Genomic DNA, 219,945 nt, shown 5'->3' on the forward strand with positions numbered 1-219,945 from the left:
AATCTCCAGAGAATTCTAATCTGTGAAAAAAGTCAATCCCAAAAGGTTACATACTGAATGATTCATTGTATATAAAATTCTTGAAATGGCAAAATTATAGAAATGGAGAATATGTTAGGGTGATTGGGGTTTATGGGTGGGGACAGAGGGAACTGATATAAGTATGAAAGGGCAACATGAGGATCTTTGTAGTGATGGAAATGTACTGCCTACTGACTATATCAATGTCAATATCATGCTTGTGATATTATATTCTTATTTTTAAAAAATGTTACCATTGGGTAAAGGGCACATGGGATCTCTCTGTGTTGTTTCTTAAAACTATTATGTAAATCTACAATGATACCAAAATTAAAAGTCTTTTTTTCAGAAAACATTTTTTTTTTTGCTTAAAGAACTAAAAGAAGGAATTTGATATCTCACTAGCCAACAAAATATATATGTTGAATAGATATCTGCATTAAATCAAAGAATGAAGAAGCAACCAGGCAATTCCTGTTGGCCTATGGTCATCTGGTAGACAGCTCTGTCTTGAACTTGTAGGCAATTAAAATTAAACTCAACATCTTGGGGATCCCTGGGTGGCTCAGCGGTTTGGCACCTGCCTTCCACCCAGGGTATGATCCTGGAGACCTGTGATCGAGTCCCATGTCAGGCTCCCTGCATGGAGCCTGCTTCTCCCTCTGCCTGTGTCTCTGCCTCTGTGTGTGTGTGTGTGTGTCTCTCATGAATAACTAAAATAAAATCTTTTTAAAAAATAAAATAAACTCAACATCTTTGTTTTGTGTCCTGATGAGCTAAAGCCTTAGAGGTTACCCAATCCAACTCTGTAATTTTATAAAAGAAGAAACCAAAGATCAAGAAAATTAATTATAAGTCAAATTTAAATATAGAATTTGTAGTGGAACCAGGCCTAGGTTCCCATTTGCCAGTATAATATTCTTTCCATCATAGATTTTGATTTACACATCTTCAAGAGTGAAGACAGTCTCCTTGATAGGTCTATATGGAGAATTATTTAAAGAATCTACGACATACAGGATGCCTGGGTGGCTCAGCAGTTGAGCCTCTGCCTTTGGCTCAGGGAGTGATCCTGGAGTCCTGCGATGGAGTCCCACATGGGGCTTCCTGCATGAAGCCTGCTTCTCCCTCTACCTATGTCTCTGCCTCTCTCTCTCTCTCTCTCTCTCTCTCTCTACCTCTCATGAATAAATAAATAAAATCTGTGTTTTAAAAAATCTACTACATACCATCTAAAACTGAATTCCCATTGCATATTCTCTGGAATAGAATGGCCTCTTTTGATCACCAACCCCTGGAAACTATTAGCAAAGAGAAAGAGCAGAAAAAAACAAAAAAAAATCAATAGCCTAGAAACTCATCATCCTTCCTGGACAAGCACAAAAAAGAACCCCACAAATAAGGAGTTCCCCTGACCCCTAGAGACCAGGAAAGGATTTTACTCGGCATCTTCCCTCCAGCTGTATTCCAGCATTCTGGGAACCTGAAAACATCAAATATTTATTGAGTAATTATTACATGCCAGGCACTATGCTAGATGCTAGGTACAGTGAACAAGAGATACACTTCCAAGCTTCATGGAGTTACCATCTGTGAGAAAACAATTACAGGTAATTACATTACAGTATGTTAAGAGTACAATCAAAATACCCTGAGAGCACAAGAGGGAGATCATTTTCTAACAGGCAGGGAGAGGGGCTAGGAAGGTGGGGAGGGGATAGGCTAGGAAGGATGGGGAGGGGTGGGGAGAGTAAGCATTTAAAGTAATCAGACAGTGGAGAAGTAAGTTAATTATTTACTCAATTTACTTAATTGAGAAAGTATCTAAATAAAACAATTGCTTTGGATCTTACATAGTTCACTTTGTGGTAAATGATTCTCTCAGCCACCTAATCACATTCTAATTTATCTGTTTTGTAAAGTCAGCTCTTTATACAGTAGATTTACTTTTGAAAGACTTTCACTACACTTGTTAAAGACTACTATATCACCTCCCCCACTCCCACTCCCTAAATCAATTCTGTCAAAAGAATTTTTTTTATTATATTTGTTTTGGTACTTAAAAACCCAATATGTAACTCAAACGACATGGTTTACATTTTTTCCATGACTGTCATGCCATATTTTGTCACACCCACTAATCAGATATTTTCCACTCATCTCTCTTGTATCTGAAGCTAGCAGAAGACAATATTCTAAATTGCTTTCCAATCACAGCACCTCAAGAGACTTAAAAACACATTAACCTCAGGCAAGATAGCATGCTTTCATTTTGCAGGAAAATAAAACACTAATTATTGTCCCAAAACCTTCCTTAAAGGTCAAAAATAAATCCATAAATGCAATAAAATCGAGAGGAAACTTAACCTAGACCTTAAAGGAATAAACTCTTGGTCTTGGAGTAAACATTTGAAAAACTCACTCTAATTTAACTTCTTCTATGCCAGAGTACCAAAACAAAGGGGGTTAATTAAGGACACAGTAATCTTTTGTCTGGTTTGGTTTTTTCTCATTCTCACAGGTATAAGTGTAAATTACTTGTCTAGCTTAAGATACTTGTTCACGTTTCAGGTCAATGGATATCCGCTTAGAAGAAGGCAAGTACTGTGAACAGTGCTCTTAATTAATAATATCTTCACTGCATTGTTATATATTCTGGTAAATTGAAATCAACAGCAAAAATGCCTCATTTATTTCAGTAGGACTAAGGAAAATTTTAAAATTTATGTAGTACAAACAATATGTGTGAGCCACCTGTTTGCTTTTTAACTAAATGGATTGGTATGGAATGACAGCTGCTGCAAAACCAACAACACTTCAAATACTATATATTACTTTGCCAAGAAGATGAAATTTTGGTATCATTTACTTTATTACCATGGGACGTGTTAATGGAGATTCCTACAGAAGAGCACTGTAATGAATATTTCTAGCCACTAAGTGTCACTCTTCAGTTAAATATTTTAAAACTGCTCTGATGGGGGGGGGACGCCTGATGACTGTAGAATCCTTTGAATGGGGTCAATTAGAAACAAACAAAAAAGACTAGATTATATAACACACTCAAAGAAAAGCACAGGCAATATACCAGTGTAAACTGCATAAAGAGGAATTCCTAGAGATAGAGGTGTTGCTCTCAGTGGAATGCCAAGTGATCAAATCAGACATTTTGCGAGCTTAAATAAGGTTTGAGCTGCACTAAGCCTTGTAATCTGTTTTTACCAATATAAATGCCAAAACTGAATTGCCACTATAAAGTCTGCCAAGTTTCTTTGTATTGTATGTCAGTATGCTGTTTTCCTTGATAGTGCCATCAATAAACATGTCTGGGGATCAACCGCTTGTGATCAGATATGCTACTTTCATTGTTTCAAGCTGAGCTGATACTGTATGAAAAGCCAGTGCCAGAAAGGTTCCATTCAGGCTTGAGCATTTGAGGGAAAGGATAGGGCATAGTTCCCTTTACCCTACATACAAAGGCCTAGGTGAGTGTTGGGAATCCCCCAATGCTCCTGAGTTATAGACCTCATTTCTGAAACATGCATGAATTTCAGACAACAGCATAGTGCTCGGCCCCTTGTAGGTGTTTTCTAAATAACTCAACAGATAAATACTTCTAGTTTAAAAGAACAATATTTTCAGCCATACCACTCATCATATGTAAGAGTCTTGTTATCTCAAGATAGCAATATTATTGTATATTTTTCTGGTTATGTCACCATACAGGATAAAAATATATGTTGTTGCTGGAGTTTCTTTGCAATTAAAGGATCCCTTCAAATGTTTTTCCTCAAAATAAAATATCTATACTCAGAGTTACTCAAATCTCTATCTTTTCTTGCAAGGCAGACTGGTTCCATTTTGAAAAAAAAAAAATTTCTAGCTTCTACTAAGTTTTGGGGGACTTGTTTGTTTCATTTGGTTTGGTTCTTGTTTTGTTTGTTCAGTCTTGGGCATTTCATGCTGGGCAATCTTATATACTTATAATACAAGTCAGAAAAATTAATGAGTACTTTAAAAGTTCAGAGCTGAGAAAAGTAAATTTGTAAGGGTAGGAGTGGGCAAGTAAAACTTTATAAAAATAGTATGTTCTTTAAAAGTACACATTACTATATGGATAGAATTTCCTTAGACCTAAAAGTGGAGACAGGACATTCATATAGCTAGAATGGTGTGAGCAAAGATGTTGAAGCAGTATATTTTGGAGACAGTGAGCAAAGCAATTTGGACTGAGTAATGATTTCACATAAGAAAGTGGTAGTTGACTAGGATTAAAAGAATTTTTGGAACCAGACTGGAATGTAAAACATGAAGTCAGTAAGTTTTAGCTTATACAAATTAAGAGACAATGGGAACCATTAAAACTTTTGAACACAAGAATGATATGAGAAAAAGATGTATCCACAAGATTAATCAGCAAAGGTGTGGAAAATTTAGAGGTGGCAAATGATGATTTTAAGAGAGAGAGAGCACGAGAGGGGGAGAAGGGCAGGGAAAAGAAGACACCCCAGTGAGCAGGGAGCCCAACACGGGTCTCAATCCCAGGACCCTGGGATCATGACCCAAGCCCCAGGTAGATGCTTAACCGACTGAGCCACCCAGGCACCCCACATCAACATTCCTAACAGGAAAAAGATACCTCAATTTCCAAAATTGGGGAAAGAATGATACATATTCTTGAAGAATTTTGTGTAGTAGATAAATAATTATGAAGACTGTAAATTACATAGAAAAATTGAAAAACTCATGATATATATATAGAATATCACTTAATCACAATTTGGAGTGCAAAAAACATCCCTAGAGTGCAATGTTTGTTTGCCTAAGACACCAGTAATAAGGCATTTGAGAATACAGTTTACCACTGACCTGAGGCTATAAAAGCTCTTCTTTGTATACCCAGAGGTCCTCAAGTTTTCTTAGGAAAAGAGTCTAGGAGGTCCATCCCAAATCAGTACACTGGCTGTGACAGAAGGGTATTACGGCTGGGTAAAAGCTGACCTTTGCAGGTGGAGACTGGAGCCAGAGTCTAAAGCAAGGGCTCCTATAGCAACCAGGGGGGATGGAATAGTCCCTGGAACTGGGGATAGGAGTTTCATTCCCTCCCTCAACCACTTTCACACAGTGCTACACATGACAATCAACTCACAGGATTGAATCAAGAGAGGTTTTTGGCTTTTATGCAACAGTGGCTTTTGTGGAGCACACCAGGCTCGGCAGCTCCAGAATGGAGAACTGCATGACCCAGATAGAATACACACAAGAAAGGGTCTTATATTTCTCCAATCACCACTTTCGGGTGTACTAGCTCAGGTCCCCCTTTCTTGTCCCTTATAAGCATTTCTGAAAATGCTTGCACAGAACTTACTGGATCACTTTTCAGGTATAAAATAGCCCAATCTGATATGAAACTTTCAACTTACAGTTCATTTCATCCTTTCCTCTGCAGTGCCGTCCAGGCCTTAAAGACTTAGAGTGACAAAGAAAACAGTGTGATCTTTCACTCTTCCTCCCCAGCCAGCCTCATTTTAGAGCTCCTTTCTCTAGGCTTATGGCAAGGAGGGAAGAGTTGGAACGAGACAAGTTGCTCTTTCTCATCTGATCCCTGTTGTTATCCTTTCTTGGCCAAAGCTGGGTATTGATGAGTTCTGTGTGGCAGGTATCCAAATGTTGGCTCTTTCGTTAAGCAAATGTGGTTCCATGAGACAGTAAATCTGCCTCCAGCTTGTCCTCTTCCAATGCCCCTTCAGTTTGCACCCCTGGAGGTCCCTTCACTTCACATCTTCTTTCTGCCAGGATATACTTGCCTGGAGGCAAGTTGTCTTGAGTAGGCTTCTGTCAAGATGGCTGAGGCCCAGCTACCTTCCCAGCTGACTCCAAAAACTCACACATCCTTGATAGGCCTAACATGGGAGTGCAGGCTGTCCACACTGCCTCTCCTCCATCAAGCATTCTCCGTTCTCTACTCTCTGTTGAATAGGCACTGGACAGATCAGCAAGTCTACAACATGAGCAGACATCAAACCAGGACTCAAAAATCTTTACAAGTAAAACCCCCCTCTCCTGGGTTTGGGGTGTTTAGCATCTCTTCTTCCCTCAGTAAAAAAAAAAAAAAAAAAAAAAAAAGGAAAAACCACATCCTTTCTCTTAGGCTAATGATGACCTTCCAGTGCTTTTTCTTACTTTCACCTTAGTCTTCTGGTCTTCTGCTTCTACAGTTAGAAGCAGGGAGAGGGGAGAGAGTGATAAGAGCGGTGCTAAGGTGATGATTAGGAGTAGCAGAGCCTGTTTACCTCTTAATTAGTACTCAGCAAATGCATGGTCTAGCCCCTAATTATTTCATCCTATTATAGCCTCCTTGTCCCCAGCTTTGAGTCCTAGTCAGTAGGAAAAGTTCAACTCAATATCTTGTTATTAAGAAAGGCTGTCAGAAGTCTCTGAACTGAGAAATACAGATTTCAAGGACACAAAATGCTGCCTAAAGTTCAGAACCTCTTCCTAAAGGACAAGAGTAAAACAAAGAAATGGAGCCTGGGTGTCCTTTCTGAATGTTAGAATGGTACCCCACTAGCTGTGCTCCACAGGCAGAGAATCATTTCTTAATAAACCCAACTGCCAAATATTTTCATTCTTAGGGTTCAGCTCTGGATTCACACACACATCCTCTTCCTGTTATTAAAACTGGTCCCCAGAGAGCTGGAATCAGTTGTAGAATCTGCTGCCTCAAAGATTCAAAACTACTACCACCACTTCTACTGTCTAGCCATGCACCCACTTCTACCTCACTCTGTCCACCAGTCCCATTCCCCCTCTCTAACCTGCCCCCTTAGAGACTCCTTCCCCATCCCCAAAAGATTTCCCTAAATTCAAACCACACAGAATGAAGTTGAGATCTTTTTTCCTTATCTTCTTCTTGAAACATCACCATAAGTCTTCAGGAGCATAACAAATGTGATCCAAGTATAAGATGTTTTCTTACATAAAACAGAATTTCTTTGGTCACCTCCCGCCCCAAACTCAGAAATGGCTATTTTTTAAAACGGCATTTTTTTGGTTTTGTTTTGTATTGTTTCATCTTGCTACATAATCATAAGATCTTCTTCTAGTTAAAAGAAAAAGTATTGGTAAGTCTCTCCAGTTTCTTTATAGAAGAAGCAGTGAATCCTTAAGCCATATATGCAAATTCACCCCAATGATAACAATTTCACACAAAAAATTACTCTCCTTTTGGAAAAATTGTCACCATAACCAATTACAACTCTATGATTTGTCCCATAAGTCATATAGGGACCACAGAATTAAAGTACATTTCAAACCTGCCATTTTTCCTTTCCCCCTCACCCCTAATTCCAATTAAATGAAAAACCAGAAAGCTATAGTTATGACATGTTTAGAATTCCTCAACTAGAAACTACTGCAGAAGACCGAATGTTGCTGTAAAGCTTAATAGTATGCATCTACTGAGAAATTGTAGTAATGGGGTCAGCTTTCATTTTCCAGGGTTGAGTAGAATAGAATTCAAGAAATGGGGAGGTTTATAGGAAGAAAAATCTTAGAAACATGGTCTCAAATAAAATAGGAAAAAGAAACAAAAACACATTTTTAGTAGACATTGCAGTATTATTTGGATAAAATCTTGAGCCCAATTCAGCTTCCATAAGACCATTACCACAGACTAATACCACACATCATTAGATTCTAACTTTAACAGCACAGCCTCATCGAACATATGTGCTGTCTGCATGGGAGGTCTGAGGGCTAAAGCTAGAGCATGCAGCAAAAAATGTGTGAAAAGCAGTGCACTTCTGAAAGATTTTACTGAATATTAACATCCATTAAAAACTTTCTTTGTGTTGCACACAACTCATAACCTTTATCCACTGCTCCTACTTCACTCTGTAGTATCTGTATATAAACAATTGAGATAACTAAATAATTCTTTGGTTACTAACTAAAAATAAACCTAAATACAATTCTTTAGTAAGATGTAGTCTAAGTGCTTATGAGCTACTGAGGCTTCTCACAAGAATCTAAAAAATTAGAGAAATAAGATCTTTCTGTGAGTGTAAAATGCTGAACGCCTAATACACAAGAGTAAAGATGCAAAGTCACCTTAAAAGACAAATGGAAAAACTTAACTGCTATTTGATTAATTATATGATGATGCCTTATTAAATATGTCAATCAAAAGGGGAACTGGCCAATCAAATACATATAGATAAAGAAGCCTCAGAAAGCTGCACTTTGGGGGATGCCCGGGTGACTCAGCGGTTGAGCATCTGCCTTTGGCTCAGGGAGTGATCCTGAGATCCAGGATAGAGTCCTGCATCAGGCTCCCTATAGGGAGCCTGCTTCTCCCTCTGCCTATATCTCTGCCTCTCTTTCTGTGTCTCTCATTAATAAATAAAATCTTTAAGAAAGAAAGAAAGCAACCTGCACTTTGGCAGCATTTGCCAAAGCACTTGTACATGGGAAAATCTGTTTGGGCCCAAAATAAAGCCCACTGAAAAGATTATTAAATTAATGTAATTCTCTTTGTCCTAATTCATGCTCAAAAAAGGGATTATGGCTTTACATCCCAGGTGCATATATATACAAGAAAAACATGGGCCAGTCACAATAAATGTGAGTATTCTGGTTCTAATAAATATTTATTTTTATAAATCAATAATATTGGCTTCCCAAGTAACCTAACTACAAGTATCCTGAGCTAATCAGGCTGACTAGTTTCTCACTACCTCTTCCAGTTAAAATTCTCAGCATTAATTAACAAATCTACTTTATGAAATTGATTATTATGAGTCAACCATGATGTATGGATTGAATTCAATGTGAAAATTAAGTTTCTAAGTCTGCTGAGCTCAGGACTCGATACCAAGATAATAAATGTCAATTTTTGAAGACTTTGAGTAGTAACTTGCCATCATTCCCATATAACAGAGATCAGCTACACTATCATCCATAGGAATGACTTACTGGAACCCATCCCATATACCTGAAGTTTTGAAATATAGGTAAGATATTTCAAACAGGCCTTTATACCACTATTTCTCTACCCTTGCCCTTGGCAGACTTCACAACACTCTTTCCTTGAAAGCCAGATATAACCTCAGAACCATTCTTAACATAATCTTCTAAGCAGCCAGTCAATTAAAAATGGCATGGGGGTTCCTGGATAGCTCAGTTTGTTAAGCATCTGACCCTTGATTTTGGCTCAGGTCATGATCTCAGGGTTCTGAGATCAAGCCACATGGCAGGTTCCTAGCTGAGTGTGGAGCCTGCTTGAGATTCTCTCTCTCCCTCTGCCCCTCCCTTTACCCATGCTCTCTCTCTCAAAATAAATAAATAAATAAATAAATAAATAAATAAATAAATAAATAAATAAATAAAATTTTAAAAATAAAACTGGCATGAGAGGAGAACTATTTTCCATCTCTGGTATAGACTTAAGTTTGTTTGGAATTGATACTTCATATTCATTTCATGTATCAAAACTACAATTTATGTTAAATATATATGGCCATAGTGCATTGTGATAAAATTTCAGGGTAAAAAAATCTTTTCTTCAGAAAAATTGATAGAGAATTTTAAAAGTTAAGTTATTCCCATTAGACTTGAAGTTAAACACTTAAAAATTAAATTAAATTTTGATCTTAAATTATTTGAGTTTCCCAAGAGTAAGAGTCATTTTCTCATTTTTCTTCAAACTTCATAGGATTTGTCCCATAACTTTGCATCCTGTTCAATCTTCTGTATCCTAAAGAAGTTCACGCCAATGATAGAGGGTGGCTACTTCAGAGATTAAAGGCATATAGCCAGCTGGCATAAAGCTTAGAACAAAACAGAAGAGAGTGAGAAAAGCTTAGCCAAGAGCTATGCATGAGAGACAGTAATCATGATTTGTCAATTGTACTGTAATTGCCCATAGAAAGCGTATCATCTTACTACATGATAGGACAGAGTGGTATCTTAATAGCAGTCTTAAAACATGAGAGAATTTTTCATACTTGGACTATTCCTTCATCTACTTCTACTAAAAAAATAACAGTAAGAATTAGGTTTAAGCTGTCCGCTGCCTTATGAAGGACTAAAACTGAATACAAGGGAATTTTTCATTTACAAAGATGCAAATCAGAAGAGGAAACAAGGCCCTCAGTAAGTGTGCCAAAGGAAAGGATGAATGGAAAGAAGACTAAGAAGTTGGGTGAGTAAGACCTGGCTGAAACAGAGGATGTCCAGGAAGGGCATCTGGTAGGGGCACCTGGATAGCTTACTCAGCTGGGCATCTGACTCTTGATCTAACTCAGGTATTGATCTCAGGGTCATGAATTCAATCCCTGTGTTGGGTTGGACTAGAGCCTACTTTAAAAAAATAAAATAAAATGATATCAAGGCCTAGTGGAGTACAGGAGTCTTGGGGAAGTTTAAAAGAAGAGTGAATATATTCTAACTACAGTCACAAATAAAGCTTCGCTACTACGTAAGTTGTATTGGAAATTTTTGTAACTCAAATAAAAAATAAAGAAATAAAAATAAGACAGGACGAGGGAAATTGGTTTCAGGTGAAATGGTGATATAACTGTCAAAACCAAGAAATATAGGCAACTGAAAAATCACTGAACTCTACATCTGAAACTAAGTATGTACTTTACATTGGCTAACTAAATTCAAATTTAAAAAAGGAAAACAATGAAAAAACTACAATAAGATGATTCAATAAAGAGAATATAAAACTAAATAAATCGATAGTTTTGATACAAATTATAACCAATTAGAAAATAATAGAAAACCCCTAAACTGGAAAAGAAAGATGCAAACCTACATCTGGAAGATATAAAACTCTCATTAAATACAAAAAAGTAGATGTGAACAACAGCAAGATAATTCATGCTCTTGAGATTATCGATTTTCCTAAAAATGAATTTAACAAAATCTAAAAAAAAAAAAAAAAAAAACACAAAATACCAAGGTCTTGGATCGAGATATGTTGACTCTAAAGTTTAAATACAAAGAAGAGTAATAAAAACACCACAAAGCCTCTATAATTTACTGACACATAAATGGATCAATGAAACAGACCATAAAGTCTAAAAATAGAACCAGTATATATCAAATTTTAGTTTATCATTCAAATGACATCTTAAGTGATTGGGGAAAAGAACTTTTTAATAAATGATGCCAGGACAATTGGATAACCATTTGGAAGAAGTTAAAACTGGATCAGTACAGAATAAATAAACTCCAAATGATTCAGAAGTCTAAATATAAAAATATTGCATAGCCATAAAAAAGATGATATAGTGCCATTTAAGACAACATGGATGGACCTAGAGGATATTATGCTAAGTGAGAGGGATTGACAAATACCATATGATTTCACTCTTAAATGGAATCTTTAAAAAATGAATAAACAAAAAGTAGAATCAGAACTATAAATACACCAAACAAACTGATGGTTGCTGGAAGAGAAAGTGGTGGGGGGGAATGGGCAAAATGGGTGAAGGGGAGGGGGAGATACAGGTCTCCAGTTATGGAATCGGTAAATGGGAATAAAAAGCAGAGCATAAGGAATACAGTCAATGATATTGTAATAATGATATAATAGGACAGATAGTAGCTAGACTTGTGGTAAACATAATATAATATGTAAACTTGTCAATTTACTAATCTGTATACCTGAAACTAATGTAACACTGTGTGTCAACTGTACTCAAATTAAAAAAAAAAAAGAAACAAACAAACAAACAAACAAACTGATAAGCACCTGGCTGGCTCAGTCCACTGAGCAACTCTTGATCTTGGGATCGTGAATTCAAGCCCCATGTTGGAGTTAGAGCTTACTTTAAAAAAAATTTAGGGGCACCTGAGTGGCTCAGTCATTTAAACGGCTGCCTTCAGCTCAGGTCATGATCTCCGGGTCCTGGGATCAAGCCCCACATCTCATCAGGCTCCCTACTCAGCAGGGGGTCTGCTTCTTCTACTTCTCCCTCCCCCTCGGCCCCCCTTACCACTCATACTCTCTCTCTCTCTCTCTCTCTCTCTCTCAAATAAAAAGAAAAAAATTTTAATAAAAACTAAAAAATTTTTAAACTATAAATACTAGAAGAAATTATGATTCAATACCTTAATAACCTGGAGATGAGAAAGCCTTTCTCATGACTTAAAATCTAGAATCCAGGGATGCCTGGGTGGTGCAGTGGTTGAGCGTCTGCCTTCAGCTCAGGGCGTGATCCCAGATTCCCAGGATCGAGTCCCATATTGGGCTCCCTTTGTAGAGCCTGCTTCTCCCTCTGCCTCTGTCTCTGCCTCTCTATCATGAATAAATAAATAAAATATTTATTTAAAAATCTGAAATTCATAAAATAAAAGACAGATAAATTTGATTTTATAAATACAAAATAAATTTGCATGGCAAAAATATATACATATAAATGTGTACATACAGATAAAGATATATACAAAAAGGGCCTAAAACAAATAAATAAAATGATCATATCCAAGAAAAAAATAGGAAAATAGCAATTCACACATATAGAAATGCTAATGACCCTAAAACAAATTAAAATCTGCTCTACCTATCTCATAAGAGAAATGCAAGTTATGCTACACTGAGATCCATTTTTTAACCTATCAGATTGGCAAAACTCCAAGTTTGACAGCATACTCTATCAAGGCTCTAGCGAAACAAGTACTCTCAAATATTTGTGGTTGGGATGCAAAATGACGTGATCTCTATTGAGAAGGAAGTTGGTATTATCAAAAAAAATTACAAAAGTGTTTACTCTTTACCCCCTCAACTCCACTTCTAGCAATCTTCCCTGAAGATACACTTCAAGAAACACAAAACAGCATAGACACAAACAGCATATATGTTATCCAACGTAGCATTATTTGTCAGACCAAACAACTGAAAACAACCCAAATGTCCTTTAAAAATGACAGGCTAACTGAACTACATTACATCCACAAAATTAATAGATACCATCCAACCATAGAAAAGAATGAGAAAAATCCCTCTCTACTACCATGGTGTGAATCTAACACTATGCAGCACCTTGACACAATTGTAAATTGAGACCTACCATAAAATCATAAAATATCCTTTCAGCTTTTATTTTGTGGTAATGCATTATCCACAGCTAATTATAAATAAAAGAGCTGGTACCATATAAAATTTGGTGGCTGCTTCTCTGAGCTATGCATCATATTATATCAACAGAATTTACACAGTTTTTATATAGTACCTACACCAGTTTTGAACATTTTTTAAATAATTCTAGGTCTGTATATTATACTAAGAAAAAAAACTTCTTCAAAATATCTTGGGATTTTATTCATATATTTTGTAAAACTACACATTTCTAAAAGATAAATCAAGTGTAAAAATCTTTAATGAAAAAAATGTACTCTCATTATTACCTCCTACATAAATTTCATTCTAAGGTACTAAATGATTAACTTTAGTTAATCTGTCTATTTAGTTTAGTATCTATTTAGTTTAGTATCTACTACATGAAATGAAATAAAATCTATACTAAATCTTATTTCAATGACTATTAAAAGATTTAAATCAGGTATGGCCTTTCAGACTAGGGGGAAAAATTGGAAATGCACATTAGGCTATCCAGGTAGAGAAACAGACTAACGTCTCCCCCCCACCCCCCCGCCCCAATGAAAGACCTACAAAAAAACAGTGTCATATCAGGGCACCTGGGTGGCTCAGTGGTTGAGCATCTGCCTTTGGCTCAGGCTGTGATCCCGGGGTCCTAGGATGGAGTCCCGCATCAGGCTCCCCACAGGGAGCCTGCTTCTCTGTGTGTCTCTCATAAATAAATAAATAAATAAAATATTTTTTTAAAATAGCACCATACCAGCTATTTAGCTATTAAACTACTTTCAACATCATAGAAAAGGAATTTAAAGGTAAGAACATTATTTTTTTATTCTTATTAGTGGATATTCATACAAAAGAATGCACTCTAGCATTTGGTAGAAATATTTCACAATCTCTTAATTTTTACTGTAGTTTTACATGATACATAACAAAACAACATATGAGTCCACCATTTATTTTAATGAGAACTTTACCCGTAGCATTAAAACTATCTCTATGTTCCTCACTGATCCTATTTCTCTGTCTCATTCAGATTAACCACTATCCTGAATGTTATCATTTCCTTGCTTTAAAAAAAAGTTTTACCCACATGTATACAAATCCCTAAACCATGTATTCTTTAGTTTTGCCTTTTTAAAAACATTATTTTAAAATGGTATCATACTGTATGTAGTCTTCTATGACTTTATTTCTTCACTCACCATCATGTTTCCAAGATCTACCCTTACTATGTGAAGCTGCATTATATTCATTCTTGCTCTGTCACTATGACAATTTCTTAATCCATTCTCCTGTCAAATAACAAGTGGCTTATTTTAGGTTTTTGCTATTACAAAAAATGTTACATAAATACTTTTGTATTTATGCTATGCTATAATGTATGATAGTATATTTGTGCAAGAATTTATCTAGATTAAATAGGTGAGATATAGGATATGCATATGTTCAATTTTGAATCTAGAAGTTTTTTTAAGGTAGCCCGGGTGGCTCAGCAGTTTAGCACTGCCTTCAGCCCAGGGCACGACCCTGGAGACCCGGGATCGAGTCCCATATCAGGCTCCCTGCAGGGAGCCTGCTTCTCCCTCTGCCTGTGTCTCTGCCTCTCTCTCTCTCTCTCTCTCTCTCTCTGTCTCTCATGAATAAATAAATAAAATATTTTTAAATAAATAAATAAATAAAGTTTTTTCCAAAGGGAGTATATCAATTTATACTCCCATCAGCTGTATATAAAAGTTCTTATTCCTTCATATACTTACCAACATTTTGGGCTGCAAGACTCAATTAATACCAAACTATTAGGTGCAAAATAAAATCTCATTGTAATAAATAACATATTGCTATGATATACATAATATATCAAATTAACATAATCTAATGAGTTTTAGCATCTTTTCCATAGGTTTGTTTGCCATTCATATCTCCTCTAAAATATTCACCATCGGGCAGCCCAGATGGCTCAGCGGTTTAGCACCACCTTCGGCCCATGGCGTGATCCTGGAGACCCGGGATCAAATCTTATGTCAGGCTCCCTGCATGGAGCCTGCTTCTCCCTTGGCCTGTGTCTCTGTCTCTGTCTCTGTCTCTCTCTCTCTCATTAATAAATAAATAAAACCTTTTTAAAAATTAATTAATTAATTAAAATAAAATGTTCACCATCTATTTTTTAAAAGTTTATCTTTTCTTATTAAATTATAAAAAGTATTTTCATACTCTGGATACTAATACCATGCCAATATTTTGTCTTGTCAATATCTTCTCCCAGGATATAGTTTGTCTTTTTATGTTCTTAATCTTTTATTTTATATATAGTGCACATTTTTAGTTATGTTTAAAAAATAATTCTTCCCTATATAAAAGTCATAAAGACACTATTTCACACTTTATTTTGAAATTTTTAAGTTATAACTTTCACATTTGTCTTTTATGCACCTGTAATTGATTTCTAGACACTACATGATACAGAGACCTCATTTCATTTTTTGTATGGTTGATCAATTGTTTCAGCACCATTAATTAGATAGATGACTTTTTCCTAATGATTTGCATTGCCATATTAGTTCTATATTGATTTTTCACATGAGCTTCAGTCTGTTTCTGGATTCTGTAATCCAGTGTATTAGTCAACCTATCTCTGTGCACACTATCTTAATATAGACTTTTCTATACACCCAAGAAAATATTTTCACAGATATAACAGAAATTCCTTAGTATCCTCTAATATTCAGTTCATAAACCATCACCTCCAACTTGTTCTCAAAGTGCCTTATGACTGTTTTCTTTTAAAACAGGATCCAACCCAGGACCTCACATTCCATCTAGCTGTCAGCCAGTAAGGCTTTCTTTTAAACACCACATTTTCATGACACCAACTGGTTGAAGTCATTAGGACAGTTGTCCTACACAATGTCTTACCTTCTAGGTTCATCTGATTGCTCCCTTTTTGGTATTATTTAATTACCTATCCCTGAATTTCCCTTAAAAAATCAACTGGAAGTTAAATCTAAAGATTTGTCTGGATTAAAATTAAACATGTCTGGCCAATATATATATATATATGAGGCCCTGTAGTTCATACTGCATCACAACTGGAGATACATAATACCTGATTCCCACCAATGACCATTGCATTAAGGTGCCACCCTTCCACTGCATAATGCCCCTCCCCTTTCTTCAAAAGAGAATTTTTATTATTATTTACCACCATTTAAATCTCCAGCTGAATTTCAACAATTCATTTAATAATTTTATTACCAATTAATACTCATTATCTGAAACAATAATTTCATTAAGGATTGTGAAATGGTAATTTTCTGAATATAGCTATTTTTCTAAGTTTATGCCATTATTTTGTAAAGATGGAGCTTTCCCTTTTAATTTGTTTACCCTAAATTATATTTGGAAAGATAATACAAATGCTTAAAATCTTTCCCTTCAAATAACAATTTTCAAAAAAATTCTTTGGTTTAGCAATATAATTTGTCCTTTTTAAAAATAGACATTTTTAGTAGTTTTAGTTTTATATAAAAAGTGTCATTCCAGTATTCTTTACTCACCTAGAATATCCATGGGGAATAAAAGAAAAATTAAGACATTCTCAAATAAAAGCAAGCAGAAAAAGTTGTCACCAGCAGACCAACTCAATAAGAATGGCTTAAAAAAAATTTTTCAAACAAAAAGGAAATTATAGAAGAAGAAAACTTTGAACATCAAGAATTAAGAAAAAATGACAAAAGAGCAAAAATATGGGTAAACATAATAGACCATCCTTCTCCTCTTAAGTTTTCTAAAGTATGTTACAATGGGTAAAGCAAAAATTTTAACACCTTTTGATGTAGTTATCCGTGTAGACAGAGGAAAATACTAAACAATAACTTTGAATTAACTGTTTTAAATATGCTTAACAGCTAAAGAAATTGGACAGAAGCCTAAAAGAAAGCAAGAGAATGATGTATGATTAAGTAGTGAATATCAATAAACGGTTACAAATTACAAAAAGGAACCAAGTAAGAATTCTGGACTTGAGAAGTAAAATAATTAAATATTACATATAATATTGTACTGAAAAATACAATAGCTTCTCTAGTGTTGAACATAAGAGATTCAACAGCAAATCTGAGCAGGCACAAGGAAGAATCAGTGAGCTTGTAGATGAGGCAATTTAAATTATACAGTCTGTGTAGTAGAAAATTCTTAAAAATGAAGACAAGTAAACAGAGCCTAAAGGACCTGTAAGGTACCATCAAATGTACCAATATACATAAAATGGGAGTGTCATAACAAGAGGAGAGAAGAAAAGACAATTTTACGAAACAATGGCTAAAATCTTCACAAATGTGATGAAAGACATGAATCTACATATCCAAGAATTCTAATAAACTCCAAATAAAATAAACTCAAAGAAATCCACACAAACACACATTATCATCTGCTATCAAATGGGAAAAACAAAGAAAGTATCTTGAAAGCATCAAGGCAGAAGCAACTTGTCATATATAAGGGAGCCTCAATAAGAACAGCCAATTCCTTCATCAAAAATCATGGAAGCCAGGAAGTAGTGGGATGACTCATTTAATAATAAAAGAAAGAATAAAAAAGCTGTTAACCAAAATTCTCTATCTGGCAAAACTCTCCTTCAAAAATAAAGAAGAAATTAAGACATTCTCTAATAAACAAGAACTGAGAAAGTCCATTACTAGTAGCCTGCCCTGGAAATGTTAAAAGGGAGTTTCTCAGGTTCAAATTAAAGAACTCTAAATAGTAACTAAAAACCATATGAAGAAACAAGAAACATGGCAAAAATAGCTGGACAGGTAAATATAAAAACCAGTATTACTATATTTTTGTTTTGTAATTCTTTTTGTTTTCTATATAATTTAAAAGATAGATTAACAAAACAATAATTATAAATCTATGTTAATAGGCACAAAATATATAAAGATGTAATCTGTGACAATGCAAACATGAAGGGGATGGAGCTGCATAAGAGCAGAGTTTTGTATACTAGTGAAAATAATGATATTTTCATTAGTTTGATATTAATTCAAACTTGATTGTTACAAATTTGAATCCCCATGGTAATCACATGGTAAACCCCATGGTAAAATGTCCGAAGTAAATCCCTCCTTATCAGTGATTATTTTAAATGTAAATGGATTAAACTCTCCAATTAATAGACAGAGAGTGGCAGAATAGATTCTAAAATCATGATCCAATTCTATGCTACTCTTGAAACTCACTTTAAACCAAATTCAACACAAATAGGTTGAAAATGAATAGAAAAAATAGAATAGAATAGAATAGAATAGAATAGAATAGAATAGAATGAATATTCCATTCAAATAGTACCAAAAGTGAGCATCATGAAGTGGCTATACTAATATCAAATAAAATAGATTTTTTTAAAGATTTTATTTACTTATTAATGAGAGACACAGAGAAAGAGGCAGAGACACAGGCAGAGGGAGAAGCAGGCTCCACATAGGGAGTCAGTGGCGGGACTTGATCCCAGGTCTCCAGGATCAAGCCCTGGGCTGAAGGTGGCGCTAAACCGCTGAGCCACCCAGGTGTCCCTAAAATAGAATTTAAGACAAAAATAATTACAAAAGACAAAGACATTATATATTGATAAAAAGAATCAATCCATAAAGAAGATATAACAATTATAAACACATACACACCTAAAAGCAGAGTCCCAAAACATTTAAAACAATAACTAAAGGAATAAATGGGTACTACTACAATAATAGTTGGAAACCAATACCCAACTTCAATAATGGATATAACACCTAGACAGAAGATCAGAACAAAGGTAGAGAGCTTGAACAACACTATAAACCAAAACTAAAAAAACATACATACATACATATTCTACTCCTCCCAAGAGTAGAATACACATTTTTCTCAAGTGCACTTAAAATATTCTCCAGGATAGACCATATGTTAGGCCATTAAAAAAGACTCAATAAATTTAAAAAGATTGAAATCATACAAAATATCTTCTCCAACCATAATAGAATGAAACTAGAAATCAACAACAGAAGGAAAACTGAAAAATCTGCAAATACATGGAAAGTAAACAACATGTACTTAAACAACCAATGAGTTAAAGAAGAACTCATTAGGGAAATTAGAAAATACTTTAAGATGAACAAAAACAAAAACTCAACATATCAAAACTTATAGATGCAGCAAAAGCAGTGCCCAGAGGGATAATTATAGCTATAAATACCTACATTTTAAAAAGAAGAAAGATCTCAAAAAGGAAAATCTAACTACAACTTAAGGAACAAGAAAAAAGAAGAGCAAACTAAAGCAAACTAAACTCCAAGCCAGCGTAAGGAAGGAAATATAAAGATTAGAGCAGAAATAAATGAAAGAGACAAGAGAAAAAAAAACAATAGAAAGAATCAATGAAACCAAAAGTTGGCTTTTCTAAAAAACCAATGAAACTGACAAACCATTAGGTAAACTAAGGGAAAAAAAGAGAGAAGACACAAATAACCAAAATCAGAAATGAAAGTGTGTGTATACTTACTACAAAATTATAAAAATTAAAAGGATCATAAGATAATTCTATGAGAAACTGTGTATCAACAAATTAAGTAATCCAGAGAAATGGATAAATTTCTATAAACACACAAACTACCAAAACTGTCTCAAGAAAAAATAGAAAATCTGAACAGATCTATAATGAGTAAACAGATTGAATCAATGACTCTTAACTATAAGAAACAAACTGAAGGTTACTGAAGGAGAAGTGGGAGGGGGGATAGGGTAATTTGGTGATGGGCATTAAGGAGAGCACTTAATGTAAGGAGCACTGGGTGTTATATGAAACTGATGAATCACTAAATTCTACCTCTGATACTAGTAATACATTATATGTTAACTAAATTGAACTTAAATTTTAAAAAAACTTTTCAAAAATTTCCAAACAAGAAAAGCCCTAAATCAGATGGCTTCTCTGATGAATTCTACCAAACATTTAAAGAAGAATTAACACCAATACTATTCAAAAATCTTTCAAAAAAAGAGAGAAAGTAGTACTTCCTAACACATTGTTCAAGGCCAGCATTACTAAAGCCAAAGATATCACAAGAAAACTACAGGACAATATCTCTTATGAATACTGATGCAAAAATCCTCAATAAAAACTAGCAAACTGGGATCCCTGGGTGGCGCAGTGGTTTGGCGCTTGCCTTTAGCCCAGGGCGCGATCCTGGAGACCCGGGATCGAATCCCACATCGGGCTCCCGGTGCATGGAGCCTGCTTCTCCCTCTGCCTGTGTCTCTGCCTCTCTCTCTGTGTCTCTCATGAATAAATGAATAGAATCTTTATTTTAAAAAAAACTAGCAAACTAAATCCAGTAGCACATTAAAGGATTATATACCATAACTAACTAGAATTTATTCCAGGGATGCAATGATGGTTCCACATAAGAAAATCAAGCAATAAAATACATCATATTAATAGAACAAGGGAAGAAAAATGTACTTGATCATCTCACTCAACAAAAAGCGTATGACAAAATCAACACACTTTCAAGACAAAAATGCTCAGAAATTAGGAATAGAGAACTTACTTAACACAATAAAAAACATTTATTAAAAATCCCATTCATCATATTGAATGGTGATAGACTGAAAGTTTTCCCCCTAAGATTAGGAACAAAAGGATGCATATTTTCACCACTGCTATTTCACATTGTACTGGAATTCTAGCCAGAGCAATCAGATTAAAGATATCCAGGGATCCCTGGGTGGCGCAGCGGTTTGGTGCCTGCCTTTGGCCCAGGGCACGATCCTGGTAGACCCGGGATCGAATCCCACGTCGGGCTCCCGGTGCAAGGAGCCTGCTTCTCCCTCTGCCTGTGTCTCTGCACCTCTCTCTCTCTCTGTGACTATCATAAATAAATAAAAAATTTTAAAAAAAATAAAATAAAATAAGGATATCCAAATAGGGGGGATAAAGAAACAAAACAATCCCTTCTGGCAAATTGTATGATCTTGTATATAGAAAATCCTGAAGAACCCACAAAAATGAGCTAATGAACTAATTCAACAAAACTGCAGACTATAAGAACACTCAAAAAACCAGTTGTATTTCCATACTAGCAATAAACAATCCAAACAGGAAATTAAACAACAAACCATTTATAATAGTAGCAAAAAGAATAAATACATAGGAATAAATATAACTAGGCAGGTACAAGACTTGTACAGTTAAAACTACAAAAAATAAAAAATAATAAAAAAAAATAAAACTACAAAAAATCACTGAAAGATAGTAGAGGATACCTAACAAATGAAAAAGGCATGGGTTGGAATACTTAATATGGTTAAAAGATGGCAATGCTTGGGATCCCTGGGTGGCTCAGCGGTTAAATGCCTGCCTTCAGCCCAGGGCATGATCCTGGAGACCCAGGATCAAGTCCCACATCAGGCTCTCTGCATGGAGCCTGCTTCTCTCTCTCTGCCTGTGTCTCTGCCTCTCTCTCTTTCTCTGTGTCTCTCATGAATAAATAAATAAAATCTTTAAAAAAAATAAAAAAAGATGTCAATGCTCTCCCAAGATGATCTACAGATTCAAAGCAATTCTTATAAAAGCTCAACAACCAATTTTGTAGAAGTGGAAAAGCTTATCCTAAAATTCATATGGAATTGCAAGGACCTCAAATAGGCTCAACAATCTTGAAAAAGAAAAACAAAGTTGGACAACTCAGGTTTCCTGATTTCAAAACTTACTACAAAGTTAACAGTAACCAAAACAGTGTAGTACCAGAATACAGATAGACATACATGAATGGAATTGAACTGATGTGTCCATATATAAGCCAATCTATCTGTGGTCAACTGATTATCAACATGGATGATTGGACCACTCAGTAGGAAAGAATACTCTCTTTAAAAAATGATGCTAGGAACATTGGATATGACAAGCAAAAGAATGAGCTAGACACTAACCTCACACTATATACAAAAATTACTCAAAGACCTAAAACTATGAACCTCTTAGAAGAAGATGAAGGGGTGAATCTTCATGGCCTTTGATTAGCAATGGATTCTTATACTTGATGCCAAAAGCACAAACAATTTAAAAAATAAAGTGAACTTTATCAAAATTAAAAATATTTGTACATTAAAGAATACTGTCAACAGAGGAAAAAGGCAACCCACAGAATGGGAAAATATATATATACAGATCATATATCTGATAAGGGTTTAATATCCAAAATATTTAAAAATGGGCACAAGACTTGGATAGACATTTCTCCAAAAAAGATATACAAATGGCCAAAAGCAAGTGTAAAGATGCTCAACACCACTAGTGATTACAGAAATGCAAATCAAAATCACAGTACATTAGGATGGCTAAAATAAAAAACAAAAACAAATCAGAAAATAAGTATTAACAAAGATTTGGAGAGAGGGAAACACTCATATATTGCTGGTAAGAATGCCAAATGGTACACCTGCTGTAGAAAACAGTATGGTAGCTCCTCAAAAATTTAAACATAACACTACCATAACAACCTGCAATTTCACTCCTAGATCTAAATCCAGATAAACTAAAAACAGACCTTCAAACAAATCTTGTTTGAACATCCACAGGAGCATTATGATAGCAAAAAAGGAGGAAACAACCCAAGTTATCATCAAAGGTGAACAGATAATAGAAAGATAAGAGGCGCCTGGGTGGCTTAGTCAGTTAACTGTCCGACTTCTGATTTCAGCTCGGGTCTAGATCTCAGTGATCTCAGGATCCAGGATCAAGCCCCAGCCACTCAGCAAGGAGTCTGCTTGTCTCCCTCCCCCTTGACTCCTCCCCCATTCACTCTCTATCTCTCTCTAAAATAAATAGATATATCTTTTTTAAAAAGATGAATGAATAAACAAAATATGTATAGTCATACAAAGCAACATTATCCAACTCTAAGAGAGAATGAAGTGCTAATACATACTACATCATGAATGAACCTTGCAAATACTGTGCTAAGTAAAAGAAGTCAGACACAAAAGGCCACATGTTGTATGGTTTCATTTATATGAAATATCCAGGATAGACAAACCTATAGAGACAGCAAATTCATGGTTGCAGAGTTTGTAGGGAGAAGAGAATCAGGAGTAACTGTTTAATGGGTATACAGTTTCCTTTTAGGGTGATGAAAACGTTCTGGAACTAAAGTGATGATTGTTGTACATTGTGAATGTACTAAATGTAACTGAATTAGACACTAAAATGGTTTAAATGCTGATTTTTATGTTTTTGTATTTTGCTGTAATAAAATATATAAAGAAAAAAGTTCAATGACCATGTTCAAGTGGTAAGTACTGACTAGCAACACCAACTTTGCAGATGAAAATATTTCTAGAAATAAGAAAATTGATAATCCATATACAAAATATTTCAAAAGTAGTACAAAGTACTAAACTTACTGCCAAGACTGAGAGAGAGGGCAAAGTATAAGCTAATCTAGACCTTCTCTTTCAAGGCAATGATGATTTTTTAAAAGAATATTTTACACTAGTAAGAGATAGCAAATACACGGAATTTATAACTCCCAAGGAAGTGCAAACTATGTAAATAACTTGAAAATTATTTAAAGTAAAATATGATAGTCATAATGACTTAAGGAAATTTGCAGTGTTTTAAACCTGACTTTTTGAGAATGATACGAAGAAGAGAAAGCCTTCTTTCCTACAACATATCCCTTGGTTCTACTAGTGGAAACTAAATACTGGGCAAGAAAAACAGTGGACAAACTCTACATAGCAGTTTTTATGTTCTTAACTCACTATACTTTTAGAAGTTCAATCTGAGTCTGCACAACCTACTTTATCCCAAGCCTGTCTACAAAACATTTCATTGACAGATGTGGCTGGTGGTAGGTTTCCATTTTTAACAAAAGTTAGTTTTTTGTCTTGAGGATTGAGTTTGTTTGAAAATCGTTCTGTATTTTTTTTCTAATTATGTTGGTGCATCCACTAAAATTCTGTTTTCATAACAACTACTATTCACGGATGTCTATTTTTATTTTATATGAAAGGAAAACTGTAATTTAGAAACACAATGGCACATTTTTAAAATATTCATTTATAAATGAGCTAGCTTTGGACCAATGAGCTAGCTTTAGGGAAAAATGTTTACATTTTTGTTTCTTTTTAAAATTATACTAAAATTATTCAAAACCATTTATTTACTGTTAGATTCAGAGAGCTTGCATCTGGTGGTGATACAGGTATCATGCCAATGATTAAGTTCTTAGATTAGCAGTGCTAATAATAATTTGTACACAGATGTTATAAAAAATAACCTCTTCTTATTCTAGTTATGCATATTTTTATGTAACACACAAAATTGGGGCTTTTTTCAAGTAAACAAATGACATCTATATTTTAAACCCAAATAAGTTTCTGGCTCATCTCCTACAAGTTGAAATCTACCCTCTGTAGTTACATATTTCCTTTTTACATCAATTACTACATTCATTGTAAAGAAGTTTTGTGCCAAAGTTATGTCTATCCCAGGGAGGAAAAGGTCACAGGTTCTATATATAAAATAAGCAGTTCTAATGAAATATTAGCATACATCCAATCATTCATTTTTAAATACAAGAGATGCTGTATATCTACTGTTTTTCCAGCACCAAGCAAGGCACTAGTGATACCGCAGAGAATAAATACAGATCCTGTTCGCAAGGAGTGTACCCTGTTGTCAGAGTGTTGACTATACAACTATTCAAGTAACTAAATAATTTTTTAAAGGTCATGGCATCCCTCTTTTCAAGTAATTTTTTTTAAATTTCAAACATTTTAAATTTTGCTTTGTAAAGCCATTATCAAGACATGAAACATTCGGCTTAAATTGAGCTACCAGAATTCTTTTAATATTAAAGTTTAATAATGTTTGATAAGTGCGGCCAAGACTTTGGATTAAGTATTATAAACATTAATAATATTTATGTGAATCTAAGAAGTGCTCAGCAAAACTATATTAGTTAGGGCCTTTCACGTTGCAGGAGATACAGATGCACCAAGGTGATACAGATTTACTGGAGCACATATGGGGAAGAAATTAATCTGAGGAAACTGACTCAGCTGCTATACAACCAGACAACAGAGAAATATAAAGATAGCTCCTTGTTGGTGAGGAAGCTACAACAGTCTTAAAGCCCAAATAGTGGCTCTAGTAACCAACTAGTGGCTCTGATGACGTGCTCATCTAATGATCGCCTCTGTCTCAACTATGTATTACCCGTCTCCTAGTAACTCCCATTTGAAGTCAGCATTCAGTCTTCTCTTTCTTGCATGTCACAATAAGACCATTAGCAAATCCTGACTACTTCAGATTCAAAATACAGCCTGAATCCAACCACATCTTATGAGTTCCACGGCTAATAGCATTTCAAGCCACCATCATCTCTCTCTTGGACTGCAATCCATTCCTAACTTACCATCTTGTTTCTGCTCTCTCTCCCTCGGTCTGTTCGCACAGCAGCCCAAGCTGTTGTTAAAATGCCCTATCACTATCACTACCATACCCTATCACTTTTCTGTTCAAAACCCTCCAGTGGCTTCCCAGCACATGTGATTTCTAAGGCTTTATATAATTTGAGTCCTGGATACTTCCCAATCTCAGTAACTACCAGCCTCATTACCTCTCACTGCTCCAACACTGGCCTTCTTCTTGTTCCTTAAAACACAACAAGCATACTCCTGTCTCCAAGCTTTTCCAAATGCTATTTTCTCCACTGATAAATTCTCTCTCACCATGTCTTCTAGATCTATCTCTCTCTCTCTTTTTTTTTAAGATTTTATTTATTTATTCATGAGAGACAGAGAGAGAGACGCAGAGGGAGAAGCAGGCTCCATGTAGGGAGCCCGACATGGAACTCAATCCTGCATCTCCAGGATCATGCCCTGGGCCAAAGTCAGCGCTAAACCACTGAGCCCCTGGGGTTGCCCTCTAGATCTCTCTCAATTCAACTATCTCCTCCTAAGAGAAGCCTTCCTTGACCACCCAATCTGAAGAAACAAAACAAAAAAATTCGGTTCCCATATCTAATTTATTTTTCTTTGTGGACTAGCCCTACCTAAAATAATATTAATTATTCTTTATTTAATGCCAGTCTCTCCAACTAGAATATAAGCTCATGAAGGCAAACTTTTGTTTCACTACTACATCTTCAGCAGCTTAGAACAGTGCCTGGCACATAGCAGATATTTAGTATTTGTTTAGTAACTAATTATTTTTTGTGACTCAATGTCCCTCTGTCTGCCTTTCTCTCTACTGCCTCTGCTTCTGTGGGTCTAGAATTCAAAACATCTAAGAAACACTCCCCTTTCCTGAGTTAATTAGCATTCAACAGTGAGTGTCTAATTAGATCAGGTCATCCAGTAGGCAGCCAGATGGGTACCTTGGCTATAGCACCAATCCCTGGTCCCCAGTTTCTTATGGCTAGAGCATCAAGTAATGTGGCATGAAACATGAATCACCTGTGGCCATTTTCCTCGTGTTTGGGAAAAATATAATAGGTACTTAGTTTATTGGACTCCCCTCTAATACAGAAATAACAAAGTAGATCTTTCTCTTTGGTTATTTTCCTTCACTCCTTCTCTTTCCATTATGGGCTACAAATTTTCATGCTGCCTATCTAAGGTAACAAATAGGGCCAAACTTCAAAGGGCATTCCTTTCTTATCCCCAGCAAAATGCTTACTCCATTTCCTCCTCTGAGCAAACCCCTAATCCCACCCTATTTCCCTTCAGTTTTTATGGGGAAAATTTTCTAATTATAAGTTTGTGAGCCATAGTGTGTCATAGGTAATTTATTAAATTTTTCTGAAGATTTTTTTTTCATTTCAAAAAGGAATCTTACAGAAAGCTGTGCTTTAACCCAGCAGCAAGAATCTTTAATATGTAATTTTGGGCAGTAGGACGATGATTATGGAGATAATGGCCTTACTAAAATCCCTCAAATGACTTCACTTTCATGACTATTGCTAGCCTATTTATGAAATTATCCTGTTGTGTGCAATTCTCAGTCATTCACATATTCATTCAGCAAACATTATTGAGTGTCTCTTTTGTTAAGGTAGTACCACACAGTGCTCTTGGGTCACAAGAGTGGGACTTCAGTATAGTTATTCTTCTTAATATTTTATTATTAAATATTTCTGAGAATAAATACACTGCTGAAGCATTTTTACCAGCAACAATCAGTGTGGATCACTTAGACTTCTTTACTATGGATTACTTGTTTGTAGGTAGTACAGATGTATTATGAAATTATTAAATGTATGGGAGAAATTTTCTGATATATAAATCCCTATGATATGGTGTCACTGCCAGTTTAGTCAAGAAAACTGCATATTCTTCTGCACTGTACTCAAGTTGCTCAACAATCTGTTTTCCTTTTTTTTTAGGCCATAGCTAGACCAAGCAATATTTACTAAAAGATAAGTACCATGCTTAGATATATACTGTTTACACAGATTTACTCACAACAAGTACAAACACTTTACTTAGGCTTCCATAAACTTTCATTACATCCATGTATTTTGTTAATATGGTCAAGATGATGTTTTATTTCATAAATGGGTCAACCATTTCTATTTTTGATAAAAAGTAATATCTATTCCTTATAAAGATTATTTTTAAAATGTTCATTTTCACCAGCTTTAAAATCGTCTCTTTAGCCAGTTTTAATGTGCCCTGCAATATAGCCACAATACATTGCATTACCATCTGCACTAAATGCTATCCTCCCACTCTGCCTTGTTATTCTTACACCTAATCCTCTTTGTAACCCTTACACCTCCCACACTATCTACCCTAACTTCATAATTGCCACAAAGGAAATGATCATTTCATCTCACACACAATCATTTTCAGCAAATTTTCTCATCCTGGCGATGTGGCCTTTAATTGCAGCCATCTGACTGTATAAGACCTTTCTTCTCATGCCATCAGTGGGATGACATTGATAAACTCTGTACCTCTACTCCTCTAAATAGATGATTGCTATATTTTGCTTTGACTCTTAGACAAATTGAATATATATATATGTAACATTCTAATAGCCTCATGTTCACAGGCTTTTTTATATCTCCACATTTTTATGTTCTCCTGCAATGCCATTTTAAGATCAAATATCTAACCCACTTAACTTAATTGGAAAATATTATGCTAATTAAGCCAACGGTGTTGGTTCAAGTGCCATAATAACCAATTAGCTGGAAAAAAAAAAGCAAATATAAAAAAGACTATATCTCAATGGTGGGTAAAGAGCTCACCATTTCATCAATATCAGAGGAGGTGACCAACATGTAGAGATTACCAAGTGGTATAGCACCATATCTGAAAAGCAATTCGTATCCTATGCTCACTAGGTCAGCAGTATCAACTCCACATGCTCTGGACAACATATTATATGCAGATAATTGCTATAGAATATTACCTATAAAAGCATAATTAATTTGTGCAAAATTCTTATCCATAGAGATATATTTAAGGTAATGGGACAGATCTAATTCCATAGAATCGGCCAGGTGGAAAGACTATTGAACTCGGAGTTAGCTATGAGACCTAAGCTGGTTCTTGACTCTTTTCAATTCCAAATGATAATAATTTAAACCAGATTAGACAAGAGGGTGAAAAAGACAAGAAAGGTGAAAATTTTTCTAAAATTCTCTGTTGATGGAATAGATAATAAATCTATTATGTCTAAATAATGAAGAGAAAGAATACTGGAAAGCCCTCACAGTTCCAAAATGAACTGACAGAAATTGAGCAGTACTCCAAGGAAGTTAGCAGTCAGTGTTAATAAAGGGAAACCCAAAGGGATATATTCCTTCATATCTACAGAGCATTTCCTGATTCAGATACGCAAGACTGAGGTGACAGAAATGAACATAACAGTGTCTCTCAAGATGGGTCAATGGCCCAGGAAGTCTGAACAGGCATTTTCTATGAGATTTTTAAAAATATTATATCTTCATTTCTATGTTTGTTTTTTAAGTTATTATCAGCATTTTACTTATCATCTGAATCCTTGCCTTCCAATTATACTACAGTGTCATTTCGGTCCCCATGTTTGGTTTTCTTTTTACATTTGCCCCATACAATCACCTAACATGAAAACATTAAACTTATAATGCACTCTCTAACAAGGAGCATTTCAAATCTGAACATTAATCAAGTTTTCAAATACATTTACCTTACACTATCATTCTTCTCCTGTTCCACCCAGTATATTCACTGCCTTAAATCTACTTTAAGGATTTCTAGTTTTTGTCATATTACTGGTACCCACCATGAAATGACTTCAATGTCTGCCAAAGGTGCTACCATCTGATAATTCTAGGGCTATCAAGTTTCAAGTTGTTGGAGAAGTATCATGTTCCCATTCTGTGCTATGATTTAACACCTGAGCCTAAGTAGTGTCACTTGTGCCCATTTACTCAGTGAGTCTCTCATGGAAGCTTCTTCAGCTACCATCTGCAGCCTTTCTCTCCCCAGAACTGGCTATGGGCCCAACCAATATCTGAGACAAACACTATTGCATTACATGGTTGCTTTGTACCAAGTCATGGTTTCTTTCCTTTGGAAAGAAAATTTAAAGCAAAATAACTTCCAGTGATGCTCTGATCCAATTCATAAGACATGCTGGAACAGATCTCAATTCTAAGGTTCCAACTGGCATATTTTGCCTCAGTCTACCCCCTACTGCCCAGAATCCCATTATAAGGTGGTAAGGACCTTCTGAATGGAGAAATGCAACCTAAGGGAGAAAAAGAGAGGCAAAAAATAACTACAAAAAAACTTGTGTTTAGGGATCCCTGGATGGCTCAGTGGTTTGGCGCCTGCCTTCGGCCCAGGGCGTGATCCTGGAGACCCGGGATCGAGTCCCACATCAGGCTCCCTGCATGGAGCCTGCTTCTCCTTTGCCTGTGTCTCTGCCTCTCTCTCTCTCTCTCTCTCTCTCCTGAATAAATAAATAAAATCTTAAAAAAAAAAAAAAAACTTTGTGTTCAAAAGAAAGGGATAATTCCCAATACACCATGTTTCCAAACTTATCCTCTATAGATCTATGATTCCTATGGTGAGTAGTAGCCTCTAAGCAAAATTTGAAAAGGCCATTTCGGTTTGCTATAAGATGCTGAGTCACAAATGGCATTCTTTGATAGTCTTGCAGTGGATTATATCAGTAAGGAAAGGGAGGGATTTTCCACCACTTCACCACAAACTACCACTCAGTTCTGGGTTATGTCAGGAATGGGTAGCTGCAAGGGCAGCAGCAAGGTCCAACAGGAGACTGAGGGATCTTGGGAAATAGTAGATTTCTCTTTTAAGAATACACATGAAAGATCATATAGAAAGCTTGAAGGTACCAAGGTCCTTCAAAGAAGGTGGGGTCAAAAGCCAAGAAATTTTGGTCATTATTCTTAATTGGCCCTTGGAGAAGTTAGGTTACAATGATAATAGCTACCATTCTTTTAGTGTCTACAAAACAATATATGGGACACACATACCAACAAAATTGTTTATCTGAAATTCAGATTTAACTGGGGATCTTCTTTTATTTGCTAAATCTGGCAGCTCTAATCCTAGAAGCGTGGGATAAACATAAGGATAGACCACCCAGATCTTCCTTCTAGGAAGGACTTGCTACACAGCAATAAGGAAAATGGTCAGTGCACTGTTGTCTCCAGCTGTCAGCCCCAGCAAGGTCTGCCACAGCTGCAGAACTACATCACAAGAAATCATGTTTTGAGGTGCTTCTGTGGCTCAGTTGGTCAAGTATCAGACTCAATTTCAGCTCAGATCATGATCTCAGGGTTGTGAGAGCAAGTCCTGTATCTGGCTTGGAGCTGAGCTCAGAGTCTGCTTAAGATTCTCTCCTTCTCCCTCTGTCTCTCTCCCTCAGTCTCACTCTCTCACTCTAAATAAATAAGTAAATAAATAAAATATTTAAAGGGAAGAAGATCTCCTAAACTATAAAATACATTCCTTTAAAAAAAAAAAAGGAAAAGAAAAGAAATCATATGTTTTCTAGGGTGACCCACATCCAGTGATTGAGTAAAGAAGCAATTTAAAGGCCAAAAATTTTGGCTTGACACAGGACAATTCTAGAGCTTCCCACTAAGTTGGTTAAGGCTTTGTCAGGCCTACTTGACAGTTCAACTTCTTCCTCTGTTCCATACTGCCTCTTCATCCATCCCTAATAAACATCTTGCATCACCAATTCAGTCTGAATGCCAACTTCCAGAGAACCCAATCTCCAGAATTTAATGCTAGAGGTAGTCTCAAAAAATGCTTAATAAAATGGGGCTTTGCAACAAACATCACTGATGGGCAGGCAGATCACAACACCAGGTGGTAATGCAGTTGTTAAAACTTTCCTAGTGGTGAATTAGGGGGATGTACCAGCGTGGAGGAAATAGGAACAATAACAGTAATGAGGTTAGCTAAATTTATAAACAAGAGATAATGGAAAAATAAGAGTAACAGGTAATTGAAAGCCAGAAGACCTCCTCAGTTGTATACAAAAAAAAGCTCTCACTTCCACAGAGAGAAGGCAAGCAAAGCAAGGACCAAGCCCAGAATTTAACTGTCGAGTAACTGAACCAAAGCAGATCTGGGTCAGGAACTTGGTTGGGAAAACCTTTGACTGGGACAGATGGAATGTGGGCATGTTGCTCAATATTCCCCAAAGATTTTGACTCCTTAGACTCCTTCTAACCTACTGAGTCTGTAGAAGTGGCCTCCTTCCTACTAAGAGCTAATACCTCTAACCTCTATTCTCCCACCAACCTCCAACCCTTTCCACTCATCCCTGCCTATCTCCAATCCAGGTGCTAGAAGACAATTCAGAGCCCTCTGCCAGGCAAAGCAACATGTACCTTCCTCAGTACGTAGTCCTATCCCCCCTCCCATCTCCTGGACCTATAATTAGGATTAAATGGCAACATAACCCAGGCAAGGGAGTGCTGGTCCTTACAAGAGAGAAATGGAACTATAGTTAAAAGAAGCTGCAAAATCTAGTCAGTATGTAACAACAGAAACCTGGCAAGTACATGTGGGACTAGGTTCTGAAGTTGCTTAATTAAGAGCACCAGGGCAGGGGTACCTGGGTGGCTTGGTTAGTTAAGCGTCCACCTTCAGCTCAGGTCATGATCCCAGGGTGCTGGGATCAAGCCCCGTGTCAAGCTCCCTGCTGAGCCTGTTTCTCCCCCTTTTCCCTTTTCTCCCTACTCGTGCTCTCTCACCATCTCTCTCTCTCTCTCTCTCAAATAAATAAAATCTTTTTTTAAAAAAAAAGCACCAAGGTATAAAATCAGTAAGAGTTTATTCACTTAGAAGCACTGTCCAAGATTAAAAATTTTTCAGCTTTATTGAGATATTATTAACATATAGTATATGTAAGTCTAAGGTACACAACATAATAATTTGATGCAGGTATATACTGTGAAATTATTACCATGATATAATTAGGGAACACCACCATGCCCTCACATAATTAACATTACTTTTTTGTGGTAATAACATTTAAGAATTTACTCTCTTCAAAATTTTCAAATGTTTAATACAGTACACTTAATTATAGTCACCATTCTGTACATTAGATCCCCAGAACGTATTCATCTTAAAGCTAGAAATGTGTACCCTTTGATCAACATTTCCTCATGTCCTCCACCCTCCTGCAGATGAAGAATTTAACACTCTGGCAGGGACTCCTAGGACGTAATGGGCACTTGTTACTATGGTGGCTCCTAGACACACAGAAAAAGTAACGGCCTTCACCGAATAAAGCTGAAATGCTAGAATGGCTGTGGCCAGTAGTGGATAGGATTAAAAGGCTCAGGGAACTAGACTGAAACATACATATAGCTAGAAGATCCACCAGTTTATTATGTTCCACTGGAAGACCAAGAGAACACACTACTTGAATTACTAAGACCATAGAGATATACTGGTAAGAGGGACACCAGTATCACCAAAAAGTTTAGTCATGGCTCTTCTCTATAGACCTGGGATGACAGTAGGAGAACTTGGTTCACAAACAGCAATGGGGATAACAGGATCCCCAAAACAGAAGCCAGGTGATCAGTTTACTGCCAAAAGCCAGGGAGTCAAATTATCATAATGACCAAAAAGGCAGGAATGGCAACCAAAGGAGTCTTGATGTGCAGAGAGTTATAGTTACAGAAGTGGTTAATAGAACATGGAAATTAGATGGAGAACCAAAAGGGGTACCACTCAGCTTATATCACAAGAAAAAATTAGGGATAGATAACTGGATGCTGAGAGTGGTTGCACACGCAAAAAAATTAACAAGCCCTAACCCTGTTTTGGGATCTGAGCCAGTTTTTCAATGACTGAAGAGGTGTCCAGATCCACAAAATAAAGATCCCTGTAATGCCATGGAAAGTTATTCATGGTAATGATTTCCCTAGTCCACCTAGGGGACCCCTGGGCATTTACTTGGGAAACTATACATTGAAAAAAAGGGGGCAATAAGACATTTTGAGGACCACTGAGCACGGAGTTTGAATTGACAATATATAGCTGCCTGAAAACATCATCATATCTTCCCTATTAGAGTAGAGACATATGAGGATAAAAGTAGTCATGAGCAAGGCCCAACTTACAGTGGATTCACTAGGTCCACAGAGTCATCCACTGGTCATTTCCCTAGTCTCCAAATGGATAATTAGAATTAATATACTTAGCAATTGGCCGAACCCCCACATTGGTCCTTGGTGTAAGAAATAGCATAGAGAGGGAAACCAAATGGAAGACTCTGAAACTGTTCCTCACCTTCACAGTCAAGATGGCAAACCAAAAACAATATTGTACCCAAAGGCAGAGTAACTTTAAGAATGTAAAAGAGGGCAGGCAGCCCGAGCGGCTCAGCGGTTTAGCGCCACCTTCAGCCCAGGGCATGATCCTGGAGACCCGGGATTGAGTCCCATGTTAGGCTTCCTGCATGGAGCCTCCTTCTCTCTCTGCCTGTGTCTCTGCCTTTCTTTCTCTCTCTTTATCTCTCTCTCTCTCTCTTCTCTCTCTTTCTCTCTCCCTGTCTCTCATGAATAAATAGATGAAATTTTAAAAAAAGAATGTAAAAGAATTTTGGCCCCATCATATCCCATCTAATCCACCAGTCTAGCCTCTTTAAAAAATGAATAGCTTCTAGATAATGACTGTAAACTACCAAAACTCAACCCACAAACAGCTCCAATCACAGCCACTATGCCAGATGTGCTATCTTTGTTGGAGGTAATACAGCCACTGTAGATATGGTGCATATCTACACCAATCAGAAAAGAAAATAAGAAGATCAAAAAGAGTTTGAATTCACATGAACCAGACAACGCCATACATTTAGTTTGTTCCAAGGCTACATTAACTCATGTTTTCTATCATAATGTGGTCCAAAGAGATTGTACCATTGGGACATCCCAAAGAATATCACACTGATCCATTACATCAATGGACATTATATTGATTGGGCCAAATGAGCAAGAGGTGGCTAGGATGCTGGAGGCCTTGCTAAGAAACACACACTCCAGAGAGTGGTAGATTACCCTTAAGATTTTGGAGTCTGCAATGCCAGTATATTTTTAGTAGGAGTCCAGTGGTTAGAAGCAGGGCCAAAGTAAAAGACAAATTGGTATATTTCACATCTTCTTCCATGAAGAAGAAGTCATAACACTTGGTGGGCTACTTCAAATTCTGGAGGTGTCATATTCCACCCCTTAGGAATACACTGGGTGGCAGTTCTGAGTGAGATCCAAAGCAGGTAAGGACTTAACAACAATACAAGCTGCAATTCAAGCAGCTCTGCTGCTTGGTGTGTGTATTCTAACACTCCCATGTTGGGAGTATCAATAGTAGGAAAAGATGCCAAATAGACTTTGTGGTAGTCTCAAAGTGGGAGAAATTGTAGTCCTTTAGAATACTGGAGGAAGTACTTATCAACTGTAGTAGAAAACTATGCCTTTGAAAATCAATACCTATAATGCTAGCAGGCCCTGGTAGAGATGAAATGCCTACTATAGGACACCAAGTGACCATGTGGCTAAATCTGCCCATCATGAGTTGAGTCCCGTCAGCAAGACAAAGTCATAAGGTCAAGTGAGATGGTTAACAATCCATCATAAGATGGAAGTGGTGCATCTAGAATAAAGTACAAGCAAGACAGAGGGCTCAAGCAAGCTTCATGAGTAAGTAGTCCAGAACCCCACAGTATCTACCACTCTTGTATCAGTGCCCCTCCCTCAACTCACAGATAGGGTCATTCAGAAGATACTGTCTGTAAGTTAAAGGAAGAGGGAAGAACCTGAGCTTAACCTATGGATGGAACAACTCAGTATGCAAAAATGGATGGCAGCTATACTGTAGCATCACTAAAGGATGGCTTACAAAGATCGTAAGGAGAAATCCTCCCAGTCAGAAGATTTAGGGAGTTCACTTCCTCATCTATTTTCTTTCAGGAAAAGAAGCCTGAGGTTAAAAATATACAGAATCATAAGCATTGGTCAATGGCCTCGCTGGCTGGTCAGGAACCTAAAAGTAAAAAGACTGGGAAATCAGGAGGCGTTGAGCACAGAAATATGGATGGATAAAAGAAAATGGGCACAAAGTGTAAAGATAATTGTATCACATGTTAACCATCAGAAAGTATCCATCACAGACGAGGCACAAAATAACCAAGTAAACAAAGTAATTCTGTCATTTGATGCCATCAAGTCTCTTATAGACTACCCCCAGTGCTGGCAGAAAAGGCACATTAACGAAGTGGCCACAGTAGGAGAATTGGAGGCTATGCATAAGCCCAACAACATGCAATTCCACTGAAGGTCTGATATAGCTAGTCCTACATACCACAGAATGTCCAGCATCCAACAACAAAGACCAATGATGAATCCTTGTTATGTATGACATCATTCCTCTAGAAGCTTAACTAGACTCTGTAGCAAGTTAACTACATTGGGCCCCTTCCATCCTTGAAAGGCCAATAGTTCGTTCTCACAGAAACAGATATCCCAGGCAGAGGTTTTCCTTTCTTGCATATGCAGGGCCTCATCCGCACACTGAGAGTTTATGGCATGTTCAATACACTGGCACAGGAGCCCATGTAATATCATATCAGTCCAGGGGAACCAATTTTCAGCAAAGGGGTGCAGGAGTATTCCTGTGATCATAGGATCAAGGAGTAATATCATATGCTATACTATCCAGAAGCTGCTAGAGTATGGAAATGGCCTAACAAGAGCACAACTAAAAACCCAGCTCACAGATGGGACTCTTCAAGAATGGAGTGTCACCCTCCAAGTACAATACTCACTGGACTGAATGAAGCCTTTTATACAGAATAATGTCCCCAACAGAAAGAATATGTGGTCTAAGAATTAAAAGGCAGACACAGGAGTGGCTCTACTTACCATTACTACTAATGGCCCACTGGAGGACCTTGTGTTTCCCATCATTGAAGCTTTGGACTCTGCAGAGCCAGAAGTCTTAATCCTCAAAGTGGGCACACTTTCACCAGGTGACAGAGCAGTAATCCCACTATATTATAAGCTATGGCTACTACCTGGGCACTTTGGGACCCTCATGTCCAAATGCCAGTAGGCAAGAAGAGAAATCACCATCTTGGTCATCAGAAGAAGGTAGGACTACTGTTACCTATTGGGGAAGGGAGAAAGAGGAGTGAAACATGGAATTCTTTCAGGCACCTCTTTGTACTCCCTTGCCAGACTGTCACTTATAAATAAATAGCCAATTACAAAATTTCCTTGAGAAGGGAATGGGATCAGGGTCACAGACCCATCAAGGTCTGCCTCATGTCACTAGATAAGCCATTGAAACCAACAGAGTAGTCAGCGACAGAAAAATTTAAACTAGATAGTGGAGGAAAAAAACTAAGTATCAATAGCAGCACAGAGACCAACTGCAGTGACAGAGACTGTAGCTTGTCCTACTAACCTTCCTCTTCTAAGGTTCCCTGCAGAAAGAAAGGACCATCAGAAACCTCATAGAGCTAGGTCCCAAACATACAGGGAGAAGTGGATCTAAACAGTGCTAAAGGTGAGTTGTGGTACATGGTCCCCACAGTTGGGCTAAGGCTTTACTGGGTTGCACAGCAGTCTGACTTCTTCCTCTGCACATTCCTGCTTCTCCCCACACCCTTCCTTTCACAGGTGTTATCCCTTAATAAATATTTTATACCCAAAACTGTCTACTGTCAGAGAACTCATCATGCAACAAAGCTCAGCCTAAAGTCTATTGTTTCTGCTCCCCAACTAATTTTGTGAAGCTGATAACTTTTCCTACTTAAGCTCCCTGGAGTGGATTCCATTGCCTGAAACTATGAACTCTGACCAATACCAGCATCACTATGTTATTCAAATACAAAGACAATAGTCAGACATCTTTAAATATTAAAGAACACAGCGATTGCAAAAAACATTATTCCACCTTGCCAGTCAGTCATTTAAGAGATTAATCAAACTAAAGAATTGAGGAATGAAGAAGCCATTGTTTTGTTTTTAAAGATTAAATTTATTTATTCATGAAAGACACAGAGAGAGAGAGAGGCAGAGACACAGGCAGAGGGAGAAGCAGGCTCCATGCAGGGAGCCCGATGTGGGACTGGATCCTGGGTCTCCAGGATCACGCCCTGGGCCAAAGGCAGGTGCTAAACCACTGAGCCACCCAGGGGTCCTAAGAAGCCATAGTTTAAAAACAAAAATAAAACACAAGATTGGTGACAGTGAATATATATATATATATATATATATATATATATATATATATATGACTAATAAAGAACAACAGAACAACTGCTGGTATTACAGTTAATAGGCCATGGATATTATAAACATAGAAAGTGTAACGATAATCATATAACTTAAAAGTTGGAGGGTGGTAAGCCAGGAGGATGTAAAAGAGAGCTAATATTCTCACTTTTCACAGCAGAGTGTCAATCAATTCTGTCTAAAATTAAAACAGTCATTTAATAAGACATAATGCTCCAGCTTCTTAGTTTTGTCATAATCTTTTTAAATCACTATTCAGAATCTTAAAAGAAATAAATCCTGTGGTAAAGAGGCATTTATTTAAAGTTCAATATTGCTTTCCTTTAACTTTGGTCTCTTTTACCTCTATTAGATTCACATACGATAAAATTTAATATTTAAAATGGAATCTACAATATGATGCCCTTTTACAAAGCTATTTTAATCTCTTCCATCCTGCATATCTCTCTTTGCCTACAGATCTGCCTGTACATACATCTAGGGGTGTGTGTGTGTGTGTGTGTGTACAGTTCTGCATACAGAAAGCAAGATACCTGCATAAAGTTTGGCATAAATGAAGATACCCAAGAATTAATAATAATATTCACCTAAGGCTAATAAAAGTAATTTCTGAATGGTAGAATTTAGGCTATTTTTTTACTTTAATTTTTGTACTTTCTCATGTTGTTTGAATTTCTTACAGTGAGCATATATAACTTTTCCCAAAAGCAATGAAAAAAAGCAAATGCCAGATATTTAAGATTTTGCGTGCTATGCTAAAACTGCAGATTTTTTATAAATTTGTGAGGGTCAAAGCTCTTGAACTATTTTAAGATGGAAATTAAAGCCATATGAATAGGTGCGATCTCCCAAGAAGATCAGAAAAAGTAAAGAAGATAACCGAATATATATAATTTTTATTCCTGAGGAGCAGGAACAAAGAGAAGAGAAATACATTAAGAAAATTCAGAAGTCAAAGCAGTAAGAAGAAAATCAGGATGTTATGCTATCATGAAAAACAAGAGAGGACACAGCGGTCAGCATTATCAAACACTACAGAGAGGTCATGTATGACATAACTGAATATCACAAGCAAGAAATTACTAGTAATCATGAAAAGAATGCTTTCAATACTGTAATTGAAAGTAGAAGCCAGATTGTGGTGGTTCATGAGTGAATGACTTATAAAGAAGCATATAGACTATTCATTTCAAGAGTCTGGATAAGGAGAAAAGAAAAGATCTCAAGCTGCTGTAGTTTAGAGAGAATAAGAAATTTTTTGTTATTTTCTAAGATGATAAAGACTTCAGAATATGCATATGATGAAAGAAAACTGTCTATACAAAAGGAGATATTAAAGATAAAGAATAAAAAAGGATGGGCCAGTATCTCAGAAAAATAAAGCAGCATGCATTCGAAGCAAAGAAGGAAAACACTGGACAGCACCTTAAGATGAAAGAATCTGAAAATAAATCCAGAAAGAAGTAAGTTTCATAGAGAAGAGGAAATTGGGAGAATCGATATGTTCACCAATTGCTTCATTTATAGTAATTGGATTCAAAGGATATCTTTTTAAGTTGATACATCACAATTAAGTATAAGCATATTTAGCAGTACAACAGTGACACTTATAAAAAGATTACATAATTGACTAAAATAAGATGGTGAAGGAGTGTGAAGGAAAACAAAGAAAACACACTAATGTTATCATTCCTAAGAGTAGGGAAACAACAGATACTGTTTAAAGTAAGAGGACTAAATATATTGCATAAAGGTGTAGTTATAAAAGGAACTATTAGGATTAAAACATAAAACTTCTATAATAAAAAAACTACACAAAAAAAGAGTAAAGACTTTTTGAAAAATTATTAAAGTGGAAAACGTAAGATGAAAATTAGTATTAATTAAAAATTAAAATTAAAACCATTTAAATTAAAGCAAAGATAAAAGCAAACATCTGTTATATTAATTAAGTGCAAATGAGTTTAATTCAATCATTAGAAGAAAAATATTTTTAGAATGGATCACAAAGCAAAACTCAATTCTATAGTACTTCAGTTCTCAAACATTTTTGGCCTCAAGACCCACACCCTCTAAACTCTTAAAATTTAGAGAGGACCCCAAAGAGTGTCTGTTTTTGTAGATTGTAGCTATAGATATCTACTGTTTTGGAAATTAAAACTGAAATTTTTATTATTTGTTATTTATTATATGAATAAATTCATTATTAATTTTTTTAATTCTTAAAAAAAATAAGCCACTAAATATCACCATAAATAACATATTTTAGGGGAAAAAACTATATTTTCCAAAACAAACAAAAATTTAGTGAAAAGAGTAGGATTATGTTACATATTTTGCAAATACTGTTACTATCTGGCTTGACATAGGACATCTGGATTGTCATAAATGCTTTTACATTCAACCTGTAAATTCCAGAAAACAGAAGTAAAACACACAACAGTGTGATCACTATGTAATAACATTGGAAATTAACAAACTCAGGAAATAGGCTTTTGCATCTGGAAATTTTAAAACTTTTTGTAAAATAACTGTCAGGCCAAAGAAAAAATATAAACCAAAATAGAAAAATGTTGAGAGAAGAACAATAATGATAACAACATGATTTAAATACAGTTAGCCTTTGAACACAGGAGCCAGGATGCTGACTCTGCACCGCCAAATATCCCTGTAGAACTGTGATTCCCCATTGACTTAACTACTAATTGCCTACCGTTGAGCCTTATCAACAACATAAACAGTCAGTTAACACGTATTTTGTATGTTATATGTATTATATATCGTAATCTTACAATAAAGTAAGCTAGGGAAGAGAAAGCGCTATTAAGAAAATCATAAGAAACGGGGCACCTGGGTGGGCATCCGACTCCTGATTTCAGCTCAGGTCATGATATCCTGATATCAAGCCTCGCACTATGCTCCCTGCTCAGTGGGAAGCCTGCTTCTCCTTCTCCCTCTGCCCCATTCCCCGCTCATGTGCGCTAAGTAAATAAATAAAATCTTAAAAATAAAAAAAGAAAAAAGAAAATCTAAGGAAGAGAATATACATTTACAGCACTACTGTATTAATTGAAAAAAATTCCCACGTAATTGGAACCACACAGTTCAGGTCCTTGTTGTTCAAGGGTCAATTGTATAATTTACCCAAACTGAACAACAACAACAACAACAACAAAAACAAACAAACAAACAAAAAAACAGAAAATATTAACAGATCAATGTCCATAGAAGCAACTGGAAAAATTGCTAAACAGTAAGCTGTCCATCCCTGCCCCCCCAAAAGAATAGTTTCCAAGAATTTATGAAAACTTTAAAGAAAGATTGTCCAGTGCTATTTTAACTGCCCAACTGCATAGAGATAGAAAGAAAATGTCCATCTATTTGCATGAAACAATAACATTAACACCAAGTCTGACAAAGACTATACAAAAAAGGGTCCCCTGGGTGGTGCAGTCTGTTAAGCCTCTGATTCTTGGTTTCAGCTCAGGTCATGATCTTGGGATCTTGAAATCAAGTCAGGGTCTCAGCTCAATGAGGAATCTGCTAGAGTTTCTCTCTCTTCTTTTCCCTCTGCCCCTGCCCATGCTCACTCACACATACTCTCTCTCTCTCAAATAAACAAACATGTCCTTAAACAAAGATTACACAAAAAAATGAAAACCACAAATCAACATCATTCAAGAAAATTTATGTGAAAGTCTTAAGTAAAATATTGTTAAACCTAAGCAAAATATTGTTAAACATAATCCAGCAATACATTAAAAGATGAATACATAAAAAACGTGGTGGGATTTGTTCCAGAAGTGCAAAGATGGTTGGAAATTATAAAGTGGGATTCATTTCATAAATGTATTAGTTTGAAGCTATTAATATAAAAACTTTATTGGTTCTAATAACAAAAAAAGTTTATCTCTGAGGTGCTGAATAGAATTTGAAAAATCTATTTTTAATTAAAGGAAAAAACTGAATGAAACAGAAATACAAAGATATTTCCTGAATATGATAAAATATTTCTATTGTGGCCCCAAATCCTGCATGTTTTATAGAAAACATTATAAGTATTGACACTTCAGTCACAAAGAAGTAACCTACTGTCACCACTATTCTTTAACGTGGACTCAATGGGCCAGTCAATGCAATCATATTAAAATGCGGATGACTTGACTGAATACTTGGGGGGGGGGGTATATGTATATATAGAGAGAGAATTGAATAGTTGGAAAACATGATAGCTAGATAGATGAGAGAGAGAGAGAGAGAGATGATATGACTAGTTCTCCCCAATGAATGTAAGCAGAAGCACTGTGTGTCACTTCCCAGAGAAGACTTTAAAATGTAGGGTTTAGGTTTTGGGGTTTTTTTGTTTTTTTTTTCAAACTGTATCCTTCTCCTGCTAAATGCAAATGACAGTAAGGCTCTATGGGATGGTGAAACCAAAAACCAAAAGAAGCCTTAGTCTCTGTAAGCTCTGAATAGAGGAAAACCATCCACTGAACAGGACTAGACTGATTAGCATCTAAGGCTAGAAGGGACAAGATGGACTATTCAATAGTCTTAGGACAGGGTGATCATCTGAAAAACAAAGATATCCATACCTCAGACTATATATGGCATAAATTCAAAGTTGATCAAAGATTTAAGACTATAAGCCATAATAGTACCATGACTCAAAATCCAAAATTCATAGGAGAAATCAAAATAAAAAATCTTCTGAATGATGCAAAAAAAAACCCATAAGCAAAGTAATTAGACAATAACAAACTGGCCAAAAAATATCTGCAAATCATATCAAAAGCAAAGGGTTAATCTCATAAATTTATAGAGTTCATAAAAATTTGATAAGAGGGGATCCCTGGTAGCTCAGTGGTTTAGCGCCTGCCTTCAGCCCAGGGTGTGATCCTGAAGTCCCAGGATTGAGTCCCACATGGGGCTCCCAATTATACAATTGACCCTTGAACAAAAGATTTAAAATCTTTTTAAATTTTTGATAAGGAAGAAACCAATACCCAATAGCAAAAGATAAAGTCAGATAAGTCCTAGGAAAGGAAATGTAAACATTTTTGTTATTGTTTTTTTAAAGATTTTATTTATTTATTCATGAGAGACTCAGAGAGAGAGGCAGAGACATAAGCAGAGGGAGAAGCAGACTCCCTGGAGGGAGCCGGATGTGGGGACTCGATCCCAGGACTCCATGATCAAGCCCTAAGCTAAAGGCAGGCACTCAATCACTGAGCCACCCAGGTGTCCCAAAATGTTTTTAAATATATGACAGATTCCCAGGCTCATTCAAGGCAAGATAAACAAATTAAATAAACTAAAACTATACTCAAATACCATTTTTACCTATCAGAATTGAAAAAATATTCAAAACTGTAACAAAACCACTGCTGAGGAGTCCATAGGAAAATAAATAGGAGACCGGTGGAAGGACAATTGGTAAAACTTAGCAATATTTATCAGAATTGCAAATGCATATATCTTACCAATTAATAATTCTGGATATAATGCCTACGTATAAACTTGCATGTGTACAAAATAATTTATATACAAGTTAATAACACATATACACAGCACGGGATATGATAGCAAAAGATAGGGAACGATCCAAATCTCCTTCAATAGAGGAGAGTTCTTTTTTTAATTATGATACATCTATATAATAAAATGTTACTCAAAAGAAAAAGGACAAGAAAGTTTTTTGCTTAGTTCTATAAAAAGATCTCCAGGGACACCTGGGTGGCTCAGTGGTTGAGTATCTGTCTTTGACTCAGACTGTGATCCTGGGGTCCTGGAATCAAGTCCCGCATCAGGCTCCCCAAAGGGAACCTGTTTCTCCCTCTGCCGGTATCTCTGCCTCTCTCATGAATAAATAAATAAAATATTTTAAATTGATTAATTAATTAATTACAAAGATCTCCAGTACCTATTATTAAGTTTCAAAACAAGAACAGAAAAGTAAAAATAGTACATTACTTTTGTGGGGTTTTTTTAAGATTTTTATTTATTCATGAGAGACACAGAGAGAGAAAGGCAGAGACATAGGCTACATGCAGGGAGCCCAACATGGGACTCGATCCTGGGTCTCGAGCTGCACCTCGGGCTGCAGGCGGCGCTAAACCACTAGGCCACCGGGGCTGCCCACTTTTGTGTTTTTAAAAAGGGGGTAAACAAGACTACATATACATACTTGTTTATGATTGCATAAATGTAACTCTGGAAGGAAAAACAAAACCAATTTAACTGGTTAACTATGTTAGAGATCACTAGATAGATGGGGTAAGAGATTTCATACTTCATACCATTTTGAACCATGTGATCTGACCATATTATCTATTCAATATAAAATTTTAACATAAAATTTTTCATACCCATATCTTTCAAAAGAAAAAATTTCATGAAAGCTTCCTCTTTTATTTATCCTGGAGTTTATTTCTCAAATATCGTCTTTTGTAAAAATATACCAATTTGTAGCAATACTCTGTAGCAATTTTCAAAGCCACGCATTCTATTCTATGCAATCTTTACTGAATTTTTTTTCATGGCTAAGGAGGCATCAATTATAAATTTCCTAAAATATGCCAAGCTAATATTATTATGGTTTTGCTACATGTAACATAAATGTTCTCTTTGTCTGTACATTAGAGCAAATCATTATCATTTTTTAAAGTGGACTCTTGGCCATGCCTGTAAGTACTCCCACAGCTTCTCTTGCACCGGGGGTGGCCTCCTAGTCAGCCGTGTGTCTATATTAGGCAACTCAATCTTCACAAGAGGATATCAATCCTACTCCCAATTCAACTGTCTGTTAAAGCATATGGGTCTTTATTTAATTGGCAACATAGACTAGCAGCACTCCAGGTAGTTGTCAGCAAATACAATCTTGAACTCATGCTGTCCAATACCGATCAAAATCTTGGCCAAGATAAACAATATTTAGGGAGGATTGCTTCAAGGATAAAGTGGACATTTGCTATTCTTGGCAGCTTAACTTCCAAATATCCTTCCTATATTGGGGAAATCCCAAGATAGAGGAGAGGCAAGGTCCTACTTCTCCCTACAAACACCAAAGAGCACTCTCTAGAAGCTTGAAGTCCACATGTGATCTAGGCTTGATCTACTTGATCTATTATCCTGGGGCTGTATTATGAGATGGTAAAGCAAGATGCAAAGACAATCAGATTATCTGCCACACTGGCAGCAGCAGGAGTGAAGTGAATTTTCAAGAAAATAAGGGTGAAAGTCTATAGTCCATCTAAGAGCAGCAGTGTGAAAGTGTCCTTTGCAGACTACGCTTATGATAGAATCTTTCCTGGGTTTGCCTCTCTTGATTCCCACCTTTTCTTCAAGCCTCTTTCTCCAAAATTTTTATGAATTCTGTGTGAAATCCTTCCAACAAAAAAAAAATATTTTTTGCTTCTAAGTTAGACAGAATTGATCTTCTCTTATTTGCAAACAAGAAGGCTGAATGATGAAAAGATTGTTCCATGAATTAAATTAGGTAAATTTACCACCCAAATGTGCTTAAATCATATTATGCAGGCCCCTTAAAATTGTCTTTATGGAGGCAAACTCTCTTGTGGTGTCACTGACTGTATACTGTATACAGCTCTAAAATACTATTTTGTTCACAGCATGTCCAATATATTATGTGTATTTTATGTGTGTACTATGTGTATTATGTATGTATATTATGTGCATGCATATTATGTATATTCTCTCTTTATGTAAACTTTGGGAGCAATTTTTGCCTTAGCATAGTATCATAAAAACTTGGGTCTCCCTAAAGAATTAGTTAGGTTTATATTATGCATAAAAATAAGTGTGTGTTATTAATGATAACAACATGCACATTTCTATTATTTTTAATGCTAATATTCATGGTTGTGATTGTTTCTTCCAGTATCCCATATGTTGGAATAGAGAAGACAGGTTCTTGGATTGTTCCTGATTTGAAGCCGTGAAGACCGGATACAGTGAAATGACAAATGGTGGGAAAGCTGAGAGCACTGACAAGAAAGTGGTTGAATTTATATACTCTGGTGCCTGGGCTGGACAAAGATACAACCAGAAGGTTGTTGATACTTTGAAAGAAAAACGAATTTCAGGCACTCTTAATTGTCCAGGAGAGCCAAGAAGAAAAAAAAAAAAGCACAGTATGTAGAGATGTATAAGAACTAGTAAGATAGAAAAGTATTATAAAAGAATAATAAGATTGGAAGCTAAAGATGTCAAGTCTGGGCAGTTCACATTTCATTTATGACCACAGGAAATGTTTTTGGATCTGGAGGGCAGATGAACATCACTGAAGTTAAGAATATTTGCATGGGTCTTTGACACTGAAGTTTCTAGAATGATGATAAGACTTGGAATGCACAGAAAACTCTGAGTCTGGTATCAAAATCATGAATTGTATGTAAGGTGGGGAACTAGACCCATGACGTGAAACTTCTGGCCTCTTCAGAAGTATTGGCCAAAATCTTCTGTCCTTTTTCTAGTTCTTACTAGCACTTATTTGGAAATATGATAAGAGAGTTATATCCCAGGGTCTGTATTTCCCTTTCAGGTATAATCTATAATGCACACATGTAGCACAGACACTATTTGGCTACCTACTTCATAATTACTGCCCAATGAGTGTTCTCTCAATCCTTCCTTACCAACGTGATCAGCCCATTAAGGCAATTCCCTATTCTCCTCGGGGTAAAAGGACTACTCAGCTGAATCTCAAAGTAGGAATAAAAAATAATATCCTGGGAATATGAAAATATTCTTCAGGTGTGAGAAACAGTTGTTACAAAAGCACAAATGCTTAAGAAACTAGGTTGTATGTAAAATTCCAAGTAGAATGTCTTGAACAAAGGATGTATTTGGGAAGATGACAAGATGAGTTAGTGAAATGACAGGGACATTAAATGCCATGCTAAAAATGTATGTTGGCAGAACGAAAGTCTGGCAGATTATCAGCTGATACATCAATAACCCACAGGAGAAAACGCTGTTGTCCCTGCTTCTACTCATGAGTTTGCTGCTACTAGTCAAGATACCCCAAAAGCTGAGAGCTCTGACAGTGAATAGGAGTAAATTTTTTAATGTATTTAAGGAACACAAATACCTCATGAAAACTCACAAAAAAATTTTAAGAGAAAGAAGCTGCTGCTGAAATAGAAATACTGCAGAAGATAAATAACAACTTTAACACAAAAATAAAAAGAATACATGAGATTCAATTACAGCATAAAGAGAACTTTTTAGAATTAAGCATGATTTTCCAATTCTAAAATTCAGCAGCTGAATTGAAAAGGATGATCACTACTGCAAATCAAATGAGAAGCCCAAGAAGAAATACCTCAAAGCACAGAGCAACGCATAAAGGGATGGACGTCTGCTTTTATCCACAAGAGTAACTGCCCTAGGACTTACCCTCCTTCTTAATGGAAGTAGAAGAAAGGACAAAATACATACAAGAATGAATTTCAGACATCAGTCTATTGACAGTGCAAGACTCTAGCCCCCTCCCTTGGAGAAGAGCAACAAGTGAAGAGACCCTTGGAGGCATTCCTGTGGTTCAGGGAGGCGGAATCAAAACTGGCCCAGCATTGCCACTGAGTAAAGGATGCAGAGATCAGAGTTAGGGAAACTGAGAGGAGTGTAAATTGTGGGATTACACCACAGAGGAGGAAGCTACACAAAGCAAGGGCACCAGAAACCTTTACAGGGTCCCTCTGAGTTCTGGCTGAATATGAATTTGTGTGCCCCAAGAGTGAAACTCCACACTATCAGGCAAAGAACAACTACCAAAAAAACAAAAACAAAAACAAACAAAAACAAAAAAACAATTCCCAAATAACTTTAAGTGAAATGATTCAGAGTTCACCCAGCGCTGAGAACTTTTCAAGTTCCCATCAACCAGATTGGAGAGATGGTGCTGAAAATATGGGCCATTCAGTAGAGATGCTGAGAAGGGTACGCCTTAGTATGTGGCTAAACTAGCCCTACAAGAAAGGCTACTCAAGATCAACCCCACAAAGATTTAAAAACAAACCCTCCAGGGACTCCTCAGCGGCTCAGTTAGTCAAGTGTCTGCCTTAGGCTCAGGTCATGATCCTGGGGTCTGGGGATAGAACCCTGTGTCGGGCTCTCTGCTCCATGGGGAGCCTGTAGTCCCTTTCTCTCCCTCTGCCTCTCCCTCTGCTTGTGCTTTCTCTCTCTCTCTCTCTCAAACAAATAATATATTTAAGAAAAAGAAAAATAAATAAACAAAACAAATAAAAACAAACTCTCCAAATTCAAGATGACCCTTAAATAATTTAACTGCCGGCCAGAACAAGGTCCAACACTTTTTCAATACAACAAAATCTGCCACTCAAAACATGAAATTTACAACTGAAAATTGTTAGGTATGGTTCTGCTATGGCATATTTAGCCCCCTAAAACTTATGTCCCCCACTGATTACAACTAAAAAAGCACTAGACAAAATATCAAAATAACTATAGTAATAATAATAATCTGTCAACTATGCAAAGTGAACAAAAATGGGCATACTGTCATTAGGGAAATGCAAAACCAAAACCACAATGAGATATCATCTCACACTCATTAGGATGGCTACTATCCAGAAACATAACAAATGTTGGTGAAAACATAGAAAAATTGTAATGCTTGTACACTGTTAGTAGGAATATAAAATGGTGCAGTCACTATGGAAAATAGCATGGTGGTTTCTCAAAAAATAAAAATAGGGACTCCTGAGTGACTCAGTGGTTAGTGTCTGCCTCCAGCTCAGGGTGTGATCCCAGGATCCAGGATCAAGTCCCACATCAGGCTCCTTGCAGGAAGCCTGCTTCTCCCTCTGCCTGTGGTTCTGGCTCGCTCTCTCTGTGTCTCTCATGACTAAATAAATAAAACATTTTTAAAATATCAAAAAATAAAAATAGAATTACTATTTGATCCGGCAATTCCACTTCTGTGTGTGTATACACATATATATGTAATATTTAACATATATGTTCAAAAAATCAAAAGCATGATCTCAAAGAGACATTTGCACACCTATATTCATAGCAGCACTATTCACAATAGCCAAGAGGTGGAAGAAACCTAGTATCCATTGGTGGACAAATAGATAAACAAAAAGTAGTATACACATACAATGGAATATTATTCAGCCTTAGAAAGTAAGGAAATTGTGACACATGCTATAACATGGATGAAACCTGAGGGCACTATGTTAAGTGAAATATGCCAGTCACGCCATGACACTGCATGATTCCACTTAGATGTACCTAGAATAGTCAAAATCATAAAACAAAAAGTAGAACGGTAGCTCACAGGGGATTGGGAGATGGCAAACGGAGAGTTGTTTCCTTTTTCCAACTGAATAAGTTCTAGAGATTGGCTACACAACAATGCGAATATATTTAACACTACTAAACGGTACATTTAGAGATAGTGTAGATAGTAACTTTGTGTTAAGTATTTTTCTATCACAGCAAAATTGTTTTTAATAGCTAAAAAGTAGGAAGATAATAAAAAGTGATAAAAACTAGGACAGGCAACCTGTGAGGTTAGCTTCCTAACCACAACTCCAAAATAAATTCCATCTGTATCACCAGAATAACAAGGAACAGGGACCCTTTGGAGCAGAGAGAGTGAGAGTGACTCCCAGAGAAGATAGAGGTAAAGAGGGTAATCCTCAAATACTGTGCATCCTCAAATACATGAACCCACAAAATCATAGGTTTACCTTTAAGGTGTGCATGTTTGGGAGAGAACCAGACGCAGCATAGCAAAGGCTTTGAGAACTGAACTACTTTAACCACTGATTTAAACTGATTTAAACCACTACCCAAATCTCCAACTAATCCATGAATGATGCATGTGCGGGACAGATAAATCAGCATATGAAAACCTTTGAAAACTGAACATAAATTGGAAAATATATCTTGCTCAGTAAAAGAAGCCAGACAGTGTCATTCTATTCACAAGAAGTTCTATTGTAGGCAAAACTAATGGAAGGGAAGGAAATCAGAAGACTGCTTGCCTGGTCCAGGGCCTGGAAATATCTAGGAAGGGATATTTCTGGGATGGTAAAGGTATTACGTATCTGGATGAGGTATGGGTTACATGGCTGTATATATTTGTCAAAACTTACAAATCTGTACACTTAAAACCCGTACATGTATGTAAATTATGTCTCAACTTATTTAAAAAATTTTAAGAGTTTATTGTTTGGCTTGGTGGGGGAGAATACAAAAAAGCAGAAATCATGAAGGAAAAGTTTAGAAACCTGGATCCAAGAGACCTAAAATATGGGTAATAGAAACTCCAAAAAAAAAAAAAAAGAAAAGAAAAGAAAAGAAACTCCAGAAGAAGAAATTGGAGCATGTAGGAGGGATAATAACTCAAGAAATAAAAGAAGGAAACTTCCCTGATATTAGGAAAGATTCAAATCTACAATTAAAAGAGTTCACTGATTAAGGAAAGATAAGAGGAAGTGAGGGAATATAGTGAGGTATATCCTTGTAAAAATCCCAAGTTTCAAGGATAAAAAGAATTATAACAAGCTTCAGAGCTAAAGAAGTTATTTAAAAAGGAAAAAATCCAGATTGGCATCAGCAACATTGGGAAATAGAAGGAATACAACATTGACAGAATACTGAGAGAGAATGCAATTCAAAAATCCTATACCTAGCCAAGATATCATTCAAAAACAAGTTATTTACAATGGAAAAAAATTATATCATTCACTTGCCAAGCATAATAAAGATGCTTGCAGATATATAAGAATACAGAGAATATATCATCAACATAAGCCATCCAAGGAAAAAATATATGCAAGATAAGTACTCTAACAAAACAACACATGCATCAGAATAACGACCTTAAGATATGAGAATATGAAGAGGAGAGGAACAGAGGTAAGCAATGAGTTCTGTAATACATACATCTCAGGGTTTCGCAACTTTGGCAAGTGGACCAGAACATTATTTGTTCAGTGGATAAGAAAGACCTGCCCATTGTGGGATGTTTAGCACAACTCTGGCTTCTACCCACTAGACGTTAGTAGCATTTCTTCTCCATAGTCCTGAAAAATCAAAAATGTCTCCAGACATTGCCAAATGTTCCCTAGGGGGCAAAACTGGTCCCAAGTTGAGAACCACCAACAGTTTTTAATCATTCATTTATAACAAATTGACACAAATTTATAATGTACGTGCAAAATAGTTTTTGAAATAGAAACCATACCACTATAAAAAATATAATAATCTGAAACTAAATTAGAAACTATCTCAGCAAAATCTCAGCATTGGGGCCAGAATGTAAATGCATTAAGAAAAAATAAATAATTGGTAGGGACAAGATAAAATAATCCTTTTGCTGTTGATATAATTATATATCTAAAAGGATAAGGGGGGGATCCCTGGGTGGTGCAGTGGTTTGGCGCCTGCCTTTGGCCCAGGGCGTGATCCTGGAGATCCGGGATCGAATCCCACGTCGGGCTCCTGGTGCATGGAGCCTGCTTCTCCCTCTGCCTGTGTCTCTGCCTCTCTCTCTCTCACTGTGTGCCTATCATAAATAAATTTAAAAAATGAAAAAAAATAAAAGCATAAGGGGGCACCTGGGTGGCTCAGTTGGTTGAGCAACTGACTCTCAGTTTCAGCTCAGGTCAGGATCTCAGGATCCTGAGATCAAGCCTCGGGCCAAGTCAGACTCCAAGCTCAAAGGAAGTCTGCTTCTCTCTCTCTCTCTTCCTCTCCCTCTGCCCCTCCCACCCTTTCACACACTCATTTTCTCTCTCTCTCTCTCTCTCTCAAATAAATAAATAAAAATTAAAAAAAAATAAAAGCATAAGAATTTTTAGTGAAAATAAAATACTAGGATAATGAAATGCGGTATGGCTTTTTAACACCACATTTAAAAAGAACATATAAAAATCAGTAATTTTTCTCAATATTATATGACCATCCAGAAATGGAAATGAAAAAAAAGCTATTTATAATTGTAACAATAAAATATAAAATATTTAAAAGCACAGTTAATAAGGACCATATAGGACCTATATGAAGAAAACTTTACAGTCTAGCTAACGGGCAGAAGCAGATTTTTTTTTTGAAAATTTTATTTATTTATTCACAAGAGACACACACAGAGAGAGGCAGAGACATAGAGGGAAAAGCAGGCTCCTTGCAGGAAGCGGGATGTGGGACTCCATCCGGGGACTCCAGGATCTCGCCCTGAGCCAAAGGCAGACACTCAACAGCTGAGCCACCCAGGCGTCTCCAGAAGCAGATTTATTATGAAACTAAACTCTACATTCACCTGTGGTAGGCTGAATAATGCTCCCCCCGCCCCGAAGATGTCCACTGCCATAATCTCCAGAACTCATGAATATGTTACTTTACATAGTAAAAGGGACTTTGTAGTTGTGATTAAATTAAGGGTCTTGAGGGATCCCTGGGTGGCGCAGCGGTTTGGCGCCTGCCTTTGGCCCAGGGCGTGATCCTGGAGACCGGGGATCGAATCCCACGTCGGGCTCCCGGTGCATGGAGCCTGCTTCTCCCTCTGCCTGTGTCTGCCTCTCTCTCTCTCTCTCTCTCTCTCTCTCTCTCTCTCTCTCTGTGACTATCAAAAATAAATTTAAAAATTAAAAAAAAATTAAGGGTCTTGAGATGGTGGATTATCTTGGGGCCTGATATAAGTACAATAACCCTTTTATAAAAGAAAGGTAAGAGGATGTGTCAGAAAGACTTGAAGAAGTTATGTTGCTGGTTTTGAAGACAGAAGAAGGGGACCAGGAGTCCCAAGAATGCAGACAGCCTCTAGAAGCCATAAAAGGAAAAGAAACAGATTCTCCCATAGAGCCTCCAAAAGAAATGCGGTCCCACTGACACCTTGATTCTAGACCACTGAAATCCATTTCAGACTTTTTTTGTTTTTCCATTTCAGACTTCTGACCTCCAGAACTGTAAAATAATAAATCTGTGTTGGTTTAAGCAACCAAATTTGTGATCATTTGGTACTATAAGGAAATTAATACAAATCCCTTCAAAACTCCTGGAAGAATTTGCGTTCATTCACATGGTAATATGATTTTGTAAAACTTGCAAAAGTAGTATGTTTTAACCACAATCCATTAAGACTACTGTCTAATGGATTCCAACTTCTTCTCCAGCACTTTCCTCACATTGGGTAGTGTTGAAGTGGTTATAGGAATATTGAGGGTTGGGATCCTGTCAAGGGTAAGTTGTGTCAAGTACACATTTACTTTTGATTTAATGGGATACATATGCAGTCATTTTCAGGGTTATTGCTAGCCACCCCCACTATAGCAATGGCTTTCAGAAATATTTCTACCCTTCACTGTTCTGACTCACTCAATAAAGGCACATAGGCAGAGGTCACACTGCATGATGAATATGGCCTACAGCATCTACATGGAAATATTTGAGGGGACAGAGGAAGAAAATGTTTAAAGCCATCTGTGAAGTCTAAGGCTAATCTGATGGAAAATCCCTCTAATTGTCAGATATATAAAACTTCAAGAGAAGAAATCAGTACCTGTTGATTACTAGTCAAAACTATCAATTTTTTAAAATGTCCAATTAACCATGTTAAAAGTGAAGAGTCATGTGCCTTCTTCTGATGAACCATCCCCCCTTGTATCAAATCCTGGAATTATAAATATGATTAGTTAAAAAAAATTGCAAATGGATCACTACACTGTATGACAAGCATAAGGCTCACATTTAAGCCTTGGGGTCATGAGTTTGAGCCACACGTTTGGTATAGAGATTACTAAAAAATAAATATATACATATAAAACTTTTAAAATTTTTAATACTTTTTTTTAAAAAAAGAGGGAAAAGAAGGCAAAAATAAAACATTACATAATCAAATAATATGTAATTCTTTCCTCATTAAACCTTTGAGACTGCTTAAAATATATATTTATTTATTTTTACCATATGAGAAAGGTTCCCATAAAGTCTCCAAAAGAAGCGCTGCCACACAGAATCAAAACAGTACACTGGTACTATATAGAGTACTGGAGCAGCTTCCCTGCCTGCCAGAAAATCACATGAGTTCAAAGAAGGACCTTTGTTTTCAGCTTTCCATTACGATTCTCATACTATATCTATCCTCAGGATCAGAAAAGAACACTGTGTATTTCAGTAGGTAAACAAGGAAATGGAGCTGATGATAGTTAAAGTAACAGAGTCAAAATGGAGGAATACTTAAAACTTTCGAGTTTCTAGCCCTTTACTATAACTAACTCAAATAAATGAGAACTAGGGTATCCAGCTCTTCGGATACAATGTCTGGACAAAAGTCGTCCTGCATCCTTAGGTTTTTGCAGTGCTGCTTTTAATTTTACAAAAAGGATAAGATGGTATAACAGAAAAGGAATGAAATAATGATGAACTCTCTAGAATTTCTTAAATACATAAGAGGTAAGCAGCTAAGATGCAATGAAAGGATATGAGTGGGAAGTCTGTGACCCATGAAGTTGATACTGCTGGAAGCTTGAATGAAAAGTTGAAAGGCTTTATGATCAGGCCAGACTAGATAGATAGTGAGGCAATTAGAATCATTCATTGCTGCCAAGGCATCAGGCCAACGTGAATTACAACTCAAACTGAATGAAGCAGAATAGAAAATAGAAAAGCCTTTAATGAAAATGTTGGAGAACTCACAAGGGATGGGGAAAGTGCCAAATAACTGGAAGATGGCTAAGTAAACTAAAAGGTCTATTCTCCCATCAATGCATAAGGGATTTACAAGTTTAACTCTCATTGCTGTTAATAGGAATTCTATGTGTGATCCAAGGGTGTACTCATGGAGAAAATGCATCTATTAGTGTCTCGATTGGCCTCTCTTGAGCCAACACTGGCAAATGCTCCAAATTGTGTGGTAGTTTGGTGACAGGGACTAACAGAGGCTAGAATGAAAACCACCAGCTTAGCTTCACCTTGTAATCCTCTGATAGTACAAGATCCCTTAGGAGCAGAGTAAAATATATCCTGTGCAATCTCTCCTAGTGTTTAATTTGGAAAATAACTTCCAGCAAATTAAAGTAAAAGAAAAAGTAAAAAGGCAGAAATTTCTATTCAATTGAAAAATCTATCTCTGAAAAAGAAAAGCACATCTTTAAACAATTTTCTACCTGAAAGGAATCCTTTTGCTAATTTATCTAGTAGTAACAGCTATCACAATCCCTAATGTGTCCAAATATTGTATCAGATGCTTTACTAAAGATTCTATTTAATCATTACAACCAGTCTATGAAGTAAATACTGTTATCTCTATTTCACAGATAAGGAAATTGAAACGGAGACATTAAAAAACTTCCCCAAGTCACCCATCTTGAAAGTGGCAGATTCAAATCCAGGTCAGTTTAGCTACAAAGCCCATGATCCTTCCTCCACACCTCACTGCTTACCCATTATAAAACAGCACACGCAGTGCCCTGCTACATCACTCTGACTTAATATCATTCACTTCCCAATCCAATTCGAATTTTCAAAAGCATCAAACCACCTCAAACATATATTTGCATCATTTCAGAGACAGTAAAATTATCTTTTCTAATAGTATTCTCCCAAAAAAAGAAAAAAAAGTGATATAATGATTTTTAAATAATTAACATTTTCATTCTAAATACATTAAAAAAAAACCTCATTGACCAAATATTTATTGACTCTTCTATATGCTAAGATCTACATTAGACTAAATACAAAAATAAATGCAGTCCCTGCTCTCAAGATCTCAAGTTAAACCTAAAAGGAGAAATAGACATAATCAACTTATTAAAATATAATCTGACACATGATACGAAAAGGTAAGTACAAAGTGCTATGGGGCACATTATGACATCTATAACTGTGGATTTGTTAATAATATTAGCAATTGTATTTACCTAATTCACTATTTTATAACACTTTTTATTATAAGATTTCAACAAAACTACTAAAGGCTCCCAGTATTTAAATTTATTTATAGCAAAATCTTCCTGCTCTAAATCCCTCGAAAGTACATATGGGGCAATCATTATTATATCCAAATTGCTCATGGAGAAACAGTGGCTAAACAAAATCAAATGGTTGACAGATCTCAGAAGTAACTCCCAGGGACACACCCTTCTTCCCCCAATATAAAATTCATTTCTCTACAAAAATCTTACTTAATCCAAAGCAATATTGACTTTAAAGACTCCTCAAATGAGCTAATTCCTCAAGAACCAGTTTGAACAAGTTCCATCAAATAGTCTGAACAGTCTTAGTTCGACCAAACAGCAGAACAATTTCCAAAACCATAGGTAGGTGCTGGATACTGCATTCATTTGAGTTAATTAAAAGTATTTGATCCACTATGGTGCATTTCAGTGTAAGATCTTTAAAAGAAAAGAATCAATTAATCTATACAAGTTTCAGATAACACCCAATCTAAATGCCAGAGCTTGTGACCAGATTTAATCAAGCTCTGGACATTATTTATTGACTTCTCCAAAAAAAACTTGTTTTTTTCTTCTACAAAGATAAGCTATCTGAATAACAGATAAGCTATCAAAACCACCATCAATTCCCATTACATAATGTATTGAAATTCTTGTGAATACTAGGTAGAAATAGACTAAGTCAGCATCATTTATTCAAAATATCAAACATTAAGAGAATTAGCAATGCAGGTTCTTGGGAGAGGGGATGGATAAATCTTACCTCCTGTTTTCCTTTTTTTTTTTTTTTTTTTTTTTTTAAGATTTATTTACTTATTTTAAAGAGAGAGTGCAGGGTAGGGGAGGAATGTAGAGAAAGAGTTCCATGCCCAGCACAGAGCCTGATGTGGGGCTCCATTTCATGACCCTGAGATCTGAGCCGAAATCAAGAGAAGGTCACTTAACCAACTGAGCCACCCAGGGGCACTCCTACCTCTTGTTTTCTTAATGCCAACTATTTGAAGATGATAAACACCAATAGAGCAAATTCTACAGGCTTTTAATAGATAAACCCATCTACTTCAGGCTCTCCTTTCTGGTTTACCAGCAATACCATGGCTAGCCTTATTAATAAGCTAAGGACGCATGATCTATGTAACGTGAGCTTAAGGATGCCAGAAAGGCTCCAGGCCCAAACTTTCTTCTTCCAACCCAGTCTGCTGATTCTTGAAGCAAGTATTTCATTCTTTAACTCAGTGGTTCACAGCCCTGGACAATCATAAGAATTATCTGGGGCACTTCTTTAAAACATTGATGCCGTAGCTTCAGCCCCAGGGATTCTTATTTTAGCCTGGGCATCTGTATATTTTCTCTTTTTTTCTTTTTTTTTCTTTCCTTTCTTTTCTTTTCGTTTTTTTAAGAAGGTGAGGGCCACCTGGGTGGCTCAGTCAGGTAAGTGGCCAACTCTTGATTTCAGGTCATGATCTCAGGGTCGTGAGATCAAAACCTATACGGGACTCCTTGCTGAGCATGAAGCCTTAAGATTCTCATTCTCTCTCTTCTCTCTCTCCCTCTCCCTCTGCCCATCATTATCGTGCTCTCTTTAAGAAAAAAAAGCAATGACAGGTGATTCTAATGGGTAGCCATTGTAGGATATTTGAGCAAATCATAATAAATATAACAGGGTGTGAGGTAACCAAAAAAGGAGAGAAGCAATATATATATATATATATATAATAGAGACACATTATGGGGAGAGTAGGCAGTCAAAAACAAGGGTTCCAATCTTGCCTTTGGCCAACCATGGAAACCTAAGGGACATTGTTAGAATGGGAGGAAAAGTAATGCTGCCGGGAAAGAAATGCATGAAGATCTAGTTTCAGATCATTTTACCATGATGGACATAGAAATGAGTTCAGCTTAGTTTAAGACCACAAAATAGGGATGCCTAGGTGGCCCAGCGGTTGAGCATCTGCCTTCAGCTCAGGGCGTGATCCTGGAATCCCGGGATCGAGTCTCACATCGGGCTCCCTGCATGGAGCCTGCTCTCCCTCCACCTGTGTCTCTGCCTCTCTCTCCATGTCTCTCATGAATAAATAAATAAAATCTTTTTAAAAAATCACAAAATAAAGGTCATTTATAAAAATACATAAATAAGCATTTTTTAAAATATGGGGAAAAGAACATTTCTCAATTTGCACACAGATATATTGAATTGAAGCTCAAAATAAGCCATATAAGTCAAAAAGAAATACTACCATTATTATTTTTCTTTTTTACATGTCCTATTTACTTTTCTTCTGTAGAAATTCCTCCATTTTAAGAAAAAGACAAGTAGACTAATATTTTGAAATTAATAATAATAGCACTTAAAATAGAGGACCTCCAACTTTAGAGCAAAAAGTTTTACAAAAAAGAAAAAAAACTTAATTTCCAAGTTTAAACACCCAATAATAAGTCCTACCGTGTGTTCTGTGAAAGCATTTTAGTAGGTCTTGTGTTTCAATAAAACATCAAAGTAGTATTGAAACTTTTCATTTTAGTAATATCATTCAAAAATCTGACCTTTACTATTGGCCAAATGAGGGACTAGATGATTCTGCATGAATTTAACAAACTTCTGATTAATTCTATAAATACTGTCTTATATTTTTTAAAATGTCCAATTTATTGGTGAAAATGCTTTTTTCTAATTCAAAATAATAAATTTGTCTTACCAGATATATTTTTATTCTGTTGTACAAGGGAAGTTCTATAATAAAAATATCACTGATAACTTTTGAACAAAAGTCAAAACCCTTTCAGTTCATGATTTATAAAACAAGCTCACATAGCTTAAACTGCTTTTAATTCTACTTATTAGAAACTATAGGGGCACCTGGCTGGCTCAGTTGGTAGAGTGTTGGTAGAGTGGGACTTTTGATCTCTGGGTCATGAGTTCGAGTCCCATGTTGGGTCTAGTAGAGAGTACTTAAAAATAAAGTCTTTTTTTTTTTTTTACTTAGTTTTATTTTTTATTTTTTGTTAAATATTTTATTTATTTATTTGACAGAAAGAGAGCACAAGCAGGGAGAGTGGTAGGCAGAGAGAGAGGGAGAAGTAGGCTCCCTGCTGAGCAGAGAGCTGGATATGGGGCTCAAATCCAGGACACTGGAATCATGACCTGAGCTAACGGCAGATGCTCAACTGACTGAGCCACCCAGCTGCCCCTTAAAAATAAAATCTTAAAAAAAAAAAAAAACAATAAAGAGCTATTAGAGACCAATAAAGAGGAAAATTTTGGCAGACTCACAAACAACATGCTCTCCTATGATTCAATTTGGAAGAAATAATGAATATTGTATACCTGAAATAAAATACTAATTCTTTTTTAAAAATGCAAATACTCCATTTGTTTTGCTCATATTTATATCTTTAAATAAACTAAAGTCCTAAAGGATCCATTGCAGATTTACAGTCTGTCATGACTTCTTAAGACTCATATTTGATTCAATGTTTTTCTTCATACTGCTTTCTGTAGTAATAGTCTTAAGGGAGATCAGTTACCATCTCATTTAACTTAATACCTTTGCTAATAATAGTCATTACTCTGAAACCAGATTGCCGGACTTCAAATCCTGATTCCACTACTATTTACTGTGTCCTTAGGCAAGTTACTTAACATTTCTATCCTTCATCTGAAAAGTGCAAATAATAGCATCTATCTTACAGTGTTGTTATGAGAATTAAATTAGTTAATATACATTTTAAAACATCTTAGAAAGATGTCATAAAGCATTCAATAAATATTTGTGATCATTATTATCAGTTTAACACTTGTGGTATTTCCAAAAAAAATCAGCTTTCCTCCAGAGTTGCCATGGTGTCTGAGATACTATTTTTGCTTGTATTTAAAAAAAAAATCTGAATATTAGTTGATTCTGAAATACTTGAATTTTTAATCTACTTTATAACAAACTAAATCCAAGTACATTAGTTTGAGGTAAGGGTTGGAGGCATATAATAATTTGAGAGAAATAGATTTTAGGGATGCCTGGGTGGCTCAGCGGTTGAGCGTCTGCCATTGGCTCAGGACATGATCCCAGAGTCCCAGGATCAAGTCCTGCATCGGGCTTCCTGCAGGGAGCCTGCTTCTCTCTCTGCCTGTGTCTCTGCCCCTCTCTGTGTGTCTCTCATGAATAAATAAATAAAATATTGTTTTAAAAAAAGAAACAGATTTTAGAACTATACAATCAAAGTGCTGAGTGAATACTGGAAAGTCATCTCCATTTCTTCCCTCTCTTCCCAGTCTCCACACCTACCATCTCATACCTGTATCCAGAAGCATCATCCTTCCAAGACTAAATGATACTATGGCAGACTTTTAATTATTTTATCAGAAGTGAATTCCATGTCCTCTTGATTAAAAATTTGAAGCAATAATGTATTAAAGAGAGCATGGGTCTCAGGCAAAGCAAATCTGTGGTTAAATTCTTGCTCTACCATTTACTAATTATACATTCATCAGAAATTTAACTTTTGTGCAATTTCTCTATCTGTAAAAGGAAGTCAGTGCCCATCTTGCAGAATTGCTGTAGAGAGTAGGTTATAAGCTTTATAAAGCAACAGGAACAATGTAACTTAACATCACAGCTGTAGATAAAGATATACACGGACAATATTTCTCAGAATCATGTTATATAATCATAACAGTAAGATATGCCTTCTGTAAAGAAACAAATAAGGACAACTAATTTAAATTTAAAATATTATTTAGAATAAATTAAAAGTAATTGTGATGTGATACATTTACCAAAATATTTCTAAGATATACCTGTACTTTGATTTCTAAATCTAATAGAAAAAAATATATGACTTTGAGATTTATTTTGCCTTCAAATTAAAGATTTTATCATGAAGACTGTATTTGTTAAATCCAATATTTGCAATTTGTTTATCAAACCTCTTCATTATAGATGGGCAGATGGCAATTAATATGTAGAGGTAGTCCATGAAATTTTATAAAGATTCTTAGATTATCACCAGCTAAGAAAGAGTGCATTAAAACAAAACTAAATAGGGAATTATCTATTTGCTTGTTTTGTGTTAAATCCCTGAGATTTATTCCAGTGAGAACAATAAGCAGAGAGAATGAAATAAAAAAGGCAGAAGGCCAAAGTGTCATAAATGCTGTTAAAGTATTCGATAAAAGCTATCCACTTGAGGTTCATTGCAACACACTGGGAAAAAAAAATGATCTTCCCATATTTAGACACATGCGAGAGCAAGCCAAACACTCTGAGAAGATGTGATACTGTTATACAACACACAGAACCATATTTATCTTATTACTGCTACCTATGTGGCCCATAGTGTTCGTAAGAAACCTGATTTGATGTACATGATATAATGTTTGGAAGCCGCTCTGATTATTCTACCCTAATTAGCAGGATGTCTGGTAAAAGTCAGCAAACAACGCAATGCCTGAGTTTGGTACTAAAAACTAAGTCTCAAATCTCCATAATATTTTTAAAACAAACAAACTAGGACATGAATGGTGGGGTTTTTTTTTTTCCTGGATTCATCTTTTTAAAAATTTTCCAAGATCCTTCCAGTCGATACATAAGATAGGGCACATATTGTCAAGGATAAGTTGTTAAAGTGAATATGAAATGTGCTTCTCAAAATATCGTTTACACATTTACCAGATGGTAAAATAAACATGTAAATTGTTATCAAGTATACACTAAGTTTGTATTAAAATTTTACGCTCTGTGGAAAGAGTGTAAAAATTATCACATATTGTATTACTTGTTCACTTAATAGTTTATTAGCATTCTATATATGTTTTCTTTAAGAAAAATGATATTTAAATGGTCAGAGGACTCATGTGATGCTAATCAGAACCAAAGAAGCCATGAACACCATTAGAAAAGGCATAATAATCAATTTTCTCTTATCCATTCATTAGTCAAAGGTGAAAAGATGTTTTATTAGGGATGCCTGGGTGGCTCAGTGGTTGAGTGCCGCCTTCAGCCCAGGGCCTGATCCTGGAGTCCTGGGATCGAGTCCCACATCAGGCTCCCTGCATGGAGCCTGCTTCTCCCTCTGCCTGTGTCTCTGCCTCTCTCTCTCTCTCTCTGTCTCTCATGAATATATAAATAAAATCTTTTTTAAAATGCTCTCTTAAAACTCCAATTAAATCCATAAGTTAATACAGCTAACTTAATACCATTAAGTAAGAAAGCTGATTTCATTGGACATGTCCACTTTTACACTGAGGATTATCCAGAACATTCCAGTTATATAGTCTTCTGTTCATCATTGTTAACTACTACAATAATTTAAAGCATTTACCAGAAAGCATCAGCAAAAAATAAAAAGAAATTTAAATCTCTGTAAAGTAACTATCTTTTCAATTCAATCTAGGTTCATACTTCATGAACAAAATTTTTGAATGCCAACAGGAGAACTTTATGGCACCTCCAATCTCCTTTTGGATTTACTCACAAATTTTAATGCACAGCACTGACAATTAGTGACTTCAGTCATTTGCCACATGTCATCGCTCTCTTGCTATGTGGCCAGATTTATATGCAGCATGTTTTGGTTTGGTTTTTTTTTTTTTTTTTTTTTTTACTTGTTTGATAACAAGTCTTTTTATTTTTTTATATGCAGCATGTTGATAAAAATGTGGTTATTATTATAACACAATATTTAAGGCAGAATTTCTAGAGTAAATCTACCTTTAAAATGAACCAATGAGGGCAGCCCAGGTGGCTCAGCGGTTTAGCACCACCTTCAGCCCAGGGCCTGATCCTGGAGACCCGGGATCAAGTCCCACGTCGGGCTCCCTACATGGAGCCTGCTTCTCCCTTTGCCTGTGTCTCTGTCTCTCTCTCTCTCTCCCTGTATCTCCGTGTGTGTCTCTAATAAATAAATAAATAATCTTTAAGAAAATAAATAAAATAAAATGAACCAATGCTCACTTAACATACCTCAGAAACACATGACTATTATAAAGGAGATTGTTATCATAAAATTTAATGAGTTATCTTTAGCTTTTCCACCAGAATAACTATCTTGGGTTAGAAGATCCTAGAAGTCAAGAGCAGACCCCAAAGCATCTAGCCCAAGTATAAACTTTGTCTGAAGACACATGTTTTAAAAGAGATCTGAGAAAGGATCAATGAATCGCAACAGGGAAGTTCTTGGAGGTCACAGAGGTAGCATAGTTTATTATTACACTTGCCAGCTAGTGGAAATCAATAAACGACATGAAAAACTGAAGTTCAAAGACCTGTTTCATCCAAAAAACCTGGAACCTAAAACTTCGGGCCCTAAGAATTTCACGTGTCAAATTCAGGACGTCATGTCTTCTAACAATAAAGTAGAATATGGAAGAACTTGTGCAATTGGGGATAATCACCCGGTGTCCTAAAAAGCAGCAGACCAAAATCGCTTAAGAGAGTGCTGTTCCTGAACTGTGTTCCCAACAACCTAGATGTCATGGGAGGTGCCTCAGGGCTCAGCAGGGGCACTGACTCTGCTTCAACAGAGCACCACCGCATCTACATGTTTGGTATTCTGCATATCAATTAGTTTTGATAGTAATTCTGTTACTAAAAATTGTTAAAGTATGAAGACCACTGTCCTTGGGAAACAAAGAGTTTGAAAAGTAATGATTTTTTTGGTAGTGCCTCTTTCTATTGGATGTGTCACCTTAAATAGGAATTCTGGTCTCTCCCCTTCAGTTCATCTACCGGTCAAGAAGGTAGTGTAGATTATGTGGTCATTAAATATATATGTATTTAATGTCTGCAATTTTTTAAAAGTTGACTTTTTTGTTAAAAGCAAAATGTATAAGAAACAAGTTAGAGTTGTTCAAGACAAGGTAATAGTTTGCTGACAACCTGAGAGAGAAAAAGAAAGAGAAGTGGGTATGAACTAAATTCTAGAGAATTCACAAAGCTTTTTGATTTGTTTATGTGACAATTCTATCAGAACATTTTAATAAGTCAATAAGTTGCCACTCCTTTTTCTCATATATTGATGGTTTTGTTGAGCAATGAAGAGAGATTTTATGTCTTGTAATAGGTTGTTAGCTAATACAGTAATAAAACTTGTATAGCACTTCCCAATATGCAAAGTGCTGTCATAAACATTATTTAATAATGAAACAGAATAAATGTTCATTTTTCTTAATAAAAAATAAATCATAAAAATTCTATATTCTACCTTCAAATGTTTCAGCTTGTTTTAAAATGAAAATAACATTCCTCCCAAATCTTAAAACTTAACAATCTAGAAAAGCATGTCACATTATTCCTGTAAGTTTTCTTATACTGTCACACCATCCCATACCCCAGGATAACATACTCTCCAAAGTTACATGTTTTCTAGTTAGTGGATACCTTCCTATTTTAGATGCCAATTTCTAATTTCATCAATACGATCAAATTTTTAATTATGTCAAGACTGACATAGTTGGAACTGGTAAGAGGGTGAGGAAACAAATTCTCATATACTTATGGAGTAACTGTAAATTGATACAGCCTTTAGCCCAGAAATTCCACTTTTAGGAACTTATCCAATAGACATCTAACACAAATATACAGAGAGAAATGTACAATGTAGCATTTTTTTTTACAATAGCAAAAACCTAGAAACATGAACACTCCTGGGACTAGTTAAATTAGGATAGTTTGTACATACAACGTTAATAGCAAAGATGTTCAGAAGAATAAGATCAGTATGTACTGAGTTAGAAATAGAGTCTAACTATATTGTTAAATAAAAAATATAAATTGTACAACAGTACACATTTCTTCTGACAGAATTCATAGTAAAATCAGTTATATTTAATCAGAGGCCCACTTTGTATCAACCTACCACTCAAAAGTGTGGCATACCTTGGCTCCCAGCCTTACTACACTTACCTTCCTATTACCTTCTCTACACACTCTATTTCTCAAACAAAAAACTATTACCCCTTTCCCAACAGACCTCTGCTGCTCTACCTCCCAGACTTGGCTTATGGCTTCCTTTTTTGTTGTTGTTGTTCAGAATGCCTCTGCAAGTCCAGGTTCAACAAGCATCACATTCATAAAGCCTTCCACGATTCCCTAACCTAGGTGTATTCACACTGCCCCCCACATTGTCCCAAAGAATTTTACCCATGCTTCTCTTCTAGAACTCATACTCACTACTTTTTATCTTGTAATACAGTCTTCCACAAATCACAAAGAATCCATATTTAGTTCATCCTATAATCTCCACGATGCCTTATATAAACCTTAATCATAGTCAGCAATCTCAACAAAGCCTTGCTAAACTAAAATATCAGATCAGCATAAAAAGTTCTTGTTATCTCAGTTTAACTTAGATAAAGAAACCCCAATCTTTCTGCAAAGAGGCGCTACTTTTCATTTCTCAAAGTTGTGAGTGCAACAGAGTAGGAGAAACAGAGAAAAGAAATTCATCTAAACTACAATAACCATAAACGGAGACATGAAATGGAGGTATGCCACTGTCCATCACCACTCTCCCCTCAACTGGGAATCCACAGGAAAAAAGAGAAGTGATCAAACAATCATTTTTGTTGATTTCCCTGAGATCTAGCAGGGAGGCTTTCAAAATAATGGCAGGGAAATCCTAAGGTTTGGTTCAGGAATTCCTATCTTAGAGTTTACCTTGCTAACTAAGGCCATACTCACTAAGAACTCTATGAAATGAACTATCACAATGTTGCTTTCAGTTGCAATAAAAAACAAAAACTAAAACCTCTCATTTAATGGTATTTTAAGACTGCAAAAAGAGCAAGGATAAATTAAATTCATTAGTCTAAAGATTTCATTTTGGAAATATTTGTATCCTCCTTCCTGCCAAATTGCATTCACTGATAAACAGATTTCATTCTTACCATACACTTCCCTTTTTTGTTATCTAGTAAAAATGAGTAAAAGTAATCAAAAGATTGGCAGATGGAAGCAAGTGAGAAGCAATTCACACAGATAATTCGGAAACAGGAAACGCCTGATTTCTTAAAAATTGACTATCATTTCTAGAAAGTATGTTAATTGGACAAACAAAAGAGGTATAATTTATACAAATAAAACTTGGAGACCTCAGAGAATTCTAACACAATCTTACTTCACTCTCTAAAAATGCTAGATACAGTATGATCAGGATAATAAAATCTAGTTTCAAAAAATATATAAAATTTAAAAGAAGGAGTAAACTAAAAACTGTGCATTTGTTCTCTATTCCCTTTACCATTTTTCAATCTGGGAACACTTCTAAATTTAGGAGTGAGCTATAATAAGCCATGGTCAGATGACTGCCTAGTTTCTTGAACATTAATAAATACTTAATTCCAGCACAGATGAAATATTGCATTTGGAGAGGTGGGTAGTAGGCAGTGTCAAAATAAGAAGAATCAATAACTTTAACTCTTCTTCTTGTTGTTTCTCTTTTACTTTTAAATCCCGAAACTTGGAGATTTCTAAAGACTGGACAAACTGAATTGTTTCTATGTAACAAATACTATATGGCTTTTCTAGTATTTTAAAATCAGGAAGTCCCCAAATACATTCAACCAAGGTTTTTCATTTTAACCTTTCACGCTTTAACCACTTTGATTCCTAGAGCTGGTGAATTTTTGTATTCTAAGTGATATTTCTCAGCAAATAAACAGATCTCATTTCATCCTATTCCTCTAGTTATGGTATAACACTTCTATATATAAATATTATGTAAAACACAAGCACAGATTAATTTATACTTATTATTCCTAGGGACAATAATAGCAAATAATAACTCTCCACATTTTAGTGGATTCTGAATCTAAATGAAGCAAAATGTTAAGTTTCTACGGTATTTCTATGGCAGTATGCTTAATACAACAAATTCTCAGATACATAAATTAATCTGTGACTCAGTTTGATGGGTGATGTTCATATCGTGACTCAAATGGATGCAACCACTTAAAAATGAATGACTTGGAAGGTTGCCATGGACTATCTGAGTAAGTAAGCTGCTTATATCTGGCCTATATTAAGGGGAAGAAATCTTTCCATCTGATACATTTTGGAGGTAATCCCTCCATAACTGAACTGAAATATGATATATGGCTGGCACTGCTATGCTGAATTCCCACCCTATATTCTGTATTTGTTCCGTAGATTAGGACTATTCTGAATACTCTGGCATTTATTGTTCTGAGAATGATATCAGATGTCAAATATGCAATACTTCCGGACAACCTTCCAATTTCAGTCTCTCTAGATAAAGGCTACCTTATGGATGACTGTAGAGTTTCCAGAGACAGTACTAATCACCATGTTTTAATCATGATTAAGCTGGAGGAGGAATACAAATGCTTCTTCTATACAGAAAGTAAGAAGACCGAGCTCTTCGGGTCGCTTTTCTCTCATAGTCAAGGGCATAAAGTGCCTGTTCTAAAACATGACCATACTGTCACAACGTTTTTTTTAAAAATAGAGATTTGAAAATAATCATTTTTAAATCTATGTGCTTATTTTTATTTTTCAGAATGTTGCTATTACCAGAGTCCCTGGGCATGAAATTATAATGAATAGTTTGCCACCATGACTAATAACTATAAAACTAAAAACAAACAAACAAACCCTCTACCTTTTCTTTCATTACAAAAACATCAACAAAAAAAAACATCAAACAAAAATCCTTGGGGAATGGTTCCAATTTTGCTGCACGTTGCAATCGCCTAGCAATCTTTAAAAACTATTAGCGCCTGGCTCTCACTACTAAACACTCACATTCTGATTTATTTGGGGTGGGGTGTAAATCTAAGCATTAAAAACTTTTAATTTTTAAAAGCTCCCTTGTTGACTCTAATGTGAAGCCACCGACCTCAAGGATATAAAAGCTGTGGCCTCTTGCCCCTTCCAGCTGTGCCTTAGTATCAAGAAAGGGAAAGAGGTAATTCATGCAAAGAACCACATCAGCAAGTATGGGCCTGCTTATTCCCAAGACAAGAAGTGACCCCAATTTCAATAAATCAGTATGCTTAGAGTAAGTATATGTGTGTGCATGAAAGAGAAAAGAATGAGGGGTGTGTGAATGGCTTAGTTGGTAGAGCATGCGACTCTTGATTTTGGAGTCATAAGTTCTAGCCCCACATTGGTTGTGAAGATTACTTAAAAATAAAATCTTTCTTAAAAAGTTTTTTTAAAAAAAAGGAAGAGAGAAAAATGTGAAATGCCTGAAGAACAAATAAGTTAGGTTAAATCTAAATAAAATCTAGCAATCTCAGAGATAGAATTTAAAGACCTTTTTTTTTTTTAATGTGCAGATCAGTCTTTCAAGCTTACACCCAAGCATCCATGCATTCAAGTGGGTGACCAAACAAGAAAAGACTCACTCTTCTTTGCTAGTATGTATAGTTGGCCATTCTAGATAGGAAAGATTAAAACACAAGAGATACAACAGGAAACTGAGGATGCTCTGCTAGTCTAATGAGCATTACCCCAGCAACAATGTTTCTCACATTGAGGCACTGTCCATCAGAGAACCATGAAATAAATTTACCAGGTCATAACCAGAAGGAAATTAAACAGAAAATAAAAAATATCAAAGTGTCTCCAAAGTGGTAAAGGTAACTATTTTGTGAAAACTGTGTGTGTGTGTGTGTGTGTGTGTGTAGTCACTGTGAGTCTCAGTTAAAACTTTGAAAGCCACTATTCTCCAGGTTGTTCCATTCTACCCTAACTCAGAACATTTGAATTCATGCTGCAGAGAAATTCAGAGGTCCACAGAAAGCAAAGTTCTTTAGAGCTGAAGAACACCTGAAACATTTGATTCATAATTTCAAATGATTACAAATTATTGTATTGAACATCATAGAAATAAAGTGTCTTATTTGTGTCCAGTGTGTTCTGCTATATCTTAGGAGTCTGGTTCCTTTGAGACTGTATTTTCAAAATAAATTTAATGCAGGTGTCTTACCTACTAAATGGCCAGGGCACTGACTGTAAGTTTTCAGTCATATTATGTGAACATTTCTTTGACATGGTGGCATTTTCACCAATTTGTTACTCGAGTAGAAATTATACCATGTGCAAATTAAGTGATAAATGTAAAAGCTCTTGATTCTAATGCTCAGAAGTAGAGAATCATTTTCATAGATAAGAGATTGCCAAAAGGGAATTTCTTCAGGCTCCAATAGGAGGTCTTCAAAAAGCACAAGATCATGACAGCGCCCAGGGCAGCACTGTGCAAGAAGTGTGAGAAATTCTCCACTTGCTTTCTTGAGTTTATTGTCCCGTCACATCACCGTGGTGTGTGTACACACACGCGCGCACACACACATGTAAATGTATATATACATTTGGTGTACAGCAGAAAGAATTGAAAATAAAAATCTGTGTAACTTTAAACTCAGTAACAAGAGCTTCCTAAAGAAATGGTAATGCAAATAGAACTGCTTCTCATGATCTATAAAATCTGAATCTCTTAAGTTTGGAGATTTATTTTTGAAGCTATATAGAGAAAGGGCTGATAATGATGTCACTAATAAAGTATAGTACACACAACTGGATAGCCATTTAAAAAAAAAACAAAACCCTTCCTTCTTAATGGTGTTGGCATACACACTTCATATTGCAATCTCCTTAAGGGGTTAAATTAATTAGTATTAACTACAAAAAATTCACGTTTTAAAAATTCATTTTAATCTTCATCATGCTAACCATAAGAGTAAGGAGAACATGAGTTGGTATCAGAAAGTTAAAGGACGGATGATAGAAAAAATCAGAACGTCAATTAAAGTGTACAGGCTACAAAAAAAAAAAAAAAAAACAAGAAACCATCAAATAGGTACAGGCTACTAAGGCAATGAGCGGTAGGTATATATCAAGAAAACTAGGAGCATATTTTTCTCCCACTCCATTCTTCCCTAACACATCTATGGCATGTTTTCTTAAGTGTATGAGGATATACCCTGCGCAAATAAATCCTATAGAAACCTATAAATCCAGAAATAAAGAAGCCAGCAAACAGAAAGAGCCATGAAAAGCGGGAAGAAGGAAGAGTAGGTGAAGGAGTTGCAGAAGCAGTTATTCTGAATCACCCCAAGGACTAATTATGATTTTAAATAGCTAAGAGCATGAAGATCAGCTTGTAATAAGGCCATTACACTCAGTCAAGAGCACACTGACAAATGTAATAAGAATGATTTTAATGTCTGTGCAAATGAGGAAGCTGAACTGAAAAGGATCAAAGAAAGCATTGAAAGATGGGTTCTAAGTACAAAAGAGAGCAGGGGTAAATGGAATGAGTGCCTCACAGAGCTAAAAATGTTGAGGGTAAAGAGGAAAACAGAAACACCAGTAAGAGTCAAAAATATTAAGTTGTCCTTTCACAAATACAAAGAAAAAAGATAATAGAAAATATTGAGAGATGAAGTGATTATAGAAGTATATGGGGGGAGGGAAGCAAAGACCCAAAAGACAATGTGGGAGAGGCTAAAAGAAGACATTGTATCTGATGTTTGTCCTGAAAACTGTACTATTGCTTTTGGGGAAAGCATAAAAATTCTGACCCGAAATAAACAAACTGATGAATCAGGCATAGATTTTATAAAGATTCAGGTTCAGTGTGGTAGCGTGAGAAAAACAAAAAAAAAAGAGGAGGTTAAAAAAAAGTTGTTGGCAAGAGAGTCAACAAGGGCAAAATGAGTGTCAGAAAGACAGCCGAGTTGGAGGAGGAAAGAACAAATTTGTTGAGGAGGAAGTCAGTATGTTTCTTTGACTTTCTCCACAGGAACAAAGCAGAATGTGAGCATAAATTAAGAGAGTGAATCCCAAAGGTGAGTGAGCTCTAAGGATTATTCAGAAAGCAGTCAGTTTTTTAAAAATATATATAGCAAATTAAGACAGAGGTATAAAAAAAGATTTTATTTGAACAAAATATATAGCATTCAATGGTAAGTAAACTGTGGAAGGAGTAAGTCCTCATAGCCTTTCAAAGGAAGGTGCTGAGTAGTAAACATTGCTATTATTTGGTAAAGTTATATCCAAAATTATAAATGTTTAATTAAAAAATACATCAGATTATAAAAGTACTAACCACCTTGGAAACCTTTTTAATTGGAAATAACGGTTTGGCCTTTAGTAAAGTTCCACTTGAGCAGGCCATTCAAAACAGAAATCACTATGATAACTGGAAAGTTCTCATAAAATGTCACCGTTGATTGCAGATGGCCTAAAGTGAATCTACATAACATGGATGTATGTTTTATTAACTGAAGTCTAAGGATGTTAAAGTTTAAAAATATAAATGTGATAGCTTAATCTTGTAAATACAAAGATGAAACTAGAAAGAAAGTTATATATAATTCCACAAAGTAGTCTATAATTTGAGGATATTACAAAAGGGGAGAGATGGCTTTGCTGTTTCATGTTTTATTTACAAAGAAACTACCTCCTGATGCAGGAGGGAGAAAAGCATCTCTGGGACTCAACAGAATAACCTTTTGTTGACAGAAGAGAGCAAATGTTTGAGTGCCTATCACTAGTCAGAGAGCATATTTCAAACACACACACAATTACAGCACACGTATCTGAGATGGTCGTGCCTTCTATCAACTTTCAAAGGCAGCCTTACTTGTGCCCACAAATGGCAGCCCAGCAGGCAGTGACATCAGACCTAGAAATGATGTGGCCTGTATAGTATGCAGTGAAGTGCAGTGCTCTACTTGTTTGCAATGGTTTTATTTTTCGACTAGTTTTTATCACACTTGGCATGAACAAGGGAACATGTGCTTTGCTAAATTTGAACTTTTAAGATGAAACTGAATTAACTGAGAACCAAAAAATTGCTTCTGAATTATCCTAAGATTGAAAAATGCCTTCCCTTTCATACTAGGAATGACAAAATAAAAGACAAATACATCTTGAAAGTTGAAATGTGAGCTAGGAAGATCCTGTGGTTCGAGAACAACACTGTTGACTTTTTCTTTTTTAGGAACCTGAAATAAGATTGTAATGAAAAAAGGCTTTTTCCCCATACAATACACTTTTGCTAACGTGAAGATGTGTACTAAACTGAAACCTAAATAAATCTAATATAAGCACTAAACCTAATACAAGCAAGATTTATTTTTCAACCAGAAAGTTTAATTAATTTGCCATTTCTTAAAAACTAGTGTGATCGTATATCATATATATATGATATACGATATATATATATATATACACGATAAAACATACGTATAACCAGTATATACAAAATCAGTATAACCCTTGCCCCCAAACTTAATCTTACAATCTTTTCCTTTTCTTGCTAGTACTGGAACAAAATAACTGTATTGGCTAAAATGACCAGAGGCACATCCCTAGAGATGCTCTGCCCTCCTAAATTCCCTCTCCCTCCTCATAAAGGATATGCCAAGATACCCATGTATAAATGCTTTGTATATAAAATGAGTGCTATCATGCAGATATTTTTAAAGAGTTGAAATCCAAAATAATTTAAATATAAAATTCAAGTTATAAATCACAGGACACGTTTTAAGGAATCTAATAGGTCAAACAACCTGAAAGAATCAGCTTGTGGTACAAGCTTCATTGCATTAATAATGTCACAGTTAGTATGTTTATTAAATTAAATAATACCAGCAAGGGTCTTCTAAATGCCATGTTCCTAACACTAGATTACATATTTATTTCAGAGTTAGCATAGTAAGAGGGGGAGCTATCACTAGAAGGTCTATTAAGCCATGTTTTTTTCTTTTTCATTGCTTTAATGGAACTATTCAAATCAAATTTTTCACGCCATGCCTTGAACACCGCTGCAAACCATACTGTGGGTGTAAAATACATGCAAGGCGGATATAATCAGCTCAGATGAGACCAGTGACTTATACACCATCAAGTTTACTTTATTGTGAAAGCAGTGGGGTTTTCTTTCAAGTGAATATATTTTTAAATATGTTGCAACCTAACTTACAAGCTGAAGACAGGAACCAGGAAGGCCCACAAATCTCAAGGCAACTGAATTAAAACAAGTATAATGCGATGCCTGAAATCTTGCCTGGTTTGTCTTATCTTGTTGTTCTGGCAAGAGAAAATCTGATTGTCCAAATGTAAATCTTGCACTCAGATTGTAACTTCAATAAATCGTATAGAATCAACTTGCTTAAAAAGTCTCAGCTGACCTTTTTTTTTCCGCAGCTGACCTTTCTTTAAAAGCCAGATGTTACTGACACCGCACTAAAAATTCATTCTTTCAAACATTAAAATTAGCCAATTAGCTTACATACCAGAGTAAATTCAATGTTTTTTAAATTGAATGCTCATCTCCGGTCTTTAAAGAGGCTGATTTCTGGGGCCACTGGCTGGCTGGCTTATGGCTCCATGGAGTATGCAACTCTTAATCTCTGGCTTCTAAGATTGAGCTCCATCATGGGTGTAGAAGCTGCTTAAAAATAAAATCTAAAAAAAAAAAAAAAAAAAAAAAAAAAAAGGAAAGATGCTGACTTCTTCCTAAGTAAGTTTGAATAATAGTTGCTTTTCCTTTGGGGAATCTAGATTGTTTTCACACAGGATCAGGAGTTCTACTTTTTTCCTATGCCCGGGGGGTAAAATGCCTAATGATAAAATAACTAATATACACAAGAGAGGCGCTGCACCTGAGTACAGGCCGAACATTTTATGAAATCAATTACGAACATAAACACGTTGCCCCAATATTGCTATAGAGCATTTTGGGTTCTCCAGGAATGTAAATGGCCTCTGGGCAACAAGGCTTTTGTCCCTTCAACAGAAACGAAAACAGGCCTGAAAGCTTCGGTGCTAAGAGAGAGATCCGGATCGTCACCCAAATGGTGGGTCAAAGAGTCTCAGCTGTAGGATTTACAAGAAAATGTAAGGGCAGGAGCTAAGAGGGCTCAGAAAGTTCTCTACAGACCCCGAATTACCACGTCCCAAGGGCTCGCTCCGGTGATGCCAGTATCGGGGAGACAGAAACCACCCGGCTTTGGAAGGCAACTGCTCAGGGGCTGCTGCGAGGCCTACGGGCCGAGGCCTCGCGGGGGCGTCGGCGGGGCCGTGCCGGGGGCTGCGGCGGAGGGCGGTCGGGGGCCGGCTGCACCCACCCCGAGCTCGCGGGCGGGCCGCCTGGGCTCCGGGAGGGCCCCGGGGCCGCCTCTCTGCAGCGCGCGGAGGTCAGCGCCCCGGGCCCGCAGCTGGGGCCGCAGCTGGGGCCGCGCTCGGGCCGCTCGGGGGCGGGGGCGGGGGCGCCAAGATGGCGGGAGGCCTCGCCGCTCGCGCCCCGTTCTCCGTCCCGTTCTCCTCGAGAAGACACACCGCTGAAGCCACACGCACTCGAGAAACCCGAGGCCACGTGCAGGTGGCGGGGCGGCTCGCGTGCCCGCCCGGGCCCTGCCCTCGCGGAGCGAAGGGGCCACGCGAGGTGCACGGGGCCGGGCCGCTTCCCTGGAGAGCGCGGCGGGCGGCGGGCGGCGGGCGGCGGGGCCCCGCGGGGGAGGCCGGCGCGCGGGGCTGCAGGACGCGGCTGCAGCACCAGGTCCCCGCGCGGCCCGCCCCGCCCCCGCCCCCGCCCGACGGCCGCCCCGGCTCGCCCCGCTGGGCCCCGAGGGCAGAGCAAGGCCGCGACCCCCGCGCCCTCGGGGCGGCACGTGCGCCCCAGCCGCGGGGGGGGGGGGGGGGGCCGCGGGGGCGCTCAGCTCCCGGGTCTACGCAGCCGCCCTGCCTGCGCTCTCCGTCCCGCGGTCGGCTCTTGGGGTGCGAGGGGCCGGAGAGACACAAAGGAAAGCCAGCCCTCGCCTCCCCGCGCGGCCGCCGAGCTCCGCGGGACGCCGTCTAGCGGCGACGTGGCCCAGGGACAGCAAGGCGTCCGGTCCGGTCCCCCCCACTCTTCGTTTTCCTGCTCCTCGGGCCTCGGAGGCCTCTCTGCGCCCGTCGGATGGCAAAGGGGTCGCGGGACAGTCTCGAGGTGCTGCTACGCTTAGTCCCGGAACCTGAAAGGGACCCAGACCGGGCAAGGGTGTCGAACCGTCCTCCGCCTCTTCCCTGGACGCCTCTCTCCGGAGACCAAAGTACAAAACTCGCTTCCCCCGAGACGAGGGCAGAGCTCCGCGGGCTCCTCGACCACGACGCGGCGCCCCCTCCCCGCGCCCCCTCGGGCTGCGGTGCCCACATTTCGGCACTTGCTCTGCAGGGGTGGGCCTCAGGCCGGGGCAGGAGCGCTCGGGATCCCACCGCAGAAGAGACGCGGTGCTGCCCCAGCCCCACGCAGCGCCCAAGGCAAGTTCTCAGCTCGGGGCCTAGATGCCGACCGTTCGGACGGAGGTTGCTCTAGGAGGCCGCAGCCCCGCGCAACCCCGCCCGATCCCCCAGAAACCATCCACTCCGGAAGTGTAGGCCATTCTGTGTTTGCATTTACCGATTCGCCACTCCTCGCCAAGGCCTCCTAGGAGAGGACCCGGATTCTCGACATCTGCCTAAAGCTGCGGTCGAGGCCTACCGCCACGTTCATTTCCACTACACCCTACTCTTGCCCAAGGCCTCCCCGCCTGTGAAATGGAAAGAAATTCTTAACTCCTTATTTAAGTCCCTCCTTTTCCTGCTCGCATTATTTCCTACTTCAGAGAAAATCAGAGAGCTACGATGAGGAAGTGCCTACATTTTCCTGAAAAAAAAAAAATAATAATAATGATAATAGTAAGTGCAACAAAATGAAACTTGACTCATAGGGAACTACGTTACTTATAAATAAAATTACTGGTAGTGCTAGGAAACAAAATTAGGTGGGAAATGGGAGGCAGATTCCCATTAAACAGACTGCCCCATATTCGAGTGGGGACGGGCTATTCTTCCTTAACCCTTAAAAGTAATCACCTATAATAAAGTATTTTCAAACTGTAAACTGCTTTCAAACACCATAGCGTTTTACCAGATTTATTTACTTGTTATACACAGACGATACAAACGAGCAAAAAACAAAACGTTTCTCAATGGAGTGTGTACTTGTATAAATTATTCAGTTCACAGACAAAACGAAACAAATATAAAAATCACAACATTAGATTTACAGAAGAGCCAAAATATACACACGTTTAGACCCTGAATTCCTATTAGGAAAAATCCCCCCATGGACTGGAATCTAGATTGAATATTGTGTATGATGCATATTTCACATTAATTTTAAAATACAAAAAAAAAAGTATAGGTTTGCTACACAACATTAGAAATCCTACTAATCTATTTCCAGGGGGATTAATGCTCCTTATCAAATATAACAAGACTTAGGGCGGGGGGGCGGAAAAACCAGTCTTACTTGCATTAATGCTAAGTGTTTTCCCAAGGAAGTCAAATTTCAGCTGTTTCTAGGTGGCAGGGAAATCATTTTCAAAACTAAAATGCAGTAAAATATACAACTCACACAATTTATCTTCACTAGACTACACTATAGTTACCAACAATTCAGTCATCTATATCATTAGTAGAATATTCATTACAAAGATTTACAGCATATAAAGGTGGAGGGGGGACTGAAAAGATATTCAGAAACAGTTTGTCAGCATATTTGGCACCTGCACAGACCAGTAATGGATTTGGCACTTTGGGGAAAAACAAATAAGGCAAAATAATATTGCTGATGTCGAGCTATTCTATTGGGGGTGTAGGGGTCGGGGGTGGGGGTGGAGGGTGGGGGGTGGGGGGGTGGGGGACATACAACTCCAGTTAACTTTGCTTTGCAGGCATCATGCCACTTAATGGACTTCCTGGGAGCAGACACCTATCGTTTACAGGTGTTTGGTCGGATTCTCCTTAGCTATTTGTGTGCATTAGGGCACAGAGCAATTATTTCATGCAACGGATTGAGGAGAAGTGAGAAACCCATCATTATCTATCAAGTATTTCACGTTTCCAGAGCCTCTTAGGATATTGTTAATTATCTCACAAGGTAGTTTTTTTTTTTTTTTTTAAGTGGAGGGGGTTTGGTGGAGAAGATGGCAAAGAAAGGAAGAGAATGGAGAGGTGAAGCGTGAACTGGTTTTGTGCCTTGACGATGAAAATAAAAACTAGCCATTCGTTACAGTAAATTAACACTATATACAGTCATTTCACAGGCTTTGTTCCACTAAAATTATTAACATCCCTACCATCCATCCATCCATCCATCCATCCACTCGGGGACTAGAAAGGACGCGCTGGGTGGGTCCAGGTTCTAGAGTCAACATCCTACGGGTAATGGGGAGGCCGAGACTTGGAGGGTCGGAATCGCTGCTGCCTGACAGGACTGCCCAGGTCTCCTAGGGGTGAAGAGTTTCATTACGAGAGAGAGAAGGAGAGGGTGAGAAAAAGGCGAGAGGGAGGAGGAGGCGGCTCGATGGGAGCGTGACTCCACGGAAGGGGCGCAAGGAGGAGAACCCAAAGAAGGTCTAACAGCCAAGTGGAAGGCCGGTGTGCGAACTGCAGACACTGCTGTGCGAAAACCAACAAAAACAGAAAACCAGAAAACAAAACCAAACCCAGAACCAAAGAAAGGTCAAAGTCGCACTCGGAGACCTGTGCTTCTTCGCTGCAGCCGGTGCGCGAGGGGCGCGAGGGGCGCGAGGCGGGCGGCGGGGAGGAGGGCGCGGGGCCGCGCGCGGGGCGCGGGGCGCGGGGCGGGCGCGGGGCGCGGGGCGCGGGGCGCGGGGCGCGGGGCGCGGGCGGGGGGCGGGCGCGGGGCGGCCTAGCTGTGCGAGTAGAAGCCGTAGTAGCCGCCCAGGTCCTTGGCGCAGTTCTTCTCGCAGTCCCGCTGGGCCAGCACCTCGCTCTTGAGCGGCGACGAGCTCTCGGACACCGGCGTGTCGGCCGGCGAGATCCGCCGCCGCTTGGCCTGCTCGTAAATCCCCGAGTCGCTCGAGTCGATGGACTTGATGGAGGAGGGCGTCTCGATCCAGCTGGAGTCGGACAGGTCCTTGGGCTTGGCGTCCTCGGCGGCGCCGGGCGGGAGCGGCGAGCGCTCGGCCGCCAGGCCCTCGGCCTCCTCGCCCAGGTAGGGGTTGGCGCCCGCCATGCGCGCGGCGGCCGCGGCGCTGTTGGGCCAGCAGGGCAGCACGGAGCCCGACTTGGCGCCGCAGTACTGCGGGGGGCTGCGCGCGCCCCAGCCCGACGGGTCGGCGTAGTAGCCGAGCGGGCGCCCCGTGCAGCCCGCAGCCTGCAGCGGCAGCGCCTTCACGCCGGCCGCCGCGTAGGACAGCAGCGTGGCCGCGTTGCCCGCGAAGTCCGTGGCCGTGTCGTAGGCCGAGGCGGCGAAGTCCAGCCGGTTGTTGGCGGGGGTCACGAACCAGCGCTGCGGCGACGGCGCGCCCGGGTCCTCGGCCTGCTGCGGCGACAGCAGCCCGTTGGTGTGCGGCACGCTGCGGTCCGTGCCCGGCCCGGGGCCCGCGCCCGCGCCCGGGTGGAAGCGCGCCTTGGCGTAGTTGCTCACGAACTGGTCCTGCAGGAAAGAGCCGGCCATAGCGTAACGGGCCCCGGGCACGATCTGCGAGCGCGGGGAGTCGTTGGGCGAGGGGGTCAGGCGGTCCATGTCGCAGCCGGTGTAGATCCTGCGAGGGAAGGAGACAGAGAGAGAACCGAGGGGTGGCGGAGGGGTCGGTCCCCTGGGGGCCGCGCGGGGGGCCGCCCCCGCCCCCGGCCCCGCCGCCCGCCCCCGCGCTGCGCAGCCGAGGCCCGCCCGGGCTCGGGGGCACAGGGCCGGGCGCTCGGGCCGGCGGGACGCAGGCCGCGGGGAAGGCCGCTCGGCTCCCCGGGGACCCGGGGGCCTGGGCGACCGCAGGCCTCCCTCGCCCGGACGGAGCTGCTCGCGGGGAGCGGGGCCGCGCGACGCCCCTAAGCGGGACCCCCGGCTCGCGACCGACACGCACGCGGGCGGTCGGCGGAGTGACCCTCAGAGACGGGCCTTCCCCGGCCGCCTGACCCTCGAGGGTGCGGCTGGAAGCCTCCACCGTACCTACTGGCCATCGTTCCCCCGCGACATCCTTTAACCACCACCTCCACCAGTAGCTAACCAGAGTGACGACTTGGAAGCAAAGTCGTCCATCAACAAAATTCTTTTACAGAGAAAAGGCATGCTGCTGTGTGTGTGTGTGTGTGTGTGTGTGTGTGTGTGTAAAGTAAGCTCCGTCCCCAACGTGGGGCTTGAACTGACACACGAGATCAAGAGTCGCCCCCCGAGATCAAGAGAGTCGCAGGCTTTACTGACGGAGCCAGCCAAGTGCTCCAAGAAAAAAAGTATTCTTTACTCTGACCTTTTCCTGGCTTGTGAACCATTACTGGTAAATAAATAAATAAATAAATAAATAAATAAATAAATAAATAAATAAATAAATAACTGACAAAGTAAAATCTTCTTATTTAGATTTCTAAAACACAGGCCAGAAAAGAAAACAAAAAGACACCGAAACCCGTCTCTTGGGCCAAACTCTTATCATCAACCACCTCCTCCACGCAATCTCCCACCAGGAATCGTCAACCCTTATACAACTTGACTCCGTGCCAGGCACTGTTGTCTACCACTGCACACATAGTAATTTAGTAAACCATCACAACAGTCCTCCCGGTTATGCAGCATTATTTTCCCACCTTACAGATGAGAAAACTGAGGAAAAGAGAAGTTAGATAACTTGCCCACAGACAGTAATTGGGTTACTGGGAATCACCTTAGGTGAAATAAAGATGAACTCTAGGCCCCGGGCCTGGAAAATCCCATTAGAATTGAGAGAGAACCAGAGATTGGTAGAAGTGTTTTCTCCTACACATAGACACATGCCTCCCTTTTTATTTAGCTCACACATAAATGTTTTAATCTTTAATCAACACACTGTTCTGAGAGAGAGCCTCAGTCTTGTCAGACCTTAATCCTGTGGGGAGGAGATTCCCTGGTGAGTGGCCAAGCATCCCCTCTGGTCCCCCTGAACTCTTTCTTATTGCTCTGTTTCTCCACGTTTGAGCCATGCCCAAAGAGTCAGCATAAAAGGGGGGAAGTGCGGGTGGCATGAGCCATTCTGCTCTCCCCTAACCCCTAAAAACTAAGGCCTTCATCTGTATAGATAAAGAAGCTTTTATGGAAAATACAGTTTAAGAACCAAAAAGAAGTGGCTTTTCCTACAGCAGCCATCCAGGGGAGGGCAGGTGAGGGTAATGCTGTTGCTCAGGTCCATTCTGCTTACTACACAAAGTCTCCCTCCTGAAATTCAATTCTAGCTTCAAATTAGTAGAGGGAGGCAGGAAGGGAACATAGCCAGCAAGGTGCAAATATCTTCTCTGTTTACCACTACAATATTTTAAGAAGAAAAAAGCAGCCTGCCAAAGGTACAGTTTAGATGCCCATCCAGGTCCCAACACACTTGGGATTACCGGATTGATTTGTGCAAAATAAAATGCTTTGGAACAGATGTTCGCAACAGAATTAAAAGCTCAAAACCTACAAGACCCCCTCGTACAGAGACCAGTATCTCTGGTCTCCTGGGCCACACACTTTCCACAGTGCCGGGTCCACATTTTTAGATTGTGAAGACTAGAATAGCTGAGGTTTTATTCTGGGTAATCTTCTTGATGAGGCTTGCTTCCTCAAAACTACTTTTAAGGGAGGCACATGACGGTGATAGGCAGAAATATCAATGACTCTCTTTTCAATTTGTTATAAAAATATCAGGAGGGAAGTTTGTTATCTACCTGGAGATGGAATAGAAGCAGCCACTTGTCTAATTCTCCACAAATTTGATCTATTTCTGGTCAAAGACAACTTCAACTTTGTAGCTGTATCCCACACACTTAATGCAAGCCATGAAGTTAAAAACTATATACCCTTCCCTTTCAGGGTCAGAGAAAAAGTAGGGGGGGGGAGGGGAATCCCTACAATCCAGATTTAGATTTTGCTATATAGCACTATCTGAACTTTTGGGCACTATATATGAACTCTGAGCAAGAATGCTAGAACAAGCCCAGAAAACACAAAGTTTATATCTCCTGTTGCCCCCAGAGAACATCATTTTGATAGGAAAGAAACGGAGATAAGTAAGGGAGGCCTGAAGAAAGGGTACCAACACATCTAATTAAAACATGTCTAGATGCAAAGGATAAAAGGAAATATTTTTCTTTTGAAGCTTGTAAATAATACACAGCAACAGCACCTGGGTCCTTCCCGAAGCCTGAAATAACTGTAACAGCGGCTCTGCTCATGACCTTGCCTATGGTGGGTGCACATTTTTATTCAGTCCATAGTAAACTTGCACAGGAAAAGCCATTACACAAAACTTGGAAATGGGTAAATAAAAGTCACATATGCCAAGGAGAATGTAACAACTGCCAGAGCCACATGCACTTTCCGGCAGAATCGGGCGGTTTCAGACACAGACAATCTGAGCTGAGCATCTGCAGCGCCACATACAGCTCCCGCACCCAGGAACCGGGGCAGCTTCCCCAACCAGCCAGCCCCAGAGGCCCGCCAACAACTTTGTAATTCATAAGAAAGATAAAAATAAGTGGAGGAAATCTTTGACCAAAACCACAAAAGTACCAAGTCAGAAAGTCACCAGAAAGAAGGGGAGCCCATAAAAAGGCAAGGGAAAAACCTTGGAAACAGCCTTATCTGCACACACTCTAGCTTCCAAAAGCCTTGTACACAACAATCCACCTTTGACCTAAAGCCCAATTCCGCAACTATTTTAGAAGGAACGAGCAAAATTACTTACGTGTCATAATTATCCCGAAATCCTTTTGCAAAGGGGTTGTGATCTATTTTCAATTGTGTAATCTAGAAAAGACAAAATGAAAAGATTAAGAAGATTTTACCTTCTATGTAGGTGGATTACACACTTACGAATATAGCACCATTTTTTACAGGGGCTTAGGGTCCACGGTGTCATTGAGTAGCAAGGTTTCCCTGCCTGAAAAATTTGAGGGAATGGATAGAAAGGGAAAAAAGAGAACGTATCATGAAAGTTATGAGGAACATGTTTAAATCAATGATGCCTAACATTAAAGGATTGCTCTCAATTAGCTCTCCCATTTGTTCTAAGTCAGTGCAAATGCACATTTTTAAAAATGCTTGATACAAAAGGATAAAAGTCTTTAAAAGGGGCGCTTGAATGTATCCTCAAATGTTGCCTATTTTAAGTGTTTCACCACATTTCAAAACGTTTATCATTTCTGATTCACAACCACAAGAACTCATAGCTGCATTTTAAAATCAGCTTTAATTTAAAATAAATGCATATTTTCATATTTGATACTTTCATTTGAGTTAAAAAAAAAACAACACTGTCACTCCCAGTAGTCAAATCAACAGAAGTAAAATAAGTCTTTGTGAACCTGGAAAAGCTAAAGAGGTTCAAGTGCTAAGAAAAAACAAAACAAAACAAACTCATCCCACGGCTTCTGGGAATTTGATTTATTGTACTTTTTGGATATGTGAATGTGTCTGTTCTTTTGACCACCCAAAAATCGATATATTTGTTTATTTCAGCCATCAGTTCTGAGACTTTAAATTTCTTTTTCTTTTTCTCTCTCTTTTTTTTTTTTTTTTTTTTTTGGGATAATGCCACAGCTTGCCAAGAATAAAATGCAGGGGAAAATCTGCTTGTTTTCTAAAGGGAAGAAGGACTCGGGGGAAAAAAATAAAACGAACGAAAAAGCAGATTTAAATCTGTTCTAGTTTGAGAACTAAATTAAAATTCCCAAGGAAGAGGCCTTGGAGATCCTGGGTCCCTCCCAGGTGGCCCGCGCGAGCCGCGCCCGAGCGAGTCGGAGGCGCTTCCCACCGCCCAGGACCCGGGGGGCTGCCCCGGCCCAGCCTCGGCCTGCGCGGCGCCCCGGCCCGGGCCTCCTTACGTCGGTGTTCTGGTAGGCGGTGACGGCGATGAACTGCGTCTCGGGGAACGTGAAGGTCTGCACGCGGCCGGGCTGGCTGGTGTCCTCCGTGCCGTCCTCGTTCACCTCCACCACGTGCAGGCGGGGCTGGTACTTGTGCAAGGACTGGAGGACCACCATCTGCGCGGCGGACACAGGGCAGCGCGGGGCGGCGCGTCAGCGGGTCGGGGCCAGCGCCCGGGGCCGGGGGGCTGCGGGGCTGGGGGGCTGGGGGGGCTGCGGGGCTGCGGGGCTGCGGGGATGTGGGGCTGCCGGGCTGCAGGGATGCGGGGCTGGGGAGGCTGGGGAGGCTGCGGGGCTGCGGGGCCGGGGACCAGGGGGCCAGGGGGCTGCGGGGCCGGGGGGCTGCAGGGCGGGCTGGAGCGCGCCGCCCCGGCCCCCCGACCGCGGGCCCGCCGGGCTGCAAGGGCCGGCCGCGGGACAGCAGCCCTGGTTCCTCCCGGAGCACAGCGACCCCGACTGCTGGTGCTCAGGCCTCCCGATCCGCCCGGCCTCCCTCGAGGAGGAACAAAGATTCCTACACCCCCAGAGCCTGTGGGTTTCCTTCTCAAATCCACCAAGTATCTGTACAGCACTTGGGGAGGTCGGGACCCGGGAATCGGGCGGGGGGGGGGCGGGGGGGAGGGAGGGCAAGAGCGACTCTACAGGAGGGTGGAAATAGAATTTTTAAAGAGTCTTTTCAGTGAAGCAGAGAAACATATGTCCAGTTTCTCTTGCTGATTTAAAGTAATGGACTGGATGTTAGCGAGGGACGTGAGAGAGAGCGAGAGGGAGAGAGAGAGCGAGAGAGGGAGAGGGAGAGGGAGGGAGAGAGGGAGGGGGAGGGAGAGAGGGAGGGAGGGAGGGAGGGAAGGAGAGAGGGAGGGAGAGGAGCGCTTGAGCCACTGACCTGCCCATTGTTGTTTGAAGCTCCTTTGTTGTTTGTAAGTTTCAATTTTCCAAAAGAGATTTCTTGACGCATCCAGTGAGCCCCCGTGTTGGGGGAATCCGGATGCATATAGACCCGATTTCCTAGAGAAACAAATACGTTGTTTACATATGCCCGGGGCACTGCCCAGTCCCAACTCCTCACCGCCTAGGACACACACACACACACACACACACACACACACACCTTATCCACAGTGAGGCCCATTAGCTGGGGGTTTTTTAGGCCTCGCTTTCTTCCTATTAACTGGAGATGATTAAAATAGCTTTTGCATAATCCTCCCCCTTCTCGCGGCTCAGTCTGTCCCCTTATCCCCCTCGTTTCCTTTTAGAAGTCATTGGCCGATCGTTTTAAAAGTCTCTCGAGCCAGTCCACAAAGGCTTTAATTAATCATTCTCACCTAAATAAGTGTCAGGAAAATGTGTTAATTGGAAGGACTTGCCTTGCACATTGGTGTCCGCTTTGCCGCAAGGAACCCATTTGCCTCCTTGAAACCTCCAGTGATTGGGATCCGCCAAAATCACATCCACAAAAATATTGTAATGAGCCGTGGGATCGAGACCAGAAATGTTAAAACTTAAAAAAGGAAACATGCGCCTATTTAAATTAAGGGGGGGGGTAGAAAACAAGAGAAAAAAAAACACATAAATGTTAAAGATTAAATGCAAGAAGCGCGGCGCCAGATAGCAAAGCAAAACTTGTTCTTCCAGCGTCGATGAGCGAATGTTTGCTGGGTTAAAGAAGGGGTGGTGGGGGAGGAAAAGAAGTGGGGCTGGAGTCGGGGAGATCGGCGGGAGCGCCGGAGCGGGGAGTCGGCAGGTGTCACTGCCCAGGTGGGGAGCGCGGCCGGCGCCCCGCACGTCCACCTGTCCCCGCTCGCGGGCACGGAGGCGCCCCTGCAATGGCCCAGCCGCAGGCCGGGGACTCGCCCTCTCCGCCGCCTTTCTCCGGCCCCGGCCGGCTCTCCGACCACCTTTCTAGGGCGGGAACCCCCTTCCCAACATCACCGCGGCGGTTGTACCTTCCACGTCCCCGTCTTCCAACACCAGCCAACTCCGGGGCGCCCCGGGGCGCCTTCCGCTCCGCTCCCGACCCCAAAACAGCGCTCCCGGGGCGGTGGCAACCCGGCGCTCTTGCCCCCGGGCCGCGCCTGGAGCAGCGACTGCCGGGGATGTAGCATTACCTTCCCTGCTTGGTGATGATCATCTCCGTTTGGTGGCGGTGAAATTTCAGCCAGAGGGGCCTGTTGCACAGGTACACCTGCGCTTTGCCGGGTACCAGTCCGGGCTGCGTGGAGGAGAACTGGTAGAACGGGGCTCCCTGGTAGGAGTGGCCGTACTGCTGTGGGTAGGGGTAGCCGGCCGCGGGGTAGCCCTGCGGCGAGGAGTTGGACAGCAGGCTGTTGTAGGCTCCGTTGGTGATGACCGGGTGGTGGGCCATGTAGCGGCTGGGGCTGCCGATGGAGAAGGCGGGGTGCGCCGGTCCGTGCTGGCCGGGGTACGGGAACATGGCACTGGGAGCAGTGGCCGCAGACTGTGGCTGGCTGGACTGAGAGAGGAGGTAGCGATCTGCAGCAGAGCCATCGAAACTGTGACGAAGCTCAGAGACCCCGTCCAAGACAGGAGAGAGTTTACTTCTCTGGACGTCCCCTGGTGAGTCCTTGGAGTCAGGAAAATTGTCTGTATCTGACTGATTCGTCATCCCCCTGGTAATTTTTTTCAAAGGTGAACTTCTCTCCAGGTTGTCAGTGGTCGAGATAATGGGATGATCGTGCAAGACAAGCTCAGATCCGCCTGAATGTGGGTAGCTGCTGCTCACATTGAGAAATTTCTTGGAGAGCATGATAGAAGGAGAAAGGCAGTGCTCCAGCTGCATAGCTCTAGAACCTGAACACTCGCCCTCCTGTCCCTGGTTTTTAAAGTCCTATTTATCATAAACTAGAAATCCACAGACCCCCTCACTAGACAGAAAGCACTTCAACCAGCAAATGCTTCTCAAAGGTTTGATTTACTTTTTTTTTTTCCCTGGGAGAAGAGATTGGCCAATTGACACTATGCAGCAATCAGAAAAGGCTCACTTTTGATCTTGCTGCTTGTGCAGCCGATGAAACGGCTCCTGCCATTGGTTAACTGCTGACAGTAATTTAATTAGATAGACATTAATTAGGATAATCACCTGGCTCCTGGTCGCGACGATCATGGCAAATTGAAGGGGATGATTTTATTGTTGGCTTGGGGGGGTGGGTGGGGTGGGGAATGTGTGTTGGCTTTACGTGAGCACTGTTGTGTCACCTTTAAGCTTTGTGACCACTGCTTTAGGAAGATTCAAAGATGTGCAATTTACTAAACATTTTCCTACCTTCCCCCCCCCCCCCCCACCACCACCTCCCTCCTCTCGAGCCGAGGGGCGGAGGAGGGAATTCGATGATGCTAGGAGACTTTTCGGATCTGAATGAGCCAAATATTCAGTTGAATGTAACGATTTCAAGTGCAAAGTATACAAAGCGCGAGCCGGTGGCCTCTTCTCGCCCTGTAAAAGTTCCAGAGTCTGTCTTTTCCAGTTAATACAGAAGCACAGAACACCTGAGCCAGTCCTTTGTGAGCGGGTCCTGCGGGTCCCCGGCGAACCGCCCCCCCCCCACCACGCACACCTTTTTATCCACACACATAAATAAATAAATCTGTGCGGCAGAGAGCGGCGGCGAGCGGGGCGGGGGCGGGGGCGGGGGCGGGGGGCGAGACGCTGCGGCTCACCCACCGTCCGCCCACCTCGGGAAGGTGCGGCTCCTCGCTCCAGCACAGACACGGTGACAATCCACGATCACCTTTTTTAAGTTCTGAAATAATCATAAGCGGTCGGGCTGAAGCGCCCTAGTGTGTTTGCAGTGATGTGTACGGGGTCTTTGCTAAATATTCTATCCGCGAGCTCGGTTGCAGGTTATGTGCAGAGCGAGCCCGTGGCGGGGGCCGGCGCCGTGCGCGGCGGCCGCTGCGCTCCCCTGGCTCCGAGGTGCTGGCGCGGCGGCCGGGCCCGGGAGCCTCGCCAGGGCAGGACGGGCCGAGCCCCGGTGCAGACGGGGTCGCGGGCGGCGCTCATCTGCGGGGGCGGAGTGGAAGCGGTGTGGGCGCGGGGGTCGGTGCCGAGGACGCGTGTGCGTGTGTGTGCGCGCCTGTGTGTACCGTTTATATAATCTGGAGGGGAGGGAGAAAAAAAAAACAACCCATACCAGTAAGTTTAAAACGAGGAGGCTCCAACGGAGGAATAGAGAAAATACCCAATTTAAAAGGATGTTGGCCCAGATGAGTAGCACGAGGCCCAGAGCGACCCCGAGATGTCGGAAGGAATCCCCGGTACCGGCTCCGGAGGGGCAGCGGCCCGCGCGGGGCCGGCGGCCGAGAGCTGCATCCGCCCGAGGCGCTCCCCGCGGCGGCGCCCTGCCCGGGACGCCGAGCCCGCGGGGAGCCGGGGCGGGAGCGCGGCGGCGCCTCGGGGCCGCGGGCCGGCGGCCGGGGGACGGGGGGACGGGCTCCCGCGGGCCTCCCCGCCCTGCCCGCGGCCTCCCCGCGGCCTCCCCGCGGCCTCCCCGCGCCCTCCCGGCCCTGCCCGCCTCCGGCCGCCGCATTGTCTGACGTCCCCGCGCCCAGGCCGCCCGCCGCCCGCCGCCCGCGAGGCCCGGGGAGCGTGGGGGCAGCGGCGCGGGGCGCGGGGTTGCGGGGCGCGGGGTTGCGGGGCGCGGGGCCGGGCACACGCCGTGCCGGGGGCGCCCGGGCAGCCGAAGCCCTCCCTGCACACGGCGCGCCCGCGCTCCCGGGCCTCGGCGCCTCCGGGCGGGGAGCGGCGCTGGGGACGCGGGGGCTCCCGGGCTCGGGCATACGGGCTTGGCCCCCGCCAGGGCGCTGCCTCAGTGGGCCTGAGTGGGCTGCGCAGGGTCCCAGCTGTGGCCTCCGGCCGGCGCCGCCAGCCAGGCCCCGCGGCCCACGGCCCTGGGCCGGGCGAGCGGGGGACCAGATGTCCAGACAGTTTGCTCGGAGAAATGCAGCCAGACCCTTTTTTTTTTTTTTTTTTTTTTTCTTTTTCCCCTTTTCGGAAGCGAATCTCAGCGCCTGGCCACGAAGCTTCATAAACGGGCAGGGCCTTGGCTGCTGAGGCCTCGGGGTGCAGGGGAGGGGACAGAGCTGGGGCACTATTTGACGCCGGGGTTTTCTGCGGATTACCCTCCACCATCATTTCTCCTGAGAGGTTTTTGCCCAATTTTGTCCACTCTTGTTTTCTCCTTTCCGTCTTTAACTTCTCTCTGAGCGCCCCTCTGCCCCCTGCTTCCGAGGTCACCCACCCCCCCTCCCACTCCCACTCCCACCCGCCACCGCCTTTCTCAGTGGGACGAGAGCCTTAAGTATATGGCAAAAAACGCGAGACTGCACCTGGGCCCTAGAAGCTTTCTCATTCGCGGCACCCTGAATTAACTTTTTAAAGAATGAAGAATGCAAAAATGAAATGTTAAAGTATAGAAAAGGGATACAGTGCACCTTCCAGTTTTTGAGGAATTGGAGGAGATAAATGTGCATTGACCTCAGATTATCTGTACTACATTCAGCGATTCCTCCCTACAGGAACTCATATATGCTCCAAAGGGAAATTTCACTTTCCTCAACATCAGCACACCTGCTCTTGAGCCATACTTGTGTGCAGCAGGGCTCCTCAGGGTTCAAAGTGCACATGAACCACACCAGGATTCTGGATTGTTGATTCAGGTCTCAAGCGAGGGCCTGGATTTTGTATATATATAATGAGCTCCCCGAAGACACCGCTGCTCCTGGTCCAGGCAGATCACACTGCATGGGGAGACTGGAGCTTCCAATGGCCTCATGTTAGTCTAAGAGGAAAGCAGGGGCATCTCTACATTAGGGGCAAGCGGGAGTTCAGGTTCTTGTGTTGCTTTAATACTGCATAATAGATGGGTGAGGATGCTCACGTAAGTACATACACACCTAACTGAGCTAGTGATTAAGTAAGTGGTTTCAATGCCTAACGGGACCCGAGCCACCAGGCTGCTGCTAGAATAGGTGTACCTTCCAGGACAAAAGTGTTCATTGAAACTCAGGGGATCCTAATTTTGATTGATTACAAATCTCAAAAGAAAATGTAGCTTTTGCTAGGAGGATTCCTGGTTTTGAAATTCATTGGTCTCCACCATGAATCAAGTAGAAGGTTAGAAGGTAGTGCTGGTTGTGAGGAGTCCAGGGTGAGAGGTGATCAACTAAGAGCAAAAGGCAGGCATTGTATAAGTCTTCTCAGGAGATGCTTTCAGGAGACCAAGATGAAAAACAAAAAAATTTTCCAAATGGAATGTTGAGAATAACCCTTAGATTATTGAGGCCTTCTTCTGAGGGCATATTGTAGGAAAGAAATCTTGACTAGCTCTAATGAATAGCTGTGAAATAAATCATAGAACCCTCTTTATGTAAAGGGAAAAATCACATATCCAAAAAAAAGTCTGCACACAAGGTTAAATTAGGCAAAAGGAAAACTTCTGCTAACTTCCACTTATATTTTAATTATAATGGTTAGTTGTTGTAATGTCAACAATTAAATTAATACATATTACATGTCCTACATAAAACATACTATGACTATATATAAAAGAAAAAGCCACAGGACAAGCAAATGCTCAGAACACCTCTTATTTCACCAAAAAAGAGACTGTGAAACACGGTGGGAATTTAAGCCATTTCTTTTAGTTTCTGGTAACTATTCATTAGGCAACCAGTAAGAGCCTAGAATTGTTCAAACAGGACAGTAATTTGGTCTATCACGTCACTCCTACCACCTAAGAGGCTAAATCTAAATTCCAAGTCCCCAAGTAAAACCTTCTTTTAATGAAGTCTTAGAAACAAACATTTTTACCATATTTTCACAAAGGGTACACATAAGAATTAAATCTGTCTCCATATGTTTTCGCATACTCCTTGCTGTACCCAAGAATGGTGCTGTGCCATGAGTACCAATGGGGGCAGCTACTCATGTATGTCGGGTTAGAAACAGGTTGAGGGATAAGGTCATCTGTTAAAGGGGCCATTAGTCAAATTTTTGTCTTTATCAGAAAACATAGTTTTAATTTGAGAAAGATGAGAGAAAACAGTAACAAAATTATTTCTTATGTGCTCATGATATTAAATTCACATTATGGTGACTTTTCTCAATTTGTTTTGAAGAGATTATATACCTCCTATGGTTGTCTTAGCGGATAAAGTCTAGTGGACTTTGGAGCAGGCAACTTCCAGGGAATCTCAGCATTGGTAGAATGTACTCTTCAAAAAAATAATAAAGTCTCAATTAACACTGTCCCCTCTTTCTTCTTAAACATACTCCTCTGAAACCCTGGAAAGTATAATATGTTAAGATACTGACTATACGATATAAAATATGTCAACATTTTTTCTGGGTTACTCACTAATGGGGCAACAACTCCTTAATGGCAATCATTTTACATTTGTGAAGTTTTGTTATCACGTTGATGTTTTATGTGTTATCAGATCTTACATTGCAAAGAGAAACATATCTTTGTGTGAGATTTCTAGAGCACTGTCAAATGTTATTCTGTCAATTCCACCCAGTGCCAAAAAACCTCAGGAGACATAGATTGTAAATGTATTTTATTTTGTAAGCAACAATCAAAATATATTTGTGTTACTGATTTCTTCAAATATTAAATGGGATCTTAACAAAATTTGTCCACTTTGATGTATTCTTATACAACTTTGGAATCTGCAAAGACCCTGACTAAAGAAACAGAAGTAATTGCACAACTGAGACTGAAGGTGTTACAGTGCTGCAAATGATGCCAGATGTCTTACATTTAACCAAACACACCTTCAGAGGTCCCTTGATTTTGAGCATTAGGAACAATAGAGGAATATACGCTGAAAGTATCACCAATAGCTTTTTGCATGGTTTTATTTAAATACGACAGTATCCAACATAGCTGCTAAACACTGGACAATATTTGAAGTCATAAGGACATCCACATGTTCCTCCAAATGACGTTTGGGGTCCTAAATTAAAAAAAACAAAAAGAAAGGAAAGAAAAAGAAAAAAGAACCACATTACTGATAGAAGAATTACTTAGTGTAAATAGTTGAAAGTGGTAAAGAAAGCCAAACCTAAATTTATATTTATCTTACAATTTAACTTTCCTACTTTCCTAATATATTGTTATATTCTCAGGATTTCTAAATGTATTTAAAAATTAAGTACCTGATAAAATAATAGATTACACAATGAAAAACTGATTTACACAATCAATGCTACGACTCTGGACCAGAAATTACAAAGAGTAACAAGGAATTCTATACAGGCGCAGCATCTGATTTTTTAAAAACAAAGTATAAGCATTTATAAGTGTGCATAAGCCCAAGTATGCATGCATATTTTCTGCCATTCATATTTGTTGACTGAGTGGGTTCTTTACTCGAAACAAACATACCAATAGGTGAGAGTTCAATGTGAATTCTCTCTCATCACTTCCTCTGTAATTTTAATTTAAATTTAATTCCTGTACAATTTTGATATTTCAGAAAAGGTGCTTTAAATGGCTCAGGAAATATTCCTGGATCAAAAGTCACTGTGTGTTGTTAAAAATTTAAATACAATGTTAAGATATACATATTTTACATGTATATAATATGTATGAAATAATGGTAAGGATACATATTTCCTGCAACTATTTTGAAAAAAATAGTATATCACAGAAAAGTATATAGGTACAATCTTTTAACTGAAACCTGATCGAATCTGTATTTCAAATGTCTGAGTTAAAAATGAGGCTTAAAATAACACTGTAATAAATGAAGTTAAATTAGAATGCTTAATTTATATTTATGTTTAAGGCTGAGCTGAATGAAGTATTTCAGCTAAATGTGAAAGCTTTAAAAAAAAAGATACATATATATATTGCACACAATAAAAAAACTCTCAATTAAAGCATTATTTTTGTATGGGTATTGCTTAAATACCCAAGACTCCTACTTTAAACAAATGCTCATCAATGGAATTATTTCTTGGCTGTTCTTTTCTAAATTACAATTTCAATACATACCTGATTTCCTTAAACAATCCAGAGATACAACATGCTACAAATAATTTCAAGTAACTAGACCACATATTAAATTTTCTTTATTTCAGAAAATAAGCCTTAGGACACTTTAGGTGAAAGTGTCTGAGAAAGACTGGCAGGAGAAAAAGACAGTGATCTGATTCCATTACAGACAGCTTTTGCTTTTGCCACGCAATAGGCTAAACCAGTGAAGTACTAGATTTTAAAAAATGATTCTGAAGATTATTCAACTTTGCCCATTACATATTTTTCAGCTTCATTTTTATTTTAGACCTTTTATTTGTTGCTGTTAAATAAAATCTACATCGTAGCCTCAGAGTCATTTATTGCAAAAACAGTTAGTGAGTTCTATAAAGTGCAAGGCTCCAAGTCGGAGATCTAATAATTTATATTAGACTACAATAAGTAGTGGGAAAAAGCAAGGTAACTGGATCAGATCACACAGGATGAGAGAATAAGATGAACCATACTCCATTTTGTCTGGGTAGTGTTCTAGCTGTTTTTAAATTGTAATATTCAGGGTGTAGTGAGATTTAATTTTACTAAGTATGATATTTAAGTCAGACCTTTGCCCCTACTGCTCTGTTGGGAGTAACTGGTTCTGTAGTGAATTGGTAACACACTTCCCTCAGTTATCTACATTACTTCTTGTGGCAGCTGGGTGATTCTTAGAGATTTCCCATCCAAGAATGGTCCTGGCCCAAACCTACATAGCTTGTGAGATGTGATGGGATCAGAGCATATGGTAGGATGGCTGAAAGCAAAGACAGCTTAGTGTCTTGCATCTGAAATATCAAGATTCTGCCAACATCAGCAATATGATAACCATGTTCCATGAAATGAAAAAAAATGTAATCAACATTCTTTAAAAAACAGTCTAATTAATCTGTAGATTCTTTTAATTGGTTGGTGTGTTCCCCCAACCCTCAGAAAATAGGAACTAAAATATATATTTCATCTTGGAAAAGTGAAAGAGCAAATACTTAAAACCCTTTCTCCTCACTCGCTATAATCCAAGGGGGCTCTCAGCCTTCTCAGGAACACTACCTACATACTGAAGCCTACATATGGACAAATTGTATCATTTAAAAAAAACTTACATATGAAATAAATCTACCATTCTGTTATCTTTACTAATAATATTATTTGAAGTGAAAATAATACTTTAAAAACTAACTCAGGACATAAGTCTCCTAATGTATATCTAGTAAATTGTTTTCACTAAAGATAGTATCTCTCAGATCTATTTGTGACTTCACGATGTATGGCAAAGAGAATTTGACATCAAGTAATTCAGTGGCCTTTAAAATTAACATCATATTTACAAGACAAAAGAAAAATATAGAGTGAACAAACAGGAAAAAAAATTACACTGGCCCTAAAACAGTTTTAACTCTACAAGAGCACGTTATTATGCGACTGCATAACCTATTACGGTATAGCTCACCTGCTTGCCAACATTCTTTATTGCCAGCTGTTCAGGTGTCATCTTATCTTCTTCTTCTACAGCCTGTGAATGAAACACAAAGGACAGACTTTCAAATTCTAAATTTACTTCTCCCACTGCAGAATACTCACTGAAGGCAATGGTGATCATAATTTCCATTCACAGAACCTTTTATTCAAATGACTCATGAAACAAAAAAGCAAGTTTGCTAATCTTCACAATCACCTTCAGTGTCATAAAAACTACTACCACCATCATTTTGAAAACAGACTTCAGAAATACGTAAAAGACATCGAGTATGTCAAACTGGATCACCAAATGGTAGTATTAGCCATCTGGAAACTACGAAAGAATTCTTTGAGGGATGGCTACAGTGGAGGAGAGCAGTACCTGAGGCAGCTGCTTATGGCACCTTGATGATAAGCAGTCCACTCTGTCTTCTCTTCCATGCCCTACTTTCATCACACCTCTGCCCCAGTCCCGTTTCTTTGTCTTCTCTTTCTTGTCACCTGAACCTGTGCACACCCATCTATCGGTTAACTATCAGCAGCTAATCGGATCAAAGGAGCTGCTGACTTTTGATCCACTTAACAAATCATATGGTTTTCTCCCTTCATAACTCTACATGTATTCAGAAAAAAATCTCACTTTTCCATAACTGATCTTTAGTAATCATGAAGAAACAGAGTCATCTGAAGTTTTCAACAGGAAAAAACTTGGATTAAAAGCCAACTTAAGTAAAATTCAATCAACCACAACAATATATACAAACTGTTTTCTACTATTTTCAGTTAGCTATAAAATCTTGTGTATGACCATAAATCTTCTAGCAAGTAATTACAAAATAACGACAGCATTGAGATTAGCTACCATCACTGCCTCCCTCTATCGACAATGGTACTACCATCAAACCTCTTTGTTAGAAGGAACCTCCTGAGGAGTTTGGGCATGTTTCTGTCTGAAGCCAGGGCGCTCTATCAGGTGAACTCCTGGTCTAGGATTTATTCATAGCATCCAATAAATGGAAAACAAAGAAAACTGAAGGATCACCAACCTTAAGAAATAACACCACAGCACTTACCACAAATATGATTACAAAAGGGGTGAGATGGTGGGGGTGGAAAGCAGGAAACCAAAATCCCAGCGAGGGTTAGATTTGGATACTCTAAACTTAATAATCTCGCAGCTGCCAAATTTCTTCATGTGTGAACAATGAACATGTAGGAAATGCAATCATCAGACATTTCCCATAAACTGGGAAGTTTGGCTGCATTTCACACCTTCTTAATAGTTTTGTAAACAGAGAACTTGAAAATGAGCAAAGATGGCAAGTGTCTAATTTTATAAATGGACAAACTATCTAGAGAATTTTCCCCAGTAGAACCTGCCTAAAGAGAAAAGATGGTGAATAAGTACTGTAACTACTGATTATTAGAGGATACTTATTTACAACACATCATTAAGAAAATACATTTATGACTCATAAAACTGGAAGGAAAAATAAAAGCTAATAACAGTCCAAATCTAGGGAATTCTAGAGAATATGTTCATTTTCAGAGTCAGATGTCACTCCTATTATGCTCAGCTAGTTAAAAAAGTATTACCTAAGTGGGAAATTGCTCCTCCTGCTATCTCAATGCTTTACATATATAGAAACATGAGCAACACCTAAAAAGTTTTTCTCAATTACTTTTACAAATCATGAGACTATACCTTACCGACTTGAAAACATTATTAGATGAATGGAACGATTCAAATAAGTTTGTACTCTGCATTCATTCAGTGTTAGTTGCTCTATGCTCATGTCAAAAACACAGTACGGTATTGGAGGGAGGTAAGAATCTTGGAATCTGACTCAAAATGTCAGTCAATAGACAAAATAGTTATTACAAAGTATTTTGGAGTACTGCAAATATCAAAGATGGCAGGTATGCAAAGATGGAAGTCAAAAAGCATTTAAAGCATTGATCTTATTTAAAAGGTTAAATAGAATGTGAAAAGCTCTAACTTAATTTTAAAAATCTTTTACATCATTTAACCACTTTACCAATTAGTTTTTCCATTTCCAATAATTAAAAGAGAGAGTTCACAAACTCTTTGAGAAGTGCAGATGGTAAAAAGTACTCTCAGCCATAGATGCCATCTGGAAAATGAGGAGCAGCTGTAGATTTAGGCATATACTAAGGTTGCAAACCCCCATGACAAAGAATAAGCACATCTCTTTCATTCTAAGATAGACCAGATCAGACCCGATCATCACATCGAACCCCTAAGTATTTTCTTCACTTACCTAGGTCACCTATATCTCATCTACCATCTGCGCAAGACCAGTCTTCATTCATAGTTCTAATCTGGCTAGTCACCAGGAAAAATTAAGAAATGGTAGCAGCAGAAACAAATGAAATTCAGGCACAGGCAGTGTCCTCACTAGGGGAACTTCTGTGTTTATGGCAACTTCTGTGATTTGGCATCAAATTTTGCTTTTGCATTCATGCTCTTCGGTTTACTCAACCAACAAAAAAGCACTGAAAATGTTTGTGGCTATTCACACTAGAAACGTTTTTAACAGTTTATCAACAAAGACCCCCAGATGGCTATCCCATCATGCACGGTCTGCACAGTTCTAAGAAATTCCTAGAATTTGGTCTGTTATGTTATCATAATCCCATCAGACGTACCCCCATCTTAAAGAGGCTTTTATGAAACCCAATTAACTTCATTCTCTGTCTTCTGGTAATGGTCAAATTTCTTAAATGGAAAACCTTTATCTCAAATTCTACCATTTAATTTTCCCTTCAACAGATACGGACTGGATTCTCTGCACTTCATTAACACCTTTTTAAGGATCTCCACCAGGTAAATTTCAACAAACTCCATTTTCTTGAACTTTCTGAACACCTTTAAGAGTTTCTCCAATACCTGTTTTCTCTTCTAATCCTTTAACCTCTCTGGTTTTATGATGTCATGTCTCTCATTCCACTTCCTACTTCTCTGGTCCTTGGGAGGCTTCTTTTTCCTTTGAAATGTTAAATTTCTTCACTCTATAACATGCCATGCTCCCATTTAAGGACATGCTTTCTAAATTTCCAAAAATTACCATAAAAAATATGGTAATTTCTTTCACCATTAAACAAGCTCTGCACTAGTGAATGTTAAGATAATGCATTTCACTTCTTTCCTGATTTTCTGTGAAGTCGATGAAGTCAATCTTAGTATATGACTATATAACCGAAAATCACATTACTAGGTTAAGGTGGTAGAGAATGAGTTTAAAGAAACGACTTTTATAAAACGTACTTGGGAAAGCAAAATTAACAAACATGAAACAATTAGAAATCTGAGACAGGATAAGATGTGTAAGTATGGAGAACATAAAATTGGCTTTCCTACCACTATCAGTATATTAATTTACTGAATCCTTAAAACATCCCAGTGAAGTAGTTAATCTACATTTTACTTATGCAGAAATTAGGCACCCCCCTCCTTTTAAGGAACTATATGTTAATTCCAGGAATACTTCTATTATAAAAAAAATATTTCTAACTCTCCTTTTGGAATAGCTTATAACATTCCAGTACATTCTATACCTGTCCTCAACAGCAGAATTTTCATTTTATATATTTAATAATCACTCGTTCTGAATAAGATAGTTTTTGCTCTTCAAGGAGCTCATATTTGGGCTTTACTTGTCTATAAATCTCAAACTGCAATGCAGAATGAAATATACAAAAATGGAGCGTACACAAAGACTGATGCAGACACATTTAGCCATACGGCCAATAAGCAATGTGAATTCAACTGTACTATCTCCAAAGACCTTGAAGCAACATTGATGACAATTTAGGAAATGATTAGATTAGTTTTTAATGACACATCCTGAATAATAATTAAGCCAAATCCATGATTTAATAAGTGGCCTGAATAGCGCATAAGTTCTTTCTAAAAATCTTACAGGGAATTCAATTTTAAAGTGTAATTACACAAAACAGGGACACATAATAAAGATCCTATGTTTGCATATGCACACATAATAGAAATTATAGTTCAGCTTGTTGGAAAAATTTCTATGGCAGAATCTATTTGATGCCTACCCAACATTTCTCTTCCCCTTCTTCTTTGGTAATATAACCCTGATTTTATTAAAGACAGTGATGTTCCTAGGTAAAAGACCACACTATACAGCCTTTCTCAAAGCAAAGTGTGTCCACTTGAGTTCTGCCAATGAAATATAGTCAGAAGTGCTGCTGGGTAGGACTTACGAAAAGGATTGTGAAAGGAACTGATTTAGCTGGGAAGTATTCCCCGCTTTTGCCCTACCTTTTTTACCTGTTGCTGGGAACTCAGATGGGATGCTAAAGCTCTAGCAATGACCCTGAATCATGAGGATATCTACAGGATGGAAGCCAATATAATGGTAGTGGAGCAAAAGATAGAAGGAATCTGGGTTTGGGTCACCTGGGTGGTTCAGTCCATTGAGCTTCCGACTCTTTGTTTCGGCTCAGGTATGATCTCAAGGTTGTGAGACAGAGCCCTGTGTGAGACTTCGTGTTCAGCTCAGAGTCTGAAATTCTCTCTACCTCTGCGACCTCCTCCCACATGCTCACGTGCAAGCTCTCTCTCAAATAAATAAATAAATCTTTACCAAAAGTTAAAAAAAAAAAAGGAAGGAATCTGGGTCCATGATGACTTCAAAGTTTCATACTGGCCTTGAGTTGCAAGAGACCTACATTTCTATCTTGAGGAAACCATTGCCTCTTTGAGCTAACACAATCTTAGATAGAAGTAACACCCGGTTAATGCAAAAACTGAAAATTATTTAAGATTTACCTAAAATATATCATTCCCCTACTTTCCACCCTTGAGCAGACAGTGTTATCAACATAGTATGTTGAGATAAATGTGAGATAGGTATCTTTGAAAAGAGAAGGTAAGACAGTAGGAACTTTTCATATTGTTCTACAATTTAATTTTTTATATAATAGCGAGCTGTAAATATTTCTCTAAGTTGGTACTTGTAGAATTTTATTCTTCATAATAAACCTTTAAAAGAGAACATGTTAAAAACTTATATGCATTTAAAATTGAAAGATGGCCTCCAAAAATGTTATGTCACTTTACTTACCCACCAGTGACGCATTTTCCCAAATTGTTTTTTATATTTGAAAGAAAAAAAAAATTCTACTTATAATTTTTTTCTTTGACCATTTAATAAGGTTGAACTTTTTTTCCCATGTTTATATGCCATTTGTCTTCAGTTTTCTAGCTGTTTTGTCCAAATTATTAATTTTTAAAACAATTTTATAGGGATTATTTGGATATTACACAGTTTTTGGATACTAGCCCTTTCTCTGTTACCAGTACAAATATTTTCTCCCAGTCTGACTCCTAACAAGCATTCAATAAATGTTATTATTTTTATTGCAGATAAACTTTACTGTCAAGTTATCAAAACTTTAAAACCTCACTGATATTGTTACTAGCATTAAAGTAATCTTTCGAAAACCTGACATTAGCTTTACAATATTGAATCTCCCTATTTGGAAACAAAGGAATCTATTCACAATTGTTTTTAGTATTATTCAAATAAGTCATACACATTTATACATTTCTTATGGTAATTATTTCTAAGTATTTTGCAATTTTGGATGCTGTGACATGATTTGCCTATTATATTTTTCAACTGGTTTCAGCCTATGTAACTGCTTGGTTACGACCTACATAATTCTCTATTGTAACAATTCTAACAGTTTTCTAGTTTAGTCTCTTAGGTTTCTGTTTGATTGCAAACATATCCTATCATAGTTAAATAATGATAATCTGCCCTGGTTTCCCCAATATTTACATTTTATTTTGTTTTTCTTATCTTATTGCACTAGCATAAAACATTTTCCTACTTAAAATAGCTACTCTAGTAAACCAAATGCAATCATATAATTATGTTTTATATGTAAAAAAGTATATATATATATATATATATATATATATATATATATATATATATATAAATGTACCTGAATTTTCTTTCAGGTTACAGAGCAGGCACTATTTCTATCTGAAAGGCAAACTGTCACATCTCAGAATTTACAGGACTACATGTTTGAAAACAAGGCAAATTTTTATGTCTCTATGTTATTCTTAAAATACTCTTCTACAATTCATTTTTCACTTCCACATTCACTTACAAATATGCAATCAAATATTATCAATAATTTAAAATTTGATGCAATCTTAGCATGAATAAATTAGGAGATCTGGAATAACAGAGTGTGGGTGTTGTAGTTCAGTAATTAGGGAAATCATGACTAGTAATGAAGCAGAATCTCTGTGTGGAATTCAGACTTGAAATAGAAAAGTTGGGACAAAGGAATTTAATTATTTTCTAATCTTCTTTCACTTTAGGAGCTAACTGGCACCTAACGGTAATTACCTTAGTTTAAAACACCAACCAATTAAAAAGAATACTACGAAGAATTGGTAGCATGGGCCTTTCTTTTTATATTTTAAGTGTTACTAAAAACTCCACCACATTCTCTTTCAATCACAGAGGGAATTACATTCTCAAATTTGGACTCCTTCATATCACAGCTTACACATTGTTTTCATTTTATAACCAAACCTTACAAGTTTTTGAGTACTACAGAGATTTTTTAAAACTGTAAAATAGGAAAAACTTCTGTGGATGGGCAGCAGTAACCATAAATAGGTTATTTCCTGGCAGTGGTACCAATATGAATTTACTTAAACTTGCAATGTTACAGAGAAATGAAAGCCATTCCTACAGTCTGCTGAATAATATTACTTAAGTCACTAATGTATAAAAGGTTAATAACTGTTCTAAGTATGATAAACTACGTCTCTCTCTTTAATATCACAATATGAAAACATATACTAGAAACATTAAAGGAATTTTTTCCCCTATAATCTAGAATCAACCGAGATTTCCAGCTGGAACACTACATATAAATCAGGGCATGCTCTTCAAAGCCAGACCCAATTCTGTTGGAATTTGTTTGTATGGGCCCATCAACATTTTTTCAAATCTAAGCTCTCTCCAGAGACTTCCTGCTACACGTGGCAAATTTTATACACTGTCTCTTGGCTAATATTTATTTTGGTAAGATGTGTTTAATGTAAAAAGAGAAATATTACTTTTTGGTGTGACAACCAAAATCAATTTTAACTGTCTCCAAAATCTTAAGCTCTAGCCTCTACCATAATTTTTAGCCCTATATTTCCACTGCTTATTTAAAATAGAATTCTATCTCCTTTCTCAATCCTTCAACTTCTAAAAATTGGAAAAATTTAACAGTACTAACATACTTATAGTCACCTTGGCAGGGAACCCTGAATTCATCCTTGATCCTCCTCCTCCTTTTACTTCATCCATCCAACGGGTGCCATGTTTTATTTGGTTACTGATGCCTCTGTTCCCAATGCCACTGCAGTAAAACAGGTACCTAATACCCTTTGCTTAGGTAACAATAAGCTTCTAAACAGAACCTCCATTTCGTGGGGCAACCCTGGTGGCTCAGCGGTTTGGCGCCACCTTCGGCCCGGAGCGTGATCCTGGAGTCCCGCAATTGGGATCGGGTCCCACGTCGGGCTCCCTGCATGGAGCCTGCTTCTCCCTCTGCCTGTGTCTCTGCCCCTCTCTGTGTGTGTCTCTCATGAATAAATAAATAAAATCTTAAAAAAAAAAAACAAAAAACCTCCAGTTCAAATCTCCTCCTACAGCGTACTCCTATACTGTTGTCAAATTACATTCTAGAGCCGGGTTATGGGTGTATCATGCTCCTGGTCCAAAATAACTCTATCCTGATAGTCCAGGCCCTGTTATTTGATTTCAGTAACTTTAAAAAACTATTCTCCCCTATTTACCCTCATAGATTATATATTTAAGACAAACACAGTTTCCTAAAGGTATCTTTGCCTTTTCTGTCTCCTCTTTTTGCTCGTAACATTTATTTTGCCTACGGTAACATTTCTCTGTATGTCCAATCTTATTCAAGCTTTAAGGCCTACTTCAAATGCTGTTATCTCGGGCAGCCCGGGTGGCTCAGGGGTTTAGTGTCACCTTCAGCCCAGAGCCTGATCCTGGAGACCCGGGATCAAGTTCCACATCGGGCTCCCTGCATGGAGCCTGCTTCTCCCTCTGCCTATGTCTCTGACTCTCTCTGTCTCTCATGAATAAATAAATAAATAATCTTTAAAAAGTAAATTGCTGTTATCTCTAAGACAGCATCCTAGGACTCCCACGACTAAAAGCAAGTGCCTTTGAATTTCTTTCTTTCTTTTTTTTTTTTTTTTATTTATGATAGTCACACACAGAGAGAGAGAGAGAGAGAGAGAGAGAGAGAGAGAGGCAGAGACACAGGCAGAGGGAGAAGCAGGCTCCATGCACTGGGAGCCCGATGTGGGATTTGATCCCGGGTCTCCAGGATCGCGCCCTGGGCCAAAGGCAGGCGCCAAACCGCTGCACCACCCAGGGATCCCTGCCTTTGAATTTCTACAGGACTTCAGTATGATTGGACTTTTCTAGGGCAGTGTTTGCTAACTTCTAACTTGTATACAAATCTCCTGGAAATCTTGATAAAATGTAGATTCTAATCCAGTAGATATGAGCACCTGCATTTATAACAAGATCCCAGGTGATACTGACACAGCTGGTCTGTGGACAAATTGTGTATGTCAAGGAACACACCAATTCTGGTTCATTTGTGAACTATTTTTTACTGACTCTGCTTTCCTATAAATGAAGGAAAGATCCCTGTTTCCCACTGCAACTTGTATAGGAGATATCCAATAAACATTTGTAAAAAAAAAAGGAAAAAAAAACAGTGTATAATCTGTATGTTTTATAAACTACAGGCTATCAATACATTAATGGGTTGTAAGCTCTATGTATGTGTATATAATATGCATATATAATTGAAACCATAAAATTGAGTTAAATGGGAAAAAACAGTATCATATGTAATAAGGGTAAATATTATTTTATAAAACTTTTGTTGCTATATACACACATATACATTTGCATGTACTGGGTCAAAATGTAAAATCTATTCTTCATGTGGGTTTTTGGTCAAGAAAGCTGGAAAATATATGTTATGGGTTGAATCATGGTGTCGCGCCCCCCCCCCCCCCCCCCACACACACACACAATATGTTGAAATCCTAACCTTAGTTAGACATTGGAGTTAAGCTGTCACAAACTGAAGAAAGCCTGGGACTAGCTTCAGAGGGAGCACAGCCCTGCTACTACCTTGATTTTGGACTTATAGCCTCAATAATCATGATGGAATATATTTGTTTTAAAACACCCAGTTTAGGGCAGCCTGGGTGGCTCAGTGGTTTAGCAACACCTTTGGCCTGGGGTGTGATCCTAAAAACCAGGGACTGAGTCCCATGTAGGGCTCCCTGCATCGAGCCTGCTTCTCCCTCTGCCTGTGTCTCTGCCTCTCTCTGTGTGTGTGTGTCTCTCATGAATAAATAAATAAAATCTTTAAAAACAAAACAAAACAGGGATCCCTGGGTGGCGCAGCGGTTTAGCGCCTGCCTTTGGCCCAGGGCGCGATCCTGGAGACCCAGGATCAAATCCCACGTCAGGCTTCCGGTGCATGGAGCCTGCTTCTCCCTCTGCCTGTGTCTCTGCCAATCCCTCTCTCTCACTGTGTGCCTATCATAAATAAATTAAAAAAAAAAATTTAAAAACAAAACAAAACAAACAAAAAAACCCACCCAGTTTATGGTAGTTTGTTATGACAGCCCTTGGAAACTACTACAACACAGAAGATACATTTTAAGTCGTAGCTCAAGTATTTTTTTTTCAATTTCAGAATTGTAAAAGAATAGAGTTATGAACGAAAATATTATGGCCACATGTATTTTAGCCCACAATAAATATTTTCAGGAGATTCTACAAAATGTAACTTTTTAAACATCCTCATATAAAGTGATTGATCTCCCCTAGTTATTCTTCATTACATCATCTTATTTATTTATTATAGCATCAATCACAATATATTTTTATACTGTGTTTTTTTGTTTATTCTGTTTTCCCTACCAGAAAATAAGTTCTGTGAAGACAACTCTTGCTTCTTACCATATCCCCAGTGCCTGGCACATAGCAGGTTTTCAATAGACACTTATTAAATGAAAAAAAGAAAAGTTCATAAACTAAACTACATACAGAAGTATTAAATGCTATTGTTATTATCCTATATCTTCTTGTTTCTCTTTCCCTTCCAAGAAAAAGCCCTCTGATAATGAAGAGATTTCAAATGTAAAACTATTTTATATAGTCTATAATAGGATTGGCAAACTACAGCCCATGGGCCAAATCTAGCCAGCTACTTGTTTTATTAAATAAAGTTTTGCTGAAACACGGGCTCACTCACTCCATTATTTATTGTCTAAGTCTACTTTTATACTATGACAGCAGAGTTGAATAGCTGCCAACAGACTGGATGACCTGCAAAGTCCAAAATATTTAATCTGATCTATAAAACAGGCCACTCTATTTTTAACTATATATATATATTTATGCCATGTTTGGCATCTAATCATACGTATTCCAAAGATTATAAGTAAAAAATATTGGAAGTAACTTTCACCTTATTGTAATTCTTGGCTAATTCCAACATCTCTTTTACCACTGATTCATTATGTTTACAGTGTTCACTGTAGTCTTGAAGTGTCAAACCTTCCATCCAACTCTTCTTATGCAAATTTAGCAACATCTAAAAAAAAAAAAAAAAAGAAAGAAAGAAAAAGTAATTATTTTCCTGTATGGAGGATACTTCCTTCATTTGTCTTAAGAAACAATTTCACCAAAAAACCTTCAGAATTAATGAGCTTAAAATTGAATTTTATTAACTTAAACTTGAATAAGGATTCACCTAAATTTATATTAATAAAACCTAAGGAGTATTCTAACACCATGTATTTGCTGTCCTTCTGCCTCAAAGGCTATTTTCCTTATCTTTGCATGGTTTATGTTTCTCATTTCCTTAGAGATAGATGCCTTTCCCCACTATCCTGTATAAAAAAGTCACCTCATACTATCTTAAACATCTGTCTTCCCTTAACCTGCCTTATTATTTTTAAAATACTATCAACACTTGAAATTTATTATTGCATTTCTCTCACTTTGAAAAAAAAAAAAGAGTAGCTTTGCCCTGTTGATTTTAAGATCACCAAGATGTAGATTCAATAATACCTTATATATCATAACAGACATTCAATAAACATTTGTTGAATGCACAAATGAATGAATGAGTATGTGAAGCTACTATGTTACATACAAGGTCTCTAATACTCCCATAGCCCAGCTTTCGAAGTCCATGGTAAGGAGGTAAATGCCTCATTTACTGAATAACTTCATTTAAATCTTTCTGAGCCTCAATTTACATATCTAGGAAGTAAGGGCTCATACTAAATACTCTCTAAGTTTCTTTTCTAGTATTCAATCTGTAATTTTTAAAATGAAAACTTCATTACTGTCAGAATGAAAAGTCATGAAACTGGTTAAGAAATCACAACTTTGTCCAGTCTGTAATCAAATCAGCAAACTGGAATCAGATCACAGAATTAAACACCTTAGTTCACTGTTTCTCAAATTGGACTCATCCTGAGTATATTTTTCTTGAAGTTCCTAGGTTTTCAAGTTTAGAGTCTTAAGAGAGTTTTTCTTAGACTTATAACTCTATAAATGTTCTCTAGTTGAAATTGAATTTCTTTAAAAGACTGAAAAATATTTTGTAAACAAAAAATAGCTGTTGCTTTTACTGTTAGAACCAGTATATTTTGTGAGATCCACAACTCATGATCTGAAGATACAGCTAGAAGTGTCGAGTTTAGTTAAGAAAAACTGCTCCACTTGCTTAGAGTTTTGCAGTTATATGTCATACAAAGTTTTTTTTTTTTTTTTTTTTGTATGCTAGAGAATATGCTGCATGTCAAAAATTACCTGAGACCGCAAGACACAAAGCTCCAAATTCCTACATTCCCATTCAGGGGCTCAGAGGGACAAGAGTAGTTTACCAAAAACTGAAAAAAGCCTGCACAAGTAACTCCAATTTCTTTGCTTTTCATCTTCTCCACTGAGAAGTATTCTAGAAAATATATCTTTGGGAAATTTTGGTGCAGCTGCAACTATATATGTTATAAAGGTACCTATAATTAAGAACTGAATTTTCCTACCACTTCAAAAGCAAAGTTCTCACAGAGCATGTGGATATTCCTATCATGAATAAAGAAGGATTCCATTGTTACCCTTGAGTAAGTCTGAAGGTAAGTATATAGCTTGGTGGCATAAGAGTAAAGGCAGGGCTTCTGGTACTATAAAAGCTCCTCAAAAAAAAAAAAAAAGCTCCTCAACTGAGCTACTAGGAGCATAATCATATCATTAATTAACTTATATAGGTATTTATGTGTGTATGTTTTATGCCAAGAATAGTAGCTAAATTTTAGGGGCATCAAAAAGGGGGAAAGGTTGATTTAACCAGCCAGATATTTCCAAACAGATATTAGACTGATAAAGTATTTATGTACGTGAATAAACTTTTCAGTTTGTATCTGACTGGTGATCCTTTTCACGGTCTGTACCTATTCTATAAAAATTAAAAATAAGTGTTAAAAATATATTTCAATCTATCAACTAAATCTATCACAGTAGATACAATCTTTGGGACATAGGCAAGCAGCTGGAAGAAAGCTTTATGGCTGTGTCCCCCCTTGGGCCAAGGAAAAAACGGGCGGGCTCCTGTAGACCCTCACTCCTCATCATGCTCAAGGTGAGTTTACTGGTGGCTCTGACCTTTTAAAACATGGTTTATAAAACTTAAAAAAACAAAACAGAATTCTTCTTTCAATGAAAATCTTATACAGTACATTCTTCCCCACAATATATAAATGACATTAAAAATGGAGGCCATCTGGTTGAAAGACGAGGCAATATGGACAGCTCAACTTATTCTACTTCCCAGGCATCTCATGTATTAGAATCCCCTTCTAAGGCATCTTTATGAGGAACAGTTTCGATCAGTTAAGAAAGGTCTTATTTACTACTGATTACTTACCCTGTTTGGACTTGAGAATCACATAGGAACCAAAACTTACTGGCTAGCAATAGTACTCGATGTTCTTAAAAATTATTTTAAGTCTTTATCAGAGAGAAATACAAAAAGCTAATTTGGAAGATGACTAATTGTAATAGTAAAGAAAAAAAAGCAGTTCAGATTGTAATTTCAAAAAGCAAGAGGCAGACTTAAAATATTTGGCATTAGTTGAAATAATTCTAAAATAGTAGAAACAAAAGAATGCTAACCCACCAAGGTACTAGGTAGTTTTTAAGGTAACCAAATTTAAAAACTGCCTAGTATAAAAAGCGATAAGAATCTAGCTTTAAATATCTAAAACACCTTTTGATTAAAATTTCCCTTTTGATTCACCTTTAGTTTACCCTATGTAAAAAAGGTACTTTTTAAGTACTACGCAATTACAATCTCATTTATTCCTTTCAAATTTGGAAAGTTCCAAAAAGGCATTTTATTGGAAAAAGATAATCAGAAAAACACAGAATGAGGAGAAGATTTTTGTAATTAATCATAAAATCAAACAGAAATGTTTGTTTCCTACTTATTCTCTTATTCTAGCACCTACCAATAAGGTAAAATATCTTATATGTCCAATAAAATATTCCTTTATTTTATGTTCCCATAATTCATTAGGAATGAAAAAATATTTGAACACATCAATGAAAGAAATCAACAATTCAAACTCAAATATACTAGGTAATAGTTTAAATGGTCTGAAAAAGGATTTCCCCCCTCTCTCTAATATAAAAATTTCAACTTACCTTCTGTTCCAGTTCATTTTTCCGATAGTTAATAGTAATGGAGTAATAGTGTCTGTTTAGTCCATGAATTAATGCCTAAATGATTAAAGATTAGATAAATGATTAGATAAAGGACAAATTAACATTTTTGCATGTAAAAAATAAGTTTGAAACCATTGACCAAACTTATCTTCTAAAAAAAGGCTTTAACCTATAAAGATTAAATGAAAATATTTATTTTTTTTCTTCACTACAAGTTTAGAAGTGAGGTTTAGAGGTATGGGTCATATATTCTTCAAAATATCATGCACAGCAGCACAAATTCAACAGTTTCAGTAGTCTTGCTCAGAGTCAGAGATAGGGTCTGACCCCATCATAATCTAAATTATAAATTAATTATTCATAATTTATAAATAATAATAATTTAAAAGTCTGATTTTACAATATCGGGGGGGGCACTTTGTTACTTCAAAAGAAAATCATAATAATACACTTATTTTTTCACCCATGACTTAATGTAGGATCTCCCTTTTTTCTTAATTCAATTCGAATAGATTCAAATAATTGTGTCCCACATATGTCTCCAAATTAACAAAGTGAAGTTGGTTCTTTATTGGGTCTATTTATATTTACTTCATGATCTTATCCAGTGACAGGCAATCTCACTAACCAGAATTTTTTCCACTGCACTTGACTTCTAAGACAAACAGGCAGATCATAATAAAAATTTAAGCTAATGACATGGCTTTATTAAGAAACAATAACCCTGCCTGTGATGAAATCCATTCACAGCTGCTCAAATATTGAACTCTGGCAACAGATGTACAAATGTGGTTCAGAATGGTACTCTGGGGGACCCTATCAACCCAGAAAGACATGATAGTACGGAAATACACCTTGGACTTACTTTCAACAAGTATAAAAACAATAAGGGCTTTACGGTTAGCTCAAATATGAAGATAAAGCTAACCAAAACTACCACTCCACTCTCTATTTATTGGACTTTTATAGCGAAAGGCGTTAAGGTGTTGAGGTAAAAGAAGTAGGCCTAGAAGGAGGAAACATTTAGTGAGTATCCAGTATCTGCTTTACCTATTAGGTCTTCTAATCTTCCTAACAACTCAGTAAGGTAGGCTGATTCCATTTGTATTTTGATAGATGAAGAAAATATGACTGAAATCTTAATTTGTCCCAGTTTTATATAGCAAGGCAAAGGTGGGATTTGAACCCAAGTATTTCTGACTCCAAAGCCCATGTTTTTTCTACCGTAGTATGCTACAGTGTATCTCAGAAATTCTTGGATTAAGTCTTTATACTTTAAAGGATCAGGATAAAAACAAAACATAGGCAGTCTTATTTTAAAACTCTGCTAGCAAAAAATCACTCCACCAAGTACTTGTAACATTTTAGATATGTATCTGTAACAATCCATTCCTATCCTAACATCTGCTATAATAAAATGGTTGATGTACAAAATTAAAGTACTAAGTATATCTATTAAACCCTTATCCATCTCAATAATCATCAGGAGTAGTGAATCAAATTTCAGTGCTCAGAAATGCTGTGCAGATCAAGTAGAATTAATCCAGGTTTTCCTTAATATGTACTCGTATTTACGTAAATTAGGAAGTGTATCCCCTGGGTGGAAGAATTAGAGAAGATACCTAGTCCTCCCAGTGGATAAAGCCTGACTGGAGAGTGAAACTTGCACTAGATTTCAGTTACTAACTGCCCCCTCATCGAAGCACCTTTGTGCAATGCCCTAACTGCATAATTCTCCATAGCAGCCATAAAGCTAGTAAGGGCTATCTATGGCTAATAAATACAGAAATAAGCCAATGGGCCCAGAGTCCACATTCTGGAGATTAACTATACTGCTCAAATAGATACAGTTTGGTATTTGAAGGCAATTACCTATACTTGATTTTTAATGACATCATTTAGATAATAGCAGTTAAGACTAACATGGGCAGCATGAAAGATCAGCAGGTGTAATTATTTTAAAAATATGTAAGTTTAAATAAAACGATATCCTCAAGCAGTCTTCCAATTTCACTTACTCACCTGCTGTGTACCCCCAGTACATTCCAAATCACAAGTAAATTGGCCAAGTACAGGCCTCCCTCTACATGAGCCCAAAAAACACAGCCTTGGTGAATAACAAATTCTCTCAAATTAACCAATTTAGTTGACAAGTTGAGGCAGCATATGCCAAACAGAAGATTAGTTTTATCAAGAGAGAGAACTAACCTTTTGGAGGAGTCAAACTGCAAATTAAGCAGAATATACTAGCAAATGCCATAGCATGTCAGGCAGATCAAGGAGAAAGTTATATAGCTAGGAAATTTCTTAAAATATCATTACTTAACTTTTTAATTTACACTTAACAAACATATGATGGACTTAGGAAAATTCAGGCAATTCTTCATTAAAACAGGATTTGTTCGCAACTCATTCACACTAATTGGCTATTTAAAATTTGCAACAGTTGATTCTTTTCTATAATATTATATACCGTGGGCTAAATAAGCTTTCAGTGGCTGACCTGGGAAACCAGTCACCTTCTATAGCCCTGTTTCTAGGACAGTATGTTTTAAATTCACTAAAAGCGGTGAGGCTTATTTATTTACTTCTTGTATATCCTGACCCTTGTTTTCTTTGCTCAAACCCTGCCAATCATTGAAGAAGGAAGTTCTGCCTAGATTGGTACTCATTTTCAGTCTAAGGGCCTATTTTAGATAAAGGATGGTTTGGAGGACCACAGACAAAGGGGAGTTTTAAGATCCTGCTGATTAACTTCTTGGTTATTTCTATGCTGTTTTAATCAATCTGTAGAAATTCGTCATTTTGTTAGTATGACAAATCCAAAACACTTAAGTCTACAAATAATCATTACAGTGAAATCAACTTCAAAATCAATCACTATTTGAATGACTTATCCTACTGTATTTACTCATTCATGTGATCTAGATATATCTTTGAGAGACCAGATACTTAATCCCAATGAATGTTCAGATTGGCTAAACCATTATAGCATAAATCACAGTGAGAAGGAAAAGTAAAAAACTTATAACAATAGTGATGTGGGATGTCTAGGTGGATCAGCGGTTGAGCATCTGCCTTCGGCTCGGAGTAATCCCAGAGTCCCAGGATCAAGTCCCACATCGGGCTCCCTGTAGGGAGCCTGCTTCTCCCTCTGCCTATGCCTCTGCCTCTCTCTGTGTCTCTCATGAATAAATTTTTTTAAAATCTTAAAAAACAAACAGTAGTGATGAGCAAAGGTGGTAGAAACGGAATAAAAATGTAAATAGTTAATAAGAGGCAGTCAGCTATCAGGTTGGAATGAACTGTATAAAACCATATTTTATGTAAAGGGATTGCTAACAACAGATCTTAAAATAAGATCTTTTACTTAAATGGCTTCTTATATAATGACTGTGTCAAATAACTACAAGCAACTAAAACCTACCCTCATCATATTTCATTGATACTGCCCAGACTATTGAGAAGAAGTTAAAATTGCATCTCCATATACTCACTCCTATGGAAAAGCAGGCATATTATAAAATACACGGCTTATGAACTGTTTAATAATAATAAACTTTTTTTTAAGATTTTATTTTATTCATAGAGACAGAGAGAGAGGGGCAGAGACACAGGCAGAGGGAGAAGCAGGCTCCATACAGGAAGCCTGGCATGGGACTTGATCCCGGGTCTCCAGGATCACACACCAGGCTGCAGGCGGCGCTAAACCGCTGCACACCGGGGCTGCCCAATAATAACCTTTTTAGAGGTTCTTGATAGGTTAAAAAAAAAAAAAAAAAAAAAAAAAAGTTCCATGCTTTTAAAAAAGCAAAGCATGTTTATTTAGATCCAAGGATAAGTCTGTTTGTCTTATATTATTTCACACTGATAATAAGGTGAAAATGTGGAGCTAAATAATATCCCTTAGATCATATTTTTAAATGGAGCTTTCTTCATATAAGTATAATAACTCGGAAAAGAAACAAAATGTGTTTTGTTGTTCCCTCTACAGTGGAGAACTGGGCAGAAGGCAAAAGAAGAGAGTTTCCACTTAAATACTTTTTGTACCTGTTGAATTTTGAACTAATATATTATCTATGCTTAAATTAATTATTTAATTAATTAAGTTCCCAAGTATAGTATAAAGAGCCAGGAGCCTAGATTATAAATACCAGTTCCTACATTAACTCACTACAAAGCCTACGAACTTTCTGGGTTCTCTGTTCTCTCATCTACATAATGACCACAATGGTTTCTTCCAGGGCAACTGTTTTATAACTGTTCATTAAGCACTGAAAACGGTATTTTTCAAATAGCTTAACTCTGTTAGACAATGCAGTTGTACCCAGGGCTATACTCAGAGGCTCACAGTCCTTGCACAATGCACCTGTGCATCAATAGTTACTAAATTTCTAAGCAGTTGACAACCCAATCTTTACTTATACTATGGCTCATAAGGATCTGGAATACTTTGAACAGTTTTTAAGTGAAATGGTTTAAAATGTTTAGTTACTAAAATAAATGTTTGTTAATCACCAATCCTATACATTTGATACTGGTCAAATGTTCTAAGTACAAAATAATACTAAGTCTCATATATTAAAACAAAAGTCTAGAATGTAAGCATTATACTTTTGCCTCCCTTTCAGGGTTATTAATGGCTTCTCTTACTTAGAACCTGAATATTAATGTAAACACTATTAGTTTTGTTTTGTGGTAGATATTTCCAACACTGTTTTAGTGCTTTAAAAATAAAATTTTCTGTAATATATGTTTCACTGTAGAAAGTTTAAGAAATATGGAAAAGGAAAAATAAGTAAAAAAATTCCATAATCCCACCACCAAAGGTAATCAATACTAACATCTTGGTATAGATAGATAGGCACAGATTATAAAACATGTATTTGCAAAGAGAAGAACTTGTATATCCTATTTTATAATCTTTTTCTTAACACGTTTTAAACTTTCCTCAAATTATTAAACAGTAGTCTACAATATAATAATTCCCCCACTACTATAATAGTAAAAAATCAGTGTTAGAAAATCAATAGTGATCACCAGCATAAGTGCTGATGGTTGCTGTCAGATTTCTATCTCTACTATTAAAAAGCTGGTTTAGGTACAAGGCCTCTCTTAACACAAACCTTCAAAATAAAACCCTTTCAGAAAGGCTTCTGATCCCTGAGTCCAAGATTCTGCTAACATATATTAAAATTCTATTATGAATATTAACTTCAGGTTCTTCTGGGTTGTTTTCTTTCTAGCTTGCCTTAAAAAAACTAAGAAATAGTTTTAAAGTGTGGCTTTGTTCTATTACTTGTTGGCTTGGTCCTATTTGAGTATTTTAGTATTGAAATTGTCTTAAAACTATAAAGCACCCAGATAGAGGTCATTCTGATGGGCACCACATAAACTGTGAAATAAACATATTTACAAATTTTAATTAGAAGGCAAAAAAAAAAAAAAAACTAAAATGAAAGAAAAACAATGATGTAGCTATTAGGTCCTCTTAACTTGGGTTTGGAATTTGCTCTATAAGGTCCACCTTAAGTTACAGACTCATAAGGTAGGACTAAAAAATAAAACTGGACTGTTAGAGAAAAAATAACAAATTTTAATATTGATTTTGCTCAATTTATAAAGTTAAAAAGCAGGGTTTACACTTAAAAGATGAAATCAGCAACAGGTGGCTGTTGAGTTGCAATTAGCAAAAAACTTCTGGCAGAAATATACCATGTAGTAATCACAATGACCTTGGATTGTGAGATGCTACTTAACCTTTGGCAAAAAAATAATGAAGCAGTATGATACTATGGGGGTTTATAAGAAAGGTCATTATCACAGGCTAAACAGGTCCAATAATATATTCTCCTGGAACATACAAGCATGGGCTTGTCTGTACCCAATCAAAAACACTGGTAGCTTATTTCATACTCATTAAACTTTGTAGTTTTTCCTGACTTGTAAAACAATTTTATTTAAAAGCAGCACACCTCATCCTTAGAAACAAAATGTTTCACTTTGACAAAGATTTCAGATGAATGACTGCTGTAAAAGTAAGCATCTAAAGGTGTAAAGTTATCAGAGTGTAACCCACGCTTAACCATGTTTAACTGTCAAAGCCACAACTCCCCAAAGACAATCATATGACAGAGCCAGGCTTCAGAAGGCAAGAAGCAATAGCTACTATAATGTCTTTGTCCTATGTGTTCTATTTAACCAAACATGGTATTTCTGTCCATTTAATTAATCTTCAGAGAAGCAATTAACTATATAGACACAGGTTGTGGTACATTAAAAAACATTTAAAATAATCTTTGCAGACAATAAAGATTTGTGTAAAAACAATGAGACATGTAAATGATACAAAAAAAACATTAATCGCTCGGGAGGATATTAAATGACTGCATAACTGTAATAATGGTGGTTGATGTTATTGGAAAGAAAAAGATATAAATAAAAAGTAATAATATAGATATATATTGGATGCATTTTAAATGTAGAGATTAAATTTTAAAAAGGCAGAAAATTTTAAGTGCCATTTACGAATTGTTTGTCTCTTAAAGTATACCAATTTTCCCATTTTTAATGCCATGAGAAATATCTAACCAATCAATAATGATATCCCCTAATGCACTCTACCCAAAACTTGTATTAGTCCTTTACTACAATGTTAACCATGCAAAGCCATAAGGTATTCTCAAGATAAAAGGCTCTCATATGCTCCCTTAAAGGGTATACTCAAACTATGTTAGGTAAGTTTAAAGAGGCCACTAAAAACAGACTCATAAGTGAGCAAATCTAACTTATGGAAGTGTTTCCATAATCTTCTCAAGCACAAGAAAAATTAATTGCAAACAAATTAAAATGCTAAGTATTAGATATTAAAATGGCCATTTATAATAGGCTTTAAAATGTAAAACAGAGTTTTAACACATTATCAAATACAAAAAAAAAAAAAAAAAAAAAACAGGCATTACCTGGATAGATGGCTTGTTTAAATGACCCAGATTTGAGGTTGTTTGTCTTGGTTCATGTCCTAAGACCATCATATTAGCATTGATCAATCTGAAGGCATCAATAACAACCTGTAAAAATAAGGTGTCAGGTCAATTCTTTTTAAAAAAGCAAGTGATGATGCCAAGCAACAGTGGACAGGCATGATCAACTTGCATCTGTTTCTGGCCTATTTCCAGAAAATCATTTAATTATAATATTAATAAAAAAGAACCTCCTGCTGACTGTGCCATCAGCACACCACCCTCTATCTTGTAATGTAAGGTGACACCAATTATTGCAATTTTCATGAAGCAGTAAAGAAAAATATTAACTTTGCATCTTTATTATTGAAATACATCATTACTAAACTTCCACACCAAACAGCCTCCATTGGTGTGCATATGTTTGTCACCTAAATTTTACCTAATCAAAATGAATGACAAAGAGAAACTAAAACTGAAAGTGAGCACAAGCTAAGGGACCACATGTAAAGCCCAGCCCTGTCACATCAATTATACTACCACAGTACTTGAAATGACAACAAAATTACAGCCAGAAAGGCACTTGCTCCACGTATTCTCTTCTAGTCAGATACCTTTTACTTCTTGTGACTATAAAAGACTTTATACCTTGTCTGATGGCCTTAAATATCCAAGCCACTGTCAAGAATAGGAGGAGGCAAATACAAGAAAACCAAGGTCATCTGTGCTTTAAAAGCCAGGAACATGGTATAGAATGAGACAAACATAAGTTCATAGTAAGGAAGTAATAATAGGTACCCTTCTTTTTCTATGTGTATTCACTATATCTGTATAAAAAGAGTCCAAATTCTTATATGATACAGTATCATCTATTAGCTCTTATATATTAAGAGATTTAACAAGAATCATATATTATCCTAACACTTTTTTTCTGTTCGTCATCATGGATTTGAAAAAACTCGTCAAAGCTTTTAAATGTTGTAAAGTTTTATATAAAGCAAGCACTGGGACTTTAAGACAGATGCTTCTTTCTGGGAATTTAAATCAATTGCCTAGAGAATAAATTCAATACTTCTGTCACATAAAAAAAATCTTAAAGCAGAATAATATATTTTTCTAGATTTGCCTTAAAAGTACTTAAACCGTGATTTATTAACATTATAAAACCTACCATCAACTAGACTGTTTTCCATTTCTTTGTAGTTTGCGTATAGCTGAGTAAGTATAATTAAGCAGAAAATCAAATTTATTTTCAAGTTAAGCCAAATGAAATCTAATCAAGTCTGAAAAATCTGTTTGTATATGTACACATGCTGTATACTAAATAAGATCTAAAGAAAGAAAAAAGTTACCCTTTCCAAAGGCTACCATTAAGGGTCAACAAACAGTACAAAGGATACAAACTTATACCAAAGCATTCATTACAAGTGTCCACTCTGGCAGGCCAAAAAAAAAAAATCAACTCTGAGTTTTGCTTTTATTTCTAACAGTTTGAATTTCCCCAGAGTCCTCTTGCCTCAAAATAAAACCAACTATCCCCAGAACATACATGATTTAATAGTCTGTGAAAACTCCTTTTTCTTTTTATACAATAACTGCAATTCAGACTTAACTTTCACATTTATATAAAAATAAATATGGCCTACATTTATACTTCTTGCTTGTACTTAGATTTTTTAATCATTTATTTTCATGAAACAATAAAAATAGGTACTAATATCAGACATGCTTTAATCAGATATTATAATAATTTCAAACACTTGTTTAAAAAATACAGAAGTAAAATTTTCTATTCAAAAGCACATAAAATAAAATTAAGATGTAAGCAAAAGGAGAAAAATGACCATTTGAATAAGATAGGTGTAACTTAAATAAGTAAGCGCAGGATTAAGAACTGCCACCATTTAGAGGGGACTTGGGTGACTCGGTCAGTTAAGCTTCTACCTTCAGCTCAGGTCACAGTCCCAGGGTCCTGGGATTGGGCCTCACGTTGGGCTCCTGGCTCAATGCGGAGCCTGCTTCTCCCTACCCTTCCTTCCCCCTCCACCCTCCCCCCCACCCTGGTACACTCTTGCTATCTTTCTCTCAAATAAATAAAATCTTTAAAAATTTTAAAATTAAAAAAAAAATTAAAACACTGCCATTTAAGTACTCCAGTATTTAAGTACTCGGGTAAATTTAAAAGCAAAGCATCATTTTGGCCCAAATGATTTTAGAGTATTTTGATTCCATTTTAAGATTTCAATAAAATCATTTGCAGGAAAAAAACTATCCTATAAAACTATGAAAATTCCATCATATACCACAACAAAATATCTGTATACTGTTTTATATTAAACACTTTCAAACTAAAACAGCAGGCAGCTATTTTACATGCAAAAATCTCCATAATATTTCTCTGGAATATTATAAGCAGGTGTGAAACCTCATAAAAAGGAAATGAAAATACCAGCTAAGTAGGTATTATCATCAGTTAGAAACAAATCTAAAATTTAAAAAAAAATAAATTATATTAAAAAATGAGAAAAAGATTTAAAAGCAATATATTGTTTAAGTATTAAATGATGGCCTATGTGAATGACATGCTTAGATTGATGATTCCTGAGTAGCAATATGATAGCCAATAGAAAAGAATACTTTAACTACACCAAGATTAAAGGAATTTGCTGCCATTGCTATAGCAACTGTCTTAAGGAAACTAACATGTTCAACAACCTGCAAACCAAAATTAGATTTAGTACGCAATAAAAATATAAATATGGCAATATAGTCTACATTTCAATTTCTGTACAATTTTATAATTGCCTTTTGCACTGTGAGAATAAGCAGGTTCCTTCTTTAGAGCAACCTATCAAAATAGACTCATTAATGTCCAGTGCACTAATGAGCAATGGGTGAAGAAGGTGTTAATTATGCCACAGTAAGATTCAAGAAAAAGCCCTGGTGAGCACTTGGAGGTGTGTTTAAGCTGAAGGCGTTTCTCCATGTTTATGTATTTACAGCATGATGCAACAGAATGACAGCAAAGTGGTCACTCCATGATAAGAAAGGAAATCTTAGATACAGTATACTGGCACAAGGAACCCCCAAAGATTAATTAAGGTATAGGGAAGGGGACAGGGGAAAGAATCCATTTTTGGAGCTAGGTAAATTTTCTAAACAGTTTGTTTTAAAGTATACATACACTAAACCAGTCCAGTTTATAGCTTATAAATCCAAATAGTAATTTAGCCAAAAAACTTTGCACAAAAACTACTGCATCAATACGTAATAACAAAAACTTCCAAACAAAAGTATAAAGAGTATTTTCAGGAATGTGATGGTAGACTTTTATAATTCCTTTCCATGCTGAAGTCCTATATCCCACACTGAATCCACACTGTATCTCCATCCACCAGCCTGACCATTTAATTTTTTCTGGTACAAGTGCCTTGAGACTTTTCAGAGGTCACTGCAACAGTAGACAGCTTATAACAAAACCATTAGCAGTTTGGCTAGCTTAGGGAAACCTCTTACTTTCCTTTTTTGTTTATTATCACTGCATGAATCTGCAGCATATGATAGTTTATAATTTCTCAGGCTTGTTAAATTCATGTTAAAGGTCTGTTTTCTTGTTGAATAAATTTTGTTCATATAATGCTGCCTATTTCATACACTCAGTCTTTAATAGCACCTTTGGTCTATGCGCAACTCACAGATCAAAACAGAGGACTAAAATAGGGGTTGATGATGCTATTTACATGTGTGATTCCTGCTGTCTTCTTGTTAGTAGCTTTAATATAATAGAAGACCTTGTCTGTTTTGTAATTAACACATCTTTACTGGAGAGATATTTGGAAGTGATTGCTGTGAATATACTGGTTAGTAAAATAAACACAATCACACACCACTTTCTGTTATCAGACAAATTTGTGAATTGTACACATTATACTCCAGATCAACAAACTGTGATATAACAGCCAAGTAGAAGACACATATTTATATAACCCTTTATTTTTCTGAAAATATGTATTCACTCTGACCTTGCAAATATAATTAGCTTGTGGGATGTGCAGATTTCAGTACCATGGTTGCTTTACTAATTGCAACTCTTGGAAATAGATACTAAATATTTGGAAGCTGCCAATACAAAATAAAAACTGCATCTTTTTTGTACATCTGTCTTAGCTTATAAAAGCAAAATAGTTTTAAAAACAATACTGTGTTCCATATTTATTCCAAGCACACCCAAGGGTCAAGGACCTATCATTTCATTTTAATAATGAATCTGGTTTAGGACTCAAAACTGTAATTATTTTTCAAATTCAGTTTAATCCATAATTTTTTGGCTCCTTTCATGAGTACAGTACAGTTTACCCAATATGCTATTTATTTTCAAATTCATATTTTTATATCAACTGCTAGGTCACTGAAAGACCAAATTTCTAAAGCACCAATCTATGTTTCCCAATTTTTACATCAAAGGAGGCTATATTGTCAAGTTTCAAATTACTTTAATACAAAGGTGTCTGAAAGAAAAATGCATAAACACTTTTGGCAGTAGTTACTATAATTATAACCTCTCTATCTCTGTCTATCTTTTTTAACAGTAGCTGCCTCTGGCATTTCTAATTGCACTTAGATTGAAGTCAATGACTGCAGAAAGTGCTTATAAATAAACTGAAATGATTTTTTTAACAAAGCTTGAAAGAAAAATTTTAAGACCTTGAAATCAATATCAAATATCAAAAAAAGAAGAGAGCTGTAATTCAGTTACCAGTGGTTACATATTTAAAAACAAAGTCTCTAAATGACTATAAAAAATGGTAGGTGTAGAAAGAAAAGCAGTACTCCGTATCAAATACCCTTTATCACCTAGAAATGACCTATTATCAACTGCTTAGGGTGTTTCTAGATTCTTTAAAAATTAAGGGTGCATGTGACCTGGGAAGTACTGCTGGGGTTTGTGACCCTTTCGTTACTTCTGCTGCCATGCACTGCCAGGCATCTATAAGAGAAAAACATCTTCTGTCTCTTGTAAGCCCACAGCATAAAAAATTCAAAGAAATCTTACTTTTTATGCCATTTCCAATGAAAAGCACTAAGAACTAAAACTGACTCATGCCAAATGCATATCACTGAATTGCTGTGATTTCTTAGTCTCAAGTTTGCAACACGGAAATTATTTATAAAATGTCAATTTTAGCTCTGGAAAAGAAATTCCTATGTGTATGTACATTTTCTTTCTTCATCCTTGGAGAACTGCTTACTGTAGCTAGAGATCTGTAGTACAACTTCAATATACTGGGAGAAAAGGGGGATGGGGTGTAACTAGCATAATGTACTTTTTTTGACAAGTGAAGACATGCATCAAAATTCAAACAGTAAAGCCACAAGTTCTGAACATGTATGCTTAATGAAAACAAACGGATCTTTAGAAACTAGTATGGCAAAAGGTAATTAGACATTTTTAGATTCATAAAACTTTCACAAAGTAAAGTTCAGCAGAATTTTTTAGGGTATGCATGTAGTCAGTCTGATATAGGTACTTAAATACTTGAGACACTAGAGTCAGAATCCTGCCTAAGTTACAATTCTGGTTCTACCACTGGCTAGCTCAGCAACCAAGGATAAGTTATTTACGCTCTCAATGTCCCCCATTTGCTCATGAATGACACCTCGCAGAGTTGGTGATAAGATTACATGAAATACATGTATATCTGCCACTGTAGTTCTTAATGTTATTAACTGTGGCAGTCACAGAGCTGCCCAGCTCAGACCTCTTTTCAACAGAACCTGCTGCAGAGAGCGTAGTTGACTCACCACCTCCACATGCTACACCTTTGGATCTTCTGGGAGGTCACCCCAGGTCATGTTTCCTTTGGGCTGCTCCCAGCCAAAGACTGAGCAAAGTGGGGGTACTAGAAACTAGCCATTCCTGCCAAATAAAGGATTCCTCCCCAGGGCAACTTTGTCTCAAGGATTTCCCATCAGTCTGACTGAAACTTTCTCAGAAACATGCTGTATAGTCTGATACTATACCTATCTTCCCAATTCCACCCAATTTCCAATTCTACCCTCCCTTTCTCCTTCCACAGGGTCACACCTGTACTGCTTGTCCTCTTTATCCATCATGAGTATTTACCCTAATAGATCTCTTGAATAGTTAACCCCATTTTGGAGTCTGCTTCTTGGAGCACAACTGACCTGGTAAACAAAGCAGAGTCCTGCTACTGCAATACGGTGTTAAAGTTAGAAAAGGTTACTCCCCAAACTACTTCAGAATTATAAATTTGGCATCCACAGATATTTGACATATAAAAACATCGACAGAAAATTAGGGAGAGGGCACCTGGCTGGCTCAGTCAGAGGAGCATGTGACTTAATCTTGGACTCATGAGTTCGAGACTCTCATTGGGGGGTAGAAGTTACAAAAGGAAAAGAAAAGAGAAGAGAATGTTAGGGAGAAATATTTAAAGATATCTATTTCCTTAGGAAAATTCCTAATTTTTTAAAAAAGATTTTATTTTATTATTTTCTTTTTTTTCAAGATTTTATTTATTCATGAGAGACACAGAGAGAAAGAGAGGGGGTGAGGGGAGAGAGGCAGAGACAGAGGCAGAGGGAGAAGCAGGCTCCATGCAGGGAGCCAGATGTGGGACTCGATCCCAGAACTCCAGGATCACCCGCTGAGTCGAAGGCAGACGCTCAACCGCTGAGCCACCCAGGCATCCCAGTTCCTAATTTTTTTAAAGTATACAGTTATACTAAATATTATTATCTCTTTTTAAAAGTAGCAATACGGGACACCTGGGTGGCTCAGCGGTTGAGCATCTGCCTTGAGCCCAGGGCGTGATCCTGGAGACCCGGGATGGAGTCCCACGTCAGGCTCCCTGCATGGAGCCTGCTTCTCTCTGTGCCTGTGTCTCTGCCTCTCTCTCTCTCTCTCTGTTTCTCATGAATAAATAAATAAAATATTAAAAAATAAATAAATAAATAAATAAATAAATGTAGCAATACCCCTAGAATCTTGACACTCCTGCATAACAGGCATTTCTAGACCAACAAACAAGAAACTTAAAACTGAACTAGACTGTTAATGAGCTACAAGAGACTCACTTCTGGGTCACTGGTCTGATACCAACTTAGAATACCAACTGTATCTGGTGGCTACTCACGCAGCCTATATAAAATGAACAAGTGCTTTAGATTCCTTTCTGGTACACAAACTAAAGCAATACAGTTGGTATGCTTCTTGAGAGTTCCACAAAAAGGAAAGAAATAAAAAGCTTTACAGACTAAAAGTCAGAGCTCAACCAAATTAACAAAGTGGTAAGGCAGGTGGATAAGGGACTTACATACATTTCTTGTGACTTTAACATCATCTTCAAAGAAAAATGCAAATATATGCTTTAAACTGCTATCTCTCATTAGGCAAGGTCATTATTGCAAGAATAATATGTAAAGATTAATACTTGGTTGTATATCACTTTTATGTATTTTTATTGAGCTTCTCAATTAAATATTTAGAAAAATTATCTTGTTTAAGCCTCTGAACCAAGAGATAGGCATTAATATTCACAATTTATGCATGAGAAAACAGAGGCTCAGAGAACTTGGATAAATTAAATGAGATAACACAACTAGCAAAGTGATACCACTATGATTTGTACATACACAGCATGCCAAAGCTAGTACTCTTCATCACCAAGCTATTTGATGTAACACTTTCTCTTTACACAAAAGCAAGAAAAGACTATTAGATTTAGTTTCTTGACAGCAAGTTTTTGTCTTATTCGCCACCAAATATCCATTCCCCAGCAGAATACTTGGCACATATAATATGGTACAGAATAAATATTTATTGAAATCAAAAGCTCCAAAGAAAGCATTTTATATGAAATTTTATCATTCGTGTTATTTTTCCTTCAAAAACGGCCATTTGTTATCTATAAAAGTCTAATCACTAGCTTTACAAAATATATACTTCCTCCTCACTGATCCTCCTCACTATCAGTCTTGAAATCATAAAATACTCTTCCACAGCATACTAAACTGAAAAACCCAAACATCACAATGCACTGACCTGTGTTTAATCTGGAATAAAAACTGCATAGAGTATTTGGAATGTAAAAAGCGGCAATGGATATCTATTAATCAGCTTACTAGTTGTCTAAGAATAATTACTGAGGAATCAACTATGACCTATAAGAATATCTAGCACCATAATCAATCCTAACTTCTTTAGGAAGTTACAATGATAAGAACATATTAAATTTATTAAAATATATGAGCTATGGAAAAGCTTCTTATACAAAGTCATAGTTTGCATTTGCTGGTACAAAACTGGCATTAACAACAGGGAACTAGAGAACTAGGCCTCCAGTATATGCCTGTCACACAGTAGTGTTAAGTATCTGTTGAATGACCAAAGATCATTAGACTAGGGAGAGAAAAGTATTTCAGAATCAAAAGTCAATAAATAACATTCTTATAGATAACAGGAAGTGTTTTAAAAGTTTTTCCTTTATCTTTATTGAAAGTTTAATTTGAACTAATATGAAACAGATTTATAGCACTTGAAATGCATGGCAAGTACTAAACAATAACAAAGTAGCTCAGAGACTGTATTATTAACACAGAAACTACAAACTAAAAGAACTATACTAAGAACTGTTAAATCAAAAAAAAAAAAACACACACAAAAAAAAAAGAACTGTTAAATCTATGTAAGATTTATGTTTCTTAGATTTTTAAACATAAAATTGCTTTAACATTCCTAGCTGACAATTTCTGATAATAAGAGTATAAAACAGGAAGCAAACAAAAGATAATATAGTAACTAAACTTGTTCCAAGAGTTGGATGGGTATGCTCACAGATCTATATTAGGAGTGGAAATAGAATTTTTATGTGTCCTATTTTCTATTTTTCTCTTGCAATCTGGAAAACTAGATGAAGAAAAGGTGTATATGTGTATACAATTTGAGAGTAGGACTAACCAGCCCTAACTGACCCTTACGGGATATTGATCAAAATAAAATCTTATGAACAACAGATATTCTGATTATTTTTCTCTACCTTTAGAAGACAAATAGCATATTAAACTTGAATTCTAGCTCTGATTACACAAGGTTCGAATTCATCAAGGTAATTATCTATGAACAAATGGCTCAGTAACCTTATCAATCTTACATTTCACTCATTTAATAAATGTCTCTATGACCACTACCTATAAAAATTACTAAACCTCACAAAATTTACCAGTCTTTTATATGTTAAAAGCCAGAAATGTTAATAACTGGCTGCTGACACATTCATTCTTTGATTTTATTTTGTAAACATTTACAAAGAAAATGTCTTTTTTTTAACTGTTAATTTTTTTACTTTTTAAAGATTTTATTTATTTATTCATGAGAGACACAGAAAGAGAGAGGGGCAGAGACATAGGCAGAGGGAGAAGTAGGCTCCCTGCAGGAAGCCCGTTGTGAGACTTGATCCCAGGACTCCAGGACCACACCTGGGCCAAAGGCAGACGCTCAACCGCTAAGCCACCCAGGAGTCCTGAAGAAAATGTCTTTTTACCAGACACTACATGATTTCCCAGATATGAAAACATTTCTCCACTAAAAGAGGCCTTGATCTTGCAGAGGAGATAACACAAAACCCAAAATGGTTTTGACTGTAATACATTAATCATAATCACTTCAAAGGTCAGAATTTTAAAGTATTTATTTTTCTCTTCAGCATGTCTGAAATATGTCAGAAAAATAGTGCTTAATAAAAATCAGCTGATTCAGAAGAGTATTCTTAAATTAGGAGGTACAAAATACAAAGGAAAGTTTTCATTTCTTTTGTAGTCATTACCTTTACCTTCTTGAAGTTTGTAACATAGTTACAGACCTGTTCTTAATAAAATTTTCAGAAACACTCATATTCTATATTTTAAAATATGCTATCTATTAATCTTAATTTAAGAGCAATTAATTTAATCTTCAGAATAAAATGTCATTTATTGCACATCTCCTATATGGTATGTGCATTCTACTCATGACATATCACTTCATAATACTATGAGATAGGTACTAAAAGCCCCGTTTTATAGATGAGAAAACTAAAGCTAAAGATCAGATAACTTGCTCAAAGTTATACCATAAAGAAGAGATAAGGTGATAAAAATGAGATTCAACTGCAGGCCTGATCCCAAAGCCTTTTGCCCTTCATTACTCTATCCCCATTTATGACATGTATTTTTTTAAATATTTTATTTATTTATTCATGAAAGACACAGAGAGAGAAAGGCAGAGATGTAGGCAGAGGGAGAAGCAGGCTCCAGACAGGGAGCCTGATGTGGGACTTGATCCTTAGACAGCAGATCACGCCCTGAGCCAGGGGCAGGTGCTAAACCACTGAGCCACCCAGGAGTCCCTGACATGTATTTTTTAACAATAAAAGAAAAAGCTAAAATAAAACTATTTTTGAGTAGTTTTAAATTTCCACCATCTGAAGCTTCTAATACAAAATTCTGGGATAAGTAAAGTATTTCCCCCCCGCCACACTGAAAAACATAAAATCTTCTAAATCTCTGAAAACAAAAGGTAAGCTCTTATCATTTTCATTCCCTAATTCCTTCCTTCTATACTTGCATTTACTCTTCAAAGCCCCAACTTTTTTATAAAATGCTGAATGAAAACAACAATAACATCAAAAACTATTCATTTTACGTCCTAATCTATCTGTGAAAGAAGCATGAACAAAGAGGTAAGTATACCACCTCTATTATTTCTACATTCTTCTCCAGAAGGACAAATTTCTCTTTCCTGAGTGATGTCCTGCCCATCCACCAAAGCTCAGTCCAAGCTCATTTACTTTGTGCAATCATACCAATTTCTCTCTTCCAATTTGCATTTACTATGTTTGTTATACAAGTAGCATTTTATTGCATATTGGCACATGCAAGTTTCTGAATTAAGTATTTGTTGAATTATTTCTGTCTCTAGCAACCGATTTAATACTTAGTTATTGAAACAAAGCAGTATCAGTGTAATTTGTATTCTCTATCAGTATGCAATATAAGATTATCAGCACATAATTGGCAGAATGTTATCTGGCTCACTAGATCTATGTTATCTGGCAAACACAAAATGTATATGACTGATCTTCTCAAAAGACAAAGATTGGTTTTTTATTTATTTTATATGCCAGAATCATTAGCACACAGGTACATCAGATGTACTTAAGAAATATCTGCTGATAAGTTGTATTTCTGATCAGAATGAATGAAAATTTCTCAAGAAAATTCAGCCATTGTGAAGATTTATATGGACTGAAGGGTTATTAGTGTTTTTTTTCTTTCAGTGTTTTCAAAATAGAGAGCAAATACAAAGATTGTTATCAGTTAGCAGGTAACATCTGAACATTTTACTGACAGGAATTATGATAAGAAAATAGGTTCTCAAAAGTATAGTTGCATGGTAGTTTTATGACTTTGCACAAAGTCATCATTCTTTTCGCTCTAAAGAAATATAATCTTATATAGAAATATATAAGAAATATAATATAACTTGTATAATTTACAAGTTAAATTAACTCTTAAATTTGCTGCGGGATCAAGTCCAGTTGTGGGCGGAATATACAAGATAACAAAACTTTAAGCAAAAGGTTGCCACTTTACTACTTGAGAACTGAAGCTTAGAATAGGTGAATATGTATATTTTACAAATAAAGCAAAACAAAATTTTAAAAACTATTTAACATTTAGAGTGAAGCACACCAGTAATTTCTATAGCTTACTTTTCATTTAAATTATACATGTTATTATCATTTTCCACCTGTATCATTTTTAAATATTTACAGGATTAAGTAATATACCGAGTGCTATGGATTCTTTATATATAAGTATATTTTATTATTTATGTAGGTCTCAATGTTTAGTCCTAGGGATGTCACAAAAGCTGACATGAATGAGTCTGACTAAATTGCTTCTTAAAATTAATACAACAAAGAGTATATGAGGAAAATCAATTAATACATAGTAACTACTATAAGTAGTAGAGTGAACTACTAAGAACTTAGATAAAATATGTAGCCCCTTCCCCTGACTTACACTAAAGAAAAGGGAGTGGTGTTGATCCATGTTAGTTAAGAAAAAGTCTTGCAATGGCCTCTGGTACTCATTCTCCAATCATGAGTTACTCTAATTACATAATTCATAATTATCTAATATTAAAGAGACAGTAAAACAGCTTGAGTTCTGAAATTTTATAGACCTGATTTGTATCCTTGTGCCGCTGCTCAATAATGCTATAATTTTGGACAAAGTAATCTCTTTGACCCTAGTTTTTTTTTTTTTACCCTTTCATTGATAAAATAGAGTAATAACAGTATCTGCAGAATTACTAAAGAATACATGAATATTTATCACTGTAATACCTGGTATGCAATAATTCCATAAAAAGTAAACTATAAAAGGAAATCAGATATGAATTAATGAGATTGCAAAGAATCAGTGCTTACCTAATCACTCAAAAGAGAGAGATAATATTAGGATTTATAAAAATGAAAATATAAAATTTACAGGAAAGAAGTATTAAGTGAACAGAGACTCAACTTGAATAATTTACATATAGATTGTCATTTTAACTCTTGATCCAATCATTGTCTTACTAAATATTTTGACAGCTTTGATAAATCACATGCAGGGAAAGGGGAGGGAGAATCCTGGGCTATTCTTCATTTTTTTGTAAGCTTATATTCTTAGGTTTAATATTTTAACTGGAACACTCTGGCCATGGATTTACTAGCATTTAATTTGGGTCATAGTTCTGAGAGGTCTTGACACTAAAAGAACCAGAAATTATAACCAAATTCAGATATCCTACAGAGGAAGTTACATTATTAAGAAAGAACTGGATTCTTATTTCAGGTAGTATTATTATATGAATCTACATGTTAGGTATAAGAAGTGATGTGAATCATCAGTGATAGATAGTTATACTAAATTTTTCAAAAATATTTTTCATGACATATAAACCTAGACAGTGATACTTATGATTTTATAAAGTAACTTTAGATATATTTTTAAAAAACCTACATTTTGCCATATGTCATGTCATACAAGTATATTTTTTAATGGAGCTCATTCTTTTAACTATATAATATAAACTATAACTGCCATTTAAGATATTATAAGCAAGCTAATTAAAAATAAAATACATATTTATTTACTATATTGTTTTGAGAATGTCTTCATTGTATTTAAGTTTATATTTTCCTTTTCAAAGTGGCCACCATCACAAGTAAATTATCATAAAAAGTCAGCTACACTAATATGACAAAATAGAACTCTAATTATATTTAACATTAAGCTTCAATTATTTTTTTGTAAATATCGCGGCAGGAGGACTTAATCAGACAATTCTGTTATATTTCTAAAATAATTATTACCTACATGAGTTATTCTGAGTTATTAAAAAGATGCCTTAATTATCAGAGAATTAAACCTAAGAAGTATTATACTGTACTTTAATTCAAAAAACTAACAAAAGTCAAGGATTTTCAACTCTATCTATACAGTTAAGTAACAATACACTTAGTTTAAAAAAAGTAAATTGAAATATAGGTAAACAGCAAGCATCAGAAGTAATCCATTCTGAATTGTCTAGTGTATCAGTTTCTATTATTATTGTTTTTGTGGCTAGATTTCATCTCTGAAAAGGTAAATCACATCTAATAGGATCATGATTTAGAGAAGGCCTCAATTTTTATTCATCATAATAATATGATGTCAGAAAGTGTTCAACTTCAAATCATGACAGATAAAAACTCCATGTTTAACAGCCATATTTAGTTTGTTTGAGCTGCTGAGCAGATGTAAATGTAATCTGCAATACTAGGAAACTCCAGGTCTGATAGATAGCAAGCTAATATTTATTTTTAAGTGCTCTAAAAATTATTTGTAAAAGCTGCATAAAAACGATTCCATAAATGTATTGTGATTTTATTTTAACAATTATTCTACACTACAATGGAAGTACATGCTCAAACAAGACACCTCAGCAGTATTTTAAAGCAGTAACCACCTAGCCAATTTCTCTATGTTCTGTAGTTTTTCTAATCCACTCTCCCTGTGGTTGAGCAAAATCGAATTGCCTCTCACATTTGCAGACAGCTCTGTGAAGGTGATAATAGAGCTGCTCCCTGCTGTCATGAGGCAGGAAATAGGAAAATGGCATATGGGGCTAGAAAGAAAGAAATAAAAAAAAGAAAGAGAGAGAGAACGAACGAAGGGGGGAAAAAAGAACTAAACAAGAACAAAAGATTTCAACAAAGAACAACTATAACCCAATATGCTTTGCAAGTTAATCTCTTTTCAGAATCATTTAGCATATTTAATCATTCATCTGTGTCCTCATTCCAAAAATGCGAGTGGCTGATACTAAGTCTTTGGGTCAAGTTTTCATTGTCTAAAATATTTGGAACATCCAACTCCAGAATACGTCCTGCACAATGTTGCAAAACAGTGTCTTTAACTAGATATATAAAATGTTGTGCCAATCCCACATTTTAAAATAAAGGAAGGTAGAACAATGTTAATTAAAATATTAATAAAATATGTACACAGGCTTTTTAACATTCTTAAATCTATGAAATAAAAAGAAATTTAAAAATAAACATTTATGATTAGACAATAGCTGATTACAGTAGAAACAAATCTCTAAGTAGTTATATTGCTAATAATACCAAGACACATTTTTTTACTTGTACAGGTTTCTTGTTTGTTTTTTTTAAGTATACAGACAGGGATTTTTTTGTGTGTGTAAGAATCCTGCTTTAAACAAAAGAAATTTTAATTTAATGTATCTATAAACAGAATGTGGCAGTAGATGCTAATAAAGATATAATCTACTCTACCTTTCCTTTTACACTCTGAATGGGATCCACAACCACTGCCACAGCTCTCTCCGACAAGGCTTCAAAGCTCTGCTGAGTGTTGATATCCACACCAGAAAGCCAACAACCAAAACCAGGGTGACTGTGATACCAACCAACAACCATCTCAGGCCTGAAACAAAGAGGGCATTCAGCGGTTCAGAACAGAACAAGTAATACACATTTATGATATGAAAAGAAACAACACACTAACAGGATATAAATTAAGAAGAAATGAAAAACACACAGGTGTGAAAAAGCACCATTAGAAACACTGAAATCATACACCATATTATCCAGAAAACATGGAAATGAATAAGCATGACAAAGAAGTGCTATCATTAAGAGATGCACATTAGCAGTGGTAGATAAGGCTTTCAGTTTTTCACCTTGTTACCACACTTTCTCTGAGCCAGTTTTTACCCTTTCAGCATTCAAGTAAATATCTACTCTTTAACTCCTTAGCTCTGGGAGTTGGATTTTCCAGGAAGAGTACATTTTTAACAATGGACACCAGGATCCACTGTTGTGAAAGGATTAAATATCAATTAAACCAGCAGTAGAACTAGGAACTCAGTCAAAAACCAATTTGCACTGTTCTGCTCAGCTGCTGAGCCTTTTGCTAACATTAATTTTGAAGTTTCTTCCACAGTAAAAGAATTTGAGCAAGAGAATGACAACTATTGAGATTTAATCTGGGAGGGGTGGGGGGAGAACTTGAAGAACATTTGAATTCTACTTTCTCTCTTTTTAAAAATCATATGCCTAATATAATTAAATATTCAGAATCTTATTCAGTTCCAATACATGGAACATACAAGCTCTTTCGATTATAAGTGACTACACAGGAACTCCATATGCTAAACAGGGAAGCTACAGCCCAAGTTTACTATGTGATGGTTGAGAATTTTAACATGAGGCAGTTTTCTCATTGGCAAATTTCTCTGATTCTAGAAAAAAGAGATACTAGATAGGTGGTTACACAGCACTGAGAGTGATACTTTTACATTAACTACATGGCTTTTTTTTTTCTAGGTATGATATTCGTAAATATACAGATTTTGAAATACAGCTATGAAAATATTCCCATTATTCCTTTATATGATTACTTACCTTCCTGTCTGCTTCAACATATCTAACATTTTGGCTTGGAACACTGGATCAACTGCCTCCACACTAACACCCTAGTTTAGATAGAAACACAATTAGCTTTTAGAACTATGAAAAAAGACCCACAAACATTTATTACATCCTAAATAAACAGAAAGTTACCCCCAAACCCCCTATGCATATTATTCTGGGATACCAAAATAATTTTATAGGTTTGGGTACCCATAATTGATTTCTACTTATATCATTCAATTATAGCCATACTTTAATAAAACTAAGACTGCTAAGTATCAAACTGCTATTAGCTAATAAGTTAAGACAGTTTTGGGGATCCTTTAAGAGTTTATGGCTATGGCTACATACATGCACATTCACACACATACACACCACCACCACTACTACTACCAGAAATACCAAATAATTGAACCAAGTATTTTTGGTTAGACCTACCTTGGTAAGCATACTTTCAAATGCCATTACTGATACCTGATAAGCACTATGTCTCTCTTCCATCCCATCCGAAATTTTATAACTATTCAGCTATTATAATAATCAACAACCCGAAATCTTTTTTTTCCCCCTTGGTAATATAAATACTTTGAAGAAGGAAAATAATTTGTGAGTTTCCCAGAGTAGTTTTTGTTTGTTTCATGGGTGGGTAGGTTGGGAGGGGAATAAGTTCTAACTAAAAGGACTATTCTTGATTTTGGTTCTGGCCATGATCTCAGGGTTGTAAGATTGAGCCCCACATTGCACTTCACACTGGGCATGGAGCTCATTAAGATTCTCTCTCCCAGGCAGCCCGGGTGGCTCAGCAGTTTAGCACCGCCTTCAGCCCAGGGCGTGATCCTGGAGACCTGGGATTGAGTCCCAGGTCAGGCTCCCTGCATGGAGTCTGCTTCTCCCTCTGCTTGTGTCTCTGCCTCTCTCTCTGCATCTCTCTGTATCTCTCATGAATAAATAAAATCTTAAAAAAAAAAAAAAGAAAAGAAAAGAAAAAGAAAAAAGATTCTCTCTCTCCCACTTCCTGTGCTCCTCCTCCAATTCCCCATTGGCGACACTCTATAACCAACTGTTTTAAATGTTGCATTATCTTGCTAGTTCAACCAAAAATTTTTAGACCATGGAAGAATTAAAGGCATTCATGTCACCTCTCCAGTGATAGATCACTGCCATTATAACTCTTACAAGGCTTTCTTCTAATACTAGGAATTTAATTCCAAAAAGCCTGTTAACGTAAGCACTTTCTTCCCACCAAAACAAACAATATTTTGAATTCTAACTGAGAAAGCATCCTCAAGAACAGGGGTATACAATCTGTTGCCGATAAGGTTTTTTAAAAATATTTTTAAAGGGTATTTAAAAAAAAATAACAAAAAACACAAGAATATGAGACAAACATATGTCTTTATAGATAGTTTGCTACCTTTTGGGCCAGAAGAAAATCTTTCTAATCTACTACATGGAATGAACATGAAGATCAAGATCTTCTTCTGTCAAACAAGCATTTACAAGGAAATAATGATACTAAAGCTTAAGAACTCTTTTTTATAATTGATAAGGACCACATGTAACAGAAAATACTAGTTAATTTTATGTTTTTCTTATTCTGACATGAAAAGGAAAATATAAGTAAAAATAGTCTATGATATAAATCTAAATCTTTAGTTAATACATGGCATATTTCCCTATATTCAGATGTACAAAATAAATACAGTGGATACCAGGTGGACAAAAATCAGCAGATCTAAATTAGTTTACCTCAACAAATTAGTCCAATTGAAGAAAAATTTGAGTATTTTTCTATGCATTATTTACAAACACACTGCAATCTGTAGTAACTATTTAAAATGTTGGAGGCTCGGGATCCCTGGGTGGAGCAGCGGTTTAGCGCCTGCCTTTGGCCCAAGGCGCGATCCTGGAGACCCGGGATCGAATCCCACATCGGGCTCTCGGTGCATGGAGCCTGCTTCTCCTTCTGCCCCTCTCTCTGTGTGTGTGTGTGACTATCATAAACAAATAAAAAAAAAATTAAAAAAAATAAAATAAAATAAAATAAAATGTTGGAGGCTCTCTTTCTCTAAAATAAATAATAAAAACTAAATAAATCATTTTTTTTAATGGGGTGCCTGGGTGGCTCAGTTGGTTAAGCATCTGACTTGTGATTTCAGTGCAAGTCATGATTTCCTGGGTCCTGGGATCAAGCCCCAAGTCAGGCTCCACACTTAGCAAGGGAGTCTGCCTGAGATTCTCTTTTCCTCTCCTTCTGCCCCTCCCTCAACTTGCATGCTCTCACTCGTGCACTCTCTCTCTTTTAAATAAATAATAATAAATAAATCTTTAAAATGCTTGGGCATCTGGGTGGCTAAGTCAGTTAAGTGACTGACTCTTGATTTTGGCTCAGGTCATGGTCTCAGGGTTATAAGATAGAGCCCCACGTTGGGCTCCGCCAAGCACGGAGTCTGTTTAGGATTCTCTCCCTCTCCCTTTGCACTCTACCCCTCAGCTCACTTGCATGCTCTCACTTTGTAAATAAATAAATAATAAGAAAAATAAACACATAACTTCTTTTTCTCTATTATCTACTTTATTGAGGTATACTTAACAGTTACGAGCCTCAAAGCAAATAGCTTTATGACAACAATTTCTTTAACCCAGTTATTTTAAAAGGTTCAATAAGAGAAATGTTGATTAGAGAAAAAACATCCATCTGAAAAATATACATGTTCTATATTTCTAGACAAACAGATGAGAAGGATATGTGTGTAGTTTTTTTGTAAGAAAGTCAGAATGGTGGTTGTCTTTTGGCCATTTTCTTTAGCTCTAAATGCATACCTTTTTACACAAGTCCAATGCCATTAAACAAAATAGCATAACGAAACAAAAACCTTCCGGAAAGAATAATGCATTCTAAATAGGTAAAGTGGATGACTTCCAAAATTTATATGTAATATACTTCCATTATAAAGAAATTACCATACTTGGACAAAAAGAACTGAAGTTTGCCATAGTTTTTTTTTTTTTTTTTTAAACTTAACATTTTGAATATAGAAAGCTTAAGAGTCATTTAAGCCATCTTAAGCGTAAGAGTCATTTATAACCACAAAGGGGGGGGGCATATTTCAAATCAAAAGAAACAGAATGTGAGGACTAGATAATTTATGTAAATTAAAAGTCTCATTAACAGAGTCTCGGGATGCCTGGGTGGCTGAGTGGTCAGGCATCTGCTTTTGGCTCATGAACCCCAGGCATGATCCTGGGGTCCCGGGATCGAGACCCACAAAGGGCTTCCTGCATGAAGCCTGCTTCTCTCTCTGCGTGTATCTCTGCTTCTCTCTCTGTTTCTCATGAATAAATAGATAAAATCTTTAAAAAAAGAGAGTCTCTAAAATCTTCTGAACTGAGTGTTCAAATTAATAACCTAGTATTTTAGGGTAACTTATAAATCCAGTATGTTACCCTAGTTAAAGCTCAAAGTATGAGTTAAGGGACTTAATGCTAGCATCATTCAGTCTGTTGGACCTATAGGGAATTCATGATGCATTTAAAAGATAAATGATTTAATTCAATACAGGGTAGAAATTTCTATCATTAATCTTATGATGGATTTTTCCTATCAGGATGAGAAAATGTAATGTGATGAAAGTTATTTTGCATAGGGAAAGGAAAGAGAAAAGAAACACATTTACTTACAGCAGGCAACCATAAAAAGTACTCACTGTTCCTGACTGTGGCATAGCAAACACATCAATCACTCTGACGGTGTAATCATCAACAAATTCTCCAAGCATCAGACCCATAACTTCCATTGGAACTCCAGCCCGACCATGCTTTAACATCTGCAAAGAGGAAGATGGGTGGATATAAAGCTTTAAGATCGTTGGTCCTTTTTTCTTTATCTTAAAGGACCTAAGTTTGTTTCAGTGAAAATAAAACACTTATTTTACAGATGCACCAAAAACAATGGCTTAAGTTTGAGGGTTAACAAAACAAATATTCTCATGGAAAAGAGAGTGAAAGCAAAAGAGCTCTCTAAAGCAAGTGACTCTATTCAATACTTACTTTTAATAGTGCAAGGGAAGAAATATAGACTTGTTCTGCTGTGTCCACTGCAGGAGCATCTGTAGGTGGCCCCTAGAAATAAGCACATCAATTATTATAAACACACAGTTTATGAGTTTAAAATTAAAGTTATATGTTAATAAATTTGATTGTTTTTAAGAGTTTTGAAAAAAACCCATCAAGTATCCTTTTATTCTCAAGTATCCTTTTATTCAGGTACAACACAAATAATCAAAACAACTTTGTAAACACCAAACCTGTGGAAAACAAATCAAACTTAGTTCTCAGGCAAGTGTCCAATGGATATAAAGCTTAAATCTTTCAACAATGCTAATCTACCTTTGCTATAAAACAACTAAAATGCACCAATTAGCCATGTTTCTTACTGCAATCTGAGACGGATCTTCAGCTACAGACTGCATGTACATTAGGGCTCTGGGATCTCTGCAGATACATAGACATAGTTGGGGGGAGGGGTAGAAGAGTTCTAATCCCATGGTGAAAAAGCTGTGAACAACACACTATGCACTTCACCCTGATGAAGTTGTTCCTCTCCCCAATACAACAAATTTAATGGGAGTGCACCAGGTGTGAACAAACTGGCTGAGACTGGTGTGGCTAACATGAAAATATTTTCAAATTCTGACTACCACCTTTATTTGTTTAAAGTTTTTATTTATTTATTCATGAACGACACAGAGACTTAGGCAGAGGGAGAAGCAGGCTCCCCGCAGAGAGCCTGATGTGGGACTCCATCCCCAGGCCCGATCCCCAGGCCCAGGATCACACCCTGAGTGTGAAGGCAGACGCTCAACCACTGACCCACCCATCCCTCTGACTACTACCTTTAAAACAAATGGTACTATTTATCCTACTATAGGTTAAGGAAAGACACTATGTTTTCCCTAAGGACTATGTCTTCTTCATCAAAGATAAGCCTCTTTTAACTATAATATTCAGAGGCATGAGGTAATTTACAGAGTCCTTACCCTCAAGATGACTATTATACATGTAATTCTGCACACAGAAAGCATTCTTGTTTTTCAATACTGGGTAGTCTGGGAAATTACAATGAGATGTGTCCTATAATTGCCAGGTTCTGTTTTGTTCAAAGTTCCCTTTCCTTGACAATAACTCTATTACAAATTACAAAAAAAATGTTATTACAAATCATATTTTATCTTGCTTTTATGGATTTACTTATTAAAATTAAACAATTGCTTTACTCATTACATTTCAGACTTATAGGTCTGTGTATTTTGTGCTTCTTGTCAGTTATATGCTGAATTCCGTGATTTTAAAATTTTTATTTTTTGCTTAAAAATTCATAATATTTGCTGGAAGTATTAAATATAATAAGTTCTACAAGAAGTTTTCTCTAAATACAAGAATCACATATGAAAATTACCTTTTTTCTCTCTCTTTTTTTTTAAGATTTTATTTATTTGACAGAGAGCACAAGCAGGGGAAGCAGTAGGGAGAGGGAGAGGGAGAGGGAGAGGGAGAAGCAGGGTCCCCATGGGGAAGGGAACCCAATGCAGAGCTTGATGTAGGACTCAATCCCAGAGGCCTGGGATCATGACCTGAGCCAAAGGGGACACTTTAACCGACTGAGCCACCCAGGTACCCCCACCCCCCAGTTACTTTTTTTCTTAGAAAAATTATATTTTGTTATTTTCTTTCTTTAATACAAGCCTTCTTAACTTGCCAGAAAATACTAAAAAAAAAAGGAACAGGGAAATAAATCATCACACCACCAGCAAATGTATTAATGACAAAGTCCAGAAACTATGCTTGCCATCAGTTAAAGAAACAGTCTGTTTTGTTCAACATTATATATAACCAGTACCTAGCAAAGTGCCTGGCACATGCAAGAACTTCCTAAGTATTGGCTTAAAAAAAAAAAAAAAAGAATAAACTGAGGTATTACAAGCCAATGGAACAGAAATGAAACATACCCATCAGTTACACTGTGAGAGAGAACAAGCCTTATGTAAGTCGACATAAAGATCATTACCTCCTCTTTCACTATTTTCTTCTGGTTCAGAAACACAGGAATAGAAAACCATGCAGCTGTTTCTCTACTGGATGGGTGCTGTTTTTTGAGAGAGCAGCCAGTGGTATTTCCTGTTGCTTCTCTCCATTACTATTCTGTTTCTTGATCTAATCAGACTAAATTTTCTCAGGAAAAATAAACTTGGCAAGAAGTAGAAAAAGAGTTTGTAGTGGTGAACTACACTTTAAAAAAAAAAAAGATTTTATTTATTTATTCGTGAGAGACACAGGCAGAGGGAGAAGGAGGCTCCATACAGGGAGCCCAAAGTGGGACACAATCCCGGGTCTCCAGGATCACGCTCTGGGCTGAAGGCGGCGCTAAACTGCTGAGCCACCCAGGCTGCCCATGAACTACATTTTTTAAAAGTAATCTCTACACTTAATATGGGGTTCAAACTCATAACCTTGAGACCAACAGTAGAGATCAAGGGGCATCTGGGTGGCTCAGTTGGTTAAGTGCCTGCCTTTGGCTCAGGTCATAATTTCAGGATCCTGGGAACAGAGCCCCATATCAGGCTCCCTGCTCAGTGGGGAGCATGCTTCTCCCATTAAGAGTCACATGCTCTTCTGACTGAGCCAGCCCAGTGCCCCTGAACTGCATTCTCAGAAGAAATAAAAACAAAAAGAGTAACTCATGTAAAATACTGTCTATGGGACAGATGGTAAGGACCTCTCGTAACCGTGAATATTTGAGATTATCATTTTTCTACACACTCACTTGTCCAGAATAGCATATAACCAGGCAAAGAAGAAAACTCCATTAAGACCCTGGAAACTAAGCTAAGAGATTTGTATACAAACCTGTATGGCTGTAGATCAAAGATGACCCAAGTTAAGAAAAATGTGGGGCTATGGACAAAATACCTATATGGTCTTGGCAAATGCTCCTGAGGTATAGCACCCTGATGATTCAAAGAAAGGAAAGACATCTAAAAATAAGACTCATAAACAAAATTTTAGAAACCTATTTGGCATCAGTACTATATAAGCTTTCCTAACCTTGAAACAAAAAGTTCAAGGACAGACCAAGATGAAAAGATGAAAAATAATGAAATAAAATCACACAAGAGGGAACAAGGGCAAAAATAACATTATGACAAATTCATTTTTAAAAAGATTTTACTTATTTACTGGGCACAGCAGGGAGGGTGGAGGGAGAGGGAGAGAACAAGTAGGCAGAGCGGCAGGCAGAGGGAGAGGAGGAAGCAGGTTCCCCACAGAGCAGAAAGCCCAATGTGGGGCTCAATCCCGGGACCCTGGTAAGATGACTTGAGCCAAAATCAGACACTTAACTGACTTAGCCACCCAGGTGCCCCTGACAAGTTTAATTCACTGATACAGAACTAAAGATGTCTCAAGACGTAGAGTAAAAAGTTAGAGATGAAAACAACTAAAAATATAATGATACTAGAGGACAAAGGAGCTATAAGCTAAGAAATAGTGTTTCTAAGGACAAAATAATAGAAAGAATCAATCAGTAAGTAAAGATAAACCTGAAGAAAACTTTCCTGAATGAAAAAAAAAAAAAAACATTTTTTTCAACTTTTGGATCACTAAATGTCAGACAATAATATTGAATAAAGTATTATACCTTGAAAAATCTTGGGCAAAATTTTTTAAGAGAGGGTAGAAGAGGCAAATGGAGAGGGAGAGAGAGAATCTTAAGTGGGCTCCATGCTCAGCATAGAGCCCAACACAGGACATCATCTCACACCCCTGAGCCATCATCTCACACCCCTGAGCCAAAATCAAGAGTTGGAAGCTTAACTGACTGAGCCACCCAGTCACACTGGGTAAATCTTAATTACATGAATAAAGCAAAATTCCTAAAAACATGAACAAAAAAACTAACCTGATGAAAAAATGCAACCCAGGCTGACTTTGGATTTCTTTCCCACATTAAATGGCAGAAAACAATGAAAGAGTTTCCAAGTTTTAAGAGAGAAAACCTGTGAGTCAGAAATTTTTATACTCAATTAAAAAAATGTCGGAAGGCCCACACAAGAACTCAGAAAATATGATTCCATGTATCCTCCTTCAAAGGACTTCTTAAATAAATCGTCCAGTTGTGCCTCTACAAATAAAAATTAAAGCCTGAAAAATGGAAAAGCCCTTATATTTTAAAAATTCTGTTAAGATTACTGAAAGCAGGGATCCCTGGGTGGCACAGCGGTTTGGCGCCTGCCTGCCTTTGGCCCAGGGCGCGATCCTGGAGACCCAGGATCAAATCCCACATCGGGCTCCCAGTGCATGGAGCCTGCTTCTCCCTCTGCCTATGTCTCTGCCTCTCTCTCTCTCTCTGTGACTATCATAAATAAATAAAAAAAAAAATTAAGATTACTGAAAGCGGTTAGAAACAGAGATAGATCTAAATAATAAAAACAAACAAGGTTCAGGGCACCTGGATGGCTCAGTCATTCAAGCATCTGTCTTCAGCTCAGGTCATGATTTCAGGGTCCTGGGATTGAGCCTTGCATGGAGCTCCCTGCTCAGCTGGGAGTCTGCTTCTCCCTCTTCCTCTGCCCCTTTCCCTGCTTATGCTCTCTTACTCGTGCTCTCTTTCTTTCAAATAAATAAATGAAATCTTAAACAGATTTCAAAACCATAGATACTGTCCAAACAACTATACATGGCAGTGAAAAGAAATGAAGTATTCCCTATTTTACATACAGAAGGGGGAAAAAAAAAACTCTCTTTAAGTGCTGATTTTGACTACTACAGAAATATGGATTAAAAAGTCTTCTGAACAGGGACACCTGGGTGGCTTAGCAGCTGGGCATTTGCCTTCGGCTCAGGGCATGATCCTGGAGTCCCAAGATCGAGTCCCACATCGGGCTCCCTGCATGGAGCCTGCTTCGCTCTCTGCCTATGTCTCTGCCTCTCTTGCTCTGTGTCTCTGATGATAGATAGATAGATAGATAGATAGATAGATAGATAGATAGATAGATAGATAGAATAGATAAATAAATAAAATCTTTTTTAAAAACAAGATTTGTGAGAAACACTGTGAGAGGCAGAGATGTAGGCAGAAGGAGAAGCAGGCTCCATGCAGGGAGCCTGATGTGGGGCTCGATCCCGGGACTCCATGATCACGCCCTGAGCCAAAGGCAGATGCTCAATCGCTGAGCCACCCAGCTACCCCAATAAATAAAATCTTTTAAAAAAAAGTCTTCTGAACAATTTAAAAATAACCACAATAAACAATAAAACTGAATGTACATCTTACAAAATCACTGGAGGAAGAAAAGCAAACACAACACTAACAAAAACAACAACAAACACAAACTAGGAGGGAACCAAGAAGGGAGTAAAACAAAAACAGCAAATATAAGGTTAGATCAAATATACTGGTAATGGAAAAACATAAATGAATTAGTGTCCCTTCTTAGGGACACTTGGGTGGCTCAGCAGTTGAGCATCTGCCTTCAGCTCAGGGCGTGATCCTGGAGTTCTGGGATCGGGTCCCACATCAGCCTTCCTTCATGGAGCCTGCTTCTCCCTCTGCTTAAGTCTCTGCCTCTCTCTCCCTCTCTCTCTCTGTGTGTCTCTCATGAATAAATAAAGAAAATCTTTAAAAATAAGTAAATAAAGTCCCTTGTTAAAAGCCTCTAATAGATTTAAAATGGAAATTCATGTATATGCTGTTTATAAATAAAAATAAAAACAAAGTAAAAGGATTAGCGAGATTTGTCAGTGACATACCTATAATCTTTTTTTTGTAAACAGCCATAATGGCTACTATGTTTTACTCACCTTGCCTTTGTCCAGTTATATATTACAGTAATAGATTTCCCAGTATTAAATCACCTTTCTATTCCTGGGATAAACTGTTGACATAATTTACTTTTTTGTTGTTGTTAGCGTTTTTGTTTCCCTGTTTACAAGTGAGACTGGTCTGGTATTTTCTTTTTTCTGTTAAATTTGTCGGCTTTTGATATTATGCTGGATTTATAATTGTGAAATTTTACTCTTTATCATTTTCTGTGTTCTAGTAATATTAATACAGTAAACCTTGAACAACACGGTGTTTAAGGGACTGACTCCTGACACAGTCAAAAATCCAAATATAACTTGACTCCCCCCAAACTTAATAGCCCACTCTTGACCAGAAGCCTTACTGATAACATAAATGAACAATGAACAATTTTGTAACTTATATGGATTATATATTGTATTCTTATAATAAAGTAAGATAAACTATTAAGAAAATCATGAGAAAATACATTTACAGTACTGCACTGTATTTATTGAGAAAAATCTCTATATCAGTAGATCCGTGTAGTTCAAACCCATGTTGATCAATGATATACACTAAATCAACTACATCTTATAAATTTGGGAGACTTCACTATTAAATACTTGGCTCTAGGGCACCTGGGTGACTCAGTGGTTAAGCACTGGCCTTTGCTCAAGTCATGATCCTGGGGTCCTGGAACTGAGTCCCGCATCAGGCTCCCTGCATGGAGCCTGCTTCTCCCTCTGCCTCTCACTCTGTGTCTCTCAGGAATAAATAAATAAAATCTTCTAAAAAATAAAAATAAATAAATACTTAGCTCTAAAGCTGATTTTGGACCTGATCATTATAAACTTTTTCAGTGGTATTAATGAATTCAGATTATCTATGTCTTGACACTATTATATTGTTCCAGAAAGTCTTATTTCATTAGATTACAAAGTTATCACCAACGAATTGAACATATTCTATTTTAATTTTTAATTGTTAACTGTTTAATACTAAAAACATTTAAAACTAAATTTGTTTCTCCATATCATATCACCATTCACATAGATTCATGATTTACATTACAAAATCAAATTATAATAAAACTTGGCTAAAAATATTGGTGAAACTTCCTAATTCATTCTAAGAGGCAGTAATACACTGATGCCAAAGCAATACAGACACTACAAGAGAACTGTAGACCAATATCTCTTACAAACACCGGTGCAAAAATCCTCTACAAAATACTAGCACACAAAACTCAGCAGCATACAGAAAGGATTATTTTACATATGACCAAGTGGGATTTACTACTGCAATGCAAAGACAGTTCAGTATACAAAAACTGACCAATGTAATATACCCCATCAAAAGAATGAAGGGAAAAAAACTCAGATGATTGTTTCAACTGATGAAGAAAAAGCATCTAACAAAATTCAACACAGTTTCATAATAAAAACACTGAACCAACTAGGAATATAAGGAAACCACCTCAACACAGTAAAAGCCATATCTGAGGCCAGCTGGGTGGCTCCGTTGATACACATATCAATCAAACACTTGATTTCAGCTCAGGTCATGAATTTAGGTTCATGAGATCAAACCCCCAAGTCAGGTTCCATGCTCAGCAGGAAATACTTGAGATTCTCTCTCTCCCCCTCTGTCTCTCCCAACTCGTGTTCTCTCTGCCCCCCAAAATAAAGAAATCTTTAAAAAGAGTACGTACAATAAACAAAAGCCATATCTGAAAGCCCACGGTGAACATAATACTCAATGGCAAAAGACAAAAAGCACGTCCTCTAAAATCAGGAACATGGCAAGTATGCCTGTTTTTTCACTTCTATTCAACACAGTTCTGGAAGTTCTAGCCAAAGCAACTAGGCAAGAAAAGAAGTAAAATGCACCAAAACTGAAAAGGAAGAAATAAAATTGTTTGCAGACAATATGCTCTTACATGTAGAAAACTCTAAAGATTACACAGGAACTATTAGAACTAATAAATAAATTTAGCAGAATGGCAGGCTACAAAACCAATACAAAAATCAGTTACATTTCTATCATGAACAATGAACAATCTGAAAAATTACAAAAGCAAGGCACCTGGCTAATTCATTCAGTATAGCATGGGACTCCTGATCTCAGGGTCATGAGTTCAAGCCCCACTTGGGTGTGGAGTCTACTTTTTAAAAAGAGAGAGAGAGAGAGAGAGAGAGAGAGAAAGAAATTACAAAAGCAATTCCATTTAAAATAACATTAAACAGAATAAAATACTTAGAAATTAACTAAACCAAGGAGGTGAAAGAGTTGCACAGAGAAAACTATAAGAAATTAAAGAACATAAATAACATGAAATGGGAAACACATCTCATGTTCATGGATCACAAAACTTAGTATTAAAACATCAAGACTACCTAAAGTGATCTATAGATTCAATATAATCTCTATCAAAATTCCAATGATACTTTTGCAGAAACAGACCCCCCCCTTTTTTAAAGATTTTATTTATTTATTCATGAGAGATAAGAGATAGAGATAGAGATAGAAAGAGATAGATAGAGAGAGAGAGGCGCAGACACACAGGCAGAGGGAGAAGCAGGCTCCATGCAAGGAGCCCAATGTGGGACTCGATCCTGGGTCTCCAGGATCACGCCCTGGGCCAAAGGCAGCGCTAAACCGCTGAGTCACCCAGGATGGCCAGAAAACCCATTCTTAAATTCAGAATCTCAAGGGACCCTAAAATAGCCAAGATAATCTTGAAAAAACTAAACTAAACCAGAGGACTCAAAGTTCCTGAATTCAAAATTTACTACAAAGCTATAGTAATCAAAACAGTGTGGTATTGGCACAAAGACCAAAGAATAGACATATAGACCAAAGAAGAGCAGAGAGAGCCCAGAAACAAACCCTTGCATATATAGTCAAAAATTTTTAACAAGGGTGCCAAGACAATTCAATGGGAAAAGACAATCTTTTCAACAAATGGTGTTAGAAAACTGGATATCCAAATACTAAAATAAATGAAGCTGAAACCTTACCTATTACCTTAAAAAAATTAACTCAAAATGGACCAAGGACCTAAACATAAGACCTAAACAATAAAAGAAAACAAAGGACAAAAGCTTCATAACGTTGATTTGGCAATGATTTCTTGGACACCAAAGGCACAGGTAACAAAAGAAAAAGTAGACACATTAGACTTCATGAAAATTTTAAAAATTTGTGCATGAAAATATACTATGGACAAGAAAAACAAAAACAAAAGATACTATCGACAGTGTAAAAAGGCTAAAAAAAAAAAAAACCCACAGAACGGGAGAAAGTATTTGCAAATTATATATTTGACAAGGGATTAATATCCAGAATATATAGAAAGCTAAAACTCAACAACAAAAAAAACATAATTCAAAAATGGGCAAAGAACTTGGACACTTACCCAAAAAAGATATATGAATGGTCTATAAGCATATGAACAGATGCTCAACATCACTAATCATAAGCGAAATGCAAATCAAAACTACAATGAGATACCTTATTATGCCCATTAGGATGGCTACTATCAAAACAAAACAAAACAAAACAAAAAACAAACTAGAAACAACATGGATGCAGAGAAATTGGAACCCTTGTGCACTACTGACAGGAATGTAAAATGGTAAAGCCACTGTGGAAAACAGTTATGGCAGTTCTTCAAGTAATTAAAAATAGAATACTGTAAGATCCAGCAATTCTTATTTATTTATTTGTTTGTTTATTTATTCATTGCAATTCTACTTTTAGGTTTGTTTATTGCAATTCTACTTTTAGGTATACACCCAAAAGAATTGAAAACAGGCCTTCAATGAAATATTTTGTACTAATGTTCACAGCAACATTACGTACAATAGCTAAAATGTGGAAACAACCCAAGTATACGTCAAGAGATTAAAAGATAAGGGATCCCTGGGTGGCGCAGCGGTTTGGCGCCTGCCTTTGGCCCGGGGCTTGATCCTAGAGACCCGGGATCGAATCCCACATCGGGCTCCCTGCGTGGAGCCTGCTTCTCCCTCTGCCTGTGTCTCTGCCTCTCTGTCTCTCTCTTTGTGACTATCATGAATAAATAAAAAAAATCTTTAAAAAAAAATAAATAAAATAAAAGATAAGCAAAATGTGGTATATACATACAATGAAATATTATTCAGCCTTATAAAGTAGGGAAATTCTGCAATATACTACAACATGAATGAACTAAAATATTATGCTAAGTGAAATACGCCAATCAGAAAGACAATACTGTATGATTCCACTTATGATGAGTAACTTAGAATAGTCAAAATCAAAAAGAAAAGTATAATAGTGATTGTCAGAAACTCGAGGGAGAAGAGTGTGGAGAGTTATTGCTTATATATATGTGAATATCTATTTTTATATATATGAATATTTATATATATGAATATCTATATGATGTGGGTGAGAAAACATTCTAATTTGCACATATAATAATATGAAACTGACAACATAATCTAAAATTTCTGAATATTAAGAAAATTAGAAAAAGAAACCTGAAAAAAATAGTTGCCCCATTTATAACAAAAAGTCATTATATAAATTAACAAAATACTAAAACTGTAATGGAAACATGGGCAAAGAATATAAAGCAAGTAATTACATAAATACATGATGAAATAAATATGAAAATGTTCACCCTCACTATTTGACCTTCTTTAATTAAGAAATGCCAATTAACACATTAAGACGTTGTTGTTGTTTTCTATCGCATGAGCTTTACAATGCCTAATTCTGGAGAGGGTATTATAAAAGAAACACTCTGAACACTGGTATAATCTATCAGAAAAGCAACTGAGCAATATCAAGAGTCTTACAACTGACAAACTTTTTGACCCTACTTTTGCACTCCTAGAAATTATTTAAGTAAATAAGCAGAGATGTTTGCATGAACCAGAATGTTCATGATGCTTCTTTTAATAATGCAAATAAATCAAGGAATAAAATAACAACCAATAATTAAACAATACAGTTGAATGTTCCTTTCTCTGCAAGACAAATACCATATGATTTCACTCATATGTGGAATTTAAGAAACAAATGAACAGAGAAAAAAAGAGAGACACAAAAAAAGTCTCTTAAACAGAACTGGTAGTTGCCAGAGAGGAGGTGGCCTGCGGGATGGGTGAAGGGGATTAAGAGTACCCTTACTTTGATGACCACTGAAAATGTAAAGAATTGTTGAATCATTATATTGTACACCTGAAACTAATATGATACTGTATGCCATTGTACTTGAATAAAAAAATTTTTTAAAGTGGGGCTCCTGGGTGGTGCAGGCAGTTAAATGGCTGCCTTTAGCTGAGGTCATGATCTCAGGGTCCTGGGATCAAGCCCTGCATCAGGCTCCCTGCTCAGTGGGAAGTCTCTTCTCCCTCTGATCCTCCTATCCACTGTGCTCTCTCTCCATCTCAAAAAAATAAATAAAATCTTTAAAAAAAATTTTTTTTAAGTTCCTTATGCTGAGATCTCTAGATACTTCAGGTGCTAGATGGCAAATCCTAAGCAAAGATACTGAGGTATAGCTCTATTTCAAATAACTTAAGAAAAAAATACATGAGTCAGAGGATTCAAGAAAGGGAAATGTATAAAGTAGGAGTGGTTGTCAGGGTAATGAGGTAGTAATGAGAATCCCAGGATTGTGAGGCCCTATCCAGTAAAGCAGACATGATGGTTTTTATTCCTCACCCACTGAAAGTTTCAAACTCCCTTTAACTAGACCTGTCTTCACATCTCATATATGCAATCCTATGAATTTAATGAAAAACAAAGGATTTCATATATAGTAACTGATACAGTTTTAAATTAAACTTAAGGTAACCATTGTTAGGCTATATTTACATTCTACTAAAATGGACATGTAGTGATCACAAAACAACAAATCGTACATATCCCCATTTGTACAATGAAAAAATCTAAATAAATGCAAAGAAGTTGAATTATTTCAATCATTTTTCAATTTTTTTGAGAACTTACTATGTTTAAGAAACTAAGCTAAATGCTGGGTGAACTAAAGTGAAAAACTATACAAATGATTAAATCAAATGAAAACCTAGACCCAAATATTTTTGAATTTTTATACTTGGCTATTATTAATACCATAAAAACTAAGTAATGGAGAAAGTAGTTTTCTTTCTGGTGCTCAATCAAACAGCATAGTTCTAAAGTTATCAGCTTATATACTGTGTGAACTATTCAAATTCTCTGCTGGCCTTGTAACAATTCTACTACCACCATAATAAACAAGCACAGAAACTCATTTTCTTTGGAGATTGAACATGATGTAACTTAAATTTCAAAGTCCTTTAAAAACAACTATTAGAGGCCACCTGGGTGGGTGGCTCACTAGTTGATCGTGTGTCTTTGGCTCACATCATGATCCTAAAGTCCTGGAATGCAGCCCCATGATGATGTCAGTGATGTCGATGTCCTCAACGTTGGGTTCCCTGCTCAGCGAGGAGTCTGCTTCTCCTTCCCTGCTACCCCTCCCCTCATCCCCGACTCATGCTCTTACTCTCTCTTTCAAATAAGTGAATAAAATCTTAAAAAAAAAAATTAGAAAACTGAAAGCCCTGCCATAACTAATGTGGTATTAAGTAAAAGAAAAACTAAAATAAAAAACTAAAGAAAACTAGCCTGTATTTCATACAATGCCACAATAAAATAGAAACACACATATCACTGATAATAGATAAATAAGAAAAATCTACAGCACGCCTAGTTGGCTCAGTTGGTAGAATATGTGACTCTTGATCTTGGGGTTGTAAGTTTGAGCCCCACACTGGGGGTAGGGTAGTTTACTTTGAAAAACAAAACTAAATGTTCTACTACTCTACAGTCTATTGTTAAAAAATTTTAATGTTATAATTTAAAAATTGGAATATGATTTAAATTATATTTTGCTGTAAAAAGCATGTAACTAAAATACTTGCATATAACCCTCTTATAAGTAAGAGACTGAAATACAGTAATCACATTTGCTATAACTCCTCAATATTCAATTCCTACAGGCAACTTTAAAATCACTTACATAAGTCTTCAAAAATAAGTTTATTTTAAAAGAGGAGAAAAACACCTTTAGACTAAGAGTATAAAATCAGCTACCTAATAGAACTATAGGGTAAACAGGTAAGCCACAGGCACAAGCAAGCAGTGTTAACTAGCCTTTATACATACCATGAAAATATACCTAACCATTGTTATAATACCTATTATGAACTCCATGAAGGTACTGAACTTACCTCTGTACAATGAGTTTTGATATGCCACGTTTAGTAAAAACAGAAATTAACATCCAGATCATAAATTTTAAGTGTGGTTAACTTAAATGAGACATGGTTCCTCCCCACACCCCACCCTCATTTAGAAGGTTAAAATCTGATCCAGCATAAAAAGCTGTGACTTTTACTTGGGCAGCCCTTGTTGACTAAGTGTTAAAAAAAAAGGCACTTGCCATTATAACAGGATAAAACTAACGCCTCAAAGTGTTACCTACTCAGGCCTTTTAACAAATTTGTTAACACTATTAGTTATATTACTCCACCTTTCTCTTAGTGTGAACTGGTATCAATTATTTAGCCAATTTTATTATGTTATTAAAATACCTGCTGATTAAACATGAACCAAAGTGTCACTTAAAAGAAATATAAAATAAATAGTATCGCTGAACTGCAACAATCTAAAACTATCTAAAAATATAAAGTTATCTTGGGAAACAACGTAAAACATTTCAAAATTTGTTAAGAGGTTGTTCTAGGATTAAAATATTACACAGGCTTTATTTTTATAATGGCTGTTCAAAGGTATATATTTGGTCCTGCATCACAGAATTATTTTTAAAGGTCTGTTAAAATATGTATTTTTCAACAAAGAGAAAATAAATTTTATTAACAAATGAAGGTGACTATATTTTTGAAAGACAAAATAAAACCTAAATATATACTGAATAGTTGACAGCAAATAATTTTTAATTGATGGTATCCAATATAACCCAAATTTGACAAATTGTCAAAATCTTTTAAATTTCATCTACTACTTGAAAAAGTAGATGAAACTACTACCTTCAGCTTCTGCAATTAAAATACTCTGAAAAAAACCAACTGAACACAAAATAGGCAAACTCAAACATATACAAATAACTACCATGGTATTGTTTATCTCCTATCCAGCAAGGTAAGAAACAACCTTTTAATACTTTAATTTTGTGAGTATTAAACAACTAGTGTGAAAAACAAGCTGCATGTAAACTATTTCTACTGCCTGAGCTTCAATGACTAGCTGAGGCAACCTGTTATAGGAGGTGTTAATTGGCAATAGGAGTACAAGTCAGAAGCATGTTCCCCATCGTCCTAACCCAGCAAGGCTAGGTCATTAAAGTGGAAATGAATTCTTTCATGTCGACTTAACCCCTTCAATGCATGATTTCAGCTGTTTTCTCTCAATTAATTTAAAAAACTTGTTACTTTTTAGAGTTAAAAAAAAAAAATGTTCCCAAAAAAAAGTCCTTTGGCTGACAGTTCCAATGACTATATTATTCAGAAGAGAAGAATAGAGCAAGTTAATTGCAATGTAATATTGCAACTCTCCTTTCTAGAAACTAGTTTTGTTTGCTTGTTTTAACACTGTAAAGAAGATATAGAATATAGTGTTTAGAAAAAGCTTGGAACCATTTAGTCATATAGGGTTTTGATTTACATTTCTATTTAAGGAACCAACTGTCCTATAATGGTAACTTAATCATTTTAACCTTGAGATAAGGTAATATTAATTTTTTTATTCCCAAAATGTCCATAGAAGAATCCTCAATTTAAAAATGTTTTGAAATATATATGAGTTAAACACCTTTCTAATTATGTTTTATTATTCTGATAAGGTACATAGTCACAGCATATCCTAATGACTGGTTGCCAAAAAGCCTAAATTCCTTTTATGGCATGATCTCAGAGGTTTCCAGATGGCACATTAATTCTTAGGGGAAAAAAAAAAATACAAAAAGAAGGAAAGAAAAATAAGAATGAAAATGTCAAAATAATGATGCACTGCTTTCAAAATGCCATATTTATAAATACTAATATTCTTATATAATTTTAAGCATTACAGGTATTTTAAATAAAATTCAATTACATAAAAAATTCAATTACATAATATTCTAAATATTACAATTAAAAAATTAAGATATTTATGCTCTATCTTTCATCTCTGAGTAACCCTGAAAATATTCCCTTTATCAAAAATATTATCAGAGTAGGAACTAAATATTAGAAAATGTATACTACCCAACAGTATATATCTTGTAATAAACCAATAAAAAATTACCAACATGACAATACAGATATAACTTCATTCACTGTTGTAATAAGCTGGGCTCTTGAGTAACAGTAACTAATAATATGCTTATTAGAAACTTGGTCAGGAAGATCTTAGATAACAATGGGCAATATAATGGTTAAAGGATATCAAAAAAACAGAAATTATATTACACCCAATTCTATATTCCTTTCTCTTCCTCGTCCACTCTTCTCCCAAGTCTTCTAATTATTTGACAAACTCAGTTCTTGCTTCTAAGACAAGAGACTCTCTTTCCCTAGGCCTTCTGACATCCTCCAATACAGCAAACCTAAGTAGCTGCCTTGGAACCAGTATTTTGAGAATACAAAAACTTCAGTGGGAGAAAAAGCAGTGGAATAAGGCTACATAATAGTAAGGGGGGGAAATCCCTGGGTGGCTCAGCAGTTTAGCACCTGCCTTTGGCCCAAGGCGTGATCCTGTAGTCCCGGGATTGACTCCCACATCGGGCTCCCTACATGGAGCCTGCTTCTCCCTCTGCCTATGTCTCTGCCCCTCTGTGTCTCTCATGAATAAATAAATAAAATCTTAAAAAAAAAAAAAAAACAAGTAATGGGGAAGGTAAGATGACATTTATAAAATCACCTGATTATAAAGACAACTGATCAAAGTAACAAACAATCTGGAAGCCTAATGCCCAATGTGACATTTCTTTAAGACACTCATTTTGAAATAATTTTTATCTATTTAAAAGTATGTGTGTATGATATATGCTGTAAGCACCAATCACTTTAGACATGTATGAAATCTGTCTCACTGGAATAGGGATCTATTGTCTTCCACTCTAGGTGACTGTCACTCTCCCCACAGCAATGAGGAAGGAACAAATACAATGCCTGACTACCTCTGTTATGCAGAAGAATCTTCACAGATCAGTTACCCAAACTTCGGAAACCAGAACGTAACTACAAATGCTTAGGAGTGGCTAAAAACATGCTGTATTTTATAACTAGAAATTAATTCCCAGAATCAAGCAGAACCTTCAATGTTCAACAACAGACCATTAAGTTTTATCCAAACTTCTTCCACAACTGGCATTACAACTAGCTTTAACTTTAAAGTTCTTATAATTATGGATGCACCTTTCTTCTTTTATAAAGTCCAACTAGTACTATTGACTTATGAATTTAAATTACAAAACATGCAAAATGTAAGTCAGCCACAAACTGGTTATTTTGGAAAGCATTCGTAATTCATTAGACCACCTTCTGAATTATATACTACATAATGCCTTGTATGAAATGTTACACACACACACATACACAGAATGTATGCTTTTATTTATTCACTCAACAACCACAAAGCCCACTTGCTAGCTAAACAAAGGCAGACAGGGGATCCCTGGGTGGCGCAGCGGTTTGGCGCCTGCCTTTGGCCCAGGGAGCGATCCTGGAGACTCGGGATCGAGTCCCGCGTCGGGCTCCCAGTGCATGGAGCCTGCTTCTCCCTCTGCCTGTGTCTCTGCCTCTCTCTCTCTCTCTCTCACTGTGTGCCTATCATAAATAAATAAAATTTAAAAAAATTTTTTAAAAAGGGGGGCAGACAGGCCCTTGCCCTTAAAGGTTTATAAACTAGAAGGTAAGCAAGAAAGAGAAAAAAATATAAATGCAACACAGTGCAAAAATAGATGTATAAGGGGCACAATGCATAAGGGGCACAGAAGTCAGAGTAATCTATTTGATAAACTCTTTCCATAGGCTAAGAATTGCAGAATTTTTCAATATGCATAATTTTTCCCAAGCAAAAAAAAGGTAGGGGGGAGTGTTGGGAAAAGGTAGTCCAAGAAAAAAATAGTATGACACATTTAAAGGCAAAGAGACATGAAACAGTCCTTCACATTACTGTTCCAAACTTTTTAAACAATAAAATGAGCTAAAGCATGGGTTCTTTTTTTTTTATTTTTTATTAATTTATTTTTTAATTTATTTTTTAAAAGATTCATGAGAGACACAGAGAGGGAAACAGAGACAGGCAGAGGGAGAAGCAGGCTCCTCACAGGGAGCCAGATGTGGGAACTGATCCCCGGACTGGGATCATGCACTGAGCCAAAGGCAGACGCTCAACTGCTGAGCCACCCAGGCATCCCTAAAGCATGGGTTCTTAAAATTAAATATAAGTTAATACTGCTTCAGTTTCAATGGGTGTTTTTCTGAGAATATGACTTTTTCAATGACTATCTTTTTCTTATCTATGCATGCTTTAAAAACACATAACAGTTGTAAGACAATAAAGGGAGAAGATGTGTTTTTTTCCATACGGGCACCTGAGTGGCTCAGTTGGTTCAGTGTCCGTCAGACTCTTGATTTTGGCTCAAGTCAGATCTCAGGGTGGAGAGATCGAGCCCTGTGTAGGTCTCTACTCTGGGTTGCTTAAGATTGTCTCTCCCTCTGCCTCTGACCCTCCACCCACACCCACCACTTGCATGTGTGCTCTCTCTCTCTAAAATAAACCGAAAACAAAATGTTATCTTATAGTAATAAGCAGTGGCTCTTTGGTTTATAGATTTTGTACAAATATTATACCTGAGGCCAAGGACTATTTCTCTTTAACATACAGTTCTTAGAATAAAATATTGTTTTAACAAACAATATTATAAAAAGCTGATTATCTGACATCCAGGCAATGGATACCACTGGAAAAGACACAGAGTTCAAGGCTAGGATTAATTGGATCACTAATCAAAGGAGCCGAAGAAAATGTGGATGCTACTGTGATCAGCTGTTATAGCCACTAAACAGCCATAAAAACCAGGCCCTAGAGGTGTTAACACAGAATACTAGTAACCTTGCGGTCTGGGTGTATCTTACTTTATATGTTTCAAATATGTTACATTTGCATCTTGCTTTGCGTTTTTCAAATATGTTATTTGTATCACCTAATGAAAGGAGAAAGATCAAGGAACAATATATGAAAGAATCCTACACAGGAGAGGGAATCCAAAAAGATGGGTAAATGTAGACATGGTTAGGAGGAAATACAAAAAGACAGAGAATCCCCCAGAGGGCTTAAAAAATTCTGAGGCCGGGGCCCACCCTGAGAGATTCAGATTTAAATTGCTCTGAGGGAGGCTCAGGAATCTTTTTTATTTTTAAACACTGCAAGTGATTCTAATGTACAGCCAAAGTAGAGAACAACTGATATAAACTTAGAAACCAAAGAATTTCATTATTTTGAGTTTAATGAAATTATTGGGACAAATTTGCCTGGCTAACTAGCTAAGAATTTGAGAGATCTAGAGCCAATTGACAAAAAAAGTCACATTCAACATTACAACAAGGTTTCATTATAATCTCCATTCAATGAAATGCAGAGGTATTAAGAAGTACGAAGGAGAGATTAATCAGGTTTGAAAGTATCATCTGTGGTAATTATCGCTCTCCACCAAATATTTCTGGTCCTTCTCTTCAGCACATATTAGGAGTGTATCTCCTTGACCTCTTCAAGTTAGATGTGAACATATGACTTGCTTTAGCCAATGAAATAGAAATAGAGGTGACCTGTCAATTCCAGTCAAAGCTTTTTAAGAATCAGAGTTCAATGATAACATTCTGTCAGCTTGAGTCCCAGAGAAAGGATGACACACAGAATGGTACCCAGCTGATTCATGACAGACATGTAACAGGAGTGAAAAAGAAAGCTCTGTAGTTTGAAGTCACTGAGATTTAGGGGTTGTTCTTGAAGGATAACCCAGCCTTCCTGACTGACACACCAAAGAAGACTTCCAGAGGAAGATTATTTAAGCGGTCTGGAAGCAAAGCTAAGAAGTACAATTCAGGGGCACCTGGCTAGCTCAGTTAGAAGAGTATGGGACTCCTGATCCTAGGGTTGTGAGTTTCAGCCCTACATTGGTTACAGAGAGTACTTAAAAAATAAATAAACTTTAAAAAAAAGTACATTTCATTAGACAAACAATGGAGGCAAAGGTCATTTGACTCTAGAGAATACCTTACATAAAGTCATGAATGAACAAGCAGAATGACATGGGGCACTTGAGGAATTAGTATAATATGGCTAATTAGGTTATGAGAAGATTGGAGCAAGGGATAAAGCTGGAAAAAGACAACTCAAGAAGGACTAAAGATCCAGATAAGAGATCAACTCAAAAATGGGTCAAAGAAGCCACTCCACAAAACAGTTCACATACCAGTCCTCAATCTTCTGTCTACTCTGTTACACCTAAGTCAGAAGAACTATTTTCACCAGTAACAATGGCATACTACCAAGCATATCATTTTAGAAAGCGCCAGTTGATTCTGACCCACTTTTAGGAGAGATGGCTCTCCCCCTTTCCTATCCCTTGAAGAATCATTACACAATGGTTTGAGGACTGCAATTTTTATCCTATCCTGAAGATGACTGAGACCTTATGAAGGATGTTCAAACAAATGAATAAAACAATTAGCTCCGCATTTTAAAAAGGACTCACATTTCTGGTGGCAGCAAAATTTACTCAGGGATACTGTGACAAGAAGGGTACAGATAGATTATGTAAAGGGCTGAATTAAGCAAAGGCAATAACAGAAGAAATGCATTCAAGAGACTTGGAAAACGGACCCCATAGTACAATTCTTGAGGACTAACTATGTATAGGCAATGGAGTAGTACACTGTGACTGCATGTTTTTCCTGAGGAAGCTGGGTAAAATACCAATGCCATTAATGAAGACATAAAATACATTCAAGCCACATCCAAAATCTTCAGAATCTGTTTTTTACCCCCAGAATTTTACTGCTTACCACCATAGCTAGCTGTCTGATGGTAACTATAAATGTTACTAGGGCATGAACTCCATCTATATCTCGTTTTAACTAATTTTGTTTTTCCTCTTATTACAAATGATCTAAGATCTCCTTTCCTTCCTATTTACCGTAAGCAAGACCTGACATTACAAAGTTCAAATTTAATCTCATGCAACTTTAAGAATATAATATCTATTTCATCTACAAATAGTGGTTTAGGCCTGCTGAATTTAAGACTATGATAGAAATCATTTATTGACTCAAAATTAAACATAGTAACATCCATTCTTAGAACTAGTACTCTTCCTTCTCAATATAAACTACTAAAGTTTGTATCCCTAAGCAGAGTTGATGAATAAAGTAATACGTAATACTCAGTTAAATTTGAATTTCAAATAAATGAATATTTTTAATATGTACATTCCATGCAATATCTGGGACACACTAATATTTTTTAAATGCTCATTGTTCATGGGGAATTCAAATTTAACTGGACATCTCATGGTTTTATTTGCTAAATATGGCAACCTTATTCCCATGTAACTATTAAGTACTTTTTAAAAGGTTTATTTTTTTGAGAGAGAATGTATGTGCACGCAAACTGGGGTGGTATGGGGACAGAGAGGCACAGAGAAGGAGAGAGTCTCAAGCAAACCCCCACTCAGTGAAGAGCCCAATGTGGGGCTCGATCAGAGCCAAAACTGAGAGTTGTCACTCAACCAACTCAACAAGCACCACCCAAGCACCCCTATTACATACTTTCTAATATAAGTCCATATTTTAAGTCCCTTTCCCATTATATTTGTTCTGCTTAGCTTAAGCTAAAGGCAACTTTATACTACACATACCAGTAACTTTTTCAAAACCTAATGCTACTTCTTGGGGCACCTGGGTATGTCTCAGTCAGGTAAGCAGTTGACTCTTGATTTTGGCTCAGATCAGGATCTTGGGGTCAAGACTGAGCCCAGCTTGGAGCTCTGCTTGAGGATTCTCTCTCTCCCTCCTCCCTTCCCCTCCCCCGGGTCATGCACACCATGCCCCACCCACCCACCAAATAAACAAATAATCTTAAAAAAAAAAAAAACCCTAATATACTTCTTTAAGTAATACTTTTAAGACTAAAAAGCACCCTGGTCAAAAGGTCACTCAGTTCCCTCCAATAAAAAGAATATAAGTGAAATTATCAACTTAGTAATATACACATATTCCTATTCTTATTGGAAATCAGTATCTACTTTGAAATGTCTTCTCCTATCAAATGCTAAAATGATCATTAATTAATCAACAAATGTCTTTTACTTTAAGGCAACAAAATATAGTTGAGAGTATATTGTGCCCTGTTGGTCTCTCCAACCTCTGTTTCAAGTCTAACGGACAGTGGACTCTCCATGCAGGCCCTGGGCAGTGATCCTTAGCTCTACTCCATTTTCTTTGCTACAAAATCTTATTATGTCATTAAGTCTCCTTTAAATAAAATACTCTGTAAGGGCGTTGTATTCACTTGTTCATAACTCCACCCATAGAATCTGGGTGAGTGCTCTGCATATTACTATTGCTCCCTGTTAGAATATATCAATAGATAAGTAAAAAAGTTAAAAAGAAGGGTATGGACATAACTGTAAGAATTCCACACTAGATAAAGATTACCCAACACCCACAAAAAAGATGCTCAATAAATAACTCTTCAATCTCTTTATAAATAAATGCAGTTTTAGCTTTTATTTTTGATCACTATCTCACCCACAAACATGCCAGCAGGCATTCTGATGCCTCTGTGAGCCAAGCATACATGAAAATGCCAAAGGCAATCCTTTGCTTGTGTGGTCTCCATTAAGAACTTTAGATCCCTTTTCCCAGAAGGATAAATATATCCAAAAGGCAGAATAAATGAGAGGCTACAGAAAAGGAAACTAACGTGCCTGAAGCCTACTAGAAAGAGAACAAGAAACTGAGACAGTAAACCAAGTAGGTAGCCTACTGGGCACAAGGGTTATTCTTTTAGAGAGCTGCTCTGTCTCAGGCCTAAGAGTAGAAAGTTGCTTTCCTGGGTGTGAGAAAGGCCAATGAGGCACCTTCGTCAGCAGCTGAGAGTAAGAGAGAAAGGGCCAAGTGACTACTATCCACAGCATGAAGAACTGATGTTTTTTTCTAGTCATTAGAAACATCTAGTTTAAATTTTTTTACTTTCTTTTAAAACATTAAATATTTAAGAGGTACAGAAATACCTAATATTAATGTAATATACTCATTACCCAGCTTATGAAATAAAACATGACTGAAACAGTTGGGCTTAAGTTCCTGTGTCATCCTCTGACTGCATTCTTTCTATACCCCTAGTTATAGCCACTACTCTAATTTTGGGGATTATCATATATTTCTTTATACTTTCACTATAAACATATACATAGATAAAATACAGTATTATAGTAAATTGTATATAAAAATTTAAATAGGATATATTATTCCTCCACTTGCTTTATGCATTATCTTGTGGATAATCATGTTGGCATGTGCAGATCACTTACTTTATAAAATTCCACTGGTAAGCAAAATTACATACCCATTCTCCTACTGATGGACAATTAGGTTGTTTTCAACTTCTTAATATTATAAAATAGAGATCAGCAAACTACTAAGCCTTTGGGTGAGCCAGCTGACTGTTTTTGAAAATGAAGCTTTATTGGAATGCAGCCAGGTCCATTCATTTTTTTTTTTTTCTTTTTAAATTATGTATGGTTGCTTTAACACTACGGTGGCAGAGTGGAAGTGAGTAATTGCAACAAGACCATTTGGTCCATGAGCCCAAAGTATTTACTATCTGGCCCTTTAAGGAAAGGATATCAACCCGTATTATTAACAATGCTGTTAGGAATGTTCCCCCATCGATGTGGGAGATAGGGAACATAATTAGGAAAAGATCTGCAAGGCTATAGATATGCCAATCTTTATTATTACTAGATTTTACCAAACTATTTTTCCAAGGTGGTTATACACTTTCATAGACCATGTATGTTTGTTCTAATACTTGTATCTTTTGCCCATTTAAAAATGGACATCTTTCTTTCTGATTTATAGAAAGTAAATATATAGTTAGATAGATAACTACTGCTTTGTCCACTATGTTAGATATCTCTTCCCTAATCTGTGGCTCACCATTTTGCTTTTTACCTTCATGTCTCAGCTGCAACTGAAAAATGAGGATTATAACATAATCCAACTTCATACATTTATTGTAAAGAGTACATGAGTTAACATATTTAAAGTACTTAGAACAATGTCTTGTAAAGAGTACATGAGTTAACATATTTAAAGTACTTAGAACAATGTCTGGCACATGTAAGTGCTCCACAAATGCTATTTATTCTACAGTGGTGTTTTTGGAGGAAAATGGGTGGCCATAGGTGAAAAAATATTGTAAGATAAAAAATACACTGGATGGGGTTAATGGAAAATTAAACACAAGAAAAAATTAGTTAACCTGAAGACACAGCAAAAGAAAATGAAACACGGAGACTAAAATGATAGGAAAAAAGAAATGAACACAGCCATAAATGAACTATGAGACAACTACAATGAGAAAAATATATATGTCTCTGGGATCCTTGAAAGGGAGGGGAGTGATAAAACAGAAAAATATTTAAGGAAATACTACCAAAATTTGTTGAAATTTGATGACGATAATAAACATACAGATACAGGAATCACAAAGAACCACAGCACAAGAAACATAAAGAAAGCCAAATCAATGTACATCGTAACTAAAACCCAGTGATAAAAAGAAAACTTAAAAATAATACAGAGGGGCAGCCCAGGTTGCTCAGTGGTTTAGCACTGCCTTCAGTCCAGGGCTTGATCCTGGAGTCCCGGGATCAAGTCCCACGTTGGGCTGCCTGCATGGAGCCTGCTTCTCCCTCGGCCTGTGTCTCTGTCTCTCTCTCCCTCTCTCTCTCTCTCATGAATAAATAAATAAAATCTTAAAAAAAAAAAAAAGTATTACAGAATAACAAGGACAGAGATCAATAAAACAGAATTGAAAGTTCTGAAATAAATTCTAACATTTAAAGTCAATAGATCTCTGACAAAGGGACTAACACAATTCAATGGGAGGAGTCTTTTCAGTGGTGCTAAGAATGATCCTCACTACACCATGCAAAGGAGATCAAAAAATTAAATGTAAGAGCTAAAATCATAAAACTATTAGAAGAAAACTGAGAAGTAATTGTTCATGAACTTTGGTTAGACACTGATTTCTTAGCACAACATCAAAGGCACAAGTTATAAAAAAGAAAACTGATACAATTTTAAGTTTTAAAAACTTTAAAAAATGTTTTTAAAAAAATCAGAGTGCCTGGTGGCTCAGTGGGTTAAGCGTCAGATTCTTGGTTTAGGCTTAGGTCATGATCTCAGGGTCTCAGGATCCATGTCAGGATCCCTGATCAGTGGGGAGTCTACTTCCTCCCTCTCTCCCTCTCCCCACCATACCCTCCCTGTGTGCATGTGTGCCCTCTCTCTCTCAAATAAATAAATCTTAAAAAACAACAACTTTTGTGTTTCAAAGGGCACCATCAAGAAAATGAAAAGACAGCCCACAGATTCAAAAAAAATATTTGCAAATTATGTAAGGGGCTTAGGTACATAATATATAAAGAACTTTTACAATTCAGCATTAAAAAGAAAAACAGGGATCCCTGGGTGGTGCAGCGGTTTAGCGCCTGCCTTTGGCCCAGGGCGCGATCCTGGAGACCTGGGATCGAATTCCATGTCGGGCTTCCGGTGCATGGAGCCTGCTTCTCCCTCTGCCTATGTCTCTGCCTCTCTCTCTCTCTCTCTGTGTGTGTGACTATCATAAATAAATAAAAATTAAAAAAAGAAAAAGAAAAACAATTGTTTAAATGGGTAGCAGGAAAAAAATAAAATAAAATAAATGGGCAGCTGACCTGCACTTAAAAAAAAAAGTTATGTCCTTCACACAGAAGGCAAAGGATACCAGAGAGAAATACAGATCTACCCAAAGGAAAGAACACAAGAAATAACTACATAGGTAAATATATTATTTTTTCTTATTATTTAAATTCCTTCAAAAAAACCCACAATAGGCTGCTGTATAAAACAGTATGGAAGTTCTTCAAAAGCTTAAAAACAGAATTAACATATGATCCAGCATTCTACCTTTGGGTGTATGCCCAAAAGAACTGTGCTCACTTCAGCAGCACATATACCCAAGAAAACCGAACACAGAGGTTAGTTAGAGCAGATATCTGTACACCAATGTTCACAGCAGCATTATTCATAATAGCCAAATGTGGAATATCACACATGTCCATCAACAGATGAATAAACAAAATGGAATTTACCATACAATGGAATATCGTTCACCTTAGAAGGAAGGAAATTTTGACACATGCTACAATATGGATAAATCTTCATATTATGCTAAGTGAAATAAGCCAATCACAATAGAACAAATATTATATGATTTCATTCATATGAAGTACCTAAAGTAATCAGTTCATACACATAAAATGTAGAATGATGGCTGCCAAAGGCTGGGAGGAGAGGGGAATGAGGAATTATTGTTTAACAGGCAGAGTTTCTATATGGGAAGATGAAGTTCCAGAGATGGATGGTGGTGATTACAAAACGGTGAGAATATACCTAATGACAAAGAACCGTACACTTATGAATGGTTAAAGTTGTAAACTTTATGTTACATATATTTTACAATAAAAAAATAGACTTTAGGCATAAATAGTAAAAACATACAGTGAAGTTTATAACATAGGTAAAACTAAAATATATAACAATAATGATACAAACGTTAAGAGGGAAGATACAAAGTATAGTATTTTAACATTGTAAAAAAAAGTATACTATTTTTACATTTAACATGTAAGTAGTACACATCAACTGAAGACAAATTGATAAGTTAAAGATATATACTATAGGGGCATTTGGGTGGTTCAGTCAATTGAGTGTCTGACTCTTGGTTTTGGCTCAGGTCATGATTTCACAGGTCAGGGGATCCAGCCCCTATCAGGCTCTGTGCTGGCTGGGGAGTCTGCTTGAAGAATCTCTCCTTCTGCCCCTCCCCCCCATTTTGCTCACTCTAAAAGAAGTAGATAAATAAGTAAATCTTTAAAAAGAAAAAAAAAAAAGATCTATACTACGAGTCCTAAAACAAATAATAAACTAACAAAAAAGTGATAGCTAGAAATCCAACAAAGGTGATATAATGGAATTATTTAAAAACTCAATCTAAAAGGAGGCAGAAAAGGGCAAAAACCTCACAAAAGAACAAGTGAGAAAAAATAGGTAAACAGTAATATGACAGATTTAAATGTAATCATATCAATAATTGCATTAAACATAAATAACCTAAATATTGCAATTAAAAAGCCAAGTTCATCAGACTAAATTAAGGACAAACAATATCTATATGCTACCTAAAAGAAAGGTATTACAAGTAGGTTAAATAAGTACCCAAATGAGTTTACTGGTAAAACTATTTCACATTAACACTAATAAAAAAGAAAGCTGGAATATCTATAACAGTATCAAACAATTTCAGAGCAAATATTACAAATGTTAAAGAAGTTCATTATACTCAACATGATCATCTCAGCAAAAGCAAAAAAAGAATTTGACATAGCCTAATATCCATTCCAGACGAAAACTAAATAAGATAAAAAAAAATTGTAAAAAAAAAAACAAAACAAAAAACTTTATCTGTAACCTGATAAAGACTATCTATTAAAAAACACAAAGCTAATATGTTTGATGATGAAAGAATGTATGTTTTCCCCCTAAGATTAAGAACAAAAAAGTCTATTTTATTTTATTTTATTTTATTTATTTTATTTTTTATTCATTTGAGAGACAGCACAAACACAAGCAGGGGAAGAGTCAAAGGGAGAGGGAGAGGAAGAAGCAAGACTCCCCACTGAACAGGATCCTGACAGGGCTCAATCCCAGGACCACAGAATCACGACGTGAACCAAAGGCAGGTGCTTAACTGAATGAGCCACCCAGGCACCCCAGAAGGGTCCACTTTAATGTCCATTCAGGGATGCCTGGGTGGCTCAGCGGTTGAGCATTGGCTCAGGGCATGATCCTGGGGTCCTGGGATCAAGTCTCACTTCCGGCTTCCTAAATGCAGCCTGCTTCTCCCTCTGCCTATGTCTTGACCCCCATCCCTGTCTCTCATGAATAAATAAATAAATAAAATCTTAAAAAAAAAAAGCTTTACTGACGGTTCTATGCAGTTCAGCCAAAAAAAAAAAAAAAAAGGCATTCAGATTAGAAAAAGTAAAACTGTTTCACAGACAACATAATCACTGAAATAAAACACTGCCATAATAGCATCAAAAATATGGAAGAGACATAAATATGACAGAATATGAAAACTCTGTACACTGACAAGCACAAAAAATTGTTGAGAAAAATTTAAAACCTTAATAAAGAGAAATATACTGTGTTCATGGGTTGCAAGACTCAATATTGTTAAGATATCAGTTCTCAAAATAAAATCTCTAAAAAAAAAAAAAAAAAGATACCCGTTCTCCCCAAATTGCTGTATAGATCTTATACACCATCAATCAAAATACCAACAAGTTTTCATTTATATAAATTAAGATACTTGATTTTAAAATCTGTATGAAAATGCAAAAGACCTAGAGTGGCCAAAACACTGCTGCTAAAAAGAACAACAGGAGAACCAACACAACCTTATTTCAACATTTATTATGGAACTACAGTATTCAAGACAATGTACTAGCTTTAAAGACAAACAGATAATGAAACAGAAGAGATTCTGGAAATAGAGTCACATGTACAGGGACAACTGATTTACAATAAAGGTACAAATGCAAAGGTAGGAAAAAAAATCTTTCAATATATGTTGCTGCAAGAGTTGGATATCCACATGTAAAATATGCTTTAAAATCCGAATGATTCACACCTTGCATCATATATAAAAAATTCAAAATGGATCACAAACATGAATATAAAACTTAAAACTATAAAACTTCTAGAAAAACAAGAGAATATCTTCATGATCTTGAGTTGGCACAGATTTCTTAGACATCATACCAAAGTATAATTTATAACAGAAAATTTTTATAAATTAGACTTCAAAATTAAAAACTCTCCTTTTCAAAAAACACAGAGTAGAAAAAATATTATCTGCAAATCACATACTTGATAAAGGAGTTGCATCTAGATTACGTAAAGAACTCAAAAAATTCACAAATAAAACAGCCCAGTAAACACTGGATAACAGATCTGAATAAAGACCTCACTAAAAAAGATATACGGATGGCAAATAAGCACATGAAATGATGTTCAACATCATTAGTCATTAAGGAAGTGTATAAACTAGAACCATAATTACCCATTAAAAGGGCCCCAATTAAAAAGACTAACCATATCAAGTGTTGGCAAGGATGTGGAGGAACTGGAACTCTCATACACTGCTAGTAGGAGTGTAAAATTATACAACCACTTTGGAAAAAAGTTGGACAGTTTTTTAGTAAGTTAAGCATCTATCTACTATATGATCCAGCTATTCCACTCTTAGGTGTTTCCTCAAGAGAAATGAAACATGTACATAATGTTCATTACTGCTTTATTTTATAATAGCCCCAAACCAGAAAACACCAAAATAGCTGTAAACAGGTGAGTAGATAAATGAACTGTGGTATATCGATCCAATGAAATACAACTAAACAATAAAAGGGAATGAGCTATTGATACACACTTAGAAGAATCTCAAAATACTTGTGGTATAAAAGGCAGACAAAAAGACTACTACTATATGATTCCATTTATTTAACACTCTAGAAAATGAAAACTAATATATAATGACAGATCAGTGGTTGCTTCGCGAATGGGGAAGAATAAAAAAGGAGGGATTACCAAGGGGCCTAAATAAATGTGGGAGTGATGGGTGCTCACCATCATGATTGCAGTGCTGGTTTCACAATGCACACATGTCAAAACTTATCAAATTATATTGTTTATGTATGTACAGTTTATTGCATGCCAATTACATCTCAATAAAGCTAATAAAAACAAAAGAAATAAAAAGCTTGGAAATATTTCCATCCTAAATCCTTATAACTCAAAGAATATTGTAAAGTTACTTAATGCCTTCAGTGATTATGTACTGCCTCTTATGATAATTCTCAAATATAGTCCCTACAAAATAAAACTCTTTTGTAAGCATAAAATAGAATAAGGCTTACAAATAAATAGAATAGATAATATGATTTGGTGTAGCAGCTCAGCAAATTATGTATCAGAGTCAAAAATAGCATTCATTCAGAAATGTCCAATTAAGACATTTTAAGAGCAGCTTCTCTATCTTTCAAAACAAAACAAAACAAAAAAACCTCCTGACTCCGCCTACAATATGATTGGATTATAGCACCTGTGTTTACATACAAACACACACACACACACATAAACACACTGCAGTTTCCAAACTTATCATTTGTAGTTCAAAGATAATTAATTCCAAAAGTTGTTAGAGAAATATTCTGGTCAAAGGAGACAAATCTAGTTTAGGGATACTTCATCAAGGCACAAAAACTCACCACAATGTTTTGCATTGGGAGACCAATTTTTAATCTTTCAGATTAAAATATGTAAGTGCTATATGATTTTAAAAAACATTTTTAAATCCTCTCGTTTTTTATTGATTCTTAAAACAATGAAATAGAGAGGTATAATCATAATTCTACTGAACATACAGATAGGCAGATAAAAGATAAACATAAATAATTTAAATAATTGTGCAAGCTACGGGTCAGGAGGTATATTCAGGTCCAATCCTCTTTCTGCTATAGTACATCTTTTCAATTACCACTAATGCTATCTGTTTACACAATAAAAAATATTATTATGACTTACTGCTTAAAGTTACCTGCACAGACAGCCCTGAGCCCATCACCATGCACAAAAACTGATCATCTGCACTGGGTCATTCTTATAAATTCAGTATATTAAAAAAATGACAATGTCTATCAAAAATCTGATAAAATCCCCTCCCAAATTAAAATGTTAGTAAGGGGCATAGATATTCCGAAATCAAAAAGAATAAATATGAGGTTAAATTACTGCCTCGCTGCTTAAAGTTAAGACTCCTGTGAACTGGGACTTCTCTTAACCCTGGTACTGATTACTGTGAGGATTAAATGACAGAACATTAGGTATTTCATTTAGTACAGTGTCTGGCACACAGCTGCTACTACTGTATTTTAACAATACACTTTTTTATACTTAAATTATTGGTGTCTGTCAAAAAACAGTAATTCTAACATCATTTTATTTATGTGTGTGTGTGTGTATATATACGTATATGCTTTAGAAATAAATACTAAATTTGGAAATAAAAAGGATACTTTGTCATTCCTTTAACTCCAGTTTCACTCATAAGCATGCCTGTTAGGTACTCAGATTAAACAACAACAAATACTATCTATCATCACATTTTCTTCATAGTATATACAGACATCCAGCATGCCTGAAACTGGTTCTGAATCTGCATACTTGTAAAAATTTTGGTTACTGGTTTTTCTTTAAAGAACTCTGAATAAGTGAATCATTTATATGACACTGCTCAGTGTTGATAATAGACCTTAATGTTTACAAAAAATGAAGTCAAGGTAAACTTAAAATGAGCTATTGTTTCCAGTTTATTAAAAATACAAAAATCACCTATGGTCAAGAAATGAAGTTTCAACGAAGCTTACTTCTTCAATATAATTCTAAGGGTTTTATGTTTCAAATAAACAATATCACTGATAATACTAAAGAAAAAAAATTATACCCAAACTCATAATATGCTTCCATTACCCATATAATTCTAAAACCTATGGCCACTTCTAAATAGTATCACTGCCTTTTTATTATTTTTTTACTGCCTTTTTATATTCCTGTTTTTCATCAATATTCCAATATACCATAAAATGTTCAAATACAATGTTATATTAACAGTGACCTACTTTAATTCAACACATATTATAAGTCCTAGCCACAGCAATCACATAAGAAAAAGAAATAAAAAGCATCCAAACTGGAAAAGAAGTAAAGCTGTCACTACTTGCAGATGACATGATACTATATACATAAAAATTAAAGACCACACCAAAAAACGGTTAGAATAAATAAATTCACTAAAGCTGCAAGATATACAATTAATCTGTTCCATTTCTATACTTTTAACTATCTGTCAGAAAGAGAAATTAAGTAATCCCATTTACAATTGCACCAGAAGAATAAAGTAACTAGAAATAAATTTAACCAAGGAGGTGAAATACCAATACTCTGAAAAATGTAAGACACCAATGAAAGAAACTGAAGATGACACATACAAATGGAAAGATATCCATCCTTACAGACTGGAAGAAGTAATACTGTTAAAATGCCCATATTATCCAAAACAATCTAGAGATTCAATGCAATCTCTATCAAGATACCAATGGCATTTTGCATAGGACTATAACAAATAATCCTGAAATCTGTAGAGTACCACAAAAACCTGAATAACCAAAGCAATCTTGAGAAAGAACAAAAAAGATCGAAGTATCACACAACCTGAGTGCAAACAATACTACAAAGCTATCATAGTCAAAACAGTATGGTACTGGCACAAAAACAGACACAGATCAATGGAACAGAATAAACAGCCCAGAAATAAATCCACAGCCACAGTTATACAATCAGTCTACAACAAAGGTTAAGACTATACCATGGAGAAAGGGCAGTCTCTTCAAAAAATGGTATTGGGAAAACTAAACAAGTACATGCAAAAGAATGAAACAAGACCATTTTCTCATGTCATATGCAAAAATAAACTCAAAATAGATTAAAGATTTTTTTAAACATTTATTTATATATTTGACAGAGAGAGAGAATACAAGGAGAAGGAGAAGCAGGCTCACTGTTAAGCAGAGAGCCCAATGAGGGGCTCGATCCCAGGACTCTGGGATCATGACCTGAGCCAAAGGCAGATGCTTAACCAACTGGGCCACTAAGTCGCCCCTGGATTAAAGACTTAAATGTAAGACTGCAAACCATAAAATTCCTAGAAGAAAACACAGGCAGTAAGCTTTTGGACATTAGTGCAAGCAATATTTTTTTTGGAGGTCAGGCAAGGGCAATAAAAGCAAAAAATAAACAAATGGGACATTAAAATAAAAAGCTTTTGCACAGCAAAGGAAACCATCAAAACCAAAAAGGCAACCTATTGATAGGGAGAAGATATTTACAAATGATATAAATGGTAATGGGTTAGTATCCAAAATATATAAAGAATGCACAACTCGGTATCAAAAAGCAATCTAATTAAAAAATGGGCAGGGGCACCTGAGTGGCTCAGTTTAGTGTCTGCCTTCTGCTTAGGTCATGATCCCAGGATTCTGGGATCGAGCCCCGCATCAGGCCCCCTGCTTAGTGGAGAGTCTGCTTCTCCTTCTCCCTCTATCCCTCGCTGCTGTTCGTGCTCTTTCTCTTTCTCAAATAAAATATTTTTTAAATGGGTAGAGGTTATGAATAGACATTTCTCCAAAGAAAACACAGGGATGGGCAACAATCACATGAAAAGATGCTCAACATCCCTAATCAGGGAAATGTATATCAAAACCATCTCATACTTGTCAGAATAGTTATTTTTTTTTTTTAATTTATTTATGATAGTCACACAGAGAGAGAGAGAGAGAGGCAGAGACACAGGCAGAGGGAGAAGCAGGCTCCATGCACCGGGAGCCCGACGTGGGATTTGATCCTGGGTCTCCAGGATCGCGCCCTGGGCCAAAGGCAGGCGCCAAACCGCTGCGCCACCCAGGGATCCCATTGTCAGAATAGTTATTATGAAAAAAGACAAGAAATAACAAATATTGGCAAGAATGTGGAGGAAAAGGAACTCTTACAATTCCCATTGTTGGTGGGAATGGAAACCAGCACAGCCAATATGAAAAACAGTATGGAGTTCTTCAAAAAATTAAAAATATAATTATCATATGATCCAGCAATTCCACTTCTGGGTATGTATCCAAAGCAAACAAAAACACTAATTCAAAAAGATATATACACCCTTATGTTCACTGCAGCATTATTTACAATAGCCAAGATACAGAAATCAACCTAAGCATCCACTGACAGATAAATGGATAAAGATGTGGTACATATACAATGGAATATTACTCAACCATAAAAGAGAATCAAATCTTGCCATTTGTAACAACATGGATGGACCTAGAAGTATCCTAAGTGAAAGAACTCAAGAGAAAGACAAATAATCTCAGTTATATGTGGAATCTAAAATTAAACAATTGAATAAAACAAAGCTGATATAGACTCAAGAGAACAATCTGGTGGTTGCTACGGAATAGGGGTGGAGGATGGATTGGCAAAATAGTTGAAGGAGATTAAAACGTATAAACTTCTAGTCATAAAATAAATAAGATGGGGGGGTGGCAAAGTAAAGCACAGTGAATATGGTTAATAAATTATGACAACTCTGTATGGTGACAGATGGAAGGTAGACCATATCGTAACGCAAAGAAATGTTAAATCACTATGTTGTACATCTAAAATTAATATACTGTTGTATGACTACCTAAAAAAAAAGCCAATGACCCTGCTTTAACCATTGTCTGACAAGGAAGTCACTATGGAAGAGCTTGAAATGTACAATTTTGCCAGCTGATATACAAAAGTTCTAAATTAGCATACGAAAAGTAATCTACAGATGGCTATGTACAATTCAGAGAAGTCAAGTGAATAAAAGGTCGAAACTATCTGTACTTACAAACCTAAATTGAGCTAATCAAAGCCTTTTGAATGTTCTGCCATTAGTTCAACATTAAATAGGACTCTGGGCTTGTTATGGTCTCATTATTAAAACAGTAAGTTAACAATAAGGCTATCAATATCTACTACTCCTAATAGAGCTCCTAGCACCATTTTGGAGGTCTATTACCTAACACTACTTATAATAATTACATAATCCTGCAAAGTGAGTATTATTGTGCCTATATAAATGAAGAAGCTGAGGCTCAAAGAAGTTAACCAATGTGTCCACGGTGATCAAGGTAAGTGGTAAAGCCTAAATCCAAACCTGCCAATGGTGTAGTAAATATCTTTTTGAAAACATTAATACAGGAAATGACCTAAATGTGTATCAGTAGAAGACTGGTTAAATAAGTCATGGTTCTTCCATAAAAAGAAATAGCAAAAAATCACTTAGAGAAAAATGAGGTAGCTTTTTATGTCCTAAATATGAGATGGGACAATATCCAGGATATACTATTAAGTATGCACATTCCACTGTCCAATATGGTAGCCATTAGCTACATGAAGCTATTTAAACTTAAATTATTAAAATTAAATTTAAAAAATTAGTTCTTCAGTCATACCACCTATATTTCAAGGGCTCAACAGCCACATGTGGCTAGTGGCATACCATACACATTTCTTTGCTCAGAGAAAGTTCTACAGGACAGCACCAATAGAGAATATCTTTGGAAGGACAGAAACTGGTAACAGCAGTTATTTCTAAGGAAGGAGACAGAAATGGCAAGGACACATACACACAGTTCTAACTTCTGAACTCTGTAACATGTCATGCTACCTATTTAAAGGTAACTATTTAAAAATACCTAGGTTAGTGCTCAAACTCCTTGATTTATGCTAAGTAGAAGCAAAAAAGCCTCGGAAGTTCTGAGGCATAACCAGCAGATATTAAGGGATGGAAAACATCTAAGATTTCCTAGAAACACTCCTGACCACTACCTTAACTTCATTAAGCATTTGTCTATTCATAATACTACTTGGGATACCAACATAAAATCTACAGAATGGCTATTTTGGAAGAATTAAAGAAACAGGGAGGGACAGAAAAAAAAAGACAAGGACCATTAAAGCGAGGCTGTGGTCAAAAAACTTAGGGGAAAATTTTACTCTTTTAGGAAGGAAGGTAAAGGTCACATTGTCACATCTATTTATCTTCTCCCTTTCTCATATTGCTGTTTAATGCTCTATAGAAGAGCACTTGAAAACAAGTCTTTCAGTTCTACTCTGAAATCATACTTTTTCCTTCAAATGTTGTAAGTTACTTACAACTATAGTAATAGTAATTACTATATGCCTCTATCTCCACCTATGAGATAGAAACCTGTTGCTTAATCAATGTTATTTACTAAATACTGGACATTTTTGCCTAGGAGAGGGAGTAACAGCCAAACCTGAGAATAAAAAAGGCAATCATCAGGTAATCCAAAGTAATAAACAACAAAACATTTGAATTGATATTTTTTTCTCATTGGGAGATAGCTCAGGGAGGTTGAAGGGCCTGGGAATGATGCTAACATATGAAAATATACCCTAGAAGAAAAATGAATAGGAACAAAATCCCAAACATCCACTTTCCTGCACACTGACACTGTATTGTCATTCTCTTTTCCTCTTCCACGGATCTCAGCCACCATTCAGATCTAGTCTAGTTCCAGAATGAGGCTTTTCATTGTTGCCCAAAATATATTGCCTTCCTCAGTGAGTTTGGATTAGGTATCTGTGCCAGGACAGAGAGACAGCCATGCTGGTGTCCACAAAGTAACAAAGGCATGAATTTGTCCCCACACAAACTGGGAACCAGAAAGGGACCCCATAATCTAATCATATCTACAAGCATTCAAAGAAGTCAACTTACTAATGAAAACATCCTGCAAAACAGAAGACCAAGCAAGGAAGATGTGGCATAGTGAGGTAAAACATGACAATTCTTTCCAGAAATGTTTATTTCTGAATTATTAAACAAATTTTTAAATGTATTAATTATCAATAAGTAATTTAAATCCTAAAAAAATTATAGGGCAGATATTAAATTCATTTCGTACAATTGCTACAATTAAAAATTTATGTGACCTTAGACTAGCATACATTTAAGGGACAGAGATATTTGAAAATGAGTTTATATCAATGGGAAAGTGCAAAGAAACTTCCCAGTGTATGTCAGTTCCATCGCCCATGGGCAGTGAGCATAGCCTGCCTGTGCCAGTCAGATCATCAACCAACATTACTGTGTAGGCCATTAAAGAAGCCGTTAATACTCTGGTTTAAAACCAATCTCAGCACAGGCCAGAGCAGCAGATTAAGCAGAACTTTACATCAGTGGCAGGTCTTCCAAGTTCTCTTGGTGCCACAGAATTCATAAGTGGGATCAGTATGTTCTAAAAAAACATGGTACTGCAAAAGGAAAAAAAGGTTCCACAGCATCAAGCATTAATACTTGAAACCTCATCATCAAAGTGACAGTTTTCAAGTGCCATTTATGATGCCCTAGTCTGGAAACATCCCAGCTAACCCATCTGATCAACAATTTCACAGATGGAAGCACTTGATGGCTAATTGGCAAGTCTATTATTCAAATAAAACAGCTCTCTGTACCTCTTCTTTCATTATTACAAGTCAAGGTACAAGACTGGTCATTCAAATTAGTTTAATAAGAAAAGCCTCTTTCCAAAAATAATTTTTTAAATGAAACAACTTACTTTGGCAATTAGAGTACTAATCAATTTCTGAATAGTAAGGAAAATGTTTTATTAGCTAAAAGGAGAAAGATACATAAATCTTCTTTAAAAAGTTGTACTCTTTGTATCCTCTACTTTTATCAATATATCAAGGTATACATTATATATTACCAGAGGGAATAAAATATTTACTCATTCCTTAAATATTCTTAAAATATGAAACAAGAATGACATATCACAACAAAGAAAACCCCTCTTAAATATTTTAAGTTTCTTAAAAATACAAAAAGCAAGCATCTGGAGTGCCTGGGTGGTTCAGTCAGTTAAGCATCTGACTCTTGATTTCGCCTCAGGTCATGATCTTGGAGTGGTGGTATCGAGCCCCCAGTGGGGGGGGGGGCACGCTCAGCAGGGAGTCTGCTTGAGATTCTGTTCCTCCCTCTCCTTGCCCTTCTCCACCATTGCATGAGTAGGCATGAAGGCATTTTCTCCCTCTCTCTCTCAAAAATAAATATTTTAAAAAAGAAAAAAGCAAGCATCTTACTCCTCACCTATATTTTGCAACAGAAATTTCCAGATTATTTAAGTTTTTTTTTAATTTACAAAGCAAATAGCCAGTGACAATACTGTGAGATTATCTACCGGAGAAAAATGTTGATGTTGAATAGGCCTTGGCATCAGAGAAACTCGTGTTCCAACTCTAGCTTCACTTCTTAGTTCCGTAACTCAATCCTATAATACAGGAGTAATTATCCCTATTCATATAGGATTACTGAGAAGATTAAATGAGATTAAGTTCATAGAAACATCAAAACATGGGAGGCACTCAGCATTAGTCCGCTGGGCTCAGCATTAGTCCATTTGGCTTTCATCCTCTCCTCCACCCCACTTCTATAAATCTAGGGAATCCTGATACAATTGTCAAAATATGTGGGTTCTCTTTATGGATGCATACATTTGCTGTAGATCCCATTAACAATTACATTTCTTATTTGAACTATCTGGCTATCTCCCTATATTGCTACAATGTTCACAGTCCTTAAAAAAAGAGTCATGTTTGAAAGACTGAATATAAAATATAAATATAAAATATAAAATATTCAAAGATCTCATTTAGCCTAAAAAATAGAAATTAGGGAGGAAAATGGGAAGGTAATAGTACCCAGAAACTGTGGAACCAGGTACCAACTAAAATAAAATCAAAATAATCTTCCTATAGTGATATGGCTATTTAATGGTAACAAAAATGTATACTACCAGGTAATAAAATAAGCCATTTCCATGAAGTAAAAGAACACTGTTTTCTATAAAACAGAAAGGGGTGCTTTTCCAAAACTAGGTTTTGTTGTTTCATCTACTTCTGGTAAGCATTTTGCTTTCAATTACTTAGGGTTGGTATTTAGAACACCAAGGAATAAAGAACTACTCAACACAGAGCTACCATAGGCAGATAAGAGTGTACACAGGTAAAAAGAGGGAAAATATGCATAGGAGAAAGAGAAAAGTTAACTATGATAATCATTAATATACTCTTTACTGTCCCTAAGCCCACCCACTGTGCTCCACACAAGCATTCAGTGTCCTGGCAGGAAGAGCCTGTGCAATCACCAGCAACAGTCTGAAAAGCAGCACTGGGAGGCTACTTAGTGGAGACCATTGCCCTGCTCTGGTGGCATGCTTCCAGGGCATTCCACCCAGATAACATCTCACAAAGAATCACCTTGACTGTGCATTGTGGGAGTAAACACTGACCATATCTGCCCAGATTTTAGATAAGTATGATATCTAGAGTACTGTCCAAATGATAATCTGATCTGAAAAATTACAAGTTACATTATAAAAGTTAAAGACAGGAAACCTGGGATCCCTGGGTGGCTCAGAGGTTTGGCGCCGGCCTCTGGCCCAGGGCGCGATCCTGGAGACCCGGGATCGAATCCCACATTGGGCTCCCGGTGCATGGAGCCTGCTTCTCCCTCTGCCTGTGTCTCTGCCTCTCTCTCTCTCTCTCTCTGTGAGTATCATAAAAAAAAAAAAAAAAAAAAAGACAGGAAACCCAAAGATCAATATACCAAATGAACAGTGTAGCCAGTAAATCAAGTAGGTAAACGCAGTGTTGAAGGTAGAGAAGAAAAAGACACAGACTGGATTTCCAAGATTGTAAATTCCATTCTTCTGGCATATTGAGATTATATGACAATACTTCACTTTCCTATGTATTGAACAGAGGTATCTTCCTTCTCATCCCATATATCTTTTGTACAAATACAAATATCAAATGTCATAGATCCATCATATACTTGACTTCAAATTTTTAAATACTAATATTTCATTTTTCCTCATAATTTTGATTTTCTATTTCATCAGAATGTGATTAATTCTGGAAGGTAATCTCAGTGCAATCAAAAATAACTGCTCCCCTTAGATTATAAAGAATTCAAACAAAACCATTTATGGTAATTTCCTATCAAAATAGAAATTTAACATTCGCAAGTGTCAAAGATCTTTCCCCTTGAAAGACCACTCTCAGTAGAATGTTCAAACAAAATTACAGAAAGTAACTATGATGCATCCACCAGGAATTTGTTTTCCTTGTACTTGAGAACTCTCGAGAGTAGATTTGAGACCTCTCCAGAGCACCACATTTTCATGGGGTTTAATATCTATTCAGAAGAATTACATTACAATGACAACTAGAAAGAGTGTGCTCTAATTAGCTTGCTATTGACCTGACCTTTCTTAATTTTCTACAGTAGAAACATCAGCTCAAGTACATGAATATAATAATTAGGAACTATACTTTTAAAAATAATAAAATTATTACATGACAAGCACAGCAAATGAAAAAAGTAAAAGGCTTCTTGTATTTTTGCTTTGTTTCTAAAGCAAAATCACTATTTATTTGTAGTTAAGCGAAGAAATAAAACAATTACAATTTCTTGACCCTTCCCTACTTCTTAATAGGCATAAAAATGGCCAAATTAATCTATCAATGTTTAGAAAGGCTCTCTGTAAATGTTCAGAGGATCACATAAGGATAGATAACTCAAAGAATCAAAGAGAAAAAAAGGTAACCAGAAGCATCCATCAGTATATAAAAATTGTCAATACAAATAGGCCAAAGTGCTCAAGGAATTTAATCATAAAAAGCCTTTTGTAAATGCCTATGCTCGTTTTCATGCTACTGAATCTTTTAGTAAATAAGGGTCATTTTTCAAATGTGACAGGTGTAAAGATTAATTATACATATTAACCTGTGTTGGTTCAAGCTACACCAGAATCTCTCTAGCAGATAAATATACAATAAAAATTAAATACTGTAACCTGTAACCTTAAAAACTACTACTAATGTAGTAGCTTCTTGTCTCTGCTTCCATTCTTTCCATCTTACATCTCAGCTCCTGAGTAACCAAGTTCTCTAAAATGTTTGTCTGGGGCGCCTGGGTGGCTCAGTTGGTCGGCTGCCTTTGGCTCAGATCAAGAGCCCCCCTCACACTGCCCCCTGGTCAGGCTCCCTGCTCAGTGGGGAGTCTGCTTCTCCCTCTCCCTTTCCCCTTCTCCCTGCTCATGCTCTCTCTCAAATAAATAAAATCTTAAAGAAAAAAAAAGTTTGTCTAATAAGCGTAACTCCTTTGCTCAAAAATACCTAAGGATTTCCCAACTCACTTGGAAGAGAATCTTCTACAAGGCCCCACATAGTCTAGCCTCTGGCAACCTCTCTAGTTTTATGAAATGGCTAAGTAAAACATGAAAAAAAGTACTGAAAAATAAATTAGAATGCATTTCTGATTTTGTTGTACTTGCTGACTTTTTAATAAAGTACTAAAGGAAAATGTTAATATCATTTAATAATACTGACTTCTTTTGCTTAGTTTTGTTTGTTCATTTGTTTATTAAAACAACAGAATATTATATATGAAGTAAAAGTTCCTTTTGCCTTCTTCCCTTCTCATGAATTTGTGTGGATTTACCTAGGCCTATGGTAGTCACTGGTAACATGCAACAATAAACTCACATAAAATTAAAAATTCAATTCTTTAGTCACAATAGGGACAATCCATGGACTCAGCAGCTATATGTGGCTTAAATTTAAATTAATAGAAGTTGAAATTAAATAAAATTTATAATTCAATTCTTCAGTTGTTCTACTCACATTTCAAGTGCTTAATAGCCAGCCACATATGGCTAGCAGCTACTGTGTTAGAACTAATATAGAATATTTCCATCACTGCAGAAAGTTCTATTGGATAGTGCTGCTGTAGAACTTGTAATAATTTTACTCAGGAATTACATACTCTTTAAAAAATTGTTGTTTTTAGAATTAACATTAATGCATTCACACTGTATCTCTCTCTCCAACCTGAATTTTTCTCTTAATATAAGAATCTGGTTCATTTTAACTGCTGTGTAATATTCCATCAGAACACATTTTTGCCACAGACATTTAAGTTCTTCAATTTTTTTTCAAAAACGTAAACGATGTTGTAATAAATACCCTTAAACAGGTGTCCTGATACACATGTGTAAGAATTTCTCTAAAGTGAATAAACAGAATTGCAGAGTCATAGAAGTTAGGGCATTTTCAACTTACTAGATACTATCAAATTGATTTCCAGAGCAACTTCAACCATTTATATTTCCACATGCAGTGTGTTCATTCAACAAATATTTATGTATTCTATTTGCCAGTAATGTTCTAAACATTGGGATACAATCCTTAACCAATTCCCATACCCATACTTGATACCCACACTGGGCCTACAGACAAAAAGCTCACATGAGAACTTTTGCTTTCCAAAATCCTAACAGTTAATACAACAGACTTTGTTAAAAAAAAAAAAAAAAAGGTCTAATACCTGTTTTATTTCTATTTCTCTGACATACAGTGAGGTTGAATATCTTCTCCTACGCTTATTGGCAGTTATCCTACAAACTTCTATTTCATGTTCTTTCTTCTATGAGACTATCTTTTCTGTCTTACTGATTTATGCTTCGCTAAATGTGTTGCAGATGAACGCATTACAAACATCTTCTCTCCATCTATTGCTTGTCTTTTAAGTTTGTTTCTACTGTCTTTGTTGGGACAAGAGTTAGTAATGTATTGAACTCAAATTAACAATCTTTTGAGTTTTACTTTCCTATTTCTTCTAAAATTTTCTTCTAAAAAATATTTCTTTGGGCTATTTTCTGTGTGTCTGACATGCTCACATGTTTATTTAATCCTTTATGATACATCTAAAATAAGTATTAATCTCATTTTAAAGATGTGATAAGTGAAATTTTTATTGTGGTAAAATATACACAACGTAAAATTTATCACTAATCATTTATTTTTAAGTATACAGTTCTGTAGGCATTTAGCATATTCACATTGCTGTGCAACAAATACTAATATCCATATCCAGAATTTTTTCATCTTCCTAAATTGAAACTCTATAACCATTAAACACTAATACCCTCTCACCTACTTCCCCCAACCTCTGGCAACCACCATTCTACTTTCTATCTCCATGAATCTGACTACTCTAGTACTTCCTATAAGCAGAATCATTCAATAACGGTCCTTTTGTGACTGGCTCATTTCACTTAGCATCATGGCTTCAAGGTTCATCCATGTTGTATCAGATGTCAGGTTTTTCCTTCCTTTTTAAGGTTGAATAATATTCCATAGCATGTCATATCACATTTTGTTTATCTACTCACCTTATCAGTAAGACACAAGTTGCTTCCACCTTTTGGCTACTGTAAATAATGCTGCTACTGGATACAAATATCTGAGTCTCAGCTTTCAATTTTTGGAGATATATATATTGACAGAAATAGAATTACTGCATCATATGGTACTTTTGTGCTTAATTTTCTGACAAACCACCACACTGTTTTTCAGAGGTTACATAATTTTATATTCCTACCAGCAATGCACATGGTTCTAATTTGTCTACATCCTAATCAACAATTGTGATTTTCTAGTATTTTTTTGAATAGCCATTCTAACTGGTGTATCTTCCAAAATTATAAAGTTTGATTTTCACAGTCATCATGCCTTCAATTCAAGTGGTATACATTTTTTGTGTGTGTCCCCCCCCCCCATATAGAAAGGCATTTGTTCCAGGGCACCTGGGTAGCTCAGTCGATTAAGCATCTGCCTTAGGTTCAGGTCATGATCCCAGAATCCTGGGATCAAGTTTGCATCTGGGCTCCCTGCTCAGCAGAGAGTCTGCTCTTCTCTCTCCCTCTGCTTGTGCCCTCTTCTGTCTCAGATAAACAAACATCTTGGAAGGAAGGAAGGAAGGAAGGAAGGAAGGAAGGGAGGGAGGGAGGTAGGGAGGGAGGGAGGGAGGGAGGGAGGGAGGGAGGGAGGAGCCACTTGTTCTAAAATCATTTAGTGAACAGGTCTTTTTTTCCACACTTTTTTTTTTTTTTTTTAAGGTTTTTTATTTATTTACTCATGAGAGACACAGAGAGAGAGAGGCAGAGACAGAAGCAGGCTCCATGCAGGGAACCCGACATGGGACTCAATCCCGGGTCTCCAGGATCACTCCCTGGACTGAAGGCTATGCTAAACTGCTGAGCCACCCGGGCTGCCCCTCCTCACTAATTTTTAATGCAATTTCTTTCACAAATCAAGTTCCCATATATGCATGAGTCTACTTTTGTGCTTCCGTCTTGATGACACTGATCTATCTACATACCAATATTACACTACTTGAGTCATATAACATTAAAATATATTTTGATATTTGGTGGAGCAAGTTTCTTTTTCCTTTCTAAGAATTTCTTTGCTATTCTTGGGTTCTTTTTTCTTATATGAATTTCAGAATTCGTTTTTCAATTCCATGAAAATTCCGGTTGATATTTTTATTGGAACTCCACTGAATTTATGATTAAATTAGAGAACTGGCATGTGATATTAAGACTCCTCATCTATGAAAATGGTATTATTTCATGTATTCCAGGCATTTTTTTCCATTGCTATGTTAAGTTAATCCTTTCTATAAAATATCCGATCAAAACCCAAAAGACAAATAACAGAAAGAACATTTCTATTCAAAGACCCAGGGAAACAGAAAAATTACTATTAGTTATAATATACATACAAAATCCATATACTACTATATAGATTTGGGAGTTACAACAAATAAAATAGAACACATCCAATTCAGGAAGTTTTGTTTTGTTTTTTTTTAATCAAGCCACCTGAAATAATCCCTCAAAATGTAGCTTATATCTCACCACTTTCAGAAAGCCTCCTCTGGTCATTCATTTATAGTATCTTCCCTTTTTTTTGCATCTAGAAATTACTGGGATTTGTATCAGAGAGAAACAAATTGATAACTTATAGGCAATATAGGCCTGCATATGTGCTTAGTTTGGTCTACATGTTTCTTAAAACAAAAACCAGAGACCAAGGATATTTTTGTGATTTTGTGTTAGGATTTCTGACTTGCAGGTATGTCATTCTCTCCAAGGGACCCAGCTAACAAAGATTCTGTCTCCGTGCTTCCTTGATTACCAAGAGAGACAAATCACGCTGATTTTTAAAGCTTCCACATAAAAGTGATCTATTAATTTTCAACTCCCATTCCATTAGTCAAAGCAAAATCATGGTCAAGCTAACTTAAAAACTGATGGAGAAATAAAATCCTACTATGTGCCTGAAAGGTTAAATATCAGAAATGATTTCGTATAGTTGAGGACTCTGCCTTCAATTTCTTCCCTTCTATCTATTCTGCAAACTACCACTAGAATTACTTTTCAAAAACACAGACTGAATCAGGGCCCCTGGCTGGCACAGTGGGTTAAAGGTATCTTGGTTTTGGCTCAGGTCATGATCTCAAGCCCACATTGGGCTCCCCGCTAAGTGCAAAATCTGCTCATTCTCTCCACCTCCCCTTCTGCCACTCCGTCCCATACACGCATGCATTCTCTAATAAATAAATAAAATCTTTAAAAGAAAAGGCACAGGGATCCCTGGGTGGCGCAGCGGTTTGGCGCCTGCCTTTGGCCCAGGGCGCGATCCTGGAGACCCGGGATCGAATCCCATGTCGGGCTCTCGGTGCATGGAGCCTGCTTCTCCCTCTGCCTATGTCCCTGCCTCTCTCTCTCTCTGTGACTGTCATAAATAAATAAAAATGTTTAAAAAAAATTAAAAAAAAAAAAAAAAGAAAAGGCACACAGATCATAAATCTGCTAAAAAGTCTTCATGAAACTATAATGCCTATGGGAAAAAAAAAGTAAAAAATCACTAGGGATGGTATTCAGTCCTTTCACAACCTACTCTAAATTTATTCACCAGCTTCTTTCCTCATTATTTTCCCTTACGTCACATATTTTCCAACTTTTTGAGTATGCCTTTCCGTATATTCCAAAATTTAGCTCAAACATCATTTCTTCAATTCAGTCTTATTTAATTGCGGAAAAAGTTAGAAATCCTGCATCCACTGTACTTTGAAATCCTATTTATTTTTTAAAGATTTTTTTTTTATTATTATTCATGAGAGACACACACAGAGAGAGAGGCAGAGACACGGGCAGAGGAAGAAGCAGGCTCCATGCAGGGAGCCCGACGTGGGACTCGATCCGGGGTTTCCAGGATCACGCCCTGGGCCGAAGGCGGCACTAAACCGCTGAGCCACCTGGGCTGCCCAAAATCCTACTATTTATAATGAACATTGGTATCTACTCAAAGTAGTTAATATGTGCCAGGCACTTAAAACATAATTGATGTGCTTCTACTAGAATATAACATACCTAGGTTAAGTAATAATGTTCTTAGAAAATCAAAATACCAGGTGCCTGGGTGACTCAGTTGGCCTTGGGCTCAGATCACGATCCCAAGACACTGGGATAGAGCAGCTGGCTCCCTGTTCAGCAGGAAGGCTGCTCCTCCCTCTCCCTCTGCCCCTCCCCTCTGCTCATGCACTCACTCTATCTCAAATAATAAATAAATTCTTTAAAAAAATCAAAATACTGGCCTAACAAATTAAAATACAAGTCAAGATGCCACTGACATTTTACTTTAAAAATTCATGGGCAGCCCGGGCGGCTCAGCGGTTTAGCACCACCTTCAGCCCAGGGCGGATCCTGAAGACCCCAGATCAAGTCCCACGTCAGGCTCCCTGCATGGAGCCTGCTTCTCACTCTGCCTGTGCGTCTCTCTGTGTCTCTCATGAATAAATAAATAAAATCTTTAAAAATAAATAAATAAAATACTTTAAAAATTCATTTACTTTCTTTTTAAAGATTTATTCGTGTGTGTGAGAGAGATCAATCTTCCACAATTGTACGGGAAGAAGGGAGGGTCAGAAGAGTAGTAGACTCCTCCCAGAGTGCAGAGCTGGAGGTGGGGCTCCATCTCTCTCCACATCCTAGATCTCCACCCCGAAGATCACGACCTGAGCCAAAACCATGAGTTGGAGCCTAACCAAGAGTTGGAGCCTAACCTACTGAGCCACTCAGGCACTCTTAGAATTCATTTACTTTTAAGCTTATCTTAAAAGCTTACCTTGACTTTTCTAAAAGCTAAATGGACCCAAAGACTTAAACTAAAACTTTCAGAGACTGGAGACTATGCTTTGGCTATGCCTATCTCTTGGGTTTTATCTTCACAGATTTTGGAAAGTTTAGTTGCCAAGACCTAACTTGGGATAGTTATAAAGACAATCAAGTAGCCAAATTACAGCAGCAAATGCTTTTAATAAATCATCTCAGGCAGCCCCGGTAGTGCAGCGGTTTGGTGCTGCCTGCAGCCCAGGGTGTGATCCTGGAGATCCGGGATCGAGCCTGCTTCTCCCTCTGCCTGTGTCTCTGCCCGTGTCTCTGCCCCCCCATACCGCCCCCCCCCCGTCTCAATAAATAAGTAAAATCTTAAAAAAAAAAAAATCTCATGTCTTACAGTAATTTCAAGTTTGTAAACACTTTAACAAATACATTTGAAATTTAAAGCTACTAGTTAATAAATTTAAATAGTTCTAATAAAACATCTGTTTGTTTCTCCTTCAAACCACTAATAAATTTATACCAAACTTCAGGATTACGGACAGACTTAATGGTATTAGCCTATCATTGTTCAAGTATTAACATTTCAAACTGTAATATTAAAAAAAAAACCTCCAAATTGTTTTTGTAGGTATAGACATGATAATGAAAAAGTAGGAAAAAGTACCATGATAAAGCTAAAGGAAGAGAAAGTTTTAAAACACTATTAACAATATTAAAATATGGGGATCCCTGGGTGGCTCAGCGGTTTAGCGCCTGCCTTTGGCCCAGGGAGCAATCCTGGAGACCCGGGATCGAATCCCACGTCAGGCTCCCGGTGCATGGAGCCTGCTTCTCCCTCTGCCTGTGTCTCTGCCTCTCTCTCTCTCTCTCTCTCTCTCTGTGTGACCATCATAAATAAATAAAAATTAAAAAAAAAATGTTTAAAGACCTTTATTTATTTATTCTGAGATAGAGCATGTGAGTGAGGGAAGGAATAGAGGGAAAGGGACAAGCAGACTCTGTACTGAGCACAGAGCCTGACAAAGGGCTCGATCCCAGGACCCTGATATTATGACCTAATCTAAAACCAGGAGTCAGGGATCCCTGGGTGGCGCAGTGGTTTAGCGCCTGCCTTTGGCCCAGGGCGCGATCCTGGAGACCCGGAATCGAATCCCATGTCAGGCTCCCGGTGCATGGAGTCTGCCTCCCTCTGTCTGTGTCTCTGCCTCTCTCTCTCTCTCTGTGTGTGTGACTATCATAAATAAATAAAAATTAAAAAATAATAAAAAATAAAAATAAAACCAAGAGTCAGACACTTAACAGACAGAGCCACCCAGGCACCCCAAGACTAAAATAAAATTTTAATGAAAAAACATTAAGCACTGAACACTAGTATTTGATAAAGGAGACATCACAGAAATAAGCACCCCACAAATATCCCCTTAAGAGTTTGCCATTTAATTGGGAAGATGAAACACATACTTGAAATAATAAATTTTCAAACAACGTATTTTCAAGTTCAAATAAAAATATACAGGACACATGAGATGATTAAATTATCAGAAACCAAGGAGAGGTTACTGAATCAAACTTAAGTTTTTTACTTACTACAAAGGTTTGTAGTACTCACAGAGGTATGATGTAGCTTATTTGTGGTTGGTAAAACCGTATTTCATGTCCAGCAATTTTTCAGCATGGATTTCTAGCACAGATATATAATTTATGGCATCTAATGCTTAAGAAAAGATATTTGGTATTTAAATTTACTGCAACTTCCTTTAAGAATCGTACTAAAGCAATATCATAGCCTATATTTTGCAGGTAAATTTGCAGTACCTACATAATACCTCAGCTCACTTCTGACATTTACGAAAGTATAAAAAACAGCTTTGGAAGGGTCAAGTCCCAAAAATTGACCTCTTTTTTTTTTTTTTTTTTTTAAAGATTTTATTTATACAGAGAGTGAAAAAGTACAAGGGAGAAAGAATATCTCAGACTCTGCACTCAGTTTGGAACTCAATACAAAGATTGATCTTATGACCCTGAGATCATGACCTCACTTAACCAACTGAGCCACCCAAGTGCCCCAAGGCTTAGGCCTTTTCAGAGTATGGATTAAATAGATCTTACAAAAATGAAGAATCATAAAGAAATAGGCTGATAGTAAAGGAACACGAGAAATAGTCAACACTAACAGAAGTAAAAAGAGCTGAAGTCTACACAAGGATGCAAAACAGAATCACAAAATGATTCCAACTTTCTAAAAGGAAAAGGTGTATCAGTAAAAGACATGGCAGATCTACTTAAGGAATTCTTTTTTTTTCTTTAAAGATTTTATTTACTTATTCATGAGAGACACAGAGAGAAAGAGAAAGGCAGAGACACACAGGCAGAGGGAGAAGCAGGCTCCATGCAGGGAGCCCGACGTGGGACTCGATCCCAGGACTCCGGGGTCACGCCCTGAGCCAAAGGCAGATAGATGCTCAACCGCTGAGGCACCCTCTATGTAAGGAATTCTTATAAAATTGCCTCCACACTGAAAATACCATAAAATCCCCAACAAAACTGTGTCTTTCACAACATATAGACTACTTTAAATGAAGGAAGATAAACTGATTGACCATGATATGAAAATGAGGGAAACTTGGTAACTAGAAGGGTTATAAAGGTAGGTTATAAAATATTCCCAAAATTTGGCCATAAAACATTATGCTACATATAAGCCTCAGGAAAGGAACAACACATAGTCATCACTTTTGTGAATGGAAAACTGGAAAGATAATCAGTGTAGAACTCAAAAAAGGCAAAAATTTCTTCCTCACCTAAAGCAGAATAAATATTCTGTGATTAAAAAAAAAAAATCTATCTAGAGACCATCTGCCCAACAGTAAGAAACAAGATAGATGATAATACTAAAACTGAAAACAAATTTAATTTTATTAAGAATGTAAAGAAAAAAAAGAGATATTACATATTAATTCATCCATGGATCATAACTACCAGAAGGAATTTATCAGTATTAAAATTGTACATACATTCTGTGGGTCAGTTTTCTGGATTTTGCCATGCATGCCATGTTTACTTTTTCATGTGTTACTCCTAAAGTCTACATTGTAAACCCAGAAGTAAGATATTTTGAGTCATTTTTTTATTAAAAGGGAAGTTTGAAAATCTCACACATCCCAAAATTTTAAACTAAAAAATAGAGAAAATTCTTATTCCTAGGAGAAATTAAATTAAAATAATAGAAAACGTTCTCCACACGTTATTCAGTGTTGCAAATATAACCACCAACAATAAGGTAAGCTTCTTACCATAAGATTATCTGAAAGATGATTTTTGTGGGAGTGATTTCTTTCTCTTTGGGTAAGTAAAGAAAGATGTGTAGTTTGCACATAAAGAAATACTGAAAAGTCTATTTACTAACCTGGCCCAGTCCAGGCATACCTCCTCCAAGTCTAAGAAGTCTGTCCATATTTCTAGAAAACAGAAACAAAGGAAAACGTTCCTAAGCACAAAAGTGTTTACTCAATTGCTATCTATATAATTCACCTTCAGTCACTCAGTATGTCAAAAATATTGGTGGTAATTACAACACAACATCAGACTTCCTGTTAATTAACACCACATATTAATTCAAGAAGCTGTCTTCCATGCTAATTAACAGACCTTACTTTACTGCTTTGGTTTTGGGTTATCCCCGGTTTTAAAGACAAGCAATCTTAGCATACTTTCAAAACTTTGCTATCATTAAGTTAATTATATTTTCTCATTGTTATCTAATAAAGTACCTGAATGAGGAAAAAGTGCCTGAAATGCTTATCATATGTATGATTGAATTTCCTTCAATTTGTCCAGAGTGTACAAATAAAAATCCTCACTTTTAAATTAAATTTTAACATCCTCATTAGTAAGTTCTGTGCTAATTAACTTACAGCTTGTCAGTTATCATCAAAACTACATGTGAAAGACATTGTGAGCAGATTATGGATCTCTGAATTAGCATCAAAGGCTTTTTCAAAATGAACTCATTATACTAAAAGAAATATTATAAAGTAAACATTAAATGCATTAAGATAGTGTTCTAGAACCTACACAGATATTTAGCCTTATTTCAGATGTTGTAGACATATACACTTTTTTCAATAAGGAAATTCAGCTGCTGTTCTCAACGATAATTTTGGAGTTAACCAATAGAACATTAACTTTAAAGTACCAATCTGATTTGTTTTTCATGTCTAGAATACTAACAGAAGACATTCTTATAAGCTTGAAAAACTCAAAAGAAATCAAAGGAAAAAAATAGCAAGGATAACAATATGAACTCAACTACACAAAAAAGTGTAACCAAATTATAAAAAATTATTATCAATACAACTAAATACTTTAAACGTGACAATGAAGCATTTCTTCCACTAGAAAATTGTTACTGTGCCTTAAAATTTCTAAATGTATTCTCCAGAAATGGTATTACTACAATTTATATTCTAAATTAAATGCTAATGAATTAGTCGTTTGTTCATGTTGTTTTACTAGTTAGAACTGCTATATACACTAAAATTTAATAATGTACTCATGATCATTACATTACAGCCTAATCATGTTTGTTGGATCTTGCTAACAAGTTACTCCTGTATTTAACCATGTTAATATTGCGAACTTTATCCAAGTCCACATACAGAAATATGCACAAATGACACAGCCATGGAATCTTCACAAAGTGAACACACTCCCATAGCCACTACCTAGATAAATAAACAACATTATCAGCACCTAAGCATACTTCTCAGGCACCCTTTCCAGTCCCTATCACCATGGAAAGATAGAATTCCAACTTCTAATGGTATATATTAGTTCTGCTGCTTTTGAATTTTATATAAACAATTATAAACAACTTTATATCAACAAGTCTATGAGATTCACAACAGATAAATTCATTTTAAAAAATGAAAGGCAAATAAGAAACTTGAGTGTCCAAAGTTTCTGCTTTATAACCTTAACGCATTCCAATAGCAGCATTTACAAAATCTCCATCAAATTCTCATTAAAATTCCTCAACTCAAATACAGCATTTAACACATGGCACTTTTTAAAAGACTATCTACACGGGGGGAGGGGAACTGAATAGTTTAAAATATTTAAGATAATGTGTATAAAATACATAAATACATTTCTCTAGAATGTATTACCAAAGGGAAAAAAAATTCCTTTGGACCATTCCAAGCTTAGAAACTTAAGGAACAAATGGAAAAAAACTAACAACATACAGTATACTTTAGACATTATATACATTCCAGGCCAAAGTCGATTCCCAGCTGTGTTCAGTTTATCTATTCCCCCAGTGTTGTTTCTGATGACTTTACACAGACTCCAGATGCTGTGAATATACATGAGCGATGTGGGGAGCAGAGGGAAAGAAAATCTGGCAGGTCAAATTTGTGTTTTTAGTAAAATTAGATGTCTCAGCAAACAGGAAAAAATATTTAACAAACTAAAACATTTTAGATAACATAAACATATCTAATAAAAATACTAACATTTGGAAATGATATATATCGATAAATGTTCTATATTACACTACTTTCTAAAAAGAGTTACAGAAAGAAAGTAAGAACAAAAATGCTAGCTAATCTAAATGACTTTCATTAGCTCTTAAATCTGGATACCTATCACATATTTATAATTTGATGTATGCTAAAAAATGATACATTTTCATAATATCTTTATATCACTTCCTAAAATAATAGGTGAAAGTTATACACATTCTTGATTCTCACCTGGTCAGTAACTCCAACTCTTGAAGTGTTAAGCTTCAATTCGTTGAGTTTGACAAATTTCTTCTTAACTCAAGCTATACTGGCAGGTATAACTTTTCCAAAGTATTTTTTTCTCTCTCTCCTAAAAAAGGTAAATAAAATAAGATATAATTATTTTGAAAACTATGGAGGAAAATATGCCAAGAGCTAGAAGTGAAGCAAAATTCCTTAAAGCAAAATAGAAATCAAAATTGATTTTAATCACCATTCCCAGAAGAATATGTAAAGGAATAGCATTCCAGGGAGCTATATAAAGCAGAGGATTAACCCCACGTACAAATTTTGTTTTGAAGTCTCTTTTTTGATCAGTTTTAGCTATACATAAGAATTGACATTTCATGACTTTTAGTCTTTCTAGAGGTATTTCAAAGAACAAAGAGAAAATTTACTCATATTTTTAAATAGGACATTGTATTGTGCAATTACCATATAGTCCCATTGCAGATTATTACAAATCCATGATATATTATGGAATCTTAGTGATGTTATTTTCCCATAATTGAAAGTTTGCTATTTCATTGCCGTAGGAACTAGTTCATTTCTTAGTCAATTATTCCCAACTATGCCAAAAAGACTGAAATAACAAGAAAAATGGAAGAGTAAGAATTATCCATGCAATAATGAAATACATTATTGCTATTGCTTCATCCTTCTATTGTGCTGCCCAAAGTATTTTACCATCTTTCAGAAAAATATGAAAGACTAGAGACATAATCTTTGGAGCTTTTTTTTCTTTTTAAGCTTTCATTTGAACACAGTTGAAAATTCAGAATTTTTCATGTTACATCCATAATGTCAAAGATAGGAAAAGTCACAGAGAAAAAAATTTTTACAATGATTAGAGAATCACAAGGTGAATATAAAGAAACAGGTAACAGCACTCTTGTCTCTAACGATAACAATAAAATTGATGGTATAAACCAGGGTTTCTTCAGCACTGTTGACATTCAGAACCAAATTTTTTGTTGTAGGGGTTGTCTTACGCATGACAGGGTGTTTAGCAGCATCCCTGGCCTTTATGCATTAGATACTGGAAGCACCTACCCACTCATGATAATCAAAAATGTCTCCAGACATTGCCAAATGTACCCTGGAAGAGCAAAATCACTCCCAGTTCAGTACCACTGATATAAACAAAATTTCAGACTATACATCTTCAGATAACAAAATTAACCCTACATGAATTTTCTAGAACTGAAGAACCACTGAGTGCTGGAAACAGTTTAGGAGCTCTTTATAAAGTTCAACAAAGAATTACCTTATGACGCAGCAACTTCACTACTAGGTATATATCGAAAAGAATTAAAAATAGGTATTCAAAACAAACACAGGTACATATATGTTTACAGTATCATTATTCTTAACAGCCCAAAGGTGGGAAAAGCCTAAATGTCCATCAAAAGGTGAAAGGATAAACAAATTCTAGTATGACTATACGTACAATGGACCATATGGAATATCATTCAGCTATAATATGGAATGTAGCACTGACACATGTGATAATGTGGATGAACCTCAAAACATGCTACGTAAAGAAAGACATGCACAAAAGGTTGCAAACTGTATGATTCCATTTATATTAAATATCCCAAATATATGAATCTATAGGAAAAGAATGCAGATTAGTGACTGCCAGAGGTTGCAGGTAAGGAGTAAAATGGAGAAACTGCTTAATGGGTAAGGAATTTTACTACAGAATAATGGAAATGTTTTGGAGCTAGACAAAGGTGGTAGTCACACAACACTGAATGTACTAAAAGACAATGAACTGTTCACTTCTTTTTTTTTTTTTTTTTTTTAGATGTATTTGTTTGAGAGAAAGAGAGTCAGAGCACATGCACACTTAATGAGAGGAAGGGCAGGAGACGGGGGAAAGAATCTCAAGCCGACACAACACTGAGAGTAGAGTCTGACACAGTGCTTGATCTCACATCCTCTAAGATCACGACCTGACCTGAAACCAAGAATCAGATGCTTAACTAGCTGAGCCATCCAGGTACCCTGGAACTGTTCACTTTAAAATGGTTAATTTTATGTTAATTGAATTTTACCACAAAAATTATTTTTTAAGTAGATCAATGAGTGAACAATATATTTGAAAGACTAAAAAAAAAAAAGGCTCTCATCTAATTAGGTATTCAACAAGAAGGACTTTACTACAAACTTATTTATTTATTTATTTATTTATTTATAAAAACCAGACTTTAAGATTTTATTTATTTATTCATGAGAAAGACACACACAGAGAGAGCAGAGACAGACAGAGGCAGAGGGAGAAGCAGGCTCCATGCAGGGAGCCCAATGTGGGACTCGACCCCCAGGACTTCAGGATCACACCCTGGGCTGAAGGCGAACGATGAACCACTGAGCCACCCAGGTGTCCCATTACAAGCTATTTTACAAGAACTTGTTTTGCTAAAGAGATGTGTGACATATTCTTTTATCTTTTATAATGCTAATGAAGTTCATATGTGGACAAATGCTAAAGTGTCCAAAAAAATGAGCAAAATGAAATAGGTAATGTAGAAGTGAAAAAAAAAATCATTGGACTAACTTTAATTGGTATTCATAAATCTAAAAAAAAAAATGTTTTGTAAGCAGAGATAATACCCATTGTCTCTTCAACAAAATTATGAACTATCTATGTTTTCAGAAGTATTACAATTGGGAAATGAAAAAGTTCTGGAAACGAATGATGGTGATAGTTGCACAACTTGAATGTACTTAAAGCAACTGAACTGCACATCTAAAAATGGTTAAAATGGCAAGTTTTATGTTATGCATATTTCATATGGAGGTAAAGAGCCATGACTCCGCAGTACAAGTGCCAGTATTCAAATTCTGTCTCTAATACTTATTAGCTGTGTGTCCTTGGGTCAGTTACCTCTCTGAGCCTCAGCTTCCTCATCTGCAAAATGGAAATAATGATAGAATCCATCTTATACAGTTGTTTACAAGATTAAAGAAGACAGTGGACATAAACATTTAACATGATGCTGGGGGGACATCTGGGTGGCTCAGTGGTTGAGCGTCTGCCTTCAGCTCAGGGCATGATCCCGGGACAAGTCCTATATCGGGCTCCCTGCATGGAGCCTGCTTCTCCCTCTGCCTGTGTCTCTGCCTCTCTGTCTCTCTCATGAATAAATAAATAAAATCTTAAAAAAAAAATAACATGCTTGGTGTACAGTAAGTAAACAATGAATGCCAGGTGCTATCATCTACACTACCCTCCTTAGGGGTCTACAATTCATACAACATAGATTCTTCTTCTGTCACTTAGTGAATTTCAAAACAATAGGTACATTTTCACAGTACTAAATGAATTACATTGGAGAGGAGGGACTTCCACTTTGCAGAATTTAGCAAAAGGGTTAATAAAATTAAAGTGTTACACTATAATATAAAAGACAATACTTAGAAATAAAAGCCATACAAAACACCTACGGATCTAAACCAGGCTTTTAAACATATCGAAAAACAGAGGACCCAAGAGCTTATCGTGATATGATTAACTTACTTTAAACATTATCAGATAATATGAATAAAGTGTTTAGCTGTAATTAATATGTCATACATAGAGTAATGTTTAGAATCCTAACTGGTTAAAAAAAAAAAAAAAACACAGTACGTACTTTCAAAAAGTTATACATCAAAAAGTTGATTTTCCACTTGTTCATCTCCCTGAGTTGATATCTGATTAGAACCTGATACAATTAGATTCTGTTCAGGTTGGAATTAAATCAATTCTCAAATATTTACAGGGAATGTACAGAACCACAAGTAACTTTAAAAAACAGACCCTTCAAAATTATCTTAATCTGGATTTGAAATGTGGCAATTTTTTTTAATTTTTCAACCTTTTCACAAGGGACACTGTTGTCCCAATAATTCATAAAATTCAAACAAAATCATGAAGCCCTTAGCTGTTTGAGTTTATCATTGTTTTTCTTAGTTCATTTTTTTTAAAACATATATATATATTTTTTATGATAGTCACAGAGACAGAGAGAGGCAGAGACATAGGCAGAGTGAGAAGCAGGCTCCATGCACCGGGAGCCCGACGTGGGATTCGATCCCGGGTCTCCAGGATCGCGCCCTGGGCCAAAGGCAGGCGCTAAACCGCTGCGCCACCCAGGGATCCCCCTTAGTTCATTTTTCATTTGTACTCCCCAACCCATGTTGCAGTTACATATTACTTCTGAGACTGCTGCTAAACCCCCTCTTTACTCCAGATCTCACTATATCTCTAATTCCTCTACTTTCTGATTTGTGGAAAGTAATTAGGAACTTCTTTGACTTTCTTAAGGGCTTTCTTCAATGGAAGAAATAGAAAAAGTCAATATTAAATTTAATTATATAAGTAGGATTCTGAAAACAAGATTTTTCCAGTTTAGAACAGTGAAAATGGAAATACCACAAACATCTTTTCTTCTGCTCTCTCCTAATTACAGCATTCAGTTAAATATTCATTAAACACAAGTCTCCCCCTCTATCCCAAAGCAGAGTGTTCCTATTAAAACTTTCCTAAGTGGAAATGACATAAGTCGAAGAAACAATTACCATTTTGTAAAAGCAAAAATCCTCTTTGGTTCTCTTTCTGTTAGCAAAAATGGGTATAATGTAGGTGTTCTGTAAAACTCAAGTGGGGTAAAGCTAACTTTCAGATAGTAGGGGAAACCTGTATTACCTTGTACATAAGGTGATACAGAAATAGAGCCACTAAGAAACTCAGTGACTTTCGCTGAATTTATAGTCTATTTGGGGAAGCAGGATATAAACCCATGAAAAATACATAAAGTTAAAGGAAGCAGTGTAGAGCCAGAAAGCCTGTGAAGGCAATCAGACCTCAATTTGAATACGAGCTTCAAAACCTACTCTCCAGGAATGCCTGGGTGGCTCAGTAGGTTAAGTGTCTGCTTTCTGCTCAGGCCATGATCCCAGGGTCCTGGGACTGAGTTTCACATCAGGCGCCCTGCTCAACGGATAGCCTACTTCTCCCTTTCCCTCAGCCAACACCACCCCCTTCATACTCCTCTCTCTCTCTCTCTCTCTCAAATAAATAAAATCTTTAAAACCAAAAACCTATTCTCTGTATGATCTGGAAAACGTTACCTTCTTCTACAGATTTCTTCTATAAGATGGGGATAATACCTACCTTGCAAGTTGGTGGTAAGATGAAATACAATGTGCCTAATATAGTGCCTGGAACATTCTTAAGGTACTCAAGAACTCTTGATACTGTTGTTATCATCACCTTAGAACCAGAAGCTATATTTAATCCAACTCTCATCTTACACATGGAGACTCCAAAATATCACAAAGCAGGATATGAATGTCAAATGAGTGCAAAAAACTGAGTGTACGACAAGTTCCTGAGTAATAAATTTCATGAATATTCAGGTAAGACTTTCAGAAGTGGATACTACATTATAAAATGAACACTGCTATACGATGGAAAACAAAAGCACAATTGCCTCTTGTTCCTGATATTCAAACACGGGTTCCAAACCTACATACTAAACACAAGTTTACACGACAAGCATAAAAATAAAATAAACCCATAACAGGTTAAAATGCAGGTTTACATTTAGAACCGCAAAAGATTATTTACCAAGCACCTTGGGGGGGAAGAAAAATATCCCAAAGTCAACAGATGGGGTTTCTTTGAAAGAGGACTTCAAAACTTCCTTCTGTGGGCCAGAAATAATTTTGTCCTGGGACACATTCAAATCACTATTCAGGCCTTTGACTAAATATCACTTCACTGAACACAACTGTATGTAGTTTATTCTGAGCTACTATATCTTAATCATCTCTCCAAATGCACAGTAACTCACTAAATTTATATTTGTTTAAAGCATATAAACTTTAAATGAGCCAGCTGCCAGCCTTAGGTAACAAAACAAGAAAACCACCACCGTGTTAATAAACATCTCCACCAAAACTGTGTTCAGTTTTTTGTTATTTCGACATTATCAGTGACTGGCTTATGACTTTATTCCTAATAAACAACAGAGCAGCACCAAAAACATATTTCTTTGACCAAAAAATAATAATAGTCTTCACCCAAAACTGCATTTCTATGCTAATTTGTAAAGCTTCTTCCTTGCCTTCCCCATGAATCTTTATCGACTTTTTAGTTACCATTTTTAATTTCAAGACTTTTTCATTCCCCAACTATACTAGATTTATATTAAAACTCTTCCGAAAAGTTTACACTTTTTCTTCTTTTGACAGACACAAAGTAAGTCCCCGGGGAAAACTAAGTTCCAAGAAGTAACAGAGTAGCAGATTAATACTTTATTGAAAACAGGAAATGTTATCTATTCACCAATTTAAAAACAAACAAACAACAAAAAAAACCACACAACTCCTCAATCAAGACAAACTGAAAGTTAAAAGGCAGAGCAGGGGGAAAAAAAACAACAAAAAACAAAAACGAACACCATACTTTGGAAGAGTTTCAGGGTTAAAAACCGGTGCATCTCTGGGGTTTCTGTTTGGTTTTTAAAGGGAATTAAAATCCTAACACTACGAGAAAAAGGGTCAAGGCCCACGGGAAGGGCCAGGGATGGAGGCAGCAGGCCTTCAACGGGCAAGTTCTCGTCCGCGCTGCCTGCCGTCAGGTGCCCGGCGGACACAGCAAGAGGCCACACACAGGTCCCCGCTGCAGGGAGGGGGTCCCCAGGCCGAGTCTAATCCCGCGGGGCGCACCCGGCTGACAGGAGGCCCGGGTCCCCGGCGGAGGGCGGCGGGAGGGCGGCGGCCCGCGCCCCTCGGCGCCCCGGCCTCAGCGGCCGCTCGGCTGCGCAACGTGACTCAGGCGAGCGCGCGGCTGGCGGCGGCCTAGCGCGGCCGCCCGCGGACCGGCCCTCCCTGCCTTACCTGCGGCCGGCGGGCGCGGGAGGCGGCGGTCCGGGCTCTGGTCTCCCACCTGCGGCGACGCGAGGGCGGCGGCGGCGGCTCCCGCTCCACGGGGCTCTGGCTCCGCGAACCGGCGATGAATCAGCCCGATTCCATTCAAAACAGTCGCCCGGGCCTCCGGCGCGAAGCACTTCCGGGTTCACGGCTCGGGGCTCCGCTTCGGCTTCCGTTCCCCGACGGCCAATTGGAGCGGGCTCGGGCGTCGGGCGGGCGCCCCGGAGCAGAGCGCGCACGGACGGCGGCGCGGCCCGCGGCTCGGGCTCGGGCTCGGGCTCGGCCTCGGCTGCGCGCGCCGCACGGAAGCCCGCCCCGACCTCCGCCCCGACCTCCGCCCCTTTCTGCCCCCACCTTCCTCGCGCCCCCTGCGCGCGTCCGGGCCGGGAGGCGCCGGGCTGGGAGGCGGAGCCGCGGGGCGGCGGGCCCCGGAGCCCGGGTCGCTGGCGTGCTGGCGGCGGCGCCCTGGGCCATCTGCGAAGCCCGAGAGAAAGGGGCGTAAAAAGGCGGGGAGAGGTCCCAGGTCCTCTTCACCGCGCACCTACCCACCGCCTTCGCTCTCCGGGGACTGGATTTCCAGGAAAACCCAACGTTTCCCAAATGTTAGAACCACCTATTTTAAGCCCAGTTTCATTTACAGGGCTTTAAAAAAGCATTATTCACGTTTCTCCAAGTAATTAGCGTCAACAGCGTTAAACTCCTCATCTGCTCTGTGCTGGGTTTTCAGAGACCAAAACTGGAGGCCGAGAAAATCGAGGCCGCCCCACCTCGAGTTTAGCATTAGCCCGAGTACAGCCACCGCAGGGCCCTGGGAGTAAGAGCTGAACTTTCCAGGAAAAACCGCGGGACGCCCTCGACAGAGACAGAGAGTCCTGTGTTGGAAGGAAAACAGATCTTAAGAAACTCCCCCACCCTTTCCCCCATATTGGAATGAAAAAATTCTTCTGCCCCTTCTGAAAATCCCCTAGACCAGCCCATAAAACCCCAGCTGGAACCCACCCCGGGGTCCCAGTCCCTGCTCCGCCCTGTGGGGCACACTTGGACCCAAGCTGGAGCTTGTTAGTAAACCCTCCGGTACTTGCATCGGTGTCGGCTCCTTGGTGGTTTCTCAGATTCGCAATCTTGGGCACAACAAAAACCACCCGAGAAATGACCGATTATCGACAAATCTATATCCTACTTAGGCACAGGCTCTGTTCAGGGCAACATGTTCACCCCTTGACTTTGTCAAGTATGTTCCAAATAATAAGCATCCTTAAGGCATTCCCAAGTCAAGATTGGTGATGAATCCTCTGGATGGAGGGAGAGGAGGGATTACAGCATCTGAATCCGAAGCCATTGGAGTGTACGTAATTACACAGAACTTCCCTCTGAAAGATACTCCATTTCTATCTAAAAAAAACAAATACATCGATTATTTTAACCATAGGTAATAATACATTTGGACCAGCATCTTTCTGTGTCTCCCCAAACTGTGCCTACTTGTTTGCTTTTTTGTTTGGTGAACGACCCCATCCTTCAACTAGTTTGCTTCATCAGACATGAGAGTAGGCGTTTCCCTCCTGTTCACCTGGTCCCACTGGCCTCCCAGTTAATCACCCTGTAAATCATGAAGTGTCTAACCTGTAAAAGAACTTTTCTAATCCACCACTCACCTTTCTCCATTTCCTCTACTCCAGACTTAACCCAAGCCTTCCTCATTTTTTTTCCTAGAATGATGCAATAATCTTAATATCCATACTTCCAATTTGTCCCCCTTAAATCCATTCTCATTTATTAGCAAAGAATTTTTTTCAATTACACAAATACAGTCATGTCCTTCCTTTGCTAAACATTTCACCAGTGACGCCCTCTAACAATCAATACAAAGGTCAAAAATCTCTTTATTTAGAACAGCCTTGCTTCCAGCCACACTAAAGCTAGGGAATGAGATCTATAGGGACTTTGAAAAATTCAGACATTTCTAGGAATCTAAAAGGTAATATGCATGCTTAAGGACATGCGCATACCTAGGGATGTGTGAATGCTCAAGAAAGCCCTGAGAAGGCCCCAAGCTCTCACCTCTGTCTGACCTTTAGGCTCTACACAAGCAAGAAGTGAAAACCAGAGCTTCAGCAGGGCAAACATGACTATGGCCAGCGATTTCTACCTGCACGACTACGTAGGGCACAAGGGCAAGTTTGGACATGAGTTTCTGGAATTCGAGTTTCAGCCAGACGGAAAGCGTAGATATGCCAACAACAGCAATTACAAAAATGATGTCATGATCAGGAAGGAGGCTTATGTACACAAGAGCGTAATGGAGGAACTCAAGAGGATTATTGATGACAGTGAAATTACAAAAGAAGATGATGCCTTGTGGCCTCCCCCTGACAGAGTTGGCCGACAGGAGCTTGAGATTGTAATTGGAGATGAACACATTTCTTTTACCACCTCAAAAATAGGTTCTCTTATTGATGTAAATCAGTCAAAATATCCTGAAGGCCTTCGAGTATTTTACTATTTGGTACAGGACCTGAAATGTTTAGTATTTAGTCTTATTGGATTATATTTCAAGATTAAACCAATCTAAATTGTATGTTTTTGAAGCTGTTTTTATATTTTTTTCTTATCTTTTTTTAAGATATTTATTTATTTATTCATTCATTCATTCATAGAGACACGCAGAGAGAGAGAGAGGCAGAGACACAGGCAGAGGGAGAAGCAGGCTCCATGCAGGGGGCCCAACATGGGACTCAATCCCAGGTCTCCAGGATCACACCCCAGGCTGCAGGCGGTGCTAAACCACTGTGCCACGGGGGCTGCCCTGTTTTTATATTTAATTAAGGGATGGGTTTGTCATTTACACTATTGGGATTTTTATAAATGTGAAACTTCTTTTTGTATGCCAACTAAAAGTAAGAAAGTACGTAAATAGACTAATGGTTATTCTCACTTGGGTCCAAGTGGTTAGACAGTCCTCACACATGAAATTCTGTAAATAAAAGCAACGTTTTGTTGAGAGTTTGCTCTAATGAAACATATCAAAACCTCAAGAAAAAAAAAAAAAAAAAACAAAAGAAAGAAGTGAAAACTAAAAGAGAGGCGTAAACTCACTGCCTCAGTGCTGAAGCCATGCCATACACATGCTAAGCCCCCCTCAGCAAAGACTAGAAGAATCCTTGGTTGAAGACATTTAAGGAAATCTCTCCAGTCATCAGATGACTACTTAAACTAACTGAGCAAAGACTTCACTGGTCACACACATAACAAAGAATATAGACTTTAAGGAATGCATTCAAAAAGTCATTAAACCAGGACACCTGGGTGGCTCAGTGGGTTAAGCCCCTGCCTTTGACTTGGGTCATTATCTTGGGGTCCTGGGTTTGAGCCCTGCATTGGGCTCCCTGCTGGATGGGAAGTCTGCCTCTCTCTCTCCCCTTTAAAAATATGTCACTAAACCAGCATCTGGTATAACAAACAGAAACAACAAAAACCCTGGGGAGGGAGTAGAGTCTTATTTCCATAGTTGCTACATTATATTATTTGAAATATCCAGTTTTCAAAATAAAAAGGTTTTAAAAGTACAACACATGCAAACAAATAACAATGTAAGGTCCATACAGAGAGGAAAAGCAATTAATAGAAACTCTCTCTGAGGAAGCCCATATGTTGAACTTCCTACATAAAGACTTTATATAAAATATTTTAAATATAGGGGCACCTGGGGGGCTCAGTGGTTGAGCATCAGCTTCAGCTCAGGTTATGATCCCAGGGTCCTAGGATCGAGTCCTGCATTGGGCTCCCCACACAGAGCCTGCTTCTCCCTCTGCCTATATCTCTGCCTCTCTCTGTGTGTCTCTCATGAATAAATAAATAGATCTTAAAAAGAAGATATTTTAAATATATTCACAAAGCCAAAGGAAATCATGTCTAAAGAACTAGAAGGAAATATGAGGAGAATATTTTGCCAGATAAAATCAATAAAGAGATAAAAATTATTTAAAAAACAAAAATTCTATAGAGTTGAAAAGTATAAAAACTGAAATGAAAAATTGATTAGAGTGGCTCAATTGCATATTTGAGCAGAGGGAAGAAAGAATCAGCAAATTTGACTACAGATTAGTTGAGACGATCAAGTTTGGAGAACATATAGAAAAGAAAATAAAGAAACACAAAGACACACAGAAGTCTGTGGAACACACTCAGGCATACCAACATATGTATAATGTGAGTCTTAGAGGAGAAAGAGGAAAAGGCAGAAATATTTGGAGACATAATGGTCAAAAGCTTCCCAAATTTGATAAAAACATTAATCCTCACATCCAAGAAGATTAATAAATTCCAAATTGAATAAATTCAAAGAAATTCATACCTGGACACATGATAATCAAACTGTTGAAAGCCAAAGGCAAGGAGAAAATCTTGAAAGTGTCAAGAGAAAAGCCACTCATCACATAATTCTCAATAGAATTTACAACCTAGGCTATAGAAGCAGAAAACAGTGGCATGACATATTCAAAATACTGAAGAGGAAAAAAAAAATCAACCAAGAATTCTATATTCAGGAAAACTATCCTTCAAAAAATGAAGGAGAAATTAATATAGCTCCAAAATATATGTATAAACAAAAATAGAATTCATCACCAGGAAATGTGCCCTACAAGAGATACTAAAGGGAGTTCTTCAGGTTAAAATAAAAGGTCACTAGACATAAATGATAATTGACATGAAAAAACAGAGGACACTTGTACAGATAACTGCCTAAGTAAATACAAAAGACAGTCTAAATATATTTTTATTTGTAAATCATTTTTTTCTATTTGACTTAAAAGACAACTGCATAAAGCAATAATAATTCTGCATTAGCAGATTTGTATAAAGATGTAATTTGTATCACAGTGACAACATAAAGGAAAGAGGAGGGAATGAAGTTATAGAGTAGTGAAGTTTTTGTATACTATTAAAATTAAGTTGGTATTAATCTGAACTGTAGTGTTATAACTTGGTAATTGTAATCCCCACAGCAACTACTAGGAAAATAATCAAAAGATATATAATTTAAAAAATGACAACGGAATTAAAATGGTACACTAGAAAATATGTATTTTTACAGAAAAGGCAGCAGTTATGAAGGAACAGAATAGCAAACAACATATGACATGAAAAGAAATAACAAAATGTCAAGTGTAAATATTACCTTATCAGTAATTACATTACTTATAAATGAATGAAACTTTCTGATTAAAAGACAACTATCTCAGAATGGGTTAGAAAAAAAGATACAACTGTCTACAGTCCATAAGAGACACACTTTAGATTCAAAGACATAAGAAATATTGAAACTAAAAATATGAAAAACATATATTGTGCAAACAGGAACTAAAATGGTACAACCACTTTGGGCATTGTTCTGCTATTTTTTAAAATAAAGTTAAAAATACAACTACCATTTGACCTGGCAACTATACTGTATATATTTATCCAAAGTAAATAAAAACATATATCCACACCAAGATTTGAATGTGAAAAAAAAAAAAAAAAGATTTGAATGTGATTGTTTACAGCAGTTTTATTAATCATAGGCCTAAACTGGAAATAATCCAAATGTTTCCCAACTGGTAAAGGGATAAAGTATGATATGTCCTTACAATGCAACAATATTCAGCAATAAAAAAAACTAAAGATGTGTACAACAACACTGATTACCTTCAAAAACATCATGCTGAGGCAAAGAAGTGAGGCACAAAAGAGTACATGCTGTGTAACATCATTTTAATGAAACTCTAAACAAATGAAATCGAATATATAGTGACAGAAAGCAGATCAGCGGCTATCTTGGGGGTTTGAAGTGGAGTTAGGTGGAAGAACTGATTGCATGGATAAAAGAACTTTTTAGGTTGTTAGAAATGTTCTTTATTTTTTTGTGTGGTGGTGGTTTGTCAAAACTAATCTAATAGTACACTTAAAATGGGTACATTTTTATTGAATATTATTTATACTACCATGAAGGTGACTTAAAAGAAGAAAAAATTTTCAAATTTGTTATTGTATCCTTTGCCTTGATTATGCCAAGGTATTTGTAGTTAAATCATGTTGTTTTATGACTCAGAATATCAAACCTATTGTTTCTCCTGTCCAAAATGTCCTTCCTGGGCAGCCCCAGTGGTGCAGCGGTTTAGCGCCGCCTGCAGCCTGGGGTGTGATCCTGGAGACCCAGGATTGAGTCCTACCTCGGGCTCTCTGCATGGAGCCTGCTTCTCCCTCTGCCTGTGTCTCTTCCTCTCTCTCTCTGAATAAAAATATATATATATATATATATATATATATATATATATATATTTTTTTTTTTTTTAAATAATAAAAATCCTTTTAAAAATTTAAAAAATTTTTAAAAATGTCCTTCTTCCCATCTGCTATCCCCACAGTCCACCCCATCTTTTTGCAGAGTGGTTGGTTCATTTGAATCATGTATCTTACCCTACAATCCTGCTCTATAATCTCTTTTTTTATTCGTCTTCATTCCCATTTAAACTTTTAACTTCTTCAGAGAAGAGAACATGGTCGGGCCATAAATTGGTACTGAAAATTTTTGTTGACTATTGACGTATTACTTGTCCATGTACTTTGCTTCCTGACTATATACTCAAAAGGATCAGAAACATTTTAAGTCCAAATACAGCTCCTCTAGAAATAATCAATTCTTTAAAAATTAACAACCAAATTTAGGGAATTTAAATGGCCACATATCTGATACAAATACTACATGCTAATATTTAAAACATTCATTGTTTGTATCAGTCTCAGTGTATCTTTGGAGAACACCTCAGTGAACAGAATTGTGAAATGTTTGATATACTCCCCAAAATGATAAGTTGCTGAAAGTTCACATTATCAAATATGTAACGTACACTGCATCAGAGAGAAACTTTTCTGCTCATTTGGTATCTTCTGAAACTGAGAGGTTTGTTAAATGAATGAATAGCTCTAGCTGTTCAAAATGCATCACGCTTATTTTAAGAATTTCTTCCTATTTGTAAAGAGCACTATGTATATATATATATATATATAACTCCTTTCATATACAAAGTCTGACCACATGACTAATAAGAAATTGTAACAGTAAATTTTCAGATAACCCAGCTTTACAATTATGAATATCAGAAAAGGGCTGTTGCCATTTGAATTTTAAAGAAATGTTTGGGAAGAATTTAAGAAACACATTGTTTTCTATTCAAAATTTAAAATCCATTTTAATTGTTATACCTAATTATAGTTTTTAAGTTATGCAGCTTATGAGTATTATAAATATAGATCTAGCACAAGAAAAAGGAAAAATAGGAAAATATTTACTTTTTAAAGTACAGTGAATTAATTTAATGTATAAGGCCAATAAAATAATTGTTACTTCTGCCAGATGGTATTTTACATTTTGATAAAAAGATATATTCTTAATCATATATGTCAAGGAAAAGCGACCATATGTTGTTAAACACTTCCAATTTGTCATTTGATTTAAAAGGCACTACTGATGTTGCCATAAATTTTTTTGGTGATGTGGCCTAAGTATCCTTGGTGTCAATAAAATTTAATCTTCTCAAGTAATTTCCATATTTCTCTTTGACTGAGTGAATAATTCAACAAAGAATTTTTCTTAGCATCTATGAAGAAAGGACACCATAAAGAAGATAAATTAGAATCTGGAGTTTATATTCAAGTTACTACAGTATAACCCCTGTTTTCAAGAAACCTCTAAAATTTAATTTACTGTATTCTAGCAAAGTAAATAAAATAAAGACTCAAATGATTCCAAACTGATGTCCCCTCAGTTTAGAAACCCAATATATTCTTACAACAAAAAAGGTGATTATTTACATTACAAAATTATTTTGCACATTAAAAAAGGGTTTCTAATGAAAGACACTTTACAGAAGACATAGAAAATAGTATTCAATCTCTAATGGAAAGAGGGAAATTGGTATTAGATGATTATTAAAACAAAGGTTTGTATGCCTTTGTTTCCTGGACCTTTTTGAAAAGGGAATTTGTTGGTTCCTCTTACTTGCCATTTTCCACCCATTTCTCTTTCACTCTACAAGGCTTTATGTATGATTTTATTCAGGCTTAAAGTTTAAATTACTGGGTCATCTGGGTGGCTTGGTCAGTTAGGCATCCAACTCTTGATTTCAGCTCAGATCCTGATCTGGATTATGGGATTGAACCCCACATCGTGCTCCAAGCTCACTGCTTGTTCCAAGCAAGGAGTCTGCTTCTCTATCTCTTTCTCTCCCTCTCCCCTCCCACCTTCCTTCCTCTCCTTCTGCCACTCCCCTCCTCTAAAATAAATAAATCTTTTTTAAAAATAAAGTTTTAATTACTATGTACATTCTGAAGACCTGCAAATTTCTAGTATCTGTGCCTATCTCTTCTCCAGGTTTTTCATTGTCATATGGCTATATTATTATTTATCCATTCTCCAGTTGATGGACATATAGATTGTTTCCAGTTTTTTGTTATTACAAACGGGGCTGCTATAAATATTCTATGTTTTCCATGTCTATTTGCCCAAAAGATTCTCTCTATTTTTTTTTTTTTGCCCAAAAGATTCTCAATGATATATACCTAGAAGTTAAATGGCTGGGTTCTAAGGCATGCATGTTGTCAATTTCAATAGCTAATAACTGAACTGTTTTCCAATTTAATCTTCAAACTTTCTCATCGCTTTACATTATCACCAACATATAACTTTGTTAGACTTCTTAATTTTTGCCAATCTAATGGGACAAAAATGATATATTTTTTTGCTTTAATTTGCATGTTCCTGACTGCTAATAAGTTGAACATCTTTCATATGTTTGTTGGCCATTTACATTTTCTCTTTTCTAAAATGTCAATTCATGACTTTGGCACATTCTTTACTATGGTGTTATGTGTCCTTTTCTGCATATTTTCAAACTCTTCATTTTGCACTTCAGTAAAATGAAACCCAAAGAGCATACATCACATGGGAAAGGTCATATTGTTAGTAGAAAGTCACAGTCATAGGAACCATTGGGTTTTTTGTTTGTTTGTTTGTTTGTTTGTTTGTTTTGGTGGAAAAGAAACTCATGTGCAACTAATGGCATTTCCTTCTATGTTATAATTTTATTTTTCTAATGTGGAAAGAAATATAATATTAAATTTCCATGGCACTCTAGATTACATTCTATACTACAGATTGCATTTGATCACATCCTTTCTGAGCCAGGCAGATATACAGGCTTAGAGGTCCACTGAGATTGGAGTGCTGTCCCAAGGATGCAACACCCAACAGTAAACATTAAGAAGTCATAGATTTGTCCATTATATTTTATTTTATTTTATTTTGTCCATTGTATTTTAAATAACACGGAGGGGATCCCTGGGTGGCTCAGCGGTTTAGCATCTGCCTTTGGCCCAGGGCACAATCCTGGAGTCCCGGAATCGAGTCCCACGTCGGGCTCCCGGCATGGAGCATGCTTCTCCCTCCTCCTGTGTCTCTGCCTCTCTCTCTCTCTCTCTGTCTATGTCTATCATGAATAAATAAAAATAAATAAATAAATAAATAAATAAATAAATAACACGGGAAATTTATTAACAACTATCCTGGAAACTCAAATTTGGGGGATGGAGTGAGGGAAGTATGTAGTGTAATAAATCTTCTATTCATTGTGATCTATCTACTCATTATCTAAAGTGATTGAGAGGTAAAATCAAAATGCAGTGTATTTTTTCTTGTTTATCATGAGTTTTACAGGTAGTATACAAAATAATTTTAGATAGTCCATGGACAATTATCACAGTAATAGGTATATACTTACCTTGATCCATACTAGAAAAATACTTAATAGCATATTGGATCTGTGGTTTAATGGCTATTATTGCTTAAGACGGCACTCAATTCTTTCAAAATCATCTATTAAAGAAAAATATTAAGTAAGCAATAACACAAATAGGATGTGGGTGGGAAAATTGTGAAATGGTGAATAAATGACAAAAATTTCAAAAACACTGATAGTTATCCTGGTCAGAGGTAAACCTGAATTTATAAATTGACTCCAGGGGTGCCTGGTGGCTCAATTAGTTAAGCATCTGATTCTTTTTTTTTTTTTTTTTTTTAGCATCTGATTCTTGATTTCGGCTCAGGTCACAATCTCAGGGTTGTGGGATCAAGTGGTACATCAAGCCCCACATTGGGCTCCACACCCAGCAGGGAGTCTGCTTCTTTCTCCTTCTGCCCCTCCCCTTGCTTGCTCTCTCTCTCTCTCTCTCAGATAAATAAATAAATTAATAAATAAATAAATAAATAAATAAATAAAATAAATTCACTCCATCACTTTCTATTTGCATGAAATTGGGAAGTTATTTACCTTCCTTGACTATAGTGGTTATTTTAGTTATTTTTTTTAAGATTTTATTTATTTATTCATGAGAGACAGAGAGAGAGGCAGATACACAGGCAGAGGGAGAAGCAGGCTCCAGGAAGGGAGCCCGACGTGGGACTCAATCCCGGGTCTCCAGGATCACACACTGGGCTGAAGGCGGCGCTAAACCGCTGAGCCACCCAGCTGCCCATTTTAGTTATTTTTAGTCGCTTTAGCAAATACCAAAATAGTAATGGCTTCAACAAGCTATAACATTTTCTCCTATCTCACATGCAAGTTCAAGGTGGTGAGGGAGTCAGGGTGGCACTGCTCCATGAAGTTCTCTAGAAACCTGGAATCCTTCAGGACAATGAATCTTGAGAGACAAAGGAAAGGAGCTCTCTAGTTCCCCCAGTTGTCCCAGCTTACTCTCTGGAGAGTTTCCAGGTCTCAGTACAGGAAAGTAGAACTTAGTCAAAGCCAAGGGTCTACCTGAGTTGAAGAGATAGAGGTGAGAGTTGGGGAAACCCGGTTGCTAGAGTTCGCGGGGCTGTGTACCAGAGAGAAGAGAGGTTACGGGGAGAACACCAGAGATATGTAGAGAGACTGCATTTAGTAATCAGTTAAGTGTTAATCAACAGTGTGTGTGGCTAGATAAAGAACAATGTGAAATGATTAGAGGGACAAGTGACAAGTTTGTAGGGGCTAGGAATAATACCTATTCCCAACAGCTAGACTAAGTTAAAAATCTTCAGTTGCATCAGTTAGAGCACCCAAGAAGGGGATGCTTCATTAGTGGAGAATAATTAGCCCTAGACTAATTGTGGGTCTGGTCCTACTTAAAAAGCTTAAAGGCAAGACCCCAAAGGATCAAAGTGTTTCTACATAACTGAACCAGATTCACTATTAAGATATCAATTCTCTCTGAGCTAATTCTAAAATTCATATGGAAATGCAAAGGACTTAGGTGAACCAAAACAACTCTGAAAAAGAGGAACAAAGCTGAAGAACTTATACTACCTGACTTCAAGTCTTACTAAACAACTGTAATAATCCAGACAGTGGTATTTGACAGTTTTAGAATCAAATCTCAGTTCTATCTCTTACTTATATTGTACAAGTCACCTAATTTCTGTAAGCATCAGTTTTCTTACCTGTAAAATCAAAACAATATGAACAACCTCATAGGTATATGTGACTAAATGAAATAGTGTATATAATGCACTTAGCACAGTACTGAAAGGCTGACTTGTTATGAATAATGGTTGATAAAAAAGAAATTTAATTTTAATCTTTAAAGAAAGTCTAATTTCCATTTAATCTCCATCATGTTTTCTCTGTTCATTCCAAGGAGCTGCCCCTTTGTCCTACTTCTTGCCACTTTCATGGTTAGATTTGGTGTTTAGGATGTATTTCCCTCCACTTACACCTACCCATTGTTGTAAGGCTCACCAAAATCTCCATCTTTTCCATTTGTATACTTCCTAAAACCCTCTCATTCTGGTTCTAATAAGCGCGTGCAAGGAAGTAATGTCTTCCTATTTTTGGCATTGACAGGGCCCCTTTTGGAATCCAACTAGTCTAACTTTTATCACCACATTTTAAGAAAAGAAAAAGCAATAGTAACCATTGTTTAATAATAGAAAATATGAATAAAAGTGAGAATAATTTGGGAGATTTTCAACCTAGAAAAAAAAAACCTAAGGATTGAATTCAAATGAATGCTAAGTTATTTCAAGAAAAATGTTGAATGTCCTGTATTCCACATTAGATACAGAATGATAAGTTTAAGGAGCTTTATCAACAATAAAGATTTTATCAACTGTAAGGATAGCATGAAGCATTTCTGTTTTTTTTTTTTTTTTGTATTTCTGTTCTTAATACCTTTAAAATAAGATGTACAGGCAGATACCCAAGATTTTGAGTGATAATGTCCTATCTTTCATTTACTACTTGGAGAGTTTGTAGATGAAAGAAGCTAAAGCACCTCCCTAAAATTGTTAGGGTGCAGAGTACCCAAGAAAAGTAGGAGAGTGAAGCCTCTGGATTTCTACACTACAATTTTTTTCCTTTTTCTTTTTTTTTTTAAATTTTAATTGCAGCACAGTTAATATACAGTGCTATATTGGTTTCAGGCGTACAATACAGTGATTCAACACTATGACTTTTTTTTTTTAAACTAACTTAAGTGATCATTTAGAGACATTATGTGTATTGTTGCTTAAGAAAATTGCCTATGTCCGATCAGTACTGAAGATTAACTGTTTTTTTTTTAATTCCAGGATTCAAAAACATATAGTGCTGTCATTTACTATTTGTTTCAATATGTAGAATGCTGTTTACATAAAATTTTACTCTCTTCTTAAGGATTAGAGTAAAATATTTTTCTTAATTTCATAAAATCCTCAAACTGACACTTAGATTCTATTTTAAAACTAAAAATATTTAGTGACTCATTGGTTAGGACTTATATAAAGCTCTGAGCCTTTTATAAAATAAACCTGATCCTCTTACAAATATGAAAATTAAATCAAAATGTGTGAAGTATTAGAAAATGTTGCTCTAGTTAAACTTCAAAAGCTTTCTTAGCCTCTAATGAGGTAGCTTAAACAAGATCATTTTTGTTAGATGTCATTAATTGGGTCTATAAAGAGTTCTATTATTAGAGTATAACTATTTTTATAATAAACTTATTTATTTGTAGATTAGTTCACTGTAAAACCCCTTTAATCTTTGTATTAGTTTTCCTGGCATTTCGTGATTTCTCTCTATAATTATTTTGTTTAATAAATCAAGCAATAACCCTAATGCTTTAAAATGTTAGTGTAATAGATGAATTTCCTAACAATTGGGATGAAAATGAGCTCATTCATGGAGAGGATTTAATATTCATTCACAAAATGACAAGAGTTCTTTACAGATAGATGGTAACATTTTATAATTCTTTTTTTTTAATTTTTATTTATTTGTGATAGTCACAGAGAGAGAGAGAGGCAGAGACACAGGCAGAGAGAGAAGCAGGCTCCATGCACCGGGAGCCCGACATGGGATTCGATCCCGGGTCTCCAGGATCACGCCCTGGGCCAAAGGCAGGCGCCAAACCGCTGCGCCACCCAGGGATCCCAGATGGTAACATTTTAAATAATTCTCAGCCATTGAGTAAAAAGTTTGAAAGTGGTAATTCTGAGACTACAAATAACTTGATTAAGGATTAAATAAAGACCAGATTATTTTTCCTTACCAGGAGATAATTTTTTATTTTATTTTTCAAAGCATTATCAAGCTATTAGTGCTTAACAAGAGCAATTGAACTATCATTGTTCTGACCAAAAAACATTTTAAAATAATATTCACATACAAAACATCAAATCACATATAAATATATAACCTTTTATATTTTTTATAGGTTTTGTTTATTCACGAAGGTTTTATTTGTTTATTCATGAGAGACACAGAGAGAGAGACAGAGACAGAGACACAGGCAGAGGGAGAAGCAGGCTCTTCACAAGGAGCCCGATACAGGACTCGATCCCTCGGCCCAGGATTACGCCCTGAGCCGAAAGCAGAAGCTCAACTGCTGAGCCATCTAGGCATCCCCTATATATAACCTATTAGATAGATAGATAGATAGATAGATAGATAGATAGATAGATGATAGATAGATGATAGATAGATAGATAGATGATAGATAGATAGATAGATAGATGATAGATAGATAGATAGATAGATAGATAGATAGATAGATAGATAGAAGATTCTTTTTTTCATGAAGTAACTTTATGAGACTGGCAGGCAAAAAAGGCTTTCTGGTCTTGTAGTAATAACCAAGATATCTCTGCTATAGAATTGCCTCGAAGGTGACATCTCCTTATACAATATTTTGGATTTGGTTATACAATATTTCTAATGAATTGTTAATTGTTTGGAGTAATTTTCAAACCTAAAACCACACACATACATTGTATATTTCTTTGAAAAATCTATTTCAGGGATCCCTGGGTGGCGCAGCGGTTTGGCGCCTGCCTTTGGCCCAGGGCGCGATCCCGGAGACCCGGGATCGAATCCCACATCGGGCTCCCGGTGCATGGAGCCTGCTTCTCCCTCTGCCTGTGTCTCTGCCTTTCTCTCTCTCTGTAACTATCATAAATAAATAAAAATTAAAAAAAAAAAAAGATTTCACAGCATAAAAATTTCTAAACAATCATAACTTCCTTCTTCAAAGACTTTATATTTAAATCCTTGATCTATCTGAGGGCATCTGGGTGGCTTAGTCAGCTGAGCATCCAACTCCTGGTTTCAGTGAAGGTCATGATCTCACGGTGGTGAGATGGAGCCCCAGGTCAGGCTCCATGCTCAGTGGGGAGTCTGTTTGAGTTTCTCTCCCTTTATCCCTCTTGTGCTGTCTCTCTCTCAAATAAATAGAGTCATAAATAAATAAATAAATCCTTGATCAATCTGGATTTTATTTTATTTATTTATTTATTTTTTTAAGATTTTATTTATGGGCAGCCCAGTGGCTCAGAGGTTTAGCGCCACCTTCAGCCAGGGGCGTGATCCTGGAGACCTGGGATCGAGCGCCACATCAGGCTCCCTGCATGGAGCCGGCTTCACCCTCTGCCTGTGTCTCTGCCTCTTTCTCTCTCTCTGTGTCTCTCATCAATCAATAAATAAAATCTTTAAAAAAAATAAAAAAATACAGATTTTATTTATTGATTGATGAGAGACAGAGAGAGAGAGAGAGGCAGAGACACAGGAAGGGGGAGAAGTGGGCTCCTCGCAGGGAACCCAATGCGTGACTCTATCCCAGACCGTGGGATCACACCCTGAGCTGAAACAGGCACTCAACCGCTAAGCCACCCAGGCATCCCTGGATTTTATTTTTGTGTAAGGAGTAATGTAGGTCTCCAAAATAATTTCTCAAGATTACTATCTAATTATTCCTCCATTTATTTATTTTTTAAAAAAATATTTTATTGGGACGCCTGGAGTACTGGGATCAAGTCCCACATTGGGCTCCCTGTGGGGAGCCTGCTTCTCCCTCTGCCTATGTCTCTGCCTCTCTCTGTGTGTTTCTCATGAATAAATAAATTTAAAAAAAATATTTAAAAATACGTTTGTTTGTTTGTTTGTTTGTGAAAGAGTGAGAGAGCACAAACAGAGTGAGAGGCAGAGGGAGAAGCAGATGCCCTGCTGAGCAGGGGACCTGATGTGGGACTCAATTCCAGGACCCTGGGATCTGACCTGAGCCGAAGGCAGATGCTCAACCAACTGAGCCACCCAGGAACTCCTTTTCCTGTGTTTATTAAGTATTTGTGTTTACCCTACTGATTTGGACTGCCACCCTCTCCTGTAATAAATAAACCCATTTAATGTAATAAATAAACCCATTTCTAGTTTCTGGTACTTTAATTTTTTTATTTTTATTTTTTTAAAGACTTTATTTATTTATTTATTTATTTATTTATTTATTTATTTATTTATGAGAGACACAGAGAGGCAGAGACACAGGCAGAGGGAGAAGTAGGCTCCATGCAGGGAGCCTGATGTGGGACTCGATCCCAGGACCCCAGGATCATGCCCTGGGCTAAAGGCAGCACTAAACCGCTGAGCCACCCAGGCTGCCCAGTACTTTAATTTTAGGGATAATTCTATCTCTCCCCATCCTTCAGAATAAATATTATATTAGAGTTCTGCCTTTTTTTTAAGCTATGAAGACTCGGTTCTATATTACTAATTGTTAGCATTCTGTGTATCTTTTCATACCACATGTATTATTGCCAACTGTGTAAAAAATATTGACATATATTACAGCTGTAATCAAACAAGAGATATGAATTCTGGAGCCAGAATAGGGCCAATTATGCGATTTAGTCAATAAGATTGTTGTGAGGATTAAATGACTTAATATTTGTAAAGCACTTAGTAAATGTTAGGTGTTATTTATTATTAAAATTATTGCATATAGGCCAGAATTCAATTGATTTATATTATAAATCGTATATTATACATTTAATCTTTTTAAAAATTGCTACCCTTACATTTACATGAATATTTAACTTACCAATGTCTAAATTTAGTCAATATCTCACTTCTCCCAAACCACAGATCTTAACATACTTGAACGCCAATAAATTCCTCTTCTGTCTACCATGTTATTATTGTTCAGGTCCATCTTACTTTTGGAATTCCCACAATTAATCCCTATATTTATTTTTTCTTTTAAAAAAAGATTTAATAATTAATTAATTAGAGAAAGAGATAGAGAACACAAGCACAGGAGCAGAAGGCAGAAGGAAAAGCAGACTCCTCACTGAGGAGGGAGCCCGATGTAAGGCTCCATCCCAAGACCCCAAGATCATGACCCGAGCTAAAGGCAGACGTTTAACCAACTGAGCCACCCAGGCACCCCATATTTACTTTTTTTAAAGTATAAAACAACAAAAAAAAGTTTCAGTACCCTTCTTCAAATAAAAGATTCAAGTTATTATTTCATCAGTTCCAAAAAAAGTTCTCAGCCCTTTTCTTTTCCTTGCCTTTCTCTCCAATCCTTTTATCTTGGAACTTCTATTGGTTGCATGCTGTATTTCTCACTTATTCTCAAACCTCTTAATCTGTATATATACAGATATATATATATATATATATATATATATATATATATATATATATTTCCCATGTTTTTTTCCCTCTGTGCTAGATTCTAGCTCATTTTCTCATTCCTATCTTTCAATTCACTACTTCTCTCTTCAGAGTCTAATCTTTTTCTTTAAAGAATTTGTTTGTTTGTTTGTTTGTTTGAGAGTGTGAGTGTGTGAAGAGGGGCAGAGGTAGAGAGAGAATCTCAGGCAGACTCCCTGCTGAGCAGGGCTCAATCTCACAACCCTGAGATCAGGACCCGAGCCGAAATTAAGAAATCAAGAGTGGGTCGCTCCACTGACTGAGCCACCCAGGCACCTTCAGAGTCTAATCTTTCAGATCTGTTAGTTTTCTTTCTTCATGGCATCTGGCACTTTCCAGCTGTGTAAATTCAAATCCTATGACTCTGCATGGTTCAGGAGCATAACATGTACTCTAGGTACTTATGCTTCTGTCCACTTGGCTACAAATTCCAGGGTGTCTACAACCTCTCTCTTACCCTGGAGAACTACATCAATTATAGTGATCTTTGAGTGACAGAGAAATAATCTTTTATGTTTTAAATCACTAAGATTTAACCACTAAGTGTTTGTTACTACAACATAAAACTAGCTAGCTTCTTCTGCCTGTGTCTCTCCTGCTTGGTACATATTTCTTTTCTATCATTTTCTTGCTGGAATTTTGACTAGAAGCCTTCTGTCAGTCAGAATCCCAGCGGGAAAGAGAAACACATTCAAAAGGTGTCATCAAAAGACAATTTAATGAGGACTCTCATTAAGACATGTGGGCAAGTTTAAAGGAATTCAACTAAAGCACCTGCCAACAGGAAGCCATTACTATCCCTAGACTGGAAGGAGGAAGGGGAAGTAGCAGTTACCAGAACCTGAGATAAGATCTGTAGCTGTAGGGGGATGGGCCATCTGACAGGAACTATGGTCTTACTGGAATTCAGACATTCTCAAACTGAGACTGGCTTCCAGATGAGTCAGTCCTTAGGGGCTACTCTCCCAGGGCAGAGAGCAGGGTCAAGAGCAAAACATATCCAGCAAAGCCTCAAGTCCTTGCATATCCTGCTCTAGAATAATGACTCAACAAATGATGTCTAAGGAGAAATTTCATGGCCAAATCACATCTTGACAATGACCTTGAAAATTATAAGAATCAGGAAAAATGCACTGACATCAGGGGACCACCATGGGATCTTCAACCAAAAAAAGCCACATGCACATTCCCCATGATTTGTGCATGTGAATCTGAAAATTAAAACTTGAGAAATGAAAACATGAAATGGATATATTTACATATAACTGAATAAAATTCCCAAATAGAACAATCGGTGTATTTCCTCTTAAAAATCATCTTCCTGCTAACACCATAGGCTATAACTATGGATACCAAGCAAACTATTCACCCTAGTTATTTTGGGCTCCTTCAGTACAGGGAACTAACTGTATCAGTCTTTGGAACCCGAACATCTAGCACATTTTTCAGGAAATTGAATGAATGAATGAATGACTACTAAGTATAAAACAACTATGAAAGATGGAGAGTGACAGGAATTTATTTCAGATATTGCTTGGATAGTTTATATCTGTGCTATTAACAAAGCCAGCTCTATCCTAAAGGATGTAGATAATTCATAGGAATGGGAACAGAAGTTTACTCTAGCCCCCCCCCTTTTTTTTTGCTTTTAGGAGTAATCTCTTAATTCATTCCATGTCCTTAAGGTGGGGGTGAGGAGAGGTGAGGGTGGGGAGAGGTGGGAACCTCTGGGTGCATGTGGGGTAAAATAAAAATTTTTAAAGAATTATCTGTGAATTCAAGTGAGAGTTATATCATTATACAGATAAATATGAATGTGCTGTAACTTTATAAAAGTAAATTATTTGTCAATTTTGCTGCTTTTTAAAAATTAGTAACACACATTACTTTTAAATTCATTGTGAGACACAAACCAATGGATCTCAACGGGAGAGTAAGATGGGGATTAGGATTGGGATGCCTGGCTTGACCAGTTGGTAGATCATGTGACTCTTGATCTCAGGGTTATGAGTTCAAACCCCATGTTGGGAGTAGAGATTGCTCAAAAAAAGAAAAAAAAAAAGACAAATGCTCTGGAGCATAAATAATTTAGCTAATTATTTATTTTGTTGTAAAACTGAGTTGTGAAGTTCGCAAACATGAGAACCCATACAGCTAGTTTACAAGGGTTAGGGAAAGATTATGTATTATCAATTATGTCTATGTTCTGCTGAAGGCAAACTGTAATCTAATGCTTCTTGACAGGGTCTACAGTGGTTTATAATAATTAAGAATCAATTTATTAAAAAAACAATTAAAAATAGTTTTTTTCTTATATTTAAGTTATTTTTCTAAGACAAGTCACATTCAAGTACTTTGAAGAATTTTAAAGTGATAGGTATCATTTGATATAGAAATTTTAATAGCAGAGTTTAGAAGGATATAGATGGATTAATGGTTTTGACAATTTAAGAACATAAGCCTATTAGATACTTTGTTTCCAGATATCAGGAGTAAAGCTAAAGAGGTTCTTAATTTTTCCCCTCAGAGTTTTGACAGAGTTATTCATCAAAACTAAAATGTAATTATGGCTTAGCTTTTTTAAATTATCAGGAAAAAAGAATAGAAGAAAGAAAGAAAAGAAAGAAGGAAGGGAGGGAGGGTGGGAGAAAGAAAATGAAAGAAAGGAAAAAGAAGGAGAAGGAACATGCCATGATTATATGTTGAATACTATGGATGTCTAGGGGGAAAAACTGCTCTAGGAAATGTTTTAGAAAGATTTTCCTTCAAGGTTTCTGATCACTTTCAGTAACTTATCTTCTCTTGTTTTCCTTCGTTAGAAAGACTCACAAATAAATCACTGTGCATTTAGATTGAGTCCATTTAATAGTAAAATAAGGTGGTAAATCAGCTACTTGAATGACGTATTTCACTATTTCACAAGAAAATATCAGGGTTCCCTATTGCTTAACATAAAATAAATCTTTGAAAGATTATTCCTTGCATAATGACCTTAGTCATTCTTGTATGATATCTTCTTACTTTCCATATTGACCTCGACATCAACACAGCATGTTAACTTCCATTTTAATGCTCTTAGCTTCTATGCCTTTTGGTTCCCTCTTCGTCTTTTTTTTTTTTTTTTTTAATAGGCTCCACACCCAGCACAGAGCCCAGTATGAGGCTCAAACTCACAACCCTGAGACCAAGACCTGAGCTGAGATCAAGAGTCAGGTTCTTAGCTGACTGAGTCACCCAGGTACCCCCCCCAATTTTTTAAAGTAGGCTCCACACCCAGAGGCCCCTCTTCTTTGTCATTTTATACCTATCACTCTGTTCTAGATCTTACTCAAAACATCGTAAATTCTTCCGTTTCTAATCATACCTCATTTAAAATATTACCCTCAGTACTTACTCAGTTGTTACTATCAATTAGAATTATCTATATTAATGAAAAGGTCAGAGGATTAGGAACTAAATATCTACCATGGCCAGGCAATGTCACATAGAGTTTCAAATAATTGACATCATTAATTCTTTATAGATGAGAATGTTGTGGCTCTGAAAGTTTGAACACTAAAATAAGTAGCAGAACTGGGATTCAGGGGATCCCTGGGTGGCGCAGCGGTTTGGCGCCTGCCTCTGGCCCAGGGCACGATCCTGGAGACCTGGGATCGAATCCCACATCGGGCTCCTGGTGCATGGAGCCTGCTTCTCCCTCTGCCTGTGTCTCTGCCTCTCTCTCTCTCTCTCTCTCTGTAACTGTCAGAAAGAAAGAAAGAGAGAAAGAAAGAAAGAAAGAAAGAGAAAGAACGAACGAACTGGGATTCAACCCCAGGACCATGTATTTCCAAACCCTATCTAGTCTCCATCCAAATGCCTTCTACTGGCTCTTAATCCAAGATGGAGGCTAATTCAAAAGGAATTACTATTTAACTTTGGAAAAAATTGATTTTGTATTTACATTTGAATATAGCAGTGTCAGAAATTATAGAAAGATATATGTCAAATCAAATTATGAACACACACAATAAGCTTTTAATAGAGATGCACAAAGCACCAGGATAAGCAATAACACCTCTTCTTGAGCTTTTGATTGGGCGGTAGTTTTAGGTTTGGAATGACATTTAAATTATTTTCTCTGCTAAATATTTTCTGCTGTAAGTAATCTGTTGTCATATCAGCTGCATTTTGTTTAATTATAAACAGAAACTATATATTTCTTCAATATTATTCATTCCCTGAAACGTTTAGTTATGAAGAATACCTATTTAATAAATATTTATTGGTTAACTATAACTAAGCAGAAAACTCAGGTTTCCTCAGTCCTGGCTAATTTCTGAGTGTATGATAATGTTACCTGTAACTACCTTCATCAGAGAACAAGGACTTCTCCTGCATCTTCATATTTTTAAACAGAGCTCTGACTGTAAAAACAAAACAGAGCATTCCCCACAAAATGTATATATGTGATAAATAACACATCTATGATCAATGTTCAATAAATTTTTCTCTTAAACTGTATTGGCACTGATTTTTTTCTGTTATATTTCCCATCTCTCTACTATTTATGTTGACACTACTTTTATCATCTTCAACTTCTTCCTCACTTTGTGATCTTCATTAGTCTCAGTTCTTTTGAAATTTAATGAATATGTTTCATTTTAACGTGTACTATTTAAAATAGACATTTTAAAAACTTTTAACAAATCCTCTGTATGTAGCCAGTTCCATATTTTCCTAATCCAGGGTCAAACAATTACCCTGAAACTATCGCTTTTTTGCCAGTAGATGGCGTCTATGCCTAAGTAACACAATCTCTATTTTTTTAAGTTAAACTATTTGGAAAAATCCTTGTCTTCCTTTGAGGTAAATCCCATAGTGAATCTTCATGATAGGTACAATTTATCTCTTTAAGATTTAAGACTTGTTAATTCCAAACAATCTGGATTAAAACCTTTCTAAATGGAGCTATATGATTATCTTCCTTCTTAAGCTAGAGCATATAAGCCTGTTTCCTGATGATTAATAATGATCACCATAAATATGAATTACGGTACTACATAAGCATATAGAGATTATTCTAGTGTTTGTACATTAAATGGCTCCAGCTAACTATGTTTTTTGAGCTTACCCTTTATAGTATTTTAGTACAGTCTAGTATTTGGGAGCTTGTGTTTTAATAAGCATTTTTTCTCTTTTTTCCAAGTATTAATTATTTTTTTTTAAAGATTTTATTTATTTATTCATGAGAGAGGGAGAGACAAAGGCAGAGGGAGAAGCAAGCTCCCTGCGGAGAGCCTGGTGCGGGACTAGATCCCAGGATTCAGGCATCACAACCTGAGCCAAAGGCAGACACTCAACCACTGAGCCACCCAGGTGCCACCCCCCTCCCCAAGTATTAATTCTTAAAAGTGACTGCTAACAGCAAATGTCTTCCTTCCCCAAACATTGTTTAGAAATATTACTACCTTGGGGCACCGAGGTCAAATACAAATCCTATTGTTGAATTACGTAGCCTTTAGTATGTTTTATGGCATCCATTTTGAGAACTGAGACACTTTGATAGTTCTATTTGCTTAATAAGTGATTTATTTTAATATATTGATTATATTTATAATTAACAATTTAGTTCTAGAGCATTCAAAAATTTGAATGCTATTTACTATACCCTTTGACTTCCTTCTTTTAATTTTAGTATTAATATATTATTGACCCCATTAAGAGGACTCCAGGTCTGAGAAATTATTTATTATAGGAAATTTCAGGGCTGCCTTTTTACACTTTGCAGAACTATTTTTATATGTCCAATGAAAAAATATTTTTGTTTATAAAAGGAAATAGTTGAAGAAATTTGCGATGAGCATGTATATTAATCCATAAAGTCATCCTGAAACTTTAACATGCATCAGAATCAAGTAGATTTTGTTACACCTGCATACACATTCCAGGGCCTCACTTCCAGAGGTTGTATTTCAGTTGGTATGAGATAGAGACCAGGACTCTGTATTTTAAATAAACATCTCTATTGATTCTTTTACCTCCCTGTACTTCTGAGTTCTTAGCTGACACTAAAGAAGAAATTCTCATTTGAATGGATGCAAAGTTGAGTGTTTTATTTTTGGATTCAAAAGTAAGGTGTGTAAAATCTTAAAAAGGAAAAAAGAAAGTAAAAAACAAAGGGGTGCCTGCCTGGCTCAGTTAGTAGAACATATGACTCTTGGTCTCAGGGTTTTAAGTTCAAGCCCCACATTGGGTGTAGAGAGTACTAAAAAATAAAATTTTAAAACAGAAACCAAAAATTCCCCACAAATTAAGATGTGTTATACAATTATAACTTACGTGAAAGGATATTAATTTTCATATCAAATCCTCTTACAAAGTAGGGTGATACTGAACCTTCCACTTCATACTTATTTTCTCGATAACGTTTGCAGACATCTCTTCATAATTCAAGTCACATTTATTTTATTTTTTTTTCAAGTCACATTTAAAGATGGTAAACTAAAATCACTTCAGGTTATTATTTATTAGTAAGATTTTCTAATATGCAATTATAAGAAATTAATTAAAATTAAAATTACTACCTCAGTGTTTTAAATACTCATCCTGACTTTAAAAAAACAAAAAACAAAAAACAAAAAAACGCTCTTTCTAAAAATCAACTTTCGCCCTCCTTACCTTGTAGTAACACTTTTCCACGCCTTTTAAGTGACCCTGTTTTGAGCAGTGTTAACACTTCAGAAAAATTTCCAGATATGTGTCATGTATCTTTTGGTCTACTTTAAAACAAAACACAGTCTCCTTGTTATCCTCCCTTGCTCAACCAATATATATTCCTGCCCCTGTGTTTATACAGTACATTCATTAGTGGTTTTTACTTGTCTAGTCTTTTGGGCCATAAAACTTGAGTTTATTATCCTCCAGGTGATGAATCTTATTTACAAATTAATTGCAGATCATGTGTGGGCAGCATGATTGCTGATCCTGCCTAACGAATACATTTAGTGTTTAATTTTTTTTTTCTGTTGCTATTTTCTAATTTGAAGTGGGTAGACCAAAACCAATTAATTCTATTCCAGTTTTTCAGTACTTTGCTGCATGCTTCTTCTGTCACTACAGATGCTTATGACTCTTAATGTATGGCTTTAAATAACATCGATATTAGAGATGAGCTGGTATTAAGCTACATGCTCCTGATAACTGCAGTTTTCAGGTAAACCAGAGCTGCTAATTACCTTAAGACATTTTAGGTCACATACTCATAATTTGAATTAACTTATCTTGAACAAAAGTGCTTATATTCAGATTGCTTTAATAATAATCCTAATCATAGAACTAGACATCCCTAAGAACATTAAAAAAAAATAGCTTAAAGACCATAATACCTAGTTGAATGTGATTTTCCCAGAGGGAAGTTTTCTAAGGTTTTTCTTATTTTCTGAATATAAATTTAAGAAATAGACGTGTGGGATATTTTAGATGTGGAAATTAGTAGGTTTCTGTACTTCTCAATACGTAGTCAATCAAGAGGTGTGGATGAAGTGGAAGAGCAACTTTGCACACATGAAGACAAGCATTTACTGAGGCTATCATAAGATGCCAAAATATCTGGAGATTTTTACAGTTTTTGACCAAGATTTTAGCAATGATGAACTAAATGACAGATAAATATTAATATAAGTATGTGATAACACAGCCATAACCCTAAGACTATAAGAATCTAGTTTATAATAGAAGTATCTTTATTTTTTTCAAGTCAAAAAATTTTGAACTGGTTCCATTTCATAATATTAAACTCATGACACTCGAGCACCCCTAACCTTCACATAAATAACAGACCACCAGATAGCAAAAAACTATGTAATGTTAAGTAGCACTAGATACTTGAAACATAAGGAGTAATGAGTGTGATATAAACAGATTTAAATATAACCATTGTTTAACATGCATTATATTTCTAACACCGAGCTAGCCATGACTATATAGGTTATTTCATTGAATCCTCAATCTTATAGATATTCTGCAGATGAATGAATAGAAACTTATTGCTGGTTTATTAGTTTTCCTGTTCCCAATTATATATACCCCGGCAGAAGTAAGCATTACTATCACTAGAATTATTAACTTTAAGGCTGTGTGAGTACTGAAGAGATCCAAGCGTCAGATGGGTGCTTGAACTGGATGAAGTTAAAATTCATCCAACCCCAAGATTCTCTAAATTTATGTAACACTGGTCTGTTTTAGATTGTGGAGAAGCCTTAAAAACCATACGGCTAGGGCACAAAACCAGCAGGATAACATGGATATGAGGCAGAGACCAGGTTCTGGTGCTCTTAGGCCACATTCATGGCAATCTGTCCAAAAGAGTTTGGAGTTGATTATGTATACAAGATTAATTGTTTGTCCTGAATTGTCCACATTATAGTAAAATAATCACCTAATACATAAAACATGAGAAAAAATTGGCTAGAAAGGACTCTTCCTCCCCAATTTTTTTAAGCAGTCAGCTTTATACTCTCACCTACAGAATGAGCAGAGGTTAGAACATTCTAATTCTATTTCTCTGTAGGACACCAAAAATAGAAGCAGCATTGAAATAGTGCTGTGACTAAGCCTAGCCTCACTGTTGCATGTTTCTAATTGCATGCACTTCAAGGTTTGAATTTTTTTAGAAAGCTATTAAAAAGTAGGAAAGTAGGCCCTACAGTATGACTTAGAGTTTACTTTTCAAAATTTCAACTACTTAAAATTCATTAGTATTTAAGGCAGTGTTATTTTTCACTTCTTTTTACTTTATTCCTTTTCATTTTTATAAATAGTCTCACAGACAAGTTATATGCTCGTGTGCATGGGCTTTAAAAAAATAATAACCCAGAAAAAAAGATGGCCAGTTGGGAAAAAATATAGAGGAGAGACTAAAAGATATGTAATAAACTTTGTTTTGCTTTAATATTATCTTTTAGCTACTTTATGTGATAATCTGTGTTTGAATAAATTCCAATGGCAAAGAATTCTTAAGTGTGTGCTCCAATGAACTGGGAAAAAAGTTCGGTTTTCCTGCTTAATCTCACATGTGTTTGCATCCTTTCTGAAGGAGAATCGCTTCTTTGTGGAGCAAGTGGGTTCTTGGAATCAGTCCTTAATTTCTCACTCAAGTTCATAGTAACCACTATTTTTTGCGTGTGGTAAAATTTATATAAAATTTCCCACGTTAACCATTTTCAAGTATACAGTTTGGTGGCATTAAGTACATTTACACGTACAATCACCGCACCACCATCCATCTCTATTCATCTTTATTTAAATAGTTTAATAGATGGTTGTTGTTACTAGAAATGTAGAACTGGGCCTTTGTTGCAGCTTTCTTGAGCCCTGCTTGCCCTTTCTTAGCTGGCTTCCATAAACTAAGTTTGCCAAAGGCCTTCGAATCTAAAAGGCGTCATTTGTTTATCTGTCTCTGCTAGCAACACTTACTAACAGCACGAGAGAGATAAGAAGTGATGGTGTGAGAAAGCGGATGGGCCAAAGCAAAGTATGAAGAGTAATAAGGATGTTGGCAGGCTCAAAGATGTTTTGAACTTTCTGTAAAATTACAATCACATATTTGAAATGAGGAGTTTAAAAAAAAAACCCTCTCAAGCTAAAAATTAAAGTTTAAAGCTATGAAATACAGCAGCATAGAATTTTTTTCCTCCAGAATATGAAATATAGCACAGAAGATGTGAATTTATATATTGGGGATAAAACTTGTGAAAATGTCGATTTTTTGTGCATTAATTATTTGTATAACTGAACGAATTACCATAGATATTGAATCTCCAAAAGAGCTTCATTCGCTTGTTCTCACAATGTGTGTGTAAGATAAGGCCAAAGTGACTCTTCCAGTAAACATTCATTCCGTAACTCAGTTTTCAATTGAGCCTGAACATATATCAGGTGAAAATAAGATGATCCAGATCCATCAGCATTGACGTACATGTAGGTGGTTCTTTTATTACAATTTGTGAAATGCTAGCAAGTGGCCTTGGTGAGGGAATCTCACACGGAGAGAGATAATCGAGGCACAAGATG

The 219,945-nt window shown here is 36.9% G+C and overlaps 2 protein-coding genes and 1 pseudogene across 4 annotated transcripts; 1 reads left to right on the top strand and 2 right to left on the bottom strand.

The window, feature by feature from the left end:
* Positions 1 to 77,572: 77,572 nt before the first annotated feature.
* On the bottom strand, positions 77,573 to 85,889 carry TBR1 (T-box brain transcription factor 1). The gene is made up of 6 exons (XM_072810915.1): positions 84,913 to 85,889; positions 84,172 to 84,326; positions 83,691 to 83,812; positions 82,763 to 82,921; positions 81,625 to 81,686; positions 77,573 to 78,477 (listed from the first exon to the last, which is right to left on the bottom strand). Exons 1-6 carry the CDS (start codon positions 85,602 to 85,604, stop codon positions 77,619 to 77,621), a joined length of 2,049 nt encoding a protein of 682 aa, XP_072667016.1. The 5' UTR covers positions 85,605 to 85,889; the 3' UTR covers positions 77,573 to 77,618.
* Positions 85,890 to 90,365: 4,476 nt separating this feature from the next.
* Positions 90,366 to 193,129, bottom strand: PSMD14 (proteasome 26S subunit, non-ATPase 14). 3 transcript variants are annotated; one of them, XM_072811395.1, is made up of 12 exons: positions 192,821 to 193,129; positions 185,897 to 186,017; positions 183,547 to 183,598; positions 134,212 to 134,283; positions 133,869 to 133,988; positions 130,153 to 130,223; positions 129,022 to 129,172; positions 114,131 to 114,238; positions 107,148 to 107,222; positions 103,903 to 104,028; positions 93,290 to 93,352; positions 90,366 to 90,781 (listed from the first exon to the last, which is right to left on the bottom strand). In XM_072811395.1, the coding sequence occupies exons 3-12, from the start codon at positions 183,592 to 183,594 to the stop codon at positions 90,683 to 90,685; spliced, it is 933 nt and encodes a 310-aa protein (XP_072667496.1). In that variant the 5' UTR covers positions 183,595 to 183,598; positions 185,897 to 186,017; positions 192,821 to 193,129; the 3' UTR covers positions 90,366 to 90,682. The 3 variants fall into 3 exon arrangements, with proteins under 3 accessions (XP_072667496.1, XP_072667498.1, XP_072667497.1); XM_072811397.1 differs by lacking the exon at positions 192,821 to 193,129 and adding an exon at positions 192,387 to 192,725; XM_072811396.1 differs by lacking the exon at positions 192,821 to 193,129 and adding an exon at positions 191,091 to 192,029.
* Positions 193,130 to 194,738: 1,609 nt separating this feature from the next.
* On the top strand, positions 194,739 to 195,431 carry LOC140624193 (protein mago nashi homolog pseudogene; annotated as a pseudogene).
* The last annotated feature ends 24,514 nt before the right edge of the window (positions 195,432 to 219,945 follow it).

The sequence above is a fragment of the Canis lupus genome, chromosome 34 (genome assembly GCF_048164855.1).
Source record: "Canis lupus baileyi chromosome 34, mCanLup2.hap1, whole genome shotgun sequence".
Lineage (NCBI taxonomy): Eukaryota > Metazoa > Chordata > Mammalia > Carnivora > Canidae > Canis > Canis lupus.

Coding starts and splice junctions, on each gene's coding strand:
- TBR1 (XM_072810915.1), bottom strand. CDS start 85,604: ATGCAGCTGGAGCACTGCCTTTCTCCTTCTATCATGCTCTCCAAGAAA. Junction 83,813..84,171: donor AGCGGACACCAATGTGCAAG/GCAAGTCCTTCC, acceptor TTGTTTCTCTAG/GAAATCGGGTCTATATGCAT. Junction 81,687..82,762: donor CCGCCTACCAGAACACCGAC/GTAAGGAGGCCC, acceptor TGTCTTTTCTAG/ATTACACAATTGAAAATAGA.
- PSMD14 (XM_072811395.1), bottom strand. CDS start 183,594: ATGGACAGACTTCTTAGACTTGGAGGAGGTATGCCTGGACTGGGCCAG. Junction 134,284..183,546: donor GTATGCCTGGACTGGGCCAG/GTTAGTAAATAG, acceptor GCTTATTTCTAG/GGGCCACCTACAGATGCTCC. Junction 129,173..130,152: donor ATGTTGAAGCAGACAGGAAG/GTAAGTAATCAT, acceptor TCTTTGTTTCAG/GCCTGAGATGGTTGTTGGTT.